General features: G+C 45.9%; 1 protein-coding gene across 2 annotated transcripts; it reads left to right on the forward strand.

Annotated features, from left to right (window-relative positions):
- Positions 1-35,703: 35,703 nt before the first annotated feature.
- On the forward strand, positions 35,704-190,288 carry LOC138260744 (hemoglobin subunit beta-like). Of its 2 annotated transcripts, XM_069209215.1 has the most exons (5): positions 35,704-35,870; positions 36,263-36,330; positions 36,478-36,501; positions 99,412-99,618; positions 190,011-190,288. In XM_069209215.1, the coding sequence occupies exons 1-5, from the start codon at positions 35,850-35,852 to the stop codon at positions 190,027-190,029; spliced, it is 339 nt and encodes a 112-aa protein (XP_069065316.1). In that variant the 5' UTR covers positions 35,704-35,849; the 3' UTR covers positions 190,030-190,288. The 2 variants fall into 2 exon arrangements, with proteins under 2 accessions (XP_069065316.1, XP_069065317.1); XM_069209216.1 differs by lacking the exons at positions 35,704-35,870; positions 36,263-36,330; positions 36,478-36,501 and adding an exon at positions 87,840-87,968.
- The last annotated feature ends 98,070 nt before the right edge of the window (positions 190,289-288,358 follow it).

Genomic DNA, 288,358 nt, shown 5'->3' on the forward strand with positions numbered 1-288,358 from the left:
AGGGCGGCCGCTGCCTTCTATGGGTTTCGATATCTGGAAACTTCTCAGAAAGGGAGGGGTAAAGGGTACTGGAAAGAGATGGTTCGATATTCAGAGGACTCGACTCAAAACCGTCCTGAGCAGGATTTACAAAGCAAAGGCTACACTCGCGAAAGCCTAAGGCGTGCGTGTGGATATTTGTGTCAAAGGAGTCCCCGCGCTGGGAGGGAAGCTGCACAATTTAGGCTCCCCAAGGAACATGTTAGCACCTCACAATTGGGCCTCGGGGGGGAAGAGGAGGAACGAGGAGTTCCTCCCCGGGGTTTTTGGGACAGGTGGCACGACCCGCGACGTGGTTGGACGTCCAGGGTGTCATGTAAGGGGGGTGGGATTAGATATTTAACCGGCCATTTCGGGTGAACAGGCACCATTTTGAAAGGTGACCTGGTGGCCTAGGGTGTAGTCGGTGGGGCGCTAGTTTCTTTCACGTGGTTAGAGTTTTTTTTTTTGAGAGTAGGGAAATCAAATAGGTCAGCGTATTAGGCAGTCTTGGTGTTGTTTAGACGGCTTACCGAGATTGTTGGGAGCAGTTTGTTTCCTCAGGCGAGATGGATGTGGATCCCAAGGTGCTAGAGGCCGTCGCGCTGCTTCGGCAGGCCGGCCGAATGGTCCTATTGAAGGAGGGGGCCCTGGAGCCGGGTCACCTGGTGCGGAGGGCCTCCGCGGGGGTGGCAGCGACGGACACTGCCTGCTCCCCTCCGCGTGTTGCTGAAAAGGTGAGCGGTGTGTCTCGGGGGGTGGGGGCGAGGGGCGGGCCCGGCGCAAGAAAAGGGCGGGCTGCGCGGCCTGAGCGTAGGCCGGCAGCCCCGAGGGCTTCCCCGGAGGCGGGCCTGGTTTTGCGCGGCCTGGCGGGAGGCCGACTCGGGGGGCAGGGCGAGGCCGCGGCTGGTGTTGCGGCCTCAGGGGAGCCGCATTGGGACAACCGGAGCGCTCGGGGCGAGCGCTGCCGGTGGAAGGAGAAGCCCAGGGAAAGCCGGCGGGCTTCACGCGCGCGCTGCAGGGCCCGTAAAGAGGAGGCAGAAAACAGCGGGCCATAGGAGCCCTGGGTCAGCGCTAAGCCGGAGCATGGTGAAGGTGTCCTCTTTGGGCATGATACCAGGGGAGGGGGTGCAGGCAGGGGCCCAGGTGTCGGTGGGAGGGGGGGGCCCGGGACACAGAGAGATGAGGCGGAAAGGGACCCCAGGGTTCCAATATCAAAGAAATGGCCAACGATGTTGCAGTGGAGTAGCTAGGAGGAAGGTGAGCTAGCGGTAGGGGGTGGCTGGCATGACACAGAAGGACCCGTAGGGGACAGCTTTAAGGTGACCCCCAAAAGAATTTACGGCTTTGGGATTTTTAAGGGTGCAGTGGTGGAGGAGGATGAGGTGGTTGAGGAAGAGGACCCGGATGGGGGGGGTTACAGGGGGCTTATATCAGTGGGATGTTGAGTCTTCAACGGGCACACCAGACCTTGTTTGGCAGGGGCCGTTGGACTACGAAGAGGATGACCCAGGCGAGCAGGAGGCGGCTCGGTTGCACTGGGAAGAAGAGAAGGCTACCCATTGGGCGGCTAACCGGATGGCGTCAACAGGACGGAGCGGATGGCGGGTTGGGGCTGCAGAAGCTTCTTCTAGGCTGCCCGGAGGAGTGGGTTTTGCGCCCCCTGATGCCACGGCCTGGGAGGAGCAACGTCTGGGCCCGTCCAGGAGGACATCGACTATTAGTGGGGAGTATAATGGCGTTATAAGGTGCTGTGGTGCGGGTGCGGATGCAAGGAAACGGGATGAAGGGGTGTCAGATGAAAGTTTGGAAGAGGGTGAATTGCATAGCAGTAGTGAGCATGATTGGTGGGAGAAGAAGGGGCGGGGGACGTCTAACCCTGTCCGTCCGTCTTTTCAAGTGCAGCGGGCGGTTATGCGGCCCTGGGAAAGCCGCAAGGAGCGCAAGGGCGGAGAGGCACAGTCGGTTCAGGAGCGGCCCCCGTTGCTATCTCCAGGTAAGGTTTCATCATGCTCAATGATATCCGTGGCGTCAGAGGCGAGAGAAGAGGCGGTGTGCTTAGTAAGGGGTGTGTATATGCAAGACGCGGGGGTCTCCACGGAGGGCGACGGGAAAGTGCAGAAAGAGGTGCGGAAGGCGAGTTCGGGGTCGGGGGAAGGTGCGGAGGGGAAGGAAGTGGAAAAATGCAGCAAGGTTGAAAAGGATGGGGAGCCGTCGTCCAAGAAGGTGAAGCTGCCCTACATGGGCACGGCAAAACCTTTGGGGGCACACTTAATGGCGGCTACGAAGAATAAGATTTTGAAAGGGGAGTATGTGGACATGTTAAAATTGTTACATCGGGAGGTAAGAGCAAAAGAGGGCTCCAAGGAAGAAGAATGGGAGCTTTCAAAGCGTCCAAAAGTGCCAGTCACGATAGAAAATTGGATGGCGGCTTTCTTGATATTCGCTAGCGTTTATTGCGCACGTTTCCCGGAGCGGTCCATCACACTGTTTAAATATATGGACATCATAAGGAAGGCGCAGCTCAATTACGGGGGGTATGCGTGGCGCCAATATGATGAAGAAGTTAGAGCGCGCATGGCGGCGGATTCGGAAGTACAATGGGGGGAAATTGATACGGACCTGTGGCAACATACCATGGGCCCAGCGAAGTACGACAAGCAGAGCGAGGCCGATTTGTTGGTTCGGGGTTTTCGGGATGGGTTTAGATTGGGATACCAGGGTCCGCGGGAGCGTCGGTGGGGGGAGAATCTTCTATCAGTGCGCGGGAAAGAGGAGTTGGTGCAAGGAAAACTGATGAAGGAGGTAAAAGAGGGTCGCATGGCGGGTCCTTTTTCCTTTTGGCCTTTGCCACACCTTATTGTGTCGCCAATTGGCGTCGTTCCAAAGAAAGAAGAAGGGCAGTTTCGGCTAATACATCATTTGTCATGGCCGGAAGGGGCCTCCGTTAATGACTTCATACCGGAGGAATTCACAAAGGTGTTGTATGCGTCGGTTGATGTAGTGGTCCAGATGGTGGATCAGCTGCGGCCGGGGGGTTTGATGGCTAAGACTGACGTCAAGTCAGCTTTTCGGTTACGGTTCGGTTCACCCGGATGACTTTGAGTTGTTGGGTATCCAGTTTTGGGGCAACTGGTACGTGGACAAGGCACTGCCTATGGGGTGCTCCAGCTCGTGTGCGCTGTTTGAGCGATTCAGTACGGCCCTGCAGTGGATTTTTGTGAGGCTTACGGGTCACCAAGAGATAACACACTACTTGGATGACTTCTTTTTTGCGGCACCGGCGGACAGCCCACGTTGTGCGGCAGTGCTGAGCTGATTTATGGAAATCATGGGAGACCTGGGTGTGCCCCTGGCTCCCGAAAAGACAGTGGGGCCAGCTACGGCGCTGTCGTTTTTGGGGATCAAATTGGATATGGTTGCCGGTATAGCCAGATTACCTGCTGACAAAAAGGAGGACATAGTCAGGCGAATTTACGGAATGTTGCGTAAGCACAAGGTCACAGTGAGGGAGATTCAGGTGTTACTGGGGCATTTGAATTTTGCGTGTAGAGTAGTGCGAGCGGGTAGGGTTTTTTGCCGAAGGTTTTCGTTGGCGCTGGCGGGGCACGCGCTTCCACATCATCATGTGCGGTTAAAAGTGGGAGTGCGGGAGGATTTACGCATGTGGGTAAAGTTCCTAGAATCCTTCAATGTCATTCCTCTACAGGTATGGCGTGAGTGGGAATGGGATGCGCAGCTTCTTTTGGATGCGGCGGGTTCAGCGGGCTTTGGGCTATACTGGGAGGGGCGGTGGTGTGCGGAAGAATGGCCAGGGGAGTGGAAGCAAGGGGGTCGCAGCATTGCGCTGTTGGATTTTTTTCTGCTGATCGTAGCAGTGTGCTTGTGGGGTGGGGATCTGAGTCATTCGTGGGTTCTGTTTCGGGTAGGTAATTTGGCGGTGGTGCAGATGGTGAATCGCCAGTCGGTGCGGGAGGCAGGATTATTGCAACTACTACACGTTTTTGTCCTTCAATGCCTGCGTAATGACATACAATTTAGTGCAAAGCACGTTCCGGGGGTGTATAATGACGTCGCGGATGCTTTGTCTCATTCTCAGTGGGAGCGTTTCCATGGATTAACCACGGGCGTGGCCCTGAGAAGAATTCGTATGCCGAAGGCTTTGTGGAGAGTAGGCAAACCCGGATGCTTTGACTGGTTTTGAGCTCTCTGGCTCTGTCGACACGGAGGGCGTATGCGAAGGCATGGGAGGAGTTCTTGGTTTCTGGGGCTCGGCGACGGGTGAGACAGGAGGAAATTGTGGAAGACGTGGTTCAATTCATTATGGATTTAATTGGTAAGGGCCAATCTAGAGTCACGATCTCGGGTAAGTTGGCGGCTCTCGGGTTTATGGGTAAGCTTCTGTGGGGTTACCCTCCATCGGCGGGAGAATTGGGAATGAGAATTCTGCAGGGTTGGGAGAGATCTTTGGGGCATAGAGGTCGGCCGCGCCACCCGATAACGCTGGCAATTCTAAAGAATTTGCTACCGGCACTAGGGGAACTTTGTTATGACGGTTATGAGGTCATCCTTTTTAGGACATTGATGTCTTGGATGTTCTTCAGCGCTTTCCGAGTATCGGAGTTGCTGGGTTTGGCTGGAAGACCAGGAATGTTATGGAGGGAGGTTCAGGAGGGCAGAGAAGGGTTGGAATTGTGGGTCCGTCAATCAAAGACAGATCAAAAAGGGGTTGGGGTCACGGTCGTGCTTCGCCGCTATCCATATATGGGTAGTTGCCCAGTCAAGCTAGGTATACAGCTGCGTGCGACGGCGGCGGGTTTAGACGGGCCGGTTTTTTGCCATGCGGACGGGCGTAAGGTAACTGCGGGACAGCTTATGGCGGTAATGCAGAAAGGGCTGTCGGGGTTGGGTTTAGAGGCGGCGAGCTTTGGGACGCATTCATTTCGGATCGGGGTGGCTACTGAGGCAGGAGGCAAGGGCTGGGGTAGAGAGGACATGATGGCTTTGGGGAGATGGCGGTCTGAGTGTTTCAGGAGGTATGTGCGGAGTGTGCCTTGTTAAGGGAAGTGGGGGTATTTTCATAATTTTTTCTCTTTTTCAGGTGTGGTCCTGGGGCCAGAAGCGGCCTACCTGGAGATATGGGTGATTGGGTACTCATTTGTTAAGTGGGCACAACGACAGGCACGAAGGACTGCTGCAGGGGATAATCTGGGTCTGGATGCGGAACGTTATCGGGTGAAGTGTATCGGAAGAGGGGGAATGAAGTGGGATGAGTTGGTGCCCAGTCTTCAGAGATCGCGCGGGAGAGGGCATTGTCCAGATTTATTGGTAGTGCATTTGGGGGAGAACGACCTGGTAAGGACCACAGGGTTGAATTTGTTGAAGGCCATGAAAAGGGATCTGCAGATGGTGATCAAGCAGTGGAAGGGTTGCCATGTGGTTTTCACGGCGTTTATACCACGTCGGAAGTGGAGAGGGGCTAAAAAACCGGGGGCGATTGAGAGGGCTAGACGTAAGGTGAATAAAGAAATGAAGGGTTTTTGTGCGGAGCGTGGGATATCTTTTTTGGAGCATGCCGACATAAGGTTTGTGGACCGGAGTTCTTTCGTGACGACGGGGTTCACTTATCCTTTGTAGGGATGGAGTTATACCTGTTACAGCTTAGGGAGGAGCTAAGAGGATTACTACAGGAGCCCTGGGCGGGGCAGAAAAATTGGTACCCCTCTTTTTCTGGTGGCGGGGACAGCTGCAGGGCAGCTATTAAAAGCTCGGGGGAGGACGGAGCTGACAGGGAAAGTCTGGTATTAGGACAGGGGGAACAGTAATTAGACAAGGACAGGCAGGAGACTGCTCAGTAGTGGACAGGTTCAAAGAAGCGGGTAGGTCGGGAGAATGTAAAGGAGACAAGAGGAAAGAAAAGACAGGTCGAGGGTAAAGGGGGGAGGGATCAGGGCAGGGGAGGGGGAGGTGCGGGGGTAGGTGATTCAATGTCTAGTGAGGTATTAGTTTTGTAAGGCAAAGGCCAAGGGGGTAGGTTTAGGGGCACCTATTCCAATAAAGCGGCCTTTTACACACACAAACGAGTCTCGGTTTGGTCACTCTGTCCCAAAAGTAACATAGGAATACTTAGGCTGTAAAAGTTTTTGTGAGGGATGCAGGGTGCACAAGTTCCATGTAGCTTGGAAGACTAATGTATCCACAGCAGGAACCTGTTTGACATCATAGGTCGATTCACGCCCGACCCCAAAAAGTTTATTTTGTTTGCAGTTTTGATATAACGCGAACTCGACCTGAAGACATTGAGGTGCTTTACCTGAGCTCTAACAACATTACACAAGCATTTGCAATGTAACGGGTCTCGTGCTTGCTCATGTTAGAGCTGATAGCGTTGTAAACTCCTAACCCGATTTTTCACCTATCGGCAAAAGTGTATTTATGTACGTAACCCGAAAAAGTGCAATTAACTGTGTAAAGCGCTCTACTTCTGCCAAACAAAATCGCGCTAGTAAATTAGAGAAAAAGTAGTCCACGAGCCAGACAGAAAACAGCGAGCCTCGCATGTTTTCTGTACTTGGTCGATGCGCTCGAGGAGGGCTAGCCACCGGAAAAGGCATGATGTGTGCATGCCTTAGACTAATGAAAACAAGCGGATTTTAATAGGCAAGCCCATGAACCAATGAAAACACTGACGTGATGTGGACAGGGCTCCGAGCCCTTTTCTAATAACTAAAGTGTCTCGCTGCGATACGCATGCGCGAGCGCATGCAACGCAGGCTCGACCCTAAAAAGAAACAAGAGTTAATTCAAGTATAAAGCTTAGCCTAAAAAACCCTAAACTAACTAAACAACCTTAACTAACCTATACTACACTATTTTAGCCTAAATTATTCCTAAAACTAAGCTATCTTATCTCTACTTATTCTAAACATATGACGCCACATGATATATATATACATCAACCCCCCCCTTAATATACATCTATTGATAAGGACAACAGTAACTATAGCTCATCATTGACAAACTAAACATATGGCCTAAACAATCATATATTTTGTTTTCTTTTTTCTGAAATCTTTTTATTTATATTTGTATTTTTTATAAACACAAACCCTAAACATCACCCCCCTCCCCAACCAAAAAATAAAAGAGATACCCTAAACACACCACCCCTAAGAGAAAGCTACTACCAAGTCCTACATCTAATCTATACTACACTATCTTAACAAATCCCAACTATCTAAATACCCCAACTATATACATTAATATTTACAAAGGGAAGGGGCGTGCAGTGTCCAATCAAAAGTGTCTATCTCAGCACCTCATAGTGTGAGCCTTGAGCTCCCGGAGCAAATCTAAAATGTGTTCATTTTGGCACTCCAGCCTGGCAATTCTATATTTTTGGTCCATCAGTTCAGTGTGGAATTCCTGCACGTATGAAGTGGGGGGAGGCTCCTGCCCATCCCCTCCAGCCTCGGACAGCTGCCCACTGGTGCTGCTGCTGCTGGTGGTGCTGGTGGTAGTGGTGGGGGGAGGCTCCTGCCCATCCTCTGCAGCCTCGGACGGCTGCCCACTGGTGCTTCTGTTGGTGCTGGTGGCGGAGCTGATGGTAGTGGTGGGAAGAGGCTCCTGCCATCCCCTGCAGCCTCGGATGGCTGCACCACCATGGTTGGTGGTGTGGGCTCTGGCTGAGTCCCAGCACCAGGCACCTTGTCCTTTCAGCCTGCTGGTGCAGGCCCCTTGCCCTTCCTGGCAGCAGCTGGGAATGGATTCTTGCTCCTTTTGGCAGCAGCTGGAGATGGCTCCTTGCTCCTTTTGGCAGCAGCTGGGGATTGCTCCTTGCCCTTCTTTTCAGCAGCTGGGGGTGGCACCTTGCCCTTCCTTGCAGCTGATGGTGGTGGCTCCTTGCCCTTCCTGACAGTACTTGGGGCAGGCACCCTTTCCGTATGGCTGCCTGGTGCCCGGGATCCTTTCCCACCATGAGTTGCTGTGGACACTACTGGGCCCGTGGACTGGGTGGCTGAGGTGCTTGCCTGGGTTTTAACCACCCTGGCCTGATGTGAAGGACGGAGGGAGGAGGGGTAGGGAAGAGGTCAACGGTGGAGAGGAAAAGCTTCTCAGGGACATTGGGACGGGAAGAGGGAGAAGGTTTGGGAGTGGAAATAGAGGGAGTGGTTGTAGGAGGTTTCTGTCTGCTGTGTTTGGGTGCAGGTGCATGGGCTGGATGCTGTTGTGAGGTGGATGGCTGTTGGATGTCTGAGTGCTTGCGTTTGTGTATTTTGGGAGGAGGGGGCACAGACACAGTGGGAGAGGACACAGGGGACATGTGCATGAATGTGTGGGTAGTGACTGCCAGTGAGGTGTGTGCTCTGATAGGGTGCTGGTGATGGTGGTAGTGGATGAGGATGTAGTGCATGCAGGTGTAAGTGCAGACGCAACTGGGAGGGAGGTGGACGAGGAGGAGGAGGGGAACACAGTGGAGGCAGTGGATGTTGGTATGTCTGCATCTCGATAGTGTTTGTGTGAGTGCCTGTGGGATGATGTGTGGTGCCTGTGTTTGCCTGTGCCACTCTTGTGTGTTGTCCTGTGTGCATGCTCGTCTGTCTGTGTGCTTGGGATAGGTTGGGATTGAGGGGAATGGATTGGGTAGAGGAAGTTGGAGGGTGGAAACAGGGACAATGGCTGCCATCAGAGAGGAGGCCAGAGCCTGGATTGATCTCTGTTGGGCCGCCAATCCAGTGTGAACGCCCTCCAGAAATGCATTGGACTGTTGCATTTGAGCTGCCAGCTCCTGGATGGCATTCACAATGGCTGGCTGCTCAACAGAGGTGGATCTCAGGAGGTCAATAGCCTTCTCACTAAGGGCAGCAGGACTAACTGGGGCAGGGTCTGATGTGCCTGGGGCGAAGGAGATGCCCATCCTCCTGGGTGAGGGGGTATGAGCAACTCGGTGAGGGGCTGCTGGGAGGGCGGTGCTGGTACAGAGGGTGGCGGCTGTACCTGTAGCTGGGGTGGGAACAGATGTGTCCACCACCAACAGGGAGCTTCCATCGGAGGAGGTATCTGTGTCCGAACTGACCCCTCCAGGCTCCGCCGTGGTGCTCCCCTCGCCCACCGTCCCACTGGTGCCCTCACTGTCTGTGGGCTCTGCCTCCTGGGTCCTGTAGGGATGCAGCTCCCTCCGTTGCCGGTGTTCCTGCTCCTCCACCAGATGATGCTAATGCACATAAGGACAGGGTGACAAAACAAAAAGCGGGGGAGACAAAGGATACACTTGGTCAGTTGCTGCACCAACACCACCGTTGGCGTACACAACACACTCACACACAGGGAACAGCCCTACGCAATAGCTAATGCACTACCAGTAACAATGCTGGTCACCAGGGCATGGGGAGGGACACATACCGCCAACTGAATCATACCTGGGACTCACACAGCTCTGCCCAGTAGTGGATGCCTACTAGCTAGGTAGGAGGAATTTCACATCAGAACCCTGCCCAACATGGGACCTAGACTGCAATGTCGGCCCTGGCCTAGGGGCACCCACAAGCACAATTTCCCCCCCAGACACAACCCCACCAGGCGTAAGTAGTAATGATGGGCACTGTACTCATCCCCTTGTTGCTGCTGTGATGCACCCAAGCGCCCATCCAGCTCTGGAAAGGCCACCGCCAGTATGCGGGCCATCAGGGGGGTCAGGGTTGGATGGGCGCACCTTCCTCGTTGGGAGGCCATCCTCAGCTGGGCCTCCGCTTTCTTACATCTCAGGTCAACGTCTCAGGTCTTCCCACCTTTCCAACAGTGGGTGCTCCGCCTGTCGTAGGTCCCCAGGGTCCGCACGTCCTTGGCGATAGTATGCCATATACCCTTCTTTTGATGGGTGCTGACCTGCAGAGGAAATATATACAGGGCAAGGTATTAGTTAGACTGTCCTGCCTGTTACACTCATGGCCCACCATATCCCTTCTCATCCCCTTACGCACAGACATGGCCCAGCATACATGTTGCACGCTGCCCAGGGCCCATCCACCAAACCCCCCCACATGAGGCCTTCACACACAGCACTCCATGCATTCATGCCCCATGCATCGTGCTCACAGTGTACTCACCTGTTGGTCTGGAGGCACATACACCAGTCTCTCCAACTCCGCCAAAGTGAAGGCAGGGGCCCTTTCCCCACTCACACAAGCCATGGTAGGTTCCAGACACAGGTCACAGCAACACATGCAGTGTAGGTCCTCTCCTATTGAAGGTCAGGTAGCAAGTGAGTGAACAGTTAGACAAAGGAGGTGATGTCCGCAGCAGTGCATACCGTCACCGCCGGCGTAGATCACCATTGGCCACTGTATCCAATAGGGCCCAATGATAACCAATGAGGAGTTGCACAGCGGTTCCAGACCGCCTCCCGCAACGGTGCACAACGCCAGCGAAATTACCTCACTTCCACCTGTCCCTCCATACAGGACAGGCAGACGCCATTTCAGGGAGGGGGGCAGGCCATGTATCCTAACTGGGTCACAGATCACAATTGTACATCCTGGACATATGCCACCAATAAATTGTAAAAATCACATCATGCATTGAACTGTAGTGGTTACAATGTACAGATTATGACTGGCTCCTCACTCTTTTGCCACATAGATTGCAACCGCTGCGGATAAATTGGAGATGGAGACATACCCCTGTGTACAGACCCCTGGTGTAACGCCGCACTCTGACGCAGTGTCTCTTTCTGTCCTCGCGGATGGAATGCGCTACTGATACTCGGCGTGCCGTTCCCCGCGTTTTTTGACTAAACATTCTGGGAAGCAGATATTTCGCTCCCGGTCGCGCTACACTTACCTGTAGCCCTTTTTTCTCCTTTTTGTTGTTGGTGGTGGGTTTGTCTGGTCTTTTTTCCTGTCTCTGTCCATGTTGTGTCCATCTTGTCTTCTTCGTGTTTTTGTCCCAGCATGCTCCGTTTTTCTTTTATACTACTTTCTTTTTCCTATACTGGTCTATGGGCTCTTCCCAATTCAAGATGGTGTTCTTTCCTTTTCCTGTGATATCACTTCCCTTTTCTCAGTATATAGGTCAGTCAGTCTTGTTCCACCTTGCGTTGCAAACACTTGCTTCTGGTTGCGCTGTTCGCTCCTGTTCTTTATTCCTGCTTTTTGCCTTGGGAGATTTTTGCCTGTTCTTTGTTCCTGCTTTTTGCCTTGAGAGATTTTTGCCTTTTCTTTGTTCCTGCTTTTTGCCTTGGGAGATTTTTGCCGGTTCTTTGTTCCTGCTTTTTGCCGTTGGTGATTTACGTTTTTTTGTTTCCTGTTGTCAAGCCCTGTTTTTTCTTGTTTTTCTTCTGGAGTTCCTGTTTGAGGTTTTTTCCCCAGTGCTGGGGTTTTTTCCCTCTGGGACTCCTTCTGGAGGGTACGGTCTGCTTTGGCGTATCCTGTCAAGCTACACCGTTGCTACTAGAAGGGGTCACCCTTATCTGGGAGAATCCAGAACCTGTAGAAGACTTGGGGGGTCATTCTGACCCTGGCGGTAATTACCGCCATGGCGGAGGTTGGCGGTAGCACCGCCAACAGGCTGGCGGTGCTCCGCCGGGCATTCTGACCGCGGCGGTACAGCCGCGGCCAGAAGCGGAAAGCCGGCGGTGTACCGCTGACTTTCCGCTGCCCATGGGAATCCGCCATGGCGGCGCAGCTTGCTGCGCCGCCATGGGGATTCTGACAGCCCATACCACCATCCTGTTCCTGGCGGTTCGCCCGCCAGGAACAGGATGGCGGTATGGTGCCCATGCCAATGGCATGGGCACTGCAGGGGCCCCCGTAAGAGGGCCCCACAAAGAATTTCAGTGTCTGCTTTGCAGACACTGAAATTCGCGACGGGTGCAACTGCACCCGTCGTACCTTCCCACTCCGCCGGCTCCATTCTGAGCCGGCTTCCTCGTGGGAAGGGTGTTTCCCGCTGGGCTGGCGGGCGGACTTTCGGCGGTCGCCCGCCAGCCCAGTGGGAAAGCCAGAATGACCGCCGCGGTCTTTCGGCGGGAACCGCTTGGCGGGCGGTGACCGCCGTCCGCCGCGGTCAGAATCACCCCCTTGGTGTATTCGCCAACCCGGTATCTAGCGGTGAGAAGTCCAGCGCAGTACGTAACACCTGGTGGACTTGGCAACACCGGAGGACAGGCACATCATCCACACCTACAGACTTGACAGGGCCACAATCACAGAGATGTGTGCCCAATTGGAGCCTGACCTGATATCTGCTATCCCCTCACCCCACTGGGATCCCCTCTCTTGTGCAAGTGCTATCAGTGCTCCATTTCTTGGCAACTGGTTCTTTCCAAGAGACAGTGGGCTTGGCAGGAGGAATGTTACAGCCAATGTTCTCAACAGTGCTGATCAGAGTGTTGGCTGCCCTGATTAAACACATGTGCAGCTACATCGTTTTCCCCCAGGTGGAGGATTTGGCCACAGTGAATGCTGACTTCTATGTAATGGGACATATTCCCAACATTATTGGGGCTATTGATGGACCACATATTGCATTTGCCCCCCCCCCGGCAAAATGAACAGGCCTTCAGAAATTGAGAACGTTTCACTCGATTAATGTGCAGATGGTGTGTTTGGCGGACCAGTACATCTCCCATGTCAATGCTAAGTATCCAGGCTCGGTGCATGATGCCTTTATCCTGAGGAATAGCAGCATCCCAAATGTGATGGGTCAACTCCAGAAGCACAGGGTGTGGCCAATAGGTGAGCCCTGGTTCTCACCCAGTATATGTTGGTGTATGTGTATGGTGTGGGCCCTAAGGGTTAGTGTGTGGCTAACAGTTGTCCCTCGATATTTGCAGGTGACTCCGGCTATCCCAACCTCTCATGGATACTGACCCCTGTGAGGAATCCCAGGACAAGGGCAGAGGAACGTTACAATGAGTCACATGGGCAAACTAGAAGGATAATTGAATGTACATTCGGCCTCTTTAAGGCCAGGTTTCGGTGCCTCCATCTAACAGGTGGATCCCTGTGCTACTCACCCAAGAAGGTCTGCTAGATCATCGTGGCATGCTGTATGTTGCACAACCTTGCCTTGAGACGCCATGTGCCTTTTCTGCAGGAGGAGGAGGCTGGAGATGGCCGTGTGGCAGCAGTGGACCCTGTGGACAGTGAAAATGAGGAGGCAGACGATGAGGATGAGGACAACAGAAGTGCAGTGATTCATCAATACTTCCAATGACACACAGGTAAGACAGTGTAACTTCATATTTCATTGACAGTTTAATGTTTGACATTGTCAATGGCAGGCTGTGAATTCCTACTTCCATGCCCACTCACTGTAGCCTTTGGCATCTCTTATTGCAGATGTTGGTGCCCCACTATTGCTCCTGGTGTGTTCACTGCAGCCAACTGCAGGTCTTTCCTATGTAAACATCACTGTACAGTTGAATTGCAATGTTTAAACTTTGTTACACAAATATATACTTAAATCATTTGACATACTCAATACTTTTTTTTTTTTTTCGAAGTGTGTTTATTGCAGTGCCCTGACGAAAAGGGGAAAGTGCAATGGGGTGGGGTGATGATGGAGGAAAGTCCTAGTCTAGTCTATTTGTAGCACAGGTGCAATGTCCAAGGGGACATAGGAAGGGGAGCAATGGCAGTTCAAGGTGGACAGGGTGACAGAGTGGGACACAAGGGTGACAATCAGGAGAGTCTCATTTCCTGGCAGGGGTCTTGGCAATAGTCTCTGGCTTCTGCCTAGATCACAGGGAACGTTTGCAGGGTGGTTCTCCTTCTGCAGGGGGAGGGGTGCTGGTGGCCTGTTGGTCCTGTGGCGGGGCCTCCTGTCCATTAGCGGCAGTGGAGGTGGAGGGCTGTTCAGTAGTTTGGCTAGTGGCATGGGCCGCTGGTGTGACACTGCCTCCCTCATGCTGTGCGCCATGTCTGCCAGCACCCCTGCGATGGAGACCAGTGTGGGGTTAATGGACTTCAAGTCCTCCCTGATCCCCAGGTACTGGCCCTCCTGCAGCCCCATGTTCTCTGCAACTTGTCCAGGATCTGGCCCAGCATATCCTGGGAATGTTGGTAAGCTCCCAGGATCACAGTGAGTGCTTCCAGGAGAGTCAGTTCCCTGGGCCTGCCCTCCCCCTGGCACACAGCAGTCATCCCAGTTTCCCTGTTGTCCTGTGCCTCTGTCCGCTGAACCGTGTGCCTACTGCCACTGACCCCAGGTTCCTGATTGTCCTGGGTTTGTGGTGTGCCCTAGGGTCCCTGTAGTGGTGGACACACTGCTGATTAACGTGTCCTGGGGACAGAGGTATGGGTACGCTGGGTGGGTGCTGTGGTGGTGTTTCCTGAGGGGGAAGGCTTTGTGGTGGTGTGAGAATGTGCCTGGGTAACCAGGTTGGTCATCCAGATCCAGGCGACCAGAGCTGCTGTCATCACTGTGGGTTTCTTCTGTGGGGGGACTGGATGTTACTGGCACCTCTTCTCCGGTGACATTGGCTGGGATACCTGTGGGGATGTAAATGCAGTGTTATTGTTTCTGTGTGTGACATATTGTGCATGGGTGGGTTGCCCTCTATGGTTGTTATTGTCCTGGCAGCTTTGCCTTGTGTGAGTTGTTATTTGGTGGGCTAGCTGATTGTCTCTGGTGTGCATACTTTAGTGATAGGTGTCCATGCAGGTCTGTGAGTGGTGTCCATGCATTGGTGGTGCATGCCGGGCTTGGCATTGGGATGAGTGGGTTGTGATGGTGGGGTGTGTGGGCGGAGGTGGAGTGATGGGAGTGAGGGTGGGGTCAGGGTATGTGATGGCATGCAGGTAGGGGGGTGATCGTAGTAAAGTGTTGACTTACTAGAGTCCAGTCCTCCTGCTACTCCTGCCAGGCCTCAGGATGCCTGTTTGCCAAGACTTGCTCCTCCCGTGCTGTTGGTTGTGGGGAAGGGGGTGGGGGTCCACCGCCAGTCCTCTGTACAGCGAACTGGTGTCTTGCTGCAATGGAATGCACCTTCCCCCGTAGGTCGTTCCACCTCTTCCTGATGTCCTCCCTTCTTCTTGGGTGCTGTCCCACAGCGTTGACCCTGTACACGATTCTCCACCATAGCTCCATCTTCCTAGCAATGGATATCTGCTGCACCTGTCATCCAAATAGCTGTGGCTCTACCCGGCTGATTTCCTCCACCATGACCCTTAGCTCCTCCTCAGAGAATCTGGGATGTCGTTGTGGTGCCATGGATGTACTGTGAGTGGTGTGGGTGAGGGTGTGTGCGGTGATGTCTTGGGGTGTGTGATGTTAGGTGCCTGGGTGATGTATAGGTGATGGTGGTATGTGGCTCTGGTTGTGTGGGTGCTCTTGCTGTCTCTCTCTGTTGGCAATTGTTTGTATTTGTAAGGGGTAGTGGGTAATGTGGGTGTGTGTTTTATAGTGGTGTGGGTGTGGTATGTGTGTGTGTGTCAGGTGTGTGTTGTTTGAATTATCCAATGTGGTGTTGTTTTGTTTGAGTGTTTGTATTTTGTGCCTGGCAGTATGCACCGCCAATGGTTTACTGCCATTGAATGTCCGCCATGGGGATTCGTAGGTCATAATGTTGTGGGAGTTGTTCTGTTGGCGTAACAGTGTGGGTTTTGCTACCGCCAGTTTATCCCTGACCTTTGGGCTGGCGGACTTGTGTGTGTGGCTGTAAAGTGACGGATTGGTATGTGTGTGTCATAATATGGTAAGCGGATATCTGCCACGGCGGCGGTATGTTGGCGGCAGTCAGCATGGCGGTAAGTGGGATTTACCGTCAATGTCATAATGAGGGCCTATGTTTGTAGTAGCTTAATGCACTTGGAACATGGCATTGTGTGCAACATGCAACGGCACACACAACACTTGCACTACAGATTACACATATAGATTGTGACTCCCTTGTTACATCAGGGTCAGCGAAGCTTACCACCTCTCCAATTGTGTATGGTTGAGTGGTAAAGGAGGCCCTATTTACAACAGACATGTACTTGCAATTGTAAAACAGGAGTCAGCCACATAGATTGTGTACTCACCCACAGTTTCTCTGACCTCAATCCTAATGTGATCAAGAAGATCCTGCTCTCTGCTGACAATGTCTACCCAGCAATGCTTGAGTTGCTGGGCAGTCGCTCAATCTTGAATGTTCTTGTCATTTGTGCCTGGACCTTCCCCCACCACAGCTTCCATGCCTCAGTACCAATAGCCCTGTATGACACGGCCACCCAGGCCACCATGTTGGGCAGATAATGCATTACCAGATACAGAAAGTCACCTAATTCCTCTGCACTAAAGTGACTTACCCTTCTTTTCTCTGATATCACGTCACAGTCACCCACTGTACCCTTAAAAAAAATACAAACCCAAACTACCCCCAACTAACCCAACTTACAAAACTACTGCAGAGACAGACACCCCACAATACAATTGCAACACTATACAAAAAACAAATGACCAGGACAAAACAGACATCAGGGACAATATTTGGACAGAAGACAGTACAAAAGACCTCTAACACCACTCAGTGACACAACTCTCAAATACACCTCCTCTTACCAACACAGACAAAAAGACTGTGACTGTAAAAGAAAGTGAAAATAAATTTGCAGTTCCTGGTGTGCAGCGTACAAGGTCCATTACCTCACTTCCTATGATGATGCGTCATGATTTTGACGATGTGTCTTTTTTTTTAAGCTACGCGCCGGTGCGTAATTTTTTTAGGTCGCATGGCAACACAACATTAGCCAGTTCTGACGTCTCCCATGGGATGCATCATTTTTGGCAGACGGAATGCCATCAGAAACCAAGCATTGCGGCAATGCATAATTTTTTTATGCAAAGCATGTAATATCTGTAGGAAAGTACTATCTTGCCTGGCATGTTACCCCCATATTTCACTGTATATATGTTGTTTTAGTTGTATGTGTCACTGGGACCCTGCCAGCCAGGGCCCCAGTGCTCATAAGTGTGCCCTGTATGTGTTCCCTGTGTGATGACTAACTGTCTCACTGAGGCTCTGCTAACCAGAACCTCAGTGGTTATGCTCTCTCTTTGCTTTCCAAATTGCCACTAACAGGCTAGTGACCAATTTCCCCAATTTTCATTGGCATACTGGAACACCCTTATAATTCCCTAGTATATGGTACTGAGGTACCCAGGGTATTGGGGTTCCAGGAGGTGCCTATGGGCTGCAGCATTTCTTTTGCCACCCATAGGGAGCTCTGACAATTCTTACACAGGCCTGCCACTGCAGTCTGAGTGAAATAACGTCCACGTTATTTCACAGCCATTTACCACTGCACTTAAGTAACTTATAAGTCACCTATATGTCTAACCTTTACCTGGTAAAGGTTGGGTGCTAAGTTACTTAGTGTGTGGGCACCCTGGTACTAACCAAGGTGCCCCCACATCATTCAGGGCAAATTCCCCAGACTTTGTGAGTGCGGGGACACCATTACACGCGTGCACTATACATAGGTCACTACCTATGTATAGCGTCACAATGGTAACTCCGAACATGGCCATGTAACATGTCTAAGATCATGGAATTGTCACCCCAATGCCATTCTGGCATTGGGGAGACAATTCCATGATCCCCCGAGTCTCTAGCACAGACCCGGGTACTGCCAAACTACCTTTCCCGGGGTTTCACTGCAGCTGCTGCCAACCCCTCAGACAGGTTTTTGCCCTCCTGGGGTCCAGCCAGGCTTGGCCCAGGAAGGCAGAACAAAGGACTTCCTCGGAGAGAGGGTGTTACACCCTCTCCCTTTGGAAAAAGGTGTCAGGGCTGGGGAGGAGTAGCCTCCCCCAGCCCCTGGAAATGCTTTGATGGGCACAGATGGTGCCCATCTCTGCATAAGCCAGTCTACACCAGTTCAGGGATCCCCCAGCCCTGCTCTGGCGCGAAACTGGACAAAGGAAAGGGGAGTGACCACTCCCCTGACCTGCACCTCCCCTGGGATGTGCCCAGAGCTCCTCCAGTGTGCTCCAGAACTCTGCCATCTTGGAAACAGAGGTGCTGCTGGCACACTGGACTGCTCTGAGTGGCCAGTGCCAGCAGGTGACGTCAGAGACTCCTTCTGATAGGCTCTTACCTGTGTTGCTAGCCTATCCTCCTTCCTAGGTAGCCAAACCTCCTTTTCTGGCTATTTAGGGTCTCTGCTTTTGGGAATTCTTTAGATAACGAATGCAAGAGCTCATCAGAGTTCCTCTGCATCTCTCTATTCACCTTCTGCCAAGGAATCGACCGCTGACTGCTCTGGACGCCTGCAAAACTGCAACAAAGTAGCAAAGACGACTACTGCAACCTTGTATCGCTGATCCGGCCACCTTCTTGACTGTCTTTCTGGTGGTGCATGCTGTGGGGGTAGTCTGCCTCCTCTCTGCACTAGAAGCTCCAAAGAAATCTCCAGTGGGTCGACGGAATCTTCCCCCTGCAACCGCAGGCACCAAAAACTGCATCACCGGTCCTCTGGGTCCCCTCTCAGCACAACAAGCGTGGTCCATGGAACTCAGCAACTCTGTCCAAGTGACTCCCACAGTCCAGTGACTCTTCAGTCCAAGTTTGGTGGAGGTAAGTCCTTGCCTCCCCACGCTAGACATTATTGCTGGGTACCACGTGATTTGCAGCTGCTCCGGCTCTTGTGCACTCTTCCAGGATTTCCTTTGTGCACAGCCAAGCCTGGGTCCCCAACACTCTAACCTGCAGTGCACGACCTTCTGAGTTGTCCTCCGGCATCGTGGGACCTTCTTTTGTGACTTCGGATGAGCTCTAGTTCACTCTTCTTTGTAGTGCCTGTTCCGGCACTTCTGCGGGTGCTGCCTGCTTCTGAGTGGGCTCTTTGTCTTGCTGGACGCCCCCTCTGTCTCCTCACGCAATTGGCGACATCCTGGTCCCTCCTGGGCCACAGCAGCATCCAAAAACCCTAACCATGACCCTTGCAGCTAGCAAGGCTTGTTTGCTGTCTTTCTGCGTGGGAACACCTCTGCAAGCTTTTTCACGACGTGGGACATCCATCCTCCAAAGGGGAAGTTCCTAGTCCTCTTCGTTCTTGCAGAAACCACAGCTTCTACCATACAGTGGCAGCTTCTTTGCAACCTCAGCTGGCATTTCTTGGGCATCTGCCCACTCCCGACTTCAGTGTGACTCTTGGACTTGGTCCCCTTGTTCCACAGGTACTCTCGTCCAGAAATCCATCATTGTTGCATTGCTGGTGTTGGTCTTCCTTGCAGAATTCCCCTATCACGACTTCTGTGCTCTCTGGGGAACTTAGGTGCACTTTACACCTACTTTTCAGGGTCTTGGGGTGGGCTATTTTTCTAACCCTCACTGTTTTCTTACAGTCCTAGCGACCCTCTACAAGATCACATAGGTTTGGGGTCCATTTGTGGTTCGCATTCCACTTCTAGAGTATATGGCAGAGGTCTTCAATCCGGGGGTCGGGACCCCCAGGGGGGCCGTGGAGACCTGGAAAGGGGGGTCGCACATTCCCCCAGCTGATCCTTAAAATGCCTCAGCTGAACTTTAATTTGAGTCTCCTGTGCTGCGAAAGCTGCACAGACAGCTAAGGAGACTTTCAGCCCAGGGCTTCTGCTTTTTTAATGAAAAGCAAATGTGCTCTACAAGCGCATCTGCAAATGTAAAGGGTGCTTGGGAGCAGCTTTAAATGATCAAAGCTTTGTGAGGACAAACATTTATTTTTTTGGAGGGGTAGTGCGAAGAGTTAACAACTGAGCTGTGAAGTGCATGCTTTTAATTGTAATTGTATTTACACAGCGCATACTTCACCTGGAGGTGTTGAAGGGACAGCTATTAAAAAAAAGGTATTGCAGATGCTCTGATATTACTTAAATCCACATTTTGGAAGCACAGTTTTATAATAAACTTTTTTGTAGTGGCATATCTTATACTGTGTGCAATGCAAGTATAAAATAATGCCTTTTTATATATTCACAGTGCTTTCTGTCACAGGCTGTGACCTCATGGCACTAAAAATACACAAGTCACTATTCTCAACTGTACTAACAAAGATTTAGGGGGTTATTCTAACTTTGGAGGAGGTGTTAATACGTCCCAAAAGTGACGGAAAAGTGACGGATTTACCACCAGCCGTATTACGAGTCCATTATATCCTATGGAACTCGTAATACGGCTGGTGGTATATCCGTCACTTTACCGTCACTTTTGGGACGGATTAACACTCCTCCAAAGTTAGAATAACCCCCTTAGTTCTGTTGCACTCCGGTTAAACACAGACCTCTGCAGTGCATTAACTAATAGAGGTTTCATAATGCACTACATTGCATTTCCCAATGAGTAACAACTTTATTTTATTTATTTTTAATTTCAGCTGGATATTAATTTATATGTAGCTGCCTGGCGGTGAAAGACTTAAAAAAATTTAGAGAATATTTTGGGTTTATTTCGGAGAGGTTTGCGCTGCTGGAGCATCACTTTGTTTGATGCTCCAGCATCACAAGCCTCTCAATCGTACCTATGAGCTGACTCAAGGCCACCCTGAGTGGATTGAATGGCCTTGCAGATACGGAGTAAGGCAAGGCAGTGCAAGTCGCTGCATTGCCTTACTTTCCGTCAAGGAGGCGTTCCACGGGCGTAGTGGTGGGTGTTCCTATGCAACACAGATGGATTTTGACGCTGCCCCAGATTTACAAAATCACGTAAATTGGAGCAGTACTAAAACCTTACGTCTCCCCAGAACACGCATAATGAGGAGACATTTTTAATTTCTCCTTGTTTTTTTCTCTTTCCATGTGTGCTGCTATCTGCCACACATGTACAAAGAGGTGCAATGCTTTTCTGGATTGTTTTTCTGCAGGAAGGTGCCCCTTCCTGCACAAATACAATCCTGCCTATGTTGGCACTAGGCAGCAATTGTGCGCCAGCGCAGGGGGAAAGGACAGAAATGTACTGTATTTCATAAATACGGTCCATTCCTGCCCTTTTGTATTGGAGTGTGGCTGGTACTCACTACAAACCAGGCCAGCCTCCTACATTGGTTGTGCAGCGGTGGGATAAGTACTTGCAACTACTTACCACTTTGTCATTTTGTACTTTTCATAAGAGAAAAATATACAAAACAAGTTCAGTGTGTGTACACCTAACCAAACAGTTTTGCTTTTCTTCTCTTACTCTATTGCTAAGTGCTGAAAAGTACCTCTAAACTTTCAAAAAGTTTCTTAAAAGTTGAAAAAGTTTTTTTTCTGTTCCTTAAAAAGTTCTGAAACTTTTTCTTTCTTTTTCTGTCCCTTAAGCCCTTTTCTATCATGTCTGGTACAGGTCAAACTCTGGATCTGGCCAGCACAGCTTATGACCACCTTAACCGGAAAGGTGTAAGGAGTCTCTGCATTGATAGAGGTTTAGGGGTAGGGAAGAATCCCTCTAGAGAATTGTTAGTTAATATGCTCATTGAAAATGATAAGGCCATATCTGGCACATCAGGTGACAGATTAGCTGATGGTTCACACTCTGATTCTGGGGTAGCCCCAGCAAAGGTGTTAGAAGGGAACCGTCCCAACCTGCCCCTTAGCAGGCCACCTAGCATGGCTGGTACTAATGTGAGCTCTTGTCACAGTAGGGATGTCACTCCTTTAGGCCAGGTTGTTAGAATGCCATCTGTTAAGGACAGGTCTCCCTCTGTTCATTCACACCATTCTTCTGCGTCTAAGCATGCCCAACCCACCCACCCTGATGACAGAGTGTTAGAAAGGGAACTCAATAGATTGAGAGTGGAAGAGTCCAGGCTGAAGCTTAAAAAGCAACAGCTGGATCTAGACAGGGAAGCATTTGACTTAGAAAAAGAAAGGCAGAGGTTGGGGTTTGGACCCCATGGTGGCAGCAGCAGTATTACAGATAGTAATCCTGTAAAAAAGCATGATTCTAGGAATCTGCACAAGATAGTTCCCCCTTACAAGGAGGGGGATGACATTAACAAGTGGTTTGCTGCACTTGAGAGGGCCTGTGTTGTACAGGGGGTCCCTCAAAGGCAGTGGGCTGCTATCCTACGGCTATCTTTCAGTGGAAAGGGTAGGGATAGGCTCCTTACTGTGAAGGAAAGCGATGCCAATAATTTTACAGTTTTAAAGAATGCACTCCTAAATGGTTATGGCTTAACCACTGAACAGTACAGGATCAAGTTCAGAGAAACCAAAAAGGAGTCTTCACAAGACTGGGTAGACTTTGTTGACCATTCAGTGAAGGCCTTGGAGGGGTGGTTACATGGCAGTAAAGTGTCTGACTATGAAAGCCTGTATAACTTCATCCTGAGAGAGCATATTCTTAATAACTGTGTGTCTGATTTGTTGCACCAATATCTAGTGGACTCAGATCTGACCTCTCCCCAAGAATTGGGAAAGAAGGCAGACAAATGGGTCAGAACAAGAGTGAACAGAAAGGTTCATACAGAGGGTGACAATGATGGCAAGAAGAAGGATGGTAAGTCTTCAGACAAGGGTGCGGACAAATCTAAAAATGAGTCTTCATCAGGCCCACAAAAACACTCTGGTGGGGGTGGTGGGCCCAAATCCTCTTCTAATCAAGTAAAGAAACCATGGTGCTATTTATGTAAAATAAAAGGCACCAAGCCTCCCACTACCACAACCCCTACTGCTACACCTAGTGCCCCTAGTAATAACAGTGGTAGTGGGAGCAAACCTACTAATAGCCAATCCAAGGGAGTAGCTGGGCTCACTTTTGGTAATTTAGTTGGGGTTGGTCTTGTTAGGGAGACCACAGAGGCTGTGTTAGTCTCTGAAGGTGCCATTGATTTGGCCACCTTGGTTGCTTGTCCCCTTAATATGGATAAGTACAAGCAAATTCCCCTAATAAATGGTGTTGAGGTTCAGGCCTACAGGGACACAGGTGCCAGTGTTACCATGGTAATAGAGAAACTGGTCCACCCTGAACAACACCTACTTGGTCACCAGTACCAAGTGACTGATGCTCATAACAACACTCTTAGCCACCCCATGGCCGTTGTGAATCTCAACTGGGGGGGGGGGGTTACTGGTCCAAAGAAAGTTGTGGTAGCCTCAGATTTACCTGTAGACTGTCTACTAGGGAACGATTTAGAGACATCAGCTTGGGCAGAAGTGGAGTTGGAGGCTCATGCAGCAATGCTGGGCATTCCAAGGCATAGTTTTGCTTTGACAAGGGCTCAGGCCAAAAAGCAAAAAGGACAGGGTGACTTGGATCCTGGAACAATGGACCAAGTGCTCCCTAAAGCTAGGGTTAGTAAAGGTAAATCCCTACCTACTATCCCTCCCTCTACAGTGGATTCAACTTCTGAGGAAGAAGAATTTCCACCCTGTGCAGAACCTTCACCAGAGGAGCTGGAAGCAGACACTGCTGAGCTTTTGGGTGGAGGGGGGCCTGCCAGGGAGGAGCTGAGTGTGGCACAGCAGACCTGTCCCACACCAGAGGGTCTAAGACAGCAAGCTGTCAAACAGCAAAATGGGGATGTCAGTGACTCTCACAGAGTTTACTGGGAGGACAACCTCTTGTATACAGAGGCAAGTGACCCAAAACCGGGAGCTGCCAGGAGATTGGTTATTCCCTTGCAATACAGAGAGTTCCTCCTAACTCTAGCCCACGACATTCCCTTGGCTGGACATTTGGGACAGATAAAAACATGGGACAGGCTTGTTCCCTTGTTTCATTGGCCTAGAATGTCAGAGGACACAAAGGAATTTTGTAAGTCCTGTGTCACCTGTCAAGCCAGTGGCAAAACAGGTGGCACCCCAAAGTCACCCCTATTCCACTGCCTGTGGTTGGGGTTCCCTTTGAAAGGGAAGGGGTTGACATAGTTGGCCCCCTTGACCCTCCTACTGCTTCAGGCAATAGGTTTATTTTGGTGGTAGTGGACCATGCCACCAGATATCCTGAAGCAATTCCTCTAAGGACCACTACAGCTCCTGCAGTGGCAAAGGCCCTCCTGGGAATCTTTTCCAGGGTGGGCTTCCCAAAAGAGGTGGTATGAGAGAGGGGTAGCAACTTCATGTCTGCTTACTTAAAGGCCATGTGGAAGGAATGTGGTGTAACATACAAATTCACCACACCCTATCATCCACAAACAAATGGACTGGTGGAGAGGTTTAACAAAACTCTCAAAGGAATGATAATGGGACTCCCTGAAAAACTCCGGAGGAGATGGGATGTCCTGTTACCTTGCCTCCTTTTTGCTTACAGGGAGGTACCTCAAAAAGGAGTGGGCTTCAGCCCCTTTGAACTCCTATTTGGACACCCTGTAAGAGGTCCTCTAACACTTGTAAAGGAGGGTTGGAACAACCTTTAAAAGCTCCTAAACAAGACATAGTGGACTATGTACTTGGCCTAAGATCCAGAATGGCTGAGTACATGAAAAAGGCCAGCAAAAACCTTCAGGCCAGCCAAGAGCTCCAAAACCAATGGCATGACCAGAAGGCTGTTCTGATTCAGTACCAACCAGAACAGAAGGTGTGGGTTTTGGAGCCTGTGGCCCCAAGAGCACTCCAAGACAAATGGAGTAGTCCCCACATTATTGTTGAGAAAAAGGGAGAAGTCATCTACTTGGTTGACTTGGGCACTGCCAGGAGTCCCCTTAGGGTGCTCCATGTCAATCGCCTGAAACCCTACTATGACAGGGCTGATCTCACCCTGCTCATGGCAACAGATGAAGGACAGGAAGAAGAGAGTGACCCTCTCCCTGATCTCTTCTCTACCACAGAACAAGATGCTCTAGTGGAAGGTGTAGTGTTGGCAGATTGTCTTACTGCTGAGCAGAAAGACCACTGCATAAATCTCTTGGGTCAGTTTTCTGAACTCTTTTCTACTGTGCCGGGCGCCACTTCTTGGTGTGAGCACACTATAGATACTGGAGACAGCTTGCCTGTCAAAAGTAAGATCTATAGGCAGCCTGACCATGTCAGGGACTGTATAAAACAAGAGGTTCCGAAAATGCTTGAACTGGGAGTGGTTGAGCACTCTGAAAGTCCATGGGCCTCTCCTGTGGTACTTGTACCAAAGCCTCATTCCAAAGATGGGAAAAGGGAAATGAGATTGTGTGTAGACTACAGAGGTCTCAACCAGGTAACTAAAACTGATGCTCACCCTATACCCAGGGCAGATGAGCTAATAGATACACTGGTATCTGCCAAGTATCTAAGCACTTTTGATTTGACTGCAGGGTATTGGCAGATCAAGTTATCAGAAGATGCTAAAGCAAAAACTGCATTTTCGACTATTGGAGGGCACTACCAATTCACAGTTATGCCCTTTGGTTTGAAAAATGCACCTGCCACTTTTCAGAGGTTGGTGAATACAGTCCTGCAAGGGTTGGAGGCTTTTAGTGCAGCATATCTAGATGATATAGCTGTCTTTAGCTCCACCTGGGATGATCACCTGGTCCACCTGTGGAAAGTTTTGGAGGCCCTGCAAAAGGCAGGCCTCACTATCAAGGCTTCAAAGTGCCAGATAGGGCAGGGGAAAGTGGTTTATCTGGGACACCTTGTAGGTGGAGAACAGATTGCACCACTTCAGGGGAAACCCAAACTATCATATATTGGGTTCCCCCTACAACTCAGACCCAAGTGGGAGCTTTCTTAGGCCTCACTGGGTATTACAGGAGGTTCATAAAGAACTAGGGCTCCATAGCAGCCCCTCTTAATGACCTCACTTCAAAGAAAATGCCTAAAAAGGTATTGTGGACAGCCAGCTGTCAGAAGGCTTTTGAGGAGCTGAAACAGGCCATGTGCTCTGCACCTGTCCTAAAAAGCCCCTGTTACTCCAAAAAATTAATTGTCCAAACTGATGCATCTGAATTAGGGGTAGGGGCAGTCTTATCACAACTTAATTCTGAGGGCCAGGATCAACCTGTTGCTTTTATCAGCAGGAGGTTGACCACTAGAGAAAAGCGTTGGTCTGCCATAGAGAGAGAGGCCTTTGCTGTGGTCTGGGCACTGAAGAAGTTGAGGCCATACCAGTTTGGCACTCACTTCATTAGTCAGACAGACCACAAACCTCTACTTTGGCTAAAACAAATGAAAGGTGAAAACCCTAAATTGTTGAGGTGGTCCATATCTCTACGGGGAATGGACTATACAGTGGAACATAGACCTGGTAGTACCCACTCCAATGCAGATGGACTCTTCAGATATTTCCACTTAAACAATGAAGACTCATCAGGTCATGGCTAGTCTTATTGTCCTTCGTTTGGGGGGGGGTGTAGGAAAATACCATCTTGCCTGGCATTTTACCCCCATATTTCACTGTATATATGTTGTTTTAGTTGTATGTGTCACTGGGACCCTGCCAGCCAGGGCCCTAGTGCTCATACGTGTGCCCTGTATGTGTTCCCTGTGTGATGACTAACTGTCTCACTGAGGCTCTGCTAACCAGAACCTCAGTGGTTATGCTCTCTCTTTGCTTTCCAAATTGTCACTAACAGGCTAGTGACCAATTTCACCAATTCACATTGGCATACTGGAACACCCTTATAATTCCCTAGTATATGGTACTGAGGTACCCAGAGTATTGGGGTTCCAGGAGATCCCTATGGGCTGCAGCATTTCTTTTGCCACCCATAGGGAGCTCTGACAATTCTTACACAGGCCTGCCACTGCAGCCTGAGTGAAATAACGTCCACGTTATTTCACAGCCATTTACCACTGCACTTAAGTAACTTATAAGTCACCTATATGTCTAACCTTTACCTGGTAAAGGTTGGGTGCTAAGTTACTTAGTGTGTGGGCACCCTGGCACTAGCCAAGGTGCCCCCACATTGTTCAGGGCAAATTCCCCGGACTTTGTGAGTGCGGGGACACCATTACACGTGTGCACTATACATAGGTCACTACCTATGTATAGCGTCACAATGGTAACTCCAAACATGGCCATGTAACATGTCTAAGATCATGGAATTGTCACCCCAATGCCATTCTGGCATTGGGGAGACAATTCCATGATCCCCCGAGTCTCTAGCACAGACCCGGGTACTGCCAAACTACCTTTCCCAGGGTTTCACTGCAGCTGCTGCTGCTGCCAACCCCTCAGACAGGTTTCTGCCCTCCTGGGGTCCAGCCAGGCTTGGCCCAGGAAGGCAGAACAAAGGACTTCCTCAGAGAGAGGGTGTTACACCCTGTCCCTTTGGAAAAAGGTATCAGGGCTGGGGAGGAGTAGCCTCTCCCAGCCCCTGGAAATGCTTTGATGGGCACAGATGGTGCCCATCTCTGCATAAGCCATTCTACACCGGTTCAGGGATCCCCCAGCCCTGCTCTGGCGCGAAACTGGACAAAGGAAAGGGGAGTGACCACTCCCCTGACCTGCACCTCCCCTGGGAGGTACCCAGAGCTCCTCCAGTGTGCTCCAGACCTCTGCCATCTTGGAAACAGAGGTACATCTGGCACACTGGACTGCTCTGAGTGGCCAGTGCCAGCAGGTGACGTCAGAGACTCCTTCTGATAGGCTCTTACCTGTGTTGCTAGCCTATCCTCCTTCCTAGGTAGCCAAACCTCCTTTTCTGGCTATTTAGGGTCTCTGCTTTGGGGAATTCTTTATATAACGAATGCAAGAGCTCATCAGAGTTCCTCTGCATCTCTCTCTTCACCTTCTGCCAAGGAATCGACTGCTGACTGCTCTGGACGCCTGCAAAACTGCAACAAAGCAGCAAAGACGACTACTGCAACCTTGTATCGCTGATCCGGCCGCCTTCTCGACTGTCTTCCTGGTGGTGCATGCTGTGGGGGTAGTCTGCCTCCTCTCTGCTCTAGAAGCTCCGAAGAAATCTCCTGTGGGTCGACGGAATCTTCCCCCTGCAACCGCAGGCACCAAAAGACTGCATCACCGGTCCTCTGGGTCCCCTCTCAGCACAACGAGCGTGGTCCCTGGAACTCAGCAACTCTGTCCAAGTGACTCCCACAGTCCAGTGACTCTTCAGTCCAAGTTTGGTGGAGGTAAGTCCTTGCCTCCCCACGCTAGACTGCATTGCTGGGTACCGCATTATTTGCAGCTGCTCCGGCTCCTGTGCACTCTTCCAGGATTTCCTTTGTGCACAGCCAAGCCTGGGTCCCCGACACTCTAACCTGCAGTGCACGACCTTCTGAGTTGTCCTCCGGCGTAGTGGGACCTTCTTTTGTGACTGAGGTGAGCTCCGGGTCACTCTTCTTCCTAGTGCCTGTTCTGGCACTTCTGCGGGTGCTGCTTGCTTCTGAGTGGGCTCTTTGTCTTGCTGGACACCCCCTCTGTCTCCTCACGCAATTGGCGATATCCTGGTCCCTCCTGGGCCACAGCAGCATCCAAAAACCCTAACCACGACCCTTGCAGCTAGCAAGGGTTGTTTGCTGTCTTTCTGCGTGGGAACACCTCTGCAAGCTTCCTCACTACGTGGGACATCCATCCTCCAAAGGGGAAATTCCTAGTCCTCTTCGTTCTTGCAGAAACCACAGCTTCTACCATCCAGTGGCAGCTTCTTTGCAACCTCAGCTGGCATTTCTTGGGCATCTGCCTACTCCCGACTTGAGTGTGACTCTTGGACTTGGTCCCCTTGTTCCACAGGTACTCTCGTCTGGAAATCCATCGTTGTTGCATTGCTGGTGTTTGTCTTCCTTGCAGAATTCCCCTGTCACGACTTCTGTGCTCTCTGGGGAACTTAGGTGCACTTTACACCTACTTTTCAGGGTCTTGGGGTGGGCTTTATTTCTAACCCTCACTGTTTTCTTACAGTCCCAGCAACCCTCTACAAGCTCACATAGGTTTGGGGTCCATTCGTGGTTCGCATTCCACTTCTAGAGTATATGGTTTGTGTTGCCCCTATACCTATGTGCTCTCATTGCAATCTATTGTGACTGTACATTGCATGCATTGCTTTCTATTGCTATTACTGCATAATTTTGTTATTGTGTACATATATCTTGTGTATATTTGCTATCCTCATACTGAGGGTACTCACTGAGATACTTTTGGCATATTGTCATAAAAATAAAGTACCTTTATTTTTACTATATCTGTGTATTGTGTTTTCTTATGATATTGTGCATATGACACCAGTGGCATAGTAGGAGCTTTACACGTCTCCTAGTTCATCCTAAGCTGCTCTGCTAACCTACCTTTTCTATCAGCCTAAGCTGCTAGACACCTCTTCTACACTAATAAGGGATATCTGGACCTGGTGCAGAGTGTAAGTACCCCTTGGTACTCACTACAAACCAGGCCAGCCTCCTACAATATGTCAAAAATGTAGGCTGTGCTATAGAAAATCTCTTTTACACGTATTCAGTCATGTGTACTGTTGTGTTACCTGTGGAAATTTCAAGTCAACATACTCATCTCTTCCCATGTAAAGGTATGTCTTGTAAATCTACATGTGTGATGGTACATGCCTTACTAGGACCAGACAATGCAGAGGCCACATTTCCCATGAGTCATGTCAAAGGCAACTGTATAGAGTGGCCTTATGTGCCAACAATAGGGCAAATTTACAAGCACCCTGCGCACCTTTGCTCCTCTGTAGCAGCATTCATTTTGAGGCTACAGTGGCACTAAACAGGCCCTCACCCTGCGCCATATATACAAAGAGGTGCAATGCTAGCATTGTGCCACTTTGTAAACCCATTGCAACACATCATGACTGCGCAAGGTATGATGTGTGCAAGGTGGATGTTCCCCCACAGGGAGGCCCAAGAGCAATTGCACTGGAAAAGTTACTAGAAGTCACTGCACCATTCTAGCATCATTTTTCAAAAGTTGCCCACGGCAGGCGTTAGACTGATAGTAGTGCTATGTCCTACGGGGCTTGCTGAGCTTTAATGGCCTAGTGCAATTGCTTTTGGTGCCAGTCCAGCAAAGCACCATAACAGCGCCCATTTTTTAAAAAACATTTGTGCTAATGAGTGAAATGGTGCACTGTATTGTGAATACAGCATTACCATGGTGTTGTTAGAGGGGCACAGGGAAGTCCAAGGAAAGTAGGGCATCTGAGACGATGCATCAGTTTTCTGTAATTATTCCCCTATGGGCTAGAACCTCAGTACATTGATCAGTTGACATCCAAGGATGCCATTGACTAGCCATGGCATGTGGCCCAAACCCACATGTAGGACTGTGCACATGGAAAACAATATGTGCTTTTCCCCAAAAGTACAGACAGCAGGCTGTCACGCAAGAGGGGTGGGGGGTGTTTTATATGTATGGTGCTGTCAAATGTGGTGATCATTCACGAGTGGCTTGCTTGACATGAGCTTAATTATTTACTACCTTCCTATCTTCCTATGAGTTCAATATGTTTGCTGTAAATGTACTTATGTGGGGGCACATGCATTATTGGGAACAGACTACAGAGATTCCACAGTTTGTGTAGCCACACAGCTTAGGATAGATTACCCATGTGCTCAAAATGTTCATTCGCATGATACCCTTGCTAGGAGTGTATCCTGGGATGCTTTTGAATTTCCCTAGATTGTGGCCAGCTAGCCAACCCCTATGACAGTGCATTTGTGTGACAAAAATAATGTGTGTCTAAAGGAGCAGACATCAGGCTGTCATGACCCTTGGATAACATATGGCTCCCCATGCAGGCAAGTGTTGGGATCTTTTAAACAGGCATGTGTCATTGATATTTCTGTCATGCCATGCATGTGGTTGGTTTAGTGTTCTTCATGTGTGATTTCTTTTGCCTACTACAGTGGTATGTCTGGGATATCAGTGCAACAATTTTCATGATCCAATCATTGGTCATAGTGCACCTGCAGTAAATATCTTTGAAAATGTCAGTGACTAACATGTTACCCTCTCTAGATACATCACTACTGTTTGTAAGTGTTAAGAGGTGTTTTACCAAAACACAAATAGCAGCTATGATAATTCTTAGTATTAGTCTATGCTCACAATGTTGGGCCACACAGAGCCTGGGGCACCTAGGGGACACATTATGGTTGCACTTTGTGACAATGGTATATCAAGGAATACTTTGATAGTACATTTCCTCACCACATAGTTGTGCACAGAATTCCCTTCTAGCACACTGTGCATGGCAGAGCTGCAATGAGACGGGGATAACAATCTACACATTAGTGCACACTCAAGTACAAGTATCCAAATATATGTCTACACTCCCCTGACATGTTATCTACTATGGACTTACAGGTTGTTGATGTCAGCTTTGCCCTATTATCTACTAGGGACTTACATTGGATTTATGTCTGCCTTGCCCTATTATCTACTAAGGACTTATAGGGCATTTATGTAAGCCTTGGACTGTTATGTACTGGGAATTACAAGCATCTGTGACTTGGAATGGTATATGAGCCTTTATTGCATTGGCACTCCATTGGTATTTAGTTGGACAGGGACATGTCTGTAGACCCATAATACAGATATTGTCAGTTTACACATGCATTACTCATACGTTTTTGTGCTGGGCATACGCACAGGTGGACTTGCTGACAGTGTGACTGGGATGTTAAGTAGCATACACAATGTGTGTGCTTTTATGTGTTAGTGGTCTTACATATCTACAAGGTTGTATTGTGGATTGATATTGAGATTGTGTAGACATTCCACCTGTAGAAGCCAGATAGTGTACTGTAGGCCTCAATTGCTACATTGCTGGTACTGTTTGGACAATTGGTTCTTGCTCCTCATCTTCATCATCCTCACTGTCCAGTCCTTCATGCGTGTCACTGTATTTTGTCAATCCAATATTTGCTACTGAAGCTTGAGTTTGCTGCAAGACAAACAGAATTTGCCGTAGCATATCCATTGTATGCAGGATGAGTGACTGGCATCCACACATCTCCAAACTCCAGCACTAGGGTCGTCTGTGAGTCACCTCCACAAAGTGGTTGTGTTCAGTGCTGGAGTCTCAGCTGTCCTTCAATATATGTGAGTTTAAAATGGGCACTCACACACAACTGCTGCCAACATCATGTGTCAGATGCACAATTAATGTGGGTGGATTGTATGTATACTCCTGACAGCTATGGTACACAAATACATGTGGAAATATGTCTGTGTCCTGATAGACACATGGATTTTGCCAAGGGTATGAGAGATGCTATGACATTGTTTGACATACATGGGAGATGACTACTTATTTGAGTAGAAGAGGCCTAGACATATTGGTGCAGTGCCCTCTGTATGCCACATCCTATTTGTCATACATGTGGGTATGTTTTGATTTTTCACCTATGATTGAGACATGAAGACATTGTGTTGTCACATAGCTGATACTGACCTACTGTTGTGGGTACTGAATGTTCTTGTCCTACCAAGGGCTGACATCTAGATAAAATGCCTCACATGGAGTAACAATGTGGCTGCTGCCAATTTTCAACCCAACAGAGCTCTGTGATATATGTGTTGCTATGTAGCATGTATGTTAAACTAACAATGCAGACATTACACCTGCACATTTCATTCTCTTTGCTTTGTGTGTAGTTGTTTGGTGTTCCTGAGTATGTTCCTTCTTGTTTTCCCACTGATGTGGGCAAGTCTTGCTTTCCTAGATGGGTATGAGTTGCTGTTGCATTTGCATGTGACAGATAGTCCAAGACACTTGTGTATTTCAGTGATTTATTAACACATTTTTTTCAAAGTGACGTATTAATTGCAATGATCATGAGAAGAAAGTCTCAACAATACGTGCATGTCTGTGTGCCCAAGCAGTTGTATTATGTTCTTCCCCACCTTGAGGTGGGGCATCATTGTCCTCATCCTTCTCCTTGGGGTCCTCCACCTGTTCATTTCAGGGGACATTAGTTTGCACACAGATATTGTGCAATATTGTTCAAACAATGATCATTTCACAGACAAGTGGGGGGGTGAGTATAGCAGTCTCCACCCTGATACATTGAGGCGTCAGAAACACGACTTAACAATGCCGAATGCCTGCTCCACAACATTCCGGGTGCAGATGTGAGCCACATTGTATGCCTTCTCAGCATTGCTCTGTGGATTGACATAGGGTGTTATCACCCACAGCTGGATGCAATGCCCTTGGTCAGCTGAAATGGAAGAGAAGAGACAGTGTCAGACTTGCACTTGTATTTGTTAAGAACTGGCCTTGCACAATATTAGTTTATGAATAAGGAATTGAGACTTGCATCTGGTGTTGCGTGGTTTTCCGTTTGCATACATGAACGTAGTTGTGAGTGATGGTGCACTTTCCAGTCATGAGTACAGGCATAGGGGCTTGGTGATTGTGTGATTAGTGAGGCATGACAGTTCACCAATGCAGGATGTGTGTGATGTTGCAGATTATTGCACATGTGTCCAGTAACATGGGACCTGCCAATGAGCCATATTGGGTGAGTATTCTTCTAGTTTGTGTTGTGTGTGACATGAGACAGGTGTTGTGCCCTGTATGTTGCCCGTGGACATGGTACACCTCCCTTGCACACAGATCTGTTATCCAAATTTTCTGGCAGGCATGCATGTGTATGTGTAAATATAATGCAAAGTGTGGCATAGTAGCTTAAGATCTATTGTCATGTCTGTGGCTAATTTACCTTTGCTTTCTGCACATGACCGATCAGTGATCGAGATTTACTCTTCTATGTGTGCTGCAGAATGCATCACACATAGGAAAATGGAAATACTTTGGTAAAATCAAGTATTTCTCCTGCTTGCGCCATGGTAATTCCACCCCATGGTGGCATTAGTTTTTGGTGCTGCATTAAGTTACCAGTTATCTGTAAATGTGGGGCTGTGCCAAAATGCAATGGGTGTTGAAGTGGCATACCCACAGCAACACCCATTGCACAGACCTTCCACAATAACGGGCATAATATGAGAAAGTGGTGCATTGGTTCCAATGCACCACTTTTCTCGAGTCCCCCTTGTCCCTCCTAACAACACCATGGTTGCGCGATATTTACTATGCGGCACACCATGGCAGTAATTACCACAACAGGGTCAACAATATTGATGCCGCCATGGCGCTTTGCTAGTCTAGCATCAACAATTTTGATGCTAGTTCACCAAAGGTTAGGGAGACCCATATATTTTAATGGGCCACCACTTTTACGCCTGCCCTGAGCAGGCATTAAAAATGCTGGAACAAATTGCGCTGTGAAATATTGTAAATTTCACTATGCCATTTTTTCTGGCATCCTTGCGTGGGAACGTTTCCCTTGCATACACTATGCCTGACACAGCCATGATATGGCGCAAGGGGTTGCAAAGTGGCACAGTGCTTGCATAGTACCACTTTATTATATAACATGGTGGAATGGCCACCTTAACGCCACCTTAGCATCATAAAAATTACACCAAGGTGGTACTAAGACAGCCCAAGGGGCATGCAAATATGCTGCTAAGTGATGTGTGTAAAGGTGCCATATTTACAAGACGGTGTTAGGACACAAAAAGTGGCTTGATACCACCTTTTAAAGGTGGAGTGAGCATTGCTCCACCAAAGCTTCAGTAAAAGTGATGCTCCATTGGTACTAGGATCTTGTACATGGGGACCTACATGAGGGTGATGTGCATTGGATGTGTGGCGTAATGCATGTTACATATGTGTTGATCAGCAATCATCCATGAGTCACTATCCATGTGTGGAGAGTGCAGTGTGTGCATTGTTTAGCCCAGATGTCTAATTTGTGGTATGTGTTATGTAGTGTCTGCTAGCTTACCTATGAGTAGGCCATATCCATATTTTCCATCTTGGAAATGTTGATTGATGACAGAGTCAACAAACCACTAAAGGTGTGGGGGGTGTGTAGGATTGAAGGAGACTGGACCGTTGAGCCCAGCTCAAGGAACGCTGGCTAAGCGCATAGTTTCCGGATCGGAATAAAGGAGGGGGGAGATGAATGTGGTAGAAGCTGTGTTACCGAGAGGAAGCTCCCTTTATGGACTAGGTGGTCTCATACATTTCATAGTCTCATGCTTCATCATTTGACCACCTAGCCCCACCCAGGTAAGATGATACTACCTGGGTGGACTCAACCTCGTTGTTAAAAGAACTACTGAGGGAGTGCTGAAATTGAATTTTAACTGGATAGATACAGGGATCCAGATAGGGTGTAAATAGATAAAATTACTTTGCAAGTCACCTATTCCGATTAGGAAACGATTTTAATGTAGGTGTATGCAGGCAAGGCTAAAAATTAGGCTAAGGACTCAGTTGAAATTAATGACTCAAGGAGTCTAAGATCAGGGACCAACATGTTTCTGCCCTCACTATGAGCTGGAAGGTCTGGGGCATTCGTCAGGGTCAAGGATCAAGGATCATACCGGGCTTGACGCATCTTGATTTGCTGAGGCCGACCAGCCTTCTTTTTTCCCCCTTCCCCTTCTTTTCCCCCTCTGTTTGCCTTCTCTCTTCTCTCATTTTTTCCTGTTTCCCCTTTCTCTCTCTCTCCCCCTCCCTGGTCTCTTTTGGGCATGACCCCCCACTGTAGGACCCTCCATGGGTATCCAACGTGGCCCCTCCAGGAGCCGGAATACAGCCGACTTCTTGATTGCCCATTTGCTGCACTATTAAGAAGCCTCTGGGCCCTTGCCCATTGGGCCCGCCTTTGCCTTTTTTAGGCATCACTCAGGAGCCACATCCTGCCGGCAGTCCTATCTTTTAGAAGTCCCTACCATTGGGACTCCATTTCCCAGAAGCCCCGTACAGCGCGTCATCACAACGCCCCAGGTCTCCCTGGAGCCGATAATCATTACACACGCTGGCCGCGCACGGCCCCAGCTGCACCCAATCCCTCCTCCCACCATGAGCTCTGAGGCATGATATGAACCGGCAATATACAGCTTCAGCCGGCTTCAATTACTAGCAGCTCTTTAAATACTCCCCGTGCCCGCAACCTCATTACACAAGCGGCTGGGACACGGGGCACAGGCACTTCATATGGGACGTTCCTTTGGAGTGGTTAGTGTTCTTACTCTTCCTTCCTCCTACTCCCTCCGTTTTAGGGGGGCCCCCTCTGGAATTTCCCTGCTATTTAGCAACCTTTCGAGGTTTCTTTTATGAGCAAATTACTTCATGGTTTCACCTGCCTGGCTTTTCTTTATGCATTAACCTAAATACTGCACCTGTAACCAGCACCGGTTGACGCCTTCACGGGTGACTGCACCCGGTCCAGCCACTCGATAGAATATTTTATCTATTTTACATTGAGCGCCTGCACACAGCATTGCGCCCCTGGGCTGAGCGCCCTGTGTATACATAATTTTTTCCTCTAATTTCACGCTGTCCAGCTGCTCCATGCACAGACCTTCAAGCTACAGTTTCTCTAGGTTTTTAATTTATTCCCCCAACAGAGTGTGACTACAAGGAATCCCCTCTCCGTAACCTCCCAGACCAGAGGCAAATCGCATTGTGGCTTAGGGTAAGTCCCTATTACTGGGCTCTCATTCATAGTTCCACATTGCATGTGTGTGGTTGAGTGATTTTCACTAATGTTTTCACATAGTGTGCTGTGTTACGTTTGCAGTGGCACTCTGAATTTCACCACTGTTTTTATTCCCCCATTCAGGCCTACCCTCAGAGAACTGTTCAGGTAGGCCCAATTTTCTTCACTTACCTTTAAGCATGCTACCATGCATCTCCCTTTAGGGGATCCTTGACCTTGATGAATGCCCCAGACCTTCCAGCTCATAGTGAGGGCAGAAACATGTTGGTCCCTGATCTTAGACTCCTTGTGTCATTAATCTCAACTGAGTCCTTAGCCTAATTTTTAGCCGTACCTGCAGACACCTACATTAAAATTGCTTCATATTCGTAATAGTTGACTTGCAAAGTAATTGTATCTATTCACACCCTATCTGGATCCCTGTATCTATCCAGTTAAAATTCAATTTCAGCACTCCCTCAGTAGTTCTTTTAACAAAGAGGTTGAGTCCGCCCAGGTAGAATCATCTTACCTGGGTCTGACTAGGTGGTCAAATGATGAAGCATGACACTATAAAGTGTGTGGGGCCACCTAGTCCGTAAAGGGAACTCCCTCTCGCTAACACAGCTTCTACCACATTCATCCCCCCCTCCCCCCTCCTTTATTCCGATCCGGAAACTATACGCTTAGCCAGCCTTCCATGAGCTGGGCTCAACTGTCCAGTCTCCTTCAGTCCTACACCCCCCCCCACACTTTTAGTGGTTTGTTGACTTCTCATTCATATCATCAGACTTGCTAGAACCTTATTTTGTTTGGTTTCCGACCCCTACTTTATACTCTTTACTCGTACTTTTTAGATTTAATCTGATCCACTTTAGAGTGGAGTTCCCGATAAAATGTGTGTGGGAAAAAAACACTACCGCCATGCCCTTGTGATAACTTTTCGAAACAAAGTACTTGCCACTTTATTTTATTCTGTAAACTTTACTCAGTTCCTAGGAAATCCTTTTTATTACCTATTTTGCGTAACTTGCACACTTCTTCCTACAAAGAAGGAATGACTGGCATTCAAAGCCTCTCATCCAAACAAATCTGCATTTCTATTCTTAGTTTTATTAAATCCGCTATCACCATTAGAAACCGATATGAACTGGTAATGTGACTATTTATTAAGAGAAAATAGGCATTGTCTTATTACTATATTGTCTTATCATTATATACGCTTTTATAAGTATTTATTATCTTATACTGTTTTAGTAAGCTTGGGCGGTAAGCTTAGACTTAATAGATTTGTTTTTTATGAATGCCATAAGTACTGTATTTTATGATGACTTTTATGTATGTATGTATGTATACTTTTATGGTTAAACGCCGAATAAAGTTATTTTGACTGACTGACTTCTCATTCTAATCAGGAGTTAGTGTGGGGTTGAACCACTCCTGTTACTCTCTTTTTGTGTTTCAAACGAGTGCCTGAAGATATTGGCATCATGAACGCTGCCAGGATATTTTGCAAGAACATTGATGAAGAGTCCCCGATCCTAAACTAAAATTGTAGTGATGGGAGGCTAAGGGATGTGAAAGGGAGGCTTTCCTTTTGCTGGCTGCAGTGGTGAAAAAACGTGTACTGGAGATTTAAAAGCAGAAATACAGGTTTGGCAAGCTGAAAATGTGCATTACGAACAATTGTGAACTGGGATTGAAGGCAGCGTTTTGGCATTGAATGTTTTTGTGAATCACGCTACTTTGGGACACCTGAAAATGTTTTACTTGGTTTAATTGCACACTCTGAAGGAGATTTTGACCGGCGTCTTTAAATACACGTGGTCATTCCCGAACACAGAGAGACTTAACTGTGATCAAGGCTTCACAAAGCAGAAATGTGTTGGGTTGCAGCATATCTCCAATTTTAATAAAGCGCATGGAACCACTGCAACTAGGAGTCGATGTACTTTTGTTCAGAAGGGAAAGAAGTGAATGTTGGAATGTATTTTCGGGAAGCTCTGTTTCCGTGACATTGACCCGCCCTGCTAGGGTCTGGGGCTCTCTGAACAGAGCAACTTGGTTGTGGAGATTTATTCACATATATATCATTTTATTCATTTATGTAACATCATAAAAATACATACTTAAAAATAGTACATATTAATAAAAGTCCTACAATCAAATGGATAAAAATACAATAATATGCAATATAGTGTTATAAAATCACAGTTAAAAGAATCAGAAAAGATTGTGACATCCCATGACTCAAAACAGCAGTATACAAAATAATAGGCTTCTTGGTGAATTCTTGTACATTGCCTATTGTGGATAAACAACAGATCATAATTCTCGTTAAAAAAATGTGACCAGTGCTGTGCCAATTTAACACACATTAAGGACTATATTGGAACAAAGCTTCTGGTTTCCCAAGATTGTTAAAATTGCTAAGAACAAATGCAAACTCTGTGATCATTCCAAAACAGGAGCATCTCGTCCAATTTGACTGTCCGGTTTATCATTATATTGTAGTGCATAGATACAGGACAGGTACTCAACCTCCCACATCACTATCTAGATGCTTGGTACGCCTTACTATAGTACCACTAATTATCTTGACACACTAAACACAAGGACTCTGCTTGTGTTGGCTCACAAGATTCTAAGAGCCTCTGAATAGCTCCTGGTGCCCAGGTTCTGTTAGAGGGGCACAATCCATTTGACCCCCATGTTGAGATAGCAACGACAGAAGAATGATATGTGTTCCAATGATTCCATACACCCATGGCACTAGTCACCGACCTCGCCCTTTTTGTGCCACTTAGGGCTACATGCTTTAGTGGATAAGGTGCTGTGTTGTAACTTACGTGCGAGGGTTGGAACAATTTCATCAATGGTAGCCTCTTTGCATGCACAAGGTTTTGCACCAATAAAGTCTAGTGTTAGCCTTAGTTTGCTCTGTGCCAAAAGTTTAGTGGTTATACACTCTCAAAAGTGGTATTTGATCCTATCTCGTTGGAACTGGCTCACCGACTCTGGTGAGGGCCAATTGTTGTCTAGCCCTAGTTTCTGGAGTAATGACTTTAAAGTTCTAAATCGGGGGAGCACTGTGGAGCCATAAGAACGCTTATGCCTTCTCAATACAGTTCAAAGGCTGCGGTTGTCCACAGCCAGTGCCAAAAAGTAAGAAGTCTGCATTCTATTTTGTATGAGATCTTTCTCTGTACTATATCTAAATATACTCTAAATATACTGCCATAAGGGGGGGGACTTGGGAGAAGGGTTAATATAGACCTCAAAACCATGTATTCCACAAAATCTAAACTGTTAGTATTCAAACTGCCCCATTGTTCGGAGCCACACAGTACAGATCCCATTGCCTTTACATTATAAATTTGAAGGACTAGGGCAACCCTTCTAGATTTGGTCCTATGGAGGATCTTTGTTATATTTGCAGTCTGCTGCATAAGGGACATGTGGGCCTTCTCCAACTGAAGAGCCAAACTCAGGTTGGGTGTGGGTCTAATGCCTAAGAAATCAAAAGCAGCTACCCGATCTAAAGGGGTACTACCCATTAGCATGTTCTATTGCAGAGGTTCACCTTGCAATTGGAAAAAAGCATACACTTGATCTTGATGCTATTGGGCGCCAACCCTCGCTTATCACAAAAAGGAATTAAAGAGGTCAAGCAATATTTGAAGCCCCTGTGGTGACTCAGAGATCAACTGGGTATCATCTACAAAGAGGATGGTCAGTATCCTTCTTCCCTCAAGTTTGGATGCACCACACCGTCCCTGCTTAAGTACTCTATCACCCTGTTAACATAAAGGGAGAGCAGGGTTGAGACAAGGACTCAACAATGTCTAACTCCACAATCTACTTTGAAGGGTTTGGTCACTGCTTATCCTCCCCCATCTAACTTAGGTCATATTATCAGCATGCAATCCTACCAAGATGTTCAATAGGGTGGCAGTGATGCCCATTTTCTGCAACATCTTCCAAACCTTCCCTGTCTGAACCAGGTAAAAAAACGTGCATAAATCAACAAAGACAACAAAAAGCTTACCCTTTTTGATTAACACCTCTCACCATATATGTATCGTCAGTATGTAGTTATAGTTAGGGCAATGTTTCCATTGAAAAAGCTTTTTTTTACTTGCCTATATCTTTGACACCATTTCACGAATCTTCTTGAAATTTTCCCCAAAAAGTTTTCCCAAAAATGTTGTTGTACATGGGAGGTTTTGGGGTGATTGGTCAAGTGGGGGCAAAGAAAAAGGGAGTGGCCTGTAGAGTCGGATGGGGGCACAGATTCGGAGCGGATCTTGGAGGCGGGTGGTGATGCCAAGATGACCTGACTGTTATTCTTGCTGTCTGCTGTTGGTTGGCGGACCTAGAGAACTGATGTGAGACTGGGATGAGATTGGCCCCTCAGGCCGCTCTTGGTTCTTTAGTCCTCATGTTCAGGGGGTACTGGTGATATCTTTATTTGATGCCGGGGGTGGTCACTCCACAGTTGTGGTAGGCCATTTGTAGCGTTAGGGTGGGGTTTAGGCTGCTGTCCTGGCAGCACTCATGGACTGGACTTACAGTATGGTATATTTTGGTTGTTTTACTGTATTTCTGGGGAGGGTATGTTCATGTTTATGTTTACAGTTTATTAAACAGTGCGGGTGTTGAAGCGGGGTATGTAGGTGGTCCTTCTCTGCGTTGTCCTGGGGAGGGTAACACATGGTGTATGGTATCCTGTGGGTGAGGGATTCCATTCTTACTGACATGGGTCGCCTTATTAATCAGCTGACTTGGAACGTCCAGGACCTGAAAAGTTATACAAAACGCTATAGGGTGCACTCGCTCCTTCGTAGGCACAAGGTTCATATTGCTTGTCTTTAGGAGACTCATATGACGGATGAGGAAGTGCATAAATTGGTTAAGAAGTGGCGGGCAGATGTTTTCATCCTCCTTTTCTTCCTATGCACGGGGGTATCTGTGTGGTTGGCTCCCGGGGTTCCCTTTACACATGTGTACAGTAAGGTGGATGTGGAGGGTCGTTATGTAATGGAGGAGGGCATATTGGATGGTCTACCCATTGTGATCCTTAATATTTATCCTCCTAACACGGATGATTCTGTCTTCTACTCTAGGATACCTGAGTTCTTAGGGGATAGCCTGGATAAGCCCTTGGTCTGGGCAGGGGACTATAATTGTATGATAAATGGAGGGTTGGATCGTCACCCTCCGAAGTTGGGAACCAAACCTCTAACGGTACAATCTCTCAGGGATGTGATGGTGAGCTTGGGTGTCTGGGATGGTTGGAGGGAACGACACCCGGAGGGTAAGGAATACACTTGTCATTCAAGAACACATGATACTTATTCTCGACTGGACAGGTTTCTGTTGGGGGGCATTGATGGTACGCAGGTTCAGGATGTTACTCATCTGGGTCATTTTTCTATCAGATCACACGCCGGTTGGGCTTCAGTTGCGGTGGGGTGAGACTCTTCCCTGTGCGGCTCGAGGTTGGCGTATGCCCACGGACTTGTTGTCTGATCAGGGATGTCGAGAACGAGTAGACGCTGCCATAAAACAGTATCTGGACTTCATTGGAACACAACTGTGTCTCACGGTTTAGAATGGGAGGCTATGAAGGCCGTCATCCGTGGGGAATGTATAAGCATGGTGGGAGGGGTGCGCAGACAGTTGGATCAGGACCTTACGGCACTGGAAGGGGCATTGGGGAAGGTGCAGCAGCAGTCACCTGAGTCGAGCGCAGCCGGGCGGGAGGAGCTCAGATTGTATAAGAAGGTGAATGCATGTTGGGACACACTAAGTAAAACAACTCTCAAAGGGTATAGGCAGCGGTTGCACCACGAAGGTGATAAGTCAGGCAAACTCTTAGCGTGGATTCTGAAATGGGAGGTGGAGGCCCGGCCGATTCTGAGCATAAGGACTACTGAGGGTGTGCTCCTCACAGGGCGTAGGGACATTCTCAGGGAATTGGCGTCCCACTTTCAAAGGGTGTCTGGGGCTGGCGTGGTACCATTGGGAGGGGGTGTGGAACCGTTTATGCAGCAGTTGCGATTGCTGAGGTTGGACCCTGAGAGCAGGGGCGCACTTGAACTTCCGATCACAGAAGAGGAGGTGGGAGAGGCTGTGATGGCTATTGAAAAATCTAAATCTCCTGGTAGTGACGGATTTCTTGTGGAGTTTCACCAGGCTTTTTCCTCCACACTCGTAGAGAGATTGTTGGAGGTGTTTGAGGAAGCGCAAGGGTGCGATAAGTTGCAGACACCATGCGTCAAGGTATAGTGTGTTTGTTGCTTAAGCAGGAGGAGGATGCTGATGATCCATCTTCGTATCGACAGCTTACCATGTTGAACAGTGATATCAAGGTACTTTGAAAGATTTTGGCTACTCGGCTTAGGGAAGTGATCCTGGGCCTGGTGCATGAAGACCAGTGTGGTTTCATAACGGGTCGCAGTACGTCCCTTAACCTACGTCGATTGCCACATGTCCTGCATAAAACTCAGGGATTGGAGTCGGAAATGATGCTGGTGTCTCTTGATTTGAAGAAAGCGTTCAACACCATTGAGTAGGAATATTTATTGGAAGTGCTGTGGGGAATGGGTTTTGGACCCAGCTTTCGTGCTTGGGTTTGACTATTGTATACTGCCCGACAGCAGACGGGCGTGTTGGGGGAGAGATTTCTGCTGATTGGGAGATCGGTAGGCGTACACAATAGGGGGCCCGCTTTTGCCACTCTTATTTGCCCTGGCTGTGGAGCCCTTGGCGATTTGGCTTCGTGAGGAGTTCCGTGGATGTGTACAATGAACACAATGTTGAGCGGGTGGTTGCCGGTTTGGAGCGCTCGGTAGCTTTCTGGAATAAGTTCCCCTTTCTGTTGCGGGTCAGGCAGCAATGCAAAGATGATGTTTTTACCCCAGTGCCTTTATTTGGTACAGAACTCATTGTATCCACTGCCTGCTTGCCTTTTTCAACGCTCGGATAGCCTATTGATCTCCCTAGTATGGGCGGGCAGGCGAAGTAGGATGGCACTGTCCGTTCTGCAGAATGACCTAGAGGGGGGGACTGGCAATCCATAACATAAGATATTATTATTTTGCAGCGCAGCTACAGTGTGCCGCAAAATGGATGTCAGAGGTGGATAATTGGGAAAAGAGGTTGTATACTGGTATATGCGATGGGCGATCTTTGCCGCATATTCTCATGTCTGGGGGCAGATCTGACCCAGCCGCACCTTATCTGGTGAGAACTACTGCTGGGATCTTGGAGCAGGTGGTTAAACAGGTGCTTAGACGGGCTCCTTTTGACAGGGATATAATGATATGGGACCTGTCTCCGTTTCGGGATATAGTAAGGACAATGTCAATGAAGGCCTGACGGTCGCGTGTGATTGTGAGGTGGTTGCTGATTTGTACCCTAATGGTGAATTTATTTCATTCCCCCATGCCCAGGAGTTCTTTGAGTTGGGCTCTGGCCAGTTTCTACAATATGCCAAACTTGAAAGTGGAACCCGTGAAATCTGGGATGGATTCCCAATAGCCCCCAGGGCTTCTTCGCTACTGAACGGTCTTCTTAACTGGGGTGAAGATACGGACTTGATCGCTCAGTTCTATAAGGCTTTACGGGAGGATCGACCGAGGCTGCTTAGCGTGGGATGTAAGGTGTGGGAAGTCGACTTGGGGATGCCTATTGAGGCCGATGATTGGGATGCGGCCATGTCTTTGGTTCGAACATTCTCCTGCAATCACAGGTTTAAACTTTTGCATTATAACTTTGTCCACAGAACGTATATTACTCCCAGCAAGATAAATAAGATAGACCCAGGTCGAGCTGCTTGTTCATTTCTGCATATGGCTTGGTCCTGTAGTGTTGTTTGTGCATTCTGGTAGGAGGTGATAGAGGTGATATCCGAGGCTACGGAGATTGAGTTGGAAGTTACTCCTTTGTCTTGTCTCCTGGGGGTGGTGCGCAGGCCGCTGGGCAGAAGGGTGGTCTATAGGTTGGTATAGTTAGCGTTAGTATTGGCTAAGCGTAGGGTAGCGATTGGCTGAATGAGTGTGCGGATCCCTGCGACTTCTGATTGGTTGGGGGATTTGCTGCAGTGTGGGGCAGCAGAGGAACAACATATGCGTATGACACGCAGTAATGATAGGGCACTCACTGATGTGGCTGCTTGGGGCGCTCTGCTGGAAAAGTTCACTGAAGAGTGGGACGTAGGTTCTATGAATAGCAGTGGGACGGTGGGGGGTGGGGACACATGATCTCCCTCTTTACACTCTTGATGACCAAATGCGGAATTTAGATACCTTGTTTGGTTATGCTATGAAACATCATTGGGATGTAGGATGGGGGCTTTTTGGGATTCAGGGTGGGATCAGGGGTGTGGCTGTGTCTCCCCCGAGGATACAATGCTGTGTTCGCTCTTCACACAATAACTGTGTTGAGTTATTATACAAGTTTGTAATGTTTTCATTGGAAAATACAAACAGATTTAAAAAAAGAAAGAAAAAGGGAGTGGTCAAAAAAGTGTGTGTTTACATTATAATTCCCATTAGGGTTTTAGACACTACTACAGCCTGAACAGCTGGACAGAATTACACCAAATTTGGCAGGAAGGTATCTCTTGGTCCAGAAAGAGTGTTTTAAAGATACCTAGAGGCGCGAAGGATTTGAGAATAATAACAAGTTCGAGCAGAGATCTTCAAAGCTCTGATTGGCTGCCAACACTTCATCCAGTAAGTGTTACCAGTCATCTTGGGACTTGGCTTCAGGTGAATCCCAGAAAAAAAGGTAAAAAATAAGAAAAGGAGTCAGGTTAGGGACACCCTGACCCCTTAGCTCTAGAACTGGGGTCCAGAGGGACATTTTTGCTGCAAGTTCACAACAGGGTTGTGAATCCGTGGTAAAAATGTTAAAAAACAAGCGCAGGCCCCGTGCTTATTTTAATGAAGCCCAAGGGTGGTCAGTTTCCGGGGGCATTTAAAAATAAGGGAGGGGTCACATTAAGCCTCTCTCGTAGGGCATTTTTATGCAACAGGGACCACCACCTCCCCAGAGCTTATAAATTTTATAATATGGTCCCGTTCTCCCGGGACACCATCCCCACAGGGCTTAATTTACATTGTATGCGGGAGGCATGTGGCCCCTCCATCAGCCCTGAGGACCACCAACTCCCCAAGGCTTAATTTACATCGAATGTAGGGGACGTGTGGTCCTCCCATAGCCCCGATGACTGCCACCCCCCCAGGGCTAAAGACATTATGAATGCAGGGGGCCCCATGGTCCCCCTGCAGCCCCGGAGAACTGCCACCCTCTGGAGTGAAGACATTATTAATGCAGGGGGGCCGCATGCTCTCTGAAGCCCTGGAGACCATAATCTCTCTTGGGTAAAGGCATTATGAATGAAGGGGAGCCGCGCGATCCCCCACAGCCCTAAGGACTGCCACCTCCCCGGGGCAATTCATAATAATTAAGGGGGGCTGGACAGCCCCCCGACAGCCCAGGGGAATGCCACCACCTGAGGGCTGAATTTAAATAATGAACAGGGTCAGTCACAGAGCCGCGGCCCTGGGAATCACCACCTCCCCAGGGCTGTTTAGGTTGGGGGGGAGTTGCATGGCCTTCCTCGAGGGGCCATAAATGGCCCTGGGGACTGTCACCCCACAGGGCTGGCTCCTGCTTTTTCCTGGGTGCCCACCTCAGGACATATGTGTTTGCTTTTGCTTGGTGAGAGCAACTCCCACCAAGCAAAAGCAAACCTAACTCTAGCATTCTGCAAGTGGGAGCTGTCAAACAGCTCCTGTTGTCAGAAAGTAGAGTTTCCATCTGTTTCCCTGCATGCAAATATGTGTGCAGGGAAACATATGAAAACATTGTTCCTGCAAGCAGGGAGCTTCTATTTCAAGGAGTTGAGAGCTGGCTAGTACCACGGGGGCCTTGAGGCTCATCCTATAGTCTTGTCTCTCTCTCTCTCTCTCTCTCTCTCTCACTCTCTTGCATCCTATATTGGGATGGAAGAGAGAGAGAGAGAGATTGTTATTTCAATGGTCTCTACATGCACTAACTTCAAGGTATCACACTAGCAAGATGTTAGGTTCAAACGTTATAGTTACATTTTGAACATGTAAAAAAAACACATAGGCCCTCATTACAACCTTGGCGGGCGGCCGAGGCTGCCTGCCAATTTTGAACCGCCAAGCGGCTGCCTATGCGGCCGCAATCCCGCCGCCTGCATTTCAACATCCCCACTGGGCTCAGCGGAGATATCGGCTGTAACATTGGAGCCGGTGGTGTTACGGCTGTGCAATGGGTGCAGCTGCACCGTCGCGCTTTTCACTGTCTGCTATGCAGACAGTGAAAAGCAGGGTGGGGCTGTGCCTGGGGGCCCCTGCACTTCCCATGCCAAGTGCATGGGCAGTGCAGGGGCCCCCAGGGGCCCCACGACCCCCCTTACCACCAGCCTTTCCATGGCGGTGTCTACCGCCACAGACAGGCTGGCGGTAAGGGGGGTCCAAATCTCCCGGGCAGCGTTGCCCTGGAGGTTTGTTACCGCCAGGACATCCGTGGCAGTAAACCACCAGGCCCGAAGGTAAGACCGCAGCGGTTCTGCCACGGTCGAAATATGCAGCGGAGTACCGCAGGCCTGTCGGCGGAACTACCGTCACATTTGCCCGTCGAATGAGGCCCAAAGTGACTTCTGACCTACTGGTATAGCATTGCACTGTCACTCAGTAGGTTGAAGATTCAAATCCCGGTATCTCATGCACTGTGTCTGTTTATTTGTGTTAGTGTTTTCAATGTTAAACATTCTTAGCAATGTAATATTTAATTATTTTCACCAACAAAATCTTGATGTCCAAGTTATGTCTTGATGGTATACACTAAGGGGTAATCTATGGACTAGTGGTTACGGTCTCTGACCCACAGTCTGAAGGTTGAGGGTTAGCGTGTCTCTGGTCACTTGCCTGATTTAATTCTCTTAAACTTCAAATGTTTAAGGTATATACTGAAAGGTGATCTCACTCTTTTCACTTGACAATTATTTTTTTCTTTTTAATTTGTCCTAAATTATATCATTCTAACTATACCATTTATTAAAGTTTAGAAAAACTCTCTGGGTAGTTACTGGAAGTTGGCTGCAAAGCCTGGCCAATTGAATGTGGGAGGTGCTCGGTCCTCCTGCAGCCATGGGCACTGTCACACTCCCGGGGCTAATTTTAAAACATTTAGGGGGCCGTTTGTGGACCCCCTCAGTCCCTGGGGGACTACCACCTCTGTAGGGCTATTGATGTTGGAGGGGGTTGCAATACCACTCATGGAGCCAATGATGGCCCAGGGGACCGCCACCTCCCAGGCAGGCTCCTGCTATGTCCCAAGTTGCCCACCCACAGGAAATAGCTGTTTGCTCTGACTTGGTTGGCAGCTCCCGCCAAGTCAAGGCAAACACCCTGCTTGCAGTGAGAGAGAGCAGTCAAACAGCTCTCCCTCACTGCGAGCGGAGGTTTCCTCTGTTCCCCTGCCCACAGAGATGCAGGAAGGGAAACAGAGGAAACATTGGTCTCACAGAGAGGGAGCTGCTTTAATAACTCCCTCTGTGTGACAGCAATGCCAGCTCCCACAGGAGGTGGGGAGCTGGCTGGGACCGTGAGGGCCTCAATGTTCCCCTCACAGTCCCCTAAAGGGCATCCAGGTCACATGTCCGGGCCCTGGGGGCCCAGATTGGCCATGTGGAGGGGGGCCACGTGACCTCTCTCCTCAAAAAAAGTTTTAATAATTAGGCCAGGCCCCGGGGATGGGTCCCCATGGTCAAGATCGGCCTGGGAATGGGGGGCCATGCAGCCCCCTACCCCTAACCAAACAATATGGGCCGGGCCTCGGGTGAATGGGGTAGCCTGGCTGAGATTGGTCTGGGGAGGGGGGGGCCATGTAGGACCCTCCCCAAAAAAAACAATTAAATATTTAGGCCGAGCCCTTGGAAATGGGGTCCTCAAGGCCAAGATCAGCCTGGGGATAGGGGCTGCGCAGCCCTCATTCCAAAACAAACAATTTAAAAGGCTGGGCCCTGGTGGATATGGTCCTGGAGCTAAAATCGACTGAGGGAGGGGGGGGCATGGAGACCTGCGGCCATTTACCAATGTGCATGGCCAAAGGCTGTGTGCAGCATAGGGTTGGGTGGGCAGGGGTGTGGGATGATTGGATTGGCCACTGGCCAGGCCTTGAGCCAACCCCTACTGTGCAGAGACAAAGGCTGTGTGCAGCACAGAGTTGGGTGGTTATAGGGGTTGGGTGCAGGGCTTGGTGGTAGTCCAGGCCCTGTGGCTAGGCTCCACTGCACATGGTCTTTGAGTATGAACAACCCGGGGTTGGGTGGTTATAGCCGTTGGTCGCAGGCCCTGTAGCCAACCGCTGCCGTGCATGGCCAAAGGCCATGCGTGGTTGGATTAACATACAGTAGTGAAAATTACTTTATGTTTAAAAAAAACATAGAAATTAATTGAAAAAAGCAAGAATTACAGGGACATAGAATTTTAAAAATCACAGAAATTCACTTAAAAAAACAAAGGTTACAGGGATGTTATAGTTAGTCTCATGTTTTAAGCTTACCAAACCATAGAAATTCACCTGTTGTAGTTAGAGTTATATCAGTCACACCCTCTCCATGCACTGCTGATTACCCCACAAATTACGGTACCCAAGACATCTTGGATAGCATCATTGTTAATATCAATGTAATGGTTGCAGCAAAGTTTTTTACAAAAAACTGTACATGGGGGGGCGGGGTGTGAGTTACAATTACCTGTTATCTTAGGGCACGAATTACAGTTACTTGAGATAACTGTCATTGGCATGTTTAAAATGTGAGCCTAACGATAATGTCCCCGTAACCTTTGATTTTTTAAGTGTATATATATATATATATATATATATATATATATATATATATATGTTTTTTTTATTTATTTATTTATTTATTTTTCACTGAAGAAAACAAAGGTTACAGGGATGTTGTAGTGTTATAGTTAGGCTGACATTTCACTTATGCAAAACCAGTAAAACTCAACAGTTATAGTTACCAGCTGAGCTAACTATAAATTATGCCCCCGCAAAGCACTGCTTATGACCTCACATATTACATCACTCATGACATGGACATTACATCACTTATGACACCACTCATGACAGTGTTAAGCAAATATGCCAAGGTACTACAAAAGTTAAAATAGTATATTTTCTGTACTTCTAATGAGTGATACTATTTCTAACTGATTGACTGTGTGTATTTGTATGTGAGTGCCTGTATGGGTGTGTGAGTGGCTGTATGGGTGTATAAGTAAGAGTGTGAGTAGCTGTGTGGGTGAGTGAGTGAGTGGTTGTGTGAGTGACTATATTGGTGAGTTAGCAGGTGAGTCAGTGGCTGTGTGGGCGGATGTGTAAGTGACTGTATCAGTGAGTTAGAGGGTGTCTGAATGGCTCTATGAGTAAGTGACTGGCTTTGTAAGTTTCTGTATGAGTGAGTGAGTGACTGAGTGGTTGTTTGATTAAGTGAGTTGGTGTTAGTGGCTGTTTTGTAGAGTAAGTGTCTGTTTGAATGGACGTATAGGTGAGTGAGCAGATTCCTGAGTACTTGTATGGATGTGTGAATGGGTATGTAAGTGGTTGTGTGGGTGTGTGAGCGAGGGTGTGAGTGCTTGTATGGGTGAATTAGTGTCTGTGTTGAGAGACTGTATGGGTGAGTAAGTGGGAGTGTGAGTGGATATATAGGTGAATAAGTGGATGTGTAAGTCGCTGTATTCTTGAGTGTGTGGCTCTGTGAGTGGCTGTATGGGTAAGTGATTGGTTGCATGAGTAGCTGTATGGGTGAGTGAGTGGTTGTGTGAGTGCCTGCATGAGTGAGTAGAGTATGTGTGTGAGTGGCTCTAAGGATGAATGAGTAGTTGTGTGAAAACTTGTATGGGTCTGTGAATGGGTATGATAGTGGTTCTGTGGGTGTGTGAGTGGGTGTATGAGAGGATTTATAGACATGTGTGTGCTTCTGTGGATTCTGTCATTAGTGATGTCATCAGTGATGTGATTTGAGATATCATTAGTGATGTCAATTGAGATGTCATAAGTGATGTCTTCAGTGATGTCACTGACCATGTCATGAGTGATGTAAAATGTGAGGTCATAAGCAGTGCCTTGCGGGGTGCAAGTTATAGTTATTTCAGGTAACTGTAACTGCTGAATTTCACTGGTTTTGTACAAGTTAAATGTGAGCATAACTATAAGGTCCCTTTAACCTTTGTTTTTTTCATTGAATTTGTAAAGTTTTTTTTATTCTATTTCCTGACTATAACGTTTCTGTACCCTTTTTTTTCAGTTAATTTCTAAAGTTTTTTTTATGTTGTTTCCTAACTATAACACTCATGTAGCATTTGTTTTTTTAAAGGAAGCAAATAGCTAAGGTTTTGTAATGTATTTACTAACTGTAATCACTAACCTTTGAGAGTGAGTGTGTGAGTAAGTGCTAAGTTGTCTCAGTAGGTCTGTGAATGGGTGTGAGAGTGTCTCAGTTGGTTTGTGAATGGGAGCATAAGTGTCTAAGTAGGTCTGTGAGTGGTACACAAGTCTCTGCGTGTGTCTGTGAATGAGTGCTTGAGTCTCTGAGTGGGTCGGTGAGTGGGTGCATGAACATGAATGCATTTGTGAATGGGTGCATGAATGTCTGAGAGGGTCTGTGAGTGGGTGTGTGAATGTCTGAGTCGGTCTGTGAGTGGGTGCATGAGTGTCTGAGGGACTGTCTGAGTGCGTCTGTGAGTGGATATGTGAGTGACTCAGCCACAAAGGAACCTCAACTGCCCTTTTATCATTCAAGAGTTCACAGATTGCATGAAATATCTATCCAAGTGGGGTTCTTTCTGCCTCCTTGGGTAGATGTTCAGCATGTATTTTACAGTACAGCTGTGTAATGGAGCACAAGGAAATGTCACCAGTGACCATGTGCGCGTTTTGGCAATATGTTTTTCCTGGTGTATCTTCATCCAGAAATGTGTGATATCATGAATCCTCCTATAGAGAAGACAAAAAGAGCACAAAAAGGCAAATCTCCACCAAACAAGGGCCCTTCCTCTTCACTATGTGAATTAAGTGCTTCTTTGTTTGTCCTCGGCAACAAGAACTCCTCACTAGAAATCAGTGGGCAATGCACTGGGGGAGAGGTGCTAATTAAGCTCTCCATCTTTCTGGAAAAAGGCAGAAAGACCTTTGGAAACAGGGGAAGCGTCCAGATGATTGCACATTTACATACTCATTGCAATTTAAAGGGGGGAACCATGGACTCTGCTCTCAACAAGAAAAGACAAGAGAGAACCCACTTTCACAATCACATACAGATTGCGCTCCAAACGATCAATGGCTTTCAGAATGTTTCTCAGTATGGATTTGCTGAAAAATCACATCTGCTTTTACTTTGCCAGGCCATGAGTTAGGATAATTTGTCCTATACAGAAGTGGAGCTTCAACAGGAGCACCTGTTATGTTTATATTTGTAAGTGGTTCCTGTTCCATTTTAATTTCTGTGAAATGAGCATCATGGCCAGAATGGCCCCAGGAATCTCATCCCCAGGGCCCAACCACAACTTAATCAGGAGGAGGACCACATTCTGGGCTGAGTTTGACCCCGGGGACCCCATTCCCAGGGCCCTGCCATAAATCAATAGGGAAGGGGTCCACGTGGCCCTCTCCCCGAGCTGATTTTGGGTACATGATGTCATCAGTAGGGGCCTAGCCATGTTTCCTGTGTTCCCTCCAGGGCACCCAGTGTGCAATCGAACCGTAGGAGAGCCTCAAAGCTCCTGTGGTCCCAGCTAGCTTCCTTCCTCCTGTTGGAGCAGGCATTGCTATTGCACACAGGGAGCCATTAAACCTGCAGCTCTCTCTGTGCAAGTGCAATCGTTTAATCTCTTCCCTGCCTGCATGTCTGTGGGTGGGAGCACTTTGACAGCTCCCACCCGCTGGAACCGGACTGTGCTTTTGCTTCATTGGAGATGTCAAAGCTCCCAACAACCAAAAGCAAACAGCCATGTCCCAGGGGTGGGCACATAGCAGGAGCTGGTCCTGGTGGGGAGGGTGGGGGGATCCCCAGGGCCATTGTTGGTTCCAGGAGGGGGGACCCCATGGCACCCTTCCTTGTTCAAAAACAAAAGCCCCAGGAAGGTGGTGGGCCCTGAGGCACAGGAGTGTCCATGCAGCCAACCTGCTCCATGTTAAAATAAGTCCCAGGGAGGTGGATGTCCCCATGGTCAGGGGGGTCTGTGCACCCCCTACTCTATTTTTATATTTAAAGCCCCAGGAAGGTGGTGTTCCCCAGAATCCAGGGGGGTCTGCGTAGGTCCCCCATTTTCTTTTAATTGAAGCCCCGGGGAGGTCGTGGTCCCTGGGGCCTGGGGTGGTGTCCATGAGGCCCACTCTATAATTTACATGAACCCCAGGGAGGTGCCATCAGACGGGACACCCATGCACCCCTGCCTTTATTTTTTAAATATGTTTACATGCGCCTGGGACCTGGCCCACCCGGGGTCTTTAGTATAAACAAGCACTGAAGACTGTGCTTTTTTTTCTAAAATATGTGAGATTATAAGCAGTGGACTATGTGGACACAAGTTATAGTTAGGTGAGGTAACTATAACTGCTGAATTTCATTGCTTTTGTATGTGTGAAATGTGAGCCTATCTATAACGTCTCTGTAGCCTTTGTTTTTTTCAGTGCATTTCTGTGTTTTTTGTAAAATTGTATTTCCTAACTATGACATCCTTGTAAGATATTTTTTTCTGTGAATTTCTACTTTTTTTTAACATAAAGTAATTTTCATTACTATACGTTAATCAAACCACCATCGTCGGTTGGCTGCAGGGACTGGCTGCAGCCAGGCCCTGTTGCCAACCCCTATAACCAGCCAACACCCGCTGCACATGACCTTCAGCCTTGCGCAGCGGGGGTTGGCTGCAGAGCCTGGCATGTGGCCAGGCCCTCCAGCCAGCTCCTATAACCATCCAACTCCACCCTGCACACGGCCTTCAGCCATTTGCAATGGGGGTTACCTGCAATGCCTGTAGCAAGCCCCTATAATCACCCAACCCTGTGCTGTTCACGTACTTTGGCCATGTGCAGCAGGGTTTGGTTGCAAGGACTGGCCTGTGGCCAGGCCCTGCAGCCAACCCCTATGATCACTCAATCTCTGTGCTGCGCACGCCTACCAATTGCATTAACATATTTTCTGTTGTTGAAATTAGTCTAAATGTTTATTTTACCATGCATTTTTCTTTTTTGTCTTTTCGTTATTCAGTTTAGAAATCTGTAACGTTAGCTAAATAAAAGACGTTTTGGAAATAATGTTGAATTCTATAAAAGAAGCATAAGTTTGTTTTCATTATGACCAACCTGCAAACTTCGAACAATGGATACCTGCTTGTTACTGTGTTTATTGCAAGATGCGCACTTCCTCTGCATACATTGCTTTAAATTGGCATTTTGATCTCCACCTAAGGTGAATACATATAGAGAGAGTGGCAGAGCAGCAGAGGCATTTCGGAAGTCTATTGGACAAATGCACAGAAGAGAGGAGGAGGCAGGGCCAAGAAGCCGAGGTGGCCGGCTAGATTACAGCAGAGGCAATAGTACGAGGAGAGGTGGAAGGTCCTGCATATACTCAGCTAGTGCCTGCCTCAGTATGTGAGGTATGGTTATGCCACAAAAAGACCGCAGAGCAGTGCCTAATTTGTGCTTATTGTTTCTGGTGCTGAGCACCGGCACTTATTTTTGAGGGCCGGGGCTTATTCTTCTGCCTCAAGCATTTGCTGCGAGCAAAAGACACATATGGGAAAGACGGAGGAAGGGAAAATAAAAAAGCTTCACAAAGGGAGAAAGTAGAAAGCTGCTAGAGTGAGCTGGAGGGGCAGGGAGTGGCTTTATATGGATTGAAGAGGCTCAAGATGGCTTCAGGATTACGCTGCCTCAGTATTCCATATTCACACAATAACTAGCAGCAGCTGCGTGTTTAAGAGGAGGGCTTAGGGCAACAGCACCTTTTTATTTTCAAATTAAACACTGCTGCAGAGTCAAACATACTATTGTTATAACTTGAGGAGTGTGTGTAAAGTAGCTTTTACTATTGTGCTTTACGAAGTCTGCCACACTGCCCTCATGTGAGTTATTGTGCTGGAGAATGTGTGGTGGTGGGTATGATAAAAAGCTAGTTGATGAAGAAAATGTCTTCTGAGATATACTGATGAATCTGACCACTGCAATTGCAGTGATTGGCCGCATGCTCTATGGAGCGGATCTGCTTCTGTACCACTCCTGAGGGGCATTGCTTTTGAAGTAATGGCAGATCCCTATGTTGGGCTGTGAGAAGGAGACAAGGCTATCTACTTGATAACCATCTTCAGGTGTAGCTTGAGAGTGTAACTATGTGCTAGAACCCTTTTTACTATTATTCTGAAAATGTCATATTGTAAATAAACATTTCTAACAGTATGCATGTTTGTGTCATGTTTCCTTCCACCAATCTCACTGATATACTACTGCTTCATTTAGTAAATATTTTCAAAATTATGTCACAGTTGCTTTGCAGTGCCGGTGTAATACATTACTGCTGTAGTTTTATATCTTGAAACACCTATTAACAGCCTTTGATAGTACAGGCATTTCAGCACACACTAAAGACGTGAGAGAGCGTATCTTATATAATCTATATTAATGAAATGTTTATATATTAATGTGTGATGATGCTGCATAGAAACTATAAATAATAGCGATTTTGCTTAAACGTGCACTTGAATTGTGACCACGAAGAGTGGCCACCAATGTATACGCAAACTAATAATGATGGATAACATGTTTATGTTATGTTCAATTGAGCTTATATTAACATTTGCATTATTGAATCTGTATTGAAAATCCTCATAGGCCTTAAATTAGCTTGAGCTGCAGCTTAGCTGCCTGGCTCTCATTTTATTCTGTTTTTCAGTGTGCTGACTCACAAGGGGCCATGACCCCACAAATGTTCTTTTTCTTCAAACTTGGAAGATGAATGTAACCATGTTAAATCCGTTCCCAGGCGCATCTTCTGTGCCATGGATTAAAAGTTCTAAATGAATTGAAACAAGTATAGATTAATGTAATGTACAAGGTCATTAAAACCGGGGGCGACAGAAGATCTGCTGACCAAAAGATGTACAAAGAATTACAAAGGGATGAAGTAACGCCGGATGTGCCACCTCTGAAGACGTCAATTACGAAGACCAATCAAAAACCTGTAAACCAATATGGCGTGAAGATTAGAATTACCTAATGTCAAATTTGATAGGTTAAAGATAGTGGGGTATAGCAAATGTCCAATAGAATTTTGGGGGAACGTACTACGAAAAAGGGATAAAAACCCATGTCACAGAAAGGTCAAGAGAATTAGGTAGGGAATGCTATTGATTTTATCCAGAAACTCTGTCACTCTGTTTGGTTGCTTGAGATTTATTGAAAACCATCGTCACCCATAGACAGCAATTTACACTTTTCCTCCTTATGAGGGAAGTGCCCCTTTTGCCCTTTTAGTTGGGTCCTGACTGATGGCGATCTGACTGATGTCCTGAAGACGAAGACTGAACCTGTGCGCTGACCTAATCCTTGGAGGGTAATTATGACAATGCAATTGTAATTTGTCTGTTTGCTTTTCCTTTCTAGGTACCAACTGCTTGCTTTTGACAGAGACCTTAGTTAGATGTTTTCCAAATTAGTGTTTCAAATTATTTTGCATGAAGCCCAACATGCGAATGCTAATTAGTGGTTAGGGTAGGTGCTCATCAAAACTGACGCAAATAGACAAATGACTGACACTATGCTATGTTGAATTGACGTGTTATTGACACTCTGCTATTTTGATCAATGTTCACGCCGTGCTATGTTCTGATGTTTGTGATTCTCGCGTTAATGAAATCTTATCACAGTTGCCACATTGTGACTATGCTATTATGCTACTTGGTATTGAGATTAACCCTTTTGCTTGTAGATTGTAATCAATAGGGAATAAAATTTGTAAAATTCTATTAAACTGGTGTGGTTATTCATGGCTGAAAGGTCATGGCAGCGTCGTCGAATTGATTAATGATGTTGACTAAAGTCAAATATATTGTTGTGATAAATATTGATGACATTATTGATATATTGATTGATATATTGATTAGCTATCTCGTCCTACGGTGTCTCTCAACTGGGTCAAAAGATTAATTGGCCTAAAACGAGTCCTAAAGTGTAATAAATTAACATAAAGGAACGCGTTATCAGTTCTGGTAGCAGAGCGACGGTTTGGCCCTTTGGGGCCCTAGGACGTAGCATCATTGTCTAAATTGTTTTTCTGTGATAATGCAAATTGGAGATATGATGTGTTTCTAAATTCACCATGACTTTCCCTGGATCTCGGAGCCTGCCTAAGTGAGTTGGGAATGTTCTCGGCGTCATAGCATGTGTGGTACAGGATTTTGCGTTTGCTCAGCTTATGCATTTGTTGCAGGTGACTGGTGAAATTTGGGTGTATTTAGGCCAGGTAAATGTTGTTTTAGTAGGAGTGGGCGCACTCCACAGTATGAGAGTAGGGAAGTCGGAGTACTTCATATGAGTGTGGCGCTTTGTGCTCAAAAATTATCCCCGTGGTTGGTTGTTTTGTACGGACCCGTCGTGGTCTAAGACTCCAGAGTATATTGACAAGTTTAGGAGACACTTGGGTTTATGTTGTAATTTGTGCGGTTTAATATGTCAATCGGGCGTGGTTGACAAGTCGAGTTTGAGTCAAAATGTATGTGTGAAACCTTCGATGGAGATTTGGCAAGTTCTAAAGTGCACTAGGACGAACCATTGACAAGTCGAGAGTAGGATTTGCGGGTCGAATTCTGCTTGCGTATGCAGGAACTGAGAAGGAGAGAGTAGCGGCCAAGGCTTCAAGTGAAATCTCTGTAAAGTTCTGAAGCGAATGTGTTACCCTTCCTGTAGTAAACCGGAAGATTTGTTGTTAAATGTGCTCGCAGTAATTTTGCATTAGTTTTGTGTGAATCCAGTGAGGGGCGGACGAGTCGCAAGACTTTGTCAGCTGCAGTGTGTGAGTGTGACGTCAGTGGTGCCGCACTGAGATAGGTCAATTTTCGAGAGGGGTCGCGCACGGATTGGCTGCTGTCCGTGAAAGGCAATAGATTGAGAAAGGTGGGTGAAGAGTGTCCTGGGAATTAAAGTCATTTTCTGATTAAATACAAACAAGAGAAAACGCAAAAATGAATTTTGTCAAAGCCTTTAAGAGTGCTCTGAAAGGAGATGTATACATTATGACAACTGAAGGGGAACCTACACCGCCTGAGGGTACTCCAGCTTATATAGTTATGGAGGAGAAAGGTGTCGTGCCTTGTTTATGGATGAAACAGTGGCGCAAATTAACAGAGAAAGAGGGATGTTTAGCGTTCCCAGAACATGGGACGTTCAATCCAAAGGTACTAGAGAATTTAAGGTGGATGTTGAGTATATAAAAACCACCTCCGAGACCAGCTCAGTATGAGACTTTAGCGATTTGGGATTTGATGGCCCTTAAACATAGACAAGAAAGATTCCAGAGAAGACTGAAAAGAGCAGAAAAGTCTTATGCAGGAGCCGGAAGGGATAATGAGAACAAAATGTGGAGACAGGGAATAGTTGATGGATTAAAATTATCCCCAGCAATAGCACAGGGAGAAGAGACACGGGGAAAGAAAGCCTCCTGTAAAACAGACAAGAATTCTAGTAAGCCTAAGGAAACTAAGAGACCTTGGGAAGAGGAAGACGATTCAGATGATGAAGATTTCATGGACCGATTATTACATGATCGCCTGCCACCTTATGCGGTGAGCGACAGTGTTCCGAGCACTAGCATGGGTCCTGGGAACCAGACGCAGGAGAAGGGAGTTACTGATACGGTACAGACTAGTGATACGGCTTAGATACAGAATGGTGTCAGTGTACCCACTGCGCCAGACATGCAGATACAGTTGCAACCTCCACCGCAGATACAGAGAATCTATCCAGACGTCCCAGTACTTTTGACTACTACAAATCTGATAGTGCCGCCAGACCCGATATATGCAAAATCGAGGTTAGTACATATTGAGTCAACTCCGAAATTACTGTCCCAGCCGCAGCCACAACTGATACCAGGGTACAACCCAGTAGCCGGTCCTCCATTAGTACCTGTCCCGGGTACTTTGGAACAGACCTATGGAGTTACTGCTCCACGAAGTTTGGGACTAGGTCAGACACCTGCTGCAATATCGTTACCAATTACTGTTGGTCCACCAGTGCCATTATATGCACAAGGTAAATCTGGCGTATGTGATCAGGTAGTAATGACCCAAGATGCAATAGGAGGAGGGCCCATAGGGACTCCCCAGTTAATGGCCCCAGGAGAACAAGCAGTTGAAAAGCCGAGGTCCTTAATAGATCTTAGCCCAGTGGAAGCACCATTGGAAGCAATGCGACAGGCAGGGCTAGGGGTGTTAACCCCACAGACGATAAGTACGAACACTTCACAGTCACCAATGATGCATGCAGGGAACATTTCACTGCAAGGTTTTACAGTGCAACAGCTGAATGAATGGCTAGAAAGGACCTATGCTTCACAGAAGACTACAGTGACTGCAGTAGAACCAAAAAAGATAAGGAAAGATGAGTATCTGAATTCTGTGAGACTGGGAGTGGAAGCTGCTGAACTAGTGGACGGAACAATGGGGGTAAACAGATTAGAGTCATACACCAAAGCAGAACTGAGATTTCTGTGTCCTAAGATTACCAAAGAAGTGGGCAAGGTGCATCAGAGATTAGCATACCTAGCAGACAAGTACAATATTGACATTGAAAACACTAAACATTTGAAAAGAAGTTACAGATTAGATTTTGATTCAAAAGGCCTTGAGCACATGAGGTCTGCCGGAATGAAAGCGCATTTAAAAGAAATACTACAAAGTGCGCAAAACTGGGGTGCGTTAGAAAAATGGGAAGGCAGATGGGCAAAGAAAAGAGATAAGGAGAAAAGTGACAGTCCAGGGTCGAGTCAGACTAAAGCTTCACCCGATACAGAATCAGTAAAAATACTACCCATGAGAGAAACAGCTGGTGGTGTTTTAATTCATGTGCCGTGGTCCAGAGGGGACATCCTATCTTTTACTAACGATTATCCCAGGTTGAGGGAGAAACCGATCGAGTGGTATCAGCAAACCAATAGGTTTGTGAAACTTGCAAAGTGTCTTTGGGAAGACTTGAATACCTTGTTTGAGATCATTGTTCCGGCTGATTTGTGGCTTGAGTGCAAGAGAGGGCTAGATTGGCCGCCGAAGGAGCCAGCAAGGGATAAGGTGACTGGAGCACCTTCTGAAGAGGTGATGAAGTACTATCATAAAGTGATTGAGTTTTTGAAGCAGAAAGTGTTGCCGAAGGTGACTGATTGGCAGAAAATAGACCGGACCTCACAAGAGGTTAAGGATTTTATACATGCTTACTATGAGAGGTTGTTAAAGGCATTCAAACATTACAGTGGTACTGAGACCATTGAGCCAAAAGATATGAACCATCTTGTATTCAGATTTGTTGAAGAGCTAAGACCAGAGGTTAGTCAGATGATTAAGAATCATTTGATTTGTTGGCAAGTGAAGCCGATTGATGAGGTGTTGCAGTATGCAAAATACTGTAGTGACGAAATTGAGCTGAAGCACAAAAAGTTAAAGGAGAAGGTGATGGTGATGCAGATAAGGGATGCACAGGCAGGAATACAGGGTAACAGAATTCAACAAATGATACAGCAGCAACCGCAAGTGAATGGTGTGTTTCAGAAGTCGAGGTCGAGGTTTTGTGAACCGCGGTCCAGACTTAAATACTGTTGTGGTCCAAAACGAGGTGCAAGGGATAAAAAAGATGTCCTCAGCAGGTCACAGGTCAGGTAATGAGTCAAAATAATACAGTACAGCAATTCCCATTACGTGGTGAAAATGGCATGAATGAGGAGTGGTCGGATGACAGCTCAGATAACGAAGAGTGCAGGCTTGCAGCATCCCTTGATGTAGATCAGAGGGGACCCTATGTAGAGGGAAAGGTAATGGGCCACAAAGTTTCATTCTTGGTTGATACCGGAGCTACACGTTCTATAGTCAGAAGTGCAGAGGTTCCGAAATGACCACTTTCGGGGCGTACCATAAGGGTGGTCGGAGTAGCAAACCAGTACCCAACAAATCCGATTACAGATCCAGTACAGGTTGAGATCAGCAACTTCCAGGGACTGCATAAGTTTGTAGTCTGTGATTCAAGACCGGTATCGCTACTGGGAAGAGACTTATTGTGCAAGACAAAATGTTCGATTACATGTACCAATGATGGATTCAAAGTGCAAACAAACAGTGATGATGAAGGAGATGAAGGTCAGTCCTCAGAGGTAGAGACAGGAACTGCAAATGAAGATTACCCTTTGATTACCTTGTTCCCGATGCTTACAGTGATTGATCTACCTGCCCAGTTACAAGGAATGGTGACGGAAAAAGTGTGGGATTTGACAGGAAAGGAAGTGGGACTAATATAAGGTGTAGAACCAGTTAAAGTACAAGTAAAGACAAATGCAGTGTTTCCCCAGGTGCCACAATATCATATGGCACAAGATGTTCTTATTGAAGTGTCACAAATAATTGCAGATTTTCTGAAACAGGGAGTTCTGAAGGAAGTGTTGAGCAGCCCATGTAATTCACCGATAATGGGTCTGAAAAAGCCCTGTGGGAAGGTTCGAATTGTGCAGGATTTGAGGAAAATAAACGAGATTGTGGTAAAATGTTGCCCCATAGTGCCAAATCCAGCAGTAATCATGTTTCAGGTTCCGTGTGATGCTGAGTGGTTCACCGTTGTAGACCTGTCACAAGCCTTCTTTTCCATACCTCTTCACAAGGACAGCCAGTTTTTGTTCAGTTTCAAATTCCTGGATAAGGAGTACAGTTGGTGCAGAATTCCTCAAGGGTTTTCTGTCCATCTTCAATCAGATATTGAAAAAGGATTTAGAATCCTTAGTACTGCCTTTTAATTCAACTGTAGTACAGTACATTGACGATTTGCTGATTGCATCCAAGACAAGGGATAATTGTAAATATGACACAATTGCCTTACTGAATCATTTGGGAAAAAACAGACATAAAGTGTCACCCAAGAAGCTGCAGTACTGCCAGAAAGAGGTGAAATATTTAGGACATCTGATTGAAAGAGGGTCCAGGAGAATATCGAAAGAAAGAATAACAGCCATTTTGCAAATGAACCCCCAACAACAAAGAGAGATGTCAGGATGTTTTGGGGAATGGTGGGCTACTGTCGCCAGTGGATACCCAACTTCTCGATTATTTCAAAACTTTTGATAAAGCTGACAGGTAAATAAATCAAGGATGAGCCGTATACCATAGCCTTGTCCAAAGAAGAGCTTGAGTCATTCATGGAGTTGAGAGAGTGCATGTGCAGGGCACCAGCTTTGGGTATGCCTGATTACACGAAGCCTTTTCCACTGTTTTGTCATGAACGTGATGCTTGTTCTTTGTCTGTCTTGACACAGGTCCATAGAAGTGCAAATCGCCCTGTAGCATATTTTTCAGCTACCTTGGACCCCGTCGCAGCAGCCTTACCGGGTTGTTTGCGCGCAGTTGCAGCAGTTGGTCAGAGCCTTACGCAATGTGAAGGCATAGTGATGGGGTCCCCCCTAACAGTAATGGTTCCGCATTCAGTTGAAATTTTGTTGACTCAAACCAAAATCCAACACATGACAAATGCTCGACTTACCAAATATGAGACAATTATACTGGGGTCACCTAATGTTTAGCTGAAACGATGTACTGTGTTGAACCCGGCAACTTTACTTCCTGCTGAGAATGCTGAAGTTAATAATGAGGAGGAAGTTGAGCATGATTGTCTTGAGGTAACAGAACTATGTACCAAACCACGACCCGATATTCAAGATACACATTTAAAGGAAAATGATTGCATTATGTTTGTTGATAGGTCTTGTTTGAGAGATTCCATCAGAACACTGAGAGCTGGTGGTCCATTCAGCAAGATGCAAATGGATTTCATTGAGATGCCTGTTTGCGGAGGATTGAAGTACGTGTTGGTGATTGTGTGTGTTTTCAGTCACTGGATTGAAGCCTACCCCACACGTAGAAATGACAGTCTCACAGTTGCAAAGCTGCTGCTTAGGGAACTAATACCCAGGTTCGGGTTTCCGGTCTCTATAGAGTCAGATAGGGGCAGACACTTCGACAATGAGGTGATTAAACTCCTGTGTGCCGCATTAGACATCGAACAAAAGCTGCATTGTAGCTACCGCCCTGAAGCATCAGGACTAGTAGAGCAAATGAATGGTACAATGAAATTAAGCATGGCAAAGATGTGCGCAGCTACCAATATGAAATGGGCAGATGCATTACCCTTAGTGCTGATGTCAATGAGGAACCCCCCTGATAAGAAGACAGGACTATCACCCCATGAGATCCTCATGGGCAGAGCTATGAGGTTACCAGCAGTGCCTGCGAATGCTCTAGTTAATATCACAAATGATATGGTGTTGGACTACTGCAAAGGCTTGGCTGATGTGATTCGCTCTTTCTCTCACCAGGTAGAAGCTAACACATTGCCACCGATCGGAGATCCAGGTCACACCCTACAGGCCGGTGACTGGGTGGTTGTCAAGAAGCACGTGAGAAAGTTGTGTTTGGAGCCGCGCTGGAAGGGGCCGTATCAAGTAATCTTGACAACAACTACTGCTGTGAAATGTGCAGGCGTTCCAAATTGGATACATGCCAGTCACGCAGAAAAAGTAACATGTCCAACTGATGAGTAACTTGAATTTTCCTGCACAACAGTTCCAGAAAGGGAAGTCTCAGGGCCAGAAAACAGCCAAGAGGGAACTGATACTGCAGGAGAGCCCACTGAGAACAGCCTTGTCCCTCAAACAGTGAATGAGTTCGAGAGAGGTGACAGTGTGCCTATCTCAGTAGAGGCAGCAGGAGAACTAAATCAAGGAGGTTCTCACAGAAGTAGACGGATACGGGTTAGAACTTGAACCCGTTACAGATCAAGAAGAAGAAGAAGAAGGGGAAATAATAGAAAGAGACCAGAGTGTACCAGCATCCCCTGAGCCAGTTGCAGGTCCATCAAGCGAAAACACCATATTACAAGAGGAGGGTGCTGTTCAGCGTCCTGAAAAGACAAATCGGAAGAAGACGCATAAGGGAGATAACTGGCCATAGAAACCGGTTGCAAGGGTAAGAAGCATACCAGGTGAAACAATAACAGAGGAAACTGATGCATCCCGAATAGAAAATCTAAGTGAAGGTGAACACAGATTGAAAAGAAAGAGAATCGCAAATAGAAGGTAAACAGGTCATGAATGAGCGTATGCTACAACATCTGAATGGCAACAAGAATTCCTAGCATTTTGTTTTGATCGAGAAGTACCAGGCCAATACTACAGTACCTGAAATAATTCAAAGAAAAGACTTTGTTAAAAATTGAAAACTGAAAAACGAAAGAAAAGAGACTTATAAATTACCAGATGCGACATTGATAACCTGATTTGACTTTGAAAAACCTAATTGTGACGAGCCGCTAACCTGATTTGACAAAAAGGATCCTGGAGTGAATGAAAACGCTGTAAATACACGCAAAAAAAGAGAGAAAGAAGAAAAGTTTATATCGTCCTCAAGTTGATTTTTATTCTGCTATCTGATTCTATACAGACATGGCTTATAATAGAGGTAGTAACAAGAAGAGTAAGGTGTGTGATTGGTTAAGCCTTATAATAGGTATTGTGTGTGCAGTAATAATTGAGGGAGTGATTGTGGGAATGTTGTGGTTAGATAAGAAAACGATTAACGCTACTTCAAAACCTGAGACTACAACATTAACACTGTGGGAAAAGTTTGAGCAGGATGCAAGACACTTGCATGAGGGAACTAATGCAAAGGGGGAGCTTTCTACTAATGTCTTCTATCGCTTGCTGAATGAGTATGTCGAGACCATGGATGCGAAAGACTGTTATGTGTGTACAAAGATTCCCTCATCAGTGCAAGAAGGGATCACCTATCATAGCCTTCCATTCACCTACGGGATTAGCTGTAGCTTGCTACTAACCAGATTCTATAATCAAGAGCATGTGCAATACTTTTATTCAAATCTGGATGTTGTGTGTTCTTTTTTTTGTGCCTGTGATTGTGTTCCTGAACAAGCTAGCTAAAGAGCAGAGTATAAAAATAGTTAGAGGTTTCTTTGAACCAACGCTTACATTTGGGACAGCTTATGCACATCGCAACAATCTGACCTGCTTACTGTCACCTGTAAAGAAAAGCTTCTTAGATCACACTGATGATAGACGCAAAGCATTAAAAGAAAGATTAGAAAAGGGGCTAGAAAAATGCACATATGATTATGCTTACACCGCAATCAAGACACAAGTTAAATTAGCTATAGATGCATTACATGTAGGGAGGCTTTGTATATATAGGCCAAAATCGGAGCAGGACAATTTGTTTGTGGGAACGAGTGAATGTAGACATGTGTTTATGTTTCAGAGTAAATGGACATTTATGTTGAATGGACAGGATCCAGCGATCCCTGGGATCTGTTATATCTGTCGGCTTAATGCTTATTACCGTCTCCCTAAGGGATGGTATGGGACATGTTATGTGGGAATAGTTTTCCCAAAGATTTACCAGATTGATGACTTAAAGCAAATACCAAAAACATCTGAATTACAACATGCTAGACAAAAATGAGAATCAGTGGCTGCTGTCATTGGTGTTATATTTGGAGCCATAATCCCTTCAGTAGGGGTTATCTTGAATTCCATGAAGATTCAAAAGTTGTCTACTATTGTGGATAACATGCTGACAAATTTTACAGGGTCAATACTCCTGATGGATACTGAACTTGCTGCAGAAAGAGCTATGACTCTTCAAAATCGGCTTGCTTTAGACATTCTTTTAGCAAAGAGTGGAGGGGTCTGCAAGATGCTCAACGAGCGTCATTGTTGCTCATTCATTCCGGATAATAGTAAAAAGATTAGAGGTATGCTTACTAACCTAACTACAGATAGTGCAGATTTGAAGGATTTGAAGGAACCTGGAGTGTGGGAGAAATTTGGAAAAGGAATTGCCAGAGTGGGGAGCAGGTTTACCAATATTTGGAATGCGGTACTTGCAAAAATAGTAGGGGGTCTATTAATTGTTCTGGCCTGTCTATTAGGATTATGGGGAGCATGCAAAATTAATGATAAAATTAAAAGAAATTGGACAAAAAGAACAAGGAGGAATGAAGAAAGTGAAAGGGAGAAAATGTTCAACGAAATTTGGGAAAGTTCACATAAGGGACAAAATGTTGACATGCGCATTATGCGTAAAGTGAAAAATTAAGTGAAAGGTTTGTGTGATGACGAACATCATCAGAGGAGGGACTGAGAGAGCGTAGCTTATATGATCTATTTTAACGAAATGTTTATATATTAATGTGTGATGATGCTGCATAGAAACTATAATAATAGCGATTTTGCTTAAACGTGCACTTGAATTGTGACCATGAAGAGTGGCCACCAATGTATACGCAAACTAATAATGATGGATAAAATGTTTATGTTATGTTCAATTGAGCTTATATTAACATTCGCATTATCGAATCTGTATTGAAAATCCTCATAGGCCTTAAGTTAGCGTGAGCTGCATCTTAGCTGTCTGGCTCTCATTTTATTCTGTTTTTCAGTGTGCTGACTCACAAGGGGCCATGACCCCACAAATGTTCTTTTTCTTCAAACTTGGAAGATGAATGTAACCATGTTAAATCCGTTCCCAGGTGCATCTTCTGTGCCATGGATTAAAAGTTCTAAATGAATTGAAACAAGTATAGATTAATGTAATGTACAAGGTCATTCAAACAGGGGGCGACAGAAGATCTGCTGACCAAAACATGTAAGAATTACAAAGGGATGAAGTAACGTCGGATGTGCCACCTCTGAAGACGTCAATTACGAAGACCAATCAAAAACCTGTAAACCAATATGGGGTGAAGATTAGAATTACCTAATGTCAAATTTGATAGGTTAAAGATAGTGGGGTATAGCAAATGTCCAATAGAATTTTGGGGGAACATACTCCGAAAAAGGGATAAAAACCCATGTCACAGAAAGGTCGAGAGAATTAGGTAGGGAATGCTATTGATTTTATCCAGAAACTCTGTCACTCTGTTTGGTTGCTTGAGATTTATTGAAAACCATCCTCATCCACAGACAGCCATTTACACTTTTCCTCCTTATGAGGGAAGTGCCCCTTTTGCCCTTTTAGTTGGGTCCTGACTGATGACGATCTGACTGATGTCCTGAAGACGAAGACTGACCTAATCCTTGGAAGGTAATTATGACAATGCAATTGTAGTTTGTCTGTTTGCTTTTCCTTTCTAGGTACCAACTGCTTGCTTTTGACAGAGACCTTAGTTAGATGTTTTCCAAATTAGTGTTCCAAATTGTTTTGCATGAAGCCCAACATGCGAATGCTAATTAGTGGTTAGGGTAGGTGTTCATCAAAACTGACGCAAATAGACAAATGACTGACATTATGCTATGTTGAATTGACGTGTTATTGACACTCTGCTATTTTGATCTATGTGCACGCCGTGCTATGTTCTTATGTTTGTGATTATTGCGTTAATGAAATCTTATCACAGTTGCCACATTGTGACTATGCTATTATGCTTCTTGGTATTGAGATTAACCCTTTTGCTTGTAAATTGTAACCAATAAGGAATAAAATTAGTAAAATTCTATTAAACTGGTGTGGTTAGTCATGGCTGAAAGGTCATGGTAGCGTCGTCGAATTGATTAATGACTTTGACTAAAGTGAAATGTATTGTTGTGATAAATATTGATGACATTATTGATATATTGATTGATATATTGATTAGCTATCTTGTCCTACGGTGTCTCTCAACTGGGTCAAAAGATTCATTGGCCTAAAACGAGTCCTAATGTGTAATAAATTAACATAAAGGGATGTGTTATCATACGTATAGTAGCAGATTGTGGTACAGATAACGTTTGCTGTTTGTTGTTGGGCCCCTCAGTACAAGCTTGTGATACTGCAGTCTAGTTCTGCTCACTCTTGAGGCACCTGCGTTGACAAAGTGAGCGGGTCAGACTGTAATGTGATAACATATTCAAATAGCATTTGTTCATGCCTGTGAAGGCCTGCGTTTCCACAATATCATGTGTGGTGTGACCCTTCGACTCTCTACCGGAGTTGTTCCTACACATCTAAAAAAATAAACATACAGTGTACATCTAAAAAAAAAATACAGTTGACTTCAAAGGGGTAAACATCTCTAAACCCAAGCAGCTGAATTTGTTATGACATTCTGTCACATTCTACAAAATGTTTTCAGTGCTCGTATGCAGGGCATTGTTTTCAGCATTTGACAGGGACTAATTGGTAAATGCATAGGCAATTTGACAAAAAAAGTTTCTCTTTGAAAGCAGGCTGTTTTTAGTTAGAAGCATATGTTTACTCAAAGCGTGATCTGTAAATTAAGCATTTGCTTCCTCTATGTATTCTGTTTTGTGCACTTCTTTGGGTTTAAAAAAGTTACATAAAAATTGAGTTTTTTAAAAATACACTTCACAAGTATTATCCAGCATTCATACACTTTTACTTCATGAGTCTTGCAATTATTTTACTCGGGCTTCCACTTCTCTCCTGAAGTTGGAAGAACTATTTACATTTTCTTTTTGAGCTTGCAGCTCAGAAAGATGATATGTGCCACGGTGGTTCTTTTACAATGCTGCTAGTTGTATATGTCATCATGTTACTTCTACAAAATCCCTTCTTTTATGTGCCACTTCCGTTTTTTGTCAGAGTTGCTTATTGTATGTGCCACTGTGGTCCTCCTTTAATGCCTCTGGTTTAATGTGCCGCTGCTGTTCTTCTAAATCACTCCTTCTATATGTTCTTTAGTATTTCTTCATTACCTGGTTGTATGAGCTACAATAGACCTTCTTTATCACTAGGTGTACGTGCCACTGTTGTATAGTACTTTTGAAGGAATGGTCCAGTCTTGTTAACATAGGTACTATCTTCTTTTTAAAATAGTTTTTAATGTAAATTATTTAATTTTCAGAGTCATTGCAATAAATTATAGCTGCTCTTTTTTAATCTCAAGGCAACTTGTAGCACTCTTTCATACTGTAGCCTTGAGGTCCTCATTCTTGAAAATGAGTCATCTAGTAACAGTCTATTGTACTTCAGTCATCTGCTGCTCACTCTCCAGAGCACCGGCTAAGGCAATAGGTCCAAACGGGACTTTCAGTAAGGTAAGTAAAAAGCTAAAAAGCTTGTAAATGTTGTTCGCTGCACAGATAGGTAACTGTGTGCTTTTGTGAGTAAGAGTGAGTTTATGAGAAACAGCATGTGAATAACTTAATGAGTACAGTGTGAGTCAAAAATGAGTGAGACAGAGTAAGAAGCAGTGAGACTGATTTTATCAGAGTGAGTCTAAATGGGTAGGACTGAGTAGGAATTAGTGAGAATGATTCAAACTAGGTGAGTAGGTGAGATTGAATGAATCAGAGTAAGATTGATTGACTGAGAAACAGTGGAAATGACTGAGAATGAGTGAGACTGGTTGAGTCAGAGAATCAGTAAGACTGAGTGGGTCAGAGAGTGAGTGAGGCAGAGTCATTCGGAATGAATGTGACGAGGTGGAAACGAGTGAGACCGAGTGAGACTAGGGGAGTCAGAGTGAGATTGAGTTATAGGTTAGTCAGAGTGAGACTAATCAAGTAAGAATGAGTGGGGATGAGCAACAATGAATGAGACTGAGTTAGACTAACTGAGAATGAGTGTGACTAAGTGAGTGAGTCAGAGTGAACATTAGATTGAGTGAGAGCAAGTGAGACAGAGTGGGACTGAGTGTGCCTCCTTGAACGCACTGAGACGTCAAGCTCGCTTACTGGAATATGAGCCAAAGATCATGTCCCACCACTTTTAAAGATCACCAGATGCCACTGCCCGGCCTGTTCAAATATCCATTAAATTGTATTGTAATGACTTGTGGCCTCTGTAAGAAGTTGGGTTATTATCTGAAAAGGGTGAACGTCCCACTCAGATAATAAACACAATCCTTTTCAGGTCGAATCCGAAAAAGTTCACACTTATTAAGTTGTGATTAACCCCCTGTTAGCTATGCACAAAGCAGCTGGGATTAACTTATGGGCAAGGTGTAATTATCCAGCACATAAGCAGTAATAAAGTGAAAAAACAACAAATGAAAAATCCCAAACTAATTTAGAAATAGAGTAATGTTTAGAAAATAGAATGACATTATCTCTTTCTTCTCTCCTGAAACTGTTCTTCATATTGGTGGGTGCCTACTTGGCTCCCACCCATTTGTCAGTAGTTAATTTTTATGCCCTGCCTACTTCTTCAGTACTGCTTTTGTCTTCCTTTTTGCTTCTCTTCCCTGTCTCTAGCTTTTGCATTTCTCCTTCATCACCATCATCTCATTCCTTGTTTCTCATTCTACCTGCCTGTCAATACGCAGGGCCACTAATGCCAGTTACTGTGTGGGATCAATAATGTGAGCTACTAATGCTCATTGCTGCTTGGGACTGTTAAAGTTCACTACTGAGTGTGGCCATAAATGATGGTTCAGTCATGGAGCTGCTATTATTGTTGGCTACAATGCCATTTGTGAAGTCAACATAATGATAGAGGAAAAAATATGTCAATTGGAGAATTTATTAAAATGATAAGAACAGAAGTAATTTTCTGTGGGGGGCACAGGAGCATTAAAATACCAGAATCCCTTTTCAAGTAAAAACAGAGTACATTCCATCTAGGAGCTAATTAGATGACAGATAAAAATTACATCACAAAAACCTAGCCACATTATTAACTTTAATCGTCTGTGGGTGGCTGCTTCTGCGGACCTGTTGACTTTGACCGTGTCCTGTAGAATTCTTAAATCCCAGGTCTGGGTCAGTACGATCTTCCCCAAGGTGCTCTACACTGTCATTCATATCTTTGTGTCACACAATTCCATATCAAACTTACCCACACAAGATGCATTTCACGATTTACCATTAGATGTTGGTATAGCATTCCCTTGTACCTCACTCATTTGTACAGGTTTCCTAAATTTTGATAAACCTTTTCTTAACAACCGTAGATCTTTCATGCACACTTAACCCCTCACGCAAACCTTGACAATTCTTTTATTTTGCTTCATCTACTCTCATGTGTACACTGTACAGCATTTCTAGCATAGCCATTGTGCTTTGCTCTACTATTTAAACCTGAACGTCAACCTCATTACTCCTGGGCTCAACTATCTAAAACAGTGAAAGTCTTGATACCACTCATCTCCATCTTATTAGTTCACATGGAATTTCACTAATGATTGAGTATGGTATGGAACAATGAGCCCACAACCATTCTCTAATGACTTCTGCAGAGTGCTATCTGGAGCTAAAGGCACCCTAAACACATTCTCCTAAAACGATAGTAAACTTTTCCACTTCACAATTGAATTGAGTGTAATAAAGAGGAGTACAAGAATGTGTAACAGTGCATTTGTCAAGGCAATCCGTCATGTCCACAGAATTGGGCACCTTTGTCTGTCGAAATGTCACCCAGTAAACCTTTCCTAGCAAAATGTTCCTTAAAGAAACTAATGACACTCTCAGTAGTGTGTTCAGATACTCCCTTCACTCATACCCAGCAGTAAAGGTGGTCAGACAAAACTAGAAAATACTTCTGGTACTTGAGTAACACTTGACAAGGTTCTAAAAAATCAGCTACTACTTTCTGCCTCACCCTAGGAAGACATAGAGATAAAAGCAGTAGTGGAACTGCTGTTACAATATGTTTGTTAATGCCAGTATACTGCTCAGGGCTTTTCACTAATTTCTAAATATCCCTGACCATGCCAGGCAATAAAAAATATACTGTATTCTGTACACTGACTCTTGATGGTGCTCATAATTAAATGACCAGGATGTGCTATCTCAAGAATGGACTATCTAAAACACCATAGTGGAATCAGGTTATCATCCTTCACCAAAATACCATTCTCTAAAGACATCTCATCTGCAACCTTGAAGAAAAACTAAAGATTATTCTTCAGCATTTTTCTTTTAGCTACATACTGATGACCAAAGAAACCACTTCTTTCAATTCATCATCCATCCCTAACACTTTTCACCAATCCTGCATGTTGAAACAAACAACACAATCTACAGTTTTGGCAATAACGCATTCTTCAACTTCTCTCTCCAAATATTCCTGTTGTTTATCTATTTAGGTAATCTTGATAAGCAATCCACTTTAACGTTCTTGCCACATGCATATACAATTCTTGATGTTAATGTTCTAACAACTTTGTAGAGAATTTTGAAAAATGAGCAGTGTCCTTCTTGATTTTGCTCCAGACAATATATCCACCAAGGGGTGATTGGCAGTGCATAGACAAAATGCTTAACCCCAGGAATAATGTTTGAACTTCTCCACACCCTACGTACACACAGGCATCTCTGTTTCAATTGCAGAATATCTAGTTTCCACTTCCCTCAATTGTCTATTTGCAAATCCCACTGTCACTTCTTCAAACCATCCCATTGGGACAGAACTGCCCCCAGACAATATGTTATGGGATCTACAGAAAAAAATGTTTTGCATTTTTGTTCATATGGTTTTATGGTTTTAAAGTAGGAGTGGAAACAGTGCCCAATTTGATCCATTCAAGATGTTCCTGGTACATCTGTGACCAAATAAAATCAGCGTTGTGTTTCAATAAATTTTTAAACCATTCAGTAAGATTAGCATAATTGTCAAGATTTCTGAAAGTATGTTCATACATTCCTAAAAAGGAACAAAGTTGTACTTTATCAGTAGGTTGTGGAGCTTTAGCAATGCGATCTAGAACCATTTGTATTGGTTTAACACTATCAGCAGATAGCACATGACTAAAGTAGTCCACTTCGAAGACAGCAAAAAAACACTTGTCTTTTCTAAGTATAACTCCATTGTTAGCAGCACATTAGGAACATTATTCAAGATAACATCATGCCTTTCTAGTGTCTCAGAAAAAACAAATGCATTGTCTTGAAATGCCACCACTTTTCAAATTTCATCTGCAACATGGATTTCAAAAAGGTCAATCCAAATGGGATCCTGCAAAGCTGAACCATACCATCTGGTGTTACAAAGGCAGTGAGATGACATGAACCCTTGACCAATTCCACCTGATGCTAGGCTGCCCGCAGGTCAAGTTTGGTGGATCATTTGGACTGACCCACAGATCTTATTAAGGCCCATATGTACAAAAAAATGGAAATTGTGATTTCCAAAGAGTGATTTTTACCGAATCGGAATTAGGAAACTTACAAGCCTCAGATAGCGATTCCTAATGTGGTCCCAAATAGACCTACCTCATGAATATTAATGAGATAGGTCGCAATTAGTGACCTATTAGGAATTTCAGCCATCACAGATGGTGGCCTGCTTTGTTCAGCAAGCCCTATGTATGTAATTACTTTACTAAGGCAATTTTTTTTAATGCAGTCCGTTTTCCTTAAAGGAAAATGGGATGTAGTTAAAAAAAATATATACATGTTAAAGTATATTTTTTTTAAGAGAAGGGACGGTCTGTGGGACTGAGGTGTCGTTAAAAAATGAATGTTTTGCAACCATAATTTGGTTGCGAAACAATTATACATATGTTATGTTATGACAACAAGATTTGTAAAGCTTATTCCTGCTCCGTGACGAGGCTTCCCAGGGCTGACCACAGTCAACCCGCATTATGCATTAAGAGAGGCAGGGAAGCCGTAGAGAGGTCTAGTAGAAGGCAGCAATGTTTTAAGTTTTCAGTCCTACACATGCCCCTTCCAAATACAAATTCGCCAATCCAAATTGCAATTCGGTAACAGGCTACCGAATTGCAATTGGCCTTTTGTACATTTAAAAAACTCATAGAGATCGCAAATGGCTCAATTAATTATGCCAATTGGGCTGTGTCCTACCTCAAAACATGTTTTGTACATATGGCCCTAAATCTTCAAAGTGAGGTAGTGGAAAATTCTCAACTCTAATACTGCTACTAAAACATCTAAGGTGGATGCATAAGTGTAACTCTCCATTTTTTGACAAAAGAAAACGGTGAAAGCATCAACCATATCATCTTTGTGCATTTTGCAATGAGTGTATGTGAGTTCCTCTCTTAAATTCAAAGGGACATTGAGTAGTTTATGCTTAACGAGGACACCCTGTTTCAATTGAATCTCTTATTTTGATTGAACCAATCCCGTGTGTTAATGCATTACACAATTTTGCCCCCTATTAATGGTTCATGCAAGAAGCAACCACAGAGGTTTGAGAATTATCTTCAAGAGTCACGGGACAGTTGCTTCTAGGTCTGATTGCTGTGCCATACCAAAATCCGATGCCACTATCCCAGTAAAATAATGCCTTTTTGAGCAACCCTTCTTCTTGATATTCCGACCCTGAAAACCAATATTAGCCTACAAATATCCAAGTAAATCGATTCTACTACCTTCAACAGCAGTAGTGATAACATTGGGAGGCAATAGTTCTTAATGAAGCCATTTTTATTTGAACTCATCCATTTTGTTTTGGACATATCCATAGCTATGATAGTAATTCTTGCTGCTAAATCAAGCAATAGTGGTATGTTTGACCTATCAATGGAAATATTGACACGTGAATCACTATACATTTTAACCTTTTTGTCAACACAGCTAATTTCCCTCACTGGGCAAAACCAGGTCATCAATTTTATTTTGAACAATACTAGCCTCATCAAACAAAGTTTGTCCCCGAACCAATTGGACACTTCCCTCCTCTACACATTTTCCCAAAATGGCCCACCGTATTGCATTTCCAACACTCTTGTCTACCAGCCCGGTAATTTTTGAAATTAGACAAATAAGCAGGTAAACAACATCTAAAACTCTTTTGTTATCTTGAAATATTTAAAAAAATCCCTTTGTTGTTGTTACTGTTTTTAGCCTGAATGGAGGCTTGGATACAATTGTTGACCTTGGCAGTTTGATTAAAATGTGAATCTAGTTGCTTGGAATACTCTTGAAAGCATTCAAAATTATGGGCAAGCTTCCACTGCTTCATCTAAACCTGGACTTTTACAAGTCAAAGAGAGGTCTATGTTGAACTTTTTTAGAATTGCTTCTAGATAATATTTGTGCCCTAACATGATCAATTGAAAATAAACTTTTTCAAATTCACAATTAGAAGCTACCACTTTTAAGGCTGTCACATATGTATTTAAAGATTTATTTGGACCTTGCACTTGGGTGAATATGTTGTGTGTCCTTACAAGATTTACTTTGCCTTCGAAATAATTTTATAATTGTTTCAAAGCAACCTGATATTCATACAGAACATGATCATCTTCACCAAGTACAAAGTCTTGTAGATGATCAAAAATATTTTGACCTTCCACTCAAGATAGTAATACAAGAGACTTCTTTTATGAGCAGATTTAAATTTAGCCCAGGATAACCATTGAAATATCTGAATTGCACCACTTCAAAGAAGGTTCACCAGGATCATGAAGAAATGAAGTGGGATCTATAGCCATTTGCGTCATGTTGAAAAGAGTAAACAAAGGAAGAAAATAAATATATGTACATAAGAGAAAGAGAAGATACAGAATAGAAGCAGTATTAATAGAGAAACAATAAATGAGAAAAACATGAGTACTAAACACTTAATTACGCATTCAGAACATGTTTTTAGTAGAGATGGTTATAACTTGCGGAACTTGACTCTGCAAATTTGTGGAGTTACATAACAAAATCCACAGGATTCTGTGGAGTTGAGCAAATTGGTGGAAATAGGCATGTCGCCCTGCTTGTGCTATGATTTAGCACCTGTAGCATATTCGGCACTCGAAAATCAGCATGAGCGCCACCACAGGGTGCAGTTACTCCAGTTTATTTAGCTGCCACTTGAGTATATTTTCTACTTAAGTGGCAGCCTTCTGACAGTGAATGGGTATAACCGCCAGCAACTGCCCGAGTTAGAAAAATCTCACCAGGTGTCCTCCTAATGACTGAAAATCACGCTCGGGGACACCAAAACTCACTTGTGTGCAGAAACGCACCATTCTGAAGTCCTGCATGAGAGAACATTCAACTACACAGCGATTGAGGGAATTGGACTAGAACTCCACGTCACAAGAGTAGTGCAGAGTTGTCAAAATTCCACCAATTCTGCAGGGGGAACAGAATATTCTGCCATTCCCTACTTTTCTCCCTCATAAATCCCAATATAGAAGTTTACAGAAACATACAAATTGCTGCTTATGGAATCTTTGCAAACAATACATTAAAGTAGTGCTAGTTTGTTACCCAGAACCAATAATTTTTAAAACTGCACAAGCATGCATATCTCTGTAGAAGAAATAATATACTGTCCAAGAAAAATATGTTGTGACTCAAGGCGAGTAAGTGGCAGGGTAACCCAATTAAGAAGCAAGCTGATCAGTGAAGGAAATGGGAAGTCTCCGAAAGAAGAATGAGTCATCAACGACTCTGACTAATGGAAGGAGTGAACTGTTCCAAATGCTCACAGTATAATAAATGCCACATGCAAATACAGATGTATAGGATGTACGAAGAGTTTTCAGTGTGAGCAAGTGCAAGTATTTATGAGGCATGAGCACACTGTGGAATCATGGAAATCAGCAGATGGACTCAAGTGCGAAGTAGAGAAAACCTAGGACAGGCTGACCAGAGAAAAAACTTGATTGAGCACAAACCTCAACCAACTTTGAGTTAAGCCACAATAAAGACACAGTAAAGGAAATCCCAAATGAATGATAAACTTGGTAGTTAATCTCATAGAAAATACTTCCTGGGCTACATATTGAATTGTATTACTAGGCACAAGCAGAAAACAGTACCTTAACCCAAGCACATCTGCTGGATCATAAGCAGAACGTTGCCAAATGTAAGGTCAACATCTGCATACAGCATACATTATTCCACATTGAGTATTTATTAACCCCTTCTGTGCCTTGGACGAGATGATCTCGTCCAAGGCTACAGTTCCCCTGTGCCTTGGACGAGATCATCTCGTCCTAGGCACAGGGGAACTTGGGGGTGCGCTAGCGCGCCCCCCGTGCACCACCCTTCCCCCCCCAAGTCGGGATGGAAGGGGAATGGAAGGGGAAGACCTTCCCCTTCCACCCCCGACCCCCCCCACCCCCCCCCTGTGACGTCAGCGCGCGCTGATTTGTCACAGGGGCCTCCCTAGTCGCGCTGGAAGCTCTGCTTCCAGCGCGATTGAAAAAGAAATGCAAAAGCATTTCTTTTTCAATCACTTGGGAGGCCCGGAGGGGCTTCAAAGGGAAGGAAAAGTATTTCCTTCCCTTTGAAGTCCCTCCGAGGGTTTCAAAAGCCAGATTGCTTGCAATCCGGTTTTGAAACCCCACTAGACACCAGGGATTTTTTTTTTTTTTATTGAAACAGACAAAAGGGAGCGACCCCTTGGGCAAGGGTCGCTCCCAGGGGGGGCATTTTTTTGAGAAGGCCTTTTCTGCCCCCCCTGGGGGCAGAAACCTCTAGGCACCAGGGACCATATTTTTTTTTATTTTTTTTTTTTATGTTTCATTTCTTTTTTTTTTGGTGGGGAGCGACCCCTTAGGCAAGGGTCGCTCCCCTTGGGGGAAAATTATATTTTGGCCATTTCTGCCCCCCTTGGGGGCAGATTGGCCTATTTTGATGAGGCCAATCTGCCCCCAAGGGGGGTAGAAACCACTAGACACCAGGGAATTTTTTCTTTGCGTGAATTTCACGCAAAGGGAGCGACCCCTTAGGCAAGGGTCGCTCCCTGGGGGGAGGGCAATTTATTTTAGGCCATTTCTGCCCCCCCTGGGAGCAGATCGGCCTATTATTAGGCCGATCTGCCCCCAGGGGGGGCAGATACCTCTAGGCGCCAGGGCAAAAAAAAATTTTGTGTTTTTTTTTTTTGTTGTTTCTTTTTTTAGAGATGGGGAGCGACCCATCAGGCAAGGGTCGCTCCCCTGGGGGGCAAATTGTATTTAGACCATTTCTGCCCCCCATGGGGGCAGATTGGCCGATTTTAGGTCAATCTGCCCCCAAGGGGGCAGAAACCACTAGGCACCGGGGATTTGTTTTGTGGCGCCAATGTCACGCAGGGGGAGCGACCCCGTAGGCAAGGGTCGCTCCCGGGTGGGGTGGGGGTTGGGGGGGGCAAATTTATTTTAGGCCATTTCTGCCCCCCCGGGGCAGATCGGCCTAATATTAGGCTGATCTGCCCCCGGGGGGGGCAGAAACCTCTAGGCGCCAGGGCAAATTTTTTTTTGTTTGTTTGTTTGTTTTTTTAGAGATGGGGAGCGACCCATCAGGCAAGGGTCGCTCCCCTTGGGGGGGCAAATTGTATTTAGGCCATTTCTGCCCCCCTGGGGGCAGAAACCACTAGGCACCGGGGATTTGTTTTTTGGCGCCAATGTCACGCAGGGGGAGCGACCCCGTAGGCAAGGGTCGCTCCCGGGGGGGGGTGGGGGCTGGGGGGGGGAATTTATTTTAGGCCATTTCTGCCCCCCCTGGGGACAGATCGGCCTATTATTAGGCCGAACTGCCCCCAGGGGGGGGGCAGAACCCTCAGGGCACCAGGGCAAATTTTTTTGTTGTGTTTTTTTTTTTGTTTGTTTGTTTTTTTCGAGATGGGGAGCGACCCATCAGGCAAGGGTCGCTCCCCTGGGGGGCAAATTGTATTTAGGCCATTTCTGCCCCCCTTGGGGGCAGATTGGCCGATTTTAGGTCAATCTGCCCCCAAGGGGGCAGAAACTACTAGGCACCGGGGATTTGTTTTTTGATGGGATGTGTCCACGTTGCGTTTTGGGGCGTTTCCTGTTGCGGGCGCTAGGCCTACCCACGCAAGTGAGGTATCATTTTTATCGGGAGACTTGGGGGAACGCTGGGTGGAAGGAAATTTGTAGCTCCTCTCAGATTCCAGAACTTTCTGCCACAAAAATGTGAGGAGCATGTGTTTTTTTAGCCAAATTTTGAGGTTTGCAAAGGATTCTGGGTAACAGAACCTGGTCCGAGCCCCACAAGTCACCCCTCCTTGGATTCCCCTAGGTCTCTAGTTTTCAGAAATGCACAGGTTTGGTAGGTTTCCCTAGGTGCCGGCTGAGCTAGAGGCCAAAATCTACAGGTAGGCACTTCGCAAAAAACACCTCTGTTTTCTCCCATAATTTAGGATGTGTCCACGTTGCGCTTTGGGGTGTTTCCTGTCGCCGGCGCTAGGCCTACCCACGCAAGTGAGGTATCATTTTTATCGGGAGACTTGGGGGAACGCTGGGTGGAAGGAAATTTGTAGCTCCTCTCAGATTCCAGAACTTTCTGCCACAGAAATGTGAGGAACATGTGTTTTTTTAGCCAAATTTTGAGGTTTGCAAAGGATTCTGGGTAACAGAACCTGGTCCGAGCCCCGCAAGTCACCCCTCCTTGGATTCCCCTAGGTCTCTAGTTTTCAGAAATGCACAGGTTTGGTAGGTTTCCCTAGGTGCCGGCTGAGCTAGAGGCCAAAGTCTACAGGTAGGCACTTCGCAAAAAACACCTCTGTTTTTTTCCAAAATTTAGGATGTGTCCACGTTGCGCTTTGGGGTGTTTCCTGTCGCCGGCGCTAGGCCTACCCACGCAAGTGAGGTATCATTTTTATCGGGAGACTTGGGGGAACGCTGGGTGGAAGGAAATTTGTAGCTCCTCTCAGATTCCAGAACTTTCTGCCACAGAAATGTGAGGAACATGTGTTTTTTTAGCCAAATTTTGAGGTTTGCAAAGGATTCTGGGTAACAGAACCTGGTCCGAGCCCCGCAAGTCACCCCTCCTTGGATTCCCCTAGGTCTCTAGTTTTCAGAAATGCACAGGTTTGGTAGGTTTCCCTAGGTGCCGGCTGAGCTAGAGGCCAAAATCTACAGGTAGGCACTTCGCAAAAAACACCTCTGTTTTTTTCCAAAATTTAGGATGTGTCCACGTTGCGCTTTGGGGTGTTTCCTGTCGCCGGCGCTAGGCCTACCCACGCAAGTGAGGTATCATTTTTATCGGGAGACTTGGGGGAACGCTGGGTGGAAGAAAATTTGTAGCTCCTCTCAGATTCCAGAACTTTCTGCCACAGAAATGTGAGGGACATGTGTTTTTTTAGCCAAATTTTGAGGTTTGCAAAGGATTCTGGGTAACAGAACCTGGTCCGAGCCCCGCAAGTCACCCCTCCTTGGATTCCCCTAGGTCTCTAGTTTTCAGAAATGCACAGGTTTGGTAGGTTTCCCTAGGTGCCGGCTGAGCTAGAGGCCAAAATCTACAGGTAGGCACTTCGCAAAAAACACCTCTGTTTTTTTCCAAAATTTAGGATGTGTCCACGTTGCGCTTTGGGGTGTTTCCTGTCGCCGGCGCTAGGCCTACCCACGCAAGTGAGGTATCATTTTTATCGGGAGACTTGGGGGAACGCTGGGTGGAAGGAAATTTGTAGCTCCTCTCAGATTCCAGAACTTTCTGCCACAGAAATGTGAGGAACATGTGTTTTTTTAGCCAAATTTTGAGGTTTGCAAAGGATTCTGGGTAACAGAACCTGGTCCGAGCCCCGCAAGTCACCCCTCCTTGGATTCCCCTAGGTCTCTAGTTTTCAGAAATGCACAGGTTTGGTAGGTTTCCCTAGGGGCCGGCTGAGCTAGAGGCCAAAATCTACGGGTAGGCACTTCGCAAAAAACACCTCTGTTTTTTTCCAAAATTTAGGATGTGTCCACGTTGCGCTTTGGGGTGTTTCCTGTCGCCGGCGCTAGGCCTACCCACGCAAGTGAGGTATCATTTATATTGGGACACTTGGGGGAACGCTGGGTGGAAGGAAATTTGTAGCTCCTCTCAGATTCCAGAACTTTCTGCCACAGAAATGTGAGGAACATGTGTTTTTTTTGCCAAATTTTGAGGTTTGCAAAGGATTCTGGGTAACAGAACCTGGTCCGAGCCCCGCAAGTCACCCCTCCTTGGAATCCCCTAGGTCTCTAGTTTTCAGAAATGCACAGGTTTGGTAGGTTTCCCTAGGTGCCGGCTGAGCTAGAGGCCAAAATCTACAGGTAGGCACTTCGCAAAAAACACCTCTGTTTTCTCCCAAAATTTAGGATGTGTCCACGTTGCACTTTGGGGTGTTTCCTGTCGCCGGCGCTAGGCCTACCCACGCAAGTGAGGTATCATTTTTATCGGGAGACTTGGGGGAACGCTGGGTGGAAGAAAATTTGTAGCTCCTCTCAGATTCCAGAACTTTCTGCCACAGAAATGTGAGGGACATGTGTTTTTTTAGCCAAATTTTGAGGTTTGCAAAGGATTCTGGGTAACAGAACCTGGTCCGAGCCCCGCAAGTCACCCCTCCTTGGATTCCCCTAGGTCTCTAGTTTTCAGAAATGCACAGGTTTGGTAGGTTTCCCTAGGTGCCGGCTGAGCTAGAGGCCAAAATCTACAGGTAGGCACTTCGCAAAAAACACCTCTGTTTTTTTCCAAAATTTAGGATGTGTCCACGTTGCGCTTTGGGGTGTTTCCTGTCGCCGGCGCTAGGCCTACCCACGCAAGTGAGGTATCATTTTTATCGGGAGACTTGGGGGAACGCTGGGTGGAAGGAAATTTGTAGCTCCTCTCAGATTCCAGAACTTTCTGCCACAGAAATGTGAGGAACATGTGTTTTTTTAGCCAAATTTTAAGGTTTGCAAAGGATTCTGGGTAACAGAACCTGGTCCGAGCCCCGCAAGTCACCCCTCCTTGGATTCCCCTAGGTCTCTAGTTTTCAGAAATGCACAGGTTTGGTAGGTTTCCCTAGGGGCCGGCTGAGCTAGAGGCCAAAATCTACGGGTAGGCACTTCGCAAAAAACACCTCTGTTTTTTTCCAAAATTTAGGATGTGTCCACGTTGCGCTTTGGGGTGTTTCCTGTCGCCGGCGCTAGGCCTACCCACGCAAGTGAGGTATCATTTATATTGGGACACTTGGGGGAACGCTGGGTGGAAGGAAATTTGTAGCTCCTCTCAGATTCCAGAACTTTCTGCCACAGAAATGTGAGGAACATGTGTTTTTTTTGCCAAATTTTGAGGTTTGCAAAGGATTCTGGGTAACAGAACCTGGTCCGAGCCCCGCAAGTCACCCCTCCTTGGAATCCCCTAGGTCTCTAGTTTTCAGAAATGCACAGGTTTGGTAGGTTTCCCTAGGTGCCGGCTGAGCTAGAGGCCAAAATCTACAGGTAGGCACTTCGCAAAAAACACCTCTGTTTTCTCCCAAAATTTAGGATGTGTCCACGTTGCACTTTGGGGTGTTTCCTGTCGCCGGCGCTAGGCCTACCCACGCAAGTGAGGTATCATTTTTATCGGGAGACTTGGGGGAACGCTGGGTGGAAGGAAATTTGTAGCTCCTCTCAGATTCCAGAACTTTCTGCCACAGAAATGTGAGGGACATGTGTTTTTTTAGCCAAATTTTGAGGTTTGCAAAGGTTTCTGGGTAACAGAACCTGGTCCGAGCCCCGCAAGTCACCCCTCCTTGGATTCCCCTAGGTCTCTAGTTTTCAGAAATGCACAGGTTTGGTAGGTTTCCCTAGGTGCCGGCTGAGCTAGAGGCCAAAATCTACAGGTAGGCACTTCGCAAAAAACACCTCTGTTTTCTCCCAAAATTTAGGATGTGTCCACGTTGCACTTTGGGGTGTTTCCTGTCGCCGGCGCTAGGCCTACCCACCCAAGTGAGGTATCATTTTTATCGGGAGACTTGGGGGAACGCTGGGTGGAAGGAAATTTGTAGCTCCTCTCAGATTCCAGAACTTTCTGCCACAGAAATGTGAGGAACATGTGTTTTTTTAGCCAAATTTTGAGGTTTGCAAAGGATTCTGGGTAACAGAACCTGGTCCGAGCCCCGCAAGTCACCCCTCCTTGGATTCCCCTAGGTCTCTAGTTTTCAGAAATGCACAGGTTTGGTAGGTTTCCCTAGGTGCCGGCTGAGCTAGAGGCCACAATCTACAGGTAGGCACTTCGCAAAAAACACCTCTTTTTTTTTCCAAAATTTAGGATGTGTCCACGTTGCGCTTTGGGGTGTTTCCTGTCGCCGGCGCTAGGCCTACCCACGCAAGTGAGGTATCATTTTTATCGGGAGACTTGAAGGAACGCTGGGTGGAAGGAAATTTGTAGCTCCTCTCAGATTCCAGAACTTTCTGCCACAGAAATGTGAGGAACATGTGTTTTTTTAGCCAAATTTTGAGGTTTGCAAAGGATTCTGGGTAACAGAACCTGGTCCGAGCCCCGCAAGTCACCCCTCCTTGGATTCCCCTAGGTCTCTAGTTTTCAGAAATGCACAGGTTTGGTAGGTTTCCCTAGGTGCCGGCTGAGCTAGAGGCCAAAATCTACAGGTAGGCACTTCGCAAAAAACACCTATGTTTTCTCCCAAAATTTTGGATGTGTCCACGTTGCGCTTTGGGGCGTTTCCTGTCGCGGGTGCTAGGCCTACCAACACAAGTGAGGTATCATTTTTATCGGGAGACTTGGGGGAACATAGATTAGCAAAACAAGTGCTATTGCCCCTTGTCTTTCTCTACATTTTTTCCTTCCAAATATAGGAGAGTGTGTAAAAAAGACATCTATTAGAGAAATTCCCTATAATTCACATGCTTGTATGGTCACCCCGGAATTCAGAGATGTGCAAATAACCACTGCTCCTCAGCACCTTATCTTGTGCCCTTTTTGGAAATGCAAAGGTTTTCTTGATAGCAATTTTTTACTCTTTATATTTCAGCAAATGAATTGCTGTATACCCGGTATAGAATGAAAACGCACTGCAGGGTGCAGCTCATTTATTGGCTCTGGGTTCCTCGGGTTCTTGATGAACCTACAAGCCCTATATATCCCCGCAACCAGAGGAGTCCAGCAGACGTAACAGTATATTGCTTTCCATAATCTGACATTGCAGGGAAAAGTTACAGAGTAAAACGTAGAGAAAAATTGATGTTTTTTTCACCTCAATTTCAATACTTTTCTTTTTCAGCTGTTATTTTCTGTAGGAAACCCTTGTAGGATCTACACAAATGACCCCTTGCTGAATTCAGAATTTTGTCTACTTTTCAGAAATGGTTAGGTTTCTGGGATCCAGCATTGGTTTCATGCCCATTCCTGTCACTGACTGGAAGGAGGCTGAAAGCACAAAAAAGTGCAAAAATGGGGTATGCCCCAGTAAAATGCCAAAATTGTGTTGAAAAATTGGGTTTTCTGATTCAAGTCTGCCTGTTCCTGAAAGCTAGGAAGCTGTTGAGTTTAGCACTGCAAACCCTTTGTTGATGCCATTTTCAGGGGGAAATCCACAAGCCTTCTTCTGCAGCCACTTTTTCCAATTTTTTTGAAAAAAACAAAATTTTCACTGTATTTTGGCCAATTTCTTGGCCTCTTTCAAGGGAACCCACAAAGTCTGGGTACCTCTAGAATCCCTAGGATGTTGGAAAAAAAGGACGCAAATTTGGCTTGGTTAGCTTATGTGGACAAAAAGTTATGAGGGCCTAAGCGCGAACTGCCCCAAATAGGCAAAAAAAAGCCTGGCACAGGAGGGGGAAAAGGCCTGGCAGCGAAGGGGTTAAACTCACAAGAACAGACGTAATCTGCTGAGAAAGGCCTAAGGGCCTTTATATAACTAAATATTGTTAGACTTGGCATCATTGGCATGGTCTCCCCTAACGTTTTGCCTGTACGACCCAGGTTGTTTCTGTGTGCTGGACTCTGTTTTTGCTGTTTTGTTTGTTCTGGACACTTTAGCACTGCTGACCAGTGCTAAAGTGTAAGTGATCACTGTATAAATTATATGTGTACATCTGCTTATCCATGATTGGCATATTTGATTTACTAGTAAGCCCCTAGTAAAGTGCACGAGAGGTGCCCAGGGCCTGTAAATCAAATGCTACTAGTGGGCCTGCAGCACTGGTTGTGCCACCCACATTAGTAGCCCTGCAAACATGGCTCAGGCCTGCCACTGCAGTGTCTGTGAGGGCAGTTTTAAACTGCCAATTTGACTTGGCAAGTGTACCCACATGCCAGGCCTAAACCTTCCCTTTTTATACATGTAAGGCACCACTAAGGTAGGCCCTAGGTGGCCCCCTGGGCAGGGTGCAGTGTATGTTAAAGGTGGGACATGTACTTATGTGTTTTACATGTCCTGGCAGTGAAATACTGCTAAATTTGTTTTTCACTGTTGCAAGGCTTATCTCTCTCATAGGTTAACATGGGAGCTGCTTTAAATATTATTAAAGCGCAGATTCCCTTTGGGAGCAGATAGACATGTGGAGTTTGGGGTCTCCGAACTCACAATTTAAAACTACATCTTTTAGTGCCATTGGTTTTTAGATTGTGTGTTTGAAAATGCCACTTTTAAAAAGTAGGCATTTTCTTGATTAAACCATTCTGTGACTCTGCTTGTATGTGGATTCCCTGTCTTGGTCAGTTTGACAGTTGGGCTGTTTGCACCTCTCCTCTAGACAGTGACACAAAAGGAGCTAGGGTGTAGCCTGCATATCCTGATGTGCCATCTGGGCTGAGGGGAGGGGGGAGTGGTCACTTACACCTGAAAGGTCTGGTGTGTGTCTGGGACCTGGCCTGGCAAGACAGGATCTTGAAAACAACAGAGACTTCTCTTTGAAGTAGGCCTAATTCAAAGGCAGAAAAGGGTGTAAGAAGAGAACCTAAAACCCCTGAAAATCAGATTTCTTCTGGAACCAAGAGGAACCTCTGCCAAGGAGAAGAGCTGGAGAGGGAGTACTGCCCCTGTGACTCTGCTTTGCTGAGTTGGCCTACAGTAGCTGCTTCTACCTGAGAGAGGAAAAAGACTTACTTCTGTGTGACGTCCCACTGGTGAAGAATCTCCAAGGGCCTGAACTGAGATTGCCTCCTGTTGTTGAAGTCTTAGGGACATCAAAGACTTCTCTCTGTCAGCACTTGGGCTTTCTGCTGAGAGTCCTGCCTGCCAAGTGGTGCCCTAACCTGTCTCTGGGCCCTTGAAAGGTGCGGCTGGTGGAAAAGGACAGAAATCCATGCACCACCCGCCTTGTGGCTGAGAAATGACGCACCGTCGGCCACGCGGCTAAAATTGATGCTCCACCTGCATTGCAGCTGGAGGATCGACGCAACGCAGTTGGAGAAACTACGCTCAACACCCTCAGCGGCTGCTGTTAATGATGCAAGTCCCATTGCAGCGTGGTTTCTTGGCACCACAAGACCGGATTTCGACGCAACATCGCTGAGCACAGAAAAATCAACGCAAAGCCTGCTCGGACCCGAGGTGCTTGTCTGGATCGATGCATTTGTCTCTGCGGGAGAGATGAAATGATGCACGCCCACACAACCGGAGAAGGAACAACACACGTTCTTGCTTGTGGGTGAGAAATCTACGCATTGCTGGCGTTTTTCGAAGCACACTTGCGCGTTCAGCTTTATTTTGACGCTACCCAGGTACTTCTGTACGCTAACAATGTTCTTGCTGTTTTCTAAAGGATTTAAGACTCTTTTTGCTTTTTAAATTCACAACTTGACTGGTGTATGTCGGATTTTTGTCATTTTGGTCTTGTTTTGCTTAGATAAATATTATCTATTTTTCGAACCCGGTGTGGTGTCATTTTGTAGTGTTTACACCAAGTTACTGTGTGTGTAGGTACAAATACTTTACACCTTGCTTCTGAAGTTAAGCCTGCCTACTTGTGCCAAGCTACCAAGGCAGTGAGTGGAGGTTAACTGAGGGTGATTCTCCTTTACCCTGCCTAGAGCGAGGGTCCTTGCTTGGACAGGGGGAACCTGACTGCCAACCAAAGACCCCATTTCTAACGAATATCTTTTCAAGTGAAGACAACGTACAATCCATCTGTGAACACTGATGGAGCCAATTAGATAACAGATACAAAATACATCATAAACATATGCCACGTGTTCACTCTTTCTTTCCATTCCTTCTGAGATAAAATACCACAAACTCTATGAAGAAAAGGTCTGGGATCACGCTAATGAGCATACGTAATCTGTACATTAGTATACAAGCTTTTCTAACCATCTCTTCAAATTCTGGGGCGGATTAGCTTTCCTCAGTGCCTCCATTTTTGAGAGACAGTTGGGCAAAGCTAAATCTATTGTGAATGAAAATGTGTGTACAGCTGATCACGATGAGAATTGATTGTGCAGAGTCTAGCACTTGTGGCAGTAGAGAGAACGCTACGGAAATACACATGCCGCAATAGGACAATAAAACTCTTAGTAAGCTGTACATTTAACGTAAAAGAGGCTACAGAGGACCTCGAAGCGTTGTATTGTTTGCCCTCACTTTAAAAATGTGATTAACTGGACATAAGCCTTACCCATTCAGTGAAGATGTGATTGCCTAGAAAATTGCTTGAAAAAAAATAATTTTGAATATTTGCTCAAAAGTCATGCCATTCTATCATATTTGTTTCTTTTCACTAAAGTTTACACTATGGGCCTCATCCTACCTTGGCGGGCGGCGGTCAAAAGACCGCGGAGGCCATTCTGGCTTTCCCAATGGGCCGGCGGTCGCCCGCCAAGGGAGCGCCCGCCGGCCCAGCGGGAAAGGCCCTGCAACCCAGAAGCCGGCTCCGAATGGAGCCGGCGGGGTTGCAGGGGTGCGACGGGTGCAGTTGCACCCGTCGCGATTTTCACTGTCTGCTAAGCAGACAGTGAAAATCATGCTGGGGCCCTGTTAGGGGGGCCCTGCACTGCCCATGCCAATGGCATGGGCAGTGCAGGGGCCCCCAGGGGCCCCACGACACCCGTTCCCGCCATCCTGTTCCTGACGGTAAAAACCGCCAGGAACAGGATGGCGGGAAGGGGGTTGGAATCTCCATGGCGGTGCTGCTTGCAGCGCCGCCATGGAGATTCAGCCCAGCAAGGGGAAAACCGGCGGGAAACCGCCGGATCCCCTTTTCTGACCGCGGCGGTCAGAATGGGCTGGGAAGCACCGCCAGCCTGTTGGCGGTGCTTCCGTCATTTTAGCCCTGGCGGTCGCCGACCGCCAGGGTTAGAATGACCCCCTATATGTTGCTCAAACAATCTAGACATACATTTTATTACTTGGAAAAATATACATGAAAGAAATAGAGTAAAGACCCACTTTGAGTATTCCTAATGCTTTGAAAAATTTCTCTGCGCAACTTACAAAAGCAGTTGGACAGGCGTGGAATTTAAAGCCCTGAAGTTCTTCTATGATGATGTAACATTGCTGTTGCCCTACAGAAGAAGTCACAGCCCTTTTTCCACTGAAAGCCAATAATGAGCAGGAAGGGACAGGAGGCGGGTAACAAAGGAGCATATAAACTCTAGAGAAACAGCCTCGACCAGCACTGTGCTTTTGCAGAAAAACTCACTGTGACTAGCCTGAAACCTCCAGAATGGCCCTTACAGCAAATGATTACTTGGCATTGGGAATAATGTTAGACCAGTATTTCTCTGGGGATGTCGAGCTCGCATTAGATAAGTAAGTAAACTACATTGATCAAGAATGAAAATATGTCATGCTTTTATTTAGGGTAAAGGTTACAGTGGTTATTGACTAAAGGACTTAAAATCCCTAAAAATTAAGGAAATGCAGGTGGTAAGGTGGCTTATTAGATAAATATTAAACTACCTCACCTCGAGAATGTGTGTATTGTGTTATGCAGTATGTTTTGTGCTGTGCTGTGGCAATGTTAAGAGATGAAAGGTTATATTTATGAAAGAGTCACCCAACGCATTGCAGCAGACACAAATGCTGCACTGCATTGCGAATAGGCAGGGAGCAGAAGAGCGCCATATCTACAGAAATGTGGCACTCTGCTCCTCTCTCCTTAGAGCTGCACAGAATTTTGCTACAGCATCGTGGAAGGGTGTGTGCATGAGTCTATCATAGGTTTGTTCTGGAAAGGTTCCCTTTCAGTACAAAATACCATGCCTAGACAACTTTTAAAATGTTTTCTACTTTTTATGTGCATTATCCAATGCAGCACAGATGCAAAGTCAGAAAAGAAAGGAGAAATGAAAACATTTCTTCTTTTAACACCTGCTTGCAAGTGGCATTCCTTTTTAAAGCAAAACTCTGTCTCCCATTGTTAGTAGATAGGGTTTTGCATTAAAAAAGCATAGGTGGCTGCATGTGATCGCCCATGTATCAACCATGGAACGTCCCCTTGACACTAAGGGCCTTATTTATACTTTTTGGTGCAAAACTGCACTAAGGCAGTTTTGCACCAAAAAGTTTTGCACCGGCTTGCACCATTTTTTAGCACCAGCTGGGCACCATATTTATGGAATGGTGCAAGCCGGTGAAAAGGGTAGGCTAGCTTAAAAAAAAATTATGTTAGGCAGGTTTGAGTCAAAATAAATGATTCTGACCAGAGTAGCATCAGTTTTTGATGCTAAGGGGCATATTTATACTCTGTTTGCACTGAATTAGCATCATTTTGTTTTTACTCTAATTCAGTGCAAAACTAACTTCATATTTAAACTTTGGTGCTAGACCCATCTAGCGCCAAATTTATGGAGTTAAAGTCATTTTTTGGAAGTGGAAACCTACCTTGCCTTAATGAGATGCAAGGTAGGCGTTCCTGTCCAAAAAATGACTTTAATGATCTCCAGGCAAAAGTGACCAACAGACCAGCACCTAAACTCTAAGGTATATTAAGCACAAGGCCTCAGAATTCCAGTTCAAGGCAAAAAGCTGTTGTCTTGGAGGATTTCCTGTTCAAGGGTTTTAAACTCATTAACAAACTATAGTGCAGAAAAATTATAGCCCTATAAATGAGCACAGCTGATTAAAATTCATTTAAAGAGCATCTGTATGTTCATGTCACTAGTTAGCATTCGACCTTGTGTCCTCACAAGGATTAGAAAAGGACTGATCAATTTCCAGTACATTTACAATATAATACAATTCAACAAGACCCCAGGTACATATAGCAGGAGATCTATTCCTATATCTTAACGTCTGCAAAACGTATAAATTATAATTTCATATGCTAGACCTCTTGGCTGTTGTTTTTAGGTCTGGCACAAAGACAGCTTTAGCTGCCTTGCTAGCCTCATGTTGAAGTGCTACTCCAACTATATCTTCTCTGTCCGGAGCACTCAGGTTTGAACAATGAGTCAGCTCACCTCAGCAATTAGCTACTTTTGCTGTGTTCATAAATGCAACTAACTTGAGAGGAACATCTAGTAACATTTGAGGTACTGCATCTCTGTGAAGTCTTCAAGCCGTTAGATGTGGCACCAGAGGGACAGTCTAGTTACCAATTCAAACTCAGCAGCTTTGTTAATTACTTTTTTGGGTACTGCATCTGATTTGAGAGGAATATCTAGTAAAGATTTGAAGTACTGCCAGATTGGGTACTGCCAGCCTCACGTTTTCTAAAAAAAACTGAGTAAAACTGCACTCAGCATATCACAATAGATCAGGACCTTTCAGCCATAGGATGGCCTCACTATAAACAATTGCAATTTACAATGCACATGTGAAGCACCAGTTGACTAAAAAGAAGGTTAATAGTACTTTAATTTATCACTGACCGCCAGTACCCATGCATGCTACAATGTTATTATAGCGTTCCATAGTGATGAATATATTTATTGAAAATTACAGTATTAACTCATCTTCATAAATCGTCTTTGGCATAATAATTTATCCTATAGAATGCAAGTGCAAATAAGTAGAGTGCCAAAACTGTATGTTCAAATTTTCACTTTGAAGCCAAACCCTTTCAGCTTTGAAAAGGACATTTAAAACAGAAGTTATATCTCACTCATGAGGGACATCTAGCAACTATTTTAGCTACTGCAGCTTTGTAACAACTTCAGGCAGTTGACTTTGACTCAAAAGGAGTCTAGTAACCGTTTGTAGTATTGCAACGTTGAGAAAGGCTTTTCAGGCTGGTACATCTGACTTGTGAGGGACATCTAGTTAATGACTTGATGTACTCCATCTTTATGAAGATTTAAAGCAGTTGGATCTGGCTCGAGATGGGCATAAAGTAACTACATGAAAAAATGCAATTTTGTGAAAGACTTTTCAAGCGGTTGCGTTTGGATTGAGAGGGTCACCTCGTAACAACTAAAGGAAATATAGCTTTGTTAAAGAATTTGCAAGCAACCCTTTTCACTCGAGAGGGACACCTCGTAATATCTTGAGGGACTTCAACATTGTTAAATATATTTCATGCTGTTGCTTCTGGCTCAAGACAGATGTCTCGGAATGCCTAGAGGTCCTGCAGCTATGCAACAAGCCAAAACTACTGGCATAGCCAATGTCTGTTTCATAAAAAGATTTGCAATGGGCTAGCATAAGAAGTCAAAACAAGAACCCTGAATGTAATCTTCAATCCCATCTAGGCCTGAGCAAGAATAATTATCTCATCAGTGCTCATCAGTAATAGAATTGGTAAATGGCCTATCTTCGGGGGTGGGGAATAAGTTAACAGCAATTGATTTCATAAGATGTAATGGGTAAAGATTGAATAGTATACACACAAATAAAACTCCCTACTGAAGTTCATTATACATTTATAAGCAACAACTAAAGTATCAAGAATTACCAATTATGACTTTAACCCTTATCTCCATAAATTGTATCTTACTTACAGGTTGATTCACCTTGTAGTCTGCTTCCACTATAGAACTGCTTATACCTTCTATCATTTTCTGTTTATAAAAGATTTAACAACAAAAAGGAAGCTACAATTTGCATGATATGCCAAATTTGAGAAAATAAAGCAACCTGAAGCAGATAGAAATTCTACTCTGAAACCTGACGGATTAACTGGAATCTGTTCTATCCTCAGCTCCCAGTCCTCATGATGTACAAAAATGACCTTTCTAAATTTTCTGGATGAAAAATCCAATAAGGTAACCTTCCTATAATTTAGAGGAGAACTTTAGATACTCTCTTCAAAAACAGGACATATAATAATATTCTTTCAAGAACATGGTACTGTTAAGGATCCTGCAGCATTGGTAAAACAAAGCAACGCCACATCACTGAGCTTTTTTAATACCATTTAGCAAATTTATTATGTTTTAGCTCAATGCAGCAATGCTGTATTGCAAAAGCAGGACAAAAACATACTTTTCAAAAATGATCTGCTACTACTGCTCACTACGTGTTCACTGGCACACCAACAGGACCACTAGCATCCTGCACAATCTCTGCACCACCGTGGGTATGTATTGTCTAGAATATGATTTGTACTAAACACATATCCTTCCTATATGCTGTACGGTACAATACAAATGCAATGCATGTTATGTTTAGAGAAATTAAAACATTTCTTCTTGTTAGCACTTACTTCAAGGATGTGCTATTTTTTGATGCAAAGCTAAGTCTGGCTTTGTAAGTAAAGTGGGCTTTAGGTCAGAAACTACAGGGAGAATTGCTCCTTAACTCAAAATAAAGCAAAGCAATGCAAAGGGCTATTTGTGCTGAGAAAAGGCCACCCGTTCGGTGCAAATTAACTATGCACTGAAAAGTAAATACCCTTGCAAATGTTTACATTGTTTTAAACCAGTCTATGTTACTTTATCACAACACAACCCCTTAATAATTCTGGCCCTCCATTACATAAGCCATATAGTTCTGATTCTTTCAATTTTTCTGCCACTTCAATGTCTCTAAGGCACAGGTTTATTATCCCTGTGCAATGCAGTGCCATATTACTGCTCTGCATTGCAGGAGTGGGAGAAAGTTAAAACCAAGTAACAGAAAGTGGGACAAAACAGTACAAAGGGGTATTTGTGCTAGGAAAAAGATCCCTTTCCAGTGCAGAATAACTTTTAGACCTGAAAATACATACCATTGGAAGAACTTGCACCTATTTAAATTACTTTGTGCGACCTTTCCCTGCCAGAAATCCTTTGCAAATCTGGTCCTACATTTCATAGGCCATCTCAATCTAGTTGCCTCAATTATTCTTCCAGTACAATGTCTCGAGGGGACAGGTTTATTCAGGGCCGCCTTTATCATTGGTGACGCCCGGTGTGACAATCTTTTTTGGCACCCCCACCCTCTCCCCCATGACCGCCTCCTCAGATTCCCTCACTATCACCCAGCAAAAGTATGCCTCATCTCTCCATAACCCCTGTCTCATTTACATTTCATTTGTTTTAACACGCTAGTAAAGGCTGGCTTTACTAATCCACTCAGCTGTCCACATAAAACTTAGTTTTGTTCTTTACAGTACGCAAATGAACCCTCTGCCCTACTTTATCTCTAGCAAGAACATTAATCACAGGAGTTATCTAGCAAGAACGTTAATCACAGGAGTTATCTAGGCATTTTAATTGCTTCCTGAAGGCTGGACGCACAAGGAACTTTTCAGCAGCTGCTTTTACATCGCAAGTTTCATAACTTATTGCTAACCACAGTATCCCCCATCCAGGTTAGCACCCGGTGCGGCTGCACCAGTCGCACCACCCTAAAAACAGCCCTGTGTTTATTATTTTTTTGCAATGCAACACAACAACCAAAGTTGCTGCACTACATAAGTATACAGCAGGGCACAGGCATATATATTAAAAATGACATGCAGGTGCTGTCATCCCCTGTTCCTTGCCCAAAAAACAAGCTTCCTAGTTACACACTGCAGAGGTGTGTGTACTATCTAGCATAGGATTTGTATTGAATTCATTCCCTTAAAGTAGAACACTCTATCTATGCTTAGTGAGAGTCTAAAAATTCTACACATTGTATGTTCACTGGATAGTGCAGTATTTGTGCAATGTGTGGAATGTTTAGAGAAGTTTCTCCTTGATGGTGCTTATTTCAAGGAGGAGTTATTGTTTCATGTAATGCCTGCTCGCCTATGTTAGTAGCACGTATTTTAGGCCACAAATGGTGAGTGCTTATGCTGCTCTGCCCAAGTCACACCCAAGTAACACACCTTCCTTGACACAAGGTGGAGCAGTGTGCTATTTGCACTGAGAATAGTGCACCTTCCTGGCGTTCAATAACTGTGTAAGGAAGTAACTAATCTTGCGAGGCTTTGCGTAACCTTGCATGACTTTGCGCCCGTGAAAACATTCAGAAGATGTGTCACTACGTCTCAAATCTGTTTGCTTCTTTTTTAATTATTGAAAGGTCCAGAAAAAAGATTGCTCTTTATGAATATGTTCACACGACATAAAATTACCTTTTTCTCCCAATTACCAAAAAAGCCATAATACAGAATTAAGGCTATTAATTATTTTTCGTACAACGAATGCCTTAAACAAGTAGACACAAGGGTAACGAGTGTGTATACCCATAAATTGCACAACAGACATAACAATCAAGAAATACTTCACAGGAAGCATTGTCGAGTGCTTGTCATTGCAGTTAACGTTTTAGACCTTTAACAGATATCCAACATGGACTGAAGCACGGATGTAAAATCCTAGCCATAAAAAAATGGAACAGTAACTAATTAAGATAAATTATAACGTTCGGGTCCTACCGGAAACTAAAACGGATGCTGGCCAATCTTTCCCGACTCAGGCCTCTGATACTGTTTTTTCAAGGAATTTGATCGGCGAGCACCATTCATTAGACTAGTTTTTTTTTCTTTCAATTGGTGGTTAAATCAATTAGAAGGTGAGCTCGCAGAGGATGATTTCTTCTTGCTAATTTCTCAACTTTTTTTTTGTGCCAATTTTATCTTTCATTCTGTCAGATGTTTGATTGAGGGTTTCTTTTTGTGGGATCATACGCCATGGCATGGAGGATAATGAAAGGCAGAAGCAGCATAGGTACAGGGAAATCTTCCAAGGCAGGAAAAAAAAAACTAGCATTTGCAATGCAATGGGTCTTGCATTTGATCAACTTAGAGCTATTACTTTTGTAAATTTCTAACTGGACTTTTCTTGCCACATAACTTGAAAATGAAAAGTAATACGGGTTTACATAAGGGAGCCAATTTAAAGTGTCATGACATGAGCATGAAGGCACACACAAAAGGAAACAGAAGTTTGTTGTAGTCAAATGTATCAGCAGTTATTCAATTATGTATGTAACAGGGTTGATGTCATGCAAAGCGCTCCACTACTGCCCAGCAAGATCGAGCTGCGCACAAAATGAAAGAAAAGGTAGTCCAGAAGCCATGCCGAAAACATGGAGCCTCGTATGTTTTCAGTAGTTTACCGGTGCTGTTGAGAAGGGCTAAACACCAGAAAAGGCATGAGGTAGGCATGCCTTTCACAAATAAAATCAGTTGAATTTTAAAATTAAAACAAAAGCCCAGGAACCAACTAAACTGATGGATGTGACATGGGTGGGGTTAAAAGCCCACAGAAAGATTACAACAGGGGCCAAAGTGTTTGCGTGCTCAACCCTAAAAATGGAGGCACACAGCACTACAATCTTTTGATCGAGTAATCTTAAAAAAGCTGCGCATTAAGCTTGCTGCCCACTGTCATTTAGCCATCCCAATATACCACTCATCACTTAAAGACAAAAAACATCCTGGCAAAAGAGGCACTTTAAAAAAGGTGAATGGGCTTGGATGGGGGCACTATTGACTCATTTATGAAAAATGGCATTAGACTGGGGTTTCCCCTTACCAATCGATTAGCAAGGATTTATTGGGGCTTACTGCAAGTAATTAAAATGGGTGCCCTACCCCCAGTGCATAAATAGTAAAAAAAAAACAGCCCCAACTGGAGTGTAGTGGGCCACGCACAGGCCTCACATACCATGGTACCACTAAAGATGCTACACTAATGTTATGCTATTCTCTTGCTCCCATGTATTTCTTCACTCCCGTTTAACCTCTACATCATTCCCAGAATGTCTCCAATCCTTTGCGCTTTTCCTTTTTATGTACATGACTATGTTCCAACCTTCACTCTACCACACTCCCCTTGCATCTCTTTAATCCTTCACCTCTCCATTATCCACTTATGTTTACATTCTACAGTGCATCTCTCCATTCCATTCACTCACTTTCATCCTGCATATATATTGTCCCTTCTCTCCATTCACTCACTTTTCTCCTGCATATCTCTTGTCCCTTTCACTATCCATCGTCTGTCCCTGTGTCACTTGAATTTCCTTAACGTTTCCCTATTTTTCGAGTCGTACATCATTCCTTGAATATCTCTACTCTCCCCTCCTTTTGCAGGCTTTATATCTTTCTATTTCCACATTTTGCTTCCCCATTCCCAACTGCATGCTTATCCTCCCAGTCATTTTCAACTGTTTCCATACTGCACTCTATTTATCCCTTCATACTATCCCCCCTCTCTCCTTCCTAACACATCACTCTAGTTGACACCTTTCATTCAGTCCGACTGATCTATGCATCTGTAGGTTCATGTTCCAATCTTATCATTCTCTGTTTATATTCTCATTCTTTCTTGTAGATGAGTCAGCATAGTGGAAACTGCTGGTCTGATAGGTGTACTAGACAGATTCAATGGTTAAATGCAACTGGCCTGTCTAAACTTCACTATCTCCATGATATATCTTTCTAGGTGCACTACTAGTTTATTAACATTTACCTTTGCTTTATTGAACTTTTGACCCAATGCATGAAGTCTTTTTGCAGTCACAAACCGTTTATGACCATAAAAAGGCTTTTTCAAATGTATCAGACTCAGCTAGAGATTCAGTAACTCATTGCTGAATCACAAGTTGGGTTTGATTCCTAATAGCTATTCGAAATATGGATAGGGTGTGTTTAGGGCATCCTTTCCAACTATTGAAACTTAGTGGTATGTATCAATGTTTTGCAACCAAAATGCACTCGCAAACCATTAATGTTTTACTGACACCTCAAAGTATGGGTAATCCGTTCCCCAAGGGATCCCTTCCCCTTTGTGAATGTTAAAGAAAATACATTTAAGAGTAGGCAGACCAGTGCTTACTCCTAAAAAATTAAAAATACACTTTTATTTTTTTTGTTGAAATGCATCCGATTTTCCTATAAGGAACACAGATTGCATTTAAAGAATACAAAATTGCCTACAAATTGCTTTATTTGAAAACAATAACAGGCATGGTGGTCTGCTGACCTCAGCAGGTCACCATCTCTCCTAGTGATTCCTAGTGGGTCACAATTTGCCACCTACCTCATTAATATTCATGAGATAGGTCAAATTGTGACCCACTCCAAATCGATAACTTGCAAAATGAACTATTAGAGCATAGGCCTCTTCTCAAATTACCACAGTGATCACAAAAATACTGGTTGCAAGTTGCAGCCAGTATTTTGCGACCAGTTGCACGTACATTTTGTCCTTTAACTTGAAACCAGTTAAGGATACATCCATGTTACTATCCATTGCCCTTCCTGTTTTTTTGTATGAGAAACCACTCAAAAACAGAAAAGCTCATGCTCAGTTGGTCTTTGTTCTAACTCCCAACCACAATCTCTTGTGATCACGGTCTCTTGGCTCCCTTCCATCTAGATATGTCCAGAGGGGTGTACACTGCAGTAAATGATAGTTTTTGAAGGTGTTCATCGGCTGAATGCCCGCTGACTTCCTGCCAGTGGCCATTGGATATTGATAAGAATTAATACTCTGCAGTCAGTCCCTTTTGTTCCCCTCAAACTTCAGAGGCACTCTTTTGAAGACCACCTCAGGACTTTGTGTTGTTAGTACCTTCTAGGCTAGGACCAGGCAAGGGATACCAGAAATTGCCAACTTATGTGCCCTGTTTAGAAGATAACTGCTGGACTTTCCTGATGAGACAGGATCAACCATGATATGAAGGACAAGCACACGAGCCAAGTCATCAGTACATTAATAAATGCCAACTCAAAGACGGGTTACTGCAGAAAAGAAATATGAATGTGCAGCATAGATTTTCGTTTCTAAGTCTGCAGGGACAATCTCTATCTCCATAATAGGACAGTCAAGGTCATGCCAGAGTTATCAAATTATTGTGCATTTTCGGGTAGCTGATCTGCCTTTTGACCTGCTTTATTATTATGGGAGCCTGGATCACCCAATTCAGAGCCGAAAAGAATCACAAGAGTCTCCTCCCTCAGCCTTGGTCCTGGGGTATGTTCCTTTTGCTGTGATTGGTCAAATAAATGCAACATCTCACAACACAGACATCTTACCCATAGAAGATTTGTACATTCACCAGGAAGAAGACAAAATGAATGAGAATGTCATTAGGTAATTTTCACCATTCTTGGCTCTTGAGTATGTAACAGACCTAAGTGAGGTCTCAATTAAGGGACACAGAGCATATTTTATTTGAAGGTTCCTGCTGATCCTTTCCTGTGGCTGCTTTCTGATTCAGCTTGCAGGAACCTATCATTTTTCCACTATCCTGGTATTGTTGAAAAAGCTACCCTCCATAATGAGTGAGGGTACACTTAGGGCACACTTGCTGTTTTTAAAGTCTTCTACTCCCCTGATCAAACAAAAAAAACATGGATCCTCCTTAGTAGAATCAAAGCTGTTATGTTTGCAGAGGTGAAGATACAGAGCAAGGCAGGGAAGCAAAAACAGAAAGAGGGTGCATTACTGAAGCAGTGCAAGGACTTTCTGCAAACCCCTCCCAGATCACACTGGCAGGGATTGTTTCATGTCACGAGATTCCCTGTCTCATATTTAGAAAAACCCTCCAAAAAGCCCACTAGCACTTCCATGAGATGTGCCATATTGGTGATGTCTAAAGGTATGATGCACCATGGCTTCATGTGCCTCAGGTAAGAGCTTTTTTTTGCTCCTGCTCAAGATGTTCAGTAAGGTCACACCTGCGCTAATAGTAGTACCTTATGGAAGCTCAGCATCAGTAGGACTGGGAGGCACAGAAGATGGAAAACTACATTCTTAAATTAGGCCTGCACTGAAGATAGGACATTTGAACCAATGAGACCCACAATCAGCTTGTAGCTCTCCATCCATCAGTTGAGATAATAGTAACAGCACAATACTAGTAGAAGACAAGAGGTGATGAGTATTGGGGCGATGACTGGATATAGATTCAGGCATCAGAACCAAGCTGTGGATGTAGGAAGACCTGGGTCCTTCATAGACTTGAACATAACTATGCACTATATAAATATCAATTAATGCATTAAATTTTGTGATGTACTATAAACAATCCGCTTTCTACAATAATGCAGAAATGCATTGCTACTATATTGCTCCAAACCTGCTCTGAGTATATAGCACATGCCTGTTTTTTTACTTTGTATTCTGTTGTTTTTCTGCATAATTTGAAAATAAACTCGAAAAAGGATCAGTGTTAAATGAATAAAACATGTCCGGAGAGGTTACTTTCCTATCATCGGTCAGCCTGAAAGTTCACATTTGATTTAGCTGGAGTTCAAAATCTAAATCGAGAAGCACAATACCAGCCATCTTGGCCCGCATCACTGAATGACTCAGCCCTGTGGTGCCATAAAATTACAGTGGTGGGTTCATACATCCTGACTCACTGGTAAGGAAACCAATGTTCAGTGTGAGGTGCGATAGGAATATTGCCCTGTCCTCGTGCACCCTGCCTTAGGTTAGCCAACGTTAGACAACATAATCCAGTGTCGTGGCCTGCTTGGTGTCTTTGTAGGCCATGCTAGCAGTGGTACTGCTGAAATAAAAAAAAGTATGTCACTCCCAATTGGTTATATCGCTCAGGAGCAACACTGTATTTGTGCAAAATGTACAGCTACTGGCCTCTTCCAAATCAGTGCAATCACAGATGCAAGTCTGTCAGTTTGGGTTCGGTGTTAAAAAATGAGCTCCAGGGCTGAGCCCTGTCAATCACCTGCTGAATTTAATCACTGGTTCTTGAATGGATGGCTTGTAATCTTCTGTTTGTATTATGGTAAATGTTAGTTTTGTAGCTGGAGACACATTTCTTTAAGCTAATAAAAAAATAAGACACCAAACATACTTTAGTAGAACGTTCAATGCAATGCAACTAAATAAATTGCTCTGTCTACGTCTGTCTTTTGCCTTTCCAGACTACTGGTAGTATTTCCCTGGACAATAGGATTCCTCAGGGACTATCCAGATGTTTCTAATACCAGGATGGCCGCTCCAAACAGTTCATTGGCTACTGAAATGCAAAACGTGCTTTCTGAAGCTACGAAAAACTTGGAAAACCCGCCTGAATTCAAAAAGAACTTGCCAAAGTTCAAAGGTGTTTTTGAAAAGCTGCACAATTTAAGGTACCCCAAACAATTATCTTGACGAAGAACTAGCCTTTGTATCTCCTTGTTCCCTACATCAACAGCTGAAAATTGCTTTGAAATCAAAAGATAGGTGAACGTCTCATTGTGATCTTGACAGGTTTACAATCTAATATGAACAGTTTTTTATTTCATCTTTTTAAAAGAGATCAAGCTGCATGGTTTCTAAATTGAATTAACTGTGTGACCATATACTGTAAAATATACAGCTTTCCTTTCATAGACAATAACAGCGGGTGAAAACTGTAGGCTAATGTTGAACAGATGAGTTTGATAAATCCATCAAAATGATGGTTCGTGATTAACAACATTTACTTAGACAAATTGGTAACACAACCTCCAGCATCACTAGTCTGACTGCATCTACCAACCCTGGAATCCCGATATTCCTAGCAAGATAAAACGTTCTAAATTTAAATTCTAAAATGGAATTACATAAAATGCAACGTCAACTTCATTAGTTGACAATAATGAATCTCGACACGATTACTCTTTGTGTGTCAAACATTTATACTGAGTTTTCATATTTGCAATAGAGAAGAAAACATTGATTAAGAACATGTCCAGACATCTAGCAGTAAGTGCATGATGGAAGATTGGGAAACTCAAAGCAACAAATTATTTAGAAGGTCCAATGAGGGAGTATGTGGCAAAATGACTGATTGTTATTTCTCCTTAATGCTTCTAACGTATTCTGTAACTTTGACTTTGGGCAAGTGTCAATTTGTACTCCCTTCTAGAGTCTACTGTTGCAGTCTACTCTTAATGTTTCTCTGTTACAATATTTTACTGCTGTTAATAAATGTAATTTTGTCCGCCTATAAACTTTAGACCACTACAATGTTTGTTTCTTTTTGTGGTGGACAAAACTGTATTCATCGACAAAATAATTCTTAATGATTTGTACAGTGATGGATGAACAATACGATTTGGAATCTCATCCCCAGATAACTTCTCAAATGGCTCAAAGGCTGCTAATATAGGCCCTGATTACGACCCTGGCGGTCAGTGATAAAGTGGCGGTAATACCCCCAACAGGCCGGCGGTAATAAATATGAAATTATGACCACGGTGGAAACCACTTTTACAGACAGCCACTTTAACCCCTTCACTGCCAGGCCTTTTCCCCCTCAGGTGCCAAGCCTTTTTTTGGCTATTTGGGGCAGTTCGCGCTTAGGCCCTCATAACTTTTTGTCCACATAAGCTACCCACACCAAATTTGCGTCCTTTTTTTCCAACATCCTAGGGATTCTAGAGGTACCCAGACTTTGTGGGTTCCCCTGAAGGAGACCAAGAAATTAGACAAAATACAGTGAAATGTTCGTTTTTTCAAAAAAATGGAAAAAAGGGCTGCAGAAGAAGGCTTGTGGGTTTTCCCCTGAAAATGGCATCAACAAAGAGTTTGCAGTGCTAAAATCACCATCTTCCCGGCTTTCAGTAACAAGCAGACTTGAATCAGAAAACCAAATTTTTCAACACAATTTTGGCATTTTACTGGGACATACCCCATTTTTACTATTTTTTGCGCTTTCAGCCTCCTTCCAGTTAGTGACAGAAATGGTTGTGAAACCAATGCTGGATCCCAGAAAGCTAACCATTTCTGAAAAGTAGATAAAATTCTGAATTCAGCAAGGGGTAATTTGTGTAGATCCTACAAGGATTTCCTACAGAAAACAACAACTGAAAAAGAAAAATATTGAAATTGAGGTGAAAAAAACATCAATTTTTCTCTACGTTTTACTCTGTAACTTTTTCCTGCAATGTCAGATTTTCAAAAGCAATATACTGTTACGTCTGCTGGACTCCTCTGGTTGCGGGGATATATAGGGCTTGTAGGTTCATCAAGAACCCTAGGTACCCAGAGCCAATAAATGAGCTGCACCCTGCAGTGCGTTTTTATCCTATACCGGGCATACAGCAATTCATTTGCTGAAATATAAAGAGTGAAAAAGAGCTATCAAGAAAACCTTTGTATTTCCAAAATGGGCACAAGATAAGGTGTTGAGGAGCAGTGGTTATTTGCACATCTCTGAATTCCGGGGTGACCATACTAGCATGTGAATTACAGGGCATTTCTCAAATACATGTCTTTTTTACACACTCTCTTATATTTGGAAGGAAAAAATGTAGAGAAAGACATGGGGCAATAACACTTGTTTTGCTAATCTATGTTCCCCCAAGTCTCCCGATAAAAATTATACCTCACTTGTGTGGGTAGGCTTAGCGCCCGCGACAGGAAACGCCCCAAAACGCAACGTGGACACATCCCATTTTTTGAAAGAAAACAGAGGTGTATTTTGCAAAGTACCTACCTGTAGATTTTGGCCTCTAGCTCAGCCGGCACCTAGGGAAACCTACCAAACCTGTGCATTTTTGAAAACTAGAGACCTAGGTGAATCCAAGATGGGGTGACTTGTGGGGCTCTGACCAGGTTCTGTTACCCAGAATCCTTTGCAAACCTCAAACTTTGGCAAAAAAAAACAAATTTTCCTCAAATTTTGGTGACAGAAAGTCCTGGAATCAAAGAGGAGCCACAAATTTCCTTCCACCCAGCGTTCCCCCAAGTCTCCCGATAAAAATGATACCTCACTTATGTGGGTAGGCCTTGCGCCCGTGACAGGAAACGCCCCAAAACACAACGTGGACACATCACATTTTTTTAAAGAAAACAGAGGTGTTTTTTGCAAAGTGCCTACCTGTAGATTTTGGCCTCTAGCTCAGACGGCACCTAGGGAAACCTACCAAACCTGTGCATTTTTTAAAACTAGAGACCTAGGGGAATCCAAGCTGGGGTGACTTGTGGGGTTCTGACCAGGTTCTGTTACCCAGAATCCTTTGCAAACATCAAAATGTGGCTAAAAAAACAAATTTTCCTCACATTTCGGTGACAGAAAGTTCTGGAATCTGAGAGGAGCCACAAATGTCCTTCCACCCAGCGTTCCCCCAAGTCTCCCGATGAAAATGATACCTCACTTGTGTGGGTTGGCCTAGCGCCCGCAACAGGAAACGGCCCAAAACACAACGTGGACACATCCCATTTTTTGAAAGAAAACAGAGGTGTTTTTTGCAAAGTGCCTACCTGTAGATTTTGGCCTCTAGCTCAGCCGGCACCTAGGGAAACCTACCAAACCTGTGCATTTTTGAAAACTAGAGACCTAGAGGAATCCAAGATGAGGTGACTTGTGGGGCTCTGACCAGGTTCTGTTACCCAGAATCCTTTGCAAACCTCAAAATTTGGCTAAAAAAACACATGTTCCTCACATTTCTGTGACAGAAAGTTCCGGAATCTGGGAGGAGGCACAAATTTCCTTCCACCCAGCGTTCCCCCAGGTCTCCCTATAAAAATGATACCTCACTTGTGTGGGTAGGCCTAGTGCCCGCGACAGGAAACGCCCCAAAACACAATGTGGACACATCCCATTTTTTGAAAGAAAACTGAGGTGTTTTTTGCAAAGTGCCTACCTGTAGATTTTGACCTCTAGCTCAGCTGGCACCTAGGGAGCCCTACCAAACCTGTGCATTTTTTAAAACTAGAGACGTAGGGTAATCCAAGATGGGGTGACTTGTGGGGTTCTGACCAGGTTCTGTTACCCAGAATCCTTTGCAAACCTCAAAATTTGGCTAAAAAAACACATTTTCCTCACATTTTGGTGACAGAAAGTTCTGGAATCTGAGAGGAGCCACAAATTTACTTCCACCCAGCGTTCCTCCAAGTCTCCCGATAAAAATGATACTTCACTTGTGTGGGTAGGCCTAGCGCCCGCAACAGGAAATGCCCCAAAACACAACGTGGACACATCCCATTTTTTGAAAGAAAACAGAGGTGTTTTTTGCAAAGTGCGTACCTGTGGATTTTGGCCTCTAGCTCAGCCGGCACCTAGGGAAACCTACAAAACCTGTGCATTTTTTAAAACTAGAGACCTAGGGGAATCCAAGATGGGGTGACTTGTGGGGCTCTGACCAGGTTCTGGTACCCAGAATCCTTTGCAAACCTCAAAATTTGGCTAAAAAAACACATGTTCCTCACTTTTCTGTGACAGAAAGTTCTCGAATCTGAGAGGAGGCACAAATTTCCTTCCACCCAGCGTTCCCCCAAGTCTCCCGATAAAAATGATACCTCACTTGTGTGGGTAGGCCTAGTGCCCGCGACAGGAAACGCCCCAAAACACAACGTGGACACATCCCATTTTTTGAAAGAAAACAGAGGTGTTTTTTGCAAAGTGCCTACCTGTAGATTTTGGCCTCTAGCTCAGCCAGCACCTAGGGAAACCTACCAAACCTGTGCATTTTTGAAAACTAGAGACCTAGGGGAATCCAAGATGGGGTGACTTGTGGGGTTCTGACCAGGTTCTGTTACCCAGAATCCTTTGCAAACCTCAATATTTGGCTAAAAAAACACATTTTCCTCACTTTTTTGTGACAGAAAGTTCTGGAATCTGAGAGGAGACACAAATTTCCTTCAACCCAGCATTCCCCCAAGTCTCCCGATAAAAATGATACCTCACTTGTGTGGGTAGGCCTAGCGCCCGCGACAGGAAACGCCCCAAAACACAACGTGGACACATCCCATTTTTTGAAAGAAAACAGAGGTGTTTTTTGCAAAGTGCCTACCTGTAGATTTTGGCCTCTAGCTCAGCCAGCACCTAGGGAAACCTACCAAACCTGCATTTTTGAAAACTAGAGACCTAGGGGAATCCAAGATGGGGTGACTTGTGGGGCTCTGACCAGGTTCTGCTACCCAGGATCCTTTGCAAACCTCAAAATGTGGCAAAAAAACACATTTTCCTCACATTATGGTGACAGAAAGTTCTGGAATCTGAGAGGAGACACAAATTTCCTTCCATCCAGCGTTCCCCCAAGTCTTCCGATAAAAATGGTACCTCACTTGTGTGGGTAGGCCCAGCGCCCGCAACAGGAAATGGCCCAAAACACAACATGGACACATCACATTTTTTCATAGAAAACAGTGCCTACCTGTGGATTTTGGCCTCTAGCTCAGCCGGCCCCTAGGGAAACCTTCCAAACCTGTGCATTTTTTAAAACTAGAGACCTAGGGGAATCCAAGATGGGGTGACTTGTGGGGCTCTGACTAGGTTCTGTTACCCAGAATCCTTTGCAAACCTCAAAATGTGGCTAAAGAAACACGTTTTCCTCACATTTTAGTGGCAGAAAGTTCTGGAATCTGAGAGGAGCCACAAATTTCCTTCCACCCAGCATTCCCCCAAGTCTCCCGGTAAAAATGATACCTTACTTGTGTGGGTGGGCCAGGTGCCTGCAACAGAATAAGGCCCAAAACTTGTATAGATAGAGGGGATAGCACAGCGAGTTTATAAGGACATATTCTTTTATACATCTTTAGACTGACTCTGCTTTGGGGACTCACATAAGTGAGGTGTCATTTTACTTGGGAGACTGAGGGGAACACTGGGGAGTAGGAATTTTGTGCTGGAGTGGTGATCGTACAAACAAAAGTCAGGAAAATATGCTTTTTTAAGCACATTTTTACGGTTTGCAGAGGCGTCTGGGTAAGAAAATGTTGGGGGATCCACGCAAGCCACATCTCCCTGCACTCCTTGGGGTGTCTAGTTTAAAAAAATGTCTGGGTTTGGTAGGTTTCCCTAGATGGAGACCGCACCCAGGACCAAAAACACAGGTGGCCCCTCCCAACCAAACACAGGTAGTTTTGTAATATATAATTTTGATGTGTCCACATACGTCTGTGATGTGCCAAACACTAAAATTGTGAAAAGAAACGCACTTAGGTTATGTGAAAAAGGCCCCTCACCCACCAACCAAGTTGGTGGCATGCTTCATCATCGGGATCCCACCTGAGACACCTAGCGTGTCTCAAGTGTGCTGCGACGCCTGATTACAGCGGAGCAGGTTTTGTCATTTGTACCACACATACTGGTTGGATTTGGCACGAGGGTGAGTGATGGTTCAGTAGATCAAATTTTATTAACAAGAGATTTCACAAAAGTGAAATGCACTGGTAATAACTGAAAGGCCAAAAAACTGAACCAATGACTCACAGCTCCTGAGCTGTAAAGCCACTACAAGGCACCAACCGCTTTACAGTCCATTCACACACCTTTCAGACATGACATGCACAAGACCATTCACGCCGCCAGCCACGGGCCCAGCACATTACAAGACTCGCATCCACAGACAGCGTCAGTCAAGGGCCCATCACTTTCATATGCCCAAATGCCTGATACAGCAATCACACCAGCTGATGAGTGTGTGGACTGGCGTTTGGCTGGCACCGCCAGCCAAGCGCTACCCCACCCACACCACCAGCCAAGCCCCACGTACACCGCCAGCCAAGTGCCACCCCACCCACCCACACCGCCAGCCAAGCGCCACCCCACCCACACCGCCAGCCAAGCGCCACCCCACCCACCCACACCGCCAGCCAAGCGCCACCCCACCCACACCGCCAGCCAAGCGCCACCCCAACCACACCGCCAGCCAAGCGCCACCCCACGCACACCACCAGCCAAGCGCCACCCCACACATACCATCCCTTTTATTTTTATTTCAACAACAAAGAAATCACTAATCATAAATAAGTACAAAACTACAAACACAAAAGCTCTAACTGAATACATGACTAATGACAACCGTGAAACCGAACATATAAAAATATAAAACAGCAGTTTACACTCACGGAATTTCCCAACAATTCTTCTGTGTGAGGTAGCTCCTGAAACAGCCACCCACACACAGCCCAGGCTTTGAAGGACAATCAGGGCAGTACATCCTAGTCTCCTTCCTGATACCTCTTCGAGCACAGACTCTACATCTCTTAGCAGGAAAGTTTTTTTTGCCCGTGGGAGGAATGTGCTCAGCAAAGTGACGATCTTTCAATCTAGCCACATCCTCCACCACTGCTTCTCTAGGAACTCTTGCCAGTTCCAGCACAACAAGGCTAGCTATGATAGACTCCTGAATTTTCACAAATGTCATCCTTGACTCTGGAGAACTATCCCTGAACACAACAAAAGCATTAAAAGTTGCCAAGTGGAACAAGTGAACCACTAATTTCTTATACCACACATAAGACTTATGAGCAGCAGTGTAAGGTTCTAACCTCTGATCTACTCTATCAACACCACCCATGTGCTTATTATAGTCTAAGGCGCACTTCGGCAACCTGACCCCAAACAGCCACAGGTGAAGTACTCTCATCATGGATGGTGCTTAGCATGTATACATCTCTCTTGTCTACAAATTTCAGAGCTAGCAGCTCATCATTCCGCAAGGCACTGCACTGTCCCTTCTCAAGTTTTTTACAGACAAGCTCTCTTAGATAGCCTTTCCGATTAGAGCGGATTGTGCCACAAGCAACATTGTCCACTCTGAACAACTCCTTGAACAACCGAACTCCAGTATAGAAGTTATCTACATATAAATGGTGACCTTTGTTAAACAGTTGTCTACTAAGTTCCCACACAATTTTCTCACTAACTCCAAAAGTGGGTGGACAACCACCAATATTGGAATCCCTACCAGTGTAGACCCGGAAATTTTAAACATATCCTGTCTTACTTTTTGACAGCATATACAATTTAATTCCATACCGTGCCCTCTTGCTAGGAATGTACTGCCTAAAAACCAAACGACCCTTGAACAGGACCAAAGACTCATCTACAGATATTTCTTTCCCTGGAACATAGATCTCTGAAAACCGATCTACCAAATGATCAAGGACAGGTCTAATCTTAAAAAGACGGTCAGAATCAGGATGATCTCGTGGCAAGGCTAAAGCATTATCTACAAAATGCAACATCCGAAGAAGAAGCTCATACCGGTTACGACTCATGATGGCAGGAAATATAGCAGTTGCCATCAAGGGACTAGTAGACCAATATGAAGACAGTGATAGCTTCCTTATCAGCCCCATCAAAAAAGTTAAACCCAAGAACTTTTTCAACTCTTCTAAGAGTTATAAACTCAAAAACTATACTGCTCACTTGCCTGAAAAAGCTTGACTCACCAGCAACTACTCTGCACAGCCACAGCAATCACCAATGATATCCCACTAAAAAGAGAAAAAAAAAAAGCAAATTAGACATAAGACAACAATAATCATTGTGCATACATCTAAGGAAAATTTCACACACAATCCTGCATTCAGTACACCACCTACAAACATGTCATTCATGCATGGCAACAATACTCACTTTGAGTAAATTTATTTACTTACCTAAAACATGCAACTACGCAAACCGCAGGACCACTACTGCCAAAACTGCAACAGAGCCACAGCAAAGTCAGCAAAAGCATTGAACTAGAACAAAAAGGAGAAAAACTGTTATTATCATAAAAGCAAATACTTCGCCAGTTGACAAACACTCCGCCACCAACCATTTTTTACTTTTCCCTTGTGTCTAGTGTTCTCTGCTTGGGGGAAGATGGGCCTAAAAAAAAATAGGCCAATCTACCCCAAGGGGGGGGGGGGGGGGGGGGTTGGGCAGAAATTGCCCAGATTACATTGCAGCCTTTGGGGGGGCGACCCTTGTCCAAGGGGCCACACCCCCACACAAAGCACACACAAGCACACATATAGTATCCCTGGCGTTATGGGGATTTTGCCCCCCTTGGGGGCAGAAAGGCCTAAAAAAATAGGCCTATCTGCCCCCAAGGGGGGCAGAACTACCCAATAATACATATGGGCCCCTGGGGGCGACCCTTGCCCAAGGGGCCACCCCCCAACACAAAAAAAAAAACAACAACAATAAAATCCCTGGTGTCTAGTGGCTTTCTGCCCCCCTTGGGGGCAGATCGGCCTAAAAATAAGGCCAATCTGCCCCCAAGGGGGGCAGAAATGGCGATAAATACAGTATATACATATTTACAAATGTAGGGACACTGCCCAGTACTCAATGTCCGTGGGCCACAGGGCCAAATCACATAGTCCAAGGCCCCACTTTACTCCTGCAACAACACGGAGAGAACACTGCAGGGGCATCAGGTTGAAAATTGCCAGGCACCTCAGGGGGACGGGGAACGGGGGGCACCTCAGCCGGATGATGGTACAACGCCACTGGTCATTGAGGGGGCAACATGCCCATTACTCAGTCCTGGGGAGTGCAAGGCCACAGTCTCTCAAGTAGGTGACTAGCCCACTGGCTCTGGAGGGGGCAACATGCCCTGTGCTTGATCCTAGGGAGTGCAAGGCCACAGTCTCTCAGTGGGTGTCTTGTCCACTGGCTCTGGAGGGGGCAACATTGCTGGTGCTTGAGCCTAGGGAGTGCAAGGCCACAGTCTCTCAAGTGGGTGACTTGCCCACTGGCTCTGGAGGGGACAACATGCCCTGTGATCTTCATCCTGGGAAGGAGGGGTGAGTGGATGGCTTCTCCACTGGTTCTGGAGGGGGCATTGTGCCTAATGAGCTTCATCCTGGGGAGGATGGGGTGAGTGGATGGTTCTCCACTGGTTCTGGAGGGGGCATTGTGCCAAGTGAGCTTCATCCTGGGGAGGATGGGGTGAGTGGATGGCTTCTCTGCTGGTTCTGGAGGGGGCATTGTGCCCAGTGAGCTTCATCCTGGGGAAGATGGGGTGAGTGGATGGCTTCTCCACTGGTTCTGGAGGGGGCATTGTGCCCAGTGATGCAGATATTGGAGAGGGCAAGGTCACAGTCTTTCACCTGGGTGACTTGCCAACTGGCTCTGGAGGGGACAACATGCCCTGTGATCTTCATCCTGGGAAGGAGGGGGTGAGTGGATGGCTTCTCCACTGGTTCTGGAGGGGGCATTGTGCCTAATGAGCTTCATCCTGGGGAGGATGGGGTGAGTGGAAGGCTTCTCCACTGGTTCTGGAGGGGGCTTTGTGCCCAGTGAGCTTCATCCTGGGGAGGATGGGGTGAGTGGATGGCTTCTCCGCTGGTTCTGGAGGGGGCATTGTGCCCAGTGAGCTTCATCCTGGGGAGGATGGGGTGAGTGGATGGCTTCTCCACTGGTTCTGGAGGGGGCATTGTGCCCAGTGATGCAGATATTGGAGAGGGCAAGGTCACATTCTTTCACCTGGGTGTCAGACCCACAAGATTTGCAGGGGCCAGGCCGCACAACAGCCCATGGACGCAGGACTACACACTGTCCGCCGGTGGTGACGGATGCTCAGCAGTTGCAGTGGTGCTGCAAATGGCGGTGCTGGCAGTGGTGGGGGGGCTCCAGCCCTTCTCCAGCAGCCTCAGATGGCTGCCCACTGGGGCTGCTGCTACTGGCAGTGCTGCTGGTGGCAGTGCTGGCAGTGGTGAGGGAGGCTCCAGCCCTTCCCCTGCAGCCTCAGACGGCTGCCCACTGGGGCTGCTGCTGCTGGCAGAAGTGCTGGCAGTGGTGGGGGAGGCTCCAGCCCTTCCCCTTCAGCTCCGGACGGCTGCCCACTGGGGTTGCTGCTGCTGGTGGCGGTGCTAGTGGCGGTGCTGGTGGCAGCGCGGGTGGTGGTGGTGGGAGGCTCCAGCCCATCCCCTGCAGCCTCGGATGGCTGCACCACTATGGTTGGTGGTGGGGGATCCGACTGAGCCCCAGCACCAGGTCCCTTGTCTCTACTGCCTGCTGTTGCAGACCCCTTTTCCCTCCTGCCTGCAGCTGGGGCTGCCTCCTTGCCCTTCTGTTCTGCAGCTGGGGCTGCCTCCTTGCCCTTCCTTGACGCATTTGGGGCTGGTACCCTGTCCGTCTGGCTGGCTGGTGGCTGCGATCCCTTCCCACCTGTAGTAGTTGGGGACACTACCGTGCCCGTGGACTGAGTGGCTGAGGTGCTTGCCTGGGTTTTGACCACCCTGGCCTGATGTGAGGGACGGGGGGAGGGGTAGGGAATAGGTCAATCTTGGCAAGGGAGAGCTTCTTAGGGACATTGGGGTGAGAAGAGGGAGATGGTTTGGGAGTGGAGGAAGAGGGAGTGGTGTTAGGAGGTGTCAGTCTGCTGTGTTTGGGTGCAGGTGCATGGGTTGGATGCTGTTGTGAGGTGGATGGCTGTTGGGTGTCTCAGTGTGTGTGTTTGTGTACTTTGGGAGGAGGGGGCACAGACACAGTGGGAGAGGACACAGGGGACATGTGCATGGATGTGGGGGTGGTGACTGCCAGTGAGGTATGTGCTCTGATAGGTGTGCTGGTGATGGTGGTAGTGGATGAGGATGTAGTGCATGCAGGTGTGAGTGGAGACACAACTGGGAGGGAGATGGAGGACGAGGAGGAAGGGGACACAGTGGAAATAGTGGATGTTGATATGTCTGCATCTGGGTGGTGTTTGTGAGAGTGTCTGTGGGATGATGTGTGGTGCTTGTGTTTGCCATGTCCTCTCTTGTGTGTTGTCCTGGGTGCATGCTCGTCTGCCTGTGTGCTTGGGATAGGTTGTGGTTGAAGGGAATGGGATTGGGTAGAGGAAGTTGGAAGGGGGAGGGTGGAAACAGGGACAATGGCTGCCATCAGAGAGGAGGCCAGAGCCTGGATTGATCTCTGTTGGGCCACCAAGCCAGTGTGAATGCCCTCCAGGAATACATTTGTCTGTTTGATTTGGGCAGCTAGTCCCTGGATGACATTCACAATGGTTGACTGCCCAACAGCGATGGATCGCAGGAGGTCAAAAGCTTCCTCACCGAGGGAAGCAGGGCTAACTGTGGCAGGGCCTGAGGTGCCTGGGCCGAAGGAGATGCACACCCTCCTGGGTGAGTGGGCATGGGAAACTCGCTGAGGGGCTGCTGGGAGGGCGGTGCTGGTATGGGGGGTGGCGGCTGTACCTGTGGCTGGGGTGGGTACGGAGGTGTCCGCCACCACCAGGGAGCTTCCATCGGAGGAGGTATTCGGGTCCGAACTGTCCCCTCCTGTCTCCGCCGTGGTGCTCCCCTCGCCCTCCGTCCCACTGGTGCTGTCACCGTTGGTGAATTCGGCCTCCTGGGTCCTGTGAGATGCAACTCCCTCTGTAGGGGGTGCCCCTGCTCCTCCGCCAGATGATGTAAATGCATATAAGGACAGGGCGACAGAACAAAAAGGGGGGGAGACAAAGGATACAACACAATCACATACAGGGAACAGCCCTACACACTGGATAGGGACACCTAACGCAAATTGCAGCATACCTGAGACCCACAGACCCCTGTCCAGTAGTGGATGCCTACTAGCTTGGTGGGAGTAATTTCACATCAGAACCCTTCCCAACATGGGACCTACCCTGCAATGCCTTGCCTGGGCTAGGGGCACCGACAGGGCACACCCCCCCCCACCCGGATACCACCCCATCAGACATAAGTTGTAATGATGGGCACTGTAGTCACCCCCTTGTGGCTGCTGTGATGCCCCCAAACGCCCATCTAGCTTCGGATAGGCCACCACCAGTATGCAGGCCACCAGGGGGGTCATGGTTCGACGGGCACCCCTTCCTCGTTGGGAGGCCATCCCCAGCGTCTCAGGTCCTCCCACCATTTCCGACAGTGGGTGCTCCGCCAGCCATAGACCCCTAGGGTCCACATGTCCTTGGCGATGGCATGCCATATACCCTTCTTTTGATGGGTGCTGACCTGCAGGGAAATAGACACAGGAATAATCCGACCGTCCTGCCTGTTACACTCATGACCCACCATGCCCCTACCCATCCCCATTAGCACAGACATGGCCCACTATACATGCTTCACGCTGCCCAGGGCCCATCCACCAACCCCCCCCTACACGAGGCCTTCACACACAGCACTCCATGCGTTCATGCCCCATGCATCGTAATCATGGTGTACTCACCTATTGGTCTGGAGGCCCATACACCAGTCAGTACTAGGATAGGACCCCATCCACCAGTCTCTCCAACTCCACTGAGGTGAAGGCAGGGGCCCTTTCCCCAGTGAAATGAACCATGATTGGTTCCAGACACAGGTCACAGCAGCACATGCAGTGTAGGTCCTCTTCTGTTGAAGGTCAGGTAGCAAGTGAGTGAACAGATGGAAAATGGTGGTCATGTCCGCAGCAGTGTGTACCGTCACCGCCGGTGTGCATCACCATTGGCCACTGTACCCCATAGAGCCCAATGTTATCCAATGAGGAGTTGCACGGCGGTCCTCGACCTCCTCCCACAACGGTGCACAATGTCAGCGGAATTACCTCATTTCCACTTTTCCCTCCATACAGGACGGGCAGACACCATTTCAGGGGTGTGGGCGGGCCATGGATCCAAACTGCGTCACAGTACACAAATGCACCATTTGGTCATCTTCAACAAAATACTGTTACAATCACAACATGCATTAAACTGTAGTGGTTGGAATGTAGAGATAATGACCAGCTGCTCACTTTTTGACTCATAGATTGCAACCTCTGCGGATGAATAGGAAATGGAGACATCCCTTCATGTACAGACCCCTGATGGACTTGGCAACAATGGAGGACAGGCACATTATCCTCACCTATAGACTAGACAGGGCCACAATCAACGAGCTGTGTAGCCCAATTGGAGCCTGGCCTAATCTCTGCTATCCGTCACCTCACCAGGATCCCCCCTCTTGTGCAAGTGCTATCAGTGCTCCATTTCCTGGCAACTGGCTCCTTCCAAGTGACAGTGGGCTTGGAAGTAGGAATGTCTCAGCTAATGTTCTCAATAGTGCTGACCAGAGTGTTGTCTGCCCTGATTAAACTCATGTGCAGCTACATCGATTTCCCCCAGGTGGAGGATTTGGCCACAGTGAAAGCTGATTTCTATGCAATGGGACGTATCCCCAACATTATAGGGGCTATTGATGGAACACATATAGCATTTGTCCCCCCCGGCGAAATGAACAGGTCTTCAGAAATCGAAAACGTTTTCACTCCATGAATGTGCAGATGGTGTGCCTGGTGGACCAGTACATCTCCCACGTCAATGCAAAGTATCCTGGGTCTGTGCATGATGCCTTTATCCTGAGGAATAGCAGCATCCCAAATGTGATGGCCCAACTCCAGAGGCACAGGGTGTGGCTAATAGGTGAGCCCTAGTTCCCACCGAGTATATGTTGGTATATAGATATGGTGTTGTCGTAGTTTGGACTCTTGCTCTGAGCAAGACTGCTAATCTCAGTATGACAGTACTTTTGTTTGTAGGTGACTAAGTTCCTTCCTACAACTAGTTGTAACTGTTGTCCAAACCTTACCGGCTTTACTAGCAGTACCTCACCAGAAACACAATAGTAAAAGGTGATTTGTAGCAGTCGCTTACGCATGGACTCAAAGTAAGATCTCTCAGGGTTGTCGTGGTTAAACGGAAATTACCCTTTTCTCACAGATTTATTAGGTCTCATACAAACAAAGGCAATAACACAGATGCAGTGAAGTTATAATAGTTTTTATTTAACATAACTGCAATTTGCGATAAGTTGCATGAACTGCAATGATTAGGATAATGAATATACCAAGCAACAGTATTGTGAAGAGGAGAGTCATTGTTATAAAGACCCCCACCATTATGCAATACATGAAAGAAATATATGTATATGTAAAAGTAATGAAATAAGCCCTAATACCCTAAGGAGAATATGTCTAACCTCCTACTTATAAAAGGAGAGCTGGGTTCTTCAAACCTAATCTGCCAAAGCCGTGTCCATGAGAGGAGCCCCCAACCCTCGTTACCTTGGAATGAGGTCTCTATCTCAGACTCCGCAGGGACACGAAGACTGGATCAGCGTCAAGATGACTTTAGCATCGGTATCAGCGATGGTGGCGATGCCCTCTGGTCGGAATCCCTCTGATTATCTGTCTAAAAGTGTGTTGTATTTATACAGATTTACAAGGTCCCCTGACATAAGTGTTATTCATAACAATAGATAACAGGCATGCTTGGGACGGCAATTAATATCAACAATCCCTCGAAAGTATAGAGAGGGAAAATCCCTAAGTGTGAATGCCTACTGTATGTTTGTCTTTTGTGCTTGATCTTGACGCCTTGGCGCAGTGACACTGATAATAGAACCCATAACAAGTGGCCTAACTATAAACAAGCCCGTCATTTTAAAGGAAATAAATAATTAAATGATTTAAGACAGAGCAAGCTAAGTAGGTTAAAAGTCACTGGGTGACGGGGGCACGAGTTTACAAGCCTACGGCTAAGCTAACTCCTGTTATCCCGCTAAAACAAACTAGGATTCACCACACCCTCCCCATTGCCGTAACAGGTATGATGAAGGGAAAAAAAAATCCAAAATGCTAAAAAAAAAAAAAAAATGCTACTGAACTAAAAAAGCCAGTTAAAAAATAGATATTTTAATATCAACCATGACAAATAAATCAAACGTTTAATATAATTGCAAATTTTTGGAACCGGGAACTGGTAAGCAAATTTGATCAAGTTATGTGCTATACGCAGGATCTTGAAGAATGTCATCGAAGTCACCATTCAACGATCTTAAAAAAGAGTCAACATCGTCTGATGTGAAATTGAGAGCTGGACGGACAAACGGATCCACAGAGCAAAAGTGAGCCATATTCATTGGTGTATCGACACCCGCTGCAGCGTTCTCATCCATGTTAGATTGTATAACAGATGGCTCATAGGTGGCCTCGCGGAGCAACCGTAGTCTCAAGGGGCATGACCGTGTATGAACCCTCATCGGGACATCAGCAGTTCTTGGTCCACAGGAGATGTAGGTGCTACAGCAAGACAGACCATAGGCAGATGTTCAAAGAGACACCATATGCAGCGGAACACCGGTTGTACACACCATAGTAGAGGCCGGAATGACAATGACCAGTCAAATTCTAGTTCCACCAGCAAAGGTGTACCGAAGATCCGAACCATGCGTTCATGGCACAACGGTGTTGACGGGAATGGCTCCATTGCTCTGTGTCGCTGGAAAAAAACAACCACCGCGAATCAGAAAAAATAGCAGTAGTAGTCCGCCAATTAAAGCCAAAATAATTGGAAAGCCACCAAACACACTGGAAAAGAGAGAATGGATGGCTGATGGGATGACTCCGAAAACAGTCTGGAAGATGGACATAAAACCAGACCCAACAGCCTTAAAGAAATGAACAATCCCAGTAGTGCTTGAAGCATTGAATATTCTGGATACCAACTCTCCAAAGTGTTTGGGGAAATCGGTATTTAAAAGGGATTGTATCTCGGCTGATGATCTCGCAATCTGGAGAGCATACGTCTCTTTTGCGGATGTCAAGGCGACCTGTTTTTGAAACAATAGCGCCTTCAGTCTGCTCAACTTGTCATAGTTCACATTAATAGTATCAATGTGGGGCCACATTTCTGATACTTGTATCTCTCGTGTGGGGGGAAACAAAACATGGCCACAACACGTAACGACCTTCGTGACTGAGATTGCGTAGGCAATTCCAGGTCGTAAGCCGCAACAGCTGTCATCGCTCAGTAGAACATAACTTCCATTGGAAAGTACATGAAACACTGAACGAATCAAGGGGACGGGAGTACCCTTCAGAAAACAGGCCAAATTTGCGACCCCCGCATTGCAGAGACCGTGAAGAGACACCTGTTTGCATATCATGGAATGACGAACAGTAGTCTCACATTCACTTCCGCTAGGAAAGACCTCCTGTTCACCGTTCAGACATCGATACTCAAAGGGCAACTCCCACTCTTCCTTAATAAAGCTATCTCCTAGCCGTTCATACCGTCCCACTGCAAGATGTTTTAGGCAGCTTGTGAAACGAAAGGTCGAAAACGGTAAATTAATTATGCCGTGCAAGAGTCAAATAGTTGAAGGACTTTCTGCAACCGTGAAGGGCAACTTATCTAATTTCTCCACTTGAAGCAAGGTGAAACGAGCCTCCCTTTTAGCCATTGTCTCCTGTTCCCTGGAAAAATTAAAAGCAACGAACAGTTCACTCCCATTAATATATTTCCATGGAATGTGGCCACTTCTCAGTGTCTGTAATGCCCAACCCAGCTGCATGATGGAGCGCAGCTGCGTTTGCCCATGATATAACCGAGATAAATCAGTCTGAGTGATATCAATAGCAGATGACACTATATTCGACAGTGAATAAATCCGATTCGATAGCGTGTTCATGCCATTGTCGACAACAGCCAATGTTTTTTCAAAATTTTCCTTATCAAGTTGCCTTAAACGTGCAGCAGCCTCAATTTGAGAAAGTTTCCAAATTTCATTATACATAGCATATAAAAACCGTTTTGAACGTTGTTTCTTAGGACCTAACAGGAAATCTTGTAGATCTATGCTGTCAGAAAGAGTGTTCAAGTGATGTTTCACCGCTGTTAATGTGTTTGACTGCACCCATTGCTGGCACAGCTTACCCACACTGTATGTTGTTATTATACCACTATGTTGACCTGATAGAAAGCAAGGGTCTGGCCTATGAATGGAAAAAAACCCTGACGAGTTCAAAAAACATTTCTGACATTCATCAGTGTCGGTGGGCCATATCAACCATCCCCCGGGACGGGAAAGTGAAGAATTATAAGCACCAGCCTTAACCAATGCATCTAGCTTATCCTCTGAAATATTAAGAAATTTTTGCCAATCTCTAAATTTTGTCGGAGTAGGGATATTGGGCGTGTTTAGATCTTTAATTTTTGCTAACCCCAGACATGATGTCTGTTCTACAGTATCATTTAAAAAAATCATTTGCACAGGAATTAAGCAAGCGCGAAACAAAGCCTCCCTACCCTGTATTTGCCAATCTTGTGTTCCCCATACACTCTTCAAATCGATAGTGTTCTTCCAATATTCGTAACCCTCAATCGATAGTCGGGAAACAAAGGGATCCGAATAAATCAATTTTGTATCTGTTAGCAAAAGTTTTCTAAAGTGCGCTGGAGGTAATTTAAAATAATACGATTCAGCATTCTTTGTATCATGCCCAGAAAAGTATGTGAATTTGTCACTGTAAAACTTTGGACTCCCCACCTGCGGTGTAGAGCAGTGTTCCCATTGGGTGTAGTTAAAGAGAGTCCTATATCTAGTTGCACGGTGTAGGTAGTGATGTCCCCAATTGTTATAGCAGAACATTTCCCCATAGTTCATTGAGTAATCATATACATCATCACTTCCAAAAGCAGAGTAGTCCCTCATTTCAGTCAGCATCGAATCAACCGTTTGGACATCCCAATCATCAGAAACAACATTAGGTGTAATAACATCAGACATAGAAATTTTGAACACGTATGGTAATTGAATTATCTCTGTGGGCCCGTATATATCGAACTGAACTTTGTCCCATACAATTCCATCAGGAATCGGAATAGCTGTAATATTGACAGGGGACAAATCACGTCGGACCTTATGTGATGAATGGTGTGGTGTCAAAATTACATCAACAGGCTCCACAGAGGAGCGGTCAGCGATATAGTGACCATTAATTAGTAAAAAGAAAATAGTCACAAAACCAATCCAAAAAAATAATGCAATAAATGTCAAACAGAACCAGAGATAGTTCCAAGGATATATCAAATAGTTCTTTTGAAGCCATCGATAGAATTTGCAACCTCTCGAAAGTGTGTTAGTCACAGTTGAGGATGAATCAGAAGAAAAATCATCAATATCTACAAAATAGCCAGAGGAAGTCTCCGTAAATACAGGACCCATCGAATTCCCATCCACTGGTGTCGGAAGTTCTTGATAGACAACGTTATCAGTGGTAGAAGTGTTCGTGTAAAACACAGCCAAATCCTGAATCGGGGAGTTCTCCGAAGTTTTTACTGGAACCAACAAAAGTTCATTTTCTGCCCTGCCCATGGTCGAGGAAGTGTCCGGAACAGCAGCTGACATAGTTGCATAATCAGTAGTAGCGATAGTCATCCTACTGTGTAGAGGGATGTCCTGTTGGGTAGTGAGAGGGGATCGGGAACTACCCAAAGGACCTCCTGGTCTACTGTGAAGAATTGGCCACATGGTGTAATTTGATGTCATCAATGGAGATGAACCTGTTGGATCTAGAACCAGATAATGGTGGAAGGATGACAGTCCTGGTGCCTTTTATTCCCAAGACCGGTACAGGTGCTCTGTATGACGGACCAAACTCTTTTTTCACAGCGATCTTCTCACGAACCAGATCCCCAACGTTAGGAATCCAGCCAGTCGAAGTTTTCGCCAAGTCCCTTATTCCCAAGGTGGCAGCAGTTGCAGATGATTTAGCATCACGGAATTGTTGAAGCTCCTGTAAAACAGCGAGACGTTCTTTTATGTCAAATGGTGTTTCTGCTGCCACCATACCAGGGGTATCAAGATCGGGGACATACATAGGTGTCCCAAAGAGAACCTCATATGGAGACTTACCCCCCAAGGACCGTCTTGGCAGATTATTCAGTGCTCTCTGGACCCCATATAGGTGATGTAACCAACTGCGGCCCGAACCTAAAACCCGAGCTGTTAAGGACTACTTTAGATCACGATTCCGCCTCTCCACGACCGAATTTCCCTCGGGATGGTATGGTGAGGAGTAATGGAGTTCAACACCCATCGTTCCCATGGTGTCCCTGAAAGCCTTAGAGGCAAATGCAGGGCCCTGGTCCGAATGGAATGCTGCAACCGCATATGTACCGATAAAGATCAGCAAATCTTTTATAACAGTCCGGGCGTCAGCCGACCGCTGTGGCCATACCACAGGAATCTAGAACAGGAATCAACAGCCACTAAAATGTATTTGTATGCACCATCAGGTTGTAAGGGACCACAATGATCCAGGTACACACAATGAAGTGGCTTGTCTGACACTAAGAGAGATGTCTGCGGAGGGCGTTTGATATTAGAACCCTTAATTTGCTGACAAATGTCACAGCAAAGGACATATTGTTTAGTCCGTCTGCATAGACCAGGCCACCAGTATCGTTGTTGTAAAATGGTGATAGTGGCCTGTATACCAGCATGTGCAGAAGCGACACCCTCATGTGCAGCTGTAATCAGCTCCAATCTTTGGTCTTCATTTGGGATCACTCGATCACCAACATCAGGATTGGTTGCAAAAGCAACATTCTGTGCACTGATATGATAGGTATAGTTCGCAGGGTATCCTTTCGGAAGGGTCTTGCCTGCAGCCGATGCTTTAACGGCAAGCAATATTTCATTATCCAATCTCGTCCGAGAACGAGTCACTGCAGCTACAGAAGCCGTAGCTACTGTTGCTTTGGCCGCCTCATCAGCCAATGTATTACCGGCAACATGTATTCCTAAACGCTGGTGCCCCAATGTATGAACTACATGGACACATGGCAGCTTATCCTTAAGATCAGCCACCCTTCCCCACAACATATGGTGTTCCCCTTAGAATCCCTAAACTCGTTCAGTTTCCAATGATTGAGGTATTCATTGTACGACTGGACGCAGTAATATGAATCACAGACAATTAATGTCAGTGTTCCTGGCTCTGAATGTTCGAGCGCTAGAAGTAGAGCCTTAAGCTCGGCCAACTGGGCTGTGCAGTCCCCTAAGGTCTGATTGTAGGTATTATGAGGATGGAAAACGCCGTCTTCCATTGTCCCGCACACAGCTGCGCAAGCTGCTGAGTATTGATGTTTAGTACCCACAGCCGGTTGTGCCGAACCATCAGTATAAATGATCGTATCATAACTGTCAATTGGCAATATATGTATGGGAGCGGGGTACTCCTGTTCATACTGGAGAAATTCTTGTGTCTGAAGTCTTGGATCAAACACATAATCAACATCAGTGGCGGTCAGAGACGTTGCCCATTGAATCTAGCGTGGATGTAATGCTTTAGCGTTTGGAACGCTTGCTTTAGTGACAGCCTCCAAGGCCGGCACTGGGGAGACAACAATTATGTGTTTCCCCTGGGCAAGCGGTCTCTCCTTTATGACGGCCATCTGAACTGCTGTCAGAATTTTTTCAGTAGGAGCAAAACGTTTCCCTGCATTGGAGTATAAATGTGATTTGTATGCAATAGGCACTGTGCCACCCTCATTAAAGGTGACATATGTAAGTCCAAGGGCACCAGCTATTACTCTGATGACCAAGTTTGTCTTGTTATCACGTGTGTATAAGTGTCTAGCTTCCAGCATGTCACGTTGAATATCCCTCAGGATGTGTGTATGTTCAATTGTCCATCGCCTGCTAGAAAAATTTGGTTGTATCAGGTCATATAGTGGTTTGATGCGTTCAGCATAATCTGGAATGTATGTTCTGCCAAAATTAAAGAAACCCAATAATGACTGTAATTTCTTAAGCGTGTTTGGAGGCTGTAGCTGAGCACATTTTTCTAGAAAGTGCGGGGCCAGGCTCTTTCCCTCATGTGACAGTTCATATCCCAGGAACAATACACTAAGATAAGCTATCTTGCTTTTCCTAAAATTAAATTTATATCCGAAGGCAGCAAATCCCACAATTATCCGATCGACCATCGCAAGATGAATGTCAAGGGTATCATCTGTGAGATAGATATCGTCTACATACGACAATGCCTCGTGATCTAGCCCCTGCAATATTGATGTTACACGGGCCGAAAACCACCCTGGGCTATTTTTATAGCCTTGTGGTAAACTACAAAAGCGTTCTGGGAGCCAAAGGAGAATGCACTTAAATCCCTACTTTCCTGTGCTAAATTCTGGCAGAAAAATCCATTCAAGATATCTAAAGTAGTTTTGTATTTTTTACGCACTATATTATTAATCAGTGCTGTGCTGTGCGAATTTTGTATAGCAAATGTACGTGTATGACTATTCAAGTGTCGGTAATCCACCACTATTCTATATGAATGATCAGGTTTCGCAACGGGAAATAGCGGATTATTCATTGCCGATGTACTCGGTTCTATTACTCCCTGGTATTCAAGTTGCGACAGTATCTCCGTCACCGGAGCTTTCGCTTCATGTTTAACAGGGTATTGCGGCTGCGGGTGTGGTGTAGATCGGACGGGAATAACATGGCAAGGAGAGTCCTTGTCCCAACCTACATGATTGCGGTACAATGCAGGTCCCTGCGCTAAAGCCCATTCAGCCGCATAAACTTGTTTGTCAGCCTCTGGAACAAGATCGGAGAAAGAAGGCAAAATGACATCTTCCCCATGCGGGAGCTTACGGACATGATCAGGTGGCCAATCTCTCTCGGCCAACAGGATATCACTTGTTAGCTCATCCCAGAATATTACACTAATAATTCGTTCCACGTCTCCCTCTATCTGAATTGTTAAATCATAAACCCGATCGGACGGGAGAACGCGGCCATCCGCCGTTTCAACTGCAATGTAATTGCTAGTTGCTGTCGCATCCAAATGATCTTTCAGACTCTGGCGACATATCGTGACCTCTGCCGCGCTGTCCAACAGAGTCACTGCGCACCTCTTGTTCCTCAACAGCGTTCTCAATATTACTGGCATTTTGAATAGTCAGTGCTGCCACTTTCTTCTTTTTAAATTGTGGCTTTTGTTGAACAGTCTTTTCTTCTTTTTTAATGGTAGACTGCGGTGAGTCTTTCTTTTCTTTCACGTATTCCGGACGTCGATCTTGACGGCCCCCTCTCTCGCTACGTCTATCCGGTGCGTCCTGAAAGGAACGAGAAGGACGTGAATCAGTATATCTGTCAGGAGTTCTAATGTTATCCCTATTTCTGAGATTATACCTCCTTTCGGAGTACTCCGGATGTGGAGAATCAGCTCTTTTATTTCTCCTGTCTTTGAAATCTTTTTGTTTGTCCCAGCGCTTCTTAGAGCCCTCTTGTGCTTGCTTTGAACCTTCCTTATGGGTGGTACTTGGTATGTCCAATTTTTTAGGCTTGGCCCCCAATCCATCCCGTCCTATACTAGTATAGGTATCTGATATTTTTTCGGAAGCTGCCTCTCCTGTTCCACATGAGGAGTTTCTCGGAGACGTTGGCGTATTGCCAGCGCTACTGCTTCCCCTTTAGTATTACTTAATATTATCGAGGAGACAGCGTCAAAGTTACGCATTAATTTCATCCCCAGATCCAGGGCCGGTGCAGCCCCATGCTCATTTTGTATTTGTTTTAACACTTCCGGTAAATTGGCAAGTGTAGGCGTCCCATGTGTGGTAGTATAAACGGCAGCGAAGACTGTACCCCAAGTGGCACAATCATCCACCGAGGGAACCATCCCAAACGGCAAGCACATAGTGAGCAATCTATGTTTTTCCTGTGGCCCCGTATGGGGGAACACAGCTTCTAGCTGATTTGTTTTCTGAGCAATCCAGAACGGTATTTTTTCCCGTTCTGAGGGCACTTTACCCATGATGGTATGTACTGTTTGTGGATTAATCCCAGTAGCCAATTGATATCCTCCAGCAACTGGCGGTGCTGGACGCGCTGGTGTAGTGTTCAATGTTCGCATTACGAACTGAACTAGTCGTCTATATAATGCCACCAATTCATTATATAATATTCGTAAATCTGCGAGCGGCATAGTCTGTATGCCTGGGTGAGGTGTATATGTGGCAAACATGGGCCATGTAGGCCCTTCATTACTTAAAGGACCTAACCTCACTCATCGTAGTACATGTGGTAGGGCGCCTTCAAACCAGTTCTGATGCTCTAGATATGTGAGCGATATTTCATGATACTGGTATGCTTCATATCTTACTGGAACGTCCGCAATGTCATATGTGTGAAAGGTGTGCATTCTTTGGTCAGCCTCAGGAAAGGAGACCCAACAGTAAAATGTTTCTGTCTGGTATGCTTCAGTTGCCTCTATTATCAGCGTAACATACCCGCCCTGTTCTGTAAGGCCATGCGCTATTAAATGTTGTGTAAGTGCATGTCTAGCATTTGCAGGAATGTCTATGGTATTAGCCATATTTTTGTTATATAAACGGAACACCAAAAACAGGGGAAGTTTTTCCTTTTGTATTAGTTCGAGCTCGAACAACCTACAGCCTAATTAGGGGTTACCTGTTCGGCTGAGGAGGATTTTCCCAAAGACCACGGACGTCTCCGTATAATGGTACTGAGGGTACCTGCTGTCTGTGAGACAGTGATAGTCAGGGTATCCGTAAATTAGTGCCTAAACACCATCGTTGGTGGCGCCATGTCGTAGTTTGGACTCTTGCTCTGAGCAAGACTGCTAATCTCAGGATGACAGTACTTTCGTTTGTAGGTGACTAAGTTCCTTCCTACAACTAGTTGTAACTGTTGTCCAAACCTTACCGGCTTTACTAGCAGTACCTCACCAGAAACACAATAGTAAAAGGTGATTTGTAGCAGTCGCTTACGCATGGACTCAAAGTAAGATCTCTCAGGGTTGTCGTGGTTAAACGGAAATTACCCTTTTCTCACAGATTTATTAGGTCTCATACAAACAAAGGCAATAACACAGATGCAGTGAAGTTATAATAGTTTTTATTTAACATAACTTCAATTTGCGATAAGTTGCATGAACTGCAATGATTAGGATAATGAATATACCAAGCAACAGTATTGTGAAGAGGAGAGTCATTGTTATAAAGACCCCCACCATTATGCAAAATATGAAAGAAATATATGTATATGTAAAAGTAATGGAATAAGCCCTAATACCCTAGGGAGAATATGTCTAACCTCCTACTTATAAAAGGAGAGCTGGGTTCCTCAAACCTAATCTGCCAAAGCCGTGTCCATGAGAGGAGCCCCCAACCCTCGTTACCTTGGAATGAGGTCTCTATCTCAGACTCCGCAGGGACACGAAGACTGGATCAGCGTCAAGATGACTTTAGCATCGGTATCAGCGATGGTGGCGATGCCCTCTGGTCGGAATCCCTCTGATTATCTGTCTAAAAGTGTGTTGTATTTATACAGATTTACAAGGTCCCCTGACATAAGTGTTATTCATAACAATAGATAACAGGCATGCTTGGGACGGCAATTAATATCAACAATCCCTCGAAAGTATAGAGAGGGAAAATCCCTAAGTGTGAATGCCTACTGTATGTTTGTCTTTTGTGCTTGATCTTGACGCCTTGACGCAGTGACACTGATAATAGAACCCATAACAAGTGGCCTAACTATAAACAAGCCCACCATTTTAAAGGAAATAAATAATTAAATGATTTAAGACAGAGCAAGCTAAGTAGGTTAAAAGTCACTGGGTGACGGGGGCACGAGTTTACAAGCCTACGGCTAAGCTAACTCCTGTTATCCCGCTAAAACAAACTAGGATTCACCACAGTGTGGGCCCTAAAGGTTAGTGTGTGCCTAATAGTTGTCCCTCGATATTTGTAGGTGACTGTGGGTACCCCATCCTCTCATGGCTACTGACCCGTGTGAGGAATGCTAAGACAAGGGCAGAGGAACGTTACAATGAGGCACATGGGCGAACAAGAAGAATTATAGAGAGGACCTTTGGCCTCCTAAAGGCCAGGTTTCGGTGCCTCATCTAACAGGTGGATCCCTGTGCTACTCACCCAAGAAGGTCTGCCAGATCATCATGGCATGCTGTATTTTGCACAACTTTGCCTTGCATCGCCAGGTGCCTTTTCTGCAGTTGGAGAAGGCTGGAGATGGCTGTGTGGCAGCACTGGTTCCTGTGGACAGTGAAGATGAGGAGGCAGAGGATGAGGATGAGTACAACAGAAGTGCAATTATTCATCAATACTTCCAATGGGACACAGGTAAGACAGTGTTGAAACACATATAATTGACAGTTTGATGTGTGACATTGTCACTGGCAGACTGTGCATTCCTCCTTCTCTGCCCACTCACTGTACCCTTTGGCATCTCTTTTTGCAGATGTTGGTTCCCCACTATTGCTCCTGGTGTGTTCAGTGCAGCCAACTACAGGGCTTTCCAATGTAAACAGTTGAATTGCAATGTTTAAACCTTGTTAAACGAATACATACTTGAATCATTTGACATACTCCATACTTGTATTTTTTCAAAGGGTGTTTATTTAAGTACTAAGAAGTAGAGGGGCAAGAGCAGTGGGCTGGGGTGATGATGGAGGAAAGTCCAGGTTAGAGTTCAGTCTATTTGTATCACAGGTGCCTTGGCCAAGGGTGCATAGGAAGGGGAGCAATGGCAGTTCAAGGTGGACAGGGTGACAGAGTGGGACACGAGGGTGACAATCAGGAGAGTGTTATTTCCTGGCAGGGGTTTTGGCAATAGTCTCTGGCTTCTGCCTTGATCGCAGGGAACATTTGTGGGGTGGTTCTCCTTCTGCAGGGGGAGGGTTGCTGGTGGCCTGTTGTTCCTGTGGCGGGGCCTCCTGTCCACTAGCGGCAGCAGAGGTGGAGGGCTGTTCCGCCCTCATAGTGTTGGCCATGTCTGCCAGCACCCCTGCAATGGAGACCAGGGTGGTGTTGATGTCCTTCAAGTCCTTCCTGATCCCCAGGTACTGTCCCTCCTGCAGCCGCATGTTCTCCTACAACTTGTGCAGGATCTGGCCCAGCGCATCCTGGGAAAGTTGGTATGCTCCCAGAATTGTGGTGAGTGCCTCCTGGAGGGTCGGTTCCCTCGGTCTGTCCCCCCCTGTCGCAGAGCAGTCCTCTCAGCTTCTCTGTTGTCCTGTGCCTCTGTCCCCTGAACCATGTGCCCACTGCCACTGACCCCAGGTCCCTGATCGTCCCATGTTTGTGGGGTGGCCTGGGGTCCCTGTAGTGGTGGACACACTACTGATTGACGTGTCCTGGGGACAGAGGTATGGGCCCACTGGGTGGGTGCTGTGGTGGTGTTTCCTGAGGGGGGAGGCTCTGTGGTGGTGTGAGAGTGTGCCTGGGTAACTGACTGTCCGGAGATCCCTGATGGGCCAGGTTGGTCATCCAGATCCAGGCGACCAGAGCTGCTGTCATCACTGTGGGCCTCTTCTGGGGGGGGGGGGCTCGATGTTGCTGGCACCTCTTCGCCAGTGACATTGACTGGGTTACCTGTGGGGATGTAAATGCAGTGTTATTGTTTCTGCACGTGACATATTGTGCACGGGTGTGTTGCCCTCTATGGTTGTTTTTGCCCTGGCAGCTTTGCCTTGTGTGAGTTGTTATTTGGTGGGCTATGTGATTGTCTCTGGTATGCATGCAGTGGTGATAGGTGTCCATGCAGGTCTTTGGGGGGTGTCCATGCATTGTTAGAGCATGCAGGGCTTGGCATTGGGATGAGTGAGATGTGATGGCGGGGTGTGTGGGAAGTGGTGGAGTGATGGGAGTGAGAGTGAGGGGGTATGTATTGGCATGCAGGTAGGGGGGGGATAGTAGTATGTAGTTGACTTACCAGAGTCCAGTCCTCCTCCTTCTCCTGGTAGGCCCTCAGGATGCATGATTGCCAAGACTTGCTCCTCCTATGTTGTTAGTTGTGGGGGAGGAGGTGGGGGTCCACCGCCAGTTCCCTGTACTACGAGCTGATGTCTTGCTGCAATGGAACGTACCTTCCCCCGTAGGTCGTTCCAACTCTTCCTGATGTCGTCCCTTGTTCTGGGGTGCTGTCCCATGGCGTTGACCCTGTCCACGAACCTCCGCTATAGCTCCATCTTTCTAGCAATAGAGATCTGCTGCACCTGTGATCCAAATAACTGAGGCTCTACCCGTAGGATTTCCTCCACCATGACCCTCAGCTCCTCCTCAAGGAATCTGGGGTGTCGTTATGGTGCATGGGTGTAGTGAGTGCTGTGGGTGAGGGTGTGTGGGGTGATGTGTTGGGGTGTGTGATGTGACGTGCGTGTGTGGTGTATAGGTGATGGTGGTATGTGGCTCTGATGTGTGAGTGCTCTTGCTGTCTCTCTGCTGGCAATTTATTGTAGTCGTAAAGGGTTGTGGGTAGTGTGGGTGTGTGTTTTATAGTGGTGTGGGTGTGTGGGTGTGGTGTGTGTATGTGTGTCAGGTGTGTGTAGTTTGAATTGGCCAATGAAATGTTGTTTTGTATGTGTGTGTGTATTTTGAGCATGGCGGTATGTACCGCCAATGGTTTACCGCCATTGAATGTCTGCCGCGGTGATTCGTAGGTCATAATGTTGTGGTCGTTGTTCTGTTGGCGTAACGGTGTGGGTTTGGATACCGCCAGTTTGTCACTGACCTTTGGGCTGGCGGACTTGCGTGTGTGTCTGTATTGTGACGGATTGGTATGTGTGTGTCATAATATGGTTGGCGGTTGTCCACTGCGGCGGCATTATGTTGGCAGCAATCGGCATGGTGGTAAGTGGGATTTACTGCCAATGTCATATTGAGGGCCATAGTGTCATAATTCTTGCTACAGTCTTAGGGTAATCTAGTATGCGGCATCCAGGAAAGGGGAAAATGATCACTAAGTCACCTTCTGATGACTTACATGTCTTTTACAGTAGGGCTGAATAGCAATTCCAACATGACAGTCAATTTTACTCTCACTGTTTCTCCTTTACCAACTTTCCTATTTGCAGTATTAGCTACTAAAAGGCCTATCTTTCAAGAAATTAACTTAATGTGGCAAGAATGCATGGCTTCAAACAGAGGTCTCACAACATATATCAATATAAAATTAGGACCCCAAACAATTTAATGAAAAGACTTTGGGGGAAATGTACGCCATTTTTTAGAGTTTGGTGGGATGCCCGCAGTCTGCTAGAGGAGCAAAGTAAATACTCTCTACTGCCTTGAAGGACTACTGTCTCCATATTTAGAGATCTCGATCAGCCTGGTCCTGTCAAAGGATAAGCCATCATGGTAGTTCCTATGAACGCAGTGAAAGACTGCCAAGCGGTCATCATGTTTCATGAGACCCATCAACAAACTTTTTTGCTTTACAAATAAGCCTCCCAAAGAGGGAACTTGTTTTCATAAAACAAAAACAAAAAAATACTGACTCTGACAGCATAGGAATTTCTCCATGGTGTTGGAATAATTTCTCCTTTTTATCTTCACTACTGCCAAGTATTTTATGGCAGCCTAGAACTGAAAAAAGAATATTGGATCATTTGCCCAAAATAGGGGAGATGGTTTGAAGCTCCTATACTACCACTCCACAAATGTTGCGCCAATGGTGTAAGCTCTCCATTGTGTATTGGTTTGTGTTTTTTTACCAAAACTTTGACCCATGATTGCTAACACATTCCATAATTAAGGGTCCCAAAAGAACCTAACTTTTTTTTATTTTTACTCTTCAAAAAAAGGAGCCTTTGTGGATTTGAAATCCACATTTGACGCAGTACCTTGTTGTAAATTGTAGTTAATTTTGGGAAAGATGGGGGTCCCAAACAATATCCTAGACATTCTTATTACATTGCTTTGAGGATTGAGGTGTATTATATTGCATGGTTGTTCAACCTTACCATGCAATACACTCACTAAACTGTCTTGGGTCCAGTCAGGATCATTTGTAAAACCTTTAGCTCAAACCTGTGTAGCTGTGGCTTAGGGAAGCAAGGCTTAAACAAAGGATCTAGTGTAAAGCATTTAGAAGCATGAAACAACAAAATAGGGGGGTGTGGCCAAGCCATTGAAGATGGCGGACGCGAGCTAGAAGAGCTCCGCGCACCGCGCGGCTTATCTGGCCAATAACAGGGGCTCCAGCTCCCGAGAGCTGGAGGCCGGCAGCTGCGGCTTGGTGGAGGCCCGAGGTTGTTGGGGACCCTGGAGGACCTGGAGGACCGGCGCCCCCCACGGAGCCAAAAAAAAGAATCTGTGTGCCTGGGGGGCGAGTGTTGCTGAGCCTCGGCCCCCCGGGCGGAGAGCCCTGGCATTGGAGGGGGGTCCCAGGCCTCCTGGCCACGTGGTCCAAATTGAGCAGTCTGCTCCTGGCGCAACCACTTCTTTGCATTACCTGTGGGCTGAAGCCTGCTTCCGGAGTCCTGAGGACGGTGGACGGAGATTGGCTGCAGGTGTCTTGCAGGCTGGGCTGCACGTGCTGCTGTGCGGTGCCATACTGGGCGCGCAGGCAAGCGGGCCTGGCCCTTTGATGGTTGCTGAGCCTCGGCCCCCCGGGCGGAGAGCCCTGGCATTGGAGGGGGGTCCCAGGCCTCCTGGCCACGTGGTCCAAATTGAGCAGTCTGCTCCTGGCGCAACCACTTCTTTGCATTACCTGTGGGCTGAAGCCTGCGGCCGGAGTCCTGAGGACGGTGGACGGAGATTGGCTGCAGGTGTCTTGCAGGCCGGGCTGCACGTGCTGCTGCGCGGTGCCATACTGGGCGCGCAGGCAAGCGGGCCTGGCCCTTTGATGGTTTGGTGAGGTGCCTGCCCTGTGAGAGCTAGAGGCAAAGAGGCGACGGACTTCGATGCTGGGTGCGGAGCTGGTGGTGGTGAGAGGATCCTTCTAGCCTCGTGGTGCTGCGGGAGAGCATAGGAGCTAGCTCAGAAGGTCTGACGTGCGGCTGTTGCACCTACACTATTGATCCCCTGACCTAGTCCCGTGGATTTGGTTGCCTGCGCTGGGGAGCGCCGCCTACACCGTCTGAGGTGAGATGCCTGGAGTGTATGGTGGTGCTGACTTGGAGTTCGCATAGACTTTCGCCATGGCGGGAGCGGGACGTCTTTGCTCAGGTACTGGCGCTGGGACAGCGCAAGATCCTGCGGCGCAGGACAGTCAGAAGCTGGACGCTGTGTTGGGTGAAGTGGAACGCATTGGCGATTCGCTGGAACGTGCCCGCACTTCATTGGAAGCCAAGATCGACAAGGTAGCCAGTGACCTGGTTCTACAGCACACTGACCCTCGAAACCTGGCGGACAAGATGGGTATGTTACAGGTGAGAGTGGATGAGCTGGCCCCAGTGAGGTCTCGCTTGGAGGCCAACATTGGGGATGCCCTGGCGCGAGTGGCGGAGCTGGAGTGACGAGTGGAGGACGCTGAAGGCCGCACCCGGCGGAACAATATACAGGTGGTGGGCTTGCCGGAGGGAGCAGAGGGCCGGAACGCGGTGACTTACTCGGAGAACTGGCTGAGGGGGTTGGTGCCGGAGGGTGCATAGACCCCCTTTTTCTCAGTGAAACGGGCTCATGGAATCCCCACGCAGCCCCGGCCTCCAGGAAGCGGCACTCGCCCCTTCATAATACGTCTGCTTCATTACGCAGATCGTGACATCATTCTCAAATTGGTGAGGTCTGCTCCGCCGCCCAGAGTAGATGACGCACAAAAATTTTTGTTCCAGGACTATACTCTGGCGGTGCAGCGAGACAGGGCCTCCTATATGCCTTTGAAGCGCACGCTTAGAGAGCTGCCCTGGAGTACTCTCTATTGTTTCCTGACAAGCTCCTCATCATAGCAGACAACAAATCTCACATCTTCACCACGCCAGAAGCTGCATGGGACTGGCTGGATTCCACGAGCCGCGTCTCAGGCCGTGGGGCGGAGAGGCACTCGCCTGCGTCGCAGAACAAGCGCAGACTGGGGCGGCATGGCCGCAGGAGGGGTGCTGGTACTGCTGAAGCCGAGGCGCATGCCCCTGACCTGGAGCAGTTAATACAGGAGAGGTGCGAGGCGCTGCAATCGGCAGCGGGGATCGGCACTTCTCCGAGGGTGTCTGAGTCGGATACTGACATCTCGCAGCCTCCCAGTGATCGTCCTGCCACGCTGGACCGGCTCTCGGAGTTGGGCTTTCCGGATTGTCTGGCGGTGACGCAAGCCACTGCAGACGACTTCTTCTAGGCCCTACTTTGACACATCTGGGTGGCCGGGAGGTACTGTGGCCCTCTGCTTGCTGTCAATGGTGGGCCTGGTTTGCGGAGCTGGCATATAACTTTGTACGGGCAGCCTGCTAGTCTGAATGCCAGGAAACCTGTTGTTATACTGATAAACTGTATGGCCTCCGCTGGTGCTGCGGCTGTCTCAGATTGTGGCCCGGAGCCTGGCCTGCCGCTGGTCCCCCCCCCTTTTTTTCCTCTGCAGTTATCCAGTATGGCCGGGCGGGTTGGGTCAGAGCTTGCCTGACTCCCTGTGTGTTCTGGCTTACCCCACTATCCTATTGCCGGAGTATTAATATGTGCTATTGTGTTGTTGAAAGTTCTAATTGTTGGGTTTGGGCGGGAACCGGTTGTTCACCTGCTCTGATGGTATTGTTTTTACTTTGTTTATGTTGGAGGCACTGCGCGAGCGATTGGTCTGGGCGTGAGGTCAGTGACATGATGGGTGCTGCGCTGTGCTTAGGGGCGGATCGTGTGGAATGTGAGCATGCTAAGCTAAAACCGCCATGACTTCGTGCACTGTGCTCACCTGGAATGTGCGCGGTATACACACACCCAGGCGCAGGTATTCTATATATTCGTATCTTAAACGGCACTCGATCCATCTCGCCTTCTTGCAGGAGACCCATTTAGCGTTGGCAGAGCTCCCTCGTTTTCAGCGGCGCTGGAGAGGGCAATTGTATGCAACTCCTCCTATGCTAGAGGGGCCCTGATCTGGATTAAGCCGGGTGTCCCCTTTTTTGCAGAGGATCAGATCATAGACCCACAGGGGAGGTTTGCCCTGGTGCGCGGGCGACAAGCGGGCAGGGCCTTAGTGCTGGGTTCTATTAACGCCCCAAATGTAGATCAAGCTTTCTTCCTGCGCACTCTGTCCCATCACTTATCGGGTTGGAGTGATTACACCTGGTTGCTGGGTGGAGACTTCAATAGTGTGTTGGAAATAGATTTAGATCGTTCCTTCCCCCGCTGCCCACCTCGCCAACTGTGGCGGCTGCGCGCGGCTTGGTCCATTGGGCCCATCATTGGCACTTGGTTGATATATGGTGGCAGCGTAATCCTGACAATAGAGTTTATTCCTATTGCTCTGCCCCGCACTCCCTGCATGTGCGCCTTGATCGAATATTCTGCACGCCGAATCTAGCCTCCGTGATTGTGGATGTGGATTATCTGGGACGCACGCACTTGGACCATAACCCACAACTGGCGGGCCTATGTTGACATGTCTTGCCTTCAGCGGTCCCCACCTGCAGGCTCAGTCCTGAGCTTCTGGAGGACACCGCCTTTAAAGCATCACTGGAAACAGCCATCCGGAGTTCTTTGAGCATAATGAGGGCAAGGCCTCTATGGGTCTACTTGAGTGGGATGCCTTTAAGTTTTTCATCCGAGGCCATTCTCTGGGGACCCAGTGGAACTTGAGATGTTCGGTTGAGTGGGAACATGCTCATGTAGAGCGGGAAATGTTGCGCCCGGACCGGGAGGTTGCTCGGGATCCTGCAACAATGGAGTTGCTGTCTTGGGCCCGTGCTGAGCGTCTATCTTTGCTTGAGCGGCTCCGTTGCTTGAACTATGCTGCTCACTCGGCGAGAACGCACGCCTCTGCAGATAAGTCGGGTAGACTTCTGGCTTGGCTGATCAGAGGTGATCGTGACCATCGCCCGGTCATGGAGGTTCGCTCGGAGACCGGCAGTTTGTTGCACACACCTGGGGAAATACATTCGGCGTTCACACAACACTACGAGACATTGTATACCTCCGCTGTGATGGCCCCAGAGTGGTTGTGTGATGACTTCCTCCCTGGAGTGGAGTTCCCATGTTTGACGGCGGATCAGAGGAATGCGCTGGAGCAACCCCTTGATCTTACTGAGGTGCAGACTGGCATTCGGGAGCTGGCTTCGAGAAGGACGCCGGGCCCGGATGGCCTGCCGGCTGACTTTTATAAGGCGTTTGCCCCACTTCTTGCGCCTAAGCTTCTCCGTGTCTTTGAAGAGGCGGTGCAGAGGGGACACTTTTTAGCATCTCAAAGAGAGGCAATGTCGGTGTCTCTTCCCAAGCCTGACAGGGATCTGGTTGAGTTGGGCTCGTACCGGCCTTTGGCCATGCTCAATACGGACGACAAAATATTAGCCAAAATTTTGGCGATGCGTTTGGTGCCCATCACGCCGGATCTGGTGCACCCAGATCAAAATGGGTTTGTTCCGGCGAGGGACACGTCCTACAACATTAGGAGGCTGTTCCGAGTTATGTGCTACATGAGGAGAGTCTGGCCGCGGGCGGGCTGCCTTGTCCTTGATCTGGAGAAGGCCTTTGATTCCTTGGAATGCCCCTATCTTTTCGGGGTCTAGCAGCGGTTCGGCATGGGGCCCCTTTTTGTTTGTATGGTTAAACTATTATACACTAAGCCACAGGGTCGGGTTAAGGTGGGGCGTATTATATCAAAACCAGTCGATTTGTGCAGAGGTAGGAGGCAGGGTTGGCCCCTCTCCCACTACTCTTCTCCCTTGCTATGGAGCCGCTGGCGGCGGCCTTGCGTGACAGCGGAAAGAGCTGGGGCATCCCTCTTGGGGATGGCGTGCACGCGGTATCACTACATGCCGACAACCTCTTGTTATACTTCCTGGATATTTCGTGAGTCCCTCTGGGAGTTGGGTCCCTACTCCAGCAGTTTGCCTTGTTGTCTGGCCTCAGGGTTAACTGGGCTAAGTCCTGTCTTTTCCCCTTTGACCCTGGGCTCCCTGATCCAGAGCTTTGCTTCTTTGGGAGTGCGATTCTTTGGCAGCCCCGTACATTCCATTATCTGGGCATCCGCGTCTATCACCGCGAAGACGACCTAATAGACGGAAACCTCAGGAGAGTGGTGTCCTCAATCAAGTCCCAGATGACCTTTTGGCAGACGCTGCCACTGACGGTGGCAGGGAGGATAGAGCTCCTATAGATGATAGTTCTGCCATGCCTCTTATATTTCTTCAGTAACATCCCGTATTATATCCCCCCTAGCTTTTTCAGGAGCCTGGAATCTGTCCTGAGAGACTTTATTTGGAATGGGGGAAGGTGTAGAGTACCGCTCAGGAAATTGTACTTGCCGCTGGAGCGGGGTGGCCTGTCGGTCCCTAACCTGGAGCACTACAATTTGGCGTCCCAGCTCCAGTGGGTGTCTAAGTGGTTGGCGGGTCTGAACCTCGCACACACGGCAACCCTGGAAGGCCCTTGGTCCCTCGTGCAGGTCTCACATTTGTTTCACCCATTAACGCAAATGGCATTACCAGATCAGTTGTTCCTCAGGGTCGCCCTCAGCTGTTGCTGTAGATCCCTGCGGCTTGCCGGGGGGGCGATCCCATTTGCGCCGGCACTGGCATTGCTGGGCATTCCCCGTGGCTCCACGTCAGGGTCCAAGCTGTGGCCGTGGCACGCAGTGGAGCTGCATACGTTGGGTGATCTGTATGACGACTGTAAGCTGATACCGTTCCCTGCATTGGTACAGGATTCAGGCCTTCCTGTGGGGCAGTTTCTGCTGTATAACTCACTGCTGAGGTCGCTTCCATCTAAATGGGGTGACTTGTCTACTACTCCTCCCACACATTTATTGATACAGTATATGCAGGTGATGGGACAGGGGCGGCACCTAATTTGCTGGTTCACTGAGGCGTTGCGCCTCCACACAGCCCTAGAATGTGATTCGCTGCGTGCGGCCTGGGATGGGGATGCGACTACTCAGTTCACGGACACGCAGTGGAGGTCAGTTCTTTCCGGCCATGTTAACATACCGCGCAACTCCAGATTCCGCTTGATTCAATTCTACATCATACACAGGGCATACCTCACTCCTGCCCGTATAAATAGATACTTTGCCTGCAGTGATGCGGCATGTCCCCGTTGCTCCTGCAATGACGCGGGCATGATCCATATGCTCTGGTCCTGTCCATTGTTGAGCTGCTTCTGGGGGGCGGTAGTGGGTTGCTTATCAGAGTGCGTGTCACGGCCGGTACCGTATACTTGGGAGTCCTGTATACTGGGCCTCTTTCCTAGGGACACGTGGAATAGAGCTGCAGCGCGATTTCTGGACCTAGGCCTGATAACTGCCAAGAGGTTGATAACTCGTCGGTGGAAGTCGTCTGACCCACCGGTTGAGAGGGCCTGGAAGTCCTCGTTCGAGGTGTGGGCTGGCGCGGAGGGGGTGGCGTTGGCGAGGGAGGATGCGCTGGGGCTGCGTAAGCACCCGCTATCAGTCAGCTGGGAGGTGATGCTGGCATGCTTGCGGGGCTTGGGGCAGAACTCGGATGTGGAGGTGGCAGTCTGATGGCCACTAAGAATTTGTATCTTCTCCTGGCGCGGGAGTGCGATGGGCTGGGTGCTGAATTTTGAGCAGTGGACCTGACCTTGACCCTTGAGTTGAGAGTGCGACCTATGTGGAAGGGGGGAGAATGCGGTGTGTGCACATGTCTGCTCTTTGCTGATGCGCACGGACAAAACATGGGGTCCCTGTGCCCCAAAGACTATGCTCCGACCTGGACCTGCTGCTTGTAAAGACAGCCCTCCAAAGTTTGTTCATGTTCATGTTCTTACCGTTAAGTTGTGCCCTATCTGTAGATCTGTGCCTGAATGCATACTGTTGTACGTGCATAATGACCTGCCGGAAAGAATTAAGGGGTCACTGTGGTGTTTGAAGCATCCTCAATTATCTGTGTGGCTCATGATTCCAATGTATGGTCCTCTCTGATAGCGTTTGTGCATTGCTTAACCCTGTTGTGCTTGGGTTTTATGGCGAGTGGTGGAACCATCTGGAATATGTTTTCGTAGCTGATTGCTCTGCTGTTTGTATTGAGCAGTTGTGCTCATCTAGTCTACCAATAATTGCACAAGATGAGTGTCCTGCGTTTGTTATACAAATGAATGTTATAATATGCCGAAAATGTTAATAAACAGATTTTCCCCCCCCAAAAAAAATGAAATAACAAAATAAGAAAGTCGCACAACACAAAACAAATTCAACACCATTTTATAAAAATCAATTATATTTTAATGATCTTTAGACACCAAGATGAGCACTGGAGAGTTCCAGAAATATACATTTTAAAGTGAAATGTGAATCTCAGGTTTTTAATCCTAAGCACAGACAAGCGTTGGTAACCATAAAGTTTGGGAATGTTTGAAATTTGAAAGAATTTTGATCGACTATTCCTGCCCGTGTGAGGCAACCAAATCTGGTAGGGCGATAGTCAGGGGGGCCACTAATGAGATTTTGGACAGTTACCTGGTCACCAAGGCAGCCTAAAATCCAGTTCCACAATTTACATCCAATTTGCCATGGACTGTAATGGAGTAGTCCTTATGCTGGGGACTCAGGATCCTGAGGATGCTCTGAGTGCTGTGTGGTTAATGCGGGTGTCCTGGTGTTTATTCCTCAGTCCACGGATGGGGTGGGTGACTTTAGCCACAGAGGCAAGTGTCCCTTGAGGGTGACAAAATTGGACTCAGAAAACACTCCTGGATCCAGTAGACTCAGGCCATCAAGAATCAGTCTTTTTGGTTTCCTGGAAGTGGTATCAGGTATGTGGCTACCAACTTGCCTATTAGGGCTTCTTCAGCTTTGAGGGCCATTGTACCAGAGGGTTAGCTGAATGACACTTGGAGTCACTTCTTTGGTCTGGGCCTCAGGAACTTCTATTTCTTGAGCTAGGAGCCACAGGCACAGTCTGATCTTTATTAGTCCAATGTGCAACAGGTGCAATCCAGCAGATGGTGCAACCTTTTTTACCAGGTCCAGGGGTCAGCAGGGCAGTGCTTCTCTCATCCTTTCTCCAGTTCAGACGTGATCTGAGGTTTAGGGTGCCTGGGGATAAAGTGCTGTGTGGGGATGGTGTGGTCACTAGCCAATGGGTTATCATGATCCCTACCACCCTGTGACAATGTCCTGCTATGTGTGGCATCTAGCAATTCCAGAGTACACTATTCTGCCCACTCCGAAGATGTCTGAACCCTTCCTTTGATGTTAAGAGTGTGGTAGCCCACCCTAGAAGTGTGGCTACCTGTGGACTACAGGCCCACTGGAAAACTGATTTGGCCACTGGTCTTCCCCCTATGTTCCCTTCACCAGCCTGTCTACCTGAACAAAGGGGGCAGCCGTTCAGGAGTGGGATCACTATTTGCCCATCGAAGGTGCCTTCGCCTTTGAAGATCGTCTTTTGGGCTAATACTCTGAGTGGCTTCCAGCAAGGGGGAGACAATATCTATCTCTGTACCAGGCTTCTATTGTTCCTAAGCCTGGGAGGCGTTAACACTACTCCCCAGGAGGGCAGATAGCAATCTGGGGGCCAGCAACTGTGAAAGGCCACTGGACAATCTGGGCTACAGAATGTTGCTTTCTAAAAGTTGCCTTTCCACTAAAAGTGACATTAAATTTGTTGACTTATGCATCAAGTCGGCTTTAATGCCACAATTAATTTGAGACTTTGAAGTACCCATTTGGTAGTCCAATTCAGAAGTAAGCCAGATAAGGGGTCACCCGGTAATCCTCTGTTAGCCAATGGGGCTACACCTTTTCCACAGTAAAAATTACAATTTGGAGTTTCATATTAACATATATGTCCTACTTAGTAATATAGCGCTCCCTGCCTCAGGGCTCAATAGACTTCCCTTAGGGAAGACTTACATATTTTGTTTAAGGGAAAATGGGTGCTTTGGCAGTGGTTTAAATGGTAGAAGTCAACCTAACAGTCTTAAACTGCTCTTCCAGGATGCAGTTGCAGGCTGGGAGTCGTTTTGTACGTTGTCACACCCAGGATTGCACAACCAGTGCTGCAGCCTTGGGGAGGCACTCTGTTTTACATGCCAAGGGTACCCTTGGTACGATAACTGGAGACTTATAAGTAAATTACCTTCTGCCAATTAGGGGTAGCAAATTTCAACATATCTTTTGTAAAGGTTTAGAACACTGGTTCTGAGGTCTGGATGGCAGGACTTCAGACACTTATAAATCAATTTGTAGAGTCTTTTACATCTTAGTGATCTGGAATTAAATTCTTCTAAAGCTAAATACATGATCATAAACCCAAACAAATCTTGCCATGGTACTATTTCTTTGGGTGGTATTGACTCTGAAAAGGTAGTGAATTTTGAATACCTTGGAGTCAAACTAATGGCAAATATATCTTGTGGTATGCAAACTAGCAAAAGTAGCCTAAAGCTTCAGCAGACTATCCCGGGGATTTTGAAGATGCTTAAATCATCTAACTCAAGACCCATCACTCCAGCTATTTGTGTTTATAATAGTAAGGCTTTGGGAGCTGCCCTGTATGGAGCAGGGATCTGGGATCAATCACATGGACATAACCTTAATATGGTTGAAAATACATTTGTGCATTATTTGGTGAAGTTACCACAGAATACCCCCTTGTTGCCATTATTTTAGATCTGAATATAAAATCCATTTCTTTCAAGTCAAATATTAGAAAAACTGCTTTTTCTGCAAAGGCTGTGGTGTGCAGAGGAATTGTTGCAATATCAATTAGTCCTTGTAGAGGTAATCACCCTACACTCTTGACATGGTATCCCGTGGCTTAACTATATGACTGCTGTGATAACATCTCTTGGTCTGGAAAACCTCTAAAAAAACAGGATAGGAAACCCAGTAATATATAAAAATCAGCTGAAAAAGATTTATTATAATTATGTGTCAGGAAAGAAAATCACAAACTCTAAACATGGAAGTTTAACCACAATGTTCTAGATTTTTTCCTATTTTTCAAACTTTCTTAAAATGTATATTGATCATAATTGCATGACCCAAGACCATAATCACAGGTAGCAAGGCCCATGGTAGTCACAGATTCATACAGGTAGGTCTTTCATATATGTCCATAAGTAATAAAGTAAAAGTCATCGTAATGTTTGTCATGGAATTATATCACACTTTAAAAGATATGTGCCCAGTGTAACCCCTCTCCCCCAAACACCCCTAACCAATTGGAACAACTAAACTGCCTGCATGTGTTGAGTTGCTAGGAAGGAGATTGACATGTGGTAGGAACTTGGAAGCTGGGAGGTCTGAATCACACCTAGCGCAGTGGAGGAATAGGGTGGGTCTGGGTCACGGGGTCAGATCTGAAAGAGGTGAAGTACTCTTGTAAGTGTGGGCAGGAGGATATTGGGAGCCCTATGGAAAGGAACCACACTAAGGGTCTCCATACATAATTGACGCCTTTCTGAATGTACTTAATGATATCTGTCATCTGTTCCATTGTGAGACCTTGCCAAAGGTGGGCATGCCATCACAACATCGATGGAGCATTGGTTTTTTTTCCAGGCTGCAGCTAGGACCATTTTAGTTGCCCAGAAGCTTAACCACAGAATGGGGAGGTCTCCCTGTGTTTGGTATTAAATGTATTTTTCCAGTAATCCCAAAAGAACAAATTCGGGGGGGGGGGGGGCAGAGGGTATCCCAGAATCTCCCTCAACTGTCCAAAGATTTCCACACAGTAGGGCTGTATCATGGGGCAGTTCGACCAGAGTGTTGGAAGTCTCTCAATAGGCCACAACCTCCCCAACAGCGATCAGAGGTTTCTGGGTACAGTGTGTGCATTTTGGTTGGGTATAGATACCAATTATAAGCGCTTTCGAGCAGAGGAGGAGGGGCTGCCGCCACACGTCAGGGCAAGGAGCCCTTTAAATCATTTGGTGCGCTCCCGCCGCCGCGGGTAGCGCTTTCGAGCAGAGGAGGAGGGGCTGCCGCCACACGTCAGGGCAAGGAGCCCTTTAAATCATTTGGTGCGCTCCCGCCGCCGCGGGTAGCACTTTCGAGCAGAGGAGGAGGGGCTGCCGCCACACGTCAGGGCAAGGAGCCCTTTAAATCATTTGGTGCGCTCCCGCTGCGCGGGACGCGCGCGGGCGACGCCCGGGCGAAGCCCGGGCCAAGGGCGGGCCCGTCCTTGCCCGTCATCGCCCGGAGGAGGCTGGGCTGGGCCACCCCCCGAAGTTCTGTCCTTTTGATAGTTGGTGTGGCATAGAGGCCTTAGGAATTTCTTTTGCATAGTTTGTCTGGTATCACTTGATCTCGAGCTACTACTTCCTCTCGCTGCTAGGGGCTTCCTTCTCTCCTGTTACCATTTGTACTTGACACTAGGAACCAGGGCTGGGCCATTGGATAGACGATATGGGGAAGAGGAAGGCCAATGATGTATCAGTACCCCAGTCTCGGGTTAAAAAACCCAAGAAACGTTCTGTTGGGGAAGTGGAGGGATGTCCCAAGACAAATCTACAGCAATTTAAATCAATCGACTCATTGTTTGAAGAGGTAGAGGCTATACTAAGGAGTCCCTCTGTTACGGGTCTTTCCATATCGGATACCATTCCTCCCAAAAAGATTACTGACCTCTTAAAAAAAAAAACTCAGATGCATAGAACAGAGGTTAAGGCTGATTTACATCCCCCTCCCCACTTTCAGGGTGCAATTCCTTCACTCTTGGAGATTTCACCATCCTTGGTGGAAACTAATGGATGTTTATCTGTAGAAGGTGCACCCTATTTGAGGTGCACGTCCCCACCTCCTATTGTTATTCCTTGCTCAAATAGGTTTTCGGTTTTGTCCTCTGATTCTGTAAGTCCTGGACATTCACAAACCCTACTTGTAGAGGGAACCGACAAAGACTCTTTGGATGGAAAGATGGGCAACAACGAAGCTTCTCAATTGACTATCATTTCTCAGAAAATAGATGACGTTAAGTGTCTGTTGGTATCTTTGATGAACAAAATTGCTGGACTCTATGATCAAAAGTCTTGTTGTAATTGCATTGTGCCACATGAGTCTGCCCCATCCTCTGATTTATTGATGGAAACTAAAAAACCTAGTCCTCCTACCGTAGGTGATAAATTGACATCCTCTTCTAAACATAACATCGCTAGGGGAAGAAATGGTAGCTCCACAACGCACAGTAAGTCTGCTTGTCAGACCATGTTCTCCACCCATGAGCGAGTTTCCAAACTAGGTATAAATAAGTGTGGATCCTTCTCTGGTCGGGGGGACAGAGGTACTCCTTGCCCAACAACCTCTCAGTTAAATCTAGGGGGATTGCCCCCTGCAGCAAGTTGTTGTGTTAGTTCCCATTCTGCCACTCACCCTGATCATTTGCCACTCTTGCAGACTTGTGACATCAAGGGAAGGTTAAGAAGGAGGAGGGAAGATGCCACCATATATTTGACTAGGGTGCCAAAGCTACCTCAGGGCAATAGAGAGTCGAGTGACTCTCTAACTAACAAAGTCATTTATTGGATTCGCTCCCAGAGGAACTGTCTCTCTGTCATCCGGTCTGATATACGTGAGGCACACAGACACAATCAGTTAGGGTCGGATTTTGATTATATTTCGATTCTTTTTAATGATAGCAGTCTAGTTAATGATCTCCTGGCCTTCGACACACGGACAGGTACACTATGTATAGATAGGGAACCGAAACTTAGACTCAGTAGTCAGCCGCCTGGGGCCCCGCTATGTAGAGGATGTTGTACATCTGGAACTATTGTAGCCGGGGTTATTCCCTCTTCAGATAATTCTGTAACATCTAATTCTGAGAAGCCTTACCCCTTACTTTCTGAATCAGATTGACTGATTACCCCCTGTATAGTACTTCCTAAAAAAGCAAATGACAAATGTCATCCTATAGGGACTCCACTTCCCGTCTCCTTAATGAGATCCAAATTAACAACCACGCCTCCTAAAATCAATATTATATCTTGGAATGTAGCAGGAATTAAGTCAAAGTTGGATGATACGGAATGGGTAAGCCTTATTAACAAACAAGATATCTGTCTTTTTCAAGAAACCTGGACTGCAGAACAGTTATCCATACAAGGCTTTACAACTTATTTTTCTGCTGCCCTACCTGCCTCCGGTGGCTTTAGAAGACAGATAGGAGGGTTAATGATTTTATTGAACAACAAGCTAGAATGTGACCACTCTATGATAAAGTTTAATTCTTATGATCTGCTGGGTGTGCAACTTACTTTCCGACCCGGATTCAGGCTGATAGTTCTGAATACCTATGCAAGATCCGTTCCCCGTGGAACAGAATCAATGGTTCTCACCCAGTTGACGGACTACATAGAGCTTTTGGATCCTTCAGATCTCTTGATCATAGCAGGCGATTTCAATTGTTCCTTTGTGTTGGACAATACTATCAGTAATCTGACTACTGAAGAGGACGAACATTGGGGTATTCCCCAATCTAAGGAAATTGTGTTTTCCCCCGTTTCCTGTGTTGCATCTCAGTTGTCTTCCCTTTGCCTGAAACATGGCCTGAGAGAATGTAACGGCCGCACTAAATCTGATTCAGAGCGAGCCATCACTTTCAAGCGAGGGCTTTCCCTTAGCACTATTGATTACATCCTGGTGGACATTAGGCTATGGTCAAGTTCACTGGACATGGAAATTTTATCTCGCTTGGATAGCGATCATAATCCTCTGTGCCTTGTACTGACCAACCATGCATTCTTAAGAGTCCATCACACAACGATTACTAATGTCCCACTCCCTTACCTGAACCATAGACGTTCTCGGGTCTGTTGGCCAAAGGTTGAATCCAATCCGTACTTGATTGGGGAATTATATTCATTATTTTTAAAACTCTTCATAGATTACGAGGATCAAGAAGCCCCTGACATTCCTATTATGTATATCCACATTAAATTGGTGGATTCCCTACAAGGTATCTTCTATAGGGAAACCCCTTCCAAATCGAGACCAGCTGATACCCCCCGTAGAGATTGGTATAATCAAGACTGTGTGCGAGCAAGATCAAATCTAAACAAGGCTGTAAAAAACTCTACTCAAGTGGCTATTAAAGAGGCCCGACGTAGGTATGCTAACGCCCTGAAACAAGCAAAAAAAGACTGGGATAATGAGATATGGCAGAAGCTGCTTGCAGCAGTCAAATACAAAGATGATAGTTCCTTCTGGCGGCTGTTGACCTCTAGTGCGAAAAGGGGCAATGATGATATCGGTATGTATATACAGCCCGAAAGATGGGTGTCCTATTTTTCTGGAATATACGCTCTGCCCGCACCGCAAGCTCCGGTGGATTCTGGATACGATGAGTGTTGGGCTGTTAACATGACCTCAACTGAGAGCATTGTTTTTACCTTAGCCGAAACAATAGCTGCAATCAATTCTTTGAGGCCAGCAAAAGCCCCTGGTCCAGATAAGATCCCAGGGGACCTGTTTAAATCAGAACCAAAGATATGGGCATGGTACATCAATTTATTGTCTAATGCCATAGCAGCTGGTAGCCCTATTCCAGATTCTTGGCGTGGCGCAGAAATAATACCGATTTATAAAAAGGGTGATGTAGGTTCACCTGCAAACTACCGTCCAATCAGCCTTATTGACATCCTTCAGAAGACGTTTGCTAAGCAAGTCTTAAATAGGCTTATCGATTGGATCCAAGACAACCAAATCTTATCCCCCTTACAGGCCGGTTTTCGGCCCAAAACTAATACCATGGACCAAGTCTTCAGACTGTCATTATTATTTTGGAAGTATGTCACTCTATCCAAGCAAAAACTTTATGTTGCCTTTGTAGATCTGAGATCTGCATTTGATCTTGTCCCAAGAGAGAAACTTTGGGGAGTATTAAATAAAATCAGTACCCCAGGAAACTTAGTGCATTTAATTAAAAGATTACATGAAAAAACATTTGCACAAGTTAGATGGGGTAATCAGGGGGAACTCACCGATAAAATAGAGATTAGGAGAGGAGTGCGTCAGGGCTGTGTTCTTGCCCCAACGTTATTTACATTGTTTATCAATGAGGTGGTGCAAGTCGTTACCAACTGCCAAAATGATGCTCCATCCTTGAATAACCACAAAATTCCAATTTTGCTATTTGCTGATGATTCCCTCCTGATCTCCAGAACTCCTATGGGTCTCCAGGTACTTGTGGATAAGTTTAGTTCATTCTGTATTGACTATGGGCTTGAACTCAACCACAGCAAAACCAAACTCATGACCCTGGGCTGTGGTCCCACAAAGAGATACTCAATTTTCTATAATGGAACCCCCCTAGGTATGGTAAGCTCCATAGATTATTTGGGGGTGAGAATTAGCAACAACCTGTATTGGGGGCCCCAAATCGATAAAAGCTTAGCTCTTCTGGCACAGAGATCTGGGGCCATTTTACGCTTCCACAAGTCCACCTCTGAGAGAGTGATTACTCCAACTATTAAAATTTACCGAGCAAAGGCACAGAGCGCTGCCGTCTATGGGGCAGAAATTTGGGGGCCCTTGAACATTAGCAAGCTAGCAGTGGGGGAAAACAACTTTGTAAGGTCAATCTTGGCCTGTCCTCGCAGTACCCCACTGCTGCCAATGTTCTGGGACCTCGACCTACCACGCATTTCAGATGTAATTGCCCTACGACCATTGCTTTTCTGGGTCCGTGTATGGACCACCCCTGAGCTATCCACATACAAGGAGTCTATTCAAGACATTCTAGACAGACCAAATGTACTTAACATTTCCTGGTTTAACCACATCTCAAAATGGTTTCATAGATTGGGTCTTAGTGAGTTTTGGAGTCATCCAGAAAGTATAAGGAAGGATCAGAAGAATCATCTGAAAACTGTTTACTGGATACATGTCAGGGAAAACTATCTGCTGTGCACAACACACGGCAGATTGACGTCACAATTCTTTGACTTTAAATGGTATCCATATTTGGAACCATTTATGGATACAATTCTTGATCCATTAAGTAAGAGTCTATATATTCAGTTCAGATATGGTTGTCTGCCTCTTAAGTCCTATGGCAGTACGCGGAGTACGATCCCAAGTCCTGACACTTGCCCGAGCTGCAATCAAATCTCGGAATCTATTGTACATTTCATGTTTATATGCCCTGCTTATTTGATTGCGCGTCGGAAGTGGTTACGATCTGTGTGCAGTAATATGGGGACAAGACACTGTATTGTTGCCTTAAGGATCATGATGAGGGAACCTTCTCTCCCTCTATCTTGTGCGGTCAGCAAGTATATTGTAGCTGCTTGGCATATACGTACAAAACTTTTGGGGAAACAATGATGATGAGGACCAAATGCTTAAAGTGTTTTAGTTGCCAAATTTTAAATACACACCTAGACTGAAAGAAAACCCCATGTTTAATTTAAATGTTAGGTATTAGGGGGTTAGGTGTCTTTTTTTAAGGAAAATAATTTTATGTGTTTTAAGGCTGACATATATGTTTTTATCTCTTTCTTATCTTTTTTAATCTAACTCTTATTTGCTCTTTTATTTAAACGTTGGTTGTTTTGCTTTTATGGTTGAAAGTAACCGAATAAAGCTATGTGTTGATGATGATGATGATGATACCAATTGTAAAGAACTTTGCAGTGAGCTTTATTTAGCTAGAGTGAGCGATTCAATCTATGAATATTGTTCCAAAGTTTGCACCACTGGTCTAAAAAAATTGACAACCCCAAAGTTTTTCCCAGAGTGTCATGTGTTGAGGATTAACACTACAGGTAGTGAAAGGTAGGAGTGAGTAGAGAAAGGAAATACATCCCCGAATGCCTTCTGGTCTCCTAATACATTTCTCTATAGGAAGAAGATCCCTGGAGGCCCCAATATGCATTTTAGGTTACATCACTCAGGGAGTCATTATGACCCCGGGGGTCGGTGTAAATGTGACAGTAGTAACACCAACAGGCTAGCGGTACATACCGCCACATTATGACATTGGCGGGTTGGCCGAAGCCACCCCACCAATATACCACACCAACCGCCATGGTGGTAGCAGCCACCGGGCCGGAGATAACAATCTCCAACCCGGTGGTCACTACTGTACCACCAGAGGCATTTTGACCCTGCCTACGGCCATGGTTTGTGGCATTCATAACGCCATGAAAACCATGGTGGTAGGCCCTACCAGTGACAGGGAATTCCCTCCCTGTCACTGGTAGGAGGATTACACTCCCTAGACACCCCCTCCATCCACGCCCCTCTTTCCAATCCACCCCCATACACACACACTTGCAGGCACACACCACTCATTCACACACTCACTCACACAGGCATACATGCATTCATACATGCATGCATCTATTCATTCATGCACGCATCTATTCATTCATGCACGCATCCGTACACACATTCATACTGTCACGCAGACACACATTCATATTTCCATTCATACACCCATTCTCACACATGCACACACACACGCAAACAACACTACACACACATTTGCATTCACGCACACACTCACACATTCATGCACACACCCCACACACACACTCACAACACCCCCCAACCACCTCCCCTGTCAGAAACCCGACTTACCTGCATACAGGAGGTCTTCCGGCTTGGGACGGGGCGCTGCTACCGCCAGCAGCGCCCACCAGCAGAACACCACCAGGCCATATTATTTTTCATAATATGGCTGGTGGCGGTCCACTGTTGTGGCACTGCTGGTGGTAGTGGCGCCACCTTAGCACCGTCTGCCAGCATGACCACAGCCAGATTTCCACCCTTCTTGTGGCGGAAATCCGGCTGTGGTCATATTATGGCGGACGGATGTTAGCCGTGGCGACGGTCTTTTGGCGGCCGTCGCCACAGCGGTAGGCGTCACTTACCGCCAATGTTATAATTAGGGCCTTTGGGCCATATTTATACTTTTTGACGCACAACTGCGCCAACGCAGTTGTGCGTCAAAAATTTTAATGCCGGCTAACGCCATTCCAAAGCGCCATGCGGGCGCCTTATTTATTGAATGACGTTAGTCGCGCAGCTGACTGGTGTGCGTCAAAAAAACTGACTCACACCAGGCAGCGCCGGCGTAGTGGAAAATGGAGCTTGGGAGTCAAAAAATGGGGCAAGTCAGGTCTAAGGCAAAATTTTGTCCTCAACCCGATTTGCGCCATTTTTTTTGATGCCCAACCCCCATTGAAATGACTCCTGTCTTAGCAAAGACAGGAGTCATGCCCCCTTGCCCAATGTAGGGCATAGTGGCATGTAGGGGGGCACAAATCAGGCCCCCCTATGCCACAAAAATATTATGAAAAAAATACTTACCCCAACTTACCTTAAGTTCCCTGGGATGGGTCCCTCCATCCTTGGGCGTCCTCCTGGGGTGGGCAAGGGTAGCAGGGGGTGTCCCTGGGGCATGGGAGGTCACCTCTGGGCTCCTTCTGAGCCCACAGGTCCCTTGACGCCTGCCCTGACCAGGCGTTAAAATATTACGCAAAAGCGGCTGGACGTCATTTTTTAAGGCCTGCCCACTCCCGTGCGTCATTTTTGCACGGGAGTTTAAATAAGGCGCACATGCCTTAGAGTCATTTTTTAGAAGGGAACGCCTACCTTGCATATAATTAACGCAAGGTATGCGTCCACGCTAAAAAATGACGCAAACTCCAGGATCTTTGGCGCTAGACGGGTCTAACGCCAAAGTATAAATATGGAGTTAGCTTTGCGTCGGATTTGCGTAAAAAAAAAACAACGCAAATCAGGCGCAAACAGAGTATAAATATGCCCCTTAGTGTTTTCATTGGGTATAATGGTATATCTCCATGGCAAGTAAGTTAAAGTAATGTCGACAGTTATCAAAAGCAAGAATTTCCCATCTGTGGAAGAGGTCTGATATTGTAAGGCAGCCCCCTTCTTTCCATAACTCAAAGGGCTCCGGTGATAAGGCTGATTTAAAGGCTGTATTACAATGTATAAGGGTGTATGCAGAGGGAATAGTTGCTAGTATTGCGAGTGAGTTGTCTCATCCCAGGCTTTTAGAGTGGTTCTAATCGGGGTGCATAAATAGGCATTTGGCAGTCAGTCTGATTTGGCTTTCCACAGAACATCTCAAATTTTTCTTTTTATTACCGCTTTGTCCATGCGGAGCCAGTGCTTGTCGCAGTCCCTCATAGACCATTCTGATATAACCTGTAGTTGTGCCTCTCTATAGCAGAGTGTAAAGTCTGGTAGGATCAGTCCCCATTCTTCTCTGGGGAGTGTCATTGCACTATATGCTAATAAAGCCCTGGAACCCTGCCAGATGAAGTTAGTAATCATAGTACGTAGTGTGGAAAGGAATTCCAAATCCACTTGGAATTCCTCGGAAGGCCTCGGAAGAGATGCAGTATTCTCTGCACCACTGTCATCTTTACTACTTCAATGTGACCAAGCCAGGACAAGTAAAGTAGGGCCCATCATCTGAGATTGTTTTTAAGTTGGCGTAATGGAGAATGGGGTAGTTTACTTTATGCAAGTCAGACACCCGGGGGGTAATCTTTATTTCCAAATAGGTGATTTCCTTTTTGACCGAATAAAAGGGGAAGAGAATGCTATCTCTTCCATGGGAATGGTTAAGTTAAGTAGAAAAGATTTGTAGAGGTTGACATGGAATCCGGCGATGGATTCAAAGATTCTGAGTTCTGTTTGCAGTGCAGCCAATGACGTTCAGGGGAGGTAAGATATTTGGGAAAGCTCACATAAGGGACAAGATGTTGAAATGCGCATTATGCATAAATTGAAAAATTAACAATGAAAGGTTAAAGGGAAAGGTTTGTGTGATGACGAGCGTCATCAGAGGAGGGACTGACAGAGCGTAGCTTACATAACCTATATTAAAATGAAATGCTTATACCAATGTGTGATGATGCTGCATAGAAAACCATAATAATACTGAATTTCTTAAACGTGCACCTGAATTTTGACCACGGTGAATGGCCACCAATGTATACGCAAACTAATAATGATTAATAAAATATTTATGTTATGTTTAATTTTAATAAAGCTCATATTAACAGTCATAATCTTTATAGGCCTTAAGTTAGCGTGAGCTACGGGTTTTAGTTGCCCAGCTCTCATATTAAATGCATTTTTCTGTTTTTCTAGTGTGCTGACTCGCAAAGGGCCATGACCCTGCAAATGTTCTTTTTCTTCAACTTGGAAGACGAATGTAACCATACTAAATCCGTTCCCAAGCGCATATTCGGTGCCTTGGTTTAAAAGTTATGAGTAAATTGAAACAAAAGTAGATTAATGAAATGTACAAGGTCACTTAGACCGATGGACAATGAATCTGCTGACCCAAAAGACGTGCCAAAGAGTGAAGTAACGCCGGATGTGCCGCCTCCGAAGACATCAATTATGAAGACCACTCAAAGAACCGTGAATTAATGTGGGGTGACAATTGGGATTACCAAATCCTAAATTTAATAGGTCCAATAGAAGTTTGGGGGAATGTACTACGAAAAAGGGATATAAACCCATGTCACAGAAGGGTTATTAGAATTAGGTAGGGAATGCTATTGATTTTATCCAGAAACTCTGTCACTCTGTTTGGTGACTTTGAGACTTATTGAAACCATCCTCACTCATAGACTGCCTTTTTACACTTTTCCTCCTTAAGAGGGAAATGCCCCTATGCCCTTTTAGTTGAGCCCTGACTGATGGCGTTCGATTGATGTCCTGAAGACGAAGACTGAACCTGTGTGCTGACCTAATCTTTGGAGGGTAATTATGACAAGGCAATTTGCAATTTGTCTGTTTGCTTTACCTTTCTAGGTACCAACTGCTTGCTTTTGACAGAGACCTAGATGTTTTCCAAATTGGTGTTCTAAATTGTTTTGCATGAAGCCCAACATGCCAATGCTAATTAGTGGTTAGGACAGGTGATCATCAAATTGACGCAAATAGACAAACGACTGACAATGCTTTGTTAAACTGACGTGATATCAATACTATGCTATATTCTGATCTGTGTTTACGTTGTGTTATATTCTAATGTTTATGATTTTTGCCTTATTGAAATCTTACCAAAGTTGCCATATCGTAACTATGCTGTTGTGTTTCTTGGCTTTAAGATTGACGCACTTAATCTTAGATTGTAACTAATAGGGAATAAAATTCATAAAATTCTATTATCTGGTGTGGTTATTCATGGCTTAAAGGTCATGGTTACGTCGTCAATTTGATTAATGTCTTTGACCAAAGTGAAATGTATTGTTGTGATAAATATTGACAACATTATTGATGATTGATTGACATATTGATCAGTTATCTCATCCTACGGTGTCTCTCAACTGGGTCAAAAGATTCATTGGCCTAAAACGAGTCCTAATGTGTAATAAATTAACATAAAAGGACGCGTAATCAGTTCTGGTAGCAGAGGATGGTTTGGCCCTTTGGGGCCCTAGGACGGAGAATCATTGTTTAAATTGTTTTTCTGTGATAATGCAAAACAAAGGTATGGTGGGTTTCTAAGTTCACCATGACTTTCCCGGGATCTCGGAGCCTGTCTAAGTGAGTTGGGGATGTTCTCGGAGTCATAATGTGTGTGGTATAGGGTTTTGCGCTTGTTCAGCTTATGCCGTTTTGCAGGTGATTGTGAAATCTGTAGTATCTAGGCCAGGTAAATGTTGTTCTAGTAGGAGTGGCGTACTGCGCAGTATGAGAGTAGGGAAGTCGGCGTACTTCATATGAGTGTGGTGCTTTGTGCTCAAAATTATCCACGTGGTTGGTTGTTCATGTACCGACCCGTCGGGGTCTAAGACTCCGGAGTATATTGACAAGTGTAGGAGACACTTGAGTTTATGTTGTAATCTGTGCGGTTTAATAGGTCAATCGGGTGTGGTTGACAAGTCAAGTTTGAGCTGAAACGTATGTGTGAAACCTTCGATGGAGATTTGGCACTTTCTAAAATGCACTAGGACGAACCATTGACAAGTCGAGAGTAGAATTTGCGGGTCGCATTCTGCTTGCGTATGCGGGAGCTGAGAAGGAGAGAGTAGCGGACGAGGCTTCAAGTGAAATCCCTGTAAAGTTCTGAAGCGAATGTGTTGCCCTTCCTGTAGTAAACCGGCAGATTTGTGTTGTCATTAAAGGTGCTTGCAATAATTTTGCATTAGTTTGTGTGGATTCAGTGGGGGGCGGACGAGCCGCAAGACTTTGTCAGCTGCAGTGTGTGAGTGTGACGTCAGTGGTGCCGCGCTGAGATAGGTCAGTTGTCGAGAAGGGTCGGGCACGGATTGGCTGCCATCCGTGAAAGACAATAGGTTGAGAAAGGTGGGTGAAGAGTGTCCTGGGAATTAAAGTCACTTTCTGATTAAATACAAATAAGAGAAAACGCAAAGATGAATTTTGTCAAGGCTTTTAAGAGTGCTCTGAAAGGAGACGCGTATATTATGGCAACTGATGGGGAGCCTACACGCCTGAGGGTACTCCAGCTTACATGGTTATGGAGGAGAAGGGTGTCGCGCCTTGTTTATGGATGAAACATTGACGCAAATTAACAGAGAAAGAGGGATGTTTAGCGTTCCCAGAACATGGGACGTTCAATCCGAAGGTGCTAGAGAACTTAAGATAGATGCTAAGTACACAAAAACCACCTCCGAGGCCAGCTCAATATGAGGCTTTAGCGATTTGGGATTTGATGGCTCTTAAACATAGACAAGAAAGGTTCCAGAGAAGGCTAAAAAGGGCAGAAAAATCTTATGCAGAAGCTAGGCGGGATAACAAGAGCAAAATGTGGAGACGGGGAATCGTTGACGGATTAAAATTGTTCCCAGCATTAGCTCAGGGAGAAGAGTCACAGGGAAAGAAAGCCTCCTGTAAAACAGATAAGGACTCTAGTAAGTCTAAGGAGAATAAGAGACCATGGAAAGAGGAAGACGATTCAGACGATGAAGAATTCATGGACCGATTATTACATGATCGCCAGCCACCTTATGCGGTGAGCGACAGTGTTCCAAGCACTAGCGTGGGTCCTGGGAACCAGACGCAGGAGAAGGGAGTTACTGATACGGTACAGACTAGTGATATGACTTCAATACAGAATGATGTCAGTGTACCCACTGCGCCAGACATGTAGATACAGTTGCAACCTCCACCCCAGATACAGAGAATCTATCCAGACGTCCCAGTACTTGAGACTACTACAAATCTGATAGTGCCACCAGACCAGATATATGCAAAATCAAGGTTAGTGCAGATTGAGTCAACTCCGAAATTGCTGTCCCAGCTGCAACCACAATTGATACCAGGCTATAACCCAGTGGCTGGTCCTCCATTAGTACCTGTCCCGAGTACTTTGGAACAGACCTATGGAGTTACTGCTCCACGGAGTTTGGGACCAGGTCAGACACCTGCCGCAATATTATTACCAATTACTGTTGGTCCACCGGTGCCATTGTATGCACAAGGCAAATCTGGCGTATGTGATCAGGGAGTAATGAACCAAGATGCGATAAGAGGAGGGTCCATAGGAAATCCCCAGATAATGGCACCAGGAGAACAAGCAGTCGAAAAGCCAAGGTCCATAATAGACTTTAGCCCAGTAGAAGCACCCTTTGAAGCAATGCGTCAGGCAGGGTTAGGGGTTTTAACTCCACAGACGATAAGTACGAACACCTCACAGTCGCCAATGATATATGCAGGGAACATTTCACTGCAAGGTTTTACAGTGCAACAGCTGAATGAATGGCTAGAAAAAACTTATACTTCACAAAAGACTACAGTGACTGCAATGGAACCGGAAAAGACAGGGCAAGATGACTACCTACATTTTGTAAGACTGGGAGTGGAAGCTGCTGAACTAGTGGACGGGACCATGGGGGTAAACAGATTGGAGACATACACTGAAGCAGACCTGAGATTCCTGTGCCCCAAGATCACTAAAGAAGTGGGCAATGTGCATCAGAGATTAGCAAACCTGGCACATAAATACAATATTGACATTGAAAGCACTAAACATTTGAAAAGAAGCTACAGATTAGACTTTGATTCGAAAAATGTTGAGCACATGAGGTCTGCCGGAATGAAGGCACACTTAAAAGAACTATTGCAAAGTGCACAAATTTGGGGAGCATTAGAAAAATGGGAAGGCAGATGGGCAAAGAAAAGAGACAAGGAAAAGGGTGACAGTCCAGGGTCAAGTCAGACCAAAACCTCACCTGATACAGACAGAAGCAGCACTGCAGGAAAGCTCCACAAAGCACAGTCACAGGCAGGGCAGCACTTCTTCCTCAGCTATCAGCTCTTCTCCAGGCAGAGGTTCCTCTTGGTTCCAGAAGTGTTTCTAAAGTCTGTAGATTTGGGTGCCCTTCTTATACCCATTTTAGTCTTTGAAGTCACCTTTCTTCAAATGGGACTCACACCTACTTGTGAAATCCTGCCTTGCCCAGGCAAGGCATCAGACACACAGCAGGGGGTTGGAGCCGGCATTGTCAGAGGCAGGCACAGTCCTTTCAGATGAGAGTGACCACTCCACCCCTCCCTCCTAGCAGAGATGGCTAATCAGGAAATGCAGGTTACACCCCAGCCCCCTTTGTGTCCCTGTCTAGTGTGAGGTGAAAAACAACCCAACTGTCAAACTGACCCAGACAGGGAATCCACAAACTAGGCAGAGTCACAGAATGGTTTAAGCAAGAAAATGCTCACTTTCTAAAAGTGGCATTTTCAAACGCACAATCTTAAAATCAACTTTACTAAAAGATGTATTTTTAAATTGTGAGTTCAGGGACCCCAAACTCCACATGTCCATCTACTCTCTAGGGGAATCTACAATTTAATCACATTTAAAGGTAGCCCCCATATTATCCTATGAGAGAGACAGGCCTTTCAACAGTGAAAAACGAAGTTAGCAGTATTTCACTGTCAGGACATATAAATCACATTACTATGGGGGTCATTCTGACCCTGGCGGTCATCGACCGCCAGGGCCAACGACCACGGAAGCACCGCCAACAGGCTGGCGGTGCTTCCTGGGCTATTCTGACCGCGGCGGTAAAGCCGCAGTGAGAAAAGGGGAACCGGCGGTTTCCCGCCGGTTTACCCCTGGCCCAGGGAATCCTCCATGGCGGCGCTGCTTGCAGCGCCGCCATGGGGATTCCGACCCCCTTCCTGACAGCCTGTTCCTGGCGGTTTACGGGTGGTTTATCCTGGCAGCCTGTTCCTGGCGGGAACGGGTGTCGTGGGGCCCCTGGGGGTCCCTGCACTGCCCATGCCACTGGCATGGGCAGTGCAGGGGCCCCCTAACAGGGCCCCATGAAGATTTTCAGTGTCTGCTTTGCAGACACTGAAAATCGCGACGGGTGCCACTGCACCCGTCGCACCCCTGCAAATCCGCCGGCTCCATTCGGAGCCGGCTTCCTCTTTGCAGGGGCTTTCCCGCTGGGCCGGCGGGCGATCTTTTGGAGATCGCCCGCCGGCCCAGCGGGAAAGTTGTAATGACCCCCGCAGTCATTTGACCGCGGTGCGGTCTTTTGGCGGCTTCCGCCCTGCGGGCGGCACCCGCTGCCCACCGGTGTCGGAATGACCCCCTATATGTCCTACCTTATCCATACACTGCACCCTGCCCTTGGGGCTACCTAGGGCCTACCTTAGGGGTGCCTTACATGTAAGAAAAGGGAAGGTTTAGGCCTGGCAAGTGGGTACACTTGCCAAGTCGAATTTATAGTGTAAAGGTACACTTACAGACACTGCAGTGGCAGGTCTGGGACATGATTACAGAGCTACTTATGTGGGTGGCACAACCAGTGCTGCAGGCCCACTAGTAGCATTTGATTTACAGGCCCTGGCACCTCTAGTGCACCTTACTAGGGACTTACTAGGAAATCAAATATGCCAATCATGGATAAACCAATTACATACAATTTACATGGAGAGCATATGCACTTTAGCACTGGTTAGCAGTGGTAAAGTGCTCAGAGTTGAAAAGCCAACAGCAACAGGTCAGAATAAAATAGGAGGCAGGAGGCAACAAGACTGGGGATGACCCTGCATAAGCAAAAGTCCAACACAACCCCCTACCGGCCTAAAGCCAGGGGAGAACAATCAATATCTTGATGTACTTCCCTGATTGGGGCGATAGAACAAGGACCCAGGCCCACAACAGCAGGGGCATGTTCCAGTTCTACGCCTTCCTGACTCCAGTTGGATCCCTCTGTCCATACTCTCAGGGCCCACTAAGCTAACCCATGGGGAACCCTTCTCCACATCTGCAGACACCATCTGTGCAGCGCCTAACTTTACTTTGCTCACAGATGTATTGCAATGGGCAGATAGCACCACCAGGGCCAACACAGTGGTGTTGCCCACTCCACCCCTGGGGTGTGACTCTCGTCCCCCCCCAGGGGCAACTCTGTCCACCAGGACAGCAAGCCACAGTGGCCCCAGACAACTGTCAGGGATGAGAGCCCGACCTCAGGCCTCTCCAAGCACTGATTGCAGAGAGTGGGGGGCAGTAGCCCCAGGTGCCTGACACCCTTTGACCACTCTCCCTTCCACCAGGTTAGAGAAGATAACCTGACCCTGGTCCTCCCCTCTGGGGCTCTGTACCCTCCCTCCAGGAGCGGCACCCCCAGAGTAAACAATTGTCAGGGTGCTTGTAGAAGCAGTCCTGCACAATTCTTCCACCAGTGCAGGGATGTTAACCTGCAACTGATCTTCCAACCTGGGGTCTGTACCTTCAGGTTGGGCCAGGGGTGAGGCTTCCCTCCCCCTGCCCTCTCTTCTGGGGTCCTGAACCACCCAACTAGGAGTGGCCCCTCCAGAAGACAACATGGTAGGGGCACTGTTAGCAGTAGCCCCTTCCTCCAGGTCAGGGGGGACACCCTGAACCTGGCTTCCCAATCCAGGGTCTGTACCCTTAGATTGCTCTGGGGTCAGGGGTGAGTCTTTCTCTCCCCTTCCCCTACTCTCAGGGTTCTACACCCACTCCTCAGGGACAGTACCCCTTGAAATCACACCAGGGGGGGTGATTGGTCAAACCGCCCCCCCTTCAGGTCAGGGTTTATCCCCTGCCCCTGAACCTCCAGTCCAGGGTCTGTACCCACAGACTGGACCACTGCCTGGCAACCCAGGACTTCCTGGGGGGCATACCTACCCCCCACCAGGTCAGAGTTTACCCTCTGAACCTGGTCACCCAACCCAGGGTCACCACCCTGCGGTTGAACCACTGCCTGCGCACCAGGACTTCCTTGGGAGCACACTTACCCCCCACCAGGTCAGAGTTTACCTCCTGAACCTGATTATTCAACCCAGAGTCACCACCCTGCGGTTGAACCACTGCCTGGCACACCAGGACTTCCAGGGGGGCACACTTACCCCCCTCAAGGGACACACTGTCCCCGAGGGCCACACAAGAGTCTGGCTGGCGCAGGTCTCCTGACCTCTGCCCATCTGACAGAGTCTGGATTCCCCCCAACCCAGAAATGGTCTCACCAAGGTCATTCCTGGGGGGCTCTGTTCTCAGAGCTGACCCCTGACCCTCCAGGTTCTCCACTGGGGTCCGCAACCCCCTCTCAACCCTCTGTCTGGACTTCTGCGCCCCTTCACTAGGAGTGGTACTGCCAGACACCAGTACTGGTGGGATGCTGGCTACAGCTGCCCCCCCCCAAGTTCTCCTGACACTGTGGGATCTCCCTCAACAGATGGCCCTATGGTACAGGCTAGGCTCCCCTCCTGGTGTTCCCTCATGGAACCCTCCAGGACCTGGGACTGGATCTCGGGCACCTTGGACCTCAGCCCATCCCCATTCCCTCTCCTCAGAGACTGGACATGGGGTCCCTCACCCATCCCACTACACTGGGACCTACCTGGGACACTACAATCCTTCCCTACCTCACCTGGTTGGGAAATACCTAGACCACTCCTCTCAGGAGCCCCCCAAATGCCTCTTCAGACTCTCTGGTACTCACCAAGAGGTCTGCCTCCATTGCAAGCTCCCTGGGGTCAGAGAACTCACACTCCACCTGGTGTTGGCGTAGCTCTGGAAAATAAGGACTAGACATATGCTCTCCAGCAATTACATCACTCAGCCCCTTACATGAATTAACCAAAGTACCCTTCACCCAACCATCCAGTGACTCTGCTTTGGAAAAGCACCCCACATCACCCTCCTGAGACTGGTGAGACAGTAGCTGACTGTCCCTGACACTCAACCCACACTCTTCTGTGATGTCTTCACACTCCATAACCAGGACTTCTACCTTGGGGGAACCCCTCTCCCTGTCACTCTCACCTAGAGTCAGTAGAGTGTCCCTCCCACCAGTAGGAATATAACTCCCCATGCCAGTTCCCCAATCCACCTCAGGGACCCTGTGCCTCACTGGAGCTACCTCATACCCCTGAACCTCCTGGTGTGTGTTAACTCCGTCCTTCAAGTAGGGGACCACATCTCTGGGCATGTGCACTTCTTCAGCAGCACTGGATATACAATTGTTGCTGCCACCATTCCAGCTGGACTCAGCCCTCATGACTTCCAGCTCCTTCAATTTAAGCTCGTAAGTATAAATTATCCTTTTTATCTCTAAGTCCCTTTCCCACTTGTCATACTCCCTTTGCATCCTCAACTTTTCTGCCTCCAACCGGCGAGCCCTTTCTGCCTGTCTGTCCTGCACATCTTTAGGAGTCGGACCCTTAAAGGACCTACCACTACCACTCTTGGAGAACCTCCCCCCAGGTGTAACAGGTACCTCTAATACACCATGGTGTAGACTCTGCACTTTCCCATACATACCTTCTGTGTGCCCCCCAGCTTCCTTGGCTGTCTCCCAGGCCCTCAATGCCTCTTGTAGCTCACCCTTCCTGGCAGAGCTCTTAACGTGACAGGCAAGATCTTCACAGAACTGTTTCAATTGAGCAACTGAGTACCTCTTCAGTTTTCCTAATTCAAACACAGCTCCAGCTGTTGCATCTCCAGATTGAGACATGATGGCAACAAGTGCAAAGTTCCAACGGCAGAAAACAAGTTCCCAATGAAGTAAAAAGAATCAGTCAAGGGATCAGCAAAATCGTGGAAGTAGATCAAAAAGGAGTCCCAAAGAGAAAAATGAAAGATCACCAAACAAGTAGTATGTGGTCACGTAGTGGTCTGAGATCAAAACAGTAGTGTACACTTCATCACTGTATGTCAAGTACAAACACAAGTCCAAATCCCGTCGCTGCTTCCAATGTTAGAAATGGGGTCTTTGGTTGACAGTCAGGTTACCCCCTGTTCAAGCAAGGACCCTCACTCTAGTCAGGGTAAAAGAGAATCACCCTCAGCTAACCCCTGCTTACCCCCTTGGTAGCTTGGCAGAGCAGTAGGCTTAACTTCAGAGCGCTAGGTGTAAAGTATTTGTACCAACACACACAGTAACTTAATGAAAACACTACAAAATGACACAACACCAGTTTAGAAAAATAGGAAATATTTATCTAAACAAAACAAGACCAAAACGACAAAAATCCGACATACACCAGTCACGTTCTGAATTTTTTAAGATTAAACTCAAAAATAGCGCTTAGAAACAAAAATGCTTCGATGAGATGTTAACACGGCGTCGTGACGGAGTTGTTCCCAACAAGCCGACACCAGCGGCGCCGGACACGGAGTTGTGTAGACCCCCAAGTACAGTACCTTTGGTGAAGAGTGAAAACAAGCCGATGCGCGAAGTCGGAGATCACGGCGTCTGTGTGAAACGTTGAATCCACGCACTTCGAGCAGCGTCGGTCACAACGTGGTGCGGTGACTTCCACGGAGTCGTGGACTTCAGCCGGGCTGCTGCGTCGTCGGGCCTGCAAAGAGCGTCGCGTTCCAGCGAAGGTCACGGCGTCAAGTGCAGGCGGCGTTACCGGATTCAGCAGCGGCATCGGTCCGAAGTCGATTTCCTTGGATTCCACCAGCTTTCCTTTCAAGGGCCCAGGGACTGGATAGGGTACCACTTGTCAGAGCAGTAGTCTCTCCAGAGACTCCAGGTGCTGGCAGAGAGAAGTCTTTGCTGTCCCTGAGACTTCAAACAACAGGAGGCAAGCTCTAAATCAAGCCCTTGGAGATTTCTTCACAAGATGGAAGGCACACAAAGTCCAGTCTTTGCCCTCTTACTCTGGCAGAAGCAGCACTGCAGGAAAGCTCCACAAAGCACAGTCACAGGCAGGGTAGCACTTCTTCCTCAGCTATCAGCTCTTCTCCAGGCAGAGGTTCCTCTTGGTTCCAGAAGTGTTTCTAAAGTCTGTAGATTTGGGTGCCCTTCTTATACCCATTTTAGTCTTTGAAGTCACCTTTCTTCAAAGGGGACTCACACCTACTTGTGAAATCCTGCCTTGCCCAGGCAAGGCATCAGATACACAGCAGGGGGTTGGAGCCGGCATTGTCAGAGGCAGGCACAGTCCTTTCAGATGAGAGTGACCACTCCACCCCTCCCTCCTAGCAGAGATGGCTAATCAGGAAATGCAGGTTACACCCCAGCCCCCTTTGTGTCCCAGTCTAGTGTGAGGTGAAAAACAACCCAACTGTCAAACTGACCCAGACAGGGAATCCCCAAACTAGGCAGAGTCACAGAATGGTTTAAGCAGGAAAATGCTCACTTTCTAAAAGTGGCATTTTCCAACGCACAATCTTAAAATCAACTTTACTAAAAGATGTATTTTTAAATTGTGAGTTCAGGGACCCCAAACTCCACCTGTCCATCTACTCTCTAGGGGAATCTACAATTTAATCATATTTAAAGGTAGCCCCCATAATATCCTATGAGAGAGACAGGCCTTGCAACAGTGAAAAACGAATTTGGCAGTATTTCACTGTCAAGACATAAAAATCACATTACTATATGTCCTACCTTATCCATGCACTGCACCCTGCCCTTGGGGCTACCTAGGGCCTACCTTAGGGGTGCCTTACATGTAAGAAAAGGGAAGGTTTAGGCCTGGCAAGTCGGTACACTTGCCAAGTCGAATTTACAGTGTAAAGGTATACTTACAGACACTGCAGTGGCAGGTCTGGGACATGATTACAGAGCTACTTATGTGGGTGGCACAACCAGTGCTGCAGGCCCACTAGTAGCATTTGATTTACAGGCCCTGGCACCTCTAGTGCACCTTACTAGGGACTTACTAGTAAATCAAATATGCCAATCATGGATAAACCAATTAAATACAATTTACACGGAGAGCATATGCACTTTAGCACTGGTTAGCAGTGGTAAAGTGCTCAGAGTTGAAAAGCCAACAGCAACAGGTCAGAAAAAAATAGGAGGCAGGAGGCAAAAAGACTGGGGATGACCCTGCATAGGCAAAAGTCCAACACTACCCATGAGAGAAACAGCTGGTGGTGTTTTAGTACATGTACCGTGGTCCAGAGGAGAAATCCTTTCCTTTACTAACGATTATCCGAGATTGAGGGAGAAACCGATCGAGTGGTATCAGCAAACAAACAGGTTCGTGAAGCTTGCGATGTGTCTCTGGGAAGACTTGAATACCTTGTTTGAGATCATTGTTCCGCCTGATTTGTGGCTCGAGTGTAAGAGAGGGGTAGATTGGCCGACAAAGGAGCCGGCAAGGGATAAGGTGACTGGATCTCCCTCTGAGGAGGTGATGAAGTACTATCATAAGGTGATTGAGTTTTTGAAACAAAAGGTGTCGCCGAAAGTGACTGATTGGCAGAAAATCGACCGGACCTCGCAAGAGGTTAAGGAGTCTATACATGCTTATTATGAAAGGTTGTTAAAAGCATTCAACCATTATAGTGGTACTGAGACTATTGAGCCAAAAGACATGAACAATCTTGTGTTCAGATTTGTTGAAGGGCTGAGACCAGAGGTCAGTCAGATGATTAAGAATCATTTGATTTGTTGGCAAGCGAAGCCAATTGATGAGGTGTTGCAGTATGCGAAATATTGTAGCGACGAAATTGAGTTAAAGCAGAAAAAGCTGAAAGAGAAAGTGATGGTGATGCAGATAAGGGCTGCACAGGCAGGAATACAGTGAAATGGAGTTCAACAGATGATACAGCAGCAACCCTAAATGAATGGTGTGTTTCAGACACAGCCGAGAGGCAGAGGCCGAGAGTTTGTGAATCGCGGTCTAGACTTGAATACTGTTGTGGTTCGGAATGACATACAAGGGGCGAAAAAGATGTCACCATGTCACGCGTGCGGGGGGCACTGGAAACGGGAGTGCCTAAATGTGGTACAGGATGGTGTCGTTCAACAAAGCACTAATGTCGGTACATTGCAAAATGTAAGAGGTTCAAAACTGAGACATCAAAATCCGAATTTTCAAAATAACCTGGTACAGATGCAAGGGGTACAGCCCATTCAGCAGATGCATATGCCGCGTTTTCAGCCAGCGCAGATGCAGCAAGTACAACAGCAGGTTCCCATGGTACCTAGACAGCAAATGCAATTACCAATGGCTCCGATGGGACAGCAGCAGGTCATGCTTCCTCAACAGGTCACAGGTCAGGTAATGAGTCAAAATAATACAGTACAGCAATTCCCATTACGAGGTGAAAATGGCATGAATGAAGAATGGTCGGATGATAGCTCAGATAGTAAGGAGTGCAGGCTTGCAGAATCCTTAGAGGTAGACCAAAGGGGTCCCTATGTGGAGGGGAAGGTAATGGGCTACAAAGTCTCATTTTTGGTCGACACCGGAGCTACACGCTCTACAGTCAGGAGTGCGGAGGTTCAGAAACTACCACTTTCGGGACGTATCATAAGGGTAGTGGGAGTAGCAAACCAGTACCTGACAAACCCAATTACAGATCCAGTGCAAGTTGAGATCGACAACTTCCAGGGACTGCATAGGTTTGTAGTCTGTGATTCAAGTCCAGTATCCCTACTGGGAAGGGACTTACTGTGCAAGACAAAATGTTTGATTACCTGTTCCAATGATGGAATCGAAGTACAGACAAATAGTGACGATGAAGGAGATGAAGGTCAGTTCTCAGAGGAAGAGACAGGGACGGCAAATGAGGATTATCCTTTAATTACCTTGTTTCCGATGCTTACAATGATTGACCTACCTCTCGAGTTACAGGGAACTGTGACAGAGAAAGTGTGGGGCCTGACAGGAAAGGAAGTGGGACTAATAAAAGGTGTGGAACCAGTTAAAGTACAAGTGAAGCCAAATGCAGTGTTTCCCCAGGTGCCACAATATTATATGGCACAAGATGTTCTTATTGAAGTGTCACAAATAATTGCAGATTCTCTGAAACAGGGAGTCCTGAAGGAAGTTTTGAGCAGTCCATGTAATTCTCCAATAATGGGTCTGAAAAAGCCCTGTGGGAAAGTTCGAACTGTGCAGGATTTGAGGAAAATAAATGAGATTGTGGTAAAATGTTGCCCCATAGTGCCCAATCCAGCAGTGATCATGTTTCAGGTTCCGTGTGATGCTGAATGGTTCACAGTTATAGACTTGTCACAGTCATTCTTTTCGATACCTCTTCACAAGGACAGCCAATTTTTGTTCAGTTTCAAATTCCTGGATAAGGTGTACAGTTGGTGCAGAATTCCTCAAGGGTTTTCTGAATCACCGTCCATCTTTAATCAGATATTGAAAAAGGATTTAGAATCCTTAGTACTGCCTTTTAACTCGATGACTTGCTGATTGCATCCAAAACAAGGGATAACTGTAAATATGATACAGTTGCCTTACTGAATCATTTGGGAAAGAACGGACACAAGGTGTCACCCAAGAAGCTGCAATACTGTCAGAAAGAGGTGAAATACCTAGGGCATTTAATTGAAAGAGGGTCCAGGAGAATATCGAAGGAAAGAATAACAGCCATTTTGCAAATGAACCCTCCAACAACAAAAAGGGATGTCAGAATGTTCTTGGGAATGGTGGGCTACTGTCGCCAGTGGATACCCAACTTCTCGATCATCTCAAAACCTTTGATAAAACTGAGAGGCAAAGAGATCAAGGATGAGCCATATACCATAGCCTTGTCCAAAGAAGAGCTTGAGCCATTCATGGAATTGAGAGAGTGCATGTGCAGGGCACCAGCGTTGGGTATGCCTGATTATACGAAGCCTTTTATGCTGTTTTGTCATGAACGTGATGCTTGTTCTTTGTCTGTCTTGACACAGGTCCATGGAGGTGCAAATCGCCCTGTAGTGTATTTTTCAGCTACCTTGGACCCCGTCGCAGCAGCCGTACTGGGTTGTTTGCACACAGTTGCAGCAGTTGGTCAGAGCCTTACGCAGTGTGAAGGCATAGTCATGGGATACCCCCTAACAGTAATGGTTCCTCATTCAGTTGAAATTCTGTTGACTCAAACTAAAACTCAGCACACGACAAATGCCCGTCTTACTAAATATGAGACAATTATACTGGGGTCACCAAAGGTTTCGCTGAAAAGATGTACAGTGTTAAACCCGGCAACTTTACTTCCTGTTGAGAGTACTGAAGTTAACAATGAGGAAGAATTTGAGCATGATTGTCTTGAGGTAACGGAATTATGTACCCAGCCACGACCAAATATTCAAATCACACAGCTGAAAGAAAATGACTGCATTATGTTTGTTGATGGGTCTTGTTTGAGAGATTCCGTCCGAACACTGAGGGCTGGTTACACTGTATGTACCATAGCCGGTATCATTGAAGCTTCCTGGCTCGAGAAAGTGTTTTCCGCACAAGTGGCAGAATTAATTGCCCTTACTAAGGCATGCCATGCAGCTGTGAATCTGTGAATCACTATCTATACTGACAGCAGATATGGATTCGGAATTGTACATGATTTTGGCCAACTGTGGTCGCAGAGAGGTTTCATGACCTCTTCTGGTTCTCCTGTGAAAAATGGTGAACAAATAAAGGATTTGTTACATGCGATTCAGTTACCTCTTGAAATTGCCGTAGTGAAATGCAATGCTCACATTAAGTCACAAGACTTTGTGTCTATGGGAAACGTTTATGCAGATCAAGTCGCAAGGTTTTGCGCATTGAACTGTATATCGTTCAAGGAACAGTGGGAATTGTTACCGCAAACTGAAAATGACACATGTTTGAACCTTGCATTAAGGGTGGTTGATACCCTAGATGAGCTAAATACATTACAGGGTCGTGCTAGCAAAGAGGAAAAACGTTCCTGGCAAAGAATGCAATGTGTACAGAGGGCTGATGATTTGTGGGTCTCAGAGGAGGGGAAATTAGTCTTGCCAAACAGCCTTCTATCACAATTCGCAAGGTTATATCATGGACAGGCTCACCTTGGGAGAGATGCAATGATCAGGTCATTCAAAATCGATTGGTTTAACCCAAAATTCAGACATGCCGCAGAGGTTACCTGTCACAGATGCATCATCTGTCAACAGATGAATGCCGGAAAAGGGACTGTGGTAACTTTGAGCCACATTGGGAGAGCTGGTGGTCCTTTCAGCAAAATGCAAATGGATTTCATTGAGATGCCTGTTTGTGGAGGATTGAAGTATGTGTTGGTGATTGTGTGTGTTTTCAGTCACTGGATTGAAGCCTACCCCACACGTAGAAATGACAGTCTCACAGTTGCAAAGCTGCTACTTAGGGGACTAATACCAAGGTTCGGGTTTCTGGTCTCAATAGAATCAGATAGGGGCAGACACTTCAACAATGAGGTGATTAAACTTCTGTGTGCCGCACTAGACATTGAACAAAAGCTGCATTGTAGCTACCGCCCTGAAGCATCAGGACTAGTAGAGCAAATGAATGGTACTCTGAAATCAAGAATTGCAAAGATGTGCGCAGCTACCAATATGAAATGGCCAGATGCATTGCCCTTAGTGCTGATGTCAATGAGGAACAACCCTGATAAGAAAACAGGACTGTCCCCCCATGATATCCTCATGGGCAGAGCTATGAGGTTGCCAGCAGTACCTGCGAATGATCTAGTGAATATCACGGATGATGTGGTGTTGGACTACTGCAAAGGTTTGGCTGACGTGATTCGCTCTTTCTCTCACCAGGTAGAGGCTAACACATTGCCACCGATTGGAGATCCAGGTCACACCCTACAGGCCGGTGACTGGGTGGTTATCAAGAAACACGTGAGAAAGTCATGTTTGGAGCCACGTTGGAAAGGGCCGTATCAAGTAATCTTGACAACAACCACTGCCGTGAAATGTGCAGGTGTTCCAAATTGGATACATGCCAGTCACACAAAGAAGGTAACGTGTCCAACTGATGAGGAACTTGAAGTTTCCGGCACAACAGTTCCAGGAAGAGAAGTCTCAGGGCCAGAAAGCAGCCAAGAAGGAACTGAGACTGCAGGAGAGCCCACTGAGAACAGCCTCGGCCCTCAAACAGTGAATGGGTTCGAGAGAGGTGACAGAGTGCCTACCTCAGGAGAGGAGGCAGGAGAACTAAGTCAAAGAGAGGTTCTCCCAATAGTAGACGGATACGGGTTAGCACTTGAACCTGTTACAGATCAAGAAGAAGAAGAAGAAGGGGAAATAATAGAAAGAGATCAGAGTGTGCCGGCATCTCCTGAACCAGTTGCAGGTCCATCAAGTGAAAACACCATATCACAAGAGGAGGGTGCTGTCCAGCGACCTGAAAGGACATATCGGAAGAAGATGCATAAGGGTGATAACTGGCCAGAGAAACCACTTTTAAGGATAAGAAGTATACCAGGTGAAACAATAACAGAGGAAACTGATACATCCGGAGTGGAATATCTAAGTGAAGGAGAACTGTAAGGTGAACGCAGGTTGAAGAGAAAGAGAGTCGCAAACAGAAGATATACAGGTCCTGAATGGGCGTATGCTACAACATCTGAATGGCAACAAGAATTCCTAGCATTCTGTTTTGATCGAGAAGTACCAGGTCAATACTACGGTACCTGAATTAACTCAAAGAAAAGACTTTGTTAAAAAATTGAAACAGAAAATTAAGAAAAGAAACTTAAAAATTACCGGATGTGACATTAGAGCCTGATTTGACTTTGAGAAACCTGATTATGACAAGCTGCTAATCTGATTTAACAAAGGGGTCCTGGAGCGAGTGAAAACGCTGTAAATACACACAGAGAGAAGAAGAAAAGGAAAAAAAAAAAAAAAAAAAAAAAGAGTTCTATATCATCCTCAAGTTGATTGTTATTCTGCTATCTGATTCTATACAGACATGGCTTATAATAGAAGTAGTAATAAGAAAAGTAAGGTGTGTGGTTGGTTAAGCCTTAGAATAGGTATTGTGTGTGCAATAATAATTGTGGGAGTGATTGTGGGAATGCCGTGGTTGGATAAAAAGACTATTAACGCTGCTTCAAAACCTGAAACTACAACACTAACACCGTGGGAGAGGTTTGAGCAGGATGCAAGACACTTGCATGAGGGAACTAATTCAGAGGGGGAACTTTCTACTAATGTCTTCTATCGCTTGCTGAATGAGTATGTAGAGACCATGGATGCGAAAGACTGTTATGCGTGTACCAAGACTCCTTCATCTGTGCAAGAAGGGGTTACCTATCATAGCCTTCCTCTAACATACGGGATTAGCTGTAGTTTGCTACTAACCAGATTCTATAATCAAGAACATGTGCAATACTTTTATTCAAATCTGGATGTTGTGTTCTCTTTTGTGCCTGTGATTGAATTCCTGAACAAGCTAGCTAAGGAACATGATATGAAAATAGTTAGAGGATTCTTTGAGCCAACGCTTACATTTGGAACTGCTTATGCACATCGCAATAATCTGACCTGCTTACTGTCACCTGTAGAGAAAAGCTTTTTAGATCACACTGATGATAGATGCAAAGCATTAAAAGAAAGATTAGAAAAAGGGTTAGAAACGCACACATATGCAAATGATTATGCTTACACCGCAATCAAAACGCAAGGCAAATTAGCTATAGATGCATTACATGTATTTAGGCTTTGTATATATAGGCCAAAATCTGAGCAGGACAATTTGTTTGTGGGAACGAGTGAATGTAGACATGTGTTTTTGTTTCAGAGTAAATGGACATTTATGTTGAATGGACAGGATCCAGCGATCCCTGGGATCTATTACATCTGTGGACTTAATGCTTATTACCGTCTCCCTAAGGGATGGTATGGGACATGTTATTTGGGAATAGTTTTCCCAAAGATTTACCAGATTGATGACTTAAAGCAAATACCTAAAACGTCTGAATTACAACATGCTAGACAAAAACGAGAATCAGTGGCTGCTGTCATTGGTGATATATTTGGAGCTATAATCCCTTCAGTAGGGGTTATCTTGAATTCTATGAAGATTCAAAAGTTGTCAACTATTGTGGATAACATGCTGACAAATTTTACAGGGGCTATACTCTTGATGGATACTGAACTTGCTGCAGAAAGAGCTATGACTCTTCAAAATCGGCTTGCTTTAGACATTCTTTTAGCAAAGAGTGGAGGGGTCTGCAAGATGCTCAACGAGCGCCATTGTTGCTCATTCATTCCGGACAATAGTAAAAACATTAGAGGTATGCTTAATAACCTAACTAGAGATAGTGCAGATTTGAAGGAATTGAAGGAACTTGTAGTTTGGGTGAAATTTGGAAAGGGAATTTCCAAAGTAGGGAGCTGGTTTACCAACATTTGGAATGGGGTACTTGCAAAGATACTAATGGGTCTACTAATTATTCTGGCCTGCCTATTAGGATTATGGGGGGCATGCAAAATTTATGATAAAATTAGGAAAAATTGGACCAAAAGAACCAGGAGAAATGAAGAAAGTGAAAGAGAGAAAATGTTCAATGAAATTTGGGAAAGCTCACATAAGGGACAAGATGTTGAAATGTGCATTATGCATAAAGTGAAAAATTAACAATGAAAGGTTAAAGGGAAAGGTTTGTGTGATGACGAGCGTCATCAGAGGAGGGACTGACAGAGCGTAGCTTACATAACCTATATTAAAATGAAATGCTCATATCAATGTGTGATGATTCTGCATAGAAAACTATAATAATAGTGAATTGCTTAAACATGCACCTAAATTTTGACCACGGTGAATGGCCACCAATGTATACGCAAACTAATAATGATGAATAAAATATTTATGTTATGTTTAATTAAGCTTATATTAACATTCATAATCTTTATAGGCCTTAAATTAGCGTGAGCTACGGGTTTTAGTTGCCCAGCTCTCATATTAAATGCATTTTTCTGTTTTTCTAGTGTGCTGACTCGCAAAGGGCCATGACCCTGCAAATGTTCTTTTTCTTCAACTTGGAAGACGAATGTAACCATACTAAATCCGTTCCCAAGCTCATATTCGGTGCCCTGGTTTAAAAGTTATGAGTAAATTGAAACAAATGTAGATTAATGAAATGTACAAGGTCACTTAGACCGATGGACAATGAATCTGCTGACCCAAAAGACGTGCCAAAGAGTGAAGTAACGCTGGATGTGCCACCTCCGAAGACGTCAATTATGAAGACCAATCAAAGAACCTTGAATTAATGTGGGGTGACAATTGGGATTACCAAATCCTGAATTTGATAGGTTAAAGATAGTGGGGTATAGTAAGTGTCCAATAGAATTTTGGGGGAATGTACTACGAAAAAGGGATAAAAACCCACGTCACAGAAGGGTCATTAGAATTAGGTAGGGAATGCTATTGATTTTATCCAGAAACTCTGTCACTCTGTTTGGTGACTTTGAGATTTATTGAAACCATCCTCAGCCTTAGACTGCCTTTTTACATTTTTCCTCCTTAAGAGGTAAATGCCCCTATGCCCTTTTAGTTGAGCCCTAACTGATGGCGTTCGATTGATGTCCTGAAGACGAAGACTGAACCTGTGCGCTGACCTAATCTTTGGAGGGTAATTATGACAATGCAATTTGTAATTTGTCTGTTTGCTTTTCCTTTCTAGGTACCAACTGCTTGCTTTTGACAGAGACCATAGCTAGATGTTATCCAAATTGGTGTTCTAAATTGTTTTGCATGAAGCCCAACATGCCAATGCTAATTAGTGGTTAGGACAGGTGATCATCAAATTGACACAAATAGACAAATGACTGACAATGCTTTGTTGAACTGACGTGATATCAATACTATGCTATATTCTGATCTATGTTTACGTTGTGTTATATTCTAATGTTTATGATTTTTGCCTTATTGAAATCTTACCAAAGTTGCCATATCGTAACTATGCTGTTGAGTTTCTTGGCTTTAAGATTGACACACTTAATCTTAGATTGTAACTAATAGGGAATAAAATTCATAAAATTTATCTGGTGTGGTTATTCATGGCTGAAAGGTCATGGTTACGTCGTCAATTTGATTAATGTCTTTGACCAAAGTGAAATGTATTGTTGTTATAAATATTGACAACATTATTGATATATTGATCAGTTATCTCGGCCTACGGTGTCTCTCAACTGGGTCAAAAGATTCATTGGCCTAAAATGAGTCCTAATGTGTAATAAATTAACATAAAAGGACGTGTTATCAATAGCAAGACATTGTCTGCGAACATTGATATTTTGTGTTCCACTGAGCTGAAGGCCAAGCCTTGGATTGAGAGTGTTGCTTATAATCTAGAAGCTAGGGGCTCAATACTAAGGGCAAATAAAAGTGGAGAGAGGTAGCATCTTTGCCTCATGCTGCGCGACAAGTTGAAGTATTCAGAAGTAGTTCCATTTAATAGTACCGTCAATTGAAGGTGAGCGTAGTTAGCTTGGACCATGGATACCAAACATTCCCTAAAACCAAAACAGCATAATGCCAGGAAAAGGAAGGGCTGATCCACCTGGTCAAAAGCCTCCTCGGTGTCTAATGCTAAAAGCACAGTTGGGATCTGTTTTTTTAGTTGCTTTTTTGACCACGTGGATCACCCACGTTAAATTGTCATGAGTTTTAACAAAGGTGGATTGATCTGGGTGGATCAGTTCTGGAATAATGTCCTCCAACCTATTAGCTAATATTTTGGTGTACAATTTGTTGTCTAAATTCAGTAATACAATTGGTTGGCATGATGCGCAGTTGGGGTTAGCTTTTCCGAATTTTGAGAGGACAGTAATTAGTGCCTCACCCATTGATGGCGTCACTACGTGTGTCTTGGCCACGTGCTTAAAGAGGGCAGTAAAGTGTGGTACTAGGTCTGAACTGAAGGTCTTGTAAAATTGAGCAATGAACCCTTCAGGTTCCAGATATTTGTGTAGTTTAAGGGAATCAATGCCCCTTGGACCTCATTGATACTGATAGGTTTTTTCCAGGATCTCAAGATATGCAGCAACTGTGAAATTAACAAACTGTACAAACTTGGGAGTCTAATCTCTCCACAACAGTAAAAAAATATATCAAGCTCAATGAGTTCAGTCGTCTTGGATCCAAGTCCAAGTCCACTGCTGCACTCCGCAGGTTCCTTATGGAAAGCATATTTGTTCAGTGTCTGCATAGGAATTAGTCACTCATGGATGTGCCAGATAGGTCATAGTCCTATTCATATAGGGTTGGACCCAAGAGTTTGCATCATAGGTGAAGTGGCTCCAGGCATACCCCAAATGGTCACTGTCTAGTTGGAGACTTTGGTGTAATTTTCAATGGTTTGTTCCTTGGATGCACTTTCGTCGAGACCTGTAAATGGAAGTGAATAGGGCAGTCCAATGAGAGTCATTTGATGGATTGTCTCCCATTTCACAGAGTCTGACACATACCTCTTACTTGTGTTCTTGCATGTTCCGGAGAAGACCTCTGTCTCTCACTATCAGAATTGTGATGATCTGCTAGTGTCCATCCCAGCAGAGATGCAGCATCCTCCAGTTCTGTGAAATGAAGCAGTTTATTCAGGAATTCAAAGACTATGCCAAAGGGGTGTGTCCATTGAAACCTGATATGATTTGTATGCAGCCGATGGGTCACTGGTTTGAATTACAAGCGTTGTGTCGAAGTTATTGGGCTAATGTCTTGAAGAGAGAGCATGATGCCCCTTGCAAAGTGACAGAGTCTAGCTTTCTAACCCCCTGTAGTATCAGTTCTTTGGTCTTTAAAGAACACATCTTAGCGAGGATGTCTCTGGGGTGCTTGTTTTTACCAGTTGCTGGTGGATCCACTCTGTGCACTCTTTCTAGTGTCACCTCTCCCAGAAGCTCTCAGAACATGCCCACCACAAAGGCCTCCAGGTCTGGTCCCTCCATCCCCTCCTCCAGACAGTGCATCCATATATTTTCCCGTTGGGAGCAATTTTCTATATCTTTGCATTTTAATAGTGCACTTTGAAGCTGTGTCTGTAGCTGCTTCATTGTATTCTCCAGCGGACTCAGCCTCTGATCTAATTCTTGCCATTTTGTCTTGAGACCCAGTGTGCGTGTGTCAGCTGAGTTCACATTGGCCTGCAGGGAGGAGAGCCGGGAGATAATGTCAGCTTTGAGGGTATCAAGGGAAGAGGTTAGATCTGCTTACAGTTCTTCCCCGAGTTCCCGCTTGAAATCGCAGAGGGAAGAGAGAAGATCTTCCATTGTCAAGGCCATTGCTGCGCTGGGACTGGTGTCCTTGCCTTGGTCTCTGGACTCTGTAGGGGTAAAATAATAGGATACCCTGCTGGACTGCGTCTTCTTTGGCAGCATAGACAGTACCAGAGTTGCGAGTCAGTAGAGGCCTTGGGATGCTGTTGCTATTTGGGGTTTGATTAGAGCTTAGTGGTGGGCTCAGGAATGATTCACTGTTGTTTTCAGAATGGGGGACGACCTATCCAGCGCAAATAGCTGTAAATCATATCCTTCTGGAAATCAATTGTGTGGTTGTGCATGGGCCTCACTCCCATGCTCACTGGATCTTGTCCTCCTGGGTCCTGCAGTACTTTGCTTCAGTGGTGCGGCAGATGTCCACATGTAACCACCTTTTCTAGGATTAGCTGCATGGTTTTTGAGGTACCAGTCTCTCCTGGTATGAATCTGTGGTGAGTGAGCTAGCAGGGGGCCCATGCTGTAGAAATGGTAGCATAGATTGCACGGGGCTCCCAGGTCTGATGCGGGAGGCAAGGAAAGTAAAGCGCGAGCACCAGTGGCAAGTCACGGTGGAGGGAGAAAAGCAGGAGTGAGGCGGGAGGAGTGATCACTCACCTGCTCCCTCTGCTGATGTCCGATTGGTCCACACGGTCACAGGTGAATTCATGCCCGGGGTTTATTCTGTGCTTGCAGCCCTTATTAGGTCAGGCAAAGATGACTTAAGTTGTCTCTGGTGAGCAGGAGCCTTCTCCCCAAATCCCCCGTCTGTCTTCAGAGAGTCTGTATCTGCTTTGATGTCCCTTCTCAGACTGTAAATGCCATCAGGGCCATCGCTTGTGCAAATATGGTCACAGCACGGCCCGACCTCTGCCATGTTTTCTCTCCACATCGAGGAGACACACAGGCATTTCTCGTATTATGTCTATCCTGGTGCTAACACGTCCCTCTATTTCAATTCATACACATTAGGACTCGTTTTAGGCCAATGAATCTTCCTACTCAGTAGTGAGACACCGTAGAACAAGATAGCTGATCAATATTTCAAGCAATATATCAATGATATTATCAACATATATCACCACAATATACTTCTCTTTAGACATTGATTAAACTGTCGGCGCAACCATGACCTTTCAGTCATGAATAACAACACCTTTATTCGAGTTTTGTGAATTTTATTCCCTATTGATTGCAATCTAATAATAAGAGTATTAATCTCAAAACCAAGAAGCAAAAGAGCATAGTCACAATATGGCAACTGTGATAAGACTTTGACAATGTAAGATCACAAATATAAAGCACCAATGTAAGAGATACACAGATCAGAATGTATAGAACCTCATATACGTCTCAGTCCAGCACAGCACAACGTCGGTCACGTCAGTTGCGTCAGTCAAGGTGAATGCCTAATCTAGCCACTAATTAGCATCAGCATGTTGGACTTCAAGCAAAACAATTTAGAACACTAATTTAGAAAACATCTGACTAGGGTCTCTATCCAAAAATACAGCAGTTGGTACCTAGAAAGGAAAATCAGATAGACGAATTACAATAGCAATTGTCATAATTACCCTCCTCAGAATGAGTCAGCATACAGGATCAGTCTTCGTCTTCAGGACATCAGTTAGATCGCCGTCAATCTATCTCATCTAAGGGACAGGGGACACTTCCCTCATAAGGAGTAAAAGTGTAAATGGGCAGTCTATGGATAAGGATGGTTTATTTCAAGTCTCAAATCACCAAACAGAGTGACAGAGTTTCTGGATGCAATCGATATCATTCCCTACCTAGTTCTCTTAAGTCTTCTGTGTCATGGGTTTTTATCCTCTTTTCGCAATACCTTCCCCCAAAATTCTATTGGATAGTCGCTATACCCCACTATCTCTAACCTATCAAATTATACATTAGGTAATACAATTGTCACCCCACGATAATTTATAACACTTTCATTGGTCTTCATAATAATTCATTCTCTGGCACGTTCTTCGGGTCAAAAGTTCTCTTTTCCATGGTCGATTGTCCTTGGATGTTTCAAATTTTGTTGCAAAACGCATAAAACTTATACTAAACAGCTAGCATGCGGGTGAGAATAATCCTTAACTTGCAACATAAAAGAAAGAAAGAACACATGCTGGGTCATGGCCTTTTGCCAGTCAGCACACTGGAGAAACAGAAAAATATGCTTTAATATGCGAGTTATACAGCTAAGTTTTCAGCTCACGCTAACTTAAGACTTATGGATTCTAATATACGCAATCTTCGTAGGTGTTAGCATATTCAATTAATCATAATGCAAGCAATTATTTCTTATAGTCGACATTAGTATAGGTGTAAAATAATTTCTTCACACCTCTAAGTATGTTTAGAAAACTTCCAAACGAATAATATTTTATGATTATTAGTGCAGCTTTGTTAAATATAAGCATTTCACATCTAAGGTATGTAATATTTAAACTACGCTCTCTCAGTCCCTCCTCTGATGACGCTCGTCATCACACAAATCTTTCTTTGATTTAATTTTTCACCTTGCGCATAATACGCATTTCAACATCTTGCCCTTTATGTGAGCTTTCCCATATTTCATTGAACATTTTCTCTCTTTCACTTTCTTCATTTATTCTGGTTCTTTTAGTCCAATTTCTTTTTATTTTGTCATTAATTTTACATGCCCCCCATAATCCTAATAGACAAACCAAAACAATTAGTAAACCCATCAGAATTTTTGCAAGTACCCCATTCCAAATGTTGGTAAACCAGCTTCCAACTCGGGCAATTCCCTTTCCAAATTTCTCCCAAACACCAAGTTCTTTCAAATCCTTCAAATCTGTACTATCTCTAGTAAGGTTAGTAAGCACGCTTCTAATTTTCTTACTGTTATCTGGGATAAATGAGCAACAGTGACACTCATTGAGCATTTGCAGACCCCTCTGCTTTTAGCTAAAAGAATGTCTAAAGCAAGCCGATTTTGAAGAGTCATAGCTCTTTCTGCAGCAAGTTCAGTATCCATCAGGAGTATAGCCCCTGTAAAATTTGTCAACATGTTATCCACTATAGTAGACAACTTTTGAATTTTCATGGAATTTAAGATAACCCCTACTGATGGGATTATGGCTCCAAATATATCACCAATGACAGCCGCCACTGATTCTCGTTTTTGCCTAGGATGTTGTAATTCAGATGTTTTAGGTATTTGTTTTAAGTCATCAATTTGGTATATCTTTGGGAATACTATCCCCAAATAACATGTCCCATACCATCCCTTAGGGAGACGGTAATAATGCATCTATAGCTAATTTGCCTTGTGTCTTGATTGCAGTATAAGCATAATCATTTGCATAGGTACGTTTCTCTAATCCTTTTTCTAGCCTTTCTTTCAATGCTTTGCGTCTATCATCTGTGTGATCTAAAAAGCTTTTCTCTACAGGCGACAGTAAGCAAGTCAAATTGTTGTGATGTGCATAAGCAGTTCCAAATGTAAGTGTTGGTTCAAAGAATCCTCTAACTATTTTTATATCATGCTCTTTGGCTAATTTGTTTAAGAATTCAATCACAGGCACAAAAGAAAACACAACATCCAAATTTGAATAAAAGTATTGCACATGCTCTTGATTATAGAATCTTGTTAGTAGCAAGCTGCAACTAATTCCATAAGTAAGGGGGAGACTATGATAGGTAACTCCCTCCTGCACAGATGAAGGAATTTTAGTACATACATAACAATCTTTCGCATCCATGGTTTCCACATACTCATTTAGTAAGCGATAAAAGACATTAGTAGAGAGTTCTCCTTTTGCATTAGTCCCTTCATGCACATGTCTTGCATCCTGCTCAAATCTCTCCCATGGTGTTAGTGTAGTAGTTTCAGGTTTTGAAGTTGCGTTAATAGTCTCTTTCTCTCTCCATGGCATTCCCACAATCACTCCCACAATTATCACTGCACATACAACACCTATTATAAGACCTAACCAACCACACACCTTTCTTCCCTTATTACTATTTCTATTGTAAGCCATGTTTGTATAGAATCAGTATAGTAGATCAACAATCAACTTGAGGATAAACTTTTTTTTTTTTTTTCTGCGTATATTACAGCGTCTTCACTCACTCCAGGACCTCTTTTGTCAAATCAGGTTAGCAGCTTGTCGTAATCAGGTTTCTTCAAAAGTCAAATCCGGTTTTAGTGTCACTTCCAGTAGTTTCTAGAGTCTCTCTCTTTTCAGTTTTCAAAAATTCAAATTTAGCCAAGTTTTCCTTTGAACTCTTTCAGGTACCGTAATATTGGCCTGGTACTTCTCGATCAAATCAGAATGCTAGGAATTCTTGTTGCCATTCAGAGGTTGTAGCGTATGCCCATTCAGGACCTGTATATCTTCTATTTGCGATTCTTTTTCTTTTTAACCTTCGTTCACCTTGTTGTTCTCCTTCACTCAGTTCATCTGCTTGAGAAGTATCACTCTCTTTTATTATTGTGTCATTTGATATCTCCCTTATTTTAAGGAGTTGGTTGTCTGGCCAATTATCGCCTCTATGTGTCTTTTCTCGACGTTTTCCTTCAGGACGTTGGACAGCACCCTCTTCTTGTGATATAGTGCTTTCTCTTGACGGACCTGTAACTGGTTCTGGAGATTCTGTCACGTTTTGACTTCTCTCTACAATTTCTCCTTCTCTTTCTTCTTCCGGTTCTATGTTGGGTTCGGGTTCTAACCCGTATCCGTCTACTTCTGGGAGAACCTCTCCTTGACTTAGTTCTCCTGCTGCCTCTACTGAGATAGGCACTCTGTCACCCCTCTCGAACTCATTGATTGTTTGAGGGACAAGGCTGTTCTCAGTGGGCCCTCCTGTAGTCTCAGTTCCTTCTTGACTGTTCTCTGACCCTGAGACTTCTCCCTCTAAAGTTGCTGTGCTGGAAACTTCAAGTTCCTCTTCAACAGGACACGTTACCTTTTTTGTGTGACTGGCATGTATCCAGTTGGGAACCCCGGCACACTTTACAGCGGTAGTAGTTGTCAATATTACTTGATATGGTCCTTTCCAACGTGGTTCTAGACACGATTTTCTAACTTGCTTCTTGACAACCAACCAATCACCGGCTTGTAGAGAGTGGCCTGGATGGCCAATCGGCGGCAACGTGTTAACTTCCACCTGGTGAGAAAAAGAGCGAATCACGTCAGCCAAACCTTTGCAGTAATCCAACACCATATCATCTGTAATATTCACTAGTGCATTTGCAGGTACTGCTGGTGATCTCATAGCTCGGCCCATGAGGATTTCATTGGGGGACAGTCCCGTTTTCTTGTCTGGGGTGTTTCTCATTGACATCAGCACTAGAGGTAAGGCATTTGGCCACTTCATATTAGTTGCTGCGCACATTTTTGCCATCCTTGATTTCAAAGTACCATTCATCTGTTCTACTAATCCTGTTGCTTCAGGACGATAGCTACAATGCAGCTTTTGTTCAATGTTGAGTGCGGCACACAGAAGTTTAATCACCTCATTGTCGAAGTGTCTACCCCTATCTGATTCTATAGAAACCGGAAACCCGAATCTTGGTATCAGTTCCCTGAGTAGTAGTTGTGCAACTGTAAGACTGTCATTCCTACGTGTGGGATATGCCTCAATCCAATGACTGAAAAACACACACAATCACCAACACGTACTTCAATCCTCCACAAACAGGTATTTCGATAAAATCCATTTGCATTTTGTTGAATGGACCTCCAGCTCTCCCAATGTGGCTCAAAGTTACCACAGTTCCTTTCCCAGCATTCATCTGTTGACAGATGACGCACCTGTGGCAAGTGATTTCCGCGGCTGAATTTTGGATTAAACCAATCAATCTTAAAGGATCTGATCATGGCATCTCTTCCCAGATGTGCCTGCCCATGATAGAGCCGGGCAAACTGTGACAAAAGGCTATTTGGCAAGACTAATTTTCTTTCCTCTGAAACCCATAGATCATCGGCTCTTTGTACACATTGCATTCTTTGCCAAGAACGTTTTTCTTCCTTGCTCGCACGACCTTGTAATGTTTTTAGTTCATCTAAAGTGTCAACCACCCGTAATGCTAGGTTTAAACACGTATCATTCTCCGATTGTGGTAACAATTCCCATTGTTCCTTGAACGATATACAGTTCAATGCACAAAATCTTGCGACTTGATCTGCATAGCCGTTTCCCATAGACACAAAATCTTGTGATCTGATGTGAGCACTACACTTCACCACGGCAATTTCGAGAGGTAACTGAATGGCGTGTAACAAATCTCTTATTTGTTCACCGTTTTTCACAGGAGAACCAGAGGAGGTCATAAAAGCTCTCTGTGACCAAAGTTGGCCAAAATCATGCACAATTCCGAATCCGTATCTGCTGTCAGTATAGATAGTGACTTTCAAATTTACAGCTGCGTGGCATGCCTTAGTAAGGGCGATTAATTCTGCCACTTGTGCTAAGAACACTTTCTCGAGCCAGGAGGCTTCGACAATGCCAGTTATGGTACATACCGCGTAACCAGCTCTCAGGGTTCCTGCAGAATCTCTTAGACAGGACCCATCGACAAACATGATGCAATCATTTTCTTTCAATTGAGTGTCCTGAATATCTGGACGAGGCTTGGTGTACAACTCAGTCACCTCAAGACAATCATGTTCAAATTCTTCCCCATCTTTAATTTCAGTATTTTCATTCGGAAGCAAAGTTGCCGGGTTCAGAACAGTGCATCTTCTAAGAGTGACATTAGGCGACCCCAGTATGATCGTCTCATACTTAGTGAGACGTGCATTTGTCATGTGCTGTGTCTTAGTTCGTGTCAGCAGAATTTCAACTGAATGTGGAACCATTACTGTCAGAGGGTATCCCATGACTATGCCTTCACATTGTAAAAGGCTTTGACCAACTGCTCAAACTGCACGCAAACAACCCGGTAAGGCTGCTGCGACAGGGTCCAAGGTAGCTGAAAAATATGCTACAGGGCGATTTGCATCTCTGTGGACCTGTGGTAAGACAGACAAAGAACAAGCATCACGTTCATGACAAAACAACAGAAAAGGTTTCTCGTAGTTTGGCATTCCTAGTGCTGGTGCCCTGCACATGCATTCTCTTAACTCCAAAAATGACTCAAGTTCTTCTTTTGATAGGGTTATAGTATATGGCTCATCCTTGATTTCTTTACCTGTCAATTTTATCAAGGGTTTCGAAATGTTTGAGAAGTTGGGTATCCACTGGCAACAGTAGCCCACCATTCCCAAAAACATCCTAAAATCTCTTTTTGTTGTTGGGGGATTCATTTGCAAAACAGCTGTTATCCTTTCTTTTGATATTCTTCTGGACCCTTTCTCAATCAAATGTCCCAAGTATTTTACTTCTTTCTGACAATATTGTAACTTTCTGGGTGACACCTTGTGTCCATTCTTTCCCAGATGATTTAGTAATGCAATGGTATCGTATTTACAACTGTCTCTGGTTTTGGATGCAATTAGCAAATCATCAATGTACTGCACAAGAGTTGAATTGAAAGGCAGCACAAGAGGTTCCAAATCCTTTTTCAATATCTGATTGAAGATGGATGGTGACTCTGAGAACCCTTGAGGAATTCTGCACCAACTGTACACCTAATCCAGGAATTTGAAACTGAACAAAAATTGGCTGTCCTCATGAAGAGGTATCGAAAAGAAGGCTTGTGATAGGTCTACTACGGTAAACCACTCAGCGTCACAAGGAACTTGGAACATTATTACTGCTGGGTTAGGTACCACGGGCAACATTTTATCACAATTTAATGTATCTTTCTCAAGTCTTGCACAATTCGAACTTTTCCACAGGGCTTCTTTAAACCCATTATGGGAGAGTTACATGGAATGCTCAAGACCTCTTTCAGGACTCCCTGTCTAAGAAAGTCTGCAATTATTTGTGACACTTCAATGAGGACATCTTGGGTCATGTAATATTGTGGCACCTGTGGGAACACTGCATTCGGTTTTATCTGAACTTTGACTGGTCCCACTCCCTTTATTAATCCTACTTCTTTCCCGGTCAAATCCAACACTTTCTCTGTTACTGTTCCTTGCAGTTCGACAGGTAGATCAATCAAAGTATGCATTGGGAATAGAGTAATCAAAGGGTAGTCTTCATTTGTCCCTGTTTCTTCCTCTATAAATTGACTTTCATCTCCCTCATCGTCACTATTTGTCTGTACTTCAATCCCATCGTTGGAACAGGTAATTGAACATTTTGTTTTACAGAGTAAGTCCCTTCCCAGTAGAGATACTGGACTTGAATCACATACAACAAATCTATGTAGCCCTTGGAAGTTGCCAATTTCAACTTGTACCGGATCGGTAATCGGGTTAGTCAAATACCGATTTGCTACTCCGACCACTCGTATAGTACGCCCCGAGAGAGGCAATCTTGGGACTTCTGTACTTCGAACTGTAGAGCATGTAGCTCCTGTGTCAACCAAGAATGAAACCTTATAGCCCATCACCTTTCCCTCTACATATGGGCCTCTCTGATCCACCTCTAGGGATGCTGCAAGCCTGCACTCTTCACTGTCTGAACTATCATCTGACCAGTCCTCATTCATGCCATTTTCTCCTCGTAATGGAAACTGTTGTACAGTGTTGTTTTGATTTGTTACCTGACCTGTGACCTGTGACCTGCTGAGGAAGCATCACCTGTTGCTGTCCCATCGGAGCCATTGGTAATTGCATTTGCTGTCTAGGCACCATGGGAATCTGCTGTTGCACTGGTTGCATTTGTATTGACTGGAAATGTGGCATTTGCATCTGCTGCATGGGCTGTACCCCTTGCATTTGTACCAGATTATTCTGAAAATTCGGGTTTTGATGTCTTATTTTTAAGCCTCATGAATTTTGTAAGGTACCAACGTTAGTGCTTTGCTGAACTTCACCATCCTGCACCATATTCGGACATTCCCGTTTCCAGTGCCCCACGCCCCCGCACGCGTGACATGGTGACATCTTTTTCACTCCTTGAACATCATTTTGAATAACAACGTTATTCATGTCTAAACCGCGGTTCACAAACCCTCGACTTCGGCCTCTCGGCTGTGCCTGAAACACACCATTCATTTGCGGTTGTTGTTGTATCATCTGCTGAACTCCATTTCCCTGTATTCCAGCCTGTGCAGCCCTTATCTGCATCACCATCACCATTTCCTTCAACTTTTTCTGCTTAATCTCAATCTCATCACTACAGTACTTTGCATACTGCAATACCTCATCAATCGGTTTAGCTTGCCAACAAATCAAATGATTCTTAATCATTTGACTAACCTCCGGTCTCAATCCTTCGACGAATCTAAACACAAGGTGATTCATATCCTTTGGTTCGATAGTCTCTGTACCACTGTAATGCTTGAAAGCTTTCAACAATCTCTCGTAATGAGCATGCATTGACTCTTTAACCTCTTGAGAGGTCCGGTCGATTTTCTGCCAATCAGTAACTTTCGGCGACACCTTTTGTTTAAAAAACTCAATCACTTTATGATAATATTTCATCACCTCCTCTAAAGGTGCTCCGGTTACCTTATCTCTCGCCGGCTCCTTCGTCGGCCAATCTACCCCTCTCTTGCACTCGAGCCACAAATCAGGTGGAACAATGATCTCAAACAAGGTATTTAAGTCCTCCCAAAGACATTTTGCAAGTTTCACAAACCTGTCCGTTTGTTGATACCACTCGATCGGCTTCTCCCTCAATCTAGGATAATCATTAGTAATATCTCCTCTAGTCCATGGCACATGTACTAAAACACCACCAGCTGTCTCTCTCATAGGTAATATTTTTACCGATTCCAAATCAGGTGAGGTCCTGGCTTGACTAGACCCTGGACTATCACCCTTTCCCTTATCTCTTTTCTTTGCCCATCGGCCTTCCCATTTCTCCAATGCACCCCAAATCTGTGCACTTTGCAACAGTTCTCTCAAATGTGCCTTCATGTCTGCAGATCTCATATGTTCAAAATCTTTTGAGTCAAAATCTAATCTGTAACTTCTTTTCAAATGCTTAGTGTTTCCGATATCGATTTTGTATTTGTCTGCTAAGTTCACTAATCTCTGATGTACTTTGCCTACTTCCTTGGTAATCTTGGGGCACAAGTATCTTAGTTCTGCCTCTGTGTATGATTCCAATCTATTTACTCCCATTGTTCCTTCCACTAACTCTGCAGCTTCTGCCCCTAGTCGTACAAAGTTCAGGTATTCATCTTGTTTTTCTTTCTCAGGTTCAACTGTAGTCACTGCAGTCTTCTGTGAAGTATAAGTTTTTTCTAACCATTCCTTTAACTGTTGAACTGTAAAACCCTGCAGTGAAATGTTCCCTGCATGTATCATTGGAGAATGTGAGGTATTCGTACTCATGGTTTGCGGAGTTAAAACTCCCAATCCTGCTTGACGCATTGCTTCAAGAGGTGCTCCTACTGGACTAAGGTCCATCAAGGGTCTTGGTGGTTCATTTACTTGTTCTCCAGGGGCCATTGTCTGAGTTCCCATGGACCCTCCTCTTATCGCCTCCTGAGTCATCACTCCCTGGTCACACACCCCTGCTTTACCTTGTGCATATAATGGCACTGGGGGACCGACAGTAATGGGTAACGACATGGCGGCAGGTGTCTGACCCGGACCCAGACTTCTTGGAGCAGCAACTCCATAGGTCTGTTCCAAGGTACCCGGAACAGGTACTAACGGTGGTCCCGCTACAGGGTTATACCCTGGTATTAACTGTGGTTGTGGTTGAGACATTAATTTCGGAGTTGATTCAATCTGTATTAGCTTTGGCTTTGTGTATATCGGATCCGGCGGCACTATCAAATTCGTAGTAGTCTCAAGCACTGGGACATCAGGGTAGATTCTCTTTATCTGTGTTGGAGGCTGAAACTGTATCGGCATATCCGGTGCAGTGGGTACACTGTCACCATTCTGTGTCAAAGCTGTATCACTAGTCTTTACCGTATCAGTAACTCCCTTTTCCCAGGATCCAGACTAGTACTTGGAGCACTGTCGCTCACCGCATATGGTGGCGGGCGATCGTGTAACAATCTATCCATAAATTCCTCATCATCTGAATCATCTTCCTCTTCCCAGGATCTTTTATTTTCTTTAGATTTGCCTGATTCTTGGTCGGTTTTACAGGAGGCTTTCTTTCCCTGCGTTTCTTCTCCCTGAGTTATCGCTGGGAATAACTTCAACCCGTCTACAATACCCCGTCTCCACATTTTGCTCTCATTGTCCCACCTAGCCTCTGCATATGATTTTTCTGCCCTTCTCAGTCTTCTCTGAAACCTTTCTTGTCTATGTTTAAGAGCCATCAAATCCCAAATCGCCAAAGCCTCATACTGTGCCGGTCTTGGAGGTGGTTTCTGCGTACTTAACATCCACGTTAGATTTTCTAGTACCTTTGGGTTAAACGTCCCATGTTCTGGGAACGCTAGACACCCTTCTTTCTCTGTTAATTTGCGCCACTGTTTCATCCATAAACAAGGCGCAACACCTTTTTCTTCCATAACCGTATAGGCTGGTGTGCCCTCAGGTGGTGTAGGGTTCCCATCAGTTGCAACAATATATACATCTCCCTTTAAAGCGCTCTTGAATGCTTTGACAAAATTCATTTTTGCAATTCTCTTATTTCGTTTTAATCAGAAATGGCTTAGTTCCCAAGATACTCTTCACCTGCCTTTCTCAACCTATTGCCTCTCACGGACGGCAGCCAATCCGTGCGCGACCCCTCTCGACATCTGACCTATCTCAGCGCAGCACCACTGACGTCACACTCACACACACTGCAGCTGACAAAGTCTTGCGGCTTGTCCGCTCCTCACTGAACCCCTACAACTCACACAGACTAATGCAAATTATTGCGAGCACCTTAAAAATGACAACACAAATCTGTCGGTTTACTACAGGAAGGGTGACACATTCGCTTCAGAACTTTACAGAGATTTCACTTGAAGCCTCAGCCGCTACTCTCTCCTTATCAGTTCCCGCATACGCAAGCAGAATTCGACCCGCAAATTCTACTCTCGACTTGTCAATGTCTCCTTCTAGTGCACTTTAGAATTTGTCAAATCTCCATCGAAGGTTTCATACACACATTATAGCTCAAACTCGACTTGTCAACCACGCCCGATTGACCTATTAAACCGCACAGATTACAACATATACCACATTTATCTTCATACTCCAGAGTCTTAGACCTCGACAGGTCCGTACACAACAACCAACCACGTGGATAATTTTGAGCAACAAGCACTACATTCACATGAAGTACGCCGACTTCCCTACTCTCATACTGTGGAGTACGCCCACTCCTACTAAACAACACTAAATTTGGCCTAAATGCACACAAATGTTTTCGCAATCACCTGCAAAATGCATAAGCTGAGGCAAGCGCAGAGACCCTAACCACACACTCTATGGCACCGAGAACATTCCCAATTCATTTAGGCAGGCTCCGAGATCCCGGGAAAGCCATTGTGAACTTAGAAACCCATCATACTTCCAAATTGCATTATCACAGAAAAACAAATTAAACAATGAATCTCCGTCCTAGGGCCCCCAAGGGCCAAACCGTCGCTCTGGTACCAGAACTGCTAACGCATCCCTCTATGTCAATTCATACACATTAGGACTCGTTTTAGGCCGATGAATCTTTTGACCCAGTAGTGAGACACCGTAGAGCGAGATAGCTGATCAATATGTCAAGCAATATATCAATGATATTATCAACATATATCACCACAATATACTTCTCTTTAGACATTGATTAAACTGTTGGCGCAACCATGACCTTTCAGTCATGAATAACCACACCTTTATTGGAGTTTTGTGAATTTTATTCCCTATTGATTACAATCTAATAATAAGAGTATTAATCTCAAAACCAAGAAGCAAAAGAGCATAGTCACAATATGGCAACTGTGATAAGATTTTGACAATGTAAGATCACAAACATAAAGCACCAATGTAAGAGATACACAGATCGGAATGCATAGAACCCCATATACGTCTCAGTTCAGCACAGCACAACGTTGGTCACGTCAGTTGTGTCAGTCAAGGTGAATGCATAATCTAGCCACTAATTAGCATCAGCATGTTGGACTTCATGCAAAACAATTTAGAACACTAATTTAGAAAACATCTGACTAGGGTCTCTATCCAAAAATACAGCAGTTGGCACCTAGAAAGGAAAAGCAGATAGACGAATTACAATAGCAGTTGTCATAATTACCCTCCTCGTAATGAGTCAGCATACAGGATCAGTCTTCGTCTTCAGGACATCAGTTAGATCGCCATCAATCTATCTCATCTAAGGGACAGGGGACACTTCCCTCATAAGGAGGAAAAGTGTAAATGGGCAGTCTATGGATAAGGATGGTTTATTTCAAGTCTCAAATCACCAAACAGAGTGACAGAGTTTCTGGATGCAATCAATATCATTCCCTACCTAGTTCTCTTAAGTCTTCTGTGTCATGGGTTTTTATCCTTTTTTCGCAATACCTTCCCCCAAAATTCTATTGGATAGTCGCTATACCCCACTATCTCTAACCTATCAAATTATACATTAAGTAATACAATTGTCACCCCACCATAATTTATAACACTTTCATTGGTCTTCATAATTGACGTTTTTCGTAGGTGGCATATCCGGCGTTACTTCATTCTCTGGCACGTTCTTCGGGTCAAAAGTTCTCTTTTCCATGGTCGATTGTCCTTGGATGTTTCAAATTTTGTTGCAAAACGCATAAAACTTATACTAAACAGCTAGCATGCGGGTGAGAATAATCCTTAACTTGCAACATAAAACAAAGAAATAATACATGCTGGGTCATGGCCTTTTGCGAGTCAGCACACTGTAGAAACAGAAAAATATGCTTTAATATGCGAGTTATACAGCTAAGTTTTCAGCTCACGCTAACTTAAGACTTATGGATTCTAATATACGCAATCTTCGTAGGTGTTAACATATTCAATTAATCATAATGCAAGCAATTATTTCTTATTGTCGACATTAGTATATGTGTACAATAATTTCTTCACACCTATAAGTATGTTTAGAAAACATCCAAACGAATAATATTTTATGATTATTAGTGCAGCTTTGTTAAATATAAGCATTTCACATCTAAGGTATGTAATATTTAAACTACGCTCTCTCACTGGCAATTGTTCACCACGTCGCCCGCATCTCCATAGGTTCTGATGGTCTGTTCTGTCACTTATGAAGCAAATCTGGACTTTACGAGCCACTATTTTCCCAGCCTGTGATGTGCACAGCGGACCCTTCGTGGATTACATCCACATGGCCATGACGGTTCGCCATATGTCCCAATTTTCTTCAAGTTTCAGTTTATTTTTTCCTTTGAGCACTTTTTAGATGTAGTCATGCTCCGGAGGGGGGGGGTGGGGGTGATTCAGGTATTCTTACAGATTAGAAATGACATTCTGTCTATAAATTGTTTCTGTTCGATAGGCTGTGGTACAGAAGCCTTCTCAAATATCTTCCCTGCTTGCACTGTGACCAAGGAAATAGTAGCTCATTAACATTTTTTTGTACCCGGCATATATGATAGCTCGTTGGAAATTGTTTATTCCGGTATGCTGCACACTGGAGGTTAAGCACAATGTTGTTACCTGGAGAATTTTTAAGAATGGCACAAGAGAATGTATTGTCTGTAGGTTGGCAAAAACCCTCTAATGTATTTGGGAGAAAGTTCATTGACGGGTAGGCCTTACAATGGTCTTACACTTGCACTTTGCATCCTTTCTTATTCATCTGAATTTTATATGTATGTAAACAGAGCTTAATTTGTGAAAGATTGAATGCTGGTGCCCAAAGATGTGCTCAGAAGCCCGCAGCCAATGCTTTCAAATGTCGGTGTGCTGATTATCAAGTCTGTGCCCTCTTCAATGCACCTTATGCTTCTCTAATCCACTATGAGACACTCCTTGCTCCTATATTTCACTCTTGCAAGTTTCTGCTTTCTCTTTTTAAAATATGTTTGTGTTTCTCTTCCTCCTTATATATCCTTTGTGTGTTTTTCCCTCTCTGGAAAACTGTCTGATGCAGAAAAATAAGTGCTCGTCCTCAAAAATTATTTTACTTTTAGGAAACATTTGAGCTGGTTTAATATTATTAACTGTGAAATTGTGGGAAATACCTTATTGCCTTTGTGATGCATTGTAAATATGTCATTTGTGGTTTTTAACCAAAATAAAGATTTATATGATGATGAAAAATGAACTATTTTTCACACTGGAGCTTTTGCAAGCCTCATTCTTTGATTTTCCACATGACTTGTTCACAAGAGTGACTCAAGTTAGTAAATGCCATCGGCAGATGCTACATAATGTTAACTTAAATGTGTCACAACAAATGTTAGATTAGTTTGTTAAAAGCTGGTCTCTATGCTCTCCTTAATTACCATTCATATTTCACTGCATTTGCAGAAACAACTGATGCTGAGGAAAGAAATGGTCCCACAGGCTGTTTGTATTATACAATACAGCAATAATCAGGGTTTAGTGGGTCCCTAATTCCAAAGCCCTCGAGCATGGCTGAGCTGCTCAGCTCCAGCCAACAGTGCCTGGTAGCTGCCCTTAACTTTAACGTGAATCGAAGGACGGGTGCGCATCTGGCTCAGAATTATTTGGTTACATTATGAACTCACAGGTGACATATACAATGTTATCAGTAAATAACATAATTACATGAATCAAATTATTCTATTTATGTTTAATCAAATATCTAAATGAGAAAATGCATACTCCCAACTAAAATATACCTGCATGAGGGAATGGCTAGCTACTAGAGGGCGGCACATATTGGACATGACTTGTCTGTGCCATAATTCTCATCTTTCTTTTAAAGTTCGCCCTTGGAAGAAAGGCACATTAGTTCTTGCATGTTGTTTTCACCTACTATAGGAGTCTGGCTCTCTGTGTAGTGTGCAAAGCTAGGCACACTGTGCAAGGGGTCCAGGCAACCACACGTTTGGTTTCCAGATGTAAAAACTAGACCACCTAATGGTCTAATTTTTATGGTACCTTGGTCATGCAGTTACTCCAGTCTTGGAGAAGTGCAAAGCATTTGTTGTACTCACAGCGACAATCTTGCAACTCACACACTTAAAGGAATAACAAGACCAATTTATAAAAAAAGTTCAGATTTTTATGAAAATTTGAAGACCAAGATCATCATAATTGGTTAAGTACTTTTGAGTTGTAAATTTTTGAATTTTAATAAAAATAGTTGTTTTGTGCATAATGACCCTCTGGGGTTCTTTAGTGTTTTTTCAGTGGTCCGGTAGTTCCTTAGGAGCGATAGTTGGTACTGGGTGCCGCAGGCCAGGTTAGCTGCCTTTTCTTTGTGCAATAGGTCCACAGTTCTCGTGCGTTGGCTCTTCTTGTTGCTGGTCTTCTTCTGTCCGTCAAATCTGAGTTCTTGGTCTAGGGATTCCCATTAAATAGTGTATTTAGTGGGTGTTTTTAGGGGGAACCTGGTAGTGGCCAATGAGCCATCTACCATAGGGTGGCTACACCCACTAAGTGACCACCTCCAGTAGGCAGAGGTCACTTCCTTATATCTGATTGGCTTTTTTCTTCCATCCAAGATGGAGGAAATGAAATGGACTGGTCACCTCGCTTGCAGCACCTTGGGGGGGTGCATGCTAGGTTGGGGTTACTCCTCCTCTTCTTTGTCTAGTTATCCCACCGTTGCTCCCACCAAAAGTGGGGGTTTCCAAATGGGCTGCCATCTGTTGCTAGTAGCAGGTCTGGGGTTGAGTTTCCAGGGCGGTAAGCCCAATGAAGCTCGCCAGCAGGAAGGGGCACATTCCTGTGGGAGGGGGAATTGGCACCTCTACCCAGGAAGGGCTTTGTTCTGAATCCCAGAGGGCAGAGGCCCTCACCCCAGGGATGCAAACTTGTGTCTGGTGAAGGCAGGCTGTTTGTCACTACCATGCCAGGGTACTTAGCTCTTGCTGTTGGCACCTCTAAGGTGACCCCCTAGGTACATTTTGTAATAACTCTAACACTGATACCTGTTTGGATTTATCATTCTGAGTTGTTTGATACCAAACAACTTAGGATTCATCATGTAGCTGTGAAACTCGTACTGACCAGTGTCCAGCACATGCATTTAAAATAGCAGCTCTGTTCACTCACCACGTACAAGGTTTGGCAAGGGCACAGTGGGGGCTCATTGCTCATGCAGCTCTGCCATCACATACAGTAGAGTGCACCATGCCTTTTGCCTGGAAGGCCTGCCAGAGGGGTGATTTACCTATATTGCCTGCAGTGTGTAGTGGACAGGGCACACAGGCAGTCTTCCATGTCAAGTTTGCATTTTAGGTGTGCATCAGGACACTCAGCCTGCAGTGGCAGTGCTGGGTGCACCTGAATGCATGGTCCTAGAATGTGGCACAATCAGTGCTGTTGCCCTCAGGTGCCTACCTTTAGTACTTCCTGCCCTGGGTACCTAAGTACCATTTACTAGGGTCTTATGGTGGCAGCTAAAGGTGTTTTCGGTTGTGGGGGAAGAGATCTGACCCAGAGAACCTGGTTAGAAGGGGTCTTGGCACTAACAATTTCTAGGCTACGTTATTTACCAGGCAAAAGTGGGTGCTAATCCTGTGCAAAAGAGGCCTTTTCTCACACCTAGTACCCGTTTCACCAGATGTAGACTTAAGTGTCATAATTTAACTCTATATACAACTACTAGAAAATGGTGAATGAACAGATGACATACAGATTGTTGAACACATATTTGTCACCAAATCTTCACAAGTACCAATGAGAAACAACAATATGTGTCCTTCAAGCTACTTATCAAGAGAAACATTCCCTGCCATAATAGAGGGCAAAAAGCAACGGGAAGACAAGGACTATTTGTATTCATTTCAAGGAGGGTCCTTGTTCCCACCAGGTGTATAAGCATCAACTATTTCCCCTAAACACTGTGCCACTGATACCATATGTTTGCAAACATTGATTTAGAAGAACGTATAATCGACAAGAGTGGTGAACAAGAATCAACGTTCAGCTTTTTAAAATTCTGTACATGGTGTACCATTCGCAGTGATATAATGGTGTAAATTGTTTACATATTATGTTTTTTTGGCACAACATCGACCACCCCAGGGGAAATTCTTTGTTTTACAAAGCGAGGCTGCTTGGCTTTGCAAACGCTTGTTAAAACTTAGGAGCGTTCTGCAAGAGATGATAGAAAAGAATGAGACACTGCCTACCATGTTGACAGTGGGATGCATTATCAAGAGGTAATCATTTGATATCGTCAAAGCTACATTGAGAAAATTACTCTTCAGTGATGTATTAGCTGCCAATAAGTTGAACATGACTCAAGTTGGATACTGACTTCTTAAGTAAGATTTTGCTTCCACACTACTAATATCTGTAATAGCCAGCAGGCGATGGAGGATGCATAACTGAATGTAGAATACAGGATGAAATGAAAAAGCAATTTAAAAACCATAGCACTTCCGCATTGAAACTCTTGAATGAAATTGGCCATGCGCTAAAGTAATCTCAGAATTCCGATGAGTAGTGTGGTCACTGGCTAATGGGAAAGTCATATATATGTAGATAATGTGATATGATATGAAATCAGCTCAGGTGGTTTAAAATAGTTAAATAAATGACGCTATATACTCAATTGTAAATGTGTTATCTGCATATCTGATGGATCAGTGACAAAGAAGCAAAATGGCGACTTAACTTTTCTACTATAGCTTCTTTTGTGCTAAAATCTCGTGTTCTCTTTTGAAGGACCAACAAGATGCCTTGATGGATGTCCTGTCTAAGACGATCCCTGACTTCACGCCTGGGACGAGAGAAATCTTGTGAAACTAGCTGGAATTAGTAAATAACATCTTGATTAGGAATCGTGGTTAATCTGCAATGAAGTGTCTTCGCAAAGGAGTCAGAAGCTAAAGAATGGGCTCTAAAATAATTTGCCAATCGACCTATATAGTGTAAATGGCTTATGCGTGTCATCATTTGCGGCAAAGATTTCCGATCAATAAAAATTAATTTTGTGCATCAAATATGTGTGCCATTGCTTGATGTTCATGTCAGAAAACTGAACTACCACTGATATGGCTGTGAATTCAAATCCTTTGTTTGAATGGTCAGACAAGAAAATGAGTCCTACAGTCCCTACAATGAGCTATCAAATCTCTGTATCCAGTAAATATTTTTAAACAAAGCATATTTGAAAAATGTAGTAAAGGTTCACAGGGGCTTCTGGAGCAAATCATTCCACATAAACCTTAAAAATCAAGCATCTATATATTTTTAAGGTTATTCTCAACATATTCAGGACAACTTTCACTTTTATATAGCTTCCTGTAGAAAAGATTACAATTGCATTTCAAGTGGGAGGGGGGAAGTTACACGACAAAGAACAAGTCAAACCTACAGCTACCTTTCTTTCTGTGAGCAAAACATTATATAAAAAAATGTGTTTTTTCAACACAAATACAGTAAGAACGTAAAGAAACAGGCATAATCACGATTCCCAAACACACGTCAACAGCTTCATTGTAAGCCAATATTTTTCAGCTGGCATGTGATAATCATTAACATTGAAAAACCAAAGAATGGGATACAACTGCCACCAGAGCCGGAAAACTGTTTTATGCAACCTGACATTTCCCCAGTGGGCTGGAGCTCTTGGGGAAATACCCTTTACAACTCAGCATTTACCACGCAATGCCATTAACATGCATCTTTTACCACACAATTAAATTTACCACGCAACGCCTTTATCACTCAGGTCTTTACAACGAAATGGTAAGATATACACACAGACATACATTTTCACATACACACACACACATATGTATATATAAGAAATATATAAAATGCACACCACCACCCCAGCCATGCACAGTTTTCTCATCAATAATTATAAAGGAAATGTTGCACTGATATTATCAATGATGTCATAGCAGATGTCATGAGTGATATAATATGTGGGGTAATTAGCAGTGAATGGGGAGGGCGCCAGTTATAGTTATCTTAGTATATGAGTTATAGTTTCTTGAGATAACTCTAAAGATAACTTCTAAATTTCTGTGGTTTTGTGTGTGTAAATTGTATCTACAACATCCCTGTAATCTTTGTTTCTTTTAGGTCATTTTTTTAAATTCTATTTCCTAACTATAATGTCCCTGTAACCTTTATTTTTTTCAGTGAATTTCTATGTTTTCTTAATGTAAAGTAATATAACCTTACCATACGTTAGCCCAACCACCTCCATGAATGGCCTTTGACCGTATGCGGGTGGGGGGTTGTCCGCCCTCTGGCCAACCTTCCTGCATGCAGCCATCCCCACACAAGGGGGTTTGGCCACAAGGCCTGGCCTGCGGCCAAGCCCTGTGTCACACCCCACCAAAGACATCCAACTGGGAGTGTGTCACGCAGCTCCCCCCTTCCCCAGGGACCTGCCACATTTTTTGGAGGGGGTATGCACCCCCTACACAGGCTGCATTTGGCCCAAGGGACTCTAGCTCCCGGGGACCAATCATATTGTACATGTGGAAGGGGCAGACAGCCTCCCCTCCCTGGGCCAATTTCTGGCCCGAGGGATCCCATGCACCAAGGCCTATTTAATTAGTTATTAACTTTGGAGAGGGGCACGCAGGTACCCTCCTTGGGTCAAAATTGGTCCTGAGGACTCAATCCCCCATCACCTAACCATTATAGAGTGGATTTCCTGGAGCCCATCCAGGGAACCCACTACATGATTGTTAGGGGCCATGGTGGGGGAGCCCCAATCCCTCTGCAGCCCAAGTTGGTGCTCTGCATCCAGTGAGCATTCCTCCCAGCTTCAGGTAGCAGCAAAATTCCCCCTGCACAGGTGTACCTTAGGTAGAATAGTGCCAACTCAGTCACCCATGCACCATGGTGCAAAGGGTGTCTGTGTTGCATGCAGGAGGAGCACCTTCCTGCACAAAAACAACCCAGCAAGGCTTTTTCTTCTTTCTGTGTGTGTTGCAGAATCCTTCAAAAACTATTTCATGGATTTACACCAAATTACAAAATCCACTGTTTCTGAACCAACATCTAGCTTTCTACCAAATTTAATGTAGTTCCGTTCAGCGGTTCAGGCTGTAGTGGTGTTCAAAATCCCTACTTGAAATTGAAAGGGGAAAATGCATTTTGGAACCCCCCTTTTTCTCTGCCCAAGCTTGATGAATCACCCCAAAGCTTCCAAGACAGCATCTGACATGAGTGGCAAATTAGTTTTAAAAAGTTCATGAATATTCGTCAAACAGCACCAAAGTTATTACTAAAACAATAAAGGCTTTGTCTATGGAAACTAGGTCCTAACTACATTACCTACTGGCGACTGCCAGTAGAGGATGTGTGCATATATATATTTATAAATCCAGACTCCATGGCACTGCAAAAATGGCGACTGCCAGTAGGGGATGTGTGTGTGTATGTGTGTGTGTGTGTGTGTGTGTGTGTGTGTGTGTATATATATATATATATATATATATATCTATATATATATCCAATCAAAGCTGGCCTTTGTACAAGGAGCACTCAAACTGCTGGTGCCCGCGCTGAATGTAGGCTAAACACCCAAATAGACTTTTACAAAGAATTTACTTCCATTGCTGTATGCCGGTTGGATTCCTTATTTTGCTTTGACATATACCGATGCGACCCGGGATTCGAGTCCGGAGGTTTGGTTGCCTTAATTTGTGATTATGAGGTGGAGCACAGGAATGACAATGTGGGAAGTTTTAGACTGAGAGATAGTGGAAACGTTCAAACTTTATGAAAAGACATCCGACGTGGCATGATAAATTGGCTTTATTGACAATCACATCATGTTTTTCATGACTCCCATTTCGCTTTATGGAAACAGCATTACAGACACCACAATGGTTTTATGAGACTCACGGGAATGGCAATGTGGCGAGTTTAAGACCAAGTGAGGTGGGAGTATTTTGATGTGAGAATATATACAGCGCAGTTTGATCAAGTAACATTATTGACTACTGTATTGTGTTATTCATGACCCCCGTGTTTTTTCTGATAACAACACTACGAGTACCATAATGCCTCTGTGAGATTGTTAATTGAAAAGGCAGGTGATTTGTAACAACGTGCAATGCTAATCAGAACCACCTGACAAAGGCGTAAGCTGAAACGCGTTGTGGGACCTGATTCTGTGTTCAGTGAACTGCCGTAAGATGTTACCTTCATTAAAGAAATTGGCTGAATTGTACCTCCGGGAGTGCAGCGCAATCTTTGTAAAAATATATATATATATATACTTATATACATATATTTATATATTTATAAATCCAGACTCCATGGCACTGCACAAATGTTGTTTAATACAAAATCACAGGAATTACAGGCATCCACACCAACGTGTTTCAGCCGTAGCCTTGTTCACGGTAAAAAGTGAAAATGCCAAATGCACATCCATATAGAAACAACAAACACAAATGACAGACAAATACTTTAACCAGTGCTCAATGGAGGGCTAATGTGGCAGCTATTTTGGAATGTGGTAGTGTTGGAAAGTGGATTATTGGTAAGGGCAGGTAAGTACCTACACTTAGCAATAGGCCACTAACCTCCACTTAGGTCCAGTTAGGTCTCAATAAATTAAACCCAGCTCAACCCTCGGTAGCTTAGCAACGAGCATCAAGGCTTAACTTAGGAGACAAGTGTGTAAAGCATTTAAAAATCACAAAACAGTGAATAAGTAAAACACAAAACACAATAAAAATCCAACACCAATTTATAAAAATGGATTATATTTTGATCTTTAAAATGACACCAAAATGATTAGAATCGGATAAGGGGAACCGGAGGTATGAATTGTTAAAGAATTAATGTTTTCTAGTGCACAGAAGCAACTAGCACTCAAAGGGTTAAATAGTGTCACACTGGAAAGTGAAAAAGTCCAGAGTTCAGGCCACCCATGAGGCAATACTGTTACACTTACTTCCAAAAGTGTTTCTTGATCCAGGAAAGTTGTCCACAGCACCAGCCAAGGGTTCAGAGGCTCTGGCTTGCCTTTTGGGGTCTGGGATTACAACTCCCACAATGCACCTCTTCAACATATGGCGTTGCTCCAAACATCTCCAAAATTCTGGATCTTCTTTCAGAGGTCCTTTTTGGGTACTTGAAATGTCCACAACTTGATCCCAGGTTCCAGACTCTCTGAGTTGCTCCATGGGAGTTGGCATTACAATTCCCAGAATGCACCTGGTCAGAATCCTCAAATGGTCACTAGATGCTGGTCAGCTGGGCTCTGCTTGCAGGACTTGATGCAGGGGACTCAGGGCAGCTCCTTTGTACCTGTAGCAAACAGGGAGTCCCTTCTTGAAGCAGTAAAAGACAGGCAAAGCCCTTTTAGTGGTGAAGCCCAAGTGTGTAGCTGGTGCAGTCATTCAGAGTGCAGTGTCCAGGTGCAGGATAGGGTACAGCAGGGCAGTCCTTCTTCTTCTTTGTCTAGTTCCATGTAGGGATCTGATGTGTGGGTGCAGCTCTGCCATATTTATCCTTGCTCCTGGGTGAATAACAGAGGGGTCCTGAGTATCCAATCACAGGCAGGCTCCTCCCCCCCTCGATGACCACTTCCTGGGAAGTGTGGCAAAAATCAATCCCAGGGAGCAACATTCTTTAAAAATCCAACATGGCTGAAAGTTATTTTTGGAGGTTAGATCTGGCTGAGCCCACCCACTCGTGTGGCTAAAAATCCTAAACACACCCCTCTCCTGCCCTCTCCTAATCTAATCAAAAGGGTACCTATTTGTCTGGGGTTGCAGGATGTGAGGGAGGTGCTGGGCTACTCCAAATGTCCTTCCCTGCCTTTGAAGTCCTTTTTGGTCGCCCTCCCTCCATCCTGATTCACCATCTGCTGAGGCAGATCTCCTCTCCCAGGCACATCCTTTGTGTTCAGCCCAGGCCACTTCACATCTCATCAAGGCAGCCTGGCCAGGCTGCCAGAGGCTGGCCAATCAGAGAAGGGCACTACTGAGCTGAAGTTGGCAACTTTAAGGTAGAGTTTTAAAACTCTTCACCTGAGTTAGTTGTATTAAATCCAACAATTGTAAGTTGTGGGATTTATCATACCAAGTAATTTGATACCTAACTCAAGTCATCTGACACTTAAGGGGTCTTTATTAGTGAAAATAAAGTCTCCCTATTTTAGCCTATGGAGGCCATTCACTACAATGAGGGAAAAACAAATTTGGCTATTCTACCTCACCTGGGCTTATAAAACAATTTTTATATGGTCCCTGCTTATAGTTACATGGCACCCAACCCTGGCGGCACATGTGGCACACCTTAGGGGTGACCTATATGTACAATTAAGGTAGTTTAAGACTTTGGAAGTATTTTTAATTCCAGAGCTGAATTTGCATATAACTTTAGTTTAAAAGCAGGCAGCAAGGCAGGCCTGCCTTTACAATTACACTGTGTACCTCAGAAGTGCACCTATGGGTGCACTACTTATGCTGGGGTCTCTACACCTACATGCCCTACCATACACTAGGGACTTATAGGTAGGTTGACATAGCCAAATATAATTAGCCTAATTTGCATACTCATTTTAGACAGACCACAGGCCCTGGGACTGGTTAGCATTGCCCGGGGCACCATCAGAGTCAGGAAAATACCAGCAAAAAGTGAAAAATGGGGGGAAAAAGTTAGGGGGCCTCTGCAATCAGTCCCATTTTCTCACAGGTAGGTACCTCAGATTCTCAAATTTATTAATAGGAATAACCATAGGATAGCCCCTTACATATCAGAAATACAAATTAATCATCTACATCTACACTCATTTCATGCTGCGCCTCACCCAATCAAAGGAATAATGTGGTTACACCATTGTTTTTGATTCAAGAGCATACACATCACCTCAGTGGGCATTCCATGAGCCGTAATTCTTGTGTAACTCCATATCACATCAATCTTGCCCAAGTGGGTGTATGACTGAGTAATAGTGCAGATAAGTAGAGCCTATTTAAAAAATATCCCAAATTATCAAATCTATTAATGGTGATATCTATTTCCTACAAAAAAAGCCCCAAAAATATGTTGCATCATATACATGAAAAGAATAAATACCGCCCTAGTGGGCATTCAATGGACCACAGTTCACATATGACTCAAATACTCCATCAGTCATATGGCTTGTGAGAATAGAAGCAGATATGTAGAGGCTATGGTAATCCCAAAAGGCGCTTGTTATAAGCTCACCATTTCTTTCACATGTAGAAAAAATGAAAAAGAAAACATAAAGCAAACAGTTATTAAATACACTCCCATTAAAAAGATGCTACAAACTTACAATCATTGAAATACCCTAGGAGGCTAAAAGATACTTCAGAGTAAGATAACCCATGCCCACATAATTCTCACCCTAAACGTATGGCTAATTCTTCATTGGAGTTCAGGCCTCGAGGGATGAGAGTCTCAAAATCAATGATATATCTAGATTCTAGTATTCTCAATCTTTGTTGTCTACCCCCCCTTAAATGTTTGTTTTCAGCTGATCTATTACCACAAATTTCAGTAACCTTTCATCTTCACTATGTACTTCATAGAAGTGTCTGGCAACAAGATAGTTCTGATCGTTGTGGCAAATGGCTCTCCTATGTTCCACAATTATTTTTTGGGCTAGATGGATAGCCAATATATACAAAAATCAGTATTACAATTAAAGATAACTCTAATGTGATACAGCCTATTGTCTTGTCCAGTCTGCAGACTACTACAGGTGCTACTGTTGGAAGAAGCCCTACGTTGTAGGCAGCAAAAATAACCCAGACTTGTCGTGTCCTGAGAGGCTATTTGTCGAGATACCATATTGTGCCTGAGATTATCACGAAGAGATGTATCCTTCTTAAAAGTACTCTGAGGTGTAACATGTAAACATTTAGCCAACACAGGATCTGTTTGCAGAATATTCCAACTATTATTAAGTATTTTCCAAATATTATATGATTGATTGGAAAAAGTTGTAATGAACCTTACTGTTTGATCTTCTTCTATTTTATTTTTGCCAACAGTATATAATTAACTATTCCATGTGACACTCTTGACTTTCTCTACTGTCTGGAATATCATCTGCTTGCTGTAACCTCTTTGTCAGAAACCTTCGCACATAATCATGCACTCCTGCTCGTAGTCTTTCATAGTACTACACATCCTCCTAGCACGTAGTAACTCTCCATAAGGAATACTACGTATGAGACTAGGTGGGGAGCACAATGTGCATTTAGCAAACTGTTCCCTGCTTTTTGTTTTCTGAATAACCTAGTACTCAGGCAATCTCCCTTTACCATAACCTCCACATCCAAAACTTTTATGCAGGACTTGCTAAAATTACCACTAAATTGTAGATTGTATTTGTTAGTATTCAAATTCAATGCAAACTCCTTGGCTGATATTTCATCCCCTTTCCAAATAACGATCACATTGTTTATATATCGGAACCACAAAATCACCTGCTCCTCAAAATCAGTGTGTCCAATAGACACCTGCTCCTCCCACCAGCCCATGAACAAATTTGCATAGCTGGGAGCGAAGCAGGTGCCCTTCGCAGTTCCTTGCATCTGCTTGTAGATTAGTTTGTCAAAAATAAAAAAGTATTTTTGAGACAAAATGCCATCATATCCAATATCATCTCTGCATGCAACAGGAAAGAGATAGATCTAACTCACATATATCTCACTGCACCTATTCCCAGTTCATGCTCAATACTCATGTATAAGCTAGCAACATCCAATGTCATCAACAGATAATCTTGTTCTCAATGTATGCCCCAATGAACTTGAGAAAATGTGTAGTGTCCTTGATATAAGATGGTAGAGACTTTACAAAAGGTCGAAGGTAGACATCAATATATTTGGAAGTGTTTTCCAGTAGAGAGCCCATTGTTGATACAATGTGACAAGACCAAGTTCACTCTTATTTTGTGAGGGTGCAGCAAGAAGCGTGCATGTGTGAGTGTGAGTCCTAACACAATGGATCTCTGAGGAGGATTAATGTTGTCTTTGTGTAGTTTGCGCAAGAGGTTTAAGATTGGAATTTTTGGGTGATCGCATTTCAAAAACTGATATTCCTCCCACTCTAGGAGGCCTTGCTCCTCCCAATCAAACAGTATATCCCTATATATCCTATCTGCTTGCTTAGCTTGATCGAAATTGGACCTAGCATAGCAGTTGGGACCCCTTAATGCCCTCCTGGATTTATTGTCTTTTGTCTAAAATGACAATATTACCCCCTTAACCTGATTGCCTTATTACAATAGGGTCATCTTTTTTAAGATTCTCCAATGCCTTGACTTGTACTGGGAATAAATTATTAGTGGCTCTGTTAGTTGTTTTTTTCCTTATCTTTTTCAATTCCATGATTACATCTGTTTTAAAGACCTCAATAGCATCACAGGGCATTGCTGGCAAAAAATTGATTTGGGTTTGAATGGACTAGGGCAAGGTCTATCTTCTTCAAAGCCCATAGTGGCCAAATTAATAAACGGATCCTCATGAACCTCTACATCCTCATATGAAGTTGCTAAGGTATGCAATAACTCCACATCCCCAGTGCACAATGTATTTGGACTAGATGTTTCATATGTCTTTTTGGAGTACTCTCGTCTATTACTAAACCACTTTCTCAGTTTCAATTTTCTCACAAACTTGAACAAATCAATTTGTGTTTGAGTATAATCAAAATTACCAGTGGGACAAAAAGAAAGTCCTAATGATAGAAGTTTGTCTTCTGTTTCTGTCAAAAGTCTATTAGATAAATTTACCACATTCATTCGGCTGATTTCTTGGCCCTTGTCATTTCCATGGGATTTAATTCTTCTCTTCCGCCTTCTCGCCTTGGCTTGCCGATTCCTCTTACTCCTACTCTCATGCCTTTCCTCCTACCCCTTTGGAAGGATTGATGAACAAGGCTATGGCTGAAACATGTTGGTGTGGATGCCTGTAATTCCTACGATTTTGTATTAAACATTTTTGCGGTGCCATGGAGTCCAGAATTTTCTTTGCGTTAAGAAGGTTTTGTGTAGATGGAAGAGCGCTAGCGGAACCCGAAACAGACCGCCCACTTACAGCCTCCGTACTCCGAATACTTTAATTGAATATATATATATATATATATATATATATATATATATATATATATATATATATATATATATATATATATATATATTCATAGATAGATAGATAGATAGATAGATAGATAGATAGATAGATAGATAGATAGATAGATAGATAGATAGATAGATGGATAGATGTGTATATGTGTGTGTGTGTGTGTATCTCTCTCTCTCTCTCTCTCTCTATATATATATATATATATATATATGTGTATATTTGACTTATACTGGTTGCTCTCTTGTGTCTGAACAAAGCTAAATCTCTCTGATCAGATGCCATAACATCGAAACACGTGTCAGGGGTTGTTTTTGTTTATTCAAGGTTTGCTTGGATTGTTTTTTATCAATCCAAAGCTTTGATACTGGGCCTGGAGTGGTTAAAGGCTTTTGTCATTTTACAGCTCTGCAAAGATGGCACTGAGCCAAGCCTGTGCTTAAAGATTTTGCTCCCTTGTGTCTGGACTAAACCTCTCTGAAGAGATGTGATGACATTGAAACACCTGTCAGGGGTTGCTTTTGTTTATTCCAGGTTGGCTTGGATGGTATTTTATCAATCCAAAGCAGTAATACTGTGCCTGGAGTGGTGAAAGGTGTTTGTCATTCTATAGTTCGGTAAAGGTTGGGACTGAGCCAATCCTATGCTGAAAGCTTTTGCTGTACAAATGGCATACGACTTTGTCATTTTCTAGCTTGGTGTGGATGGCACTATAGCAATCTTACGCTTAAAAACTTTGCTAGAAAACAGACATTTGAGGTGAGCAAATCCAGAGTGTCCTGGTGTTGAATGGTGCTCTTTACTGGAGCTGCTCTCCGTCTAAACTTGGGAACTACCCAGAGTTTTCTCTTTTATTTTGCATAATTTATGCACCACTCTAACCCTGAAAATGTTTTGTTTTGACTCATACTGGTTGCTCCCTTGTGTATGGACAAACCTAAACCTCTCTGAAGAGTTGTAATGACACTGAAACACGTGTCAGGGGTTGCTTTTGTTTATTCCAGGTTGGCTTGGATGGTATTTTGTAAATCCAAAGCTGTAATACTGTGCCTGGAGTGGTGAAAGGCTTTTGTCATTTAACAGCTCGGCAAAATTGACACTGAGCCAATACTATGCTAAAAAACTTTGCTAGAAAAACAGACATTTGAGGTGAGCATATCCAGAGTGTCGTTGGTGTTACAGGATGCTCTTTACTGGAGCTGCTGTCCACCTAAACCTAGGAACTACCCAGGGTTCTCTCTTTTATTTTGCATATATGAATGTATATATATATATATATATATATATATATATATATATATATATATATATATATATATTTATATATATACACAGTAGGAAAGTAACCTCTTTCTTGGCATGGTTACCCCCCTTTTCTGCCTGCTGTCAGTGTGTTTGACTGTGTTCACTGGGATCCTGCTAACCAGGACCCAGGTAATTATGCTCTCTCTCCCAAAAGTCTGTAAAGTCTGTATTCCACCCACAATTGGCACACTAGTGCCCCATTATAAGTCCTGAGTACATGGCACCTAGGTAACCAGGGCATTGGGGTTTCAGGGGATCCCTCTGGGCTGCAGCATATATTTTGCCACCCATAGAGAGCCCAAGCAAAGGGTTCTGCAGGACTGCCATCGCAGCCTGCGTGAAAAGGTGCAAGCACCCTTTCAGTGCCACTTTTTACTACACCATATAACTTATATGTCACCCCTATGACAGGCCTACCAGCCCAGAGGGCAGGGTGCTATGTAACTGTGTGTGAGGGCACCCCTGCACTAGCAGAGGTGCCCCCACGAACTTCAGGACCATTTTCCAAGACTTTGTGAGTGCAGGGATTCCATTTTACGCGTCTACTGTACATAGGTCACTACCTATGTCCAGCTACATGATGGTAACTCCGAACATAGGCAAGTATTGGTTGTATGATTCCTTGCACTCTAGGGGGCTCCTTAGAGGACCCCCAGTATTGCCATTACAGCCTTCTGAGGGTTTCCAGGCAGCCCAAGCTGCTGCCACCTCCCAGACAGGTTTCTGCCATTCTGTTGCTTGAGAAGCTCAAGCCCAGGAAGGCAGAACAAAGGATTTCTTTTGGGAGAGGGGTGTTACACCCTCTCCCTTTGGAAATAGGTGTTACAGGCTTGGGAGGGGTAGCCTCTCCAAGCCACTGTAAATGCTTTGAAGGGCACATTTAGTGCCCTCCTTGCTTAAACCAGTCTGCATCTGTTCAGGGACCCCCTCTCCCCTGTCCATTACCACCCCGGGTGTGGTGCTCAGAGCTCCTCCAGAGGGTACCTGGGTTTTGCCATCTTGGATTTAAGGTAAGCAGGGAACTCTGGGAGCATCTGCATAGCCAGTGCCAGCAGGTGACGTCAGAGCCCCCTCCTGATAGGTAGTCACCCATCTAGGTGACCAATTCCCCTTTCAGGGCTATTTATGGTCTCTCTCTTGGATGGCTCCTCAGATTCAGATTGCAAGTCTCCAACAGTGATCCTCTGCAACCTCCACTTTGGCTTCTGACTCCATCTGGACTCTTCAGGCCCCTACAAGTTGCAACAAAGAAGCAAGACACCTCCAGCAACATTGTATCTCTGGCTCCTTCCAGCAACTGCAACATTTCCCCGGTCGTACATCCTCTGAGGACAGCCCGTCCTCAGCCTGCATCAGCAGGAAAAAGGAATCTTCCTTGGGGAGGAGAAGTCACTCCCCTGCTTCTGCAGGCACCAACTGAAATGACCGGCTGCATGGATCCCCTCTCCTACTGAGTGGCATGGATCCTGCATCACAAGTGGTAGACTGAAGTGGCCTCGATGGTCTTCTCTTCCAGCTGTCCAAGTTGGGTCGAGTTAAGCCCTTGCCTGCCCACGCAGGACAGTAATCCTGTGCACTGGACCTTTGCAGCTGCCAAGGCTTGTTGGCATCCTTTCCACAAGATCTCCAGGCATCTTGAAGCTCCAGCCCCCAGCACTCCTTCCTGCAACGCACAGCTCCCTGAGTGGCGTGGGAACCTTTCTTGTAGTGCTGTATGGGACGCTTCTGCGCCTCTCCTGTTCCCGTACTGTGGAACTCTTGTGGGGGCTGCCTGGGCTTCTGTGGGCTCTCTGTGTTGCTGAGGGACCCTTCTGACTCCCTTCCTGGGTAGATTTAAACTGGTCCTTCCTGGTCAATGCAGCTGCACTTTCTGCTAACTTTGAGTTTTGCGTGTGCCAAGGCTTGTTGGCGGAATACGAAGATGCAAACCAGACTGCAATCCTCCATCCGGCGTACAACATCACCCGCATCCTCCAGGAACCCTACTTCGTCTTCTTGAGTGCAGTGCTGATGCTTCTTCACCGGTTGTTCACTTCTTGCACCTTCATCTTGGTGGATAGGGGCTCCTGCCCTTCCTGGACTCTGCTGTGCTTCTTGGACTTGGTCCCCTTCTTACACAGGTCTTCGTGTCCAGGAATCCACTGCTGGTGTCTTGCAGTCTCTTCTGGGTTTTGCAGTATTCTTCTTAACTTCTCTGTATGTGTTCTGGGAAACTTACTGTGATTTACTCCTGTTTTCCTGGTCACTGGGGTGGGTTGTGGTACTTACCTTTGGGCTTTCCTAGTACTTCCAGCTCCCCTCTACACACTACTCTTACCTAGGTGGGGGAACAACTTTTGCATTCCTTTTTTTTTAGTACATGGTTTGTACTCCCCCTAGGCCTATTTCTTTCTATTGTGATTTTCACTTATTGCACTGTTTTTTGACTGTTTTTATGCCTATTTCTGCATACTAGTGAATATAATTTGTGTATTACTTACCTTCTAAGGGAGTATAGTCTCTATGGTATTTTTGGTATTTGTGTCACCAACATAAAGTACCTGTTTTTTTTGTAACACTGAGGCCCTCATTACAACTCTGGCGGTAAAGTACGCCAACATACCATGTCCGCGGCGGAATTCCGCTACGGTTATTATGACCCACACTCAAAAATCCTCCACAATATAGACACCCACACAAGTCCACCACACCAAAGGTCAGTGATAAACTGGCGGTACCAAAACGCACACCGTTACGCCAACAGGAATATGCCCACACTATCATGACCCACAAATCAACGGGAGGTCAATCAACCTCGGTAATCCATTAGCGGTCGGTGCACACTACTGCGCTCAAAATACTCACACATTTACAAAACACAACCACATTGGACAATCCAAAATACACACACCTGATACACATACACACACCACACCCACACACTCACACCACTATAAAACACACACCCACATTACCCACAACTCCGTACAATGACATTTTTGGAAGAAGCATAGAGACAGAAAAGCTACGACAACACCAGCATCCAGAGGCACACAACACCATCACTCATACACCATCCACGCACCTCAAAGAACACACCCCAACATATCACCCCACACATCACATCAACCATCATCTCACACATCACCCACACCACATCATGGCACCTCAAAGACACCCCAGGTTTTCTGAGCAGTAGCTCAGGGTCATAGTGGAGGAAATCATCCAGGTAGAGCCACAGCTATTTGGATCACAGGTGCAGCAGACCTCCATTGCAAGGAAGATGGAGCTATGGCGGAGAATGTCGACAGGGTCAACTCAGTGGGACAGCATCCAAAAACACGGAATGAGGTGGATCGACCTACGGGGACGGTACGTTCCATGGTATCCAGACACCAGGTAGCCGTACAGAGGACTGGTGGTGGACCCCCACCTCCTCCCCACAACTAACAACATGGGAGGAGCAAGTATTGGCGATCATGCATCCTGAGGGCCTCGCAGGAGTAGCAGGAGGACTGGACTCTGGTAAGTCAAACCTCACCCTACCTGCATGCCATCACATACTTCTACCCCTACTCTCACACCCACCACCCCAACACCTCACAGATACCCCACTATCACAACCCACACATCCCAATACCAAACCCTGCATGTGACAACAATGCATGGGCCCCCAACAAACACCTGACTGGACACCCATCACCACAGCATGTCCAAGGGAGAGACTCACCCAGGCCACACAATCACCACACACACATGGGCCAAGGCGATAATGCAAGCACAGTAGTAGAGGGAAACACACCCATTGCACAAGATGGCACACACAGATACAATAACAATGCATTTACACACCAACAGGACCCCTACACAACGTCACTGGACAGGAGGTGTCATCCATATCCAGTCCCCCCACAGAAGAGGCCCACAGTGACGACAGCAGCTCTGCATGCCTGGATCAAGATGACCAGCCTGGCCCATCAGGGAACTCTGGACAGTCTCTTTCCATGCCACAGTCCCAACCCACCACAGAACCTCCCCCCTTAGCAAACACCAGCACAGCACCCACCCAGCGGGCTCATGCCACTGTTCCCAGGACACGTCAATCAGCATTGTGTCCACCACTACAGGGACCCCAGGCAACCCCACTAACCCAGGACGATCAGGGACCTGGGGTCAGTGGCAGTGGGCACACGGTTCAGGAGACAGAGGCACAGGACCACAGGGGAGCTGGGAGGACTGCTGTGTGACAGGAGGAGAACAGGCCCAGGGAACCCACTCTCCACGAGGCACTCTCAAACATCATGGGAGCATACCACCATTCCCAGGAGACCATGGGCACAGTACTGACCATGTTTCAGGAGACCCAGCGGCTGCAGGAGGAACAGTACCTGGGGATCAGGAAGGACGTGAAGTCCATTAACACCACCCTGGTCACCATTGCAGGGGTGCTGACAGACATGGCCAACACCATGAGGGAGACAGTGGCATACCACCGGGCCCCTGACCCAAGCCCGAACGATAAACAGCCTTCCACGTCCGTCGGCGCTAGTGGACAGGAGGTCCCGCCACAGTAACAACAGGCCACCAGCACCCCACCCCCTGCAGAAGGTGAACCACCCCGCAAACGGTCCCTGCGATCCAGGCACAAGACAGAGAACATTGCCAAGGACCCCGCCAGGAAATAAGACTCTCCTGATTGTCACCCTTCTGTCCCACTATGTCACCCTGACCACCTTGAACTGACATTGCTCCACTTCCTATGCCCCATTGGACCATGCACATGTGATACAAAGAGACTGGATTCTACCATGGATATTCCTCCACCATCACCCCAACTCGTTGCACATCCCCCTCTACTTATTAGCACTTAAATAAACACCCTTGAATCACAATACAATCTAGAGTCAGTCTGTACTTTCACCAATGTATTATTACAACCTCTTAGACAAATATCAATGTAAATGTTTATTTGCACATACCAATGTATGACAGTTGTTGAGCAGCAGTAAACACAGCAGAAGGCAGAATGTGGTACCCAGACCTGTGGAAAGGAAAGCCAAAGTGAACTGTCAGGGTCCATATAAAAAGGCTGACTTATACAATGTCCTACAGTATCAGATATGAGATGAGCAGTGCCAGTCTCTTACCTGTGTGTCACTGGAAGTACTGCATGATGATGTTGTTTCGGTGGTCAATATCTTATTCCTCTGCCTCCTCTTCCTCACTGTCTACAGGCTCAACAGCTGCCACAAGACAAACATCAGGGCCATCCTCCTGTAGAAAAGTCACCTTGCGTCGCAAAGCCAGGTTGTGTAACTTACAGCAAGCCACGATGATCTGGCACACCTTGTTGGGTGAATAGTATAGGGAGCCACCCGTTAGATGGAGGCACCGGAATCTGGCCTTCAGGAGGCCGAAAGTCCACTCAATAATCCTCCTTGCTCGCCATGTGCTTCATTGAAGCGTTCCTCTGCCCTTGTCCTGGCATTCCTCACTGGGGTCAGTAGCCATGAGAGGTTGGGGTAACCAGAGTCACCTGTAAATGTCGAGGGATATCTGTTAGACATACACCAACCCTTAGGGACTACCCCATACCCAGACACCTATTCATACTGTGTAGGGACCTTGGGCTCACCTATTAGCCACACATGGTGCCTCTGGAGTTGGCCCATCACATAAGGGATGTTTCTGTTCCTCAAAATGTAAGCATCATGCACAGAGCCAGGATACTTGGCATTCACATGGGAGATGTACTGGTCTGCCAAACACACCATCTGCACATTCATTGAATCGTAGCTTTTTCGATTTCTGTACACCTGTTCATTCCTGCGGGGGGGGACAAATGCCACATGTGTACCATCAATGGCACCAATGATGTTGGGGATATGTCCCAGGGCATAGAAGTCAGCTTTCACTGTGGGCAAATCCTCCACCTGGGGTAAAACAATGTAGCTGCGCATGTGTTTCAGCAGGGCAGATAATACTCTGGACAACATGTTGGAGAACATTGGCTGAGATATCCCTGATGCCATGGACACTGTTGTTTGAAAGGAACCACTGGCCAGGAAATGGAGCACTGACAGGACCTGCACTAGAGAGGAGATACCTGTGGGATGGCGTATAGCTGACATCAGATCTGGCTCCAATTGGGCACACAGCTCTTGGATTGTGGCACGATCAAGTCTGTAGGTGATAATGATGTGTCTGTCTTTAATTGTCGACAGGTCCACCAGGGGTCTGTACACTGGAGGATGACGCCATCTCATCATCTGCCCCAGTGGATGTGCCCTAATGAGGAGAATGGTGAACAGAGGGTCATGTACCACATAGGTTGCACAAGGGTTTTTGCACTAATGTGATTAAATCCGTATGTGGCGTTGTCTGTCCGTATTTGTGCCCAAATGTGCTGTGACGCAGTTAGGTGCCCTGCCATGTGCCACCCTGAAATGGCGGCTGCCTGGCCTGTAAGGAGGGACAAGGGAAAATGAGGTAACTGCGCTGGCGTTGTGCAGTGTTGCGGTAGGCGGTCGAAGACCGCTTCGCAATTCAGCATTGGTTATCATTGTGCCCTACGGTTTCCAGGAGCAAATTACGATGTACGCCAGCGGTGACGGTTCGCACTGCCGCGGAGGTAACCGCCATTTCCTATCTCTTCACTCACTTGATACCTGTCCTTCAACAGGAGAGGACCTACACTGCAAGTGCTGCTGTGACTTCAGTCTGGAAGCGACAATGGCTCGAGTGACTGGGGAAAGGGCCCCTGCCTTCACTGTGGAGGAGTTGGAGAGACTAGTGGATGGGGTCCTCCCCCAGTACACGCTACTCTACGGTCCTCCAGACAAACAGGTGAGTAAACTGTGAGCATGATGCGTGGGACATGAATGTATGGAGTGGTGTGGATGGAAGATACATGTTGGGGGGGGCTGAGGCCTGCATGTGAGGATGGTGAGTGTATGTGTGTCAGGGCATGGGTGGGAACTGGTGGCCAATGAGTATTGCAAACCGGAAGGGGGAGTAAGTTCCTTTCATACTTTACCTTTCCTCTAGGTCAGCGCCCACCAGAAGAATGGTATTTGGCGTGCCATCACCAAGGAAGTGCAGACCCTGGGGGTCTATCATAGACGGAGCACCCGCTGCCGCAAGAGATGGGAGGACCTGCGCCGCTGGACCAAGAAGACGGCGGAGGCCCAGCTGGGGATGGCCTCCCAACATGGAAGGGGTGCCCGTCGCACCATGACCCCCCTGATGTTACGGATCCTGGCGGTGGCATATCCGGAGTTGGATGGGCACTTGAGGGCATCAGAGCAGCCACAAGGGGGTGAGTACAGTCTCATTCAGCTGACTCTGCACACTTTACGAGGTGTCTGGGTGGGGGATGTGGGCTGTGGGTTCCCCTAGGCCAGGGCGAACTTGGTATGGTAGGTCCCTTGATAGGCAGGCTGTGTGGCACTCCAACCCCAGTAGTGGTAGTGGCCATCTACAACAAGTCAGGCTCCTGTGGGTTCCAGGTGTACAGCAAATGGGGTTAGGCATAGTCCCCCATGGACAGGTCAGTTTCCTACAAACTGTTAGTGCATGGCCTAGTGCATAGGGCTGCTCCCTGTATGTTGTGTCCGCCAACTGTAGTGGTGTTGCTGGCATGGACCATGTGTCTCCTCTGTCTTTCCCCCCCTTTTTGTTTTGTCACCCTGCCCTTGTTTGCATTAGCATCATCTGGCGGAGGAGCAGAGGCACCACAGCAGGAGGGAGCTGCATCCCACATGGCCCAGGAGGGTGAATGTACGAAGTCTAAAGGCACCAGTGGGCGGGAGGGCAAGGGGAGCTCCACGACGGGGACAGGAGGGGACACCAGCGGCAGCGACTCCTCCTCTGATGGGAGCTCCCTTGCGGTGGAGGGCACCTCTGTGCCCACCGCAACAACAGGTACAGCCGCCACCCCCCTACCAGCACCGCCCTCCCAGCAGCCCCTCAGCGTGTTTCCCATGCCTGCTCACCCAGGAGTGTGGGCATCTCCTTCGCCCCAGGCACCTCAGGCCCTGCCCCCGTCAGCCCTGCTGCCCTCAGTGAGGAGGCTATTGACCTCCTGAGATCCCTCACTGGTGGGCAGTAAACCATTTTGAATGCCATCCAGGGTGTCGAGGGGCATTTGCAGCAAACAAATGCATACCTGGAGGGCATTCATTCTGACGTGGCAGCCCAACAGAGAGCATTTCAGGCTCTGGCCTCATCACTGATGGCACCCATTGTCCCTGTGTCCAGCCTCCCCCCTCCAACATCCACTACCCAGACCCAATCCCCTCTACCGCAGCCTATCCCAAGCACACCATCAGACCAGCATGCACACACATCAACACACAAAAGTGGCTCAGGCAAACATAAGCACCACACATCCCACAGGCACTCACACAAGCACCATACCCATGCAGACACAACAACATCCACTGCCTCCACTGTGTCCCCCTCCTCCACGTCCTCCACCTCCCTCCCAGTCTCGTCTCCACTCACACTTGCATGCACTACATCCTCAGCCACTATCTCCATCACCAGCATGCTCATCACTACACACCGCTCACGTGCAATCACCACCCCCACTACCATTCACACGTCCTCTGTGTCCACTCCCAGTGTGTCTGTGAGCCCTCCTCCCAAACTACACAAATGCCGGCACACACCCACTCAACAGCCATCCACCTCACAACAGCCTCCAACCCATGCACCTTCACCCAAACTCAGCAGACGTACACCTCCTACAACCACTACCTCTTCCTCCACTCCCAAACCCCCTCCATCTTCCCGTCCCGGTGTGTCCAAAAATGTTTTCCTAGCTAACCTGCAGCTCTTCCCTACAACTACCCCCCGTCCTTCCCCTAGGGTCAGGCTGTCTCGAGCCCAGACCAGCACCTCAGCCTCCAAATCGTCACCGTGGTCCCTGCAAGTCCGGGAGGATCGAAGGGGGCACCCATCAGGGCTGCCAGTGTGCCACCTACTGAAGCCAAGGACCACGCTATTCTGCCACCTGCCAAGGTAAAGAAGGGGCCAGCATGCAGAAGAGAAAAGCTGCACCACCCACCCAGCAAGGCCTCATCCAGAACCAAAGAGGACAGTGCCAAGGTCCCAGCAGCGACCTCCAAGGTGGGGAAGGGACACAAGAGCAAAGTAAAGTCACGTCAGGGCACGGAGCAACCGGGTGAGGGACTGGTGACCCCCATTTCTCAAGACAGATCAGCAACCTGTACGACGGTGAGCAACGCCGCAACGTCCGACACCTGCACAGCCACCTGCACTGCCACCTGCGCCACCACCTGCACCACCACCTGCACCACCATCTGCACCGCCATCTGCACCGCCACCTGCACGGCAGCTGCCACAACTACAGGCACCAGCATCATCCTAGGTGGTGGGCAGCCTTCTGAGGCTGTAGGAGACGGCCTGGTGTCTCCCTTCACTACTACAGACACCTGCACCACGGGCAGCACCGGCAGCATCTCCACCGCAGACACCACCCCACGACGTGCCCAGCCAGTGCCACTACAGTGGACATCAGCAGAATCCCCAGGTGGGGAAGGGACACAAGAGCAAAGTAAAGTCACCTCAGGGCACGGAGCATCCGGGTGAGGGACTGGTGACCCCCATTTCTCAAGACAGGCCAGCAACCCCAGTGGGCAGCCGTCCGAGGCTGCAGCAGACATCCTGGACCCTGCACACACTACAAGAGGCAGCACCACCAGCACTGGCACTACCAGCAGTTTGCAGCCTAAGTCGTCGCAAGGTGGAGTGTGGCTCTGCCTCCATGGAGTATCATGCTACCGTTACCAGAGAATCTTGTGGCTCAGACATCCAGGTGAGGGAATGGGAACTGCCACACCCCTGGTGCAGCATCCCTGGGCACCAAGCCCCCTCCAGAACCAGGGGAGAAAAGCATCCACTAACACAGTCCTTGGCAGGATGAAGCACTCTGGACACCAAGCCCCCTCCAGAACCAGTGGAAGACGCCACCCACTTGAGAGACTGTGTCTTTGCACTCCCCAGGACCAACCAGTGGGCAAACCACCCACTTGGGAGACTTGAGAGACTGTGGCTTTGCACTCCCCAGGACTGAGCAGTGGACAAACCACCCACTTGGGAGACTTGAGAGACTGTGGCTTTGCACTCCCCAGGAGCAAGCAGTGGGCATGGAGCCCCCTCGAGGAGCAGTGGCGTTGTCCCATCATCCGGCTGAGGTGCCCCCCCCTTCCTCCTGAGGTGCCTGTTTTTTTCGAGCTGATGCCCCTGCAGTGTTCTCTCCGTTTTGAGGCAGGTGTCATGTGTGGGCTTTGCCCATGCTTTTTGGGACCAATGGTCTACGGACATTTAATGGGACAGTGTACGGACTTGTGTACTTGCTGGTAATAATTGTATATGCTGATAATTTAAATTTATCTTGGGCTATCTGATTGTTCGAATATCACACTTGTTAAACTCATTTCATTTGGTCCTTGCATTCTTCCAGGGGGTGACGGGATGTATCTGTGATGTGATTGGATATGTGTGTGGGTGTTGTTGTGGGGCGTGGGGGTGTTGCGTGTGTGTGTGTCACTCTCTTTCCCTCCTCTTTTCCCTCCTCTCCTCACCGGTGTGCTAGGTGCAGTTCTCACCGTCATTGTCGCCGCCGTCTTTGATGTTCCTGGTAGATGAGGAGGTAGGCCAGCGTCGACAGGACCTGTAACTCGGGCTCCATGGTGTCCTGGTTGTTCGTTGAGTGTCGAGAGGTGAGTGGTTTCCCTTCCAAAGACTGCTTCCGCCGTGCTTTTAATGGCATTGGTACCACCCCGGAAAAGCTGGCGGATTGGTGCCTTGTAATAGTGTGGACGATTCATTGTCTTCTGCCTGTCTTTTGGTGGTTACCGCTGCAGGTGTGTGTTTCTACTGCTGTGGTGGTTGGAGTGTTAAAGTGGCTGTCTGTGTTGGTTGTTTCCCCCATGGTCATGATTCCATTTTTTTTACCGCCGGCCTGTTGGCGGTATTAACGCCGCTTTATCACTGACCGCCAGGGTTGTAATGAGGGCCTGAGTGTTTTCTTTCATGTGTGTAAGTACTAAGGCCCATATTTATACTTTTTAGTGCCGCATTTGCGTAATTTTTTGATGCAAAAGTTGATCAAATTTACAAAATATAATTGCATTTTGTAAGGTTGTGCCGCTTTTGTGTAAAAAAGTTACTCAAATGCGGCGCTAAAAAAGTATAAATATGGACCTAAGAGTGACTACAGTGGTATTGCATGAGTTTGCATGTCTCCTAGATAAGCCTTTACTACTCATCCACAGCTTCCCCTAGAGAGCCTGGCTTCTAGACACTTACTACATTACACTAATAAGGGATACCTGGACTTGGTATGAAGTGTAAGTACCATAGGTATCACCACACACCATGCCAGCATCCTACATTGGTGGCAGCGGTGGGATAAGTACTTGCAATTGCCTTATCACTCTGTCACCTGGCTATTTTCACAGAAAAGACTACACCATACCTAGAGGTATACATATTACCTAGTGAAGTTAACTAGTCTCTAAAGTTTAGGTAAGCTAGGGTAAAGACATGGCCCTTACTATAAACTTATTTCTGAGAAACTAGGAGTTAGATAGGTTAGGTACATCCTACACTATCCTAACACACACCAATGTCTACAGCATGACATAGCTCTGAGGTCATGGAGGCTTCCTATGAGAACCTGACCTTCAAGGAATTGAATGGGCTGTGTGCAAAGAGGAAGTTAGATATTGGGATGAACCCTAACAAGAGTCTGCTCTTAGGCCTCCTCCTCCTCCAGGATGACCAGGATCAAGCTGGTGGTCAGGAGGAAGAGGAGGAAGGAGAAGACTCTAACCCCACTGAGGTAGAAGAGGGCATTCTAGGCTTGGGGAGGGTTCCTCAAAGGATCACAATATTCCTAGTAGACCAACTAGCATAGCTGGTAGTGGGAAGGGCAGTCACACTGGTAGGGCTCCTTACACACCCAGAGGGCTAGTAGAAAGGTTCACCAAACCTAGGAATAGATCCACCTCTGCTCATTCTCACATTACTTTGGTATCTGAAGGATCCCACTGCAAAACTCCAGGGGATGACTCTATAGGTAGAGAGCACAGGAAACTGAGACTGGAGTAGGCCAGTGTGAGTCTGCAGCAGCAACAGCTAGCCCTAGATAGGGAGCCCTTGGCAGTGAAGAGAGAAAGACAGGGGTTGGGGTTAGCACCCCATGGAGGCAGCACCAGCTCAGGTTTCAGGGATTACAGAGTCAGGGAAGACTACTCGGATTCCAGAAACCTGCACAAAATTGTTCCCCTATATAAGCTGGGGGATGAAATTTACAAGCGGTTTGCTGCACTTGAGAGGGCCTGTAAAGTTCAGAGGGTCCCTCAAAGGCAGTGGGCTGCTATTCTCTGCTTGTCCTTCTCTGACAAGAGAGGGATAGAGTTCTCACTGTCAGAGAGGAGGATGCAGACAATAACAATACTCTAAAAACTGCACTCTTAGATGGTTTTGGTCTCACAACTGAGCAGTATAGGATCAAGTTCAGAGAGACCGGAAAAGAGGCCTCACAAGATTGGGTTGACTTTGTGGACTGTTTTGTTAAAGCTTTAGAAGGCTGGTTACATGGCAGCAAAGTGTCTGACCATGAGGGCTTTTACAATCTGTTATTGAGAGAACATATTTTGAATAATTGTGTGTCTGACTTGTTGCACCAGTACTTGGTATACTCTGATCTGAACACTCCCCAAGAATTGGGAAAGAAGGCAGACAAATGGGTCAGAACAAGGGTGAGCAGAAAAGCTCATACTGGGGGTAACAAGGACAAGAAGATGGATGGTCAGTCACATGACAAAGGAGGGGACATAAAAAAGAGTCTTCATCAGGCCCACAAACCTCTTCTGGGGGTGGGTCTAAATCCTCTTCACACAAAAATCAGAACAAAAAGCCTTGGTGCTGTATATGTAGAAACAAAGGCCATAGGGCAGGATACAGCTCCTGTCCTAAGACAAAACCTCCCACCACTACTACAACTAGTACCCCTAGCAATAGCAGTGTGGTGGGAAGACCAATAATACCAATAGTCAATCCAAGGGTATAGCAGGACTAACTCTGGGACGTATAGTGGGGGATGGTTTAGTTAGGGAAACAACTGAGGCCTTTTTAATCTCTGATGGTGGCATTGGCCTTGCCACCCTTGTTGCTTGTCCCCTTAATATGGATAAGTACAAGCAACAACTATATAAATGGTGTCCAAGTTGAGGCCTACAGGGACACAGGTGCCAGTGTCACCATGGTGACTGAAAAACTGGTGTCCCCTGAGAAACAGCTACTTGGTCATCAGTACCAAGTGGCTGACCCCCACAGCAATACTATAAACTATAGACCTAGAGCTTCTCAAAAGCAGGGGTAGAAAGGGTAAGAATGTGTCCCCTTTCCCTCCCTCCACTGATGAATCCCCCTTTGAGGAGGAGGAATCGACTCCTTGGACAGAACCTACACCTGAAGAATTTCAAGCTGACACAGCTGAACTCTTAGATGCAGGGGAGGTCAGTGGCGCCCACAGGGTGTACTGGGAAAACAACCTACTGTATTCAGAACCAAGGGAACCCAAGCCTGGTGCCACCAGAAGATTGGTCATCCCTCTGCAATACAGAGAGTTTTTGTTAACCTTAGCCCATGACGTTCCCCTTGCTGGTCACCTGGGGCAAAACAAAACTTGGGACAGACTGGTCCCTCACTTTCACTGACCCCATATGTCAGAAGACACAAAGGAGTTTTGTCGTTCCTGTGACACCTGTCAAGCCAGTGGCAAGACAGGTGGCACTCCAAAGGCACCCTCAATCCTACTTCCAGTGGTTGGGGTACCCTTTGAAAGGGTACGGATTGACATTGTTGACCCTCCCACAGCTTCTGGATACAGGTTTATTCTGGTGGTGGTGGACCATGCCACCAGGTATCCAGAAGTCATGCCTCTTAGGACCACTACAGCTCCTGTAGTGGCCAAGGCCCTCCTGGGAATCTATTCCCGGGTGGGTTTCCCAAAAGAGGTTGTATCAGACAGAGGTAGAAACTTCATGTCGGCATACTTAAAAGCAATGTGGAAATGTGTGGTGTAACCTACAAATTCACCACACCTTACCATTCCCAAACAAATGGGTTGGTTGAGAGTTTTAACAAAACACTCAAAGGTATGATAATGGGACTCTCTGAAAAACTCAGGAGGAGATGGGACGTCCGGTTACCATGCCTCCTCTTTGCCTACAGGGAGGAACCCCAAAAGGCTTTTTGGTCACCCTGTTAGGGGTCCACTGACTCTTGTGAGGGAGGGTTGGGAGCAACCCCTGAAACACCCTAAACAAGATATAGTGGATTATGTTCTTGGCCTCAGATCAAGGATGGCTGAGTACAAGCAGAAGGCCAGTAAGAACCTTCAGGCAAGCCAAGAATTGCAAAAGCAATGGAATCACCAGAAGACTGTCCTGACTGTGTACCGACCAGGGCAGAAAGTGTGGGTCCTGGAGCCTGTGCACCCACAGCACTCCAAGACAAGTGGAGTGGACCACACACCACAGTAGAAAAGAAGGGTGAGGTCACTCATTTAGTAGACCTTGGCACTCCAAGAAGTCCCCTCAGGTTACTTAATGTGAATCGCTTAAATCCCTACTATAACAGGGCTGACTTAACCCTGCTCATTGCCACTGACGAGGGCCTCTCCCTGACCTCTTCTCAAATTCTGCAACTGATGGCTCAGTTGAGGCAGTAGTCTCAGCAGTTTGCCTTTCTGATTCCTAAAAGGAAGACTGCAAAAATCTCCTAGGGCAGTTTATTGAACAGTTTTCCATTACACCAATTCAAACCACATGGTGTGAACACACCATTGATACAGGGGACAGCCTACCTGTCAAGAGTTAAATTTACAGGCAGCCTGACTATGTAAGGGACTGCATCAAAGCAGAAGTGCAAGAGATGCTGGACCTGGGAGTCATTGAGCACTCAGATAGCCAGTGATGCTGGTCTCAAAACCACACTCTCGGAATGGGAAAAGAGAGATGAGGGCTCCATACAGTAACCACAACTGATGCTCATCCTATCCCCAGGGAAGATGAGCTCATAGATACAATGGCATCTGCCAAGCTTATAGCACTTTTGACCTCACTGCTGGCTATTGGCAGATTAACTTGTCACAAGATGCTAAACTTAAAACTGCATTCTCTACCATTGGATAGCACTGCCAATTTACAGTAATGCCCATTGGTTTGAAAAATGTACCTGCCACTTTTCAGAGTCTGGTGAACATAATCCTCCAAGGTTTGGAAGCCTTCAGTGCAGTGTATCTAGATGATATAGCTGTCTTTATCTCCACCTGGGATGATCACCGGTCCACATCTGGAAGGTTTTGGAGGCTCTGCAAAAAGCAGGCCTTACTATCAAGGCTTCAAAGTGCCAGATAGGGCAGGGTAAAGTGGTTTATCTGGGACACTTAGTAGGTGGGGAACAGATTCAGCCACTACAGGGGAAAATCCAAACCATTTTGGATTGGACTCCCCCTACCAAGAAAACCCTGGTCAGAGACTTCTTAAGTCTCACTGGGTATTACACGATGTTTATTAAGAACTATGGCTCCATTGTTACCTCTAAGAAAATGCCTAAAAGGGTATTATGGACAGCCAACTGTCAAAAACCTTTTGAGGAACTCAACCAGGCCATGTGCTCTGCACCTGTTCTAAGGAGCCCAAACTACTCCACGAAGTTCATAGTTCAGACGGATGCTTTAGAGGTAGGGGTTAGGGTAGTTCTCTCACAGTTTAATACAGTGGGCCAGGATCAACCAGTAGCTTTTATTAACGTAAGGATGACCCCCAGAGAAAAGCGTTGGTAAGCCATAGAGAGGGAGGCCTTTGCTGTGGTCTGGACATTGAAGAAGTTGAGACCATACCTCTTTGGTACTCATTGTTCAGACAGACCACAAACCTCTCTTATGGCCTAAACAGATGAAAGGAGAAAACCCCAAATTGTTGAGGTGGCCCATTTCCCTACAGGGTATGGACTTTACAGTGAAAAATAGACCTAGGAGTAACCACTCTAATGCAGATGGTCTCTCCAGAGATTTCCACCTAGACAAGTAAGACTCATCTGGGCAAGGTTAGCCTTCTTGTTCCTCATTTGGGGGGGGGGGGTGTAGGAAAGTACTCTCTTTCTTGGCATGGTTACCCCCTTTTTCTGCCTGATATCAGTGTGTTTGACTGTGTTCACTGGGATCCTGCTAACCAGGACCCCAGTGATTATGCTCTCTCCCAAAAGTCTGCATTTAACCCACAATTGGCACACTGGTGGCCCATGATATGCCCCTAATATAGGGGTACCTAGGTACCCAGGGCGTTTGAGTTCCAGGGGATCCCTATGGGTCTGCAGGACTGCCATTGCAGCCTGCGTGAAAAGGTGCAGGCACCCTTTCACTGCCACTTTTCAGTACACCAGGTCAGTTATAAGTCACCCCTATGGCAGGCCTTCCAGCCCAGAGGGCAGGGTGCCAAGTACCTGTGTATGAGGGCACCCCTGCACTGGCAGAGGTGCCCCCAGGAACTCCAGGCCCATTTTCCCGGACTATGTGAATGCAGGGATGCCATTTTATGTGTGTACTGGACATAGGCCACTACCTATGTCCAGCTACATAATAGTAACTCCGAATATAGGCACGTTTGGAATCAAACATGTTGGAATCATACCCCAATGCTTTTGCAAGAATTGGTTGTATGATTCCATGCACTCTAGGGGCTCCTTAGAGGACCCCCAGTTTTGTCATTACAGCCTTCTGAGGGTTTCCAGGCAGCTCCAGCTGCTGCCACGTCCCAGACAGGTTTCTGCCCTCCTGTTGCTTTAGAAGCTTGAGCCTAGGAAGGCATAACAAAGGATTTCCTTTGGGAGAGGGGTGTTAGACCCTCTCCCTTTGGAAATGGGTGATACAGGCTTGGGAGGGTTAGCCTCTCCAAGCCAATGGAGACGCTTTGAAGGGCACATTTGGTGCCCTGCTTGCACGAACCAGTCTACACTGGTTCAGGGCCCCCTCCAGTCCCTGCTCTGGTGCGAAACTGGACAAAGGAAAGAGGTGTTACCACTCCCCTGTCCATCACTACCCAGGGGTGGTAATCAGAGCTCCTCCAGAGAGTCCCTAGGTTTTGCCATCTTGGATTCAAGGTTGGCAGGGAACTCTGGGAGCATCTGAGTGGCCAGTGTCAGCAGGTGACATCAGAGCCCCTTCCTGATAGGTGGTCACCCAACTGTTTTATGTCTATTTCTGCATACTAGTGCATCTAACTTGTGTATTACCTACCTCCTAAGGGAGTATAGTCTATATGGTATTTTTGGTATTTGTGTCACAAAAATAAAGTAACTTTAGTTTTGTAACACTGAGTGTTTTCTTTCATGTGTGTAAGTACTAAGTGGGACTACAGAGGTATTGCATGAGCCTTGCATGTCTCCTAGGTAAGCCTTGGCTGCTCATCCACAGCTACATCTAGAGAGCCTGGCTTCTAGACACTGACTACACTACACTAATATGGGATACCTGGACCTGATATAAGGTGTGAGCACCATAGGTATGCATCAGACACCACACCAGCCTCCTCTATATATAAATATATATATATATATATATATATATATATATATATATATATATATATATATATATATATATATATATATATATATATTGTATCTTAAACCTTCACCAGTAGCAGTTGCTGCCCTGCACCCAAATGTCAGTGGTGGTTGCTCTACATGCCCATCTGTGTGTGTACAAATCCCAAAGCACAGTCTTTTTCGATGTATAAAAAGAACAGCACTATGGCAGTTATATCCAGTGATTTTCTTTATTACTGAGGTGCTATCTACGCACCTCAGCTCCCATGAGTCTTGTTCACAATAGTGACACCATTTTTCTCAACATTTCAATATCTTTGAACTTAACAAACTCATGAAAATAAATGAAGGGCAAAAACTGAGAAAATAAGAATGTGTCATCTTTTAATGGGCAAAATCCAAACATACAGGCATTATTATATGTTTCAAAACTCATAGTTGTATACACAAATCGAATGGTATTGTTACCATGTAATCACATAAATCATACATGCATTCAGGTTGAAACATTCATTATACTTTTGACAAAATTCATTTTTACAGCAACCCATGTGGGTTTTGTATCTCTCTTAAGATAGAGCCATTTAATTGATTTCTGTTCACAACATGTGTGCCTACCACTTTATAATGGTTCTGTGTGATAAACCTTAATGGATAAACATAATCATCCAAATTTCCATTCCTCATCTCAACCCAGTGGGTAATTTATTTGTCAGAGAAAATCCTTCCATGCGCTCAAATCGAAAATAAATTGCAAAACTGAAATTAGAATAACATAAAACTCAAAACCAGTGTATCATGTCAATTACTGTTTACACAGCGGCTAATGCTATAGAAAAACTTATATTTACTTATTTGTAGTTAACTCATTCCATTTTTTACCATACATTTTGAGAATTAATCTGTCTTCAAGTCTCTTAATTCTTCTTCTCCATTACCCTCGCCTGGGCATTTAGATACATGGGCTATACCACTATATTTCAATTTGGTCTCATCCCTTCCATGTTTGTGATCAAAGTGTTTTGCCACTGAATAAGCAGTGTCCATGATCCCTAAAGCCTTTATATGTTGAAGTGTTCTTTTATGTAACAGTTAGGTTGTGGTCCCTATGTATTTCTTTGGGCAGAGACAAGTTAATATGTACACTAGAAAGCTGTTTTGCATGTAATAATTTCCTTAATGTCTATGTCCTTTCTGCATGGGGTACCATTTGTGGCCATCCCATGCTTACATGCCTTATAACGATTACATTTGACAACATCTACTCTAGGCTTTAACCCTGTTCTCTTCTCTTTGCTTGATTTCACATTGCTCTTGCAAGATGATTGCGCATGGAGATAACTCTCCTGTAGCAAATCAATTGATGTCTTTTGACTTTATGCCCTACCACATGATCGCTCCTTAGCAAGTGCCAGTGAAGACTGAGTGCTGCTCTAATCTGTGAGTGTTCACTGTTCTATGTTGTAATGAATCTGTGCTCTGTCTTTCCTTGGTCTGTTTTTTCTCATTAGACAAAGCTTCTTCCCTCTTGCACTTTCTAGCTGTGACTGAGGCTGCCTCTAGAACTTCATTAGATTAGCCTTTCTGTTGGAATCTTAAGAGCATTTCTTTCTCTGTCTTCTCATATTCTCTCTCAGAGCTGCAAACTCTCCTGGCTTTCCACAACTTCTCAAAAGGTATGCTTCTAGTTAGCAAGATTGGATGGAGACTTTGCTCATGTAGGTTACTATTTCCCGCTGTGGACTTCCTGTAGAGTGTGGTCGTTACTGCTGTTCATGTATTTGCATACCAACATCGAGGATTTCCATTTCTCTCTCACTAATCTTGCACGTAAATATCAGATCCAAATCATTTTTATTTATCTCCTCTGTAAACTCTTCTGCTGACACTCTACTCCCTTTCCAAATGATAAAAATGTAATCTATGAAACATGCACACCTGCTCCTAGCACCAGCCCATATGCACATTTGCATAGCTGGGGACAAGGCAGGTGTCCATTGTGGTTCCTCCGAGTTATATGAAGATGTCATTGCTAAATGTAAATAGGTTCCTGGTAAGGCAATATTCTATCATCTTTAAAACATTATTCCGTGTTCATAGAATTTGATAGGTCTCATCCTGAAAAATATTTGATTGCCCTCAACCCATCAGAATGCACCCTGTCCAAACTGGAACCACATTCCTCGTCTTGGTACATACCATAAATTAATCTGTGCTCACCCTCTAGTAGCTTAGCACAGAGCAGAGAGGCTTAATTTAAGTGGCAATGTATAAAGTATGTGTGCAACACTTAAAACAGAGAGTTAAAAACCAACACAAAAAGACTCCACCATGTTAGAAGAATAGATCTTAATAAAAGGAACAAAATAAGCCCAAAATGACAAAATTCAATTAATAGAAGTTGAAACATGAATTTTTAGAGATCATCTCCAAATATAGGCCCTTATTATGAACATGGTGGTCCGGACCGCCATGCCGATGGTGGCGGAAATTACTCCCATATAATGGACATGGCGAGACCACCACAGGTGGAACTCCACCACCGCCTGGCTACCGCTGCCAGGCAACCTGGTGATGGTGGAGTTCCTTATCTGACAGGGCAGCGCTGTCCGCCGGATAATGAACCTGTTTTCCCCCTGCCTTTCCCTGGTGGTTTAGGCTACCAGGGAAAGGCTGGCGGAATGGGTGCCCCGGGGCCCCCGTTCACAGACCAGTCATGCATGTCACTGCCCGCGAAGGGTGCTGCTGCACCTGCCGCACTGCTACATTGCTGACGGCTCCGTGCGGAGCCATCGGCAATGTACAGGCCCTGCATTCCGCTGGAATGTTGTTTATTGGGTCGGCGGGGTCTTCAACGTGCTGGCGGTCATTGTTTCGATTGCCAGCAACGAACTCGGTGGGTGTTCCTGCCGAGTTTGTAATGAGGGCCATAGTGCTTTATAACTTAAAGTGCCAACCGGCGATACTTCATTGTGCTAGACCGGGGTATATCCAAAGGTTCAGGCTGAGTGCAACGGAGCACAGGCCAGCTGCAGGGATCAAACTTGTCCCGCTGAAAGAGTACCTTGTATGGAGGGTTGTGTTGGCATCAAAGATCTGATGTGATGAATGGGGGAGCTGTTGTGAAAGGTATGTATCAGTCTTAATCCTGGCAGTTGGGGATGCATCATCATTGAGCAGCACACCCATTGATGCAATGTCCTTGAGGTACGGTATCAAAACCTTTGCAAAGAAAGTGATGCATCATTGTCGAGCCATGCAGCCGGCGATACGAAGGTAACCCATTGGGGTTGAGGGCAATATGTTGTTTCAATGCCACACAGTCAGTTCTGCGATGTCCTTGTCCTCAGTGCCAGCGGCGATGCACTGGTGTCGAGGAGAAATGAGGCAGTTCTGGTTGGTCCTATGATGGCGATGTGTGGATTTCTATAGCAAACAGTTTCAGAACCAACTTTTAAGTGTCCAGGACTGGATTGGCACCACTTGGTAGGGTAGGACTTACAGTTGGCAGAGTCCAGCAGCTGTAGCAGAGATGAGTGAAGTCTTTGATGTCCCTGAGATTTCAGAACAGAAAGCAAGACAGCAAATCCTTTGAGTCACTTTGGTTCTGGGGATGTAGAGAAGCAGGTCCAGTCCTTCTCACTTTCAAGCAAGGAGTGTAGCAGGTAGCAGGGCATGCACGACAAAGCAGGAGTCCAGCAAAGTACAGCAGAAGTACAGTACCTTCAGCAGCACAGCACTCCTTTTTTCCTAGCAGAATGTCCTGAGGTTCAGAAGTGTACTGATTTGGTGGTGTTTGGAGTCCAGTACTTATACTCAGCTGTGCATTTGAAGTGGAGGAGCCTTCAAAGAGATGCCCTTCCTTCCCTTGCTCCAGACACACTACAGGGTGTTATACAGCCCCTTGGGTGGCTCAGGGCCCATCAAACACACCTAAGCTCCCTTTGTGTATGGCTGCCTAGAAGGAATGCACAGATGTTACCCATCCAGAAGTCTAGTCAGAGACAGGCAGAGGCACAGAATGGTTAAAGTATGAACATTTTAACTTTCCAAAAGTAGCATTTTCAGACTTGGAACTTAAAATCCAACGTTACCATAAGTTGTGATTTTAAATTGTGAGCCCACAGATACCAAACTTAAAATATCTATCCAGCCCCAATTGAAAATTACACTTATAAAAATAGATAAGGCAATCCCAATGTAAACCCATGGGAGAGATAGGCCTTGCAGTAGTGAAAAACAAATGTAAGAGTGTTTCACTACCTGGACATATAAAAATTAAAAGTACATGTCCAACCTTTTTAATACACTGCACCCTTCCCTCTGAGTTGTCCAGGGCCTACCTTAGGTGTGACGTACTTTTAAAAAGGGAAGGTTTGGGCCTGGCAAGAGGGTTATTTTGCCAGGTCAATATGGTGGTAGTGTAAAACTGTACACACAAGCTCTGCAATGGCAGGTCTGAGACATGGTGAGAGGGCTACATAAGTGAGTGGCACACTCAGTGCTGCAGGTCCACTAGTAGCATTTAATTGACAGGCCCTTAACACATGTAGTGGACTTTACTAGGGACTTACAAGTAAATTCAATATGGCAACCGTGGATAGATGAATGCTACCATTTTAGGGAAAGAGAACATGCACTTTAGCACGGGTCAGCAGTGATAAACACGGCAGAATCATACCACCACCAAAAATTAAGTCAGCCAAACATAAGGTCAGAAGGGAAAAAGTCAGGGGGAATCCATGCCATGAATGCCAGGTCTAACAAGTAGCATGTTACTCTCCTAGTTAATGTCAAACATTCTGTGTAAGAAAACTGATGTATCCTTTATGTAAGAAGGGAAACCGGATGCTAAGGAAAGATTCTATATATTTGGACATTTTCAAATGTGCTCTCCTGAACATTGATAATAAGGCATCCAAGGGGATTACTGGCATCTTTAGGAACTTTTGGGATGAGATATAACATGGGGAGTTTAATATAGGTTTCCATCAGGAATTTATATTCATCATCATTGGTCAAACATTGGCTTCTCCACTCTTTCAGCTACTGATCAAATTCTTCATTAGACTTGTGATACTCATCCATAGTAATTCTGTCATAACAGGTTGCATCATTGAGATACATGTAAGCTTCTAACAAATATATTTGTTTCAGCCGCAAGACTAAATTAACCCCTTGTCAGAGGAATTCAACCCTTTAGTATCACTTTTTCGTAGTCTGTCAATAGTGCACTAGTACATTTTCTCCCTATTTCTCTTTTTGATCTTTCTTTTAGAAACTCTATTGTGTATGGATTTCAACTCATTTATCATCACTTCAGAAAAGGTATCTAATTGTTGCGTGTAGTTTATGGAACACATTTTGACTTGGCCTTGAATTGTGTCCCTCTTCCTCTTCAACGTTCAAAGTAGTCAATTCTGTGGCCAAAGGTTTATCCACTACACTCTGTTCACTCTCACATCCATGTTCTAAGGCAATCAAATCCATCATTAAAGTGACATCAGATGCCAAAAGATTACTCTCTGTGATATTTACATCACTAGCCATACTGTCATGTCCCATGGTTTTCCTCCACTCACTTTCGTCAAACAGTTTCATTAATTTTCACTTTCAGTTGTACAAGTTCTCTCTACTTTGAAAATGATAAACACATGATTCTGAGCAATCAGATAATCCAAAAGACAAAATCTGTTGACGGACCTTACTAGTAAGGTTTAATACAATTCTTACATCAGGCATCACTTTTTGTTGCTGCTCGTTGTTCTCCTGCTTTGCCCTTCACAATTTTCTTTTGTCTTGACCTCTTCTCCTTTGCTTTCTCCATCTTTTGGCTTTCCGTTTGCTCCTTAGGGCGTGTGGTTTGTCTTGTCCATCTTCAAAAAACAAAACTCATCAGCTATCGAAGTACAAGCATTTTCATCAGTAAGTTGTTTACATGCTTGTTTTTCCTGTCAAGATTGGAGGTTTCAGAGCTCAACTTGTTTATAGAAATATCATGCTTGGTGTTATTGTATTCTCCAACCTTTTGCCTCCTAATGCATTCAAATCCAGCGAACGTATTCATTTGGCCCCTGTCATAGTGCAGGCGATCACTATGAAATTTGATATCTTTCCTAATTTTTATGGTTTCCACATATTTTTTTAATCGCTCTTTCATTTCCTTCTTAAATTTACTGATTTTCTCTTTGCCATCCTCCTTGTCTGGCTGGTCATTGAGTTATTTTATTTGAGAAAGCAATTCCAACAACTTTGTCAAGCTTTCCCATTCCTAGTGAGCTGCTTGATTTATTTCCAGCCCATTCCTTCAGGAGGTCAAGCTGAAGGTATTCATAACTTGGTAATGTCATAATTCTTAATCCCCTGGTTATTCCTCCTATATCAATATACCTCTTATGTGATGTTTTCTCCCCCCATTTGGAGAGTTCTCTCTTTGAAAGTATCTCCAGGGTAAACAATTTACTTTTCAAGTCTTGTCCCATTCCTAGTCCATTTTGTTTGCTTCCAGGGCCACTTGTATTACTTTTACCAGCATTCTCTGAAAATACAGAATTCAAACCCCCAATAGGTTTTCATAGATGCGGGTAATCCAAAGAAAATAGCAAGAGGATTGTAATATGTGAGGTCATAAACGGTGCATTGCGGGGGCGTAAGTTATAGTTAGCTCAGGTAACTCTAACTGCTGAATATCAATGGTTTTGTGTATGTAAAATCTTAGCCTATCTATAATGTGCCTGTAACCTTTTTTTTTTTTTATTGAACGTTTAAGGTTTTTTGCAAATTCTGTTTCCTAACTATAATGTCCGTGTAACCTTTGGTTTTTATCAGTGAATTTCTAAGGGTTTTCAATGTTATTTTCTAACTACAATGCCCATGTAACCTTTGGGTTTTTAGTGAATTTCAAGTTTTTCTAAAAATATACATTGTACTGAAATGTCAGTAATATACATTTTTAAATGTTTATAAATACATTTTATTCTCATATTTATTAATATACATTTTAAAAGTATAAATTAGCAATTTACACTAATTGAACAAATGTACTGTTTATGTCAATGCATTAAAACAAGCTTTTCTCTTTTTTTAAATCATTTTATGGATCCGTAGATCTCCCGCAAATTCCTGAAAGAAGCCCAAACAAGCACCCGATGGTTACTAGTTCCTTCGACAAAATCGCAAGAGATCTGCAAATTTGGATCCATGGATTTGGATCCACGGATTCCTAAAAACGTTTTTAAAAAATATATAAATATGATATACATGCCCCTCAAATCTCAACATAAACATCAGAGAAAACATAATCATATGTTAATATTTTGAAGCCCATATGTGTTTTACAACATACATATTTATCTTACAAGTTTGGCAAATCTGCAGATCAACAGGATAGATCCATGGATCCATCATGATGCCTGGAACACACCCAAACCTCACTTCCTGGTTGGCTATAGTAAGTCCCCACCCATACACATTGCAAACCACACCCTAAGCCAGTCATTTGACTTTCAGATCTCTATAGAGAGCACTGAAACCCAGTGATCTATTGTTTTTTACATGCCTGCAAAAATACATTCTTGGAATACAACTATGTCTTCTTCAAAAGCAAAATGAGACTTTGAACCACTTCAAGATGATGAAAAAGATATGCCACCTCCCAAAAAAGAGTCCGAGGTATTAATCCATTTCTCAATTCCATCTGTCAAAAAGAAGGTGGTGGCTAAAATCATCCAGTGTAACATCTGCAGAAATCAAGTGTCACTTGGAACATTGAAAAAGTATTCCCATGGAATTTCATCCATGTGGAAGCATTTGAAAATGATACATCACTGCACATACACAGAATGATGAGAGAGAGTCAAGAGGTTGAGCATCATCATCAGCAGGACCCTCTTTGGTCAAAGATAGAGATAACTTTATGTTTTATGTTTTTATGCAATTGTATGTTTAAATGTTTGTGAGTTTTTATATGAATATATGTATCACATCCCGTATGAGTGAAATCAAAGTAGTATATGTCACGACTTTAATATTCACTGAGGGGAACAAACTTATAAAGTATTAAAGAAGACACTAGCAAATGTTTAGCAATCTTATGTAGAATACTAAAATGGAAATGGATCAGTAAGTGACTGTAAGGGTGTCTTAGTGGTTGTGTCAGTTTCCGCCCTCATCGCAGTCACCGACGACATCAGAACCCTGATGGACAACGGAGAAACAACCGCCCTCATCCTCCTTGACCTCTCGGCTGCCTTCGACACCGTCTGCCACCGCACCCTAATAACCCACCTCCGCTCCACTGGTATCCAAGGACAGGCCTTGAACTGGATCGTCTTGTTCCTCTCGGACCGAACCCAAAGAGTCTACCTACCGCCCTTCCGCTCAGAACCCACCAAGATCATCTGCGGCATCCCACAAGGCTCCTCGCTCAGCCCTACTCTCTTCAATATCTACATGAGCCCCCTTGCCAACATCGCTCGCAAACACAACATCAACATCATCTCCTACGCCGAAGACACCCAGCTAATATCCTCCCTCACCAAAGACCCAGCCACCGCCAAAGCCAACCTGCAGGATGGAATGAAAGACGTTGCACAATGGATGAAGCTCAGCCACCTGAAACTGAACTCAGACAAGACGGAGGTCCTCATCCTCGGAAACTCCCCGTCCACCTGGGATGACTCTTGGTGGCCCACATCCCTGGGCACCGCACCAACCCCCTCAGACCACGCACGCAACCTCGGATTCATCCTGGACCCCCTTCTCACCATGACCAAGCAAGTCAACGCCGTCTCGTCTTCTTGCTTCCACACCCTTCGTATGCTCCGAAAGATCTTCCGCTGGATCCCCACCGATACCAGAAAAACTGTTACCCATGCCCTCGTCACAAGCCGCCTGGACTACGGGAACACCCTATACGCAGGGACCACTGCAAAACTTCAGAAACGTCTTCAGCGCATTCAAACGCCTCTGCACGCCTCATCCCCGACGTACCCCGCCACAGCCACATATCCGCCCACCTGAAACACCTGCACTGGCTCCCCATCAACAAAAGGATCACCTTCAGGCTCCTCACCCACGCACACAAAGCCCTCCACAATAAGAGCCCCGAATACCTCAACAGTCGCCTCGCCTTCTACACGCCCACCCGTCAACTTCACTCAACCAGCCTCGCTCTCGCCACCGTCCCTCACATCCGCAGAACCACCGCTGGAGGTAAATCCTTCTCCTACTTGGCAGCCAAGACATTGAACTCCCTTCCTGTCCACCTCAGGACTACCCAGGACCACCTCGTCTTCAGGAAGCGCATCAAGACCTGGCTCTTCGAGCAGCAGTAACCCCCCCCTAGCGCCTTGAGACCCTCACGGGTGAGTAGAGCGCTCTATAAATGCCTTGATTGATTGACTGATTGATTGGATAGGAATATCAGAGCTCATGTGAGTGGATGTCTTGACCAGCTGCATGGGTCTAAGAGTGGGTATGCAAGTGGAGGTGTGGATGTGTGAATAAGTGTGTGAGTGTCTGTAGTGATATCTGAGTCTATCTAAGAAGATGAGGGCATGTGTAAATGAGTGTGTGATTGAGTGTTTGGAGTGTAAATTGGTGTGTCTTTGTGGATGTGTCACTACTTGTGTGAGTGAAATTATGTGTGTTAGTAGCAATTGAAATTTATGTGTGGATCTGTGAGTGGCTGTGTGAGTGGTTTTGTGGGTCTGTGATTGGCTTTGTGAGAGGCTCTATGGGCCAGTAAGTGGGTGTGTGAGTAGTTTTGTGGGTGTGTAAGTGGGAGTGTGATTGGCTACGTGGATGTGTGAGTGGTTTTATGGGTGTATGTGTGGCTGTGTCTGGCTGTATAGGTGTGTGAGTGACTTTGTGAGAGGCTGTATGGGTCTGTGGGTGGGTTTGTGAATGGTTCTTTAGTTCTGTGAGTGAGTGTGTAAGTGTGAAAATGTACATGTGAGTGGTTTGCCTGTGTGTGAGTGGGTGTGTGAGTGCTGTATGAGTGTATGAGTAGCTGTGTCAGTACCTGTGCAGGTCTGTGAGTGGCTGTGTGAGTGCTTGTGTGACTCTGTGAGTGGGCGTGGTACTGGTTGTGTCGGTCTGTGAATGGGTGTGTTAGTGGCTGTATGGGTGTGTGAGTGTGGTATAAGTGGATGTATGGGTCTGTCAGTGGGTGTGGGAGTGATTGTGTGGGTCTGTGAACAGGTTTGTGAGTGTTTGTGCTGTCCTTTGAGTGGGTGTGTGAGTGTGTGGTTTTGTGAATGGGTGTATGAGTGGATTTGGGGGTCTGTCAGTGGGTGTGTGAGTGGTTGTGCGGGCATATGAGTGAGTGTGTGAGTGGCTGGGTGTGTGAGTGGGTATGTGAGTGATTGGTTGGATCTGTGAGTGGGTGTGTGAGTGGCTGCATGGTTGTGCACGTGGGTCTTAGAATGACTGTGTGGTTATGTGTGAAGTGAGTGTCTGTATAAGTGTGTGAGTGGGTATATGAGTGGCTGTATGGAAGTGTAAGTGGGTGTCTGACTGTGTAAGTAGGTGTATGTTTTTTTAATTGTAGTTTGGAAAGCCCTCACAATCTACACTAATACAACAACACTGGAATAACTAATTTGTAAACCACATTACAGTAGATGGTGCCACTCATCTGTATAAAAAGAAAAACACAAATATACATTAGTTTAACAATTTATAGAATTCTAAAATAAACTTAGAATTTCCAACAATGTATGACTTCATAATAGAAACCAACCACTATACATTTCCTATGCTGTAATGCTCTGTTATAATAAAAATAAGGATTTCATTTCCCTTTTTTACTATTCTCAGCTTTTATACTTGTACAACATACATTATCTGCTGTATAAAGAATCATTTTTTTTAACAGTGGATTAAAAGTAAACCACCCCAAAAGTGCACAGTATGTCACTGAAAATAAGCAACAATCCACATTGTACTCACTACCATTTTTTAAACGATAATTTCACCTTTACTAATACAAAGAAACATATGCTGAAAATGTTGAATTTATCATTAGAAGTGCTATTAAAGATAAAAGACTCACAAGCATAGGCAAAACCTTATAAAGACATCACCCTTGATAGGCCACATGATAGCATAAATCCTGATAGTGCACCTACCTTAACTAGCCTATTCTACTTTTACAGCTGTGGCCCTCCTTGCAGTTTTGGTTCAAAAACAAAAGATAGGAACTTCCAACGCAATCTGTGTCTGAATTTAAGATTCCTATCATTACATTCTATCCAGCCACTTCTACTTTTTGAATTGACAGTGTAATGTCCAGCTTTAATACTAAGTCCTTCATGAAAAATGATAGCAACAGTAGTGTATTTTTTCTAGAAATAAATATTTGTCCTGCTTTAAAGAAATTAATCTCAGTATGTCATTTACTACCATCCGCTCTGCACCATTGTAACGTTAAAAAAAACATACTTCCCACTTCTTGCTACATGTACGTTTAGCAGAACATCATTTGGATGTACATTGTTTTGTGTTGCATTTTTCACTCTTTTGGAATGTGGTAATGTTAAATAAAGAAAAAGCTCCTATTCTATTTATGTAATTGATGTGTATGATCAATCTTCACATTCAAGGTGCCACGAGTAACTAAGCCCAAAGAGTTCATTTACAGACATCTCTTCTTCTAACAGACCAAATATCACCATTAAACACTCCTGTGCATCCTCTGCAGTGTTTCGTGTAAACTGTGCAGATCCTCTACATAGATCTACAGTGTCTTGAATTACTGGTGAAGAATATATTTGTGTTCTGTCAGTACGCAGAAGGTTCAACAAACTACACAGAGCAGAACACAATATCTTCTGTTGTTTCTGTTGAATTGCATCTACAACATGAGATAATGCAAACAAAATGTTTACCACAACATTAGCATAGCAGTTAACACCAAGAGGGGTTTGATGATTAATAACCAACAATTTCTCCATCGTTTTCCATTTTTTGTTTCTTAACAACTTCCTTCTTCTGCAACACCATCACTACACTGCTTTCAAACTTTTAGCTTTGGACAGATGGATAGTGTCCTAAATGAGGAGCATAAAGGCTTCTTAATCAGTGTATTCTGTAACACAACTTGAGTCTGTGTTTACTCTGCTCTGATCAAATGCATCTAGATCCAACAACAAAACAATGCCCTAACTTGAGACAACACTACATATGACATACTTTCCATAAACAGGGTACTACCAATATTAATAAATGCTGCATCTAAACTAAAACCTTACAATTTATGAGTAGTAATAGCATATGCTAGGGAAACTGGAAACTGTTTCCGTCGAACATGTAAATGTTCACAAGCGAAAAACCTGCAATAGACTGTCCAATCTGCTCTCTTGTTAATTATGTGGTGAAAAGAGAGAGATGTGTTGTGTAGGAATAGCACAGTAAAGATGGGAAGAAGAAAGTGATAGAAGAGGTGGTAAGAAGGGAGAGATGGTATGGGGTGAAAGGAGTTGCTCGGGGAGGGAGGCGGGAGGGGAAGGGCAAAATGACATGTAATATGGAAACATATTTGAGATAAATACATCTAGTTTGGATCTGATTTTATCTTTTTTTCCCTGATGGTGTCTCTAGGTATGTGTTTAGAGGATTATTCACTCCTCTGTTGAATTGTACCCATCACCACCATGTGTGGGTTGAAAGATTGGATGTCTTTCCATTCAGAGAGAATGGCTTTTAGGCCGGCTGAATTAAGGATATCCCATAAAAAGCAGTCTTCTTTACTTAGTATAGTTTGTATCTGGGGAGGAGTCTTTGGGAAATGGTGGCTAGGTTAGGTGTCCAGTTTATCTGTAGAATCTGTGAAATGGTTTCACTGAGCTCCATCCAGAATTTCTTAGAAAAGGTGTAGTCAAGTTTCATTTGTTTCAGGTCACCTGGTTCTCTCTCACAGCTCCAGCAAGTGTCAGAGTCCCTGAGACTTAGTTTAGACACTTTACCAGGGGTCCAGCAGGCCATATAGGCAGTCCAGAAACTATTTTGAGCTAATGTTGATGTAATTTTGTTTAAGGTGAGGTTCACCCAGATGGAGGACCAGTTCAGAGGCTTCACCGGAGTACTTTTTGTATTGTTTGAGAGTGATTCCCATTTATTTTGGATTGATATAGTTAGAGTGGAGGTTCAGGGAGCCAGGAGAGAATGTAAAGTTTGGAGACTACATTCGGAGGCTACGTGTCCTCCTCTGGTATAGGTGTGTAATGTTTTGGCTTGGTCAGGATGTCCTGGGGGTTTCTGTCTGGATATGATTGCTTAGATTTTTAAGAAGTGGTAAAAGTCTATGGTTCTGATTTAGGTATTTGCAGACAAGTAACCCCATCATAACAGTGATGGATATCTCGTTCACCAATATCTAAATCCCATTATATCGTATGGTATTTAGATGTTGGCGGACAGGATATCCGTGCCCATTGTAATGGAGTAACATATCTCCAACATCTAAATGAGGCCCTATGCCATCCAGTTCTAATTTAGATTTAAGTTGGGAGAAGGGTATTGGATTGGAAGGAGCTCCCAGGTTTCCTACTAGCAGTATGCCTTTTTGTGCCCATTTGTCTATTTTGTTTTGTGAGGGGCCCAATTATGACCGTGATCATGGTTGATAGAGCTGTTACAGTGGACATTGAGAGTGAGGACTCCTGTTTTCTCTTTGTTAAGGCAGTAGCCTAATACTTGAGCATAGTCACTTATGTTGGACATTGTGATAGGCAGAGCTAAATCCGCTTGTGTAATGAATAGAAGGATGCCGTCTGCATAAGCACCCACTTTTTGCAGGCCTGCAGTAAAGAGGATACCAGAAATGTAAGAGTTTTCTCTCATTTTTATAAGAAGACATTTCAGGGTAAGTAAAATTAGTAGGGGAGGGAGAGGGATTCTTGTCTGGTACCTTATTGAAGGGTAAAGGTGTTGGAAATATTTTATTGATGGTTATTCTAGCTCTGGGTTCCTTGTATAGAGCAAGAATCATTCTAGTGAAGGAAGGGCCCAGGTTAAAAGTGGTGAGAGTGGAGTGGAAAAAGGGCCACAATACTATATCAAATGCCTTCTATGTGCCTTAAGTGATCACACAGGTGGGGAGATCAATGTGCTGGGCTTTCTCGATAGCGTGGCTGAATATCCTGATGTTGTCTGCACTGAACCTGGCTTTCATGGATCTAGATTGTGATGTGTGAATGATTTTTTTGAGAATAGGTTCCAGTTTCACTGCAAGGATTTTAGCATAGATTTTGCAATAGATATTTATTAGGGAAATGGTGGTGGTAGTTTTCTGGAGTTAGACGGGTCCTTCCCTTCTTTGGGGATACCAATCATGGTGGCTTCTGCAGTGGTGCCCTTGATCATGCCTGTAGAGGAGAAGAAGGTGATTAGGAAAGGTCACCAAGTTTGGTAGAAAGAGGCAGGGAACCAGTGTGGGCCCGCAGCCTTCCTTGCTTTGTGTCCATTATTCGCATTTGTAATTTCATTACTAGTGATGGGATCATCTAGTGAGGATTTGGTTGTGTCGTCTATCTTGGTGATGTTAATCTTGTTGAGGTATTCTAGGCAAGAATCACAGGGAGTGTCATTGTTTTTTGAGCAAAGGGTGCAAAAGAAGTTTTGAAAGGTGGATAATATATCTTCCTCTTTAGTAACAGGTATGCCATGTTCAATAGTGACGAGGATAATCCTTGGTCTATGACAGTTTTGTTTTAGATAAAAACTAATAATAATCTCCCTGCTTTGTTCCGTCTGCAGGGTCTTTGGGCAATAATGGGAGCTTTGTTACTTAATATTTTATTGTATCGCTATTTTAATTTGGTTAAGTGGTTTAACTGTGATTTGTGTCTGAATTGTTTAAGGTCTTTTTCCAAAGATCTTATTTGTTGTTCCAGGCGGTAGAGGGCATGTTATCTTGATGTTTTTTTCACTGACATTAGTTTGATTGTATGTCCCTGAGTGGTGGATTTGAAAGCATACCACACAATTCTTTGCTAATTGTTCCTTAAATATAGGGCCCTCTGTGAGGAGGTCATTCATTCTCCATGCTTTGGGTATGGAAGTGGAGCATGAAATATAGTATAGCAGGGAAATGCAGGTGTGATTGGAAACTAGGATTGGTTTGATTGTGGGGCTGTATGTAGCTGGACGTGTGATTCATCCACTAAATATAGTTTATGCAAGAAAAGGAATTGGGAGGATGGGTAACGAATGAGTTGTCTTTGCCTGTGGAGTTGAACAGTTTCCGAACATATTTTAGTTTCTGAGTGTTGCAAATATTTAGCATTTGTTTGTTTTGAGGATCCTGTCCTAAGGGAGATTAAAGTCTCCATCCACAATGAGTCTGCTATGGTGGCAAGAGAGACTTTTTTTGTTAAGATGAGTCCAGAATGTTGGGAGGTTGCTATAGGTGACATAAAAGTTCACAACTATAATTTTCTGGAGTTGGTAATAAGCCCTCTGCGTTCAGGGTCTGCATCTGTAGAGGTAATTCTGAGAACAGAGGAACTGGAGATAAGGGTGAATAGACTATTCGTTTGTTAGTGGCTAGGGCACAGTATAGGTTGCTAACCCTAGTTTCCCTTAGAAGGACAGCTTCTTTCAAAGCAACTTTAGTATCTTGTAGAAGTATGAGGTGTCCCTTGAGTTGATAGGTATAGTCTAGGATTTGTTGTGTTTTGTAGGGTGGTTTAGTTCCTCAACATTAAGGCATAGTATATTTATGCGATGCATAATTGTGATGTATGGTTCATGTCAGAAGTGCCCCAAGTAGATTGCCGGAGAGGGTTTTGGGTGTGAGGTAGGTGGTGCCAGCAGGGGGATGGGGGTGGTGGTGTGTGAAGGTGTGGAAATTGGAGTGAAGAAGGGCGAAGGGGAGGTGGCGGAATGGTGAGGGGGAGAAGGAAGTAGGTGAAGAAGGTGGTGGGAAAGGAGATACTAAAGGATAGGATAAAGGGGGAGAGAGTGCAAGAAGATAGAAGATGAGATAGTATAGATTTAGCATAGAGAGTGTGAATATGTGTCTAGATACCAGGAAGGGGTATGGAAATAAACCTATTTGGAGAATGGGTGACAGAGGCCATAAGAGGTTGAACCTCGATCCAAAGGACTGGAGGCTGTGCCATTAGGATAGGCTGTAGACAAACAATAAAGGAATTTGGTTGTACCCATAATTGTGATATAGATGAGATAAGTGGGCAAAACAGTGCCAGTAGATTGAGGGTGATAAGTAGCTCAACTATGAAAATAGTGTTTAGTAAGAAGGTATATGTATATAGGTGTTAACCATAACAACAGCAAATGATTTGGGATCAGAGCAAATGTATAAACACTATGCTGGTCATTCCAACCCTGGCGGTCGGTGTTAAAGCGGCAGCCAACCCGCCAACAGGCAGGCGGTCAAAAAAATGGAATTCTGACCCTGGCGGGAACCGCCAACACTGACCGCCACTTTAACACTCCGACCGCCACGGCGGAACAAACAAACAGCGCGGAGGTCACCGCCAACAGACAGGCGGCAGACAATGTACCGCCCACCCTATCACAACTCACCAATCCGCCACCTTTTCCGGGGCGGGAGCCCCGCCGATAAAAACACGGCGGAAACAGATCACGAACGGGAAAACGCTCACCTCTACACACTCCACGAGGAATCTGGACAGCATGGAACCAGAACTACACATCCTACCAGCTATTGTCTACCTGCTCCTCTACCAGGAGCACGAACGCCGGCGCAGAAGACAACGGTGAGTACTGCACCTACGACACAGGGGAGGGGGGAGGAGAAAAGGTTACGGGCACACACATACGCGACACACCCACCCCCACCCCAACTACCTACACACCAATGCAGAGCAACAACTCAGAGTGACACCCCCCAAACCCCCCGGAAGAATGCAAAGACATAAAATATGATATTGAAATCCAAATATATTGTAAGGCTAAGTAAATAAGTAATTCGAACATCCTATAACTATATACACATATGTAAATTGTCCCGACAAAATTGTCTTACAGTCATCGTACATGGGCCAATGGTCCTACACACATGGGCAAAGCCCACACAAGAGACCCAAATCCATTGGAGAGAACACTGCAGGGGCATCAGATAGAAAAACTACAGGCACCTCAGGGGGAAGGGAAGGGGGGGCACCTCAGCCAGATGAGTCCACAACGCCAGATCCATGAGGGGCCTCCATGGCCACTGCCATATCCTGGGGAGTGCAAAGCCACAGTCTCTCAAGTCCCTACAGTGGGTGGCCTGCCCACTGTGCCATCCTGGGGAGTGCAAAGCCACAGTCTCACAAGTCTCTGCAGTGGGTGGCCAGCCCACTGTGCCATCCTGGGGAGTGCAAAGCCACAGTCTCACAAGTCCCTACAGTGGGTGGCCAGCCCACTGTGCCATCCTGGGGAGTGCAAAGCCACAGTCTCACAAGTCCCTACAGTGGGTGGCCTGCCCACTGTGCCATCCTGGGGAGTGCAAAGCCACAGTCTCACAAGTCTCTGCAGTGGGTGGCCAGCCCACTGTGCCATCCTGGGGAGTGCAAAGCCACAGTCTCACAAGTCCCTACAGTCGGTGGCCAGCCCACTGTGCCATCCTGGGGAGTGCAAAGCCACAGTCTCACAAGTCTCTGCAGTTGGTGGATTGCCCACTGTGCCATCCTGGGGAGTGCAAAGCCACAGTCTCTCAAGTGGATGACATACTCCACTGGTACTGGAGGAGTCTTGGTGCCCAGAGTGTTTCGTGCAGCCCTGCCCGACACTGATCCGGGCCTGCCCCTTCTGCCAATGGGCCAGCGGTGCTTGAGAGGAAGGGCCCAGCAGAGCGGTGCTTGAGACGGCGGGCCCCAGCGGAGCGGTGCTTGAGAGGAAGGGCCCAGCGGAGCGGTGCTTGAGAGGAAGGGCCCAGCGGAGCGGTGCTTGAGACGGCGGGGCCCAGCGGAGCAGTGCTTGAGAGGAAGGGCCCAGCGGAGCGGTGCTTGAGAGGAAGGGCCCAGTGGAGCGGTGCTTGAGAGGAAGGGCCCAGCGGAGCGGTGCTTGAGACGGTGGGGCCCAGCGGAGCGGTGCTTGAGACGGTGGGGCCCAGCAGAGCGGTGCTTGAGACGGTGGGGCCCAGCAGAGCGGTGCTTGAGACGGCGGGGCCCAGCAGAGCGGTGCTTGAGAGGAAGGGCCCAGCGGAGCGGTGCTTGAGACGGCGGGGCCCAGCGGAGCGGTGCTTGAGAGGAAGGGCCCAGCGGAGCGGTGCTTGAGAGGAAGGGCCCAGCGGAGCGGTGCTTGAGAGGAAGGGCCCAGCGGAGCGGTGCTTGAGACGGCGGGGCCCAGCGGAGCGGTGCTTGAGAGGAAGGGCCCAGCGGAGGGGTGCTTGAGATGAAGGGCCCAGCGGAGCGGTGCTTGAGAGGAAGGGCCCAGCGGAGCGGTGCTTGAGAGGAAGGGCCCAGCGGAGCGGTGCTTGAGAGGAAGGGCCCAGCGGAGCGGTGCTTGAGACGGCGGGGCCCAGCGGAGTGGTGCTTGAGAGGAAGGGCCCAGCGGAGCGGTGCTGGTCTTGATGGGCCCTATTCAGCGGTGCTGGTCTTGAAGGGCCCTGTTCAGCGGTGCTGGTCTTGATGGGCCCTGTTCAGCGGTGCTGGTCTTGAAGGGCCCTGTTCAGCGGTGCTGGTCTTGAAGGGCCCTGTTCAGCGATGCTGGTCTTGATGGGCCCTGTTCAGCGGTGCTGGTCTTGAAGGGCACTGTTCAGCGGTGCTGGTCTTGAAGGGCCCTGTTCAGCGGTTCTTGAGAGAGCGGTGCCCTGTTCAGCGGTGCTGGTCTTGATGGGCCCTGTTCAGCGGTGCTGGTCTTGAAGGGCCCTGTTCAGCGGTTCTTGAGACGGCGGTGCCCTGTTCAGCGGTGCTGGTCTTGATGGGCCCTGTTCAGCGGTGCTGGTCTTGATGGGCCCTGTTCAGCGGTGCTGGTCTTGAAGGGCCCTGTTCAGCGGTTCTTGAGACAGCAGTGCCCTGTTCAGCGGTGCTGGTCACATGTGTCTCCAGGGCACCAGATCCGGACAATAGATGGTGTTCACTCGCCATCCGACTTTTCCCTTGCGGGACCCTCCTGTGCTGGTGTCCCGTGCCCGTGGGTGTCCTCCTTCACCCCACGAATGGGGCAGGTTGGGCCCTCCTTCGGCTGCTCGCCTGCTGCCGGACTTGTCGGCCGTGCTGCCCTTGCCATCCTTTCGTGAGTCTCTGTGGCCCTTGCCTCCCTTTGTAGATGTGCCAGGTGGGACCCCACTTCCTGACGGTGCCAGGGTGGTGGCTGTGGAGGCTGCCGCCTCTGTCCTCTCGCGCCAGGCCTTCCCTTTTTTAGATTTTTTCCAGGGGGTGGGCTGGCTGTCCCTTTGCTGCTGGCCGATGTGGCTGCCCTCGAAGGTGGTGGACTCCAATATCCCTGGACTATGGTCCTTGTAGGTCCAGGGGTTGTGGTGGCTGAGGTGCTGATTGGACTTTTACGAGATGGAGGGGGTGGGTCAGGTGATGGAAAGAGGTTAATTTTGGAGAGGAAAAACTTTTTAGGAGCAATGGGAAGGGTAGGTGGAGTGGGTATGGGAGTGGAGGAAGAGGATGTGGTTGTAGGAGAGTCAAGTCTGGTGTCTTTGGGTGCAGGTGCTTGTGCTGGAGGCTGTCGTGAGGTGGATGGCTGTTGGGTGGGTGGCTGCCTGCGTTTGTGTGGTTTGGATGAGGGGGTGACAGACACAGTGGGAGAGGACACAGGGGACGTGTAAATGGCAGTGGGGGTGGTGACTGCACGTGTGCTCTGGTGTGTGTGCTGGTGATGGACGTAGTGGCTGAAGATGTAGTGCATGCTAGTGTGAGTGGAGACGTCACGCGGAGGGAGGAGGGAGACGAGGAGGAGGGGACACAGAGGAGGCAGTGGATGTTGGCATGTCTGCATGTGGATGTTGCTTGTGTGAATGTTTGTGGGATGTGTGGTGCTTATGTTTGGATGAACTGCCCTTGGGTGTTGAGGTGTGTGCAGGCTGGTCTGTAGGTGTGTCTGGGATAGGCAGAGGAACAGGGGAGTGGGACTGGGTGGAGGGAGTTGGAGGAGGGAGGCTGGAGACAGGGACAATGGCTGCCGTCAGTGCTGAGGCCAGAGCGTTGAACGATCGCTGATGGGCAGCCTGACCCGAATCAATGCCCTCCAGGTATGCATTGCTCCGATGCACCTCCCTTTCCACCCCCAGGATGGCATTCAAAAGGGTAGACTGCCCAACAATGAGCGTCCGGAGGAGGTCAATGACCTCCTCACTAAGGGCAGCAGGGGTAACTGGGGCAGGGCCTGAGGTGCCTGGGGCGAAGGAGATGCCCGCCTTGGTGTGCGAGCGGGCACGGGGTGAACGCTGAGGGGCTGCTTGGAGGGCGGAGCTGGTGCGCTGGGTGGCGGCTGTACCTGTAGTTGCGGTGGTCACGGATGTTGCCGCCACCACAAGGAAGCTCCCTTCCGAGGACGTGTCGGTGTCGCTGATGTCTCCACGTGTCCCCGTTGTGGAGCCCCCCTCGCCCTCCGTCTCACTGGTGAAATCAGAGTCCGTTGCATGGCCCTCCGGGGCCATGTGAGATGCAGCTCCCTCGTGCTCCAATGCCACTTCTCCTCCACCAGATGATGCTAATGCATTCAGGAACAGGAAGAGCAGATAAAAAGGGGGGGGGGAATAAAGACATGTTGAGTGCATGCATTGGCAACACAGTTGGCGGAGAGGACAGACACAGAAGCCCCCTGCACTACGCAGCCCACTTGGGGTACACTACACAATCAGTGAGACCTGGCCTACAAGGCAAAGGACGACAACTGCACACATAGGTGACACAGGGCCATGGATAACTGTACTTGGCACCCTACAGAGGTGGGGGGCGGGGGCACAGGGCCATACCTTACGGAGGGGACTAGCCTACAGAAAGCGCCCTGGCCTAGGGATAGCCACATCCCTCCTCCCCCACCCAGACACCTCCACTGCGCGCTAAGATAGCAGAATGTGCTTGTACTCACCCCCTTGTGTCTGCTGTGATGTCCTCACGCGCCCATCCAAATCAGGATAGGCCACCGCCAGGATCCGGGACATCAGGGGGGTCAATTGACGACTGGCACCCCTCCTACGTTGGGAGGCCATCCCCAGCAGAGCCTCCGCGGTCTTTCTGCTCTCGCGGCGGATGTCCTCCCACCTCTTGCGGCAGTGGGTGCCCCGTCTGTTGTGGACCCCCAGGGCCCGGACGTCCTTGGCGATGGCACGCCAAATGTCTATTTTCTGATGGGCGCTGACCTATGTGACACATACAGTGAGAGAAAAAATGTGGCACATGCTCTCATCTGTCGTTTGATGCATGCCTCATTCGCTCCCCTCCCCACCATCGTTCATTCACCCCACTCAACCCAGGCATTGCCCACAAAGCATGGTCCCAGTGTACTAACCTGTTGGTCTGGAGGACCGTAGAGTAGCGCATACTGGGGGAGTACCCCATCCACAAGTTTCTCCAATTCCTCAGAAGTGAAGGCAGGGGCCCTTTCCCCAGTCGCAGCAGCCATTGTCTCTTCCAGACCGAGGTCACAGCAGCACTTGCAGTATAGGTCCTCTCCTGTGGATGATCAGGTCTCGAGTGATTAAACAGATAGAAAATGGCGGTCACGACCGCGGCGGTGCGTACCACGGCGGTGCGTACCGCGACCGCCGGCGCACTTCGTCATTGGCTCCTGAAACCCATATGGTTCAATGTTAACCAATGCGGCTTTGCCCTGCGGTCTTCGACCGCCTACCACCACGGTGTGCAACGCCAGCGCATTGACCTCACATCCCATTGTCACACTTCACAGGTCAGGCAGCCGCCATTTCAAGGGCCCATATGGCTTAATTTCTACTGCGTCACACAGGCCTAGGCCTTGCATTGCCACTCATACAAGCCATTCACTGCATAGAGATTCGTGTACTGTGCAAGCTGTGGGAACGTACCTGTGGGTTGCTTGACTCTGTGCTCCATGTTGTCCTTCCTAGGCACCGTCCGCTGGGACTTGCGAGGAGATGGAGGAATGTTCCAGTGTACAGACCGCTGGTGGACCTGTCGACAATGGAAGAAAGACATGTCATACTGACATACAGACTTTACCGAGCCACTATACAGGAACTGTGTGCCCAGCTGGAGCCAGACCTGATGTCACCCATCCGCCAACCCACAGGGATCCCCCCTCTAGTGCAGGTTCTGTCAGTACTCCATTTTTTGGCAAGTGGGTCATTTCAAACAACTGTGGCCATCAGGGATGTCTCAGCCTATGTTTTCAAAGGTGTTGTCCAGAGTGTTGTCTGCCCTGATGAAATACATGCGGAGCTACATTGTTTTCCCTGAGGTGGGCGATTTGGCTACAGTGAAGGGTGATTTCTATGCCCTTGGACATATCCCCAACATCATTGGCGCCATTGATGGGACCCATGTGGCTTTGGTTCCCCCCAGAGGAAGTGAACAGGTGTACAGGAACAGAAAAAGTTATCATTCGATGAATGTCCAGGTGGTCTGTTTGGCTGACCAGTACATCTCCCATGTAAATGCCAAGTTCCCTGGGTCAGTGCATGACGCTTACATCATGCGAAATAGCAGCATCCCTTATGTGATGGAACAGCTACAGAGACACCGTGTGTGGCTAATTGGTGACTCTGGTTACCCCAACCTGTCCTGGCTACTGACCCCAGTGAGGAATCCCCAGACCAGGGCAGAGGAACGGTACAATGAGGCCATGGGCATACTAGGAGGGTGATCGAGCGGACCTTCGGCCTCCTGAAGGCCAGGTTTAGGTGCCTGCATATGACAGGTGGATCCCTAATGTACTCACCGAAGAAGGTGTGCCATATCATCGTGGTCTGCTGTATGCTTCACAACCTGGCTTTGCGACGCCAGGTGCCTTTCTTGCAGGAGGATGGTCCAGATGGTGGTGTTGTAGCAGCTGTGGAACCTGTGGAAAGTGAAGAGGAGGAAGACGACGGGGACGACACAGACAACAGGGACAGAGTGATACTACAGTATTTTCAATAACACACAGGTAAGAATCGACACCGGCATTTTACATTTACTTACAGTCTCCTGCCTCTCTACTGTCTGTCCTATTCCCCCAGTGTATGTTAAAGTTGTGACTTTCCCTTCCAATTTCAGAGAGATGTGGGCCCCACTGCGTGACCTCTGCTTTGTTTCCCCAATGAACTGCAGCTGTGTAACAGTGGTATGTTATCATCACAATGTAACTGGATATTTTGGCAGCGTTATGTCTAATACATTTGTTCACAATACAGGCAGACTCCTGATTATTTTTGTGCAATAAGTGATTTTATTAAAGTGCAGAATTTATGGACATGGTTGAAAATCGGTGATGGGTGATGGTGGAGGACTGTCCATGGCAGAGTCCAGATTTTCAGTCTCACAGGTGCATTGTCCATATGCCTGTGGAAGGATGGAGCAGGGGCAGTTTAAGGTTGGACAGGGTGACAATGTGGGACAGTGGGATGACATCAGGGGGTATCCTTTGCTGGCGGGGGTCTTGGCATCCTACTCTGTCTTCTTTTGTGATCTCAGGCCCCGCTTGAGGGGTGGTTCATCTTCTGCAGGTGGTGGGGTTCTGGTGGCCTGTTGTTGTGTGGGGGCCTCCTGTCCACTAGCGCCGGCAGAGGTGGTAGCCTGTTCATGGTCCATGCTAGTGACAGGGACCCTTTGTGGTGCCACATGGTCCCGCAATGTGACAATCTGGTTGAGTGCCCCGACGATGGTGCCCATTGCGGAACTGATGCTTCGGAGTTCTTCCCTGAACCCCATGTACTGTTGCTCCTGCATGACCTGGATCTCCTGGAACCTGGCCAGTACCGTCGCCATCGTCTCCTGGGAGTGGTGGTATGCTCCCATGATGGAGGAGAGGGCCTCGTGGAGAGTGGGTTCCCTGGGCCTGTCCCCCCCGTCACACAGCAGCCCTCCCAGTTCCCGTTTCCCTGGGCCTCCGTCCCCTGGACTGTGTGCCCACTACCACTGCCCCCAGGTCCCTGTTGTTGGGGTGGGGGGTTAACCTGGGTGCCCTGTAGTGGTGGACACACCGCTGATTGACGTGTCCTGGAGACAGAGGCATGGGCCCGCTGGGTGGGAGCTGTGCTGGTGTTCCCAGAGGGGGTTAGGTCTGCTGTGGCCTGTGGCTGTGTGAGGGGAACCGACTGTCCCGAGGTCCCCGATGGTCCGGGCTGGTCATCTGGGTCCAGGAAGACAGAGCTGCTATCATCACTGGTGACCTCTTCTGGGGGTGGGATGGACATTTCTGGACCCTCCTGGGCGGTGTGGTGGCGTTCGGGTCCTGCAGGGGTATAGAAGTATGGTTATTGCTTCAGTGTGTGCCATATCGTACAATGGGTGGGTGCCCGTGTACCCCAGGGCTGGCATTCCTGTGTGGGGGCTTTTGTGGGGGTGGCTTGTGGGGGAGATGTGTATGTGCAGTGGGCATGCTTTGGTGATGGGTGTCCATTCTTTGTGGATGCATGCAGGGCTAGGTGTTGGGATGGGTGGTTTGTGATGGCGAGCCATTTGCAAAGATTTGGGGTGATGGGGGTGGGGGTGAGGGTGGGGGTATGATTTGGGATGCAGGTGGGGTGGGGGGATGAAATAGTGATGATTTCACTTACCAGAGTCCATTCCTCCAGCTACTCCTGCGAGGCCTTCAGGATGCAGGATGTGCAAGACTTGCTCCTCCCATGCTGTAAATTCTGGTGGAGTAGGTGGGGGTCCGCTGCCAGTCTTCTGCACCGCGATGTTGTGATACCATGGAACGCACCTTCCCCCGTAGGTCGTTCCAGCGCTTCCTGATGTCGTCCTGATTTTGTGGATGCTGTCCCACAGCGTTGACCCTGTCCACTATTCTTTGCCATAGCTCCATCTTCCTGGCAATGGTGGTGTGCTGCACCTGTGTCCCGAAGAGCTGGGGCTCTACCCGAACTATTTCCTCCACCATGACCCGGAGTTCAGCGTCTGAAAACCGGGGGTGTCTTTGGGGTGCCATGGGGTGGTGTGGATGAGGTGTGGGTTGGTGTATGTGTTGTAGTGTGTGGTGAGTGTGGTGATGTGTGGTATTTTGTGCGTGGATATTGTGTGGGTGATGGTGTGGTTTGCCTCTGTGTGATGGTGTTCTCTATTCTGTGCTGTCTCTCTCTGGCTTTCTGTCGTTTTTTTTGGTCGTAAGGGTTTGTGCGTGATGTGGGTGTGTGTTTTATATTGTATTGGGTGTGTGGAAGTGTTGTGTGTATGTGTCTCAGGTGTGTGTATTTTGAATTGTCCAATGTGGCTGTGTTTTGTAAGAGTGTGTGTATTTGGACCGCAGCGGTGTGTACCGCCAATGGAATACCGCGGTTGAAAGACCGCCACGGGGATTCGTGGGTCGGAATGGCATGGGCGTTTTTCTGTTGGCGTGACGGTGGAGGTTTGGTCATCGCCAGTTTTACGCTGGCTGTTGTTGTGGCGGACTTTTGTGGATGTCGGGTTTTTGGTGGTTTGCCAGTAGCGGGTAAGAATGAAACAGAACAGCAAACAAGAAACGTGTGTGACCAGGTACTCAGCTGGATTCAGGTATAACATCACTCATTGGATTATTTTGGATTTTCTGGTTGACCTTCCAGGTAGAGGTTGGTAGAGGTTGTTAGTGCAGTTAAGGTGATAGGTGTGGTAGAAACGCTTGTTAGTGTCAGTTAGCAGTGGTTAATGTAGTTTGCAGGGGTAATGAACATGATGGCATAACGTTGAGTGCTCATTTCAGGTCCTGAATTTCAACAATGAAGGAGTACAAATCCTTTGGATCTTCAAAGATGGTTATTTTACCACTGTAGGTTGTCTTCAGGCATGCTAGTCCTAGGAAGGAGAATTGTATTGCTAAGTTTTCAAGAGATGGACCCTGGGACAAAAATGCTTTCCTTTTTGACAGTGTTTTTAGAGTAGTCTCAGGAGATTCCAGTGGAGCAGCCTTGCCATTTATTCCTTTGTTCTTTTTTTATCTGCATGATGATTGCTTCAGTGTGTGAGAATTGAAGTGGTCTGACTGAAGATAAGAGCTCTAGGTGCACTGCTGTTTTTCAGTTTGTAGGTGGGCACTCTGAGAGCTTGTGTTATTTCAAAGTCTTTTGTGAAGTTTATTTGTAAGACTTGAGGAATACATTTTTCTCCAGATGTGGTACAGGATGTTGCTTGTGTTGCTTGTGTCTCTTTTCCTTCTGGAAGCCCAGAGATCTGCAGATTACCCCTTCTATTTCTGTCTTCTAAGTCTGTGAGATTCCTTTCCATCTGGGCTAGCCTTGCGATGGTGGTTGTCAGTGACTTTGATGAGCTTTGCTTGTGGTCTTCTAGGAGGTTTAGGCATAATTCCACTTCGGTGACTCCTAGCGACAGAATATCTTGCTGTGAGACCAGTCTGCATGGATTCCATAGTAGTCTTCATAGATTGTGTGAGGACATGCAGAGTGTCAAATTTTTGCATAATTAGATCGAAGGTTGCATTATTGTCAGATTTTAGCCCTCATTATGACCGTGGCAGTGAGTGATAAAGTGGTGGTAATACCGCCAACAGGCTGGCGGTAAGTACCGCCAAATTATGGCAGTGATAACTCCCATAGACAGCCAATGTAACACACCAACCGCCACAGCGGAAACAACACTCACCACGGCGGTAGCCGGCAACAGCCAGGAGGAAGACAAAGTATTGTCCACCACATTAAGAGACATCACTCTGCCACCTTTTCCGGGGCGGTACCAAGGCCATCAAAACCCTGGCATCACTAAAGAGAAAGGACTCACCATCGGAGACACAGGGAAGAACAACGCCACCATGGAACCTGAACTACAAGTCTTTCCAATGATCTTTTACGTAATGCTCCACCTGGAACACCAACGCCGACGAAGATGACGACGGTGAGTACAGCCACCTAGCACACAAGGGAGGGTGGGAGGAAAACGATAGTGACACACACATGCATGACACACACCAGACACAGACACACCACACACACGTCCAGCTGCACACGAAAAACAGTTTGTCCCTGAAGAATGGCAGAATAATGTAATGACAACAGGAATGGACGAAAGTGATTGTAATCAGATCAACATCAAAATAACTAGTTTGATTTGTCAATGAAACAGATATGTACACATGTACACAAAGGGACACTGCCCAATCCAATGTTCAAAGGGTCCACATGACCACATGGCACAGTCTAAGGCCCAACTTGAATCCTGACCACATCCGGATAGTACACTGCAGGGGCATCAGTTTGTAAATAGGCAGGCACCTCATGGGAGTGGGGTGAGGCACCTCAGCCGGGTGTGGGAACAAGCTCACTGGTTCTGGATGGGGCTCCATGCCTATTGCTCTGTCCTGGGGAGTGCAAGGCCACAGTCTCTCAGGTGGGTCACTTTCCCACTGGTTCTGGAGGGGGCAACTTGCTCATTGCTCTGTCCTGGGGAGTACAAGGCCACAGTCTCTCAGGTGGGTGACTTTCCCACTGGTTCTGGAGGGGGCTTCATGCCCATTGCTCTGTCCGGGGGAGTGCAAGGCCACAGCCTCTCAGGTGGGTTACTACCCCACTGGTTCTAGAGGGGGCAACTTGACCATTGCTCTGTCCTGGGAGTGCAGGGCCACAGTCTCTGGAGTGAGTGACTTTCCCACTGGTTCTGGAGGGGGCTCCATGCCTATTGCTCTGTCCTGGGGAGTGCAAGGCCACAGTTTCTCAGGTGGGTGACTTGACCACTGGTTCTGCAGGGGGCTCAATGCCCATTGCTCTGTCCTTGGGAGTGCAAGGCCACAGTCTCTCAGGTGGGTGACTACTCCACTGGTTGTGAAGGGGCAACTCATACAGCAGCCCCTGGAGTGTGGCCTACATGGCGTTTTCTGGCAGTGACAGCTGCAGTGTGGTGGTGGATGGAGGAGCATCCTGGGCCGCCTCTGCACTTTCGGATGGCTGCAGTGTGGTGGTGGATTTAGGAGCCTCCTGTGCCGCCTCTGCACTTTCGGATGGCTGCAGTGTGGTGGCGGATGGAGGAATCTCCTGGGCCACCTCTGCACTTTCTGATGGCTGCAATTCACCAACTGGCGGTGGGGGCCCCGTGACAGCTGGTGGTGGTGGACGTGTCACAGTGACAGCCTCCGCTGGAGTAGAGGGCTTAGTCTCCTCGAGTACATGGGGCGTGGATCACTTATCCTTCATCGCAGGGCTGGATGGGCTCTTCCCCTTCCTGCCTGGTGGTGCAGGCTCCTTTCCCTTCCTGCCTGGTGGTGCAGGCTCCTTCCCCTTCTTGCCTGGTGGTGCAGGCTCCTTCCCCTTCTTCGATGGAGGTGTGGTATCCTTACCACCACAAGTAGGTGGTGCTACAACTGTCCCCGTGGACTGTCTGGCTGAGGTTCTGGGCTGTGTCATTGGTACCCTGCTCATACACGCAGGACGGGGGAGGGGGAGGTAAGAGGTCAAGTTGGGAAAGGAAAAGCTTTTAAGGGATGTTGGGGCGGGAGGAGGGAGGAGTAATGGGAGTGGAGGTTGAGGAAGTGGATGTGTGCATGTCTGCTGGATTTGGGTGCATGGGCCATATGCTGATGTGAGGTGGATGGCTTTTGGGTGTGTGAGTGCTTGTGTTTGTGTCCTTTAGGAGGGGGGACAGACATGGTGGGAGAGGACAGAGAGGACGCGTGTATGGCTGTTGTGGAGGTGTCTGCCAGTGAGGTGTGTGCTCTGCTTGGTGTGGTGATGCTGGTAGTGGATGTTGATGTAGTACATGCAGGTGTGAGTGTGGACGTGACTGGGAGGGAGGTGGTGAAGGAGGAGGAGGAGGGGAAGGCAGTGGATGTTGTCGTGTCTGCAACTGTATGGTGTTTGCATGGTTGCTTGTGGGATGAAGTGTGGTGCTTGTGTTTGCCTCTGCCACTCTTGGGTGTTGTCTTGTGTGCATGCTCGTCTGTCTGTTTGCCTGGGATGGGTTGGGGTGGAGGAGAATGGGACTGGGAAGTGGAAGTTTGAGAGGGATGGTAGAAAGAGGGACAATGGCTGCATCAGAGAGGAGTCCAGAGCCTGAATCAATCTCTGTTGGGCCGCCAATCCACTGTGAATGCCCTCCAGGAATGCATTGCATTGCTGCATCTGGGATGCCAGCCCTTGGATGGCATTACCAATGGTTGACTTCCCTACAGAGATGGATCTCAGGAGGTCAATAGTCTCCTCACTCAGGGCACCAGGGCTCACTGGGGCAGGGCCTGAGGTGCCTGGGGAGAAGGAGATGCCTACCCTCCTAGGTGAACAGGCACAGGAAACTCCCTGAGAGGTTGCTGGTGGGGCGGTGCTGGTACGGGGGTGGTGGAAGTACCTGCAGCTGGGGTGGTCACAGAGGTGTCCGCCACCACCTGGTAGCTCCCATCAGAGGAGGTATCTGAGTCTGTGTTGCCTCCTCCAGTCTCTGCCGTGGTGATCCCCTCACCCTCCCTCCCACTGGTTCCCTTGGCGTCGGTGGACTCTGCCTCCTGGGTCATGAGGGATGTAGCTCCCTCTGTCACCGGTGTGCCTGCTCCTCCGCCAGATGATGCTAATGCACACACAGACAGGTTGACTAAACAAGAAAGGGTGGGAGAGAGACAAAGGATACACTAGGTCAATGACTGCACCAACACCACAGTTGGCATATACATCACCGTCACACACAGGCTTAAGCACTTTGCATTGCACTACCAGTGATATGGCTAGTCACTAAGGTAAGATGAGGGCCCCACACCGCCAACTGCAGCACTCCTGGGACCCAGGATGCCCTGCCTGAAAAGGACTGCTAACAAGCTAGGTTACCTGTATTTGCCATACACCCACTACCCTTCAGATGACCCACGCTGCAATGTCTGGCCTGGCCTCAGAGGCACCCACTAACACACATACACCATCCGGATACCACCCCTCCTGCCAAAATATGTAATGACACCCACTGTACTCACCCCCTTGTGGCTGTTGTGATTCCCTAAAGCACCCATCCAGATCAGGGTAGGCCACCGCCAGTATGTGGGCCATCAGGTGGGTTAGGGTCCAACAGGCACCCCTTCCTCATTGGGAGACCATCCCCAGCTGGGCCTCCGCTTTCTTCCATGCCCAGTGTCTCAGGCCCTCCCACCGTTTCCAGCAGTGGGTGCTCCGCCTGCCATAGACCCCCCAGGATCCCCCCAAGGCTCAGCACGTCCTTGGCGATGGCACACCTTATTCTCTTCTTTTGATGGGCGCTGACCTGCAGAGGCAATACAGACAGGAGAACACCATTAAATAAATAGTCCAGCCTGCCACACAAATGGCCCACCATACCCGTTTCCATCACCACTGGCACACACATAGGCCAGCGCACAACATGTATACCACCAACAGACAATCTCCCCATCCCCCACCCACCCTTACACGATGCTTTCACACACATCTCCATGCATCCTTGCCACATGCATCGTGGCCAAAGTGTACTCAACTGTTGGTCTGGAGACCCATACAGATGTCCGTACTGGGGTAGGACCCCATCCACCAGTCACTCCAACTCCTCCAAAGTGAAGGCAGGAGCCCTTTCCCCGGTCACACGGGCCATGGTAGGTTCCAGACACAGGTCACAGCAGGTCTTCTGCTGTTGAAGGTCAGGAAACAAGTGAAGATTGAGATAGAAAATGGCAGTCACATTTGTGGCGGTATACACCATCACTGCCGGCGTACATCCCCATTGGCCACTGTACTCCATAGAGCCCAATATTATCCAATGACTAATTGCACGGCGGTGCAAGACCACCTTCCGCCACGACGTTCAACTTTGACGAAGTTACCTCACTTCCACCTGTCCTTACATACAGGATTGGCAGTTGCCATTTCAGGGGGGGGAAACAGGCATATATCGACAATTACTGCGTCACAGATTAGATTGTCACATACTTTGCCATTAAAACTGTCCCAATACATAAGGGCACCATGTGGACTGTTGTTGTGGGTTTGTTGTTCAACTTGTGACATCCTACTCACTCTTGTGTCCCTTAGATACCTACCGCTGTGAATGAATAGGAGGTGGAGACATACCCCGTGTACAGACCCCTTGTGGACTTGGCTACACTGCAGGACAGGCACATAATTTCTCCTATAGACTGACAGGGCCACAATCACAGAGCTGTGTGCCCAGGTGGGGCCAGACCTGATCTCATCTATCCGTCATCCGACTGGGATCCCCCCCTCTTGTACGAGTGCTATCAGTGCTCCATTTCCTTGTGACAGGGTCTTTCCAAGTGACTGTGGGCTTGGCAGCAGGAATGTCACAGCCAATGTTCTCAATCGTGCTGGCAAGAGTGTTGTCAGCCCTGATAAAACACATGAGCAGCTACATTGCTTTCCCCTCGGTGGAAGATTTGGCCACTGTGAATGGCGGATTCTATGCAATGGGACATATCGCCAATATTATTGGGGCGACTGATGGGACACATATTGCGTTTGTCCCCCCGCCAGAATAAACAGGTGCACAGGAATCGTAAGAGTTTCCACTCACTGAATGTGCTTATGGTGTGCTGGCGGACCAGTACATCTCCCACATCAATGCTAAATATCCTGGGTCGATGCATGATGCCTTTGTCCAGAGGAATAGCAGCATCCCAAATGTGATGGCCCAACTACAGAGGCACAGGGTGTGGCTAATAGGTGAGCCATGATCCCCACCCACTGTGTGTTAATGTATGCCTCTGGTGTTGACCCCATAGGATTGTGTGTGGCTAAATGTTGTCCCTCAATACCTGCAGGTGCCTCTGGCTACCCAAACCTATTGTGGCTGCTGACCCCAGTGAGGAATGCCAGGACAAGGGTTGAAGAACGTTTTAATGAGGCACATTGGTGAACCAGACAGATCATCGAAAGGACCTTCGGCCTCCTGAAAGCCAGGTTCAGGTGCCTCCATCTGACAGGTGGATCCCTCTGCTACTCACCCGAGAAAGTCTGCCAGATAGTTGTGGCATGCTGCATAATACACAACCTGGCCCGCATGCGCCATGTACCTTTTCTGCAGGAGGAGGAGACAGGAGATGCCCCTGTGGCTGCAGTAGACCCTGACTACAGTGAGGATGAAGAGGCTGAGGATGAGGATGAGGACAACAGAACATCAGTTATCCATCAGTACTTCCAATAACACGCAGGTGAGACAGTGCAACTTCACATTTTTCTGACTGTTGGTGTCATCTGTGTGGCTGTGGCACGATGGCATTAACTTCCTTTTACCTCTACTTACTGTAACCTATGGTTTATCATTTTAATGATGTTGGTGCTATGACAACTGTGTACTGATGTGCTGACTACAGCCAGCTACAGGTCATTATTTCTAAGCTCTCATAATGTACAGTTCATTTGCAGTGGATGTAACTGTTACCATAAATAACCTTTTTCAGCGCGTGACATACAAGCCGTCGAGTTGTGTTCAAGGGTGTTTATTTTAGAGCTAACAAATTGAGGGAAATGTGCAATGGAATGGAGTGATGATGGAGGAAAGTCCAGGGTATTGTTCCGGTCTGTTTGTAGCACAGGTGCAGTGTCCAAGTGGCCATAGGAAGGGGAGCAATGACTGTTCAAGGTGGACAAGGTGACTGAGTGGGACACAAGGGGGACAATCAGGAGAGTCTAATTTCCTGGCGGTGGTCTTGGCAAGTGTCTCTGGCTTCTGTCTGGGTCACATTGAATGTTTGCGGGGTGGTTCACCTTCTGCAGGGGGATGGATGCTGATGGGTTGTGGGTCCTGTGGTGGGGCCTCCTGCCCACTAGCGACAGCGGAAGTGGAGGGCTGGTCAATGGACTGGCTAGTGGTAGGGGTCCGCTGCTATGCTGTTGCCTCCCTCATGATGTTGGCCATGTCTGCCAGCACCCCTGCTATGGAAATCAGAGTGGTGTTAATGGCCTGCACGTCCTCTCTGATCCCCTGAAACTGTCCCTCCTGCAGCCGCCTGTTCTTCTGCACGTTGTCAAGGATCTGGCCCATCGTGTCCTGGGAATGTCGGTAGGCTCCCATGATCTCGGTGAGTGCCTCCTGGAGAGTCAGTTCCCTGGCCCTGTCCTGCCCCTGGCGCACACCAGTCCTCCCAGTGTCCCTGTTGGCCTGTGCCTCTATCCCCTGAATGGTGTGCCCACTGCCACTGACCCCAGGTCCCTGACTGTCTTGAGTATGAGGTGTGGACTGGGGTCCCTCTACAGGTGGGCACACTGCTGAATGACGTGTTCTGGGGACAGAGGTGTGGGTACACTGGGTGGGTGCTGTGGTGTTGGATCCTGATGGGGGAGGCACTCTGGTGGTCTGTGTGTGGGCCTGGGTGACCGGCTGTCCAGTGGTCCCTGATGGGCCAGGTAGGTCATCCAGATCCAGAAGTCCAGAGTTACTATCATCACCGAGGCATCTTCTGTTGGGGGACTGGATAGTCGTGGCACCTCCTCTCCACAGACAATGGCTGGGGTACCTGTGGGGATGTAAGTGATGTATTATGCTTCATGTGTATGACATTTGTACATTTCTGGCTTCCCCTCTATCGTTGGTGTTGCCCGGCCACCTTTTGCTTGTGTATGGTGATGTATTGTGTGATTGTTAGTTTCCCTATGCTGTGCATGCTTTAGTGATGGGTGTCCATGCAGGGCTGGGAGGGCTGTCCATGCATTGGTACAGCATGCAGGGCTTGGAATTGGGGTTAATCAGATGTGTAGGTGCAGTGTGTGGGATGGAGTGGAGTGATGGGAGTGAGGGTGTGAGATGGCATTCAGGTATGGGGGTGATAAGTAGTAAATATTGACCTAGTAGGTGTCCAGCCCTCCAGCTACTCTAGTGAGTCCCTCAGGATGCAGTATTGCCAGTACTTGCTCCTCCCATGCTGTGAGCTGTGGGGGAGGAGGTGGGGGTCCACCGCCAGTCCTCTGTGTGGCGAGCTGGTGCCTTGCTGCAGTGGAACGTACATTCCCCTGTAGGTCGTTCCACCTCTTCCTGATGTCGCCCCCTGTTCTTGGATGCTGTCCCACGGCATTCACCCTGTTAACGATCCTCTGCCATAGCTCCATCTTCCTTGCAATGGATACCTACTGTACCTGTGCTCCAAACAGCTGTGGCTCTACCCTGGCAATTTCCTCCACCATGACCCTTAACTCCTCCTCAGTGAAATTGGGGTGCCTTTGTGGTGCCATGGGTGTTGTGTGGTGTGTGTTGGTGAGAGCGTGTTACGTAATGTGGTGGAGTGTGTAATGTGGGGTGCGTGAGGGATGTATGGGTATAAGTGGTAGGTGTCTAGTTGGCTAAGTAGTCTTGGTGTCAGTCTGGTGGCTATGATTTGTAATCGTAAAGGGTTGTGGGTAATCTGGGTGCGTCTTTTATAGTGCTGTGGGTGTGTGGGTGTGGTGTGTGTATGGGTGTCAGGTGTGTGTGTTTGGTACTGGCCAATGTGGTGTTGTTTTGTATGTGGGTGTCCATTCTGAGAGCGGCAGTACGTACCGCCAATGGTTTACCGCCATTAGATGTCCGCCGTGGTGATTTGTGGGTCATAATGTGGTGGGCGTTGTTTTTTTGGCGTAACGATATGGGTTTTGGGACCGCCAGTTTAGCACTGACCTTTGGGCTGGAGGATTTGTGTATGTGGCGGTGTTCTGTCGGATTGGTTTGTGTGTGTCATAATATGGCGAACGGATATTCGCCACCGCGATGGTATGTTGGCGGCCATCAGCGTGGCAGTAGGCAACATTTACCACCAATGTCATAATGAGGGCCTTTGTCTTGATTGGGGAGTCATGGATAGGGTGTCCTGTTTGGACCTCTTTTGCACTGTTTTAGGTTCTTTAAGACCTCCCCTTGGTTCTCTAGTGTCATGAATTCTTGGATCACCCATGATGGCGGTGTATATGGCCACTTTGGCGAGTTTGCTTCAGGGCTGATTGGAGAGGGTGGCTGGTTGGAGGATATCTACACTGACAAGAAATGCTTCTATTGTGTTGTAAAGTGGGAGGACACAGATGATTCTTTGGCCTAATTGAGTCAAATGGTGTGAGGCTTCATATATGTGGAAATATAGTAGAGTTTTCTGTGTATAGTGTGAGTTTTTGGTAGGAGAGGAGAGATTGGAGATGATAACTGTCCGCAGGTTTGTCTCTCCAGTTTACAACACAGACATTTAGTAGCCTACAATAATATTTGAGTGGTATAGGTTGCTTCAGAGTGCCAGGACAAATTTAGAATGGGATATGTGTCCCAGCAGCAGCCATCTTAGACTCAGGCATAGGTTCTAAAAATCCCTATGGCAGAGGTGGAGAAGGTGAGTGTAGCAAAATGGATAGATTAACATGTATCATGCAAAGAGTGTTGGGGAGCTAATTTACACTGAGTAGGGGCCGCTGTGGGAGCTGGTTCATACACTGAGAGATTCACTCATTATTGTAGTGTCTCAATTGGGGTCCTTTTGAAGTCAAGCAGGTTTCCTTCAGAAGATCATGTGGGGCAAATCCGACTCGGGAGCATGGAGCTGCTGAAGTGCCTTGTCGCAGCAGGTAACCAATGAGCCGTTCTTTAGAGTGGCTGCATGTTTGCCTATCCATGAATCACCTTGCAAAGTTTCAAGATCCTCTTTAGAAGGTTAGAAGAACCGATTTTGTGATCGGGTATAGTGGAGCACACAGGTGGCCTTCATTCTCGGGTAATGGCAACACCTCCAAAAGAACACCTACTCCTATCTCAATCAAAAAAATTCCCTGTTGAATGTCTAATGCTTGTTGCATATTCCCAATTAATATTTTGTATTTGAAATTTAGCCAAATATTCATATTTCCAATGCTTCTCATAGAGCTGCTAGTTACCTCAATGAGCAGTGTTTTGAAAACAGACTGACTCTTCACAGGTGTAAGTTGCAGTAGGTCTCCAAAAACAATCAAATGTTTTCCTCCAAACAGGAGATCATAATTCATTTTCATAACCTCCTGCATTCTCAAATGTACAAAGGCAAGCATTAAGTTTAAGACCATTAAGAAAGTTTAATTAATTTTTTTCATCCAGTTTGTATTTACTTTGTGCCAGTCAAGTTTCATTTATTCCTCTTAACTAGTTGACCCATTTACATGTTGATCTATTTCTGACAAATGCTTATCTGTTCACATACCACTCACCACCAAGGCTCCTGCCACTCAGGAACAGCTGAATAATATTTATTTCTGTCTTGTAATAGCTCAAGGCTTGTTTCCTTTACAGGAGAGGACAGCGGATGGTAGCTGAAGTCTGTAGGAAATTATACTGAGTCATGTGTTTTTACTCTAAAACGTCCCTGACTAGGTCTTTTCTATTTTATGTTTGAAACTAATGAGGGAAAGACAAGAAGTCTAAAATTAAGAAGTTCAAAAGGGGTAAATCTGTCAGGAACGTGTATAGCCACATCCTTTCAAGGATGTGTGCACCCACAGTGATATTTTGCATTTCCAGACTCATCTGTTATAACCAATGGTGTCTTGAACACATATATATATATATATATGTATATCGTGTGCATGTTTCATTCAGCAGAGTTGCTGGTCAAAAGGGTACAGGGCTCTCTGCAGCACTGCAGATGAATAAACAAATAGATTATTTTCCACATCTGCATTTTGTCCCATTTGTCAGCATTGACATTATTTACGCTTTCTCAACTGGAGTTCACTGCTGAGATAGACGGAATCAGCCTAGTCATATTTCCTACACTGTGGTCCAGGCGCTGGTTTTATTCCTCCAAGGTCTGATGTGTACACTCCAAAGGGGATTGAGTTTCCCGGAATCAGCAGCAACTTAGGAATTGACCGTGTAACCCTGAGACACCAGACTGATTTCTTGCTCTCTCTTCGAACTATTGCGAACACAGGCATCAAGACTGTGTAAGATTGAAATGTCAGAGGTGTGTCCTTTGTTATGTTATGATGTATTAATTTGTTTACTGTCTGTACAGCAACCAGGGGTTAAAGTCCCTATAAAATTGTATGCAATAGAATTCCCAACAAACTAATAGCAGTTAGAATCCCTCACAAAAATAGAGGGAGTTAGGTGTCCTGTTTCTCCTCCTAATAATGATGTTAAATTACCGGCCTATGTAAACATTTCCTGGATTTGTGTGCATTTTTGGGGTTCCTAAGAAGTAAGACCATGGGTAAGCTATTTAACCCAGATACATGGGTGGAACAAGTGCAGCCAACGCCACCAAAAGATTCACCTGCTTTTGAAATAATTATGAAAAAGAGGCTTCAGTTTGGACTTTCTCTGAAACAGTGAAATTACTACACTAGGGAAAATACAGACTTACAGTTCCCGATTACAGGGACATTTGCTTTTGATAAATTAGATCTCCTTTGCAAGTAGTGTATACACTAGATAAGAAAAAATTAAGATTAACACAATTTGAAATATTAAATATATGGGAAGAGCATGCTAGGGATCGACTGGTAAAACAGGCAATGGTAAAAGAGATAAGAAAAAGAAAATTAGAGAAGTGGGCAAGGAAAGAAGGGACCAAAGAGAGGAACAAGGTAGGTTGGATGAATTATATTAGAAAAATGTTACCCAACCAGATTGTCGGCAACATCGGAGCCATAGCCAGAGGAGGGAGACCCCATTATAAAGGGGTTACTAAATGGAACGATACATCCCCCACCATATGAACAGACTAAGATAGATAGTAGACAGAGAGATGGGAGTGAATCATCTGTATAGTCTAAAACTTCAACTAGTTACATCTCCGAACATCCTAACTGAGAGGTCTAAACGACTAGTAGGTACTGCATTGTCCACTGCTGTTATTTTCATGGACAATGTGATACACAATGGCATTGATCATTTTCCGGGTGATTTTAACAAAGTGGAATTCCTTGGAGAATTTACCCTTATCATGAAAAAACATGTTTTAGAACGTGTGCAAACGTATATTTCAAGATTTGAAAGACCATGGGGCCAGGGCTCATGACAAGAAAGTGGAATTAAAATATGAATGTGATTAAGAGCTGCAGGGTATTGATTACTGGGCTTGCAACCTTCAGGTTATGAAAGAAGAGGCACCATGTTGATTGATGCATTTGGTATCCATATTTGAGAAGATAAAGCAAGTACATATTAATGGCTGGTTTCCAATGGAAGAAGTTCTTTCTTTTAAATATTTATTTTTAAAAATGCAGCAGATAAGTAAGAGCTTACATAATTTTTTGCAATTTGACACAAAAAGAATCAGAAAGTGAGGATATAGATAATAATGTTATTATTATCAAAAAATCATTAATCTATGAAACAAATTAATACTGACTATTGCACCTCAAAATCTGAGTCCTCACCTTCTTCCTAGTTCTGCCAACTGTCCCTATATCTTTTGTTTGATCCCACTCTTTCGGCATACAAATATTCATGGAATTTAACCTTATTCATTTTGGCATGCCATTGGGTGACAGGTGGGGTTGATTCCGATTTCCAATTTGCCAAGATCAGTGATTTTGCCACTAATGTAGCAATGAAAACAAGTATTTGCAATGCAATAGGTCCTGTATTTGTGAGAGTTAAAGCTACTGGCATTGTAAATTCATAACTGGATTTTTTGTGCCACTTACATTGGTCAACTGCGCACATAATTTGCTCCTTTCTGCCACATAATTTAAGTGGCCCTAATGCTCAACATCGCTACGCATGATGCCCGCATAAATCCAGATCTGCATGTACATACTGTGTGTGCTGCCCACCAGCGCAGAGAACCAGCTCGCTTCACATGCTCGGCTAGCGAGCAACAGACAGAAAAACACAGGGCACAGTAGCAGGACTTTTGTTCCCAAACGTTGTTCCATGGGTTTGGAATGACAAAATAAATCAAAAACAAGGTCACAGCATGTGGGATGCTCGATAGGGGCGGTGTACGCCCTTGTCCATTTTTTTTTTTTTTTAAATAGTCCATCTTTATGTTTTATGAGCACAACAGTAATATCTACCGTCCCATCCCACTAAGGGAAATTGGTTACACCTAAGCATTTGGCTGGTACTTGCTTTGGTAAGAATTTGCAAAGAGCAGTAACCACCTGGGTTCTCCAGAGTACTGAGGCGTAATATTTCCAGCACAGAAATCATGTAAGGGTTATAAACCACGAGGGCAGAGGTCATGTGCATTCTGCACAAAAGATACGCAATAACACAGTAATGCATTGAACTTACATTAATATGCATATGAAATATCCCACAGTAAAAAAAAAGGTAAAATAAAGTTATCTTGGGAAGACAATTTGTGTTCGATAAATATGTCACACCAGCAGAAACCTTATGATGTCATAAGAACTGCACAAATTGAGCTTACATCCTGCTGGCTACTCCCTCAATTTTGTTTCCAGCTTGTGAAAGTCTGTGTTATGTCACACACTTCTAACTGACCAAAGGCCTTAAAGCATACTAACGTTCTGTGCATTGACACATGAATCATTGTGTGACGCAGAGTATCATAAAACAGGGCAATCGACTCAGCTCAACCAATCACATGACTCAATTTGTCCATCATGCATCAATAAGTACACTTGTTTTCGGATGGTCTGCCTAAATGTTTGGGAATAGTGACCTTGGACAATGCATAAAGTCTTGTCACAGAACTTGGAAGAGTCATATTTGAAGCTGGTCTCAAAACAGAGGGTTAGGCTGGTTGAAGGAGGGGAGGCATTCACTGTGCATGAGCCAGAAAGCCATCAGCAACTATGTGAGATGAAAACAAAGCCAGAAAAAAAAAACAAGAAACACATGAGCATAGGCTCCCGGGGCCGAGTCGCCCATAAAATCAAATGCGCACCATGATATAAAGCCCCATTTTCAGTCACACTGGAAATACAAAGGCAGGGGGAGAAGCTGTGCAAAGGAGAGCCATCCCATGCCGCCCTGCAGAAACCAAAGAATCAAGTAGCTACGGCACCAAAGCTGCACATAGACAAACATTCACACAAAATAAAAAATAGTCCCCTTCGGAACAGATGAAATAACCAAATCGTATTGATCCAGTAGCTGGTCCCTGCTCCCTGGGGTGGATGAACGAGAAAAGGAGGGACAAAGAAGCAGGACTGACCACTAGAAACCAAGGCTATTTGAAAGATACTAAAACAAACAAACAGGAAGTGGGGGATTGCTTTAAGCCACAGATGTATACTAACGTATCGTTGAGGTCGTACGCTTATGCTCGACCTAAAAAACTGGCCTGCCCAATAGAGATATTATTAGAAGAGGTCAAGATGCCATATTATGCCCCCAAGGCATCAATGGAGAGTTTACACTCCATTCTTAGTCCGATTTCGGAAAACATTTCTAGCCAGAAAGAGCTTAACCTGGGACAGTTAAATATTATATGTAACCAGTCACCCACCTCTTGCCCATATTTGAAAAAGGCGGATGAAACCCCTGCATACATCTTTTTGATATTTTCCCATTGTAGAAATGCCTTTGGGCAATACCGATTTTACAACCTGTTCCAGACGCAGTTTTGTTAAAAAAATCAGGTAACAATTTCGCACCCAAATTTTGGATCAAAATTCTGATCCAATTTCCCACCCTGAATAACAGTGTTAAAAAGCAAGGATGTACCCGGTTTATAGCCAGAATGGAAATGTTTCATTTGGGTACACCTTAAGAAAATGGCATGGCCAATTGAGGAATTTTTCCTTATTAATGTCTGCCATGGGACACGTTCTTTGTTATGGAAAAAATCGCTAAACCACCAAAAACCCATGTTGGCCCACCGAGTAAGTATTGCCCCGCCAAGTCGTAGTCCTAATCTGGTACATGTAAATAGTTTCAGTTATGAGTGTAATCAAGGGAGTTTATATTCTTCACAGATGAAGTTGAAACAATCTAAAACAATCCAAGGGATCTCATGTCTCGATCTCGTAAATAGTCTAGGAATCTTCAGAAATAGGAAAATATCTATTTCCGAGTTACTTAACATGATGCTTAAATAAAAATTATTGTTGCTTGATATACTTTTCAATGTACTGAGTAGGCAGTCTAGAAGTGCCACTTGGCAGTATGTCTTCAGTCTAGGACGTGCAAATCCGTCCTCCTCCCGATCTCCCCCCTGGGCTGCGTTTTTTTCCCCAAGCAAATAAAGCAACACATTTCTGCAACAATGGCATTAATAAGATTGCAGGACTTTAATCATAATATTAGCGGAGCAAAAAGGAACAAAGTAAAAACATTAACTTTTATCAAAGCAACCCGGCCAATAATCTTTATGGGGAGATTATCTCATTACTTTAATAAAGCATGGACTTTAGAGAAGGTAGAGGCTTAATTAAGAGTATATGAATATTCAAATTTTGAGGTGACGTATATTTCTAAATATCTCATGGAATGAGCAGAGAGATAATAGGCTTGCACTGTTTTGGGAAGAATCTCAGGGGGTCAAATAAATAAAAGAGTTTCAGATTTTGAGTGACTGATTTTGTAATCGTCTATCATCATGAATTCACTAATTTTGGCCAAGGTACGTTGAATATTGTATTCCTGGGCTGCTAACTACAGAACCATATTAGTTCCATATAATTTAAGTTTGGACGTGCCTGTTACAGGGGAACTAATACTATGGTCTTGGCGAATGGCACAGGCTAGTGGTTTGATAAAAAGCATGAATAAGATATTAGCCATGGGACATCTTTGTTGTGTGCTCTGTTTAATAATAATCTTCCTTGCTGGTCTGTTATTAATAATTATGTTGGCCTTTGTTGTCTAAATATAGCATTTTTAAAAGCTGAATGAAGAAGAATGGTAAATAAAACTTCCCATTCAACAAGATCGAGCGATTTTTCTGCATCCAGCATTATCACTGTTGCCTTAGTATTTTGGATTGAGTAGTAATCTATGGCTTGAACCAGAAAATTCATATTCTTGGTATTACTCCAGCCAGTAGAAAGCCATTTTGATCTTTATGCAGAATGGATTGGGACATTGACGCTAGACTATTAGTGATAATTTTAGTGAATAATTTGTAATCACTATTGAGAAGGTTTATGGGGCAATATGGGTTAATATCCATGGCTGGTGTGCTCTTTTTTAGGAAGCTGATTACAACCGATTCTGTGAATGTACTCTTAACAGCACAACCTGAGAGGATCTGAATAAAATGAAAAAAAATTGGCTTAGCTTTGGAAAAAAGGTCTTATAAACATCCACGGGTATCCCATCCTGCCACAGGCTTTGGCGTTAGGTAATGATTTTACTGCCTGTTGTACGTCTGCCTTGGTTATTGAGGTTGAAATGATTTTTATCTGGTCTATCGATAATTTTGGGATGTCAATACCATCTAGCCAACTTCTTATGGACTCTGAAGAAGGGCTATGAGGTTCAGAACAAAGTCTGGAATAGTGATCACGAAACGCCTCTGGTACTACCTGAGATTGAGGCACTGTAAAACCAATCACAGGATCGCGGATCATTTTAATTGCATTAGTGTTAGTTTTATGTTTTGCACACCAAGCTAAATATTAACCCATGTGTTCATTCTCCTCATATCTTTTTTGGAGTAATGAGTTGTGGTTGACTATTGCTTTGTCTGTAAAAAAAGAACCTGAAAGATTCCTCTAGCCTGAGCTAGGTCATTCTTTGTGCAAGCAGTATGAAAAAGATCATAAACCCTGCTAGCCTCATTCAGGGCCGTCTGGAGTTGAAAACATTCCACCCTTTCAGACTGTCTCTGTTTGGCCTGAAATGAGATGACCTGACCCCTAAAGAAAGCCTTCAGAGCTTCCCATACTACAAAGTCAGAAGCTGAGCCCAGATTTAGATGTAAAAATTGTTCCAGAGTTTGGAGCATCTGCTCAATCAAGGATTCATTCGTAAGTAATGTTTTATTGAAAACCCATCTATTATTCTGGGGTGGTGGGGCTGGGAGGTCGATATCTAATTGAAGTCTATGATTGATGCTGAGCTATATCTTTTAGAATGACAGTGTGTTGCCGCTGTTGGAGATGTTCCAAAGCCAAGAGTCTGTCAGTGCAAAATCTTGCATTAAAGTGTGCAGTATCTTAATAGATTTAAGTTTGTTTAGATGTTAATTAATGCAAGATGAATCGAAAGGGATATTCTGAAAAAGGGTAAAATTGCACCCAATTATTAAGTGGCCTGTAGCTTGTTTCAAAATGTTGTAGATATCTTCCAAGGCTGAGGTGGATCTTGTATAGGAAAAAAGTAACTTAGGAAGTCGAATAATTGATTTTGTACTTAAGCCTTTACCCAAATCCATTGAGTGTGTGGGTCTCCAACAATCACAAGTATTTTGCACAGGAGTGCCTTGGTAATCAAAATTGTTACCTCGCATATCAAAGCCTGTGACAAAGGAAAAAAAGAATACTGGGTACTTGGTACACTCATTCTGGGTAAGGGAGCTTTGTCTTTCAAATGTGTTTCCTGAAAAAATATTACGTTTGCATTTAATGATCTAAACCATGTCAGTATTCCCCGGCCCTTAGTTCTATTATTAATACCATTGACATTGCAAGATATGTTTTTCATCCTTCTTGATGGCATACCTTAATTTATAATGGAAGGCTTACGCATCTGACAATGAACTTGAACAATTCTAGAGGATCTGCTGCATTTTTTTCTTTCTTTCCCTTTTTGTGCTCCCTTGATTGAATCACTCAGAATGTGCCCACACTTCCTCTGCCCTCCTCATTCCCCACCCTCTCCATCCTTCTCCCTCTCCCATGAGTAGCTACCCTGGAGAGCCTCATCTACTTTAGATTCTCCCCAAGGACGGCCCTACAGCCTCAACCTCCCTACCCACCCTTTACAGTGTGCCTTGGTGTGGCACACAGAATCTGATCTACAATGAAGTCTACCGCCTTCTAAAGAACCTGAAACTTACTTAATTTTGGCAGAGGGTTCAAATAACAAAGATACTTGTATGCTGCCATTGTTTCTGTTTTTACACTTGAACAGTAGTAAAGCTTGAGTGGCAAACAAGTAAACAGCTAAACTAAAACCTTATATACTAAGACATCCCAGTCACTTTGATTACATGTCTGTATGCTATTGATGTAAAAATTCATTGGCTTGCTTCACTCATCCCAGTATAGGAAATTGTCCTTAGAAGAGGACCTTAAGCTTGGATTGTTGCACTATAGCAGCTTAGGTGCCTTGCGTCTTAAAAAAGTTCAATCATAGATTTGAACTCTCAGCGATGAAGTGCTGCTGAAACAGACATATCAGACAAGATATTAAATTGAAGTTGTCTGAGGCCTGAAATCCTTTCTGCTTGATAACTTTTAATAAAATTATTTCTTCGATGCGGAAGTTTCCAAAATGGTAAAGAAATGTATGAGGACATCTGGAATTCGCTGACTGGGAAAAAGGAACCCGATGGACGTACATAATAGAGTCCTCTGTCTTAGGTTGCGTATGAGGGAGGACATATCAGTGAATCAGATCAGAGATTAATTTCTCTTGTTCTTCTGTGTGTTCTCTTCTTTCAGGAGTCCCTGTGAATCATAAATGTAACCACCTGGATCTTTTATCCATCTCTTCGAGCTTCTTTTGAACTTTCAGCATCTCATGCTTGTACCTTGAAATATGGGATTCAGAGCTTTTCTGATAGTCCTGTAGATCTGAAATGTGCTGCTCAGCTTATGCTAATTTTAGATTGATTTAGAGTAGATTGTAGTTGATTTTTCCCAGCTGTATCTGCACTTCTCCATAGGCTTTCTCTTGTTTATATTTCATCTCCATGATTTCCCCTAAAATCACATGAAGCATGCCCCCAAGTTGAGTGGCATTTGCTTGTGTTTCCAAAAGTTCACCAGCTATCATTGTGGCCTGTGCCGCATTTTGTAAGCCTTGTTTAGATTCAACTGGAGGGGCTTCTGAACATGATGGGAGTGGGTGTGTAATATATCTCCCTTGAGACCCCTGAGGTGGCTGTGCTGTACGCTGGTCATGGAGGATCTGAACCTGGATTCTTTTCTTGGCTTCCATGGAAAGGGAATAAACCTTGTTCTCTCCTGTTGAAACCCTCAGAGCTTTAAAGCCAAATAGGGGATATGATATTTTCTCTGAGTTACTTGAGACCTGTGTAGGGGCCGAATTAGTAGGAAGTAACGTATGATATGGAGACAAAGAAGTTATTCTTTCAGTGGAATCTGCCCCATGCGGGAGTGTTACGGTGGGGGGCAGGAGAATGATCAGTAGTAAAGAGGACAGTAGAAGCCCAGGACTACAGCTCGTCGAGATGTCCCTGGCTTCCAAGGAACTCAATACTGTGGGGAAAAGACCCTGTGAAGTGTTAGAAATGGTCAAATACTGTGGTCCCCCTTTCCGTCTCCCTGCTAGACCTTCATACTCTTGGAACTTTTAAGCATAGAGTGATTAGGATGGGGTTTTGCATTTTTAGCTACTTTTAGTGCCCTACTAGGGGCTCTATTATGAGCCAGCCTCAATGTTGTGCGTTTCCTGCTGGGCCAGCGGGAAACTCATAATAGGGCTGGGGGAGGACCCCGCACTGGCGGTCTCCTGATCGCGGGAGTTTAGCGGGCGGCCTTTTCTGCCCGCCAAACTTGTAATTAGGGCCCTGATGTCTTTTGGTTAATTGATTACCCCTGCATACAACCCTATAAAACACACACCATTTGCAGGCCATGATCCTTTGCCGTTCCACTGCAGAACACCATTTTGCTGTTGAATTTGCCACACAGAAGTCAGGTTATTTATTTTTCTCTCTCTGTTTATTTTTCTGTTATTTTTTTCCTTAACTTTTGGGTCGTCTATTTCATTCAATTATATTTACTCAAAATGGAGGGGGGGGGAAATCCCTATTTTACAGAGGGAGAATTGTCAGGCATGGTGGATGAAATCATTACAGTAGAGCCACAATTGTTTCTAGCCAAAGTACAAAATACAACCATAGCTCAGAAAAGGCAAATGTGGGCCAGAAGAGTTGACAGAGTGATTGATCTAGCAAACAACATAGGCACACAGGAGGAAATTAGGAAGAGGTGGAATGTCTTCTGGGAGAGACTGCATTCCCTGACTTCCAAGCATCACCTGGAAGCCCAGAGGACTGGCTATGGTTCTCCCAGATCCCCTTACAACTTTTTTCTTGCAAGGATATGGGCTTGCAGATCCTACATCCTGAAAGCTAGACAGGAATCCCTGGTGCAGTGAAGACTAGTAAATTAGACTTTTGAATGTCTCACTAAAAATAAATGCAGTTTTTGCTTTTATGTTAGCTGTTGATAATGTGTTTTGCACTTTTATAAAACATATAAAGCCAATTTAAATTTTTTGAAATCTATTGTTCTCAAATTAGTAGCATTATGGTACTATCTCTCATCTTACTACTGCACAATATGTGTGATCAATATGTGTATTGTTCTTCATTGATCATTTCTTGCATTTGCTTGTTTGCCTGTTTGAAAGTATTTTGTTATAACTGAGATAACAGTTTCAAAACTCCTTCTATTATATCATGAAGATTTGCTACCTGTAAGAGTTTTCTCACCTATTACCATATTTCACATATATAACTATTTAGTAGATGTGTGTACATCTTCATTGCATATAGGGTACTAGGAATGTTCAATTTTGCAAGTGTTGTTACTGTTAAATTGAAATGGCTACGGCCAGCATGTCTTGTTTTTGTACCTGGAAAATAAATTTGCAATGTGATGTTGGTCATTCTCTCTTTTGTTTCATATATGTGCATATGTTAAAGTGTTATGCATTTGGCAATCTCCATTTTATGCTTCGTATTTAAATGTCATTATCTTAGCTTATATGTTGTCACTTTCTTGTTATTTCATTGAATTTATGTAATTTGTTTCACAAATCAAAGTATTTCTTCTTCGTTATGTTGTATGCTTGAATATAAGTTGTAATGATAATAAGTGTACTTTGCAATGCTTATATGATGACTAATGCTATAAATTGTATAACACTCAGAATTTTAGCCTGCTAGGCCTTGGCCTTGTAATGGTTTAAGTCTCATGTCTCCTCTTTACTATGTTGGGTTGAATGTGTGGTATATTTTATGTACACTTCCTAAGTGATCCTTGTCCTTTCAGGACATCTCTTCACCTACTTTTTGATGTTTGCCTGTGTGTGATTTAAACTTTCTTGTACCCATTTCTTTATTGTTTTTCTTCCATCATTAATTTTGAAATGCAAATACTGAAAAAGATTGCTTTTAAAAAAAAAATCCATGTACGTAACGTGGCTCACATTTCCAAAAATGTAAAAATAAAACAAACTCAACAAATTTAAAAGTCATATTTTCATACAATTGTACTATAGAATTGTTTGTCAAACTGTCCAAAAAACATTACAACCCATGCATAACCCAAATACTCTGTGCCATTTTTACATTTACAGTTCCAGACCTTGACACACGTAAGAACGGGATATAATCCTAAAAATCTGATTTAATAGGAAAACTATTATTGATTCATGTCATCAGCTTGAGTCAGACCTCCTGTATCACAATAGGAATCCTACATCAATAAATAACACAATATTCAAAATCAGTAAGCATTCTTTACCACAAAGTCAGAACCACGACCTGCCTTTACAACGCAGTCACTACCATGACTGTGACTTTACCACGCATTACTTTACCATGCAAGTCGTTACAACGACTTGCATTAGGGGATGTGTTGTTGGATTGGTGTTGGATTTTCAAGTCCAACACCTTCCTTACTGTTGTAAAGACTGGAGTTCGAATAGTAATTTATACTCTTTGGATTGACTTACACATGTGGTTAGAGCAATTTAAGCAGCACATGTTGGCTTGGTCGCAAAATTCAACAAAAGAGAAATCTAATGCAACCTCAAAACTTCTATTTAATCACTGTGCAAGTTGCTTTTGTAAAAGGTTTGTACATCCAAAGTGTGTGTGTCTTTCACAGGATCAACCCCTGATCCCTTTGTACTTTGCAACAGCAGCATATAACTGCAAATGCCACAATTTTGAAATGTCTAGATGCAGATGACACGGTTAAGGAACCTAAAACAGAATAACAACAATTATTCAAAAATGCATGACAAAATAGACACATTACAAATGATAAATTATGAGGACAAATTTACTAAACACAATTAAAGATAAATAATATAAATGAACACAAAAGTCAACGTGTCAAAACTTTGATCAAAAAACATATTTTCCCAGGAATTTCCTCAAATTCCCAGTCCTAAAAAATGCCCAGCACATACATATACACTCATCATATGGAAAGGTTTTTTGACATTTTATGTCACATTATGTAAAATTATACTTACACTCATGATCAAGTTGTCAATAACATCTCAACATACGTCAGTTCCTTTCTTTTTACCACTATCATCTTAATTTGGTATTTCAACATCCTCACCTGGTGGTTCATCATGGTCTCCATCCTCTGCAATTGGCGGAATGTTCTATTGCAGGGCTATGTTGTGCAACGTGGAGCATGCCATGATTATTTTGCACACATTATCAGGTGAGTAGAGGACGGCTTCACCAATCTTATTCAGACATCTAAATCTGGCCTTTAGGAGTCCAAAAGCCTGATTCACTGGCCTCTGTGTTATTCCATGAGCCTCAGTGAAGAAGACTTCCCCTAGTGTGTTAGATTCCTCAGTGGTACTAACAGCCATGGCAAGTTTAGTTATGCTGAGTTTCCTATATGAATAAAAAAAAAAAAATGAGCCAAAATATACAACCCCATTGTAGATCCTTAAACTAGAAATTAACCAAATAATTATATTGACAGATTGTATTTACTAACAAACCAGGCCCTCTCAGATCCAAGTTCTGATATTTGCAGGGGAATGCTGCTGTTCTGTAGTACAAAGAAATCATGTGTTGATCTTGGGAAACAGGCACACACACTTGTGATGTACAAATCAGGTTAAAAGACAACTTGCACATTGATTAAACTGAAGTTCTTCCCATTGTGGGAGACCTGTTCTCTGTCATATGGTGGCACAAAGGCAATACGTGTGCCATCAATTGCACCAACTACATGTGGTATGCCACCCAAAGCATAGAAATCTCTCTTCACAGTGGCAAAATTCTAATTTCGTGGAAACTGTATGAATCCATTGATGTGTCTCATCAACGAAGAAAGAATGTCTTCTAGCACCCCACTAAAAGTTGGTTGTGACATGCCACCAGGTACTGCCACAGTGTATTGGAATGATCCTGTGGTCACAAAATGTACTGCCACTATTTTCACTATTGGTGTAATTGATGTGAGATTCCTATTGTGAGATAGAAGATCTGGCTCCAGCTGATGACAGAAATCAAGAATAGTATGCCTATTTAATCTGATCTTTTTGATAATATCTCGTTCTTCCACGGTGGCAATGTCTAGAAACGGTAAAAAAAACTTGAGGTTGTACTCTTCTACCTCTCCCTGGGTTCACATTTTCATTTAATAAAAACATAAAACATTTATTTAAACATCCAAACATTTCTTTGATAGATTTTATTTCAAATAGCATTTTTACAGGTCTATTATTTTTTAAAATAATTTGTAAATAATACATTTTAAATGCATTATTTACACATGATTTGTTTATTTGATTTTTTTTAAACTTCTGTCAACAGAAGTATAATCAAAACTATGCTAGTATCGCATTTAACCACAACACACTACATAATACTGTTTTTGTTTAAAAAATGAGTAACATTCGCATTTTGTATATCTAAACAAACTAGCCCCCATTTTGAGTGGTGGTGACGCACTTAACATTCACAATACACTGTTTCACAATCTAAACTGGCAAGCAACTGACCTTGCCGTCAGGACATTTCCAAATCAGAAGGCTGTCATCAGTGCTGACCAGTTAGCGTGTGTAAGACTCTACAACAGACACAGCCATGGGGTAACCCGTGTCACAGCAACGTACAAAAGCCATTGGATCTGTCTATCTCCATTGATGATTATGTACTTCATGCATATGTATGCGGCACATTAAAAAAAGCTCACTTGCCTCCCAGTGCGACAGCCATCAACACCTCCTCTATGATTGCTGCTGTCTCTGACCTCTGGAAGCCACGATGCCCGAAAAGCAGGTGACTAGTCCCCTACCTTCTTAGCAGAGGAGCTAAATTTGCTGACCACTGAGGTCCTATCGATGTACAGCCAGCTGTATATGGCTCACCAAAGGAACAGGTGCATGTTTAAAAAGAAAATGTATTTTTCACTAACTTGTTTTTTTTAAACACAGGCTAAAATGCCCCTTTGAGTCCCTGAGTGAAGTGTAGTGATTGGAGTGAAGTCAATTTAACATTGGCGCTGTGAACAAAATCATGTTTATGAATGCTTTCAAATGCCGCAAAATTTAAATGAAAAGTTACCTTGATGATTGAGGTAACTCTTCATTTTAATTTACTCACATTTCAAAGTTTTGCATTTACAAACTGCATGCACCTCACTCCCATTGGCCAGTAGACACTGTGCTGTAGGTATAAGCATAAAATATAGCCATTTGTTCAAATGAGAGAAATGTAAAGTGCAAAGTTTCCCAAGTTCATGTGTGATGTTCTGCTCCATTCCAGCTTTTATATATGAATTATGGGATTTGTAGACTTGCTTAATCCATTATGAAACAAGACTACAAGCCACAGAATTCAAAAAGAAGATCTCTGGACTGGAGCAGCATATCATATATGCACCTGGGAAACTTGGCAGTTATGGTTATGAACATGCATGGAGAATTATTTTCTGCACTTTAAATTTCTCCCATTTTCCAAATAATGAGTTTATGTTTGTGTTATACATGGAGCTGTGCCACATATGGTGAAAAGTATATCTAGTGCTGCAGGTACATACAACACAGGCTCTCAGTCACCCATACAAATATATCCCATTCCTACGCACACATGTTCATACATCACCAAAGATTCTCACTGACACATATAATAGCCCTTTCTTAGTCCCCTTAGGCATAGTATATGGTTCAAACCATAGTATCTGGCTTAAAAGACATTAGGCATTAAGCTAATGAAGTTGGCCGTGGGGGTGTGTGGTAACAGTGCACAAGTTGTGTAGCCTTCAGTAGCTCACATTGATTTGCACTGATCAGAATTAGCTCTCTCTACAAGAAATATTTCAGACCCCTGACCTAGATGCCTGGATTTGTAAAATGAGAACATGAAAAAGGATAGTGTTACTCAACAGGTTACTACACATTTTTAGCTTCAAGTAAAAAAATACATTTTAGAAAATATGCTGTACTAAGTTTTTAGAAATGCTTGTGATAGATTTATCAAAATTGTTTTGCATCAATACAACCAAACAAAACCTCTCAAAACATTTTTTTCTTTCTTTTTTCCATGGCCATACAGGTCAATGGCCATCAGAAAAAGAACATCTGCAAGGCTATTGCGAAGAAGGTGCAGATCCTAGGGGTCTACAAGTGGTACAGCATCCATTGTAGAAAGGGGTGGGAGGACCTTCAATGCTGGACCAAGAAGTCAGCTGAAGTCTAGCTCGGCAAGTCATCCCAACATGGGAAATACCTGTGCAGCACCCTGACCCCCATAATGGCCTGCATTCTTGTGATGGCCTATCCCCTGCTTGATGGGCAGTTGAGAGCCCAACAACAGCACCAAGGGGGTAAGTTCTTTTTTGAGTCTGTATTGTTAAATAACTAATTTTTGTTGCTGCATCTAATTGTGACATCAACATAAAGGTTGACACACGTCTAACACACAAGAAGATTTCTGGAAGGTGTAAGTTTAGCACATTGTGTATGATGATGTGTTTTGTATATTTTGTTTCAGAACATGTTACCACTATTTTTCTGATCACTACCAAGAAACTGTTTTGAGCACATGCCTGCCCAATAAAAAAGTGGTAAATAAATTAGTATGATATTATAAGGAGCAGTTGTACCAAACCAGCCACGATTTGTTGTGTCGGGTATGATGCTCCATCACAATTGTGAAGGCGGTTACATTGGCCCAATTACAGGTGACATAGCATAAAATGGACTTATGATAAAGACATGTTCCAAACATCACATTGGTGAGTTGGTATCATAGGCAAATAATAGTGAACATGTAAGCCAAAATGACTATAAACTTGAGAACAATGGCAATATTTGTTAGTAAAAACATGCTACACATATGTTTTCACAAAAATTAGTTTTCAAATCAAATTTATTTTCAGACTTGCTGATTACTCCTTCACAAATGTCCATGTAAGCCAGTCTGTTTTATCAAACATGATTTTGATAGTCATACACTTTTTAAAATACAGACTGAAATGTGTACACATTGATGACAGAGTAGCACATCCCCAAAATGACTTTTTTTGTCCTTTATGTCCAGATAACAAATTAATATTGAAGACAAAGAGATTAGTGCAGATAGACAATGTACAAAGGATTTTTTTTGTTAGATGTTTATTTTTGTGACATGAGTTCACTATTCAAAATGACCAATAAATACCATTTAAAGGTTTTAAACAATTCTTGGAGCAAATTGAAAATGATTAAGAGAAATGTTCAAAAATTAAATGGGAGTAATGATTTGAAATAACAAAGCTGTGATCAAAGGGGTCCTGAGAATATTCCCTTCATGTACGTGGTAATGGTAAAGTATACCTAATTTTTAAAGTTAAACGCAGGTGCTCTATGAAAATTAGGAAATGTTTTGTTACAAAACCTCATGATCAGTTTTATTTACACATATCCAATAAAGATGTTATATCTGTCTTTTCACCATCTTCAGGAGCAGGCGAAAGGGACATTGATCACGAAGTCGGGGAAGAAGCTGGCCAATGTGTGTTGGGTGGTGAGACCTTGGACACCAATTGACACAGTGGCATGGAGGGTGAGAGCGACGGGAACAGAGGCCACAAGCTCATCATCTTTTTCTAGTCTTCCACAAGCAACCAGTCCCTAGCGGTGGCAGACCCCATAAGACTTTTCCCATCTACATCCTTGTCTTGGCCAAATCCACCCCCCTAAAAGGGCTGGGGTCTCCTTTGCCAAAGGCACCTCCCCCCTGCCCCTGTGTCCCTGGTTGCGCTCAGTGAAGAGGCAATTGACCTTTTATGCAGCATCTCTCTAGACCAGACTGTGATTACGAATGGCATCCAGGACCTTAGTTGCAAAATGCAACAAATGGTTGAATTTTTAGATGTTATTCATAGTTCAATGGCTGACATGCAGATATCGCTTACAAAAATAGCCTCTGAACTGACCGCAGCCCCACAACCAACTCAACTTTGTGACCCTGCTGTGGTCCCTTCCTCATCCCAAATCCCAACTCATGCCCAATCTCAAGCACATTCACTTCTTAGCAGGCACACACTCCAACAGACACAAGCAGCACACCCACACACACACATAAACACAAATACACAAAGAAGTACAAACACCTATCCAACATACACATACTACTGACATTACACCCACAGGCACAACAACCACACCCACAACCACTACTCCCACCACCACAGCTACAAACACCACAACCAACAGCATACCCACAAGCACCACAATCACGAATACACCCACCACGTCCACCACCACATCCAAAAGTACCACAACTGCCACCACACCCAAAATCACTACCCCACCCACAACCATGAGCACACCCACAATCACCACGACCACCAGTACGCACACCCACAACCACCAGTATGCCCACAACCACCACCGCACCCACGGATACAACAACCACAACATCCACCTTAACAGCACACTCATCCAAACAACACAGTCACACAAACGCACACCTACATGCTAAACTGCACCCAACCAAATGCACACACTCATCTGAATACAAAACACCTAATAAGTCACACACACCCAGCATACAAAAGACACAAATGCATTGCGAAACATATAGGGGGTGATTCTGACCTCGGTGGTAAAAGGCCCTTACCGCCGGTCAGAAGTCCGCCATTATACCGCCGCGGCCGCGGTAAACCGCCACGGTCATTCTGACCTCCAACTGGCAAACCGCCAAAAACCCGACATCCACGGAAGGCCGCCTCATCAGCGGGCAGCGATAAACTGGAGATGACCAAACCTCCACCGTCACGCCAACACAAACACGCCCATGTTATTCCGACCCACGAATCCACGCGGCGGTCTTTCAACCGCGGTATTCCATTGGTGGTACACACCGCCGCGGTCAAAATACACATACCCTTACAAAACACAGCCACATTGGACAATTCGAAATACACACACCTGATACACATACACACACCACTCCAACACACCCAATACAATATAAAACACACACCCACATCACCCACAAACCCCCATAAATTGAAAATCAGAGACAAGGCGCAATACACAGAGAGAGAGCACAGGGAACGCAAACCACAACACACACAGGAACCCAACTTCATCACCCACACTACATCTACGCACACATCACCACACACCACCACTCACATCACCACAAACACCACCCCACAACTCATCCACACCACCCCATGGCACCCCAAAGACACCCCAGGTTCACAGACCAAGAACTCAGGGTCATGGTGGAGGAAATAATAAGGGTAGAGCCCCAGCTCTTCGGCACACAGGTGCAGCACACCACAATAGCCAGGAAGGCGGAGCTATGGGAAAGGATCGTCGACAGGGTCAACGCTGTGGGACAGCATCCCAGAAATCGGGAAGACATCCGAAAGCGCTGGAACGACCTACGGGGGAAGGTGCGGTCGATGGTGTCAAGACACAACATCGCTGTGCAGAAGACAGGTGGCGGACCCCCACCCACTCCACCTGATTTCACAGCATGGGAGCAAGAGGTCTTCAACATCCTGCATCCTGACGGCCTCGCTGGAGTACCCAGAGGAATGGACTCTGGTAAGTCGAAACTCAACTACTTCATACCACCCCCCAACCAGCAGCATGCAACCCACACCCACACCCCCACCCTCACCCCCAACCCCAACCCCCAGCACAGATCCTCCCTGCCAATGTCTCACCAGCACAACCCACCCAAGACAACACCAACCCCTGAATGCCAACACAAACCATAGACACCCATCACCTATGCATGACCACTGCACATACCCATCCACCCCCCCAAACCACCCTCACATCTCCTCCCACAAGGGAATGCCAGCACTGGGGGACAAGGGCACCCACAAATCGCACGCCATGGCACACACAAAAGCAATAACCATACTCTTTTACCCCTGCAGGGCCAGAACGCCAACACACCGGCCAGGAGGGTCCAGATTTGTCCATCCCACCCCCACAACAGGCCCCCAGTGATGACAGCAGCTCTGTCGACTTAGAACCTGATGACCAGCCCGGACCATCGGGGACCTCTGGACAGTCGGTTCCCCACACACAGACACAGGCCACAGCAGACCTAACCCCCTCTGGGAATATCAGCACAGCACCCACCCAGCGGGCCCATGCCTCTGTCTCCAGGACAGGTCAAGCAGCGGTGTGTCTACCACTACAGGGCACCCAGGGTAACCCACCACCCCAACAACAACAGGGACCTGGGGGCAGTGGTAGTGGGCACACCGTCCAGGGGACAGAGGCCCGGGGAAACAGGGGAACTGGGAGGGCTGCTGTGCGACAGGGGGGGAGGACAGGCCCAGGGAACCCACTCTCCAAGAGGCCCTCACCACCATCATGGGAGCATACCACCACTCCCAGGAGACGATGGCGACGGTACTGGCCAGGTTCCAGGAGATCCAGGCACAGCAGGAGGAACGCTACATGGGGTTCAGAGACGAACTCAGGAACATCGGTTCCGCTATGGAGACCATAGTCCTGGCCCTCAACCGGATAGAAACCACATTGCGGAACCATGTGGCACTCCAAAGGGCCCCTGTCACCAGCCAGGACCAGGAACTGCCTACCACCTCCGCCAGCGCAAGTGGACAGGAGGCCCCCACACAACGACAGGCCACCAGAACCCCACCTCCTGCTGAAGAACAACCACCACGCAAGCAAGTGAGATCACAAAAGAAAGACAGAGTAGGATGCCAAGACCCCCGCCAGCATAAGATACCCCCTGATGTCATCCCACTGTCCCACATTGTCACCCTGTCCAACCTTAAACAGCCCCTGCTCCATCCTTCCACAGGCATATGGACAATGCACCTGTGAAACTGAGAACTGGACTCTGCCATGGACATTACTCCACCCCGGCCCATCACCGTTTTACTATCATGGACCTATATGTAGCACTAAAAATAAATCACTCATTGCACTGAAAATAATCTGGAGTCAGCTTGTATTCTTAACAAATGTATTACACATAACGGTTCAATAATGTTCAGTTAATTTGTGATGACAACATACCGATGTCAATAAGCTTTAGTCCATGGGCAAACAAAGCAGAAGTCACGCAGTGGGTCATACAGCTCTGAAAAGGGAAGGGAAAGTCACAAATCAGTTAAAAGGAACTGGGGGGAAACACAGAAAGTAGAGATGCAGGAGGCCTTAAGTAAATGTAAAATGTCGTGGGTGATTCTTACCTGTGTGCTACTGAAAATACTGTTGTGTAACTGTGTCCCTGTTGTCTGTGTCGTCCCCGTCGTCTTCCTCCTCTTCACTCTCCACAGGCTCCACAGCTGCTACAACACCACCATCTGGAGCATCCTCCTGCAGGAAAGGCACCTGGCGTCGCAATGCAAGATTGTGAAGCATACAGAAGGCCACGATGATCTGGCACACCTTCTTTGGTGAGTACATGAGGGATCCACCTGTCATATGCAGGCACCGGAACCTGGCCTTCAGGAGCCCGAAGGTCCTTTCTATGATCCTCCTGGTCCGCCCATGGGCCTCATTGTACCGTTCCTCTGCCCTGGTCCGGGGATTCCTCACTGGGGTCAATAGGCAAGGCAGGTTGGGGTAACCAGAGTCACCTATTAGCCACACACAGTGTCTCTGTAGCTGTTCCATCACATAGGGGATGCTGCTATTTCGCATGACATACGCGTCATGCACTGACCCAGGGAACTTGGCATTTACATGGGAGATGTACTGGTCAGCCAAACAGACCATCTGGACATTCATCGAATGGTAATTTTTTCTGTTCCTGTACACCTGCTCATTGTCTTTTGGGGGTACTAAAGCCACATGTGTCCCATCAATGGCACCAATGATGTTGGGGATATGTCCAAGGGCATAGAAATCACCCTTCACAGTGGCCAAATCACCCTCCTCAGGGTAAACAATGTAGCTCTGCATGTATTTCATCAGGGCAGACAACACTCTGGACAAAACCTTAGAAAACATAGGCTGAGACATCCCAGATGACATGGCCACTGTTGTCTGAAAAGACCCAGTTGCCAAAAAATTGAGGACTGACAGAACCTGCACCAGAGGGGGAATTCCTGTGGGTTGGCGGATGGGGGACATCAGGGCTGGCTCCAGCTGGGTACACAGTTCATGTAGAGTGGCTCGGTCAAGTCGGTATCGGAGTATAATATGTCGTTCTTCCATTGTCGACAGGTCCACCAGCGGTCGGTACACGGGAGGATTCATCCTTCTCCTCGCTAGTCCCAGCGGACGGTGCCTAGGAAGGACAACATGGAGCACAGAGTCAAGCAACACACAGGTACGTAACCACAGCTTGCACAGTACACGAATCGGTAGTCATTGAAAGGCTTGTATGAGTGGCAATGCAAGGCCTAGGCCTGTGTGACGCAGTAGAAATTATGCCATGTGGGCCCTTGAAATGGCGGCTGCCTGACCTGTGAAGTGTGACAGTGGGATGTGAGGTCAATGCGCTGGCGTGGCACACCGTGGCGGTAGGCGGTCGAAGACCGCTGTGCGAAGCCGCATTGGTTAACATTGAACCCTATGGGTTTCAGTAGCCAATGACGATGTGCGCCGGCGGTCGCGGCACGCACCGCTGCGGTACGCACCGCTGCGGTACGCACCGCCGCGGTACGCACCGCCGCGGGCGTGACCGCCATTTTCTATCTGCTTATTCACTCGAGACCTGATCATCCACAGGAGAGGACCTATACTCCAAGTGCTGCTGTGACCTCGGTCTGGAAGAGACAATGGCTGCTGCGACTGGGGAAAGGGCCCCTGCCTTCACTTCTGAAGAGTTGGAGAAACTAGTGGATGGGGTCCTCCCCCAGTATGCGCTACTCTACGGTCCTCCAGACCAACAGGTAAGTACACTGGGTGCACGTTGAATGGGCTATGCCTGGGTTGTGTATGGTGGATGTAAGATGGTGGGGTGGGGAGAGAATGAGGAGTGCAAGGCACGACAGATGAAAGCATGTGCCACATGGCAATGTTGGGGAGGGGGGGCCAATCACATCTAACATGCGGAAAAATTATGATATTTCCTTTCCCACCCTGTACATGTCAAATAGGTCAGCGCCCATCAGAAAGTCGACATTTGACGTGCCATCGCCAAGGACGTCCGGGCCCTGGGGGTCCACAACAGACGGGGCACCCACTGCCGAAAGAGGTGGGAGGACATCTGCCGCGGGACCAGGAAGACCGCCGAGTCACTGCTGGGGATGGCCTCCCAACCTAGGAGGGGTGCCAGTCGTACCCTGACCCCCCTGATGTCCCGGATCCTGGCGGTGGCCTACCCAGATTTGGATGGGCGTGTGAGGACATCACAGCAGACACAAGGGGGTGAGTACCAGCACATTCAGCTATCTTTACGTGCAGTGGAGGCGTCTGGGTGGGGGAGGAGGGCTGTGGGTGACATTAGGCCAGGGCGCTTTCTGTAGTGTAGTCCTCTCCTTTAGGCATGGCCCTGTGCCCCCGCCCCCCACCTCTGTAGGGTGCCAAGTACAGCTATCCATGGTCCAGCATCACCCATGTGCGCATTTGTTGTCTCTAGACCTGTTGGCCTAGGAGTAGTGTACCCCGATTGCGCGGCGTAGTGCATGAGGTACCTGTGTCTGTCCTCTCCGCCAACGGTATTGACAATGCATGCACTCAACCTGTTTTTATTTCTCCCCCCACCCTTTTTCTTTCTCTTCTTTTGCATGTGTGAATTAGCATCATCAGGCGGAGGAGAATTGGCATCGGAGCACGAGGGAGCTGCAACTCACAAGGCCCCGGTGGGCCATGGTACAGACACCGAGGGCACCAGTGATACGGAGGGCGAGGGGAGCACCACAACGGGGACCCGTGGTGACACCAGCGACACCAACACGTCCTCAGATGGGAGCTCCCTAGCGGTGGCGGCAACACCGAGCGCACCAGCTCTGCCCTCCCAGCAGCCCCTCAGCCTTCGCTCCGTGCCCGCTCGCCCAAGAAGGCGGGCATCTCCTTCGCCCCAGGCACCTCAGGCCCTGCCCCAGTTACCCCTGCTGCCCTCAGTGAGGAGGTCATTGACCTCCTACAGACCATCATTGTTGGGCAGTCTACCCTTTTGAATGCTATCCAGGGTGTAGAGAGGGAGGTGCATCGGAGCAATGCATACCTGGAGGGCATTCATTCGGGTCAGGCTGCCCATCAACGATCGTTCAATGCTCTGGCCTCAGCACTGATGGCAGCCATTGTCCCTGTTTCCAGCCTCCCTCTTCTAACTGCCTCCACCCTGTCTCTGTCTCCTGTTCCTCAGCCTATCCCATCCACACCATCAGACCAGCCTGCACACACCTCAACACCCAAGGGCAGCTCATCCAGACATAAGCACCACAGATCACACAAACATTCACCCAAGCAACACCCAGATGCAGACATGCCAACAGTCACTACCACCTCTGTGTCCCCCTCCTCCTCATCTCCCTCCTCCCTCCCTGTGACGTCTCCACTCACACCTGCATGCACACCACCATCAGCCAGTACTTCCATCACCAGCACACCCTCCAGTACAGTCCGCACACGTGCAGTCACCACCCCCACTGCCATTTACACGTCCCCTGTGTCCTCTCCCTCTGTGTCTGTCACCCCCTCTTCCAAGACACACAAACGCAGGCAGCCACCCACTCAACAGCCAACCACATCACCACAGCCTACGTCACAAGCACCTGCACCCAAAGACAGCACACCTGACTCTCCTACAACCACATCCTCTTCCTCCACTTCCATAACCACTACACCTACCCTTTACCTTGGTCCTAAAAAAGTTTACCTCTCCAATCTTAACCTCTTTGCCTCACCTGACCCACCCCCTCCATCTGCTAAGAGTCCCAAGAGCACCTCAGCCCCCACCAGCCCGGCTTCAAGTTTCACCATAGTGCATGGGTTTTGGAGTCCACCCTTTGCCAGCAGTGATACATCGGTCAGCAGCAAGGGGACAGCCAGCCCCCCCCTGGAAAAAGGACCCGTAAAATCAAGGGCCGCCGCAAGAAGACTGACACGGCTGCCCCCAAGGACCAAAGTTCTGCCACTTCACCTGCCACAACATCCAGGGGAGGCAAGGGCCAGAGAGCCTCATCGAAAGAGGGCAGGGGCAGCAGGGCGGAGAAGTCAGCCAGCAGGAGCGCGGACCAGGAGGGCCCCACAAGCCCCATCCCGGGTGTGAGGGAGGACACCCAAGGGCCCAGGACTCCGTCACCGAAGGGTCCAGCAACTGCACGGTCGGAGGGCGACTAAGCATGGAGTCCTGGCCAGGTCTGGCTCCCTTGAATGACTGGACAAGCACCGCTGAAGAGGGCCCTGCCGTGCAGAAAGGCACCGCTGAACAGGGCCCCGCCGTGCAGAAAGGCACCGCTGAACAGGGCCCCGCCGTGAAGAAAGGCACCGCTGAACAGGGCCCCGCCGTGAAGAAAGGCACCGCTGAACAGGGCCCCGCCATGAAGAAAGGCACCGCTGAACAGGGCCCCGCCGTGAAGAAAGGCACCGCTGAACAGGGCCCCGCCGTGAAGAAAGGCACCGCTGAACAGGGCCCCGCCGCGAAGAAAGGCACCGCTGAACAGGGCCCCGCCGTGAAGAAAGGCACCGCTGAACAGGGCCCCGCCGTGAAGAAAGGCACCGCTGAACAGGGCCCCGCCAAGACAGGCACCGCTCTGCTGGGCCCCGCCGTTTCAAGCACCGCTCCGCTGGGCCCTTCCTGTCAAGCACCGCTTCGCTGGGCCCCGCCGTCTCAAGCACCGCTCCGCTGGGCCCTTCCTTTTTATGCACCGCTCCGCTGGGCCCTTCCTGTCAAGCACCGCTCCGCTGGGCACCGCCGTCTCAAGCACCGCTACGCTGGGCCCTTCATCTCAAGAACCGCTCCGCTGGGCCCCGCCGTCTCAAGCACCGCTCCGCTGGGCCCTTCCTGTCAAGCACCGCTCCGCTGGGCCCTTCCTGTCAAGCACCGCTCCGCTGGGCACCACCGTCTCAAGCACCGCTCCGCTGGGCCCTTCCTGTCAAGCACCGCTCCGCTGGGCCCCGCCGTCTCAAGCACCGCTCCGCTGGGCCCTTCCTGTCAAGCACTGCTCCGCTGGGCCCTTCCTGTCAAGCACCGCTCCGCTGGGCACCGCCGTCTCAAGCACCGCTCCGCTGGGCACCGCCGTCTCAAGCACCGCTGGCTCATTGACAGTGCCGGTTCTGTGTTGAGCTACTGTTCACGCTTCACTCGGCCCACCCTGCCTCCTCCATTACCTGTGGAGACTGTTATCCACTTGAGAGACTGTGGCTTTGCACTCCCCAGGATTGCCCAGTGGGCAAGCCACCCACTGTAGAGACTTGTGAGACTGTGGCTTTGCACTCCCCAGGATTGAACAGTGGGCAAGCCACCAACTGCATAGACTTGAGAGACTGTGGCTTTGCACTCCACAGGATTGAACAGTGGGCAAGCCACCCACTGCATAGACTTGAGAGACTGTGGCTTTGCACTCCCCAGGATTGAACAGTGGGCAAGCCACCCACTGCATAGACTTGAGAGACTGTGGCTTTGCACTCCCCAGGATTGAACAGTGGGCAAGCCACCCACTGCATAGACTTGAGAGACTGTGGCTTTGCACTCCCCAGGATGGTACAGTGGGCAACCCACCCACTGTAGAGACTTGAGAGACTGTGGCTTTGCACTCCCCAGGATGGCACAGCGGGCATGGTGGCCCCTTCGTGGATCTGGCGTCGTGGACTCATGTGGCTGTGGTGCCCCCCCTTCCCTTCCCCCTGAGGTGCCTGTAGTTTTATCATCAGATGCCCCTGCAGTGTTCTCTCCAACTGACTCAGGTCTCCTGTGTGGGCTTTGCCCTTGTGTTGATACACTTTGGCCCACGGACAGTTGAAATTTAAGTGACTGTGCAGGACTTATTGCCTCTGTTTATCGGTTACGCAATGTTTTTACTTGATTTTTAAAAATTTATATTGCTATTTGACCATGACTTCAAAGAACCTATTTTATACATAAATTTAGTTTCTCACTTTGATTATGTCTTTGCATTATTCCGGGGGGTTTGGGTGGTGTCACTGTGACTTGGTGCTCTGCATTGGTGTGTAGATAGTTGGGGGGGGGGGGTGTCGCGTATTTGTGTGCCCGTAACCCTTTCTCGTCCCCCATCCCCTGTGTCGTAGGTGCAGTACTCACCGTTGTCGTCTGCGCCGGCGTTCGTACTCGTGGTAGATGAGCAGGTAGACGAGAGCAGGTAGGATGTTTAATTCGGGTTCCATGCTGTCCTCCTTCCTCGTGGAGTGTATAGAGGTGAGCGTTTTCCCATTCGTAGTCTGTTTCCGCCGTGTTTTTATCGGCGGTGCTCCCGCCCCGGAAAAGGTGTCGGATTGGTGAGTTGTGATAGTGTGGGCGGTACATTGTCTGCCGGCTGCCTGTTGGCGGTGACCGCCGCGCTGTTTGTTTGTCCCGCCGTGGCGGTCGGAGTGTTAAAGTGGCGGTCTGTGTTGGCGGTTCCCGCCAGGGTCAGAATTCATTTTTTTTTACCGCCGGCCTGTTGGCGGGTTGGCCGCCGCTTTATCACCGACCGCCAGGGTCAGAATGACCCCCATAGACACATGCACCAAACCACATCAATCACCTCATCAGCACACTCATCCAAACAAACACACTCACACACAGGCACACCCACAACAACAGCAACCAAACCCAATCACCGGAACACCAAACACCTTCCAAGAAGCATACACTCAAAAATACAGCACATACACCAGACCCACATGCAACTGCAAAACAGAGAGACAGACATACATCACCCACTCCAGCTCCCTCTACTTACCAAACCCAATTGTCTCCCACCCAGTTACCCACACTCCTCCACCTAAATTAATGTTGTTCCTGTCCCTGACCACTGTGAAACTCAAACCTACCCCTCCCAAGAAGGATACTTGAGGTGCCTGCTCTGTACTCACTAGATGCCTATTCCAGAGGTGGTTATCCCTTTGCAGTGTAAAAAGGAGGCAAGCTCTGGGCAAAAAACCCAGAACTTGATGCTTTGCCTCCTTTTTGGACATTTATAATGTGTTACCTAATAAAGTTATTGAGAGAAATATCTCATTCTAAAATAAAATATTTTTCTTTTCACAAAAGTTGTTGTGACATTATTTTTTCTTCACAAGTCATTAATTAAGAGCAATGTTAAATATGAAAATGAGACTAACATAAAATATGTTCATTTATTTATGAACAAGAAAGGTTTTTTAATGATATATTTGTACAGTGCATCCATTAGTGATGCACATTTTGTATTGGGCCTGGTATTTTTGATGCAAACATTCATCATGATAAACAACATTCATCAAAATTAAACATGGTTAAAAAAAACTTTATCTTGTTAATACAGGTGTATTTATTTTAAAATGATGTGTTAAAAATTAGAACATTGATTACACATTTTAAAAAATTTAGAGTTAAATAAAATGTCATTATTTGCAGAAAATGTACTACACAAGGGGATATGTGACAATGATATAGATACGAGATGTTTTAAGTTTAAAAGTAACATTGATTTTACATTTCTTCGAAACCTCTACATTTTATTACATTTATGTTGTTCCAATAATGTGTAATGCATATGTACCTGATGTGATAGTTTAGGGTAAATGATTAAACAGACCTGCATGGCAACATTTTGAATCTGGGATTAATGTGATTTTTGTGTAGGTGTCCATTAACATGAAGGAAGGTTGGACCAAATTTGTAAATGTAAATATATATACACCTGTGTTTCTTTTCATTTCTTGAACGACCACATTACACAAGTATACGTTACACATTATTACACTATTGCGTGTAAGTATGAATTAAAAATGCATGGGTCCAGAGCTAATGTAAACAGAAAATTCTCATGGTAGCAGTTACAAAAGACACTTTTGATTTTGGAGATGACGGGGTTGATTTGTGTCGTGCTCAATTAGCAGCAGCAAAGGAAGGACTTGTAAAATCAGGTTCATGACAAAAAGGGAAGTGAAAAGAAGAAATAAAGGTAAGCTTCAACATTATACGCCTTCCAAACCCCTCATCTCAGGTGTGGTTTCCCTGCCACTGTTAAGTCAAGGGGAAGGCATATTGTGATTGGCACAGGTATAAAATTCTGGCTGTGATGGCAGATCGCCGACGGACTATTGTCTATGGGCCCGTCAGCATCTAAATTAAACAGGTGGACGTATTATCCAAGGGAACAACAAAGACAAGAACAATTCTGCCAAGTTCTAAATTTGGCCCATAGTTTTGTTTTTGTGTAGAAACTACATTAAACTTTGCTATTTCTCATGCAAATTTATCAGTCACAATACATATGTTTTGTTCCTCAACACCTGAACATACCAACTCTTAATTTTGTCCAGACTCCACTTCAGGACCAAAGAAGCATAAATGAATATCTTCAAAAGATTTTCAACCTCTGATACTGTATGATACAAAAGTGCTTTGTTTATTTCTTCTAAACAAAATGCTGGACTTTTATACAAAGTAAAGTCTTCTATCTAATATTTCACATTTGTTGAATGATAAACAACCAACATTGTAAAATGATGAAAAGTACTTGTGCGCACTTTACTGGATGGACACACCAATGAGTGACCTTGCAAATTGGCATATTTTCTTACTTTGCATGGATCTAAAGCCTGCAAATTTGATTTTTTCTTTTTCACACTACCATCTGGAAAGGGACGTAGAAACTTTCTCAATATATCAGTTGATTCCTGGTGAATACTAGTGCCACTTATACACAGGGGCAGGTCTACGCCTTGCATGTATCTCTTTATCTGTCTCTCCCTCTACATTTCTAGGGACCACCTACCCTTTTGCAATGGGTGTACCATTTTTTACCTCCTAGCATCAGCCAATTGATTCAAATGAATGCACTAATGCATTCTCTTGTGAGCAGCTTTTATCATTAAGGAAAACCTCAGTACTAGATGTATGCTTCTATTCTCCATTGAACATTAATAAACCTTTTTAAGGTATTTTTTTCTCATATAGAATACTGTTTTGTCCAGTGTTTTCATTCTGTTTAGAATCAAGATGTGTAGTTTGTGCTTCAGGACAAACGCTTTACCAACCATACTTTCAATATGTTGTTTTTACTTCAGTGTTGCCCTTCTCATCTTATACAGCTTCATAACAAATTCTGTCTTATCCTACTTCCAAACATTCCAATTGGGATTTCTTTAAATTGTTTCTGTCTCCTTGTCAAACTTGGTGTTTCCCTATAAGATTTCCCACTTCCAATTTCCCTTACTTCTCCTTTGTGAGTTGATTTTTTGACCTCGCTTTTCATTTTCAATTTTTTCCACATTTTTCATTTTTCTACATACTGTTTTGAGAAACCCCTCAGTTCTCTTACCAGCAACTTGTTTCCAACGCGTTCTCCACATCATGCCCTTTTTTTATTTCACTTTTATGCCGATAGTACCTTGTTTTCTTTGCTTTTCTCCTCTCTTCCTTTCTTGGCTTTGTAAATCCTCCAACTTCAAGACAAGTGTATATCTGAAAATCAAATACAGAATATATTTAAGTTTACATGACATACTATTAAATTACATATTATGAGTAAATACCTACATAAGTGGTTATGTCACTCTGTCATACCCTGTGAAGGTGTATAAATGGGTATACGAGTGCCTGGATAGGTGGGTGAATGGGTCTGTAAGTGGTTGAGTGCATATGTGAGTGAGTACATCACTGCTTGTGTGATTATGTCACTGGATGTGTAAGTAGCTGTGAGGGTATGTGAGTGGCTGCGTGTATTGGTGTGCAAATAGGTATGGAATTGTCTCTATGAATTTCTAACTGGCTGTGTTAGTGACTGTTTGGGTGTCTGTATGTGCAACTGTGTTTGTTAGTTGTGCATACATAACTGTTGTGTGGGTATGTGAGTGGATGTGAAATTGCCTCTGCCACTGTCTCACTGAGTGTGTAAGTGGCTGTTTGGTTTTGTATATAGGTATATGAGTGGCTATATGTGTAGGTGACTGGGGGCCAAATTTACAAGAATTTGACGCAGGCAGCGCAGCAACTCTTCTTGCTGCGCTGCCTTGTATCAGAAGGAAAAGACATGAATGCACCGTATCTATGCAATACAGCACATTCCTGTTCCTTCCAAAAGTGTTGGCACTATTTTGGCTGCCTAGTGACAATGAGGGCACCCTTGCACCATGGTGCTAGGGTGTCTGCATTGTGGGCAGGATTGTTTATGTGCAGGAAGGTGCACCTTCCCGCACAAAACAATCCTGGGAGGCTTTTTCTTCTGTCTATGTGTGCTGTACAATGCAGCACATATAGAAAGAGAAAGAAATGAGGAGAAATAAAGATATTTCTACTTGTTGCGCCTCACCCTGAGGAGGTGTAAGGTTTTGGCACATTCCTAGTTTTACAGGCTCTTATAAATCTAGGAATGTGTCAAAATCCATGGGTGTTGTGTGGGAAAACCCACCACAATGCCTGGGGAATGCCTGTCTGGTGCAGAGTAAGACAATGCAGTGATTTGTGCTGCCTTGCCTTACTCCAGATGTAAGAGGCCATTCAAATCCACACAAAGGGGGTGATTCTAATTCTGGCGGGCGGCGGAGGCCGCCCGCCAGAATTCCGCCCCCATAATACCGCTCCGCGGTCAGAAGACCGCGGAGGGTATTATGAGTTTTTCCCTGGGCTGGCGGGCGGTCTCCAAAAGACCGCCCGCCAGCCCAGGGAAAAACTCCCTTCCCACGAGGATGCCGGCTCGTAATCGAGCCGGCGGAGTGGGAAGGTGCGACGGGTGCAGTAGCACCCGTCGCGTATTTCAGTGTCTGCAAGGCAGACACTGAAATACCTTGCGGGGCCCTCTTACGGGGGCCCCTGCCGTGCCCATGCCATTGGCATGGGCACGGCAGGGGCCCCCAGGGGCCCCGCGACCCCCCCTACCGCCATCCTGTTCATGGCGGCTTTCCCGCCATGAACAGGATGGCGGTAGGGGGGGTCAGAATCCCCCATGGCGGCGCAGCAAGCTGCGCCGCCATGGGGGATTCTGAGGGCAGCGGTAAACCGGCGGGAGACCGCCGGTTTACCCTTTCTGACCGCGGCCAAAGCGCCGCGGTCAGAATGCCCTGCGGGGCACCGCCGGCCTGTCGGCGGTGCTCCCGCCGACCCTCGCCCCGGCGGTCAAAGACCGCCGGGGTTAGAATCAGGGCCAAAGTGGTTTTGGTGGCCTCAAAGATATGGTTGAGAGGTTTGCACTGCTGCTACATCATTAAAAGTGATGCAACGGTGGCACACAACTACTAGAAATTTGCCCCTGGATTTATAACTGGTGTATGTGTGTGCAAGTGTATGTTCACATACGTATCTCAGTGCTGCGTATATAAATAACCACATACATGTGTTAGTGGGTGTGTGAGTGCCTCTATATGTCTGTGAATGACTATATAAGGGAATGTATAGGTGAGTAAATGAATCTGTCAATTTTTTGATTTGTGTGTTTCTGAATATGTCAGTAAATCTCTGTCTATATGAGTGATGGGTACATAATTGCTTTTGCGGGAGTTTAACTAGGTATGTAAGTGCTTGTTTGTGCAAGTGGGTATAAATTACGTACTATTAAATTACATAAAATAACCAAGCACCCACATCTAATTTCAAACACATTTATTAATACTGCCTTACCAATTCCTCTTTCTCCTTTGCTAGTCACTGTGGGCCTGATTTAGATGTTGGCGGTAATGGTCCTGCTGTCAGTTGTCTGACTGAAAACCCGCCCGCCTCAATGACGGTCTAACCACCGTATTTAGATGTTGGTGGTCCCATATACTTTAACCCATCCCAAGTCCTGCCGACTCCGCCAATGAATCCCATCCTCAGCCACAGCACCATAGGAAATAGTGGCTGACGGCGGGACCTCAGCCACAATAACCACAGAGCAGATTTGGATGTGCCATAGGTCCAAGCAAAAGAGGCGATCCGACCTCCACTTCTGAATTGGCAGATTTGTGGGGGAAAGGACAGGACCCTGAAGAAAACAAGACCCCCTTTCGGTGGACATGAAGGGAGACAACCCACATTGGCTGTGTATGTTGGGGGGTCACTGCACGTGTGCATGGAACCACTGCATACATGTACATGTCACAGTCATTTTTTAAATTACTGTGACATGCACATGTCGGCGACCTGAGTGGGCCAGACAAGGGTGGGTACACACTGATACACAACACATATAACACATACACAGCTGTCATTATGGTATCATATTCATTCCCAAATGAATGCTGGCACCATAACGATGATACATTCACACTTCTCAACTGTGCCGATGTGCACATTGCAAGGGGACATGTACCTGTCATGTTGTGCTTAAGTTTTGTGTGAGTCAGTACATGTATATGTGGGCAATGCAATTGGCTGAGTGAGGTGGAGGGAGGAGTAGTGGGTGATGTGGTTGTGTCATTATGTGTTCTACTTGCATATGGTGTGTATGTTTTTGTGGATGTTTTGTTATGTGTTTTGCTGCTGCATGGAGAACTCAGGTACATGTTGTTGTGTGGCAGTTACTGTCATGATGTGTGTAGTTGTGCTTGTGTGTGTTTGTGTAGATGAGTGTGTTGGATGTTGTGGTTGTGTCGTGTGTGGGTGCAGTGTCACTAGTGTGTGTATGTTGTGTTGTGGATGTACGTGTATGTGCGTTTCTGACATCCACAGAAAAGGATAATGATGTGTATGTGGTGTATTGTGTTGTGTGTGATGCAGGTGTGGCGCATGTGTAAAGGGTAGATTTTGTGTTTGTGAATTACCTCTTTTCCATGGCCACTGGCATTGTCCAATGTCCATTGGGTCCAGCGATGTCCTCCTTCCATCAGCAAACTGCCACCAGTATACCCCCTGTTCAACTGTAACATCTAAGTAATTATCATCTGGAGCCCGCCTGCCTGACAGCTAGGGAGAGCACTCCGTCACACCAGTCTTCTGCTTGGCTGCAATACATCTAAATACGGCAGGCGGAAGACTGTCAACTTGGCAGTCTTCTCAAGTCTGCTGATGATGTAGTTTGGTGGTGAGACTACCAAGATCTAAATCAAGCCATGTGTTTTTGTCCTCATCTAATCTCCCTTCTATTTTGCCTTTTACTGTTCTGTCTAGATCAACACATTTTCTTTAAGCTTATATGCAGTTAAAATTATTTTTTTACATATGGTTTTTATAGTACACCATAGTTCACATGCTTGTAAAATATATTTGCTGTTCTCCAACTCTTCTTTTATTATCACATAATATCTCTTTTTAGTGCATTTCTCAAGTCAGAAATATAGCAATGCTTTTCCACTCTTGGTGCAAAAATACCAATAATGGCTACCTTTCCCCTCTGCTTTCACTGATACTCCTCTACATAGCAAATCACAAAATTCCTTTCATCTTTTAATTTTTATACCACTTCTAAATGGTCAATATTGTTAACCCTTTCTAAGTCTCCTGTAAAGAAGCCCAATTTGGTGGTGTTTTTGAGTGGATGAGCGGATCAACTGCAGTGTTCAACAAGGCCCGTGTAAATTTGTGGCAAATCACCAGATTCAAATGGAAGCCCTTACAAGCATATTCTGTCAGTTCTTTCCGTTTCTAGTTGACTTTGCCAAAATATTCAATTACAAACCATACACTCTCTACTGACCAATTTTTGTACACCATTCTGCTTTTCAGTTTCACACTGCAGTCTATTGCGTTCCTCCCACCCCCCATACTCCTTTAGCTCCATTTCCATAGTAACCATGTTTG

This window comes from Pleurodeles waltl, chromosome 10 (assembly GCF_031143425.1).
Source record: "Pleurodeles waltl isolate 20211129_DDA chromosome 10, aPleWal1.hap1.20221129, whole genome shotgun sequence".
Lineage (NCBI taxonomy): Eukaryota > Metazoa > Chordata > Amphibia > Caudata > Salamandridae > Pleurodeles > Pleurodeles waltl.

Coding starts and splice junctions, on each gene's coding strand:
- LOC138260744 (XM_069209215.1), top strand. CDS start 35,850: ATGGGACGTTCCTTTGGAGTG. Junction 36,331..36,477: donor AAATCGCATTGTGGCTTAGG/GTAAGTCCCTAT, acceptor TCCCCCATTCAG/GCCTACCCTCAGAGAACTGT. Junction 36,502..99,411: donor ACCCTCAGAGAACTGTTCAG/GTAGGCCCAATT, acceptor TTGCCTTTCCAG/ACTACTGGTAGTATTTCCCT.